General features: G+C 38.5%; 2 protein-coding genes across 6 annotated transcripts; both read left to right on the forward strand.

The window, feature by feature from the left end:
• The first annotated feature begins 535 nt into the window (after positions 1–535).
• LOC129726571 (PRL-1 phosphatase) lies at positions 536–104,629 on the forward strand. 4 transcript variants are annotated; one of them, XM_055683432.1, is made up of 7 exons: positions 536–1,298; positions 83,744–84,464; positions 92,773–93,062; positions 98,158–99,145; positions 99,620–99,786; positions 99,923–100,066; positions 100,135–104,629. In XM_055683432.1, the coding sequence occupies exons 4-7, from the start codon at positions 99,023–99,025 to the stop codon at positions 100,244–100,246; spliced, it is 546 nt and encodes a 181-aa protein (XP_055539407.1). In that variant the 5' UTR covers positions 536–1,298; positions 83,744–84,464; positions 92,773–93,062; positions 98,158–99,022; the 3' UTR covers positions 100,247–104,629. The 4 variants fall into 4 exon arrangements, with proteins under 4 accessions (XP_055539407.1, XP_055539404.1, XP_055539408.1 ...); XM_055683430.1 differs by lacking the exons at positions 536–1,298; positions 92,773–93,062 and adding exons at positions 70,601–70,721; positions 70,815–71,701; XM_055683429.1 differs by lacking the exon at positions 92,773–93,062.
• A 1,325-nt stretch (positions 104,630–105,954) lies between these two features.
• On the forward strand, positions 105,955–122,176 carry LOC129730076 (dTTP/UTP pyrophosphatase). Of its 2 annotated transcripts, XM_055689102.1 has the most exons (5): positions 105,955–106,148; positions 121,409–121,659; positions 121,725–121,871; positions 121,963–122,078; positions 122,130–122,176. In XM_055689102.1, coding segments are annotated over exons 1-5 (606 nt in total). In that variant the 5' UTR covers positions 105,955–106,058; the 3' UTR covers positions 122,132–122,176. The 2 variants fall into 2 exon arrangements, with proteins under 2 accessions (XP_055545077.1, XP_055545076.1); XM_055689101.1 differs by having other exon boundaries at positions 121,963–122,176.
• The last annotated feature ends 166,182 nt before the right edge of the window (positions 122,177–288,358 follow it).

The following is a 288,358-nucleotide window of genomic DNA, read 5'->3' on the forward strand; positions in this document are numbered from 1 at the left end:
TTTGAAAGATTGAACACCACTAGGTACGCTTATTCACATTCTTGTTTACGTTGTATACCCATGCAGCATAAAAGTATGCTGATAGAAAAGCACATTGATGATGATGATGTTCCGTAAGCATGCCGGGTTGGCATACTGTTTTTAATTCCCAAGTTAATAATATAATTTAAGCAAAGTTTGGAATACAAGGTAAAATTTAGTAAAACAGCAACGGGTTTTAAGCATATCAATCTTGCTTGTAGTAGGTGATTTACATTTTCGTGACTTATAACATTGGAATAAATCCAAAGGGTGGCTTCTGGTTCGTTTTAATGTTTAACTTCGTTTTGAAGAAACGTCTAATAAATAATGCTGCCAACGCTGTACCGTGAGCAGCTGTCAATATTCAGTCATAAATTCGGTGTATCCTTTTTCTGCTTTGTTCCTGCCCTGCCGTCCCTGATTGTGCGTGGTGGTGTGCGTGCAGTCGCTGAGTGGCTTCTGTCGTTGCGTCGTGGTGTTGGTCGATTTTCCTCGCACTAACATTTATGCTGCCCGTCATCGACAGTTTTGAGACAACTTTCAAACCGAGTGGTTCAGCTTTCCTTTCAGCAGTCCAGTTGCGCGACACGGAAGTGTGTGAATATTGTGTGTGCTACTATTGAATCCAAGCTAGAGAAAGAAGAAATAGCCTTTGTGCTCTCATTCAGCAGTCTATTGGCCAAAAATTCCAGCCTGCCACAGTGCGTTTTCGCTATTTTTCCTGCGGTGTAAAGAAGCAGATGCAAGTTTCGGTCTGAAAAGTGCGATTTTCCTCCAGACAAGTGGTATTCTGTCTGCCTGCAATAGTCTGAGCAAGTGTGTAGCAAAGCCCCTTGGCCTAATTGTTTCTAGGCTTTACGGTACATAAGCAAGAAATATAAAATAAAGAAAATTCTAAATCGCGGGTTATTTTGATAAAAAAATATAAAACCTTAGAGAAAAAGGGTTCTTTTTCCAAACGTGGAAGCATTCAGTGATTCCCTAGTGTGTCTGCCATACAGTCTTTTTGTGGTGAAAGTGTTGGTGTAAAAGGTGCTCTTTTAGCAAGTGAAATCAAGAGAAAGAAAAGTTTGGTTAAGCCATCCGTAGCTTTTTCAGTGGAAAAAGCATTGTTAACGTTACGAAAATTCATACAACTGTAGCCAGACAGCCTCAAAGCGACAGAAATACTTTTTCGGTGAACTGAGGCCTAAATAAGTGTTCTAAATCTGAACGTCATTCACGTAACACAGCCCCAACCCGTTTCAACGCTCAATTCAATGTGTATGGCTATTCTGGTAAGTAGTCCAATTCAGTAGCATTAAGTATATCATACATCGTTCTATCTATGTCCAATGTGATATGGTCAATAAATCTAGATCGAATAATTTTGGAAATATTCTCCGAATTCTACGTATGCATCTGCACCGTTTAGAGGGAAAGAAGATTCATTCATTCGCTTCTAGAGGGAATCACCGTAAATCGTATTGGAACCTTGCAAGTTAGGAAGCATTCCATCATCGTTTAGGTAGGGTAGAGTACAGGCTGACAAAAAATGAGTCCTAGACTTTTCTTCTTTATCGAGTTGCTTCTTTGCCTATATCATCGTTTGTCGATGAGTTCACACGGGCTGTGATACGCAGACTACTACACCGACAGACCGACCGACCCCGTCTGGCATCGACATGGCACATTAGACCGGTGCAACAGAAAACGACGTTGTGCATGTTTTTAAGTTTTGACAGATGGCTTTTCCAGAAAATCTACCTTCAAAATTGTACAGTATGTTTTAAAGTAATTGTATTTCAGTTTTTAACACTTGGTTCTGTACGTTATGTGGAAATGTATTTCAACTTATAGCTCATAATGTTGTTGATTTGCGAATATCTCGGTGTCAAAAATTCTCTTTTGAGGTTGTTATATTAAAGTCTGCTTAAAAAAAGCTTAAATTGCTGAGCGACTTCAGTTGTTGATCATTCTAATGGCATATTTCTAATATAGTGGGAGCAGCACGGTGGGTCGTGAGTTGTTGCAATCGGCGGTAAAATATCGATTGCAGCAATGTGTGCGAGCGTGAGAGAGGCTGCTAGTGTTAGTGAGTGGATGACGCGATTTCCTTTTTTTACTGTTGTTGTTGTTGTTGTTGTTGTTGTTGCTATTTCCCAGCACTACTGCTATCTGCTGTTTCTAAGCGCAAAGTGCTATCGGTATGCACCAAAAATTGATAAGATTGTCGATTGTTTTCGCTCGTGTCATACCGTTGCAAATTTAGCTAGAACACCGCCAAGTGGTTATGTTTGTACAGTCTAATTAGTTTTTTTATTATTCGATGGAAAGTCTAGAGGTGATAACGGAAAGGTATTAATTTATCGTCAGCGTCTCCACGTTGTTTTTTCAATTTCATACACTACTATACAAAAACTTAAATCGAAAAGTATAACGTAGAACAATCAAATCAATTACGTTTCAGATTGGCCAATATGTTTATTTATATTTTATTTCATTCATCATGATAAGGTCAAGTTAAACATGGAAATTCCCAATCCAATTTGGCAGCCGTATTCAAATTTGATTACGTCTAGGAACGTGGTTCCATTCGGTAATAATGAACTCTACTCCGTTTTTAGATCGTTGGTGGTTGGACTTGTCGGTGTTAACTCTATTTCGTCAGCAAAAACCAAGGATGTTTTAAGGATTGAGATTTTATGTTTTTATGATGTATATGTGCAGTACTAAAAGAAACCGCGGCCCTGTGCCGATAATTTCTGCTACTAAAGATGTAAAATGGGTGTGTAATTAGATTTTATTTCAAAATTCGACAGAAATTTGAAAATAATAAACCGTTTTCCCGCTCATTTCAAGATGGCTTGACAAAGTATTTTTTTCAATTCTTTTAGCACCAATATTTAGTGGTTAATTTGTGGTTTCGAAATCCAGTTTGTGGTAATTTGTGGTTGAGTAATTTCTGAGAAATTTCCAGAAAACTGAGTCAAGCCATCTCTGAAAATGATTTTGCTTCAAATGAATCGGACAACGATGATATATACATCAATCGAAAGCTCTTAATTTGTGGTTCACGAAAATGTAGTTTTTGTAGGCATACTTCATATTAAAATAATTAAAGAACTATTATTTAAATTTTTGAACATTGTTTACCTCTTGTTGTCAACACCGACCGTACGCGGATGGATGAGCATAGTACTGGCACCTGCCGATGTTAGTGCTAGTGGGTTATCTAGAACATATCGACAGTCGTTCATATACACTAAGGTCGTTTTTTACGCGGGATGCGTTCCAAATTTGTATGGGCCCGCGTAAAAAACGACTTTTTTGAGTTGCAAATATAACAAAGAAAACCGTCCTAAAACGTTAAAACCTCGTTTGAATCTGATAGTGGCCAATCTAGAGACCAAAATTCAATATTTTTGATTTTGAATATTTACACCAAAAATTGTGATTTTTTTTAAAAACTGATATATGATCACTCGTGGCCTAAAACGGAAAACGTGATTGAAATGAGGTCGATATCTTGTACCGTTTTTGAGTAATGGAGGAAAGCAACCCGCGTAAAAAACCGCGTAAAAAGCGACCTTACTGTATACGACATACAGCTGTCGCTGCCGTTGAAAGTTTTTTTGTTTTATTATTCAGGGGGTAGTTGTAGTAGCATATTCCTGAGACGAGAAAATATCGAATTTTAATTCTAGTCAGGTCTCACACCTTTGGGCATTTACCATGCGTTTCAACCGTTCCTTACAGTTCTAAAGCCCATTCCCGACCTTCAGGCATCATTCCGGTTTCTAAAATACCCAACAGTCGAATACAGTTGCGTAGTTGGTTACCAAAATATTATTATATTTATCGAAACAAAAAATTGTTCTTTATTATTATCAGGCTGTAATTTATTCCAAGAGTTAAAACGTATGTGCTAATAGATTTTAACATATAAAAGATTTTGTATGAGAAAGAGCAGATCACACCTCTAGGTGTATTAATTTAGGTTTTTTTTTTTCAAACAATCGGTAAACGGCAAAACTACATTTCCGGAAATGATTCGACCGAAGATCGAGAAAAATACGCTCGCATGTCTACGTAAAACTTCACTTATTTTGAGAAAATTTACGTAAAACACACGTAGGCTTGTCAACTACAAATATCTGCTAATTGATCAACATTTGCATTTCGCAGCAAATCTGCACATATAGTATCCCTGCTGTTTACATACTGTTTCACCTAGAATACTCAGAGGAAGAGATTCGCGGTGAAAAAAATCGCCAATTCGGCAACTGGGTTTCATATGTCAGAGGTGCCAGATCTCTTCTCAAAGCGCAATGTTGACTAACATTCGACTTGTATAATCGGTGGTGACGGTGAAAGTCCTTAAGAATAGTGAAGTGCTTCGCAAAAACTATTAAGGTGATATATTTTATGTTTATGTTTATTTTTATACACCTTCACTTATTTTGTTACCTACACACAAGGTTTGTCGAACTCCGGGTAAAAATCACTCACAGCATTCTTAATTCATTCATTGGCAATAGAACAAAAAATCGTATAGAAAACACGTTCTTTTTTGTACCTGATTGCAATACCTCTCAATGTGGTGTTACCTTTCTTGTTCGTTTGGCTCCAATTTTGACGGTTCGTTTGGCTCACCGCATATCTCTCCCTCTGAGTATCTCTAGTTTCACCATACTCATCGCTACACGAAAGCTTTCTGAGAAAAAATCATCTGTTTTATGTTACTCAAACAATACGCACTGCACGAAAATGATGAATCGGAAATGTTACGTGCAGATGGCGCAGGTAGATGATAGAATTCAAACAAAGATTTACCGGTTTTCGATATGCTCTAGATCTCTTAGCTCTTGATGGTCTACCAGCGCCGCGTACGGTCGGTGTTGACAACAAGAGGTAAACAATGTTCAAAAATTTAAATAATAGTTTTTTAATTATTTTATTATGAAGTATGCCTACAAAAACTACATTTTCGTGAACCACAAATTAAGAGCTTTCGATTGATGTATATATCATCGATGTCCGATTCATTTGAAGCGAAATCATTTCCAGAGATGCCTTGACTCAGTTTTCTGAAAATTTCTCAGGAATTACTCAACCACAAATTGCCACAAATTGAATTTCGAAACCACAAATTAACCACTAAATATTGGTGCTAAAAGAATTAAAAAAAAAAAAACTTTGTCAAGCCATCTTGAAATGAGCGTTTTCCCTGCCTTTATATTCAGAAATAGAAGTATTATTAGATCAAAATTAGTTTTGTACGACGCCGACACTGAATGTTTCCATTAAATTTTGTTTGCGGAAATGATCCGGATGTTGCAGAATGCCTTCGGCGATGCGGCTTTAATGTCAAGAAACGTTAAAAAGTGATATATAGACTTCAATACAGGGAACGCATTAAAGATTTGATGCAACCCGGACGACCTTCAACGTCAACAGATGAACGACATGTAATGATACTAAAGGAACTGGTTTTAGAAAATCGTCGAATAACAATTGGGGACTCTGTTGAAATTATTCACAAGAATGAAATCTCGTTTGGCACATAAAGCACCTTACTTCCTCAATAAACAGGAACCATAAAATGATGATAATCCATATGGTTCATCGATAACCCATACAGCCGAAACTGTGCCCTGAATAGGTTGTTAACCACGTTTACTGTTATTTATTGTTGTATTGTTTGTTTAGTATAAACCTTCAATAACTAAAGAAACTTTGTTTCTAGAGATAAAAATAAAGCTTCCTTGGTGGTGTTTTATTGAAACAAACAACTTTGAAGAACACTGGAAAATTGTAGGAAAAAGCTCAATTGAAAAAAAAAAAATAAAACGAGCGGTTTTTTCTACGCGGATTCCGCAATTTACGCGGTTTTTTCTACGCGGATTTCGGAATTTACGTGGCTTTTTTACGCTGATTCCGGAGTTTACGCGTTTTTTACGCAGATTCCGGAATTTACGCGGTTTTGTTACGCGGTCCGTATCCCCCGCGTAAAAAGCGACTTAAGTGCACTAAGTTTAGTTGAACTGTCTATTAGCAAGAATATGTTGGGAACAATGCATGTCAGGTCCAAATATAAAAGTGTCGTTTGCTTGAATAACCAGTGAAAATATTCTTAAAAAAAAAATCAAGGATAAAAACTACACTTTAAAAAACTTAAAATTGTATTAAAGGCGTTGGCCTAGCGTAGTAGGGAACTTCTCTGCCAACCAAGCTGGGACCAGCATTCGAATCCCATCGCCGACATAGCAGTCGGTAGTTGTGGGGTGGCGTGATCCACTCACAACCAACCCAAACTGGTCAAGATTCAATTCTAGTCGACACCGGGAAATTTTCTGAGGGGAAATTTTGTTATGAATCACGCCTTACGTTGCTTGACGACTTAAAGCCTGTTAGCTCCGGTTTGTTTATCAACTACTCGTTGGTTTGGAATTTGGATGCGTCGGTAATTGACACAACCTTGGCAGAACTAGACCAACGGGAAAATTGGGGAAAGTGAAAAAAATCGTAACTTAGGATTGAAATCGCAAATAATCTTAGAGAAACGTTTACAAAGGCCATTTAAAAATTTGAAAATTTCTGAAATGATATTCTGAAGGCTTGAGAATGCGAAGCCTGACTTTAAGTTATATTTGAAATTGCTTGACTAATGCTTAAAATTCAAAACGACATTGGTCGAGGGTCATTGCGAAAAATATTCACGACAAATAAAAAACCTAAAACCTAAATCAATTTAAGGATAATGATAGCATCAAATTAACCCTCCTGTTATAACTAAGGCAATCTCAAACTGAGCTTAAACAGATCCTCGAAAAATCTTGAGACCATAAATCTTTAAAATAGAAAAAAATTAGAAAACGATACAACACTATGAGATCCTCTACAGCTAAATTTAACAAGAAACAGGAAAAATATTCTTAATGACTGGCACACAATTTTTCAGAATTAATAATTGCCGTGAAACGTTCACAGAGACTAGAAAAAGATGAAAAATACGATCAAATTTAATTGAAGTTTTTCGATAAAAATGTTTCAAAGGGCAGAATCGTCTTAAAACAGATTTTAATTTGTAGTCTGAAATAGCCAAAACGGTGCTTGGAGCTTTTTAAGGCCAAAAAAATTTGAATTATATTAGAAAAGCGATAAATTCAAACTAGTGTAAATAAAGTTTTGTTGAAGATTCTCAAATTAAGGTCGTGACGGCAGAAAATACAAAACAAGTTTCTTATTGAGACCGGAGAGGCGAAAATTGTTTTAAAGTAGCAATTTTGTTAAAGCCTGCAAGAGATTAACAAAATCAATACAAAATTAAATTCCAAAACTGAGTCTAAGAAGCGTTTGAATACCAGAAAGTTTTTAATAATTTGTCTAAGAAATGCAAAAATTGGTTTCTAAAAAAACTGAAAATTGCCTGGAACGGCCATCATTACAGAACCAGGAAAGGTGGAAAATTATCGCTATTCGAGGTTAAAAACTGTGCTTGAAATATTTTAAAAACTCCGAAAAATAAGTACCTAGAATGTTTCTTCTGTTCAGCTAGAAATGACTATGGGAAAGTACACAGAAAACAGAGAAAGAAGTAAGCTCCATGTTGTATGGAGCACGTGCCCTTTGTGTTTGCTGCAATACCTCGGGCTACCCGCTGCTACTTAGTTAGGACCGTCCTAGGGGCCACCCACTAGTCAACTGATTGGTTTGAGAAGAAATAGGCTCTTATACAGGGTGATTGATTCCTTGTTGGGAGTATTTCAGGGGCTGATGAAGGGCCATTTTTGATGAAATAAAATCCTTTACGTTGATCAACTCGGAGCTATCCAACTTTTAAGTTTCTGTGATACTTTTTCATAAAATGGCTCTAACTTTAAGTGGTGGTATACAGAGCAATTTTTTTAGTTTCAGAAACCTGACAAAGTTTGCTACCAGAAAGAGTTTTAAAATGTTTGAATGAATGTAAGAAATAACATTCTCTAAACCGTGTTAGGGAAAGCGTCCAATCCGAGGAAATCGACGTTTCAACAAGGCTTGACAATTTTCAATAGAAGAAAACTTTTAATAACAGGGTGGCCACCCAACTGGAAAAACCTGAAATTGTTTGGAACCGGGAAAAAACCGGGAAGTTCACTGAATATTACAATAGTTTAGTACCCTAAGCCAGGATTAGATCACGGTGAGATGGCGATCACAAGACCAAAATTTTATGAATAAATTTTCTACCAAGAAAGACTAGTCTTATGACTTGGAAAAGATGGCTGATAAGTCACTGGCTGGATGGCACAATCTCACCCCGGCTGATGAAATATACCGTCTCATTTTTTACAGTGCATATATCAGTTTTTGGTTTTCTTCATCTTCTTGGAAGCTAAAGGGTCATCCACAAATTATGTAAGAGTTTAGGGGGAGTGTTATGAAAACCTGATTGGCCTGATTAAAATGAAGTTTGTTTTGCAAGATATGTGCAACATAATTCTCTTATATATTGATTCTTATATGATTGAGGTAAGAACGGTTCCTACGAACTTAAGGGGTAATCCACCAAATTTTTTTTTTCTTTTTATTTTTTTTATTGGCTTAAATCATGTTAAAACTATCTTAGAATCAAAATCTACATCGCCCAAGTACTGATCTAAACTCAAAATTCGTTTAAATCAATTTTTACCGAACAACTTTTATGCTCCAAAATAACATTTTTCGTTTATTTAGACGATGCTCGTTTTTTTTTTAATTTCTAGGCTTTGTAAACAAGTAGAAGTTACCTATGATCGATATCGTGTTTCAAAGTTGAAGTATAGAGGTCGCTGTATTAAGTTTAGACCGTTACAGCGTTTCTATAGCACGTGTCTACTCACAATTTCTTTTTGTTCAGTCAATCAGCCGTTCTCGTTGTGTACGTTCTTTGTTTCAGTTTTTTTAATACTTTTTAACTGTGAGTTATACTCAAAAGTACTGAAATATGAGTGACAAGTTTAAGTTTTGCGGGGATCGGACGCCAACCGTGTCAAAGTCACTGAGCGTCGCATGTCTGATACCGCGAAACAGGGTAGGCGCTAGAGATGGTCGGGTTTGATGTTTTTCAAACCCGTACCCGATTTTTTTTTTCGGTCGAAACCCGAGCCCGACCCGAACCCGAAACTTTTTTTTTCGTTCAAACCCGAACTCGACCCGAACCCGAAAATTTTATTTCTTCGAAACCCGAACCCGAAATTGTGAAACCCGAACCCGAGATTTCATAGATTCTTTAGTCGGGTTTCAGATTTTCATACCCAAACCCGAACCCGACATTTTCAAACCGGAACCCGAGCCGTATTTTTTGCACAAAACCCGACACTTTCAAAAATTTTCAAACCCGAACCCGACCCGAATCCGTCGGGTACGGGTCGAGCTCGGGTTTCGGGTTTTCAAACCCGAAACCCGACCATCTCTAGTAGGCGCAACCTTAGATCAGATAAAAAAAGGAGAAGAGGAAGATAAAGTTCAGGAAGGACAACTTTACGGCACAGGGACTGCTGAAGGTTAAAAAATTATTAGTGGCTTTATTATTGCGATTCTTAATATTTATAGCATTTTGAAACTTTAAACGCGTTTTTCTCAGAACCATGTTTTTAAAATCAGCGAGCAGTGGAACTGAAAAACTTTACATCCGATTGACTTGAAATTTGAACTGTAGCTTCTGCATTAGATTATCTAGTGAAGTACACACAATTTTAGCAATTGATTAACAACAACAAAAATTATAAACAATTAAAGTTGATTTTTTTTGTTGAAAAGCAATTTTTTCCAAAACCGTTGCCATTTTGCGAAGAAAAATTCTAAAAATATAATCATGTGTACTTCACTAGCGATACTTATGTAGATACACTGTTCGTTCGCTAACTGGGCTGAGGGCCTAGCCCAGTTAACGAATGTCGCTCACTAACTGGGCTGACATTTCAAATGTCGTCAAATATCGAGGGGGATTTCGATGTAATGGCGCTAGGCAAAACTCTCAGCGAAAATTGTAAAATGTTTTGAACAAATACACTAAAAATCCTGATTGATGAACAGATAATGAGAAAAAATAAATTGTTAGCCTTGCGTGTGCTTTATTTGCACTAACCGTTGCCTGGAAACATGTTGTTTTCATAAAACATTTATTTGACCTGGAAACAAATAGATGAATATGTAATGGATCGCATGTGTAACGACAACCAGAATCCATTGAACTGAAAAAATCAATCTCAATTTACTATTCATGTGCCCCTATCTCGTTTTGACAGCAACATGCCAAACGCTGATTTTTGACGTTCATCTGCTTTTTAACTGGGCTATAGCCCAGTTAGCGAACGCCCAGTTAAAAAGCAGCCCAGTTATACAGCACCCAGTTAGCGAACAGTTACTGTAATGAAAATTTTTTTGTGTTGGTTATAGGTGGAGTTGAGCACGACTTCTACTGCTCGCCGCGGAAGAACTTAAAAAAAAAGCGGTTTACGGCAATTGCTGCACAGCCGCCATTTTGTAAAATAAGTAGCAATAATTTTTTTTTCCTATTCTACAAGAGTTGCTTAATCCAACGATATATTATTTATACACCTTACATCTCAAATGTCCTTAAGAAAAATTTATAAGAAAGCCTTGTTTTTTGAGCATTTGATGGATATTACCCCTTAACTTGGCCTAGGAGTCCCCGGTAATGAGTGTTTTATGCGTTGCTTTTAAGATACTTGTAGACAACATCTCCTATCGGAAAAGATGACGTCCGTCACATTTTTCGATTTTTTGCGACAGTATAACTTGATTTCAATAAGGCTGAACACGTTCAAAAAGATTTTTTTTTTCAATTCGTACCCCTATATATGTTGCAGTGAGACGAAATTCTATGTCAAAAACCAGTAGCACAAAATGGCATATTTTGCCCATAAAAACATCAATGATGCAAAGTTTCAGCCAAATCAAAAATGACAATTAAAAAAAAAACAAATTTAAAACTGGAACATTTTTTGTGGATTTGTTCAACTGACCGTTTCTATCCAACAATAGAACGGGCACTTTGGCACTCAAATCAATCAAGTCGAAGCCGAATGAGATTGAAAATAAATTCGTTACGTAATTATATTACTCTATTAGTAATTTCCGCTGTTCTGGAAATGTCAACGATACGTTTCGAACGGGTAGCCAGTGCTGGCACCAACTAAAATGTAACAGAAAATTTTTTTAGAGCGAACCACGTTGCTGTTAAACACTTCCCAAAACCGCTTCGGGTACCGCTCGCTTTTTGCAACACTCCTGTTGGTGAGTTCTGTAAGTTACATTGAGACTCAGAGGAAAATTTATTACTATCCACTAAAAATCAAGCACTATGGGATGAAATTTCAGTGATTCATAAAAAGTGCATTAAAGCGTCAATTGGTTGACGCGTTTTGCAAGTTTTTTTTTATATGAATCAACAAATCGAAGTTGTTGTGAGATCGATTATGTAGTCTTTTTTTTAGTTTTGATCATTATGTTATACGCGGATACCTCACTGTGCGACTTCGTTTAAAATTCTTTTCCCATGCGCATTGTTCTATGTATCATAGAAACAGGGTGTGCTCGAAGCTGTAGTATTATTTTGCAAAATTTATTATGGTTTCTTCCACTCCTTGCCTTGGCCTTTAATCTTTTGTTGATTTCGGTTACGCTTTTGGGACAATCTTTCCCACGGATTGTAGTTTTGAGGTATTGGTTCTTCCAACCCCAATATCGTATAGAATAGCTTTTGCCGTTTTCTCCCTGAGTCATTCTTTTAAAAACGGTTTATGTGTGTCGTGAAATTGCAAACAAAGTTACACAGAAACTAAACGGACTCTAAACGGAACAAGCGGTGATCTGGACGGTAAATTGAAATTTAATGGCGCACAGGGCCCACCACCACCACCAGCAGCAGCAACAACAACAGGTCGTCATGTCGGAGGATGCTTGTTTCAAAGCACTATAACACCGCGGAGAAAAAAAACACAAAGGAGAAAAAACTAACTGCAGCTGTAGTACCTACCTACCAACAGTCGTTTGCTGCGAAGGTGGGCGTTGTCTGGAACAAGTTAAGCGAAACGATTGACGTGTGGGAGGGATGCTGTTGTAGCACGGTTCCATAGTACGAGTAGGTTTCAACGGATAACCACATAACGAAGACAGATTCACTGAGTGCGGGCATTTTCCGCATGCTTCTGGCGGTTTGGCATTCGGTACAAGTTATCCTAGGGAGGTATTCATGACAAGGCGAAAGGTAGCGGGTGTAGTACCCGGAATAGAACTTCGCAATACCGTGAGGTTGGAAATAGCTACCAGAGTTCGGGCGAGGGTTCATCCGAAGGGCATAATTAGGTGTTGTGGGATTTATTTACAGCTCATGAAATAATTTATTTCTAACGAAGCCGTCGTTTTGCAAGTTTTAATATTAATTTGTAATGCTAGTTTAACCTAAACATAAGAGATGAGCATATAAATTCACGGGCTATCTTTACAGTGTGGTTATGAACGTATCCTATGAGCAAAAAATAGTGGACCACATTGCAAATCTGTCGTTGGAATGATTTGAAATCTTGTTTCATAATGACCGGAAGTCTAGAGACTCGTGGATGAACATAGAGTTGCTAGTTGCACTAAGAACTTACTATACGGTTTTAAAATTACTAGTACATTTCTTTTCAAGAAAAACTTAGGAATGAACACGGGAGTATACCTAGATCTCTAATGTAAAGTAGTAGGCGAACAAATGTTTCGCAGAAGTATGTATTCAATTTATTTATTGTTACAGTTTTTTATAACAATGGTCACTGTAACAAAACAGCATGAAAATATGTTGTATTGTTATGTATAAAATGCAGAATTCTTGTTTACCTTTGCTTGACGCAGTCTTGTGCTCGTTATAGCATTACGTGCTAAATCATTGGTTATTTAAAAAAAATCGAATGATTATGAGGTCATTATTATAACAACAATGTCTAATTGACACCATCCGCATGAAACGTTTGACGATTCGCACTGTTCGAGCGGACTTTCCAGCCGAACAATACTTGTTTACATGCCATGATTTTTTCTTAAGTTATCTTGTCATCTTATCTACAAGTTATTGAAAGGCTACGGAAAGTCCGTGTTTGTCGTGAATATCACGACACCTGCCACATTTGAGCTGCAGGTAAATGTATCGCGTACACTCAAGGCGGCTTTATAATTTTCATTAAATTAATTAAAACTCATTTTTATTTTTGTTAGTCGCTAGTCGAAACGATTCATTTATAAAAACTATCTTTGACTGACTTAAGAGAAAATTTTTAGAATACACCGTTTTATTTTTCGTCCCCATGTCACATTCCAAGCTTCTCTGTAAGTAGTCCTATGGCACGATTTGGTTTCACGTTACGTCCAAAGCCATTTGGATTATCTTACTGAGTTCTCGAAATGAATAAGTACCGGATGTTTTTCTTGTGAGCGGCAAACCGCAAAACTTGTTCGGTCTGCCCGAAAAAAAGTCCCCACGCGAATGGTTCAGCGATAGCGCGAGTAAATATTTTCAGCACAGCTAACTGTTCGCCCAACTAATTGCAAATTAACTCCGAGTTCGGCAATTTATAGCTTGGAAGCGTGGATGAGGCCGGTTTGCCTTTTGCCGTGTTCCGATCGTATTGCAGTGGGCAAACGTCGCGAGCGTAGCTGACTTTGCTTGTTGCTGCAAGCGATAGGACGCGAAAGGTTAATGGAAATCACGTAAAGTTTTCGCGAAAACTTTGTCATCCATAATCCATAGTGCCCGGGGAAAGTTAGCTCAACTTCTTTTGCTTGTGAGATGTTTCGCTGTTATTTGTATATTATGAAGGAAGTCGCTGCAAGCTCGCCAAGTTTGAATGAATGCTTATAATTGTGTAATGAAATATTAAAGAACGAAGAACGAAGTTTGAATTTCAAATTAAAACAATTAAATTCGCGAAATAATTTATCTGTGTAGAGCACGAAAACGACAACAACAACCTAATTTTTAAATCAGGTGAGCGGGAAAATTTTTTTTGTTCTGTTGTTGCTTCCGAATAATAACCACGACAGCTATTTTTGGACTGCGGTTTTGATTTATAGATTTTGTTTTATTTTGCTTGTGAGTTCGACAGCACGAGGAGCAAACTGAAGCAGAGTTGAGTTGATTCCGAACCTTGAATTTTCGACATCAGTTGGATTTGTTTCGCTCGGGGTAGTCTTTATTGCAAATCCCCCACCAGCCCCATTCGGGAAACATTGTCCCGCCCGTGTCCGAGTTGACATTGGCTGCGCTGTGGGAACCGTTCTAACTTTTGCTGAGCAAAGTTATATAACTGGTTGTGTCTTTTGAAATCGGAAGCAAAGACCGAGCACCTGAGCGCTACCGTATAATATTAAAATAATTTATTAACATTTTTCAGAGTTGTTTTGCAGTGACCTTGTTACAGCGGAGCCGAACTTTAATAGGAACTAAGGTGGGAAGTGAAAGAAGGATACATGTTATAACTTTCTTGTATACTGTGCTGTGCATCCGTGCTGTGAATATTGTAAGGATAACGGTATGCAGCCACCATCTTAGATGTCCATAGATTTTAAGAGGGAATTCGTCCCACTTTTCATGTGATATACAAAAAACCGGCTCAATTAGCGGAGCTTGTAGCCTCAAGATTACAGAGTCCGCTTCGACAAGTAAATGGTTATGAGTTCGAATCTAAGTAGAAACTGTTCGTTGTCAGAGGGACTTATACGCATGGGTTTATTCTCGGGCTTTTCCATCTCCCCACTTTGACCCTTCCCTCGCGCTAAATTATAAAGAGGAGCAATGATAATTGCGGGTACTTGACAGGAGTAACTAATGAGACTCGAATAGAAGGTAGAGTTAAGTTGAAGCGTAGAGAGAAAGAAAAGAGTATAAAAAAAGTCACTTTCTCAGTGACAAAGCACGTTTCTTTCTGTTACAGTCATTAGAGATGCAGAGGTAAACTCGGTATCTGACGACAACGATTGTAACATTTTCTTCTTTCCCTATCCGACCGTTGACGCCGTCGGCGCCGTTATCAATCTTAACAAAGCGAACAGTACTGAATTGTTGTACATTAGAGATGGTTAATTAATTCCAAATAGCCATTCTTAGTGCAACTTCACTAGTTCAGATTTGCAATTCCACAAAAAAACGGGCTACCAATTTAATCGACTATCTTTGATTTGGCAGGAACTTGGCATAGACGTTTCAATGAGCAGAAGAACACGAGTCATTTTTGAGAAACTATTGAAAATTGCTATGTTGGAAGGTATTGATGATTATGAATTATTTTTAGAGCTCAAATGATTTGTTTGATCGGTATGACGTCTTAAGCAACGTGAATTTGTATTTCCAAAGAGAATAAACACTGCAAAAAAGAAAAATCAAAAATTAATCAACTAAAACGCCCATTTTTAAAAACCTATTTTATTATAAAAACTACAAAAGATTACCTAAACATTGATGTTTTTTGAAACAATAAAAAGTTGATTGCAAAATTCTTTTTTTTTTTGAGTGTGCGGGTGAAACGGACAGGTGGTGTGGGTAAGACGGACATGTTACAAAACGTGAAACGCAAACACACATGAAGGATGTTTTGAGGGTTTCCGATGATCCTGGTCACACTCCCGAAACAGGGTTCCGAAAGAGTCAGAGGTAGTTTCCAAATTATCTAACTGAATAGTTTTATGAAACAACAATAGTTATTTATTATACAATGGATTAAATCTTGAACCATTATCAATTTCAGACAGAAGTTTTAAATGGAAAAGAAAAAAAAAACAAAATTCAGTTTATGCAATCCGCCTCTTCGAAGTGGTTATAGGGATGCCGCATTTTACCGCGGTAGCACGAACCGACATTTCGCAGTCCACTTCGCGTCTAACAGCGGCCAATTGACTTTCGGTGCACGTTTGATGGATGCAATCGAGGCATACCTTAATTTGAAGGAAATATTTTACCCACCCTGGTGATGGACCGGGTTACCCCACCAGTACACAAAATTTTTAAACTCTCATAGTTTTTCAATAACAATATACTTTACCTGTATCTCTTCTTGTATAGGTGGAGGAAAAATGGACCAATACCGCAAAACTTGTTTTAGAGGCTATCTAAAAATGAATTTTCGTGATGTATTTTTCGGATGTGCAGAGTAAAAAAAAATCAGCCTAATCGGATGTCTAGCGTAAAAAAATTTGGTTTCAAGAAAAACGCATTTTAAGTTTCAAACAAAGATAATACTGTAATTGTAATAAATGACCCCATACTTTTAGCTGCAGTTTTTGACTGTGATCAGTTATCAAAAATTCTTTTGGCACAACATTTCGGAGTATACAAGCCAGGCATTCAAAAAGTACAGCCTATTTTACTGTCTTCTCAGAATACTTTTTCTGTTCCTGTATGTTCGCGATAGCTATCCACGCTAGCAGTCGGGTAACCACATTGAGATGAAGGATAAAGGAAAAAAAGCTATTTTTTATGCAGATGTTCGTGTCAGCAGTACATAAACAGCGCACTCGGCAATAGAGCGGATGTGTACTGAAGGATGTGTGTATCGCATACCGAATGTTCTATACAACCACACATGCCATCGTCGACATGGGAATAAGGTGACGGCAAAGAAAAAGCATTCCTTTATGAGAAAATATACGGCAATGTATAGTCGCAACACATTTTTTCTGTTGGCTGTCTTTTTTTTAAGGAGGGGATTTGTTAGTAGCTTAAGTATTTATGATAAATATTAGTAAATAATGAGTATGTGTGTCCAATCACAAATGGTGACTTTTCAACACTGTTAGAAATTTGTAATTTTAATTGTTAGGATTTGTTTGCTTTCGCAATTAGGACTTATCATTCATAGGGATTTAAACCTACTTGTCAGAAAAGGGGAAGTAAACTTACAACTAACTTAATTGCTAACTTATTGGCTATAAAGAGAGCTTATCGTAGCAATTGAGGATTGCAACGATTTTTGTCGAAAATTGTTAATAATTCTATTTGACATAGCTTCTAATGGTTCAACACCAGTAAGTCTATGTAATTCGAGTGTACCAAACCAAGGAGGACGCTTCAAAATCATTTTCAGAATTTTATTCTGAATCCTTTGCAGCGTTTTCTTCCTTGTTGAACAGCAACTTGACCAGATCGGTACAGCATAAAGCATTGCTGGTCTAAAAATTTGTTTGTAAATCGAAAGTTTGTTCTTTAAACAAAGTTTAGAATTCCTGTTAATGAGAGGATATAAACATCTCGTATATTTGATGCACTTGGCTTGTATACTCTCAATGTGCTCTTTGAAAATAAGTTTTTTATCATAAATTAGTCCCAAGTACTTAACCTTGTCAGACCAACTTAAAATAACCCCATTCATCTTGACAACGTGATTATTGTTTGGCTTGAGGAAAGAAGCCCTAGGCTTATGCGGAAAAATTATCATTTGAGCTGTTGGCTGTCTTCGTTTTGCCAATACCACACTGTTATACTGTTATTAGTGGAACTCTCTCTCTTGTCTGGTACAAGCATCCCAGAAATGCAAATAAAATTTTTGTCGATGTTTTCCACTTTCCAGGGTAGAAGGTTAAGGGTCCTCCCTTAAAATTAATCCAATATTCGTATTTTTATGGATGCCGAATTGATTATTAAATTGGCAATTAATTTGAATCAGTCATGTTTATGAATGAGATAAGCGTTCAAAGTTTTTTTTTTTCATTTGTGCTTGACGGTACCTAAAATTCGTAATCAAAAGATACTGATTTTATTTCACTAGATAATCTTTACGTGCACTCAAATACATCTTTTACGAGAATTACGCTCCTGTGGAAGTAACCTTTTGAATTTTCCTAATTTCGTCAAAACTCGATCTAATTTGATCGAACAAGTTTCACAATGCTAAAAATTTATGGATTGTACTCGAAAAAAGCTGAATTGAGAGTAAATTACGTTTATTTTTAAGAACTTAGTGACGTTCAATTAAATCTAAAAAATATAAATTCCAACGGTGACTGTAGCGCATTTCCAATAGAATGCAAGGATTTTTCACGGGTGATAAATTTCCTATGATCCTAAAGCTGGAAGTACAAAGTCAGCAGAACAAATTTTTTTTTCCTCTGTGTGGACTCATCACTGCGACCAGAGACATATTGATCTATTGTGATATTGCCCAGGTGTTTTCTGTACTCCGCACTTCATATTATTGGCAGTATCACTATTGAAGTGAATGATACGCTTTTTTTTATATATCCGTGCTTGTGTGTGAGAGTACCCTTTCATTTCAAGCTTACTGCTCTACTATACAGAGCCTCTTTTCTGTCCTACCAATATCGCCAAATTACAATTCCCTGAACTGAGGCTACACCTAACGTTCCTCCCTGACCAGGTTTATTCTAAGAGGGACTTATTATGTCAAGAAGAAGGAGTCTTATCGAAACCTCGTTCCTCGTGCCAATATCGCCAATTTCAATTCCCTGTAGAGAGTAAATATTTCTGAAATCAGTTTTATTATAAGAAGGACTTATTTTGTCAAGAGGAAGGAGTCTTATCGAACCTCGTTCCTCCTACCAACACCGCGTCACAATCACAATTCCCTGAAGAGGCACTCAATGCTTCACCTCTGGTCAGGTTTATTATAAGGAGGACTTATACTTTTGTCAAGAGGAAGGAGTCTTATCGAAACCTCGTTCCTCCAGCCAAGACCGCGTCATAATTACAATTCCCTGAAGAGAACTATCATACGTTACTCAGAACAGTTTTATTATAAGAGGGACTTTTTTGTTAGGATGCAAGTCAGCAAGGGTACTATAGAATTCAGCTTGAAGGAAAGGTATGTAGTGGAGAGCTTGAGAATGAACCCATGTTAAAGTCCTTTGACAACCAAATGGCCTGATTTTACTAAGATTCGAACCCACGACCACTCGCTTATCAAAGCGGACTCTGTAACCTTGCGGCTACGAAGCTCCCTGCAGAACAAATAGTTAATAGCATGAAAATTGTGTGCTCATACAATGCTCATTAAATGCCATAACGCCGAATTTAATGCTCCATCATTTCTTTGGAAAATGCTGTATTTCTTTGGAAAATGCTGTAGCTGTAGAACAGCGTAGCTTGTAGCTAGAACAATATACGAATATACGAACAGTCGGAAATGACCGAAAAATATTCAATATGGATATTTCCGTAAACGTGATGATGCATAGAAACCAAACATTGACCCTGGACACTATTTTGAATTTGAAGACGACCACTTTTAGTTTCTGGAAAACAACCAAAAATACCTCCCAATATGGGTATTTCCGGTGTCAGATTGATGCCAGAAAGTCTGCTGATAATGACAGAATACCACCCAATATGAATATATTCAGAATTAAGGCGATGTACAGAAGCCAAAAGACGAGGATGTTGTCATTTCGATAAAACCAATCATTTCAAACGATTTGTTATTTGACTTTGATCATATCCTATGGCCGATTCGTCGTGCATTTGCAGACTTCAAACAAACCGCAAGGAATCAATGAACTTGGAACGTTCAAATAGTACGACACCAAATTTAAATTATGTTGAGGCCACATATATCGATCAAAGCAGGTATAGTTTTAAATAGTCTTTGAATTTCTTTTCTTTCCATAACTTTTGAGCCACATATCAAATTGTTATGAAGTTTGTTATTTGTAAGTTTGAGAGATGACTCGTTCGTATGACACTAGTTTTGTTGTGTAATCTTTGAGATAATAGACTTTCGTTGTTTTATTAACAATTTGGTACATAACGGTTGCTTAAGTTCGATTATAATCAAATGAAATGGGAACGTGTAGGGCTGCCAAACTTTGAAACCACGTGTTCAATCATAATTCATAATTCAGTTAACCCTTAACTAGCCCGCTCATCTGATAATAATATTCAAATCGGTTGTGTAGTTTCTGAGATAATGAAGCTTCGTGATTTTCACAAGTCGGCACGTTACAAATGAAGTTACAGTTCGATTACAGTAAAATTCAATAGGTTCTTCTGAGGCAGCTAGACCATTCATTTGACACTAATTTTGTGGAAATCGGGTCGGCCATCTCTGAGAAAAGTGAGTGAGTCCAAGTAGTCTTCGGAATATGTTCCTTTGCATAGCTGGATTTCACATTTTTAAACATAACAGGCAAAGTAATAGTCCGATTGCAAAACAAATCAATAGGGTCTTATGGGGCAACAAGACCTTCCATCTGACACTGATTTTATGAAAATCGGTTCAGCCATCTCTGAGAAACATGAGTGAGATTAAACAGTCTTCAGAAGACGTTTTTCTTCATAACTTTTGAACCACTTTATGAAATTCAAAACTTAAGGGTTTTCTAGGTAGCCCGTTCTTTTGAGACCAACTTTGTTCAAATCGGTTCTGTAGTTTCTGAGATATTGATGTTTCATGATTTTCACATTTTTAAACATAACCTCTAAAATAAAAATCCGATTACAACAATTTCAATAGGGTCTTATGGGGCAACAAGACCTTTCATTTGCAATTAATTCCATGAAAATCGGTCCAGCCATCTCTGAGAAAAGTGAGTGAGAATAAAAATCTGCACATACACACACACACACACACACACACACACATACACACACACATACAGAAAATGCTCAGTTCGTCGAGCTGAGTCGAGTGATATATGCCATTCGGCCCTTTGGAGCACTTTTATACTTTCGGTTTTGCAAGTGATTGCTATACCTTTCTAGGAGAAAGGCAAAACGAAGAAAGAGCCCAAAAACATGCCTACACACATGTTTGCGCCCGCCATGGCGAATGTTCCGGTGAACTTCCGGAAGGCCGCTCGCAAGGGAGTAGAATTTTTTTGCAAGTAAGATAATATAATTATTATTAATGGGAAATTTATCCAACTCCATTATTTTTTGTCTTAGTTTTTTTTTCATAACCTTCTGAAAAAAGTCCATTTTTTTACCGCAAACGATAGAATGGTTAAAATAATTTGACGCTCTTTAAAAAACAGGCTTTTGAAATATTTTCCTCTAAAAATTATTGAAAACCTTTAGATATAATATGATGTTAATTGAATGCTTCCAAACACAGATTGTTTTGATAAATTAGGCGCATTATTCATATTTTTTTTTTCAAAAATACTCCGCTAGCTTGACTTTTATGAAAAAAGCAAACTTAATTTCCATGAAAAATTAACCAGGCGATTTAAACGATCGTTCAGCACACCGACCAACCGGCGGACCGCACTACTGCAAAGCATTGCTAAATATGTCCGAACATGTTAGAAATTGTGCCCGTATCTGCCGTGTCGCGTTTATTAATTTATCAATCATTAAAAAGTAAGTTGAAAAAGAATTATCACTGAAATACACCTAGCCTAGCCTCAATCGAGTGTATTCTTGAACCTATCAAGAAAAATACATTGACATTAAACAGGCAGTTGTAAATCTATGTTGACCTTGCGGTCGTGTCTTATAAAGAACCAATTCAGTTGTTTTCAAATTTTTTCCTTTGAAAGCGATCAGAAACTTTAATTACAATGAAATGTCAGTAAATTCTTTCATAGTTTCGATGGATTTGGTGCGTTTTCATGATTTTTAAAAAATATTGTTCTGCTAGCTTTACCCTCTATTGCCTGAAGGTAGCACTGGACACTTGAAGGTTAAGAATAAAGCCAGCAAAGCAATGATCTAAAAAAGTATTTCCAACCAACAAACTACTGTAGAATAGTCAAAATAATTTAATGCTCATCAAATGCTCTTGAAAAAACTGATTTTCTGGTTAATTTAATTTGAAAGATAGCTAACTTGGGGGGCTTTCAAACTTTTCAAGTTATTTCTATAAGAAGTAAATCTATAAGAAGTAAATCTTTAAGAAGTAAATCAAAAAAAAAACCGAAAAATGCTGCGCGCTTCAAAGAGTGCAATAGGGGACAATTCGTTCATTAAACTCGACGGTAGACATTTCCCGACCAGTCTGCGAAAAGTCGATGTCACCAAGTAAGTGCTATATCATTGTCCTTTTGGCTTGCAAACTGAAACCCACACAGTGTAGAGGCCCTCATAAATATTGTGCCCGGATAAATCTCGTTCCTGGTTGACGTTCGGACGCGGAGAGGATACCATACACGCAGTTTGTGCACACACAAAAATGAATGCTAAAACAAGAAATAACACCGAAAAAGCATCCATTGCTGTGTGTGGTACCGCGCGGGGGGAGGGGAAGGGCTTTGAAGGCAAGGAAGCTTCCAGGAAGGTGAATGCCTTCTGAATAAGCAAGCAGACGGTTGTTCTGGTTCTTGTTGTCGGCTATTACGTGTGGTCGAGCCGTGCCTCCGTAACCTATACCTTGGCTGCTGGTGGCCGAGACCGACAAAAAGGGGGAAAACTTTTACAATGCCGGCAAGGCGGAAGGCGGTGGAAGGTTTCGAGTTGATCGAGTTTGATGCTCTTTGTCCCTGAGCTGACGCGGTTGACTGGTTGGACGGCTGGGATGCACCAGGTTCGATGTGTGTTGTTACCGTAAATATATGTATGTTAGGTAGATTTCATGCTGATCCCCACACCGTTGCGCGCCTAACCCGCTGCAGTAAGTCTCGCCAACCCAGCGAACCGATGCGAATGTTGTTCGTGCAGCCTGCCGTAAAAGTTCACGCAACTGCATGAGCCGTTCCGTGTCTGATTGGTGGGAACGACCGAAGGAAGAGGATTATTTTTTTGTGCATCCGAGAATGCATTCGGGATTCTGCCTGTGTACGCGCGTCTGTTGTCGATGGTCAATGCACTCGATCCCGTCTGCTTGTCGGGTTCAAGGTTGACACCGTGAGATAGGGCATTGTCCTTGGAAAGGGATACGGCTACAGTGTATCTGGCGATACAGTCATTCACCTTCTGATATTACTGATATTAGTGTTCAACTTCGTAGGGCGCTGATGTAGTAAGTACAATAATTGCAACAATAGCGGAGTTGGAAAATCTTTTATGAAAAGACTGAATGTGATACCAACAAAAAGTTTATTCAAAATGAAGTATAATTGTAAATGAGTACAACCCAAATATAGACTTTGCGTCCATTAAGACATCACACAGGCATGTACACTACAGCTCTCGGCTTTAACATGTATATCAGTCTTTTTGGCACGAACCAGAAAATCGCAGGACGGGTTTTCAAACACTTGAGAGCAACAATGCATCTCTTTCATACTGTTTAAGCCTTTTAGAGTGCATATAATTGGACACCAGATTCAAACCATGTTTGGTTCGCATCAACAGAGACGTCTGCAGAGTGTTTCTGAATCGGGGCACATCTCTGTTCAACTTCAAAGAACATCGAATGTTGTCTTTCCCAAAAGTATAAGATTGGTAAAATTGCTAAAATAACATCATGACGAGAGTTCTATCTTTATGGCAAAAGAGAGAAAATCCACTTAAGGCTTATTATGCTTAGTCACTTATCACACATCCAAAGAAAGTCGTGCCAGCTTGAATATTCCACCACATTGAAAGCGTAATCATATTCTTGAATATCTCATGAATGTCCCACTTCATCTGATTCCGATATTTTTTCAGCAAAGCAACACTTAGTTGGGAGCAGAGTTTCACGAAGAGGGTAGAAAAACATTTTTCGAGCATCGTTACAACGGCTATTACCGACAACAAACGGATGGACGAGGAAATTATAATGCACTGTCATGAATGCACCTCTCTGTGTGTACGCTACTCACGCTTGCCGTTGCACTCACTCATTGTATGCAGCGTGGCGTGAACTGTAGAGTTCATTGATTTTTCGTAACTTTGTTGTGGAGTCCACTTCTGCGATGTTTATGGATGTAATCGAACGATCCTGATGTGGTTTCGTTTCGATTCGCAGAAGCAATTATCGTGCGAATTCAAATGTGTGCGGATGCGGACAGAGGAGTGCATTCGGATTTACAACGTTCAATTATTTCTTCTTGTATCAATAACCGAGAATGCATGAGTTTGTTCAGAGATAATTCAACTTTACCTGAATGGTGATATGAGGAATATTCTGAAGAAGATTTCACCATATCAACGAGAGTTTCTTTTTCATTAGTTTGGAAAATGTCATAAAGGCTGCAATTTATCGAACCATAGTTGCAAGTTTGATACAAAAAGAGATTGTCATCGGGGTATTGTTTTCAGTGGAATGATTCTACTCACACAGTTACCTGCTTTATACTACTATGATTGTTTTTGACTGCAGATACCAATTGCTAGAAAATCATTTAGTTTCTGTTTTATCCTTTTCTGTGCGTTTTTTTTTGTATCGGAGTTAGTAACAAGGCGATGTAATGTAATTACTAGTTTAACAAGTGCGTCTTACAGCGGCTTTGCGAGCACGATAATATCATCTAATAAAGAAATTTAATAGGGTTCGTGAGGGGATGGGGGGACCTAGTCAAACTCATTTCTGCTACATTAGTTATATTAGCCAAGTAGGTATACGTTTCGAAACATCGAACACTCAGTTTCAATTAAACCTAATTAAGTTGATTCCTAAAATGGGAAGGTAAAAAGGGCTTCACTTGAAAAAAAAAAACACCCCACTAACCGGAAATTTGCAAAATTTAGTCCCAAACTCATTCTATCCGGCTTCTTTCGCCGGCTGTGGTGGTGAATATTGAATCGTGTTTACTGCCCTGTCAATCGGTCCCTTGCTGCGTCTCTCACTGGGTTCTACCATCACATCTACACTGGTTTCAACGCTAGACGAAAAACCGAACTTTTAATCCGGTTTGAGCCGAACACATTCACGCAGAGAACTCTGTGAGCTTACTCACGGTATTTGCTCTGCAGGTTTGTTGCTGTGTTGCTAACTGGAAAAGCCCAGAGCTACAAATCCGTCATCATTGCCGTACTTTGGTGGGTTGGTTCTTTTGGCTCGTTTTTTTTTTTCACTCGTCTAACATGCCGTCAGCCCCCGGTCGACTCGCAAATTTTGGATCTTTCCTCGCTCACCCCGCCCGCCAACTTCTCGTTGATTTGGTGCGCAGTAACCGACTGGATTGTATTACATCACATTTTTTATTCGTCTAGACACTGCTTTCCCTCAGCTTCTATCCGCTCGCTTCGCTTGTTCGCTTTGGTTAACCCGACCAACATCCGCTTCTCAACCATTCATATGCCAATTTACAGTTTGCCAAACTTTTGCGTTTGCGAAAGCCACGAAAGCAAAGAGCTCTTGTGCCACTATTCAAACTCCAAAAAAGAACTGTCTGCCACCCCGTTTCCTCGTGTGTCTATATCGAGTCTGCTGGAGAGCAGATTTGATGGCAGATAAATTTGGCGGTGGCGAATCGCGCGCTGTATTAATATATCATACATAGCTGAGGCTTAAAAAGCCAGCACATAAAACGTGGTGCATTCGAAAATGTATGATGATGAACGGGAACGACCTACGCGCTAGTATTCGTCTGCTGATCCCCGGATGTCTCTTTCGGGGGAATTTGCTCAATGTGTTTGAACATCCGCGACTCGCGGTGGATAAAATTTGACATGTTTTAATATGAGTTTCATGGCGGCTTTGTTAATCGAAAACGGAAACGTTCATATCATCAAAAATGTCAATTTCTAATTGCGATTTGTTCACTTTGATTAAAACATTCTACCGGCTTTTTTATCAGATCAACGCATAACGCTTTTTTTCTACTCACACTATCAGGTGATCTCGTTGCGGTCATCAGCAAAGTTTTTCAGGAGGTCAAGAGCTGTTGGTTTATGAACTGTTTGGATGGGAATAAAGTCATTTCGGGGTGCTAGTGTACGGTTAGTTTTGAGTTAATCATTTTTTTTTCAAATTAGCAATTTAATTTCTTTCGTTTTTAATTTCTTTTTAACATGTGATTCACATTCTTTATGTGTGTGTTTCAATGTTATGTACTAAATTATTTATAATTCATGTAAAAAAAAAGATTCAGTGATTCTTACATTCCCGCAAATTCGGTTTTGCGAAAACTGAGGAATTTTATGAACATTTGACTAGATTCTAATAATTATTGGTTCGAAGTACAATTACTTTCACAGGCCATTTGTATAATTTTATGTATTTTGATGATATGCCCTCAAAATGGACCTCTCGGAATTGATTTCACACAAAAGGTCAAAATGGAAATGAATAAAATTTAGCACAATTGTTGAAAAACGCTTCTAGATGATAGAAAAAGGCAAAGCAGAAAATTATTTTCAAATTTAAATTTAACTAAAAGTAATGCCATAGATGGATCAGACAAAACAAACTGATTCTAAAGTTAGATCACAGCTCAGTGGGAAGTGCCTCGGAGAGTTGTAACAAAGGTACCCTAAAAAACTTAATAGTACCTCTGTTAACGAGAGAATAGATTATATCTAATTGTATTCGAAATTTTTGAAAGGTTCGCAACATATTAAAAAAAAAAACCTTTTCAAAAACACAAAGAGGCCACCGAAAAATGATTTCAAATTTATCATCGCCCGATTCCGAAAATTTACAACTTGCATAGTATTCGGTCATTTCAGGTAGTTATGTAAACCGGAAGTCGCTATCTTGGAATTCAAATTGACGTCGGGGGTCGTTTTTCGGTCTTTGGATGTCATCCCGGTTCCGAAAATACCTATATTATGTGGTATTTGATCTCGTTTTATTTAATTGTTTTCACCAGAAGCCCCAGTGAAATCTATTCCGGAAGGACCATTTCGAGGACATATCACCAAAACACCCTAAACTGGCCTGTGAAAGTGATTTTAAAAAATTTGAACCAATTATTGTGAGATTTTTTTTTAAATTCATAAAAATCCTCAGTTTTGAAACATATCCCCGGAAAAGCAAATCCCCGGAAGAGGGAGAATCGCTTCTTGGCACCGCTAACGCTCATTTGAAAGTAGATCATTTACTTAATCTTTTGGCATTAAAATTATCGAAATCGGATGAAAATTGCAGAAGATGCAAGAATATTAATTTGTGGTACCCGGTACCCCATCGAGCACATAATACCTAAAGTGAGGGATTTTGTATCTGAGGAATTATCATAACACGATACTCATTCAAGAATCCTAGTCTCATAGACATGGAATTCCTGAGGACTCTTTTTGCAGGATCCCTTTTAACGGACGCCTACGATTCCAATGTGAGGAATCCTAGGGAATTTTTGCGAAACCTGCGTGTTTGTCCGGTTGATGTCCCGGGTAGAATTAATTCATATATATCCGGACGAACATATATGATTCGCATAGATTCCCTAGGATTCCTCACATTCAAATCGTAGGCGTCCTCTATAAGGTATCCTGAAAAAAAAAATCCTCAGGAATGCCCTGTATATGGGACTAGGAATCATGAATGAGAATCGTGTTATGAGAAATCTTCGGATTCCAATGTGGAATCCTGCAGAATCCGATGGATTCTCACTACAAGAGTTTTATTCAAGAATCCTCCCATACAGAGGGCATTCTTGAAGATTTTTTTTCAGGATTCCTTTTCGAGGATGCTCACGATTCCAATGTGAGGAATCCTAGGGAATCTATGCGAATCGTATGTGTTCGTCCGAGTGGAGTGGCCTTCCCAGGCGTTGATGATTGGCTCTACAGTAGAGGAACTAGACCGACGAAAAATATTCGAAAAAAATCGTAACTTATAGTTGCGAACAATTGCCCATAATTCAGCTTGCCGTGAAATTAATAACCAGAAAAAGCAGGAAGTCTCAAGTATCAAATCGCTTTAGTTGAATAGTTTAGTTAAACCAGTAATTTATTAATATATTTAAAAGATAGAAAATTATTCCAAAGAATTCAGAATAAAATAAAAATTGATATAAAAATATTCTGAAAGTATGAAGCACACATTGGCTCTAAATTATATCTTGAGTTCAGTTGAGCGAATTGTTGAAAATTTTGAGGAAATACATGGAACACTTTTCATGGTCTCCAGTGGTTCCAGAAAGCCCTAAGTGTGCCCTTTGTGTCTAATGTAATACCTCGTTTAGCAGTATGGTTAAATTGCTTCGTCTTTTCAAAAACAGTGCCTATGGAAAATTTCAGCTCAATCGGACTTCGGGATATGCAGCCTCAAAGCGGTCAAAGTTTCACTTACTATGATTGATGAAATATTGCAGAAAAATTGCCGATATGAAATTATCGACCTTATTTTTAAATGTCAAACTTTCTCAAAAAAATCGACTTTCTATCTTCCAGCTCGAAAACTTTCTGACTCTCAGAAAGTTGATTTGAAATTTTGGCTGTGAAAACGTTATTGCTATGATAACTTGGTTGCCTAATCATTTCGCTGCCATGGGGTCGTCGTTGATTTTTCTGTTTTTGTTAAACAACGCAACGGTAAACTCAAACAGCACGTGCGTTGCTCGGTAAGCGGTATCGCTAATGATAGCAGGAAAACACTTCATCTTTCACGTCGTTCTCTGCTATCCTATTTTCTCGCTTCCATATCACTATTGCGACGCAACTCCGTATTGAGAGTACAGCGATGCTTCAGTTAGAATCCGGAACAAATGTCAGCTTTATCGTTGACAGGCGAAATTTAGAGTTAATAAAATCGGAATAATACTGTTCACACTTTTTACATGACCACATAGTAAATTTCGAGCTATTGCGAGGATTAAAAATTTCAGTTGTATGAATTAATGAGGTTCAATTTTATTACGTTATGGTCTTCAACAAAGTTTGTCCTGACTTTGAATGAACTGACTCTATCTCGGAGTAGGTTAATCTGAGAAAATATGTTAAGTAGTTAAAACAAGAGTATTTTATTTTATATTCAGAGAAAACATACCAGAAAATTCTTCCGTCAGTCGTCGGATGAAATTGCGAACTTTCTTTGGAATTTTCTACACACACCTGGTCCACCTCAGCCTGTAGTTTGTTCCAATTTCTATTCATCTGTGCAGCCGCATCACCTTTCCTCTTGATCATTGTCCAGTGCTTTTTGGTTAGACGAAGTAGAGGATAATTGGGTGGGTTGATATCATTTGGAATGAAATCTCAAAAGATGACACGGTACCACTAAAGTACCTCTCGGCTGTAGGAGTAGCTTGCCAAATTCGGCCTAAGTTTAACAGAACCTCTATGTGTCTTATCAAATGGTAGAACTTTTTAGTTTTTCGTCCACAGCTGCGAAATCCCTGCCAGATCATTAGTTTCCGTTCAAAGTTATAAGTGTAAGTTAAACTTGGCGAGGACATCATCCCGTACTGTCGTGAGATAAAATTTCGTTTCGGGAAGCTGTCCATCTACTTCACCTTCACAAAGTTGCGAGCGCTTTTATTATGATCGAATATCCAAAATTGATTCCATACCCTATTATCTATAAAATTGTTATAAACTGAACAGAAAACAATCAATAATCTAATAATTTGCTGTTATGGAGGGAGGGAGAAAGATGGTTTGAAAGATGGTTTAAACAATCTAAAGGGTACTGTGTATTAAAACAACCAGCATGGTCATTTAGTCCTTCACTGTCGGTGACATTGTGTTATTACGACGTTCTTGGATTGAATAATTGCTTTCTTTTGTTTGGTCAAAGACTGTTCGACTGTTGTTTCTTATGTCCTTCACTTGGTAATGGCAGGATGAGATATCGTAAAATGGACTAGTTAATTAATAATGTCGACTAATAGAGCTACTATATCTAGTTTTACTGTGCCGTGAGTGTGCAAAGGGGTCATTACGCTAAAGTGAATATTTAATGAGTGATATTTTTACCGCTGTCACAGTACCATGCCGTTTCTTTAATTTTAGGTAAGTCGTAACTCTAAAGTCAAGTTTTAATGACTTTTTGGTTTAGCATTACCGAATCTGCCTAACGAGCTCATAGGTTCCACAGTATGAATAAATAAAACTGTTTAAGGCGGGCCTGGCTCGGAAGCAGCACAAGCATGGACAGAACAAGCATATATATATATATATATATATATATATATATATATATATATATATATATATATATATATATATATATATATATATATATATATATATATATATATATATATATATATATATATATATATATATATATATATATATATATATATATATATATATATATATATATATATATATATATATATATATATATATATATATATATATATATATATATTGCCAATCGATCCATACATTCATGTCGAATAAAAGCCATGTTCTGTGGGATGCCCGCTGAATAATGCATATCCTATAAAAACCTTTTCCCATTTTCACCAGACAGTTCTTGTAACGCTTCCCGAGCCAGAGAGGGGTACGCTATCAACCCACAATTCCACCCAGGGTCACCTTCGACATTACTGACTGCCGGCAGGTTCCTTGGCATGGCAGAAAAGTGTCACATGCACTATTCAACTTGTGCGTCACGTACCGATAGCGGCTCTGCAGGAATAAATTGCCTGTTTTCGGCCTACGCGTTGACAGTTTCATCTGTTCTTGACTCTGCCTTGAACGATAAGGTTGAAGTAATAGTTAAAATGCATTACTGCATTTTAACTAGCATGAATACAATCATGCTGTAAATTTAAACTATAACGATTGCGCCAAAATTTCGCCCTCTTACCCTAAGGTAGCATATTGAAAGAAGGCTTTTTGCTCGTTTTCTACTCGGTTTTATTATGCCTGTGTTCCCTTTTGCACTAAACGGTGCTTCCATGAAGTTGACGGTTTCCTGAAAAAAAAAAAAAGGTTCCTTCACTCTTTCGTATTCCATCGGCTAGTGACACGTGTAAAGAAGCCGACTCAATATTGGTTCAGTTCGTCACATCGGTCAAGTCTGAGTATCGAATGGCAAATATTCGAAAAAAAAAATGGCCCCAATCAGAAAACGGTGTCAGGTGCGTGAGAACCATCGGAAGAAGAGTGGTCGCGTGATCGCAATTATAACTACGCGACCCCCGCCGTCGAGCAGCAATTAATACAGTTCGCGTTCGCCGTTTTTGTTCCACTTTTATCCAAGCGTTTATGGACAGTAAAGTACGAAGTGGAAGCGTCCTGAATTGTCAGGGTAAATGATTGTTTGTTGCTCTCTTGTTTTTTCCCTCTGTCGCTGTAGCGAACAAGTAATAATGATGAAGCACATTTTTATTCCTGAGAAATGGACTGCCCTAGGTTAGGCTTTCTTCGCACGTGTCGGGTGGAAATTTCTCTTCGTTAGAACAAATTGTGTACCAAATTGTTATCTACGCAAACTATCGAGCGTGCAAAATAATTTAAAGATATTTTGGTTACCTCGGTTGTTAGTTGGTTGCCATTGTATTCTACACGCTTAAATATCCATAAATAAACCATAAGGAATCGTGAGGTAAAATGGTTCTTATGTCGGCCGCGTGTCAAGAGATAATGTGCGCATGATTTTTGCACAATTATATTTTAGATCAGAATGAATTATGATTTTTAATAGGATCGACCGAGCACATCGTGTGACGGATTTATTCCTTCCACAAACAATGTTCCCTTTCCAGTAGCTAATTTATAGCAACGGGTGCAGGATTGACCTTATTGTCTTCCCAAGCGGCTGGAATTTAGCGTTATTGGTTCGAAACATTGGTTTATTAATTGTGAGTTGTGCGACCTCTGGTCTGCAAGTTGAGTCACAAAGGTAATAAAGTTCTCAAAATAGTTCTCAGAGTGACGGAGGATAGGAATATCGCTTAACAATATTGTTTTAAAAATTCTAGTTAGTTTGATTTACGTCGTTTAATGAAATTTTGTGAAATTGTGCTGAATTATTACCATTCGATTTGTGATTTTCTACTGCAGACTTTCATAATATCACTTCTCTAACAAGGGACACTTCAGACGTATTTGGGTTCAGGAAATATCAAGGTGTGATTTCTGATGATTTTTTCGTTGCCCCAAAAGATGTGAAAATTAAATTAGCTTGCTCGATGTGTACACTTATCGGTTAATTGGCGACAGCAAGACGTCATTAAAGCTGTGAAAATGAAACCCCACTTATGTAAGACGCTATCGATTCTTTTCCGGGTGTATCAGCAAGACGAGAAATCTCTGCGGTACGTATAAAACGTAGTCACACACAAACCTACATGGCAATAATAGAGGCATATCATGTCGTGTATACCGAATAAAGATGAGAACATTGATAATATGACATTTATTAAATTATAAAGTTCGGCTGCTGCGTCTGCTGAGAAACAACTTCATTGCCGGCGTTGTACTTTGAGTGATGCCAAAACTTTTACGTCGAAGAAGTTCGACCAAGAAAGGCGCTCAAACGAGTAATATAGCATTTTAAAAAGTGTGAATGTGGTTTGATTGTATTATACAAGAGTAGTCCCGGAATTTTTTTTTATAAAATAAGCTCCGATTTTATTTTATTGAGTGTTTAAACTAGTGCATTGACTCAACGAAACAATGCTTTATTTTTCGTTAGATGCTCGATTCCATCATTTAAACACGACGTAAGTTAACAAAATACTCGTTTGTGTGTGTTTTTCCGTTTTTTGAAGATAATCTAAGAAAATTTACTCACGTGCATCCCAGTGAACTGAGGCCATGACCTCGTCAGCGATCGATAAACACTCGTTGGAAGCATTCTCATGATGTCAATGTTTATGTTCGCTGGCTTGTGCACTTTCTATCGACAATCATTTAACATTTTTAGCAGTTATTTTACCATTTTAATATGCTCGTCTTCACAGCACTGACGAGACGACCTCATTTAAACTTCGCCATCTAAGATTTTCAGTCAGAAAAGACTTCTGGGTCTACTACACACGTATAAAGAGGATCGAGTATATTTGAGAATTTTGCGGTTAATAAAATGATATTGCTACGTACGTTTTTACGTACAATTAAATCACAAAAAAAAATATGATTCAATAATTGCTCTCTACACTCATGGTAAAGCGCGTAATTTTTCCACCAGTTTCCGTCCGCCATGTATGCAAAGTCACAAAACGTGACCACGTGAATTTCATTCGGTAATCGAGAATCACTGGAGCGTTACTCTATTTGGTTGCTCGGTCGGAACCAGCTGCACACAGGGACAAGGCTACCAACCGCAGCTACAAATGACTACACTTGATATTCGCGATGGCCTCGTACACGGTGCTGCGCTCTATACGGACGTGCATAAATATAAACAAATTAATTGCAACTGTTTTTTTTTCTCCTGCGCGAACTCGAATGTCGACATGTCGTCGGCAAGGGTGCAAGATAGGAGAGGAGGACCACGAACTTGAACATACTGTTTATCCCAGCTTGAAGAACTTGTGGCCCGGGTGCGTGCTCTGGAACTCACGTTGCAATACCTTGTGCCATTGTTTCGCTGCACGCTCCCACAGTATTCGAAGTTTTATGGCTTGTGGAAGGGGGGAACGCAACAATGCGGTAATATACGATTCGATCTATACCTGCGGAGAACGGAATCTTTCATACCGATTCGATTTATTTTATTTGTTTATCATTTGCTAAACATCCGTTGAAACTATGTCAACTGGTTTTGGTGTAGGTGTGTGCAGTGGCCAACTATCGTAGTCACGTGCCGCTACAGAGTGCAACGGAATGGAATAGCAGATTATGCAAATGTCAAATGTGACACACTGCCTCCGAAGCCTTTTTTCGCATAATGAAATAATGGCACCATTGGCAGAGGTATCGAACAGAGACAGCTGGTAGCAATATTTAAGAGTTTTTGTCATCTGCATTATGCTTCGATGATTGCTATTTATGAGAAAGTACATGTTATATTTTTTCCAACTAGATTAAATGGCTAAAGTTTTATTAGTTTAGTTCGTGATCTAGTACATATAGTATTGGTTTTGCGCTACTACTTTCATACTTTCATCAGTCTAAACACCGGTTTAACCGAAACCATTGAATAATGCAGTCTTGTCTTTTCAGGAAAGTTAGTACGACAGTAGGCAAATGTGTTTAAGAGCACAGCAAAGAACTTAAGAGCCCCTTAAGACATAGGCAACAATTGTTTTATTTCGCTTTCGGAAACAAGAGCTATCGAATGTATAGAGGTATAGAGCGCTCCCATAAGAAATCAGTTTTGTCGATTTAGGATGTCGTTGACTCTTTGGTTTAGATTATCAATTCATTAGTTCAGAGCCTCAATCCCGACAAATCCGGACAACATTACTAACATGTCCTGACATATTCAGCAATGCTTTACAGTGTTGCTGTCAACCGGTTGGTTCGTGTGGAACGCTGAGCTCGAATTCGCCTGCTTAGCTAAAATCAGCTGCTGCTCAGCTGGTTCAATAACTCTACATTTTTCTGTAGTACAATAGTCAGCATACCAAAATCACAATTTTCCGCATCTTGGTGGACGCATAGCTATTTTCCAAGGGATTGTTTTACGAATAAAGAAAATTCTTTGGAAACTAACTTGCCGTAAGACGTAGTTCTACGTAAAAATGCAAACAATATCAGTAAGAGACAAACTTTACTGATAGCTAATGAAGTTTTTCTTTACTGATAACTATCAGTAGCTACTGATAGTTTTCCCATCCCTAGAAGCAAACATTAGTTGACCTATTGGAACGAGGAGATTCTGTCAATTTTTTTTTGCCACTGCTATACAGAATGTCACAGCAGGCAGTACTCATGAAGTCTGTTCCAGGCATGCTCGCATGTGGTTAATACATTGTTCGTGAAAATTCGACCTTCAAATTTTTATTCAATTTTCACTGTTTAACAATGAAGTCACAATGATAACTGAAGAATCATATAATTGTCCATCATTTTATCAATCCAACGGCATATTGATTATTGTGATAGATCATGTGGTTAGATCAGTTTAACCGTTTAGATCTTTCATTCCGACGTTACATCTTGGTTTTAGTTTCCGCAGAATGTATCTCGATATAGTGCGGTTAGACGTAGTCCTACGTCAAAACAAAGGGTAACGTGTGCTGTTGTGATTGTGCCCAGTATTACTTTTGAATATATTAGTGCGAACATTTTCGTCTTGAATTTATTATAGCGGTCTCCCAATGTGTTGGTTTCTAAAAAGGTTTTTTCCCCAATTTTTTGCCGTGCATGGTTGTTAATAAGTCCGCCATTTAGTTTTTGACGTAGAACTACGTCTCTAAGGAAGTTGAATGAAAATCTAAAAACAGAAAAAGGGTAATATATGTTCAATTTCATATGCTATTAAGTCGGTTAGTTTTCAATGGGTTTCATTCGTTCTGCTATCGCTGGGAAAATCATCCACGCATCCGCCCAAATGCAGGAAACTGTAATTTGATTATTCGAAATATTGTACTTTTGAAAGTTCTATTGTATCGTACTTAAGGTCGTTTTTCACGCGGATTTCGGAATTCACGCGGTTTTTTACGCAGGTTTCGAATTTTACGCGGTTATTTGCGCTGATTTCCCAGAAAAGTCGTTTTTACGCGGTATGTTTTAATCAGTTTTTCTATTATCAAATCGTTTATTTAGAGTGTCAGATGAGTGTACTTGATCGAATAACTGAATATTCACTGATTTGGCCTGGACCATTTATATTTTTTATTCTATTTCAGCTCAATTCCCATGCGGAAATAACACTGCTGTTGATTTTTTTCCGAAAGAATTTACAATAAATAATTAAAAACATTCAGCTAATGAAATTTTCTTCACGCGGATTTTGGAATAGACGCAGTTTTTTAACGCCATTATTTTACTAAAAGATGGAGACTAAAAGGGTCGTATTCCAGTCGGAAAGGCTGATGCTTCTACCTTTTGCTTTTGACAAGCTTTGTGTGGTAGCGGCAGCATCTGTCGTAGGTACATCAGCCGGCACTTCCACCAATCAAAAGCTGCCGTATTTTGACAGAACATAAACGGTTTGGGACTTAAAACTGTCAAACGTTAATTATGCAAACACTGCATTATTAAAAATGGTCAAGCCTGAAACGCAGATTTTGATTGATCTGATTGGTCGTTTAATGCTCGCTTTCCCTAACACGGTCGATTGATTTATATACAGTCATACCTCGATATAAGGCAACTTTATTTTTATTTTCGTTACGTTATATCGAGTTACGTTATATCGAAGCAAAAAAAAGTTTTTTTTTTAAATTTCTGCAAGAATGTTATTGGTTGCTCAAATATGCGCGAAAACCCATTTTCCATCTCCTATCAGTATTTTTAAACCTTTCTTATGCCCATTTACAAATATTTTCAGAAGCAAAAAAAAAATTTTTTTTTGTCAATTGATACACAGGTTACACAAAGATGCGTGAAAACCTATTTCCCATCACCTATCATTAATTTTGAACCATTCTTATACCCATTTAGGACAGTTCTCTACAAGCAAAAAAAAAATTTTTTTTAATTGATGCAAGACAGTTGATGGTTACTCAAAGATGCGCGAAAACCTATTTCCCATCACCTATCAGTATTTTCTAACCTTTCTTATGCCCATTTTGAGAAAATTTCAACAAGCAAAAAAATTTTTTTTCTAATTGATGCAAGACTGTGAATTGTTACTGAAGGATGCATGAAAACCTATTTTCCATCACCTATTAGTATTTTTAAACCTTTTTTATGCCCATTTAGGTCAATTTTCGCATTAGTTCCATTAATTTTAAAACTTACTACAAACACTTTTTTGAAGCAATTTATACCCCGAAAACAGTTGCTGTATCATTTATTTTCAATTTCAATAAATTTTCAAAGTTACGTTATATCGAGGTAAAAGTTACGTTATATCGAGTCACGTTATATCGAGGTTGCCTTATATCGAGGTATGACTGTACCTAATTAACCGGGAACGCACTATTTGGGCCATTGCGGAGCCTACCGCTGATCAAACTAATCATTTTGCTAGTGGATGGCTACTAGGACGGTCCTAACTAAGTAGCAGCAGCGGTAGTGGTAGAAGCGTCAGTGGTAGCGGTAGGTGCAGCGACATTTACTCCCGTAAAAATATAATTATCTTGTTCTATGTCAACCTTGCGGTCGTAGTTTTGTATACAACCCTTGTGTTTTTTTTTTCGAAAAATCAGTTGCTCGCGTATCTTAGCTTCATTTTTTTTTTAAATTTTCAATAAATACTTAATTTTGAATAAATGTACCTTTTTGTTACAGTTTTCACTTAAAAAAACGAAAATACAACCTTTCTTGGAACCACTATTGAGGAGACCGTCTTAATTACACGAGGTTAGAGTAGGAACTGCATGGAACTTTGCCAGTGTTTGTATACAGCAGGTGGCTTTGCTTCATCGATATTTTCTATCCGGAAAAGGGATGTGTCTACGTTTATTGAATGAAGGCCGCTGTTGTTTCGGTGTGAATTCCAAGTGTTTGATTTGAATCGCGATGAAGTGTTCCGAGGGTTGTCGTGTACGGTTGAGGATAGTGCAATAATGTCGACGTATTTTATTAAGCCTTCCCGTCGCGTAGTCGTTATATTTTAAGTGCAAAGGGGGAAGTAAAAGGTAATACGAAATGTGGCGGTTTCGTATTATCGGTGAGAGTGACGTCAATGTTGAAATCCGTGAAAGATTCGTGCAATTTTGTGAGAGCTGCATTTCTTTTTCGTTGGCGGAGCACGTTTCCCGCTAGCCCTTGCCTTGCCATAAGTGTGTGTGAGTAAGTGCAAGGTTGCTCTTGCGTGCGGCACGTTCTCGCACCAGCATGATGGTTCAGAGAGGACGCGAGAATTAAAGGATAAGTATTAGTGTTGGTGACGTTTTGCCTGTGTTTTTTTTTTGTTTGATTTGCACGCAAAAGGGAACCAATGTTTTTTTTTCTGCTTTTCACAATTCCTTTTGTGGGGATCCTACATTTCTGTATACTGAACATCGAAAATGTTTTACAGATTTCCAGTATAAAAGTCTGTATAAAAATTTGTAAATTTCGTAGAAAATCGTAGGAATCTATATGGCTTTACAAATCCGTAAACTGTAAACTGTATGGATGAGAAATTTATAGTTCACAAATAAATTTAAATTTACATATGTGGCATCTCTGATTGTTATCGCGGTTTTTTGGATGCCGGTTTTGGAATTTTCTCACTCAATCGTTTACAGTAGGTACGGTGCGTACTGGGGCCGATGCTGTTCGGATGACTGCGTCGAAACAGTTCGGGATGTGTTTTAACGCGCGTCAGTTTTCATTGCTATTTTTTTTCTCCTTGCGTGAGAAAGGACGCATTTCGCGCCGCGTCCTTTGCAGTGTGGCGTCGGCCTAACATCGGCCTGTATTTTGAAGGGCGCGTTTGCAGTTCTGTATGTACATATACTTGTGTGGGAATTTTGTTTTGCACAAATTGGTCTGTGTTTGTGGCATCCCTGCTTGTGACCGCGGCTTCGTGGAAGCCGGTTTTGAATTTTTTTAATCTACCGATTGGGCCGAAACTGCGTCGAAACAGTTGCGCGTCAGTCTTCATTGTTGATATTATTTCCTCAGGTGAACGGAGACGCTGTTACGAACATTTGAGCAGTTTTATGCGCTTGTTTTATGATTTTTCTAGCTTTTGAGTAAATACTGAAACACATAGACAATTTTAAATTTGATTAAGTAGAAATCTTGTCGGTCAGCATGGCAAATAAATTTTGATTGCGATTGTTTTGGCATTTTGTTAAATCTAATTAGTACTCGGTCTTGTTAGATATGCATATTTGCATTTTTAAAAATTTTCTAGCTATGAATGCATGAAACTTTGCCAGTTTTTCATACTCAGTAGGTATCTTCGCTTTATTATTCAAGAAGTAAGTGGTAATCAACGCGAAATACCGTGTCTCCGCGCGTATGCGTCGGTAAGAGGGAATAGAGCGGTCGCGCATAACTTTCCGGGCTAAACGTGTTTTCGGCCCAGGTGAGCTTTGCTCAAATATAGATTTTCGGTGTGTTGTGACTTCCGAGGTGTACCAAACCATTTATTCGCAGACTGTCCACCCGTAGGTTCTATTTCAGCACGCAGTGATTCAGAGTAGGTTCCGTTCGTTCGATAAATATCGTAAATAATTAATCGCGACAAAACATTGTAATTAATCGCTACCAAATATCGCAACTATTTGCAATTTCTCTTTTTTTCGTTCGATTCTAACGGCGATGGCCAAGCAAATAGGCCGTTTTTGAAGCTCTCTTGCTGACCGCTTGCAGTATGTGTTGAGGGTCTATATATTTACTTTTTTCTTGTTTTTGGTTAATGCATATCTGGTTGCTTCGTAACATTGTGTAGTCAGCTGAGATAAATCAATGAGAGATACGTTTCGGTAGTTGCATAATGACTTCATAAGCATATTTTCGAATATTTGAGTCTGTCTTGATTAGGCACAAATCCTTCACATGTGAGGGGAACGTGCCGTTATAAGCCATGGCTTTTTAGCCGACCTACCTGATACCTGTCTTGATTAGGTTATAGGTCCGGTATCCTCGCGTGCGCTTTATTTTTGCGGTGTTACATCATCAACCGGAATGAGTTCGGATCGCGTTATGATTTCCGTAGAAGATATAATGGACTCGTACGCGGGATATTTGTTATTATGAACCCGGTATTAGAACTCAGCGCATCGGTTACCAAAACGAAACCTGCTGCAAACCTTACCCTTTTCTCCAAAATCCCAGTGATTTCTCGTGGAAGTGCAGAGGTGTTCTCGGCTCCCAATAAAGCGAGTATCACGTCAACATATTCCCATACACACTCCTTCTTTGACCTGCTTTCGGATGCGGCCGGCGCTGGTATTTCCTGATATAAAGATTAAGGTCACCAGTTTTTACACATTGAGGATGAATGTTAATCCCAAGCATCATCCATTGGTTCTCTGTGTAATTACAGCTGATCTGGCAATAACGGAGTAGCAACCGCGGGCGGTCAATCGTGCTCATGCTCATGCTCAGCAGGTGGCTAAGCTTCATCATATCAACTTATTTACTCGTTCAATCGCGTTCTGGTTTACTCTTCTGGTGGGCAATTCACCAGAGATCTCGCACACGCTATTATGGTTGTGCCCACTATGACTATTCGAAGCGTCACCCCGGGTGTCACTAAGTCACGCTACCCCACTGCAATAGGGTTTGGAATATTCCCGGGAACAGATTTTCCAGAAAACGGGAATATGAAATCTCATTTCCTTGAAATTCCCGGGACCCGGGAATGAAAAAAAAATATTTTTTTTTCGAATATAATATATATTTGACATTAATATTCTTATTAAAAGGTAACAAAACAATCGTTTTCATTTTGTTATCATTTTGCATAAAAAATGATGAAACATAAGGCGGCATCCATAAAGTACGGCACTCATATAGGGGGGAGTAGGGGTTAAGAAAATTGTGACGATTTGTGACGTTGGGCGGAGTAGGGGTATATAGCGGTGCGTGACGTCACATGAAAAATATTTATAAATATAAAATTTACTGGAAAAATTGTATAGTTTACCTCCGTTTTATTCACCACCTTTCAATTATTAATCAAACTGAAACTTATTAGACAAAAACAAAAACTGCAAAGAAAATTCGTCCGAAACAGGTTGCTTCGAGGCATCAGCAGAAGGTCCTGATTCTTCAAACAGGTCTGACGCAGTGTTGCTACATTTTATTCTATACTGGGAGCTGTAAAAACTGCTCTTTTGTACTAATTCCGACCAGGGTTGATATTTGTTGACACTCTTGAGTGAAAGTGAAAAAAAGCATTCGTAAACGTTATTTTTTACAATCCTTTCAGAGTTCTCCCTTCCCGATTTTTGCATGGAAATGAACTATCAAAACACCTCATTATATTTCATGCGATGGAAACAAGACAGCAAAAACAGTTTATTTCTCTTTACTATGGCTATGGAATATTTCACTTCCATGCAATGTTCATGTACTCTTTCTTCGTTCTTTCGTTATTCGTTAACGAAGATTGTCAAGTCATCGGACAGTGTCAGTGAAAAAGTGTTTCGGTGAGGTTCATTTTGGCTGAGTGGAACGAAATAGTGATCGACGACAACAATTGGCAAAAATATTACGCAACAAGAAACTGGCTCCGGAAGATCCCCATAGATGTTTTTATAGGAAAAAAAATGCCATTTTGTGCTATTGGTTGAATTTTTTGGAACACGACTCATTTTTGAGAAGCTATTGAAAAATGCTATTTTTGGAAGGTATTGATGATTACAAATATTTTGTAGGGCAAAACCAAGAAAAAAAAAAAAACAAAATATTCATAAAAATAATCTTATCTCCCATTGTTAACACCGCAAACCTCTCAAGAAAAATGAAGGTTTAGAGAAAATGCCCGTAACTTCGCCAATAATTATTATTTTTTTCAGTCAACAAATGCTTATTTGAAAACTCTTGCTATCAGAAAATAATAATTTAAGTTAGTTTTCGAATGTGTTGTATAAGCGAGAGCTTAAAAATTGAATGTGATATCTATATATTCTTTTTAATGTAGTTCAATTCACGACAATTCCACACTCGCTCGCATAAAATTATGCTTGTCCAACCTAAAAAATTATTCCATCCAACCGCGCCCTCAGCAGAATGTCGTTCGCTTTTATGTTCTCGCGCGACTGGAAAAGCCATATTCCGTTCTGGTTTTTCCTCCGTTCGTTCGCTATGTGTGTGCGTATGGATGAATGGCATTTTGGTGTGCTAAACACTCAGTTTTGGCCATCGTTTTCCTTATGCTTTTTTTTAGGTCGGAGGGAAGTTCGTTAACCTTGCCGGTTCACTCGTTTCGTTTATCCCATCCCACTTTGCTTCGGCTATTCTGCTTCCGAAAGTAATGGATTAATGTCTTAAAGAAGAGAATTGCATGTGCGGAAAATCAGACGTAGTAGAACGGATACTGGAGTGAGGCTGGAGATTAGAGGGCAGGGTAAGACGCAAAAGCAATGTCACTGACATTAGAGGCGGGTTCGCAGAATTGCGTCGTTTACACCATTTGCGTTTGTTACGCTGCCGAAGGGGAAGGAGATGTGCGTTGTAGGTGGGTTTCTAAGGAACTTTGACTTATGGGCGACATTATATTTTTTGAGGTTGACTGGATTCAATTTCCGAAAGTACTTGCTGTGTAGCTCGCTCGACTTAATGCTGTGGTGGCATGTCAGCATTGAGGTTATGCATCAAACCATATAATTTGAGCTGTAGATTTCGTGCAGTTTATTTGCTGCACTTGGGTCACCAAATTACAATCTTCGGCTGGCGTACGTGTATTTTTCCACAGCGTTTTGTTGGATTTTAGTTTCCGGCCGACTAGAAGCGTTTGATTGGAGGTTCTGTAAGCTTTGTGGAGGCATTTCTTGGTAGTAAATGTTTTATATGCTTATTGCCTTAGTCACGGTCGTCTGGAGAGGATCAGAAGCTTAAACGATTGAAGGCTTCAAGGGTGACTCATGCTTCGGAGAGACACAAGCTGTTGAATTTTATCCTTTCTATGGGAATACTTTCGTTACAAAAAGAATAGTTTTATTCTTACTTCATAAACCTGAATTAAACCTAAATTTATAATTCTTTATAAATAAAAACGCAATGTCTACTGCTTTTATAACGATTTTATCAGTGTTTTACAGATAAGTATTTTTATTTATAAATTAGATCAAGTAATCTAATCAAGTAACTATAGATTTGTTATCTGGGATTTGCATTGCGGATTATTATTATTATCGGTTATTAGCTAGTTATCGGAAATCTTCTTCGATTTCAACATATTTTCTAACTAATCTTTGTTTTATATTTTCTCTTTCAGGTGAGTCGTCTTATTTCCAAAACTTGGCAACTTGATCATAATAAATTGGATGTATCGCACAGTAAACCGCGGCGAACTAGTGATTCAATGAAATAACCTTTTGGCAACAGATTGATGCACCCGTTCCGCCGCATACTATCTTTCGTTAGAAGCTGGTTGACAAGATTTGTTTTTTAACCGAGTAAACGTTTTCAAATGACGGAGATGAACCATTACCTGCTTGATGTGGTAACTGAAAATTCTTTCGTCGTTGTTCATTTAGTATGAAAACATAACGTTCTCGTGTGATGAACCAGGATTTCTTGGTCATTGTCGGTTGTGACTGATATGTAGGTATTTACTTTTCACTATTAAACAATCTTTGTTGACTAATTGGTTAACCCATTTCAAACCATAACGTGCTTGTCTGCACTTGCTTTCAAGCAGTTAGCGATGCACCCAATTACATTTTGAATTTATTTTTGATTTGTTTTATGTACATTAAAATAACTTGATTACTTGATAAAAAATTGTGGGTGTGTATATAGAAGCTACCAATTTTTTACACCAATGTTAAACACCCAAAAGAGAAAAAAGATCGAATATTCGCTTAATATGTAATCTGAATTGAAAACAATCCTCCCTCCCCATACAAGATATAAACGCGATGAAATCCAAACATCAGAATGGAAATTCCACGAAAGTCGGAGCGCTGAGTTTTAGAATGGTAATTTCACCACAAGCTCATTTCTGAGAATAGCTTAGCACAACGCGGATTTGACAGTGCACCATTATTATGTAAATCCGATGGCTGGGTTTTGTGTCGCAAGTTATTTTTTTACTCCGCCTTTATCGGGTAAACTCTGTTCAAAAATAGTTGTTTTTGTTGCTGTTCTAGGTACAACCCCACGGAATGTCAGTTAATGTGTCGAGTTGAGTTTAGACGGATAAAACCTTTCTTGCACTTGTTTGGTTAGGATTATTGTTTCGAGCGGTACGAAAATGGGATTTGCTGGTGGAACGCTATATCCTGTCATTATTGTTAGTACTGTTGTCACCTTATGCTGGAGGGGAGTCACATAATGTATAAAATTTCACAGCTGATACTGGAAAACTCATTCGAACTGAATTTGAAGTCATTCGCAGGTTAAAATTTCTTAGTTTTCCATTTCGATTTTAAAAAAAAATCACAGAGCTAAACGCACCAAACTGGCGGCTGTCATTTCCTCGTGGTCATCGGCCGCAGATCGCTTAGCGAATTCAATTTGCTCTTGACTTTGTCATTTCAAACGCGCTGCTCGCCAACACGACACTAACACGTATCAAGTGACTGGGCTGAGTCATACCTGCTGCTGCTGCTACACATTACCCGCATTGCTGTAGTTCTTTTATTTTTATTCGTTCCAAGTTAGCAACTGCACTCTGCTGACGTTATCATTTCGCATTCTGCCGCTAATATTTTTCGCAATCCCAACCTGCTTATGGTACTTGGAACCGAAACAAGCTGGAACATTATTACCATCACTCTAATCGAAACCGTGTTGCAACCAATTAGGATTGTTGCTTCGACGTAATTTTTTTTTACTGTCGTAAACAGATATATTTCGCAATGTTATGTCATCCGGTTCGAAGCAGAAATATTCGTTTTACGTCAATCAACCTTGCTTGAATACATCTACTGCAGGGTGAAAAAAGTTCAAGTTCAATGTCAGTAGGGCACGTGAATCTTTCTGCACTTGAAAAACAACGATTTGATGACGAACAAACTCGAATATTGTTAAAGAAATCATGCCGTCGTGTTCAAATAGATAAACTTTAAACTAATTAAGAACAAAACAATAATCAAACTGTTCTGAGTCAGCCTGGATGATTAGAACACACACACACAAAATTGTTTCATTTTTTCAGTAAACAAAAGTATATTCCCGGAAAATAAACAAAACGGTTAGTGACGCTGTTTATCAACATTTTTGCTATCGGCCCTGTGTCGTGTGCCAGCGGGAAACTATATCCGATATCTGTGCGCACGAATGCTCCCCGGGGCTGGCTTAACGCCACGAGTCGCGGAATTTCGTCATCGGCATTGTTATTGTTATGTTGATTTCACTCTGTGTTGACACAATCGTCGAGATTGGCAAGTCCTTCGCCGCTGGATGCAACTGTTGTTGACGTTTGAAGTTTTATTGAATTTTCAATACCTACGCCACGCCGAGTACGAGGCGGTCTGTTCTCGTCGTTCAATGGAATTTTCTGGCGATTGTATTAATCGTAATCGACAAAGTGACGCACGCGCTCGCTGTAGTTTTGCTACAGACGTTACTATCGTTGGCAGGCTTGGAGCAGGGTTGTACTAACAGACTTTGGAATAAAAGCTATGTTAGGTATTTTTTCTATTTTTTACTCCTTTATTACTTAGTCTTGGATGGCAATCAACCCTAGAAAGATAGTCTGCGTCAATTTGACTCCTCGCTTTTAGTGACATTCCTCTTCTTTTGCAAATAATGCGAAAATGATCTTTTTTTTCAAAAAACTGAATTTTGGTATATGTTATGTATCGATGTGTTAACGTAATGATCACTCCACGGTGCTCCCAGAGACCGTTATTATATAAAAATGCGCCAAAGAATCTAAGTACAACATTCGATTCGTTATGACGTCCAGAATGTCTGGTCAAAATTTCAAAATCATCGTACGGTACATTTTTGAGTAATGCCCTTTTGAAGGCTGTAAAGTACAAAAAAGTGATATAAAAACGACGAAATACTTATTGTAAAGCACGTTTTTCAACCACCATTTTATGAAATAACTTCCAAAATAGTTTCTATGTTAGGTGGATTGATCGAAAAACTAAAAACGCCAAAAGTAAGGCCTTGTTCTATGAAACAAGTTTGCTGAAGACTTTGAGTGCATAAAATCAATTTTTCACAGTCAAATCTAGGAAATCTAGGTGCATTTTTTTCTAATAACGGTCTGCGGGAGCACCGTGACTCGTTATTAAATTTTAAACAAAAACTTGCATTTTTAATGATTCAAAATTTACGCATCAATTTAATTCCAAAATGAGATTATCTTTTCAGGGTCAACATCCATTCCATTCCATTCCATAATTGAATGTATAGGGCATCAGCTTCAAATAATCACTTTTGGGAAGGTTTCGTACATTTTTCCTTTGCAGAACCCTTTCTAAGCAATCATCATTCGCTTAACTGAATCGTACGCTGCTTAGTAGTTGTTTAATGAAGCTGTAATAGTAAGAGACATCTTCCACAAAGAAGTTGTTCACAGAACAGTCACGTTGAAGCTTTGAATTCGTTAATTTATCCCCAGGATTTTTTTTTTGTTTTTTTTCCTCAAAACTAAACTGAATAAAATAATTCTGTAATTTATTTTTGATAGTTCTAGCTGGCAGCTCTTCGTCAATTTCTAGCCTATGCAATTGAAAACAAAGTAGAGTGCTAATTACCAACGGATGGAAAGGCTTGAGATAGTATAAATGATAATTTTTTCTTACTCTAAAAAAGAAAAATGTTCATTAGTTCTAACTCCGTGCATGTTTGTTAATGAATGACAGTGCAATTTCATTCATTTTTTAGTCTCTCTCAATTCTACAAAAACTGTGACAAAACGTGAATTAGAATGTTTGACAATTGTAACAAGTGGAGAAGATTTGGATTGCGAATTGATTGAAGAAGAGGAACTAAATATGGATGGTCATTCAGAAATCAGCAATAATGCTGCAATTGCTGCTTCGGCTTCCTACGTCGTCGATATGCGACGTCGCCCTTTCTAGTTGTTTTTCATGATCTTCTTTTCCTTTCAGTGTAATTTTTTTTGTTCAGTAAAATTATTCAAAATTTTGCCTGGCAGCACGTTGTCAAATGGATCGGATCCACTGGATTTATTTCCTTATGCGATGGAGCGCAAAAATATCTGTTTAAAAAATTTCATCATTTCGGCTGAGATTGAACCCAGACCAATCTCAAACGTAGAACTACGTTAAAAATTACGACTAATCTTACGTTGGCGGGTCGTTTACGACCCATGTATATTTTGTGGCAACCCATGGCGAAATTGATGAAATATGGAAAACACATATTATTCAAATCTTCTCCTCCATAAAACATCACAGATTCTTCATTTTCTTTTTCAATTTCGGGAACATATTCGTTATTACTACAGGCTGAAAAGTCTTCATCATTCGACTTTTCTGAGAAGCAATGAACTTCTTTATTCGATATTGTTTTCAACCTACGAGACATTTCAACGAAATAAATTTTTTTCTTTGTTCGAAATAGTGTTAATAATAATTCTACGAGTGTGAAAAATAAAATTATAATGAACTATGGACTGTCATATACATGAAAATCGCACTACAATACGACGGGTCGAAAACGACCCAGTCTAACCGGAAATTCCCAAAATCAAATATCACTATTGCCATTTAGCGAAAAACATCTGGAGAGGGTTTTTTTCGGTGCCCTAATGTTCAAGAAACAATGTAAAGATATTCCAGCCAAATATTATAATCGGTTGTGGAAATATCGATTTAAAAAAAAAAAAAAAAAGATAGGGTCGAAAATGACCCCAACACCAACGTAGGTCTACGGTTAAACCGTATTCAAACCTTTCAGGATGCTTTCTCAAGTTCTTAAAAGCCTGGAATGGACTAGTCTCTAAAGATGGTGACCGCTTTTTTCTTAGGCGATATGCATAAATTACGTAACGCTTATAGGGGATAAAAGGGGAAGTTTTACATAATTTAAGCTTATTTGAGCTTCACGTATATAGCGTATTTAAGCTTTACAAATTGTTCTATGGAGGGGGAGGTAAGATAATCGTTATGTAACAAAAATTCCTGAAAGGCTACTTCATAAACGAGCATTTTTATTAAGCACATTCTTGTACTGTGTTACGTAACTTTTATAAGGGATAAGTGGTTCCGTTACGTTTTGTTACATAGGGTGTTACGTAACTTATGGATGTCGCTTTGCGAATAACAAAAGGTTAAAAACTAGCTCAGCAGTTCGAGATTGTCCATGATTTTATTTCGAGCGTAGTGAGTGCTATTGAAAATGAAGTACCACAAAAGTACGACCATATAACCACACAAGAATTTCTTTCTGAAGAAATACTGGAAACAAACATGAATCAATTACGATCTATTATCAAGAACTTCAAAAACATGGATGCACCAGGAGATGATGGGATTTTCTATATCTTCATCATAAAGCTTCTCGACAGCATTTTAAATTTCTCGAAATTTTTAACAGATGCTCTGAGTTCCAGTCACTCCAGTTTTAAAATCTGGAAAAAAACCTTGAACAAAATATTTTGAAGGAAAAATTCTTAATAGAATGATAACACATTTTAATGAGAACTTTTGTAAATGAAAGAGTTTGGTTTTCGCTATGGACATTTGACTACACATCAGTTACTTAGAGTACCTGATATGATTCGAACTTATAAATCCGAAGGCTTTTCCACTGGAGTAGTGCTTCTAGACATAGAAAAGGCTTTCGACAGTGCTTGGTATAAGGGTTTAATAGCTAAAATGTTCAATGTCCGTTTTCCTTTTACATCGTAAAATTATTCAAAGTTATCTCACTGACCGCACTCTTCAGGTTCACTACTTGAATGGCAAATCTAATAGATTGTTTGTTAGAGCTAATGTACCTCAAGGAAGTATCTTGGGCCCAATTTAGTATAATATTAATATTTATAATCTTCCTGATTTACCATCAGTAACCTCGGTTTTGTGACGATACAAGTTTTTTCGTAAGAGGAAAAAGCCTTCGTCACACGTGGAATCGGCTGCAAAAAAAATAGATATATTTTCATCATACTTGCAGAATTGGAAAATTTCTTCTAATGCATCCAAAACACAATTTTTTATTTTTCTTTATGAGCCAAGAATTTCATTTCTCAAACCCACAATAATAATGTTGGTAAAATGAACGGTGCGATCTCAAATTGGTCTGATAAAGCTGAATAATTGTAGTTTATTTATGGTAAGAATCTGACTTTCAGAGAGCATCCAATCAAAGTGCAATAAATGAGTAAAAATTTTATATCCTCTTATTAACAGGAACTCTCGACTTTGTCTCAAGAATAAACTGTTGATTCACAAACAAATATTTAGACGAGCAATGTTATATGCAGTCCCCATCTGAACAAGTTGCTGTACAACCAGGTAGAAGATGCTTCGAAAGATTCAAAATAAACTTTTGAAAATTATGTTAAAGCGTCCTCCCTGGTTTAGCACGAATGAACTACTGTTAGTGTCAGTAGGCTAGTAGGTCAGTAGGCGAAGTCTGTGTATAAATAGACAGAAGGTTATGTTCCGAATTGGAATGTAGCACCAAGGCTTTGTTTTGCTTTGAAGTTTAGATCACCCAGTCTACAAAAACTATCGGCATCGACTCAACTTCAGCAATTATCGAGGTATTAGACTCCTCAATTCTGCGTTTTAAATTCTCTATCGGATACTATTCTATGGACTGGGGCTGTTGCAGAAAGTCTGCGTTGTAGGAGACCAAGGCGGTTTTGAGAAAAGAACGATTCACAACGGATCAAAATTCACCTTGTGCCAAATCCTATAGACTTCAAGGCGGCGTACGATTCAGTTAAGCGCAATGAGCTATAACAAGTCATGCTTGAACACGATTTTCCAAACAAAACTGATTTAGCTAACTCGTGCCATCAGTGACGGAGTTCGTGTCGTTGGAAGATTTGAAACAAGGTGACGGGCTCTCGAACCTGCCGTTCAATATTGCCTTGAAATGTTCCAGCTCAAACTAGATTCATTCAGTTTTTTTTCGCAACGTGATTCAATCGAACAGTTACATCCCAAAACATTTTAGATTTCTTATATGTTTACTAGAAGTGAGCTCCATAGCCGCAAGTTTACAGAGTCCGCTTTGACAAGCGGGTGATTGTGGGTTCGAATCTTAGTAGAATCAAGCCATTTAGTTGTCGAAGGACTTCAACATGAGCATATTTTCAGGATCTTAACCACATACCCCTTTTCTTCAAGCTGAATTCGACAGTGCCCTTGTTGACTTTCCTAACATCCTAACCCTAATATCCCAACATCCTTTCCTAACAGAAATTAGTACCTTTTATAATAAAACTGATCTAATCTACTAACTAATCTTCTCAGGGAATAAAAATGACGCGGTATTGGTACTCCTTCCTCTTAACAAAATATAAGTCCTGCTTATAATAAAACTGACCAGAAGAATCGAGGTACGATGCTGGGTTCTGTCAACAACATCTGCTATAAAATGCTTTGCTATGTTCAATAAAAATACTCAGAAATTTAATGTGTGATATTTTCATATTATGCAATTTTGAAATTGTATCCGACTTTATTGAGCACGGTGCGTATGGTGACTAAAATGTTCGTCCTTTTGGTGATTGAGATAATGACAAATAGAATAATAACTGTAAATACGTGTATCTGTTTGATGTTTGTGTTAAAAAAAAACGAAATTGTATGTAAAGCTATCAATAATGTAATTCGCATTTTTAAAACATGCTACGAAAAAAGCTCTTTTAAAAATAGCGCATTTCTATGACTATCAGTGAAGGAACAACCCTGCTGCACTGCGCGGGTGTTTCCCTGTAGGTGATCAAATTACGCCGAATCAGGCGCAGGCTATGTTGCTTCAGGATTTGACGATCATCGTTGCTGCGATGCAGTTAACCTCGCTCAGAGTCCGTAAGCAAGTTTACGATTCCGAACTCTGTTGTAGCGATAGCGAGCCACACAGTCGGATCGTTTGAAATGTTATATCACTCTGTCTGCGATGCGACCCGAGCGGTGATGGGACTGGTGCCGGTGATCTCCTGTTGGTTCTTTGTTTTGACTGTGGGGAAAATCGATGAGTGCAGCACTTTTGACAGCACGCGCCACTGCTTATGGGGTTTTGATGGCAGAAAAAAAACAGGTTTTTACAGATTTTTTTTGGGCGTACGGTGAAAGTAAATTTATTTCTGATTATTGTACATTAAAGAGTAGTAATTGAACTATATTCTGTAAAATATTGGTTGAAAAATATTGAAAATTGACCGAATGGTAGCAATTCTTCGCAGGCGCCTCAGAAAAAATACTTTTTGCGGTGCACGTTATACCTCAGCACTGGATTATCTGAAATGAAATAACCAAATTTTTTCCTTTAATTTTTATGTCCCTCTAGGTATCTCTGTCGAGTTTTTCCAATTTTTTTTTAATTTTTGAACTTTTTACAAGACTTGAAAGTGAAAATACCGATTTTTGGCCTAAATTCATGACTATTGTTGTTAATAATGAAAAAAATAAAATCAAAAACGAAAAAATCTCAACAGGGTTACCTCATAAATCATGTAAGGAAATACTGTAAAAAATTTGAGAACGATCGGTTGAATAGATTTTGAGATACAGAGTGCACCGACTCAAAAAACATCGATTTGAGAAAAACGCGTTTAAAGTTTTTCGTAGCGAAAAGACCCCGATAAAACTTAGTAAGCTATTTATTTTTTATTTTACTCACATAGAATCATCAATGCCGGGACCATAGAGTATAGAACTTTCGTCAAGAATGCAATAAAAAAAATCACTTTTTTTGAACCCTCAAAACCCTACCCCCCCCTCCCCCCCCTTATGCATAGGTTGTTTGGCGTTAGCAGATTTTGAGCAGACGGGATGCTCAAATGTTCTTTGCTATTCTGATATCTTTACTGCTAAACCTGGGTTAGTTATAAGAAACATTATTTACTTGATGATTAGAATCAAGTATATTAGCATTGGACTTCGTAATTTTGATGCACTGCGTAGTTGTATAGTGCTAATTTTTACAGCACTCAGACTCATTGTAACACATTTCTTCACAGTCATCGTACTATAATGTACGTGAGGTGAGCAAAGTACAGATAATTCAGAGAGAAGTATATAGCCGTTTGCACCGGAGAAGTCGAATATTCTTGACATTGTCAGAGAATCGACGCAATTTCAAGTCATCGTGTAATCTCCGGCACGTTTGCGATTTTCGCTAATGTTTTGTTTAGTATTTATATTAGCTGCGCACAACGCGCCATAATTATTGTCTGAGCAAGATTACAAAGAAGGTTTTGTTTTGTTTTCGCTTTCACCACTCACTCACTCTCCCTACATGGTTGCTCCGTTTGCGATGCGCAAAAGTCGTTCCTGTCACATGAACACACAACAGCATCAGCCATCGACGTCGCTGAAATCATATAACTTCGGACAACGGGCAACCGACAACGATCGCCGGAATGATTGGCGTTTTTTGAATTTTTCTTTTGCGGTGAAAATGGCATCACAGGGCACGGTGTCGGAATCAAGGGGCTCTTGTGGCTGTCAAGCTCCATACATTTTCCATCTACCACTCATTCATTCTGGTACCAGCGTTTCTGGTACCCACTTTCTGGTTGGTTTGCCCTAAAACTAGTGCAATAGAGTAAACGTCTCAAATTGTCGGTAAACTTATTCTCGAATAAATATCGTTTTAGATGGGAAAAAAAACAAAAACTCAACATTTGTTTTCAGTACAATGTGCACTTTCATTGAATAAGATAGGTTTTGTATGCATTTGAAATGAAATATTGACGCCGTAATGAATTGATGATTGGTAGGCAAAATGTTGACGTTTATAGTCTCCTGGTCGGAATGGAAGGTGGGTGCAGTCCACAAGAAAGCCGTTCAAACCACTGATGTGATGTTCGGTTCGGACTGATATCCATCAGCCGAGAATAGCAGTAAAATTAGGCTAAAATAGAATAGCTACCATGCATCATCATCACTCGTGTGCCGAGTGATCTGTCGAACCCCTCAGGATAGGATGGTTTTTGTGGATGCGCAATTGTTATTATTGAACCTGATAGTTTGTCTCGAATAAATCGCTTTTTTGGTTTGTAATCGATCTAGCTAGACATGCCATCAGGAATCCAATAATTAATTTCAATATACACAGTTAATCAGACGGTCAACGTGCCAACACTTGATTAGCAGGCTGCAAAAGTCTCTACATTAAGCTAAGAGTGCGCCATTTATGACAGCTAACGTTTGTTGACAGGTGCCGATGATTTACGTCTCAACAACTGTATTTCGCGGAAAAGCTGCAGGAGCTGATGGAAAATTTCTTTGGCTGCTATATAAGTGCACACAGTTATATTCACTTTATGGGTTTACTCTTTTATTTTCGATGGATTGTCACGTTATCTGATAACAGTTGCACAGCAGCTATTAGGCAAGAAGAGAGTGCGAAACAGCGACGGGAGAGGGCACCTGCATGTGTTTACATCCTGTCGATATACGGAGGTAAAGTTGGCTGAGATCGTTAATTATGTGTGCTCTGTTCCTAGCCTGGTCACATCGCTCATTTTATAGCTGCAAGTATACTTTCATGTATCTGTCAATTACTGGGACGCTTCATTAAATCCCAGTGTGATTTGGTAGCAGAACCATTCCGAAGCCACGTGTATTGCTATGGATAGGGCTTATTTAACGGTTTAGCGTGTTGCCAGCTGAAATCTCTCTGGTTCCGAATATTTGAAGTGGAGGTCGACCTTCAGTTGATCATATCACATCATCCCACTCTTGCTTTGCAGGTTGACATTGTTGATTAGTACCCCTGACGTTCAGTTGTCCCGGTGTCATATATGAACCGGCATGGTTTAATTCACATTTCAAATGATTCTCATTTATCTGTTACGACTTTCATTTAGCCGGCAAAATAAACGAAAGATAGCACAGCTCCGAATGAAGGTATTGCTGTTTTATTTTACGGCTGTTACCGTGATTGTTGTATAGTCGCCACTCATCATTTCGGTTCAGTGTTATCAAAAACGTAAATTTTTAGATGAATTACTCAGCTTTTTTATCAATGATCGTGGAAACATAGCTCAAGGTTTGTTTGTTATTCTGCCCCAAATTGCTTATTTTATATTTCCAAGTGCTTGCCAGAAACTATGAGAAAAGTAAAATGTAATCTTATCAAATAACAGAAATTTTTCATCTGATTTGCATCGCAATGCGATTAATTAAATTTACAATTCAAGACAAAAGGTTGCTATATTGACACTCGATCAGGAACCGCCCTAGAAATGTTCAACACACGCAAAAAACCGGTCTGTAACTACGTCATGTCTGCCGCCGTCCGGCACTGTCTTCATCTGCCAGGCCTCTCCGTGTACCGTTCGTACAGTCTCGAAGCACTAGGCGTGATTGCCATTCGGCTCTGTGCTGAGCTCATTCATTCACACTAGCGAACGCCCCGCAACTAAAGCGGGTCGCACAGTGGAGGAATGTGTGGCATAAAATTAAACTCTTTCTCGAATGATGCTAGATTAAGCGTACAATCTTATTTCGACGAATGGTTTATTCTTTATAATATATAATTTATATGGTTCATATGGTTTACTCAAGCCAACGCTTCACAAAAAAGTTAAAACTTGTTTATCATAATTCATTACACTATATTAGCACCAATTACGGTGGGTGATCCATGACTTCCTGGTCAAGCAGGGCTTATTGTTACGAAGATATGACAACAAAGGTGATTGAACAGATCTATAGAGATGGAGTGCTTGTAACTTTTTCTACAATTTCATAAGGCATATTTCCGTTGTTATAAAATTTTAGTTCGTTCTGTTTCATACGAGATTCGTACTTTGAGAATATCACAAAATTGATAAATTGATAAATTTGTAAATACGAAGTAACAGTTATGTCCCTTAAGCTGGAAGTACAAAGTCAGCAGAACAAGATAATAGCATGAAAATTAAGTGCTCATTCGATGCTCATTTAATGCCATATCGCCGAATTTAATGCTCCATCATTTCTTTGAAAATTGCATTTGTTTGCTAGCTTAAGGAAATAGCTAGCAGACAATATACGAAAATAGCATTTTTGGTCACAAAACGGTTCTATAACGGTCAAAAACATTTAATGCTCATTTAATGTTCTTGAAAAAACTTGATTTTCATGATAATTTTATTTATTTTGTATAAATTTTTCAATAATATTATAATAATATGATAATACATAAATAGCTTCAATTTTTTCAAACATTTTCCTCTGAAAACAATCAGAATCCTTTTGATACGATTAGTTACCAATTAAATGCTCCCATATGCGAGCAGTTTCAATAACTCAGGTGCATTTTTCATTAAATATATTGTTTTTTCAAAAATATTGTTCTGCTAGCTTAAGAAAAAAGTTAGCAGAACATTGGCCAGAAACAGCATTTTTAAGCAATAAACTGTTGTAGAATGGTCATAACAATTTAATGCTCATTAAATGTGAAATGATCGGAGTACAACCAGATCGAACCAATCTCCAAAAACATGATTTCGAGTCATCGGTGTTCAATGTTCTAGGGATATTTTGTAATTGGGGCTTATTACAGAAAACGAGGCGAGCGGCGAGTTACTCGCCTGACCAATTTTGATATTGCAGATGGCTGGATTTGGACAAGCTGGTCTGCGAAACTGTTCGACTCAGCTGTCACCAAACATGTTTCACTCGCATTCTCTAATACAACATTTTGCACGTCCGTCAGTGACTGGAAGTGAGGCCATATCATTATGAACTATTTAAATGATTTCTGTTCTTCATGTATGATAGCTTATTCATTCTCACGTAGGGGTACTGGGGGTAAGCCCGGCACTGAGGGTAAGACCGTCACCCCTAGGATTTTACTAGAAAACGCTAATTAACTGTGGTTTGGAATATGTGAAGTGTTGGTATTTAATATTTTAGATATTTTAAGACACATCGAAGCCACCGTGAAACGTCAAACGTCAAAATAATAGACAAAACATACGCTACTGCAGCTGATGCGTGAACGGATGTAATTTTTTGTGAGTGGAACTTAAGCTTTTATTCATTTGAAAAGACTAAAATAATTTTTCGTTGCTCTGCAATTTATTGTCTGTATTGTTAGCAATCACAGGAATTCGATCTGTGGTAAATTGAAGCGATAAATTTGTAGAAATACTCTTTTTAAAAAAATATGTGCTGTCGGGGTAACACCGTCACCCAGTGAGTGGGGTAAGCCCGACATGGTCTGAGGCTAGTTGGATGTTACTGACACATATTTCTCATCTATTACCGATATCTCGCTGATAAATAAATTAATTAATCGACTTAGAACCATGCACTCAAGCTCTCCTGTGATTTATGAATGATTCCAAGGGTTATTAGAGGTGCCAAATGTACTGAATCAAGTCACAAAACTGACGGCTTTTCCGGTGGTATTTGAAATATGCTCCGGTGTGGTCAATGTGATCCTGGTTTCAATGAAACTAGTTAATAATATGATTTAGAGTGCCACATGATAGGCTTGCCGAGTATCAAATTCTTTCATTGTTTATACATAATGTTCACCGGAACTTGTTCCGGTAATCTGCCCAGAACCAGTTAACCGACAACAACCAAATTCAACAGTAACATACAGAAATGTAAGATCTCTCATTCGGTGGTTTCCGAATTAAAATTGGTTCAGTTAATTCGAGTTAATTCATGAACAAACTTAGGTGCCGGTGTTCACCACCTTCATATCTTGTAGAAAACAATCTAAGCAATGATTCTGTGAAAAAAAAAATTAACAATATTCGCCATCAAGTGCTACTAAAGAATCATTTTCCTTAGGGGGCCGGGCTTACCCCCAATACCCCTACACTGGTGTTAATACTTAACTCAATTAAAAAAAATGGCGCTTGGTTCAGTGAATTTCACAGCGCCTCAAAAAAAATGCTTTGAAAGATCGTTTCAACAGAGATCGATCCTGCATCTCCGATTTTTTAGATGGATCGATCTGGGACCGCTCAGCTGAATCGATCCTGAAGATTGATCTTTCCCTGTAGATCGCCCAATCCCTTATTCCGTATCCTTTTCAATAGCAACAACTTCTCTGGCTATTTTCTAACAACTGTTGGTCCCTTTTTTCGATTTGTTGGGTACTATTTGATCACTTGTTTGATCAACTGCTCATGCTTATTAGCGGCGAATGCTTATTAGCTGAGTCAATTAAAGGCCATAATCGTCTTGTTCAGTATTAAACTGATAAGATATACAAATTTTTAACCTATGACATCAAGAACGCCAAGCCGGTCGAGGTTGTCTTGAAAGGTCTCACCAGCGATCAAACCGTTGATGAGATCATCATCACCCCTCAACCACCGATCATCAAACTTACCCCAACAGAATTAATTGGCATATCTAATGAAACGAAAATCATGAGGCGAGAAAAGTCAGAGAGCTGGAATTTCCCTTGTTAATTATTCAATTCATTTTAACCGGACTTATCTCCCAGATGGTCTCGTCGTACGATGCAAGCCTAACAAGCCAGTCGTCGTAAGTTTGAGTCTCGGTTTGGGAGAGACTGTTAGTGTCTGTAGGATCGTAGCGCTAGCCCCGCACCACTAAAACAGTCGGCTGCGAAGTCTTTGTATAGTAAACAGAATGTCAGTTTCCGAATCGGAATGTAGCACCCAGGCTTTGCTTTACTAACCGCACTGAGGTTAAAAATTTGAAATTTTTTGACAAACCACATGCCATCCATAATGTTCAGGTAAAGTGGGAGTTATATAGAAAGTTTGGGGGAGGAGAAAAGCCCAATTGCGAATTTTCCAACGTTATGGCCATGGTTCAAAAATCTGTAACTTGGACCAAAAATGCCTCATTTGTGGAGACTCTTCTCACAAAAAGGCTATATGTCCTGTGAAAGAGAGTAAAAATTTTCGCTGTGCAAATTGTAACGGCAACCATATGTCAAATTTTTAATAATGCCCAGTCCGTCTAGCAATTGTTAAGGCACGGCAAGGTAAACAAAGCTCAATTTCACAATCGAAACAAAATTCTCCTAGCTGTACCGCTGTACCGCCCTTTTTTATACTTTTGCACAGATAACAGGTTCGGAATAAAATTCGGAAAATGATTTTGAAGCGTCTTGGTTTGGTACACTCGAATAACATAGACTTACTGGTGTTGAAACATGAAGCTATGTCAAATAAAATTATTAACAATTTTCGACAAAAATCGTTGCAATCCTCAATTGCTACGATGAGCTCTCTTTTTAGTCAATAAGTTTTGAATTGAGTTAGTTGTCAGTTTATATATATATATATATATATATATATATATATATATATATATATTTTTTTTTCGATAAGTACTCCCTACGAATGATAAGTCCTAATTGAAACAAATCTTAATAAATTAAATAACATTTTTTAAATTTAATTTTAATTTTAATTTTATTTTAATTTGATTTTTTAAGTTATTGAAACTGCTTGTAAATGGGAGCATTTATTTGGTATCTAATCGTATCAAAAGGATTCTGATTGTTTTCAGAGGAAAATGTTTGAAAAAATTGAAGCTATTCATGTATAATCATATTATTATAATATTTTTGAAAAATTTATACAAAATCAATAAAATTATCATAAAAATCAGGTTTTTTCAAGAGCATTTAATGAGCATTAAATTATTATGACCATTCTACAACAGTTTATTGCTTAAAAATGCTGTTTCTGGCCAATGTTCTGCTAACTTTTTTCTTAAGCTAGCAGAACAATATTTTTGAAAAAAATATATTTAATGAAAATGCACCTAAGTTATTGAAACTGCTCGCATATGGGAGCATTTAATTGGTATCTAATCGTATCAAAAGGATTCTGATTGTTTTCAGAGGAAAATGTTTGAAAAAATTGAACCTATTCATGTATTATCATATTATTATAATATTATTGAAAAATTTATGCAACATCAATGAAATTATCATGAAAATCAGATTTTTTCAAGAGCATTTAATGAGCATTAAATTATTTTGACCATTATACAACAGTTTATTGCTTAAAAATGCTGTTTCTGGCCAATGTTCTGCTAACTTTTTTCTTAAGCTAGCAGAACAATATTTTTGAAAAATTATATTCAATGAAAAATGCACCTAAGTTATTGAAACTGCTCGCATATTGGAGCATTTAATTGGTATCTAATTGTATCAAAAGGATTCTGATTGTTTTCAGTGGAAAATATTTGAAAAAATTGAAGCTATTTATGTATAATCATATTATTATAATATTATTGAAAAATTTATACAAAATCAATAAAATTATCATAAAAATCAGTTTTTTTCAAGAGCATTTAATGAGCATTAAATTATTTTGACCATTCTACAACAGTTTATTGCTTAAAAATGCTGTTTCTGGCCAATGTTCTGCTAACTTGTTTCTTAAGCTAGCAGAACAATATTTAAAAAAAATATATTTAATGAAAAATGCACCTAAGTTATTGAAACTGCTCGCATATGGGAGCATTTAATTGGTATCTAATCGTATCAAAAGGATCCTGATTGTTTTCAGAGGAAAATGTTCGAAAGAATTGAAGCTATTCATATAATATCATATTTTTGAAAATTTTATACAAAATCAATAAAATTATCATGAAAATCATGTTTTTTCAGGAGCATTAAATGAGCATTAAATTATTATGACCATTCTACAACAGTTTATTGCTTAAAAATGCTGTTTCTGGCCAATGTTCTGCTAACTTTTTTCTTAAGCTAGCAGAACAATATTTAAAAAAAAATATATTTAATGAAAAATGCACCTAAGTTATTGAAACTGCTCGCATATGGGAGCATTTAATTGGTATCTAATCGTATCAAAAGGATTCTGATTGTTTTCAGAGGAAAATGTTCGAAAGAATTGAAGCTATTCATATAATGTAAAATTTTTGAAAAATTTATACAAAATCAATAAAATTATTATGAAAATCATGTTTTTTCAAGAGCATTAAATGAGCATTAAATTATTTTGACCATTCTACAACAGTTTATTGCTTAAAAATGCTGTTTCTGGCCAATGTTCTGCTAACTTTTTTCTTAAGCTAGCAGAACAATATTTTTGAAAAAAATATATTCAATGAAAAATGCACCTAAGTTATTGAAACTGCTCGCATATAGGAGCATTTAATTGGTATCTAATCGTATCAAAAGGATTCTGTTTGTTTTCAGAGGAAAATGTTCGAAGGAATTGAAGCTATTCATATAATATCATATTTTTGAAAAATGTATACAAAATCAATAAAATTATCATGAAGATCAGGTTATTTCAAGAGCATTAAATGAGCATTCAATTATTTTGACCATTCTACAACAGTTTATTGCTTAAAAATGCTGTTTCTGGCCAATGTTCTGCTAACTTTTTTCTTAAGCTAGCAGAACAATATATTTGAAAAAAAATATATTTAATGAAAAATGCACCTAAGTTATTGAAACTATCTTATCTAATCGTATCAAAAGGATTCTGATTGTTTTCAGAGGAAAATGTTCGAAAGAATTGAAGCTATTCATATAATATCATATTTTTGAAAATTGTATACAAAATCAATAAAATTATCATGAAAATCATGTTTTTTCAGGAGCATTAAATGAGCATTAAATTATTATGACCATTCTACAACAGTTTATTGCTTAAAAATGCTGTTTCTGGCCAATGTTCTGCTAACTTGTTTCTTAAGCTAGCAGAACAATATTTTTGAAAAAAATATATTCAATGAAAAATGCACCTAAGTTATTGAAACTGCTCGCATATAGGAGCATTTAATTGGTATCTAATCGTATCAAAAGGATTCTGATTGTTTTCAGAGGAAAATGTTCGAAAGAATTGAAGCTATTCATATAATGTAAAATTTTTGAAAAATTTATACAAAATCAATAAAATTATCATGAAGATCAGGTTATTTCAAGAGCATTAAATGAGCATTAAATTATTTTGACCATTCTACAACAGTTTATTGCTTAAAAATGCTGTTTCTGGCCAATGTTCTGCTAACTTTTTTCTTAAGCTAGCAGAACAATATTTAAAAAAAAATATATTTAATGAAAAATGCACCTAAGTTATTGAAACTGCTCGCATATGGGAGCATTTAATTGGTATCTAATCGTATCAAAAAGATTCTGATTGTTTTCAGAGGAAAATGTTCGAAAGAATTGAAGCTATTCATATAATATCATATTTTTGAAAATTTTATACAAAATCAATAAAATTATCATAAAAATCATGTTTTTTCAGGAGCATTAAATGAGCATTAAATTATTATGACCATTCTACAACAGTTTATTGCTTAAAAATGCTGTTTCTGGCCAATGTTCTGCTAACTTTTTTCTTAAGCTAGCAGAACAATATTTTTGAAAAAAATATATTCAATGAAAAATGCACCTAAGTTATTGAAACTGCTCGCATATAGGAGCATTTAATTGGTATCTAATCGTATCAAAAGGATTCTGATTGTTTTCAGAGGAAAATGTTCAAAAGAATTGAAGCAATTCATATAATATCATATTTTTGAAAAATTTATACAAAATCAATAAAATTATCATGAAAATCAGGTTTTTAGGAGCATTTAATAAGCATTAAATTATTTTGACCATTCTACAACAGTTTTTTGCTTGTAAATGCGGTTTCTGGCCAATGTTCTGCTAACTTTTTTCTTAAGCTAGCAGAACAATATTTAAAAAAAAAATATATTTAATGAAAAATGCACCTTAGTTATTGAAACTGCTCGCATATGGGAGCATTTAATTGGTATCTAATCGTATCAAAAGGATTCTGATTTTTTTCAGAGAAAAATGTTCGAAAGAATTGAAGCTATTCATATAATATCATATTTTTGAAAAAATTATACAAAATCAATAAAATTATCATGAAAATCATGTTTTTTCAAGAGCATTAAATGAGCAATAAATTATTTTGACCATTCTACAACAGTTTATTGCTTAAAAATGCTGTTTCTGGCCAATGTTCTGCTACCTTTTTTCTTAAGCTAGCTGAACAATATTTTTGAAAAAAATATATTTAATGAAAAACGCACCTAAGTTATTGAAACTGCTCGCATATGGGAGCATTTAATTGGTATCTTATTGTATCAAAAGGATTCTGATTGTTTTCAGAGGAAAATGTTCGAAAGAATTGAAGCTATTCATATAATGTAAAATTTTTGAAAAATTTATACAAAATCAATAAAATTATTATGAAAATCATGTTTTTTCAAGAGCATTAAATGAGCATTAAATTATTATGACCATTCTACAACAGTTTATTGTTTAAAAATGCTGTTTCTGGCCAATGTTCTGCTAACTTTTTTCTTAAGCTAGCAGAACAATATTTTTAAAGAAAATATACTTATTGAAAAATGCACCTAAGTTATTGAAACTGCTCGCATATAGGAGCATTTAATTGGTATCTTATTGTATCAAAAGGATTCTGATTGTTTTCAGAGTAAAATGTTCGAAAAAATTGAAGCTATTCATATAATATCATATTTTTGAAAAATTTATACAAAATCAATAATATTATCATGAAGATCAGGTTATTTCAAGAGCATTTAATGAGCATTAAATTATTATGACCATTCTACAACAGTTTATTGCTTGAAAATGCTGTTTCTGGCCAATGTTCTGCAAACTTTTTTCTTAAGCTAGCAGAACAATATTTAAAAAATATATATATTTAATGAAAAATGCACCTAAGTTATTGAAACTGTTCGCATATGGGAGCATTTAATTGGTATCTAATCGTATCAAAAGGATTCTGATTGTTTTCAGAGGAAAATGTTTGAAAAAATTGAAGCTATTCATATAATGTCATATTTTTGAAAAAATTATACAAAATCAATAAAATTATCATGAAAATCAGGTTTTTATAAGAGCATTAAATGTTTTTGACCGTTATAGAACCGTTTTGTGACTATAAATGCTATTTTCGTATATTGTCTGCTAGCTATTTTCTTAAGCTAGCAAACAAATACATTTTTCAAAGAAATGATGGAGCATTAAATTCGGCGATATGGCATTAAATGAGCATCGAATGAGCACTAAATTTTCATGCTATTAACTCTTTGTTCTGCTGACTTTGTACTTCCAGCTTAAGGGACATGTAACAGTTTTGCTTTAAATGCTTGAGTGTTTTAAAAAAAGACCCCGAGATGCGATCCGGAGTAGGAGAATGTATGAAACATTGCACTTGGATTTTGCTTACTGCAAAAAGTTCAAACATTTTTGTGTTCCGAAAAAAGACTTGGGAGACCATTCTTCGGAAAATAAAATCAAGTTAGAACGTCGAAACGAAATATTTCAAACGATAATACTTGTGTAACCAAAAATCACTATATCGGTGAAAAAAAAACTTCATTGTTCAATATTACTCTCCTGTTAGGCAGTAAGAATTTATTAAAAGTTTTACGATCGAATTTTCACCAACAACGAACCAATCACGTGCGAGTACGGCTGGCTCAGACGTATATTTTTCCCATGTTCTGGTCGCGTTCATTTTTCTTATCCTCGTAGAATTACGCTTTATTAAGCTTAAAATGTAGTCATAAAACAAAAAATGTAATTAGGGGAACTGCTCCATTATTCATCTCAGCCCGTATATTAATCTCATACAACATGAAAACACAATTAAAAACAGGAAAAAACACATATTTTCTTCCTCAACCTTATAATATGCTTATCCATTGAATGGATTCTTCTTAGCTTACTTTAGATTCCTCATAAAGTACTCAAAAACTCTCTTAGAAAGTTTCGATTGTGCTTTTTGTGAGGATATACAGATATTTGGACGACTGGAACCAGTTTGTTGATTAACTGATCCCGTTTTTGCTGCCTTGGGTCCAATCAACCTGCGCTCAAGGTCTTTTGTTGCTGTTCATCGCTGACAGTTGCCGCATCGATTCGACGCTGGAGTGCTGTGCGTTACAGAGGACCGGCTCCGGTGGATACTCACTACAACGAGGTTGAGGAGGCCGAAGTGCAGAAGAATCATCGGTCGGCGTGCACTGCTTGCTGGAAGGTGTTGTGTTGTGCATAGGCCTGCAGTTACTATTATATTTTGAATTGTTGCCTATCTTGACTGTCCGGAAAGCGGAGCGCACTATGCGTAGCTCACAATCCGCTTCCAAAGTCCAAGTTCTTGGTGAAACCGACAGTTAGGTCGTGAAGCAGGATCATCGCTCTGGATGTGCTGCTTCCCCAGTGAAATTCTGTTGGGCGATGTGAGTCTAGGGGCTATCTACAGATAAGTACACAGTTTTTTTGTTTCTCTATGAAGGTGCTAGTATTAGTAATGAACCAAGCGTGTAACATTATTCAGTTCACCCGATTACCACGGTTATGCGCGGTCTAGTTCGCAGGGTTTCATTGACAAGCATTGTTTTCGTCTAGAAAATGTTAGTGTAGTTTTTGGGAGTTTGGAATATGCATTTCACCCTAATCATATGCTTTGATTTTTTGATTTTACTAGCTTTTGAGCAGTTGTTTTATGTAATTTTGTAAATATTCTATTTATGGCTTTGTCAACAAATTTAAGACTATGTTTTGTATAATATGTATATCTGCTTTTTTTAAATTTTCTGGATGCATGGAACTTTGCCAATTTTCATATTTAATAGGCGATTCGTACGTCGAGAAGAGAAAATCGACATAAACGCCGGGTTCCTGCACGTCTGTGTCGGCCAGAAAGATTGAAGCGGTCGTTCGTTACGTTTCGTTGTGAACGCGTATTCAACCCGGGTGAGTTTTGCTGATATATGGATTTTTGGAGTGTAACGATTTCGCGAAATGAACCCAGATATTTGATAATATCTGTCTGATCATCATCACCGTTTAGCCGGAATCTGCTCGCGCAAACTATATTAATGCATCGCAAATCGGAGTAGATTTCAAAGAACCGCGTTTGCTTTCTCGAGGATATTCTGGATTAGTAATAGACAAATATTTGAATTCTTGGTCGGCCTAGCACATTTTGTGACTCAATGCCCGCATTTCGTGCGCCGTATATCAACAAAAACGTTGACAATGAAAAAACTAGTAGGGCTTCAGCATTTGAATGGAAGGAATGGAGAAAATGGCTCGTATGCTACGCAAGATAAGTAACCTTTTTATGGAAAAATAACTGTGCGCGGATTCATCGTTTTAATTTTACATTATACCGCTCCGTAAGGGTTTTTATATATACAATTCAAATAGTATTTTTGCTTCGTTTCCTCAAAATCACCTATGAAAACAGTATGTGTATAAAAACGTAAAATTCACGCATTTTATTATTTACTATACAAACCACATTCTTATTTTGTGTTGGGTCAACTCGCTTCCAAAAAAATAGAACATTAACCTTTGTATTTCATTCAAGTAAATCACACACACACTTGTGTGTGTACCCAAAAACCTTTTTATGGTTTATTGGTTTAAAGCAGACCAACATCGTGTAGTATAATTTGCGTGGCTTCAATAGCATTGTATTGTGTATATCGGTCTCAAATCAGCAAATTTAAACAATGTTGTTCTCTATTGAAATACACCATGCACACCTGTGCGTGGCCCCAAAGGCATTGTTAATGTTTCTTGGTCTAAACCGGTATTAAATATAAATAAGCTAATTGTGCTTCTCTAGTCAGCCGGCTGAATAGAGAATAAAACGAAAATAGCTAAATAAAGACGGGTAGCAGTTATATGTATGATCGCATCACTCATCAAAGTGAATCCTGATCTAACGACCCCTCCCCTACTAACAAAAACCTCCTTCCTGTGACCTTTGTAGAGATGCAGAGGTAAACACGGTCTCCAAATAGCAAAGGTCACACTAACATTCCTTTCCTCTTCCCACCTGATTGCAAGGACGTGGCCGGCGTCGTTATTGATCCTCCAAAGCATTGAGTCACTAAAACTTGTACAATGAGAATGTTCGGTCACTCCCAACCCCATTCAGTTGATTCACTGTGCAATTTTACTGATTCGGATCAATCACGGAGTGCAACCATTGATATGTGCAGTCAGTCAAGCTAAGCTAAGCTAAGCTCATAAAGTACTCAAAATCTCACTTAAAAGCACTATATTTGATATTATAATAAGGTATCTGCACTTGAAAAACCCATTTAATTCAATCACCTACCTCAGAAAACAAAATACGCGCATTGCTACGGCTACAACGGGACTCGTTTAGCAGCCAACCAAAGTTTTTTTCATCACTAGCGGACCACTTTTTATTTTAATCACTAAACAAAATCACTCACTACACTAAGAATACTTTAATCTTTGAAAAGTTCACCTCAAATTTCCAAAAACAAACTTGGATTAGAAGAAATACATAAGATGAATTTTTACAAATCCTTAATTTCAACTGTATGTATTTTCATCTGTTTTCATTGCGTTGAAAAAAATCAAAAGTTGCCAAATCAGTTTCTGTTAATACGAAAAAATCATACTGAAAATGTTAAATTATTCCGACATAATTGACAGAAATCGACAGCACTGCAGTGGTTACCTAGGTTACCAATTTTGCACGTAAACAACTACAGCGGATATATAGGTAACCTACTACGACGGGCTACGCTCATTCATGATAATGTGATTCATTCATGATTAACAGTGTGATGAATATGGGGGCGTCGTGAGATGAATAAATGAGCAGTGATTCAAGTTTTGAGACGGATATGGAACCGTTGTGAAAAATGGTTTGTTTTACAAAATTGAGGATAAATCTGGCTAATTTTACAAAATATACAATGCTGAACAATTCCATAAGAGCACGTAAGCATATTTAGTTTAATTGTTCAATGATTTCGTGAAAATTTGATGTTCAATACATGCATTCTTCGTGAACATCGGCTTAATGAGATGAATAATGGAGCAGTCCCCCTAGTTCGTAAAGTAATCTGGATTTTTCTCATCGTGCCATCAGCAGGACGCTGGGAATGGTACAATCTACAGTAAGTCGTTTTTCAAATCGGTACAGTGAACGTTTGACCTTCAAACGGAAGAAAAAAAGTGGCCTAAATGGATCACGTATAGTGTAACAGACTACAAGCGCGTAATTTAAGCCTTTGAAAGAAATTATGATAATTCCGTTGAAAATGTGTCAAAGAACTAAATTTAAGCAAAAGTTTTGTGTAAAATGAAAAAAAAAAACACTTCAAATCTGCACAGGCAGAATTCAATCTCAAAATTCGGGTTTTTTTGGATTGCCACCGAATCTTCAGCTCGACTTCAGAATCGATCGTTTTCAGTGTATTAACCCATGCCCTCTTCATTTATTCGACATTCTTCACAACTTTAGGTTGTTTTAGTAGATGTCTCTTCATAATGGCGCAGTACTCCTTGATCGGGCGTAGTTTCGGAGTGTTTGGGGGGCTTCAGCTCTTTCGGCAAAAAACCGCCTTCGACGCCTTGTATGACTTTACCACCTCCTTGGAGTAGTCGCAGGATGCCAAATCCGGCCAGAAGAGCGTCGGATTATCGTGAGTCTTGAGGAAAGGAAGAAGCCGCCTCTGGAGGCACTTTTTTAGATACACTTGCCCATTCATCCTTTTTTTAGACACTTCAACCTTAAGGGTCATTCGCGTCTGCCCATTCATAGTGCTATAGGTAACGAACGAAGTACTACGCTTTTCGCACGTGCAAATGGCTTGCCAAATCAGAAACTTCTTGGCGAATTCCGAGACCTTCTGCGTCCTGAGGTCCTCGGGAACATCAAACTTATTCTTGGCCGTCACGTACAGGTTTCCAGGAATCTGCTTGAAGTCTGCCTTGATATACGTCTCATCATCCATCACGCAACTGTGTGGCTTGGTCAACTTTTGATAGTACAGCTTCCGCGCGCGACTCTTCGTGGTCGTATTTTGTTGCTCGTCTCGGTTTGGGGACTCCTGGACCTTAAACGAACGTAGTCCGGCTCGTGTTTTGGTCCTCTGCACGAAAGACGCACTCACGTGCAACTTTTTCGCCACTTTTTCGTTGAGTTGAGTGCTTTTTCGCTGGATGTGGGCTTCCGATCCACAGTCAGAGGTTCTTTGAAACGTTTTATTATACCGGACACCGTCGAATTCGTGATTCCTAGCTTTTTCCGATGTCGCGGTGTGACAGATGCTGATTTTCAAACTACTCGTGCGAAACTTTTTCATGAGCGCACTGCTCTTTTATAGATATTTTGAAAATTTTGCGCACCTAATGAAATCAACTGACAGCATGTAAACAATACACATAAAACTATTTGTACACAAAATATCATTTAGTTTTGCCCAATTTATCAAAAGTTAGAGCAATAGCAGTGTGTGCAGATTTGAAATGAAAAACCCTTCAAAGTCCAAAAGTCACCGCAATGTGACGACAAAGTACGGTGGCTAAATCACGTGCACGAAAGTTTTACATCCACATGCTGAAGAAATCACATTGCCTTGTTATGATTGACGTGTATGTGAAAGCAGACTTCCAGAAACTTCCGGGACTAAAATTTTTTACTGCTAAATTCAATGTTCCTATGCACAAGCACTGGGTCGTTGTGAAGCAGACACCTAAGAAACATCCTCAGGAAGTGAAATCGGATGAAGATATGAAGAAAATCTTGGGCTTCCGTCTATGAGATCTTATGAGTTGTGTGAAGAGGAAAGTTTGTGCATTCGGATATAGGAATGAAGTTCGATAAATCAAACCTGGTAGAATTTGAATATTTTTTAACCTCATTCCCTGTAAATTTTGAAGATCATCTGTTAAAGGGGTGAATTTTGTCAAATAACGTTTGCGGACCAAAACGGCTCTTTTTCGGATGGTGATGAGAAAAAAAACTAAGACAGATAATGAGTTTCATAAATTTCCTATTAAAGGTAATCATATTAACTCATTTGAAAAAAAATTTACGCCATTGCGAGCGGCCTTACGGTAGGTTACTGGAACATACGTCATAGCGAACAAAAGCATGCGTGTAGACATATTTTTGGGTTGGAGTATGTCTTACGCTTCAGGTTCTGGCAGGCACTTCGTACTATAAACTTCCCCATTCACAGCCAGCCCGGAGTGAAAGAAGAGTGGCTTTGACATACCCTTCTCGCTGATTGTCAGCCACAGCAACACCTTCTCGAGGAACATGGTGTGTAATAAATTTAACTAAAACACGAAGTGCCCTGCCAGTCGTTCCCATCCAGGGTGTGGTAGCTCTCATCGTCCATCACCCACAAAGCTGTCCACGTGGTATGCGGATGGCCCCTTAGGGAGTTTAATTTTTAAAACTTTTTCGCCACCCTGTTACATGTATGTCCATATTCGCCGGGTACTTTTTCACTGATTTTCGCTTGCATCATACTCGGCCAAGCGCACGCAGCAATGTAGCCTCTTCAGCATCCTTTGGAGCTTCTTGCCGCTCAGGGTCGTTGGCAGTCCGGAACCGGGCTCTCTTTCGATGCTCCGATTGTTGTCCTATAGTGCCAGAATGTTGTAGATGCCGGACCGGGCGTATCCGGCGTCCACAAAGTGCCGCATGATGTCCGTTTTTGACGTTTTTGTGGGGTACCGTTCTTTGAACGCACACACTTCTGAACGGAATAGTATCACTTTTTTCGCCATCACGGTTAGAGTTCGACTGATAGAGCTGTCAATTTTTTTCTGCTAACTCATGAGTTACTATGATTGATGCTGCATGGGTTGTTTCGTCAGTACGTGTGAAGGTATATCCATGAAAAATCGGCAGTTTTCGTCATTTTTATTACTGCAAACGTTATTTGATTCCGGACACCTTCTAGAAAAAAAATACCAGACGGGACTTGAAACCGCAATCTCTCTGTCTCCGCCGTGGTGTTTTATCCAATTGAACTACGGTTGAGATATAATATCTTCAAAGCCCAATATCGTAATAACCCTACGTTGCACCCGTTCTATAACGCATCTCATTCAACTACACACACACTGCCCTGCGAGAGTTATTTTTGTGACTGAGAGAGACTGTCCTCTCAAGCGCAGAGATAGCAACGACTCACTGTTATGTATGTATGCGCGATTTAGATCGTGTCAGACAGCTTCAAATTAATTTCAATTGATTTGTTGTCCACGACTACATTATGTGTTCTTGCAAAGAAGGCAATGAATGTAGTTTTTGAAACGCGAAAATAAACGAGAACTGGGGGATGTGACTTAGGCTTAGGAAATTTTTTTTTTTCAATGCGACACACTATATTAAATGCGCTTTTCCTTGGTAAAGACCAAAAAGCTGAAAAGATACAATAGTTTTATTTCAAGCGAAATCATCAGTAAAATGTAAAAATCTTAGGCTAGTATTTTTGGTTTTGAAACATTCTGACCTTATTTTTCTAAAGACTGAGTATGTTGTAACAGGTAAAACCTTTGGTAAAATGTGTCTCGAAAGCTTCGTACTCTATTGAAATGTTGTTCATGAACAAACTGTAGAAAATTGATTTTTAGATTTTGTATTTTTAAAATTGTTTTTGTATTTTATCTAATTGCATAAAAAATATGCTTCAATAGCCCATTAGAATTCTCAATTTTATTAACTTGTTGTTGAATGTTCGCCGGAACACAACAAGTGAGCCACCCTGATGTAATTTCAAATGTCTACAAATGTTCTGCAATAACAAATCATAATTTTTAATATTTTTGAATATCTTAAGAAATAAATTGAAATCGTTAATGTCAAATTAAAATTTCCTTCCTAGCTCGAATATTTTCCCAATCCTAGAAGGTCGATTTCCTTCATGTTACTAAGACATTGCTCAGAGGTATGGTTATTTCAAATTAATAAACTTGCTTTTTCGCAAAGATAATATTAATGTGCATCTCGGTAAAACCTACTACACGGACTCTTCAAAATAAATGATTCTTCATACCGATTAGCCTTTTTTCAGTTCATTTTACCATATTATCATACCGCTTTTTACAGTTCATTTTACCCACCGTGCCTCACGCCACGCCGCTCTGAGCATGACGTCGCATTCAGTAACACTATCGGAGAGGTAGGAAATGAGATCCGGTTGTTAAAGGCTGCCCCTGTCGTCCGTCGCCCATTAACCGCCGTGCCGTGTCGTGAATACAACGGCTCAGTATGGGTATAAGTAGGGAGAATGAGCGCGACGCGCCCCTCGTCCAATGCTCGGCGGTGGCGGTGGAGACGCCTGGTCACTGGTCGGCGCAATGGGGTGCTCGTTTGCTATTGACGGTTGACTTCACAGCACTCCTCACGCGGGTCGGCAGTTCAGTATCGAATTATCGTTTCACCATAGTACAAGTGCGGCAAGATTCAGGCGGCTCTACTTTAAAGCGGAAGATTGAACGTGTGAGTGTGGGTCTGTCTGTGCACCGTGTAGTTCATGACGGAAGGCCAATTTGATGCGGAAATCTAATAGAAAAGTTTTGATTTGGTTTCCAGGTTGTGCAACAGGTTATCAGCTTTTTCGCCAGTGTTTGTGAATGCGTTTAGTGGGTTTAGTAACCAGTTGCATTTATTGAAGCGCGCTGTTGTTAATTGTAGTGGCACGGCTGTGGAGGTTAGATTTCTAGTGCCACAGTTGGAGTCAGCGACAAAATATGTTCCAGAGAATCAAGTTCAAACTGAAATTTACTGGCCATTTATTAGAGCGTTGACGGGAAAGTTGTTTAATTTGCAAGTTTAAGGAAGCGGATACAATATTAAGTTTCTCTCGGTTAATGGTTTTGAGAAAAATCTGCTAGAAAGTTGATCGTCGTTTGTCGTTACCGCCCTTGGAAGTGGGGACAACTGGTGTTAGTAGACGGCAACAGCAAAATCTGCGTCTGGTTTCGAGTGTGCGGCGAATTTTCGCTAACTACTATACTCAATCCTTTGGTTTACATGACTGACTGTGCGGGACGGCAAGGTCCCCCCAAAGTCAACTATAACGCCGTTGTTCGTGAAACCGTGGTCAAATTTCCAACCGCGGCCAGGCTCGATCCGCTGCTTCGTCATACACGGCGACTACAGCATCACCAGCACCATCAGCGCAGCCTGCAATCGAGTGCATTCTTCAAGGAGAGTGTAACATGAGCAGCGAGTGAAAAGTGCCACGAGACACAAGTTGTGCTTGTTGCAGAGTTCGGTAGACAGTAGAAGAAGAGGAAAGCATTTTTTTCGCGCTAAACTAAGAAGTAGTGTGCTCTATCTTATTCGTTACTGGAAGTGATAGTCTGAAATTGTGGCAGCTCTCAAGTGGAAGCCAAGTCGGGGCGGTTTGCGGAAGTTCGATTGGAAAGTAGGTCTTCGGTGATCGTTTATTTTTGTCATCGTGGAAAAGCAAGAAGGTATGTACAGACTGAAGATTGCCAGCAAGTATGTGTGCGGTGCATAAACAGGAAATTGCATTGGACAAAAGTATGCTCTGTGATGGGTCGGGGTGTATTTATTTTTAATGTCGTGTCATGCCAATTTTGAGTTCGCGGATTTTGCTACAAAATAGTATAAAGCTTTATATCAATTATTCACAGATAGATCGAATCTATAGAGGTGAAACAATATTCAATGCAGTTGCTTTTCTACCATTCTACGTTCAATTTGTCTGATCCCTGTATGTTAAGTTAAAGTTACTGGTTCCTGAGCTTTAAAAATCGAAATTCTAAGATGTATGTTTAAATTTACTGAATCTAATCTTCTGCTTAAGCTGATTTCCATTCGATTTTGTCATGGCTACCAGTTGCCAGCAGACAGTGCATTTAATTAAAATGCGAACTTTTTGACATCGTTATCTACTGCCTCAGCTTTTTACTTTGTTTGAATGTAGGTACCTACATCTGTATGTTGAGCATCAACCAAAATTAATTGGTTTTCGTTTTGCTTTAGCTATGGGTTGCTAGAGTGATTGGAGTAATTTGGTGATAAAAATAAACTTTTGATTTTGTTCGAATGTCTCAAGCAGAATACAACGAAAGGTTAGTTAATCTTTTCACTTCCAGAAGAAACAGTTAATGTGTGTAAATTTTGGATTACCGTTACCTGATTGCCGTTTGGGATTATCGAGTGTTTACAATCGCAGAAGAACAACAGAGGTGTCAATGATGTTAGAAAGAAAGATTATCTGGGAATAATATAGGATTATCCTGTGATTATGTACGCCTCCGGCCTCTATTACGCAAGTTTTAAAATGACCACTTTACGCCCTTGATAATTTATTCCGACGATGAAAACTTTTTTTGTTAGTCGAAAATACTTTCATTAGAAATTAAATAAAATGTAATGATGGCGATGTTCATAATACAAAAAGCATTTCTGGCTACCAACACAAACATGGAGCGAGATATAGAGCAGCCCTAAGCTCAGTGCTCACAGTTTTCCGAATAATTATCGTAGTTAAGCACCTGCCTGAGGGGAACCCCAGACAACAAAAACATTTAAAACGCCACAAATAAACACCACCATCGTTATCGTGTTAATTGGTTTGATCTGTTTGCTTTGTTGGCTGTTCAATGTATCGAGCTGTGTGGTATCAGGAAATGTGGGCGTTTAGTTGGTAATTCTTGCGAAAAACGTTTTATTTATTGGCCCGTTCCACGAATCGGACGCCTCGGTACAACATTGATGAACATATGGAATAAATATGCGCCGTCTTTTAAATAATATTCTTCAAGGGGTAACGAGATCGGGTTCACTTTGTAATGACTGGTAGTGCGAGCAAGTTCATAGTTGGATTCGTGCCAGTGTCAGTAGGAATCTCATTATCTGGATAATCCGACTTGTTTAGGTTGAGAGCAGATTTGAGTTACTACTAGGGGTATGGCATAGAAGGCAGTTCACACACTTAGTTTCATGTGCAGCTCAAATAACTTTCCCCCAGGGGGTAGTAGACTTAGCCACTGTCGATGAGCATTAGTAGGGCTTCAGAAAACGGCTTCATTTGTGATAGCCGATTATCGAACCTGGCAGTTTTTCAGTAAGGAGTTAATATGGTGTATTTTTTATAGCATTTCATTAACTCTCATACCGAGGGAGTAATGCGTCATTAGCTTGCAAACTTCCGCATTTTTATTTGCAAGAAAGCAATATGAATGTTACCCCGAAGTCAGTTTACGAATTCAGTTTTTCTGTCTTTCAAAATACAAATAAAAGTGGAGTGATGTGAGTGATCAGTATTGGCTACACAATTTAAAGTAATGGAAAAATCGCTCCCCTTGAATATTAAACAAAAAATCTGCGTTATGATTAACCTGAAAAACGTGACCGCTTCCTGTATGTTGTTTCTTCGTGTTAACTGACGTCAAATGCTATTAAACGATAGTTGTATTGGGCATTTCACGGAGCAAAGCAGCTGTTCCTCGTAAATTCGCAGATTAACCCTCAACGATCATCGCGTGTAATCGATTTTCTGAAAATGTTACATATATTTACGATAAATACATTGAGTAGTAGACGTTTTCCAGTTGTGTGAAAAATGATGATCATCGCTCTCGTTATAAGATTCTGATTCAACTCCATTTTTTTCTTGAAAAATATTAAAATATAATAAAATATTATTGAGTTTTTGACCGGTGGTCATTCGCCTCAGCAACTAGTAACCAGTATCCGACAAGTTTCTTTTACGCACGAAATATGCCCTGTGCTGCGACTTTTCCCACGACATTCAAAAGCACGATCGGAGTGGTCTAGAGTAGTTTTTAGTGAAGAAAAACTTCGAATAAAAATAAGAACTACAACAGAATCTCACAACTTTGGAGAAGCGACCGCGGTGGTGGCCCAGATGAGGATTGTTCTTGTGGACGAAAATAATTATGGTTGAGATGGTCACTGTGACTTCGTTTTGGAAAATTTATTACACCTCATACAAAATATTGAAACATCTTAAGAAAGACGGTTATAGTCTAACTTCAAAACAACATTTCGAACTCAGAAAAAAAATATTGTTATCTCTCAACCGCAGCAAGCAACACGCAACACCGTTGCGGGACTGAGAGTCTTTCGTATCAAATTCAGAATAAAATCTCTTGGCATCTTGCGAAACCAAGAACATGACATAACATGAAAAAAGTTGACGCCACTTACGAAATGCGTCTTAACTAAACATGGTTAAATACTGGACAAGTCATAGGATGACATTATGTCAGTGTGGAAATTGCGAGCGGTCTGACCATGACCTTTTTATACGATAACTGAATGAAATTTGCAAATGCATTATTCGGACTTCTTCGAATTTATTACACATAATTGGAAGACGTTAATGATTGATTTTTATCAAATTGCAACTGTGATCCGAGTCTCTGGCAAGTACGCTGTAGTGTGTTGTTTACCAGTACTTCATAATTCTGCGCACAAACAGCGATATATACTAAACTTATCTGAACTCGAACACAGAACAGAATTTGCTATCCGTCAGCCGCAACTGTAGGATTCAACACGCAATAGCGTGATATACTGTTGCGTGGCTGAGAGCGTTACTATTTGTTTCAGTCCCACACGAGAAGAATTAGATTGTTCTTCTTTAAACCATACCACTTGTTATTTTGTTGCTCGGTTAAGAACTCCATCTGATGTCACCGTTTGCCAATTAATTAGATCCATTTTTTGTACATACCTATTACTACAGAATAAAATCTCTTTGCGTCCTGCGAAACTGGGATAGTTACATAGCTTGAAAAAAGGTGTGGTCACTTGCAACATGGGTCTAAAAACATCGTGAACTGAAAGCGAGCTCGTAATTGTTTTTTCATTAATTATTAGTTTTCAGTTGTCTGTAAATAAAAAAAAACATTATTAAAATATGTATTATACCAAAGGTTCGGGAGAAACTTCAGCTATCGGTCAAGGCATTAAATAGTGTTCTAGTGTTTCTGTTTAGTGAAAGTAAAAATGCATGAATTCTAGACGCCAACAACAAATAATTTCTCATTTTTTTCTGGTTATTAAGAAAACTGGCAGCAGTGTTGCTAGATTTTTCTCTGTTCAATTATTTCAATCAATGGTTTTCAGCCTTACAAAAATATCCAAAACACGCAGAACTAAATAAAGAAGTAATAACATTATTGTTACGTATGATTTTTTATGATTTATTATAAGAATAATATCGATCACCTTTTACTATTGTGTCCCGTTCCAAGCACGGCTCGATCAAAACATTGGTCAGGGTGGTGAAAACGTGGAACATCAGGGAATTTATTTTTTGATCAGGAGAATCAGGGAATATCAGGAAAATTTGAAAAACAATCAGTGAAAAAATTTTAACCGAGGCGCGATTTTTTTTCGCTACTGAGGATTTTTCAGTATAACTACTATTTATTTTCATATCCGATCAAACACTGTTTTAACAGGGATTTCAGAGTTCCGTTCATCTGCACTTTTTGGTACTGAATGCTGAATAATATAATATAATATAATATCAGGGAAATTGATGTAATATGCCAGGGAATATCTGGGAAAGTTAGGGAATTTAGTTATAAAAACTTTTTCGTCACTCTGTTGGTATTCAAAATTGTTCAGTTGTAATAACATAACGGCGCATTTTTGTTACACTTTCCACAACACGCCACCCTGCTAAAGCAAGACGTAGTCCTACGTCAAAAATCTACAACAAAATCTCGCAGCTTCAGGGAAGGGACCGTAAAAGTAAGTTGAGGCAAGCAGGAATTCCGGAATAAAAACCACGTAAAAAGCGACCTTAGTGTACTGTGAATTGTTGGAGGAGGTTCTGATTTATTATCTACGGAAGATCTTATGGACACAAAATGTTATTTTTCAGCACGCGTCATACCACTAAAAATGTGTATTTACATAGATCAGAAAATTCGGAACTGCTGGATAGCTGAAAAACGACGTGTGGGCTGAAATTATCTTTGAACACGCGAAAATCTCTCATTCTCAAGAGGTCAAGAAGGTTATTGGAATATCTATAGAGTTGGTATGCTTTAACGATGCGTGCTTGAACTTAGGGTTGGAGTTGACATCTCATGGTAAGAATTAACGTTATGTGAAAAGGGACCTAATACCCGTCAAAACTTCATCTTAATATTAAATAACTGAGTTAAGAGGTGCGTAACGAAGAAAATTATTGGGGGTTTTCTTCGTCATAATTTTTGCAGTTAAGTTGAGTGAGAGTAGGAGAGTATACACTAGGGTGGGGAAAAATTAACGATTTTCCAGAACCAAGTTTTTTTGGTTCCTTTTGGGGCCCCAAACAACCCTAAACTTACTGGAAGTTGATTGGTTTTGTCTCCGCTTGGCGCATTGCATTTCAAATTTGTATGAAAATTTATATGGGAAAACCTACTTTTTTGCATTTACCTTTATAGAGAGCTCAATAATGATCTAATAATGCACTATATTATGTAAAAGTATAGTATTTTAGATGCCTAAAAACTTTGCAAAAGGCACTGAAGAGCTAGGATGTCCCTAAGAAGAGCTATAGCTGTTCAAAGTTGAGTATGTCGATTTTAATGCAGAAAATCTTGTTTTCTGCCAACATTACCAATGTACCGGCACCAGTAGGATTCCCATCAGAAATAACCTGTCGTAACAAGTTTATACACTCAGCTGGATCAAACAAATTCAGGTCAATATTCTAGGCATAGGTAGAATCTACAACGTGTTTCAGAGGTTACTTCTGATGGAAATCTGACTAACGCCGGTACACTGACAGTGTTGGCAGAAAAAATGATTTGCGACATGAATTTTGACATACTCAACTTTAACCCGTAAAGACCCGGGACGGAACTTTTTTTTTTGTAAATGCTCGTTCTCAGCACTGAAACGGCCGATTTGGGAAAACTTGAACATTTATTCAAGGGGAATAGTTGCTCTAAGTTTTGGTAAAGGTGCCACCCCTCTGGAGCCCTCCCCGTTTTCGTGAGACGCAAATATGTCTGTGTTTTTTTCTAATTTTTCAAACAGATTGAGCAAACACTGGTAATTTTCATACGTACCAATTGCTCCATGTATCAAATCATGTCAGGTGGATGAAATATGGTATGTAAGAGTGAATTTTGGAGTTTTAAGATTATTTCAGTACAAAATCACAAAACTACGTATTTTCATAAAAAATCAAATGAGAAAATCGTTCTTCAAATTTTAAGCTCTACATTTTGGAAGTATGGTCTCCTGAATCAATACGCGATGAAATATTCATTTTAGCATGCAAATATTTTGAGAAAAACGAGTTTGAATTCACCAAAGTACGTATTTCCATGGAAACCTCATTTTCTCAGTCTCCCACAGTTGGTTTCAACTTGGCTCTTCAATTTTCAAGCTCTATATTTCTAGAGTAACGTCTTCTGAATCCAAAGATGCTGAAAGTTTTATTCTAGCATGCACAGATTTAGAGAAAAACGAGTTTGAATTCACTAAAGTACGAGTTCTTATGAAAACTTGATTTTCTCTAGATCTGTGCATGCTAGAATAAATCTTTCAGCATCTTTGGATTCAGAAGACGTTACTCAAAAAATATAGACCTTGAAAATTGAAGAGCTAAGTTGAAACCTACCGTGGGAGACTGAGAAAATTAGGTTTTCATGAAAATACGTACTTTGGTGGATTTAAACTGGTTTTTCTCAAAATGTTTGCATGCTAAAATAAATATTTCATCCCGTATGGATTCAGGAGACCTTACCACAAAAATGTAGAGCTTAAAATTTGAAGAACGGTGTTGTTGTTTGAATTTTTATAAAAATACGTAGTTTTGTGATTTTGTACTGAAATAATTTGAAAACTCCAAAATTCACTTTTACATACCATATTCCATCCACCTGACATGATTTGATACATGGAGCAATTGATACGTATGAAAATTACCAGTGTTTGCTCAATCTGTTTGAAAAATTAGAAAAAAAACACAGACATATTTGCGTCTCACAAAAACGGGGAGGGGTCCAGAGGGGAGGCACCTTCACCAAAACTTATAGCAACTATTCCCCTTGAATAAAAGTCCAAGTTTTCCCAAATCGGCCGTTCCAGTGCTGAGAACGAGCATTTTAAAAAAAAAAAGCTCCGTCCCGGGTCTTTACGGGTTAAACAGCTCCAGTATTTTTTTATGATACCCTAGCTCGTTGATGTCTTCGGCCAAGTTGTTAGGCATCAAAAAACCTACCATTTGAAGTCATGAAACCTATGGTTTGAGCCACTTTGAGCTCTTTAGAAAGGAAAATGCAAAAACGTTGGTTTTTCCATACAAATCTCCATATAAATTTGAAATGCAATGCGCCAAGCGGAGACTAAACCAATCGACTTCCGATAAATTTAGGATTGTTTGGGGCTCCAAATAGAACAAAAAAACTTGGTTCTGGCTTTCTGCTATCAAATTTCGTTTTTTCCATATAACGATTCCCCACCCTAGTATACACTGTCATTTACTCTCGCCAAATGAATACTATCGGGTCTGTTCACTTGGCGCACATTGTACGAATAGCTTCATGTACCGAGCTGTTCACATTGAGAACCATTTTTTATGATGTACTCTCACAACAAGAAGTGTATCGTAAGAAGGAAGGTGAAGAGAGTGTACCAACACCGATACTTATCTACTCGCATACTGACGACGATGTCAACGCATCTTGGGCTCGGTTGAAATGTATTCAAAATAGTTAGAGAAATTTTTTTTTCATCGATGCTCTCCAGATACGAATATGTCCGCCTGGGGAAGAACTTATTGATTTCTGGCCCCGTTGAACTGGATCCAACGGAATCAAGCATTTTAGAACCGTCTGTAAAAAAATCTAAATGAGCCTTCCCGATACCTGGGCCAAGCTTGTTTCCAAATTTGTCGTTCTGTTCCTATTATTCTGTGAGGGGCTAATAGGGGGAGGAAGGGGGGGTTCCTAGAGCGTTACGATTTGTTACATGGGGGAGGGGGGCAGGTAAGATCAGTGCTACGTAACACAAAAACTCTGGAGAGACTCCAAAAACGAGCATTTCTATCAAGTAAATTCTTCTACAGCGTTACGTAATTTTTATTTGTACCTAATTTTTGTTGCTTTTCATCGGTTTATTCATTTAGAAAGCTTTTACTGTTCTTAGGTGTCGTGTTAAATCTCCTTTTTTTAGATAAGCCTGCCAATTCAGTCTAAGAGTACTTTTTTTCCGCCTCTATTTGGACCAGCTGATGAAGAGGAGAAAAATGAAGTGTTGCATCTAAGGTTTTCGATGGAGTATTTCTCATAGCTCCTCAACGATACAATCTTTGAATTTTTTCAACCTTAGCTTGAATATCATTATACTGTCATTTTGGACCATCAAGCTAATAAAGTACAGGTAATCTTCCCTAACTCAGCTCCCATTGTAACAGTTTCATGATTGAGGCGTTTGAGTGGATTGAATACTTCCGATCCGTTTTAGGGCATTCCAGTGGTTTTGGATGAGAAGTTCTTTTCTGGTTTTGAGAAACTGTATAGAGGAATGATGACGTTGGGCTAAATACAGTCCTATTCACTGCGCATATGGCAATTCCTAATTTCATTGTTGTTTAACCACTTTGAATAATCCTAAAAAAAGCACTTCAAGCTCTTTTTTTGTTCAACCATATAATGCGTTTCATTATTCCTCAACCACCCTGTATTTGTGCTTCAAATCCCCTGAACAATCCTATCGTTGACCACATAATGATGTCAATTGACAAGCGTTGGCGACCGTGCTATCTCGACTGCGAGGTTGAAAACGGGCTGAAAATGATGTCTATTCATCTTAGCTAGCCACAACAGCAGCAGGCAGCCGCCGTTTTGAAAGATGAGCGTCGTATCGTATGATGCGTCGGTTATCCACACGAACGCGCTCTGGCGTCGATAACAGAGCTCAGTCCACCACCCTGCCTGCTGGTTTTGTGTCGGTTCATCGTCGAATTTTGCGAAGATTGACGTCAAGTAGTACCTACGGTACGAATGTAATGGCGTGCGTGTGTTTGTTTGTGATTTGATTGCGTCGTATGCGTCACGACGACGATCGGTTACCAGAAGTTGATTGAGATGACGAAGGCAATAATTGTTGCGTGTGCTGACTGACGGTAGGATTGGGAATAGGTTTTTTTTTCGGGGCATGAAATTGAATCCATTGTGATGATAGCCATGTAACGGTTTTCAGTTAATAATTTATCAATTACTGTACGTCTGATGTGGTTTTCGATATTCTGTGGTTGCTGACTATATAATGACCTTTCCTATAAATAGCCGAGTCATTATAAGTGTTTTCTTTTATCACAGTTATTCACTTGGCGATGCTAAAAATAAAATAAACTAAGCGTGCCAGTGTTGCATGTTAGTATGCCCTACAAAGTGAACAACAGATGACTGATTGTACGGCTCCGGTGCTTTGTCCTGTATCGAATGGAAGTTTTTCCAGGGTCAACAGGTGGCACGTGTGGATTTTAGTCTGCAGGCGGTGTTTTGCCGTCCTTTCGGGAAAACAAGAGAAAAATTCCATTGTGACGAAAAGTCAAAAGCAAGAGGCTGCTGGGTAGTGGTAACAAGATTCGTTTTGCAACGATGTGATAAATTGATTTTAATTTTTAAATATGTTTGAGATATTTAACGCTACAGTTACCTGCAGTTGATAGTATATAGATAGATTTTATTGTAACCCTCGTCGGGTCCAAATCAGCAAATATTTTAATTTCAGCATTATTTAGCCCCGATACGGTCGCCCATTCAAAACCGTTGCTGGCGGGGGTGCAACATACTTGCATCGACCGTCGTGGTTTTAACGAGGATGTTATTGTTTTGCTGGCAGCCTACCACCTACCGAGCTGCTCTCCGTTTTGTCCTTTGCACCCTGAGGAAAATCGCGGAGACACAATGATCTATTTTGGGAACATTTTGCGTTACTTGAGCGCTGATCTCAACGCAAATGAGTGAGTGTTTTCTCTTTATTTTGTACTAAAATTTTGCACAACAAGCGATGACAGACAAGAGACATGATGGACGACATCTTCGTTGGATTCTAAGCTGTTATTCTAGCCATTTTTATCACGATGTGCATCGTTAAAATAATGTTGTTTGTGGTGTAAATGATGTGCGGTCGAGGGTATTGTACTGTTTTTATTGTGGATTTATAACGATACCGTTGTTGATATCATTTCGATCGATTGTATTTGTACCATATGTTGAACGGTTGGATTAAAATGTTTGAATAAATTTTTACGGATGCATCTATTATGCCAGCTGTGACCTTTCGTTGACTCCGAGTAACACAGTTTCAAATCCAGCGGCAAATGGTCGAATGACCCCACGCGAAACAATCAGCAACTTTGAATGCACGCGCGGTCTGCGAAATCAGTCCACGTACGGAAAAGTGACTACTCTGCGCTGCTGCTCGACGGAGGCAAAAGTGAAAGTTTGCCTTTTTTTCGCCTCTCTATTCCACCATTGTACGGTGTACTGTCATTACCATGATTATTTTTTTTTCTGCCATCCTTTGGATAGAGCCATTCAATTTTGATACGGATCATTTTCCTCCGGTTTGCGCGTAGTGTTACTTTGGGAGCGCGCTCACGCTGACGGCTTTGGCTAGTTACCGCGTAATAGGTTTGCTGGAGTTTAAGTTGTTTCGGGGAATATTGAAAATTTGCTCTCGGTGGACTAAAGTTATAGGACGAATATATAAAACAGCAAGACGAAAGTTTTTGTACTTTATTCAGTGTTTACGATTTGCATTTCTAAGTGTTTGTTGAATTGTAAATGAGAAAATATTTTAATGGTGATATTGCATCAATAGGTGGTTGAGTTACTCCAGCGGGATGTTAATTAAAATCTGAATTTAGTTTTCAAATTAAAAACGGCGACACTTTTTTTCTGGCAATCTTGAAATTTACGGATTCTGTATGACGCCCATAGTTTACAAATTAATGAAGACTTCATATATCTGGAATGTATCGTAAAATTTATTTGAAGTATATTGTAAAACGGTCAATGGACCTTTCCGCAATCAGAATGATTCTCAATAGTCAGAACTCACCTTTAGTTGCTGTTTTGAAATCCAAAATGGCAACTTTCAGTTTCTAGAAAACTGCCTAATATGGCTAAATATCATCCAAAACGTGTATTTCCAGGTACGGAATGATGCCAATAGGCCGGGACTCGACCCCAGGCACCAAATTTGGAATCCAAAACAGTTTAAAAGACAGTGAATCAAATTGAGTATAATTGCTAATTCGTGATCATTAACCAAATTCATTACTTCCAGTTTTAATATTAGTAAGTACTTACTTTAAAAACCAGCCGCCCGTAGTTTCATCAATATTTCTATTTTTGTCACATTCGCAGATAACACTCTATCGAAACACATTCTTAGCGATTGTGTCTTTTAATGCGTGCTGCATTAAAAATAAAAAATTGCGGATTTTAGTTTTGACCATCTCACTTGTTGGATTCGCACCGGGACAAAGAATACCTACTTCAAATCGGCCGTGTTTTGATTCTGTCAAGTCAGCCATCTCGTAAATCTTTCGCATTAGGGGACTTTTAGCCAAAACGGTGTCAAATATGTCAACCCTACGATGAACGGGTCGTGCCAAGACTGTCTCGTCCCCGAAGACTATTTTCATCTCATCTCGTTTTATATCAATTTCAACCTATTTGCGCTAGACTGTTAAAAAACTAACAGAGCTGTAACTTTTATTCGATAAATGGTTCTCGATCCAATTACACAAACTGCAATGCCAAATATAATTAATCTCTTGAACAAAACTAAGTTCTTTTTTTTCTAGATACAAAACAAATAACTTCAAAATTTTAATGCACCTGTCAAAAACAGTATGTCGAGAAGATGATTGTCGAAGCGCTTGCAAAATGTTTCATTACAGCTTCCTTTCGAACTGCTGCGCATCGAAAAGCCAGACTGAGTTTGTTGTCACGAGAACATCGGAAAATGAAAACAATATTTAGAGGTCACCTCATCGTCACACCGCGACCAAACGCTATTCGCATGGTTTGGCAGATCTCATCTGTTGGGAAAACGGCGTTTCTTTTATTTTTGGGGAGAGTGAAATTTTTCTGTCATAAAACAAAACTTTCACACATTAGTCGCTGACTAATTGTTTTTGTGTTAGCTCGGATAATGGAACATCGAAGAGCGTTGCAGTTAATACACTGCTAAAATAGCGACTTTTACAAAACAATATTGTTTGAGTTTGCGAGTAGAATAAGATATTGTGGGTATTCACTTGAATACACGCCCAAACTATTATTTACTGGCACTGCAATGCGCTAGGGCAGTAACATTTTTGGCACTTTTTCAAAAACATGTCTCGATCCCGAACGCGAACGGTAGTTCTGGGTTGTGGTGTTTCTATACTTTCTCATTAAATCCCGATAGTTAGAAATTGCGGTCCAAATTAGAAAGAATCCTTTCATCTAATCCATGTTTTTTTTCTGCTTCCCCTTCCACAGCTGTGGCGGCTCGTTCCAACCTCTATGGAGTTTCAGCTCGACAGCGCAGAGTACTGCCAGGCACAACACAAATAAGCTGCACGCCCCCGTCGCGGTACGCGCCCTCCGAGATAGTTCCCGTCGCAGAGCCACCGAGGCCGTCACACCGCCAAGCAACAAAAAAACAACCGGCAGCAGAAACATATTCACTCATCACCTCCCACATCCGGTCATTATAAAGTAGTGAATTCGTTGTGATTGTCCCCTTGTGAGGGAAAGGAGAGAAAGTGTGCAAAGTGCTTACCTTGAAGTCCGCTAAGAACAGAAAGTTTTGTGTAGAGTTGTGAAGCGCGTTGAAGCGAGACAGAGAGCTTGGACCGAAGTCAGAAGGAAAAGGGTGTGTTACTATCAGCGTGTCCTTCGGGGAAAACGTTCTGCTTTTTTGGAAACAAACAAGACTGCATCCTTGATCACCCAGCTTTGTTGGGTACTTATCCTTGGCTGAACTGATTCGTGATTGGTGTGAAAATTGTCATCTTCAGCGCACATCGCTACGCTTCGATTGAAGACCCTTCGGTAGCTTCCAGTGAGAGAAGTAAGAAGGCACGAGGAAGGGCTAGAAGAGGTTTTGCTTTTATGCTAAAGTAGCCTACAGTTCTACGAAAAAAAAAGGTTTCGTGCGGACTTGAACGATTTCTGTTATCATCACTATCGACCAACTAGGTGACTTATTATATTGCGGGTAAGTTGCGCTAATTTTAACCTTTGCGACTTATAGCTTAATATATGATTGCATGTATCGTCGTTTTTTCTCTCGAGGTTACACGGTTTTTTGACAGCATGACTACTATTTTTGATCTTGCCATTTTGTTAACTGCTCTCTAGTTCTTTCCACTAGACGGTTGTTTCTTCCTTAGCCTCCTTAGCCTTAAAGCTGCAGGCTGAAAACCTCAAAAATACAGACAAGAAAAATTCCTTTGCCTCGCTACTTAAAACAGTACGATGACTGTACGCAGAAATCTTACAATACTTGGGTTTCATCATTGATCAGTTTTTAAGTGGTTGACTTACTGCAGTGTAGCGGCACGCTGATATTTCACATTTTCTTCAATCATTAGTGCAATTAGTAGCAATTAGTGTAACGAGTACATATAACATTTTTCCAGTATTAATAATATATTTTCTGATGCTCGAAAACAAAAAACTGGTGTTGGTTCGAGTTGAAATATAATTTTATTTATTTTATTTGGAAAAATCTTCTGGCTTTGATTTCAGTTTTGTTTCTACTGCGAGAAAAATGTGTGACCGTCTGTATGCAGGTTAAAAAATTCGTCACTTTTTTATTATTGAAGCTGTTCTTTCATGCTAACCCTTGAAGATATTTTTCATTTTTTACACACAACTTTTTTTTGTAGTCTGTAAAAAAAAACACAGCTCTGGTGATATTGAAAAAAATCGAGCAAAATTGTTAAGGAGAAAACGTGCAAAGAATCGAGCATTTATCTAGAAATCAGTGCTGGAAAAAATCATTGTCAATAGCGAAATTCTTCGAAAATTACAAACAATCATTGTTCAGTTTTCACTTCCAATCAATGCAGCAATGCTATTTAGTTAGAGACTTGCCGATATTTTATCAGAAATATGTTGCTCGACGTTTATTCGTTGCAATAACAGTTTCCGCTAGTGGAAAACAATAATTGAAGAGCTGAAAAAATATCAAAATCAGCTGAGAAAAAATTAAACCGCAGCAATGAAAGCTTTTTTTATGTATAGATTTACACTTTCTGACATTGCAGTACTGCAAAATTGACAGAGTGACTATAGAAAACTTAGATTCAAACAGGGGCGACACGTGGCTTTAAGATCTAGATCTAATTCAGAAAATCACGGTTCGTGGAAGTAACCACAAGAATGTCCGCAAAAAAAACGCAATTTATTCTGCCTGTTGCTAATTTAAAATAAAATTTGAACCATTCAGCTTCCAGTTAGTCTTTACAATACTTTATTTAATTTTTGCCTGACGTCCCTATGTGCACAGGTTGCACCTATGGACGAGTCGCCTCCTGGATTCAAAAAGAAAGAATTATTATTTTGTTATTAAAATGTTTTTTCATTGTAAATCGGAGGGGGTGCATCTTGCTTTAACGGTGCTTATTACCCCAGGTACCCCTACTCTAGATTTTTATTTGTCTAGCGAGCTGTCATACTCTGATGAAATATTTCACGCGCATCATTTACGGTCTCGCAATAAAATTTTTTGAAAACCCAACCAAATCATTTTCACCGTTCCTTCGGCGAAGCGAAGGTAATGAACAATACACTGTACAGAACACAAATCGATTTTACAAATTTCAGTTCATGCAACAAAACTCAGAGTAATAAATTTTCAGGAATACTGGAACGTCGAAAATCTAACGAACACGTTATCACTGCAACTTAATTTTCTTTTTTAAGAATAATGAAAAATGAAAGAAGAGAGAATGAACATTGCGTAATAGTGAAATTTTTCCTTGTCATGCTAACATTCCAGCTATGGTGGCTATTTTCCCTTTCCTGCGAAAGCGCTGGAAAATAGCAACTGTGAATGATATTAGGGGTCTTCGTGTCGAGTTCGTATACAAATACTCAGTAGTAAACTGTGTAGTTCCTATTACTCGTCAATGCAGGTGAGTATTTTTACGTCTGGGTATTTGTATACATGTTCGACATAAATACCCATTAGAGTGCCAATGAAAATCGATTTTTTGAATATCGTTTAGCGGTAGGGCTCAGAAGTTTCGTCTTCTCGAAAAAAGTCCCCATGCAAAATTTCAGCTCGATCAGACATCGGGAACACGTGCCTCAAAGCGGTCAAAGTTTCAAAAAAATATCGATGAAAAAGAAAGCACAGATAGTGATACATGAAATTGTCGATTTCGAATTTGTTTCGATGCCATATGTCTTAAAAATGTATGAAACGGTGGTGTTAACTCGAAAAAAAATTGTTGTAAAAAACCAACATTTTGGGTCTTAGAAAGTTTTCGAGCTTGGGGCCAATGGCATATATATAAAAAAATCAACTTTCGAATTTTGTTTAGCGGTAGGGCTCATATGTTTCGTCTTCTCGAATAAAGTTTTCATGCAAGATTTCAGCTCGATCGGACATCGGGAACACTTGCTTCAAAGCGGTCACAGTTTGACGACAAACATCGATGAAAAAAGCACAGGTAGTGATACATGAAATTGTCGATATCAACATTTTTTTGATGCTATACGTCATAGAAATGCATGAAACATCGAGATCTGGTGTTGACTCGAAATAAAAAATTTTACAAAAAAATCGAGTTTCTGGGACTAAGAAATTTTTAAGATGAAAGAGTGAATTGATGGGTTTCGAAAATTTCTAAGCCCCAGAAATTCGATTTTTTTGTAAAAATTTTCTAGTTTGAAAAATTAAAGACCGAAATAACGAAATTGCAGAAAATAGCAATATAACTGAGGCGAGAACAGAAAGAAGGACTATAAAATATGGTAAAAACAGCATATAAGGATGCAAAGAAAATCGAAAAGATGAAGACAAAGATAAGATCAGAGAGATCAAAACGTATACAGGCTATACAGAAATGTGGAAAGGATAAAAAAGAGCAGAAGGTCAAAGAGAGATAAGAAGAACAACAGTGGCTAATGAAGCGGAAAGATTACATAAATAGCAGAGGACCGTAAGACAATGAGAGGAAAATGAAGAAAGACAAAGATGAAAGCAGAAATAGAGGCAACTACAATGGAAAGAAAGAAAGTCAGAGAAGAATTTGTAGAACGATAAAGAAGAGTATAATGCATCACTTTTCTTGAAAACAATATACATACAAAAATAGAGTGGAGAGCAGAGAATAAAACGCGGGGAAAAATAACAAACATGACAAAAAATAAAGACAAAGAGGCAATAAAAAGGATAGAAATCAATGTAGAGCTTACGACCAAAAATATCATCAAAGGACAGTATAAAAGGAACAAACTTGAAATTTTTTGCCGGGTCTCGGTAACAAAAAAAGACACAACTTCATACAGATAAAAAATAAGCAGCAGCTTAGAATGAAATAATGATAAAAAAAACGAGAGGGTGACTATGTATGACAAGGCCAGAAAGAAGTAACAGAACTATAGAATGAAAAGAGATGAGGATGAAAATAACAGGATAGAAAGATAAGAGAAATAGATGTCCCAGCTAAAACATAGAAATGGATCGCAAGACAGTAAGAGCGAAATAAAGAAAACCAAAGATACGTACAGAAACAAGGACAGCTACAATAAGAACAAAGAAGGTCAGAGAAGAATTGGTACAACGATAGAGAAGAGTATAATGCAACACCTTTTATTGGGAATAGGGCACATAGAAAAAACGAAGCTAAGCATAGAGTAAAACGCGGGGAAAAATAACAATGACAGAATATGACAGAAAACAAAACCAAAGAGAATATCAGAAAGAAGGATAGATCAGTATACAGTTTAGGATTACGAATGATAGTTAAGGAAAATAACAAATGAGAACAAAATCAAGGCGGAGAGAGAGAAGGTTAGATAGAAAAACCGAGAAAAGAGAGAGAGATTAGGAAAGTAACAGACAGTGGAGATAAGGACACATATGAATACAGCTAGAAAAATAGAAAGTAGGCTAGAACAAAAGATAAAGAAAGAGAGTGAGAGAAATATATATATATATATATATATATATATATATATATATATATATATATATATATATATATATATGTATATATATATATATATATATATATAAATATATATATATATATATATATATATATATATATATATATATATATATATATATATATATATATATATATATATATATATATATATATATATATATATATATATATATATATATATATAGAGAGAGAGAGAGAGAGAGAGAGAGGAAAAGAAAAAGAGAGAGAGAGAGAGAGAGAGAGAGGAAAAGAAAAAGAGAGAGAGAAAACAAATGAATGTGAGAGAGAAAGAGAGAGTGTGTGTGTAAGAGAGAAGAGCGAGAGTAAGAAAAAGAATGAGAGAGAGCAAGAGAGTGAAAGAGAGAGCAAGATAGTGAAAGAGAGAAAGAGATTGTGAGAAAGAGAGAAGGAGATTATGAGAAAGATGGAATGAGATTGTGAGAAAGAGAGAAAGAGATTGTTAGAAAGAGAGTGTGAGAGAGAAAGAGATTGTGCAAAAGAGAGTGTGAGAGAGAAAGAGATTGTGCAAAAGAAAGTGTGAGAGAGAAAGAGATTGTGCGAAAGAGAGAAAGAGAGTGTGTGTGAGAGAGAAAGAGAGTGTGTGAGAGAGAGAAAGAGAGTGCGAGAGAGAAAGAGAGTGAGTGAGAGAGAGAGAAAGAGAGTGAGAGAGAGAGAAAGAAAGAGAGTGAGAGAGAGAGAAAGAGAAAGAGAGTGAGAGAGAGAGAAAGAGTGTGTATGTGTGAGAGAGAAAGAGAGAGTGTGTGTGTGAGAAATAGAGAGTGTGTGTGAGAGAGAAAGAGAGTGTGTGGTAGAGAGAGTGTGAGAGAGAGAAAGAGAGTGAGAAAGAGAAAGGGTAAGAGAGAAAGTAAGAGAGTTAGTAAGAGAGGTAGAGAAAGAGAAAAGAGAAAGAAATATGAACAGAAAGATGAAAAAGAGAAGAGAACAATCAAAAAAATAAAAGGGACGAGGATGAAAATAACACGATGGAAAGACAAGGAAAAAGGTCAGGTGGAGAAATGTTGTAAATGAATAACACGCACAACAACAGACAAGAACAGCAGGTCTAAAAACCCCGCAAACAGAAACGTGATCACAGAAAATTAAAAAGAAAGAAAAATGAATACAGGCGCTCAAGAAAGTGAAAAGGGAAGTAAAAATCGCAGATAAAATGGCCAGCAGAAAGAAAAGGAATGGAGAAAAAGTGATAGTGACAAAGACAGCGGGAAGAACACAAAAAAAACTCTGAGAAAAGTATAAAATGAATAACATAGTAACGTCAGAAAGAGGTACAAAAAATAGTAAAGGATAGAATGTAGAGGAAGGAGAGCAAATGTGACAAATATCAAAATCAGGGTGGCAAACAAAGGAAAAAACGAAACGACAGATTAGAGAATAAACTGACAGTGACAGATCAACACACAATTTAGATCGAAAGAGGGTTAGAAATTAGATCAGGAAAACTGGACAAGTAATATAATGTAGTACGGTTTGGGACTTCAGACAGAAAAACGCAGAAAAAAAAGGGGAGAAATTATTGCAGAGCAGATAAAAGTACAGAGATAAGTACAGAAATGAGTACACCAAACAGACAAACGTAGCAAAAAAAAACAACAAAAATTGGACAAATCATCACATTTCTACAGATCATCAGGATAAACAAAGGTATTAAGATGCCATCCACATACCACGTGGACAAATTTTCAACGATTAGAACCACTCCTCTCCCTAGAACAAATGCCCATATAAATTCTTTTTTTTTTGTAAGGACCGTGGACATTACACACCCCCCCCCCTCCCTCCATGCTGTCCACGTGGTATGTGGATGTCCTCTAAGATAGAAGAAGATTCAAAATATAGTGTAGATCTAGCGCAGGGGTTTCTGGATCGTTTTTGACAAACAAAATAATTAGCTTAAAACAGATATTTTTCTGGCTCATCAGATCTTTTACTCAGCGACACTTTTTTAAACCAAAATATTTGACAGACCTGAATTTTTGAACCAATAGGAAACTCTTCCTCAAAAACTAGGTGTTCCACCGTACATATTGAATATTGAGGTTCCGAAGTAGTCGGCTTCGCCAACGATGTAGTAATTCTTGTGGGGGGAAAATTTGACAGTATAGTATCGAAAAGAATGCAGTTAGCTCTGAACTGCACTTTAGAATGGTGTAGACGAGAGGGGCTGACCATTAACCCCTCAAAAACAACCATTATTCCCTTCAGTCGGAAAAGGAGGTTTAACATAAATAGCCTGAAATTGGGTGAAACCACACTTATGCTTTCCATTGAGACCAAACACCTTGGAGTGGTTTTGGATCAGAAACTCAGCTGGAATGCACATGTTGAATACGTCATTGGTAAAGCTACAAGTGCGCTTTGGTCGTGTAGCAAAGCCATAGGCAGGAAATGGGGATTAAGGCCGTGTATGATCTATTGGTTGTACCAGGCAATAATAAGACCAAGAATAACCTAAGCCTAGCGAGGCCCTGTGGTGGCCTAAAACCAAAGAAAGCTCAACGCAGAATAAGCTTGGCAGGTTGCAAAGGCTAATATGTAACGCAATTACTGGAGCAATGCATAGTGCTCCATCGAAAGCCTTAGATGCAATTCTGCATCTGTTACCACTCCATCAGGTAGTACAACTAGAGGCGGAAAAAAGTGCACTGAAACTAACACGCCTCAAAGAAGTATCTGAAGGAGATCAGAGAGGCCAGCTAGCAATCCTTAAAGATTTTTAGCTGAGCAAACTTATACTAAATAACGAAGATTGGATGGAAACCAAACCAAACTCCGAAACACTTTTTAAAATTATTGGGACCGAACGGGAAATTTGGGAACAAGGAGGCCCGAATATTCGACAAGGCTCTGTCGTCTTTTACACAGACGGCTCGAAAATGAACAATTCAACAGAGCAGGTATAAATGGGCCAGGAATAAGTATTTTGATACCAATGGGTCGTTGGCCTACAGTGTTTCAGGCTGAAATATTTGCAATTTTCGAATGTGCACAAATCTGTTTGGATAGAAAGTATAAGCATCCCAATATATGCATTTTCTCCGATAGCCAAGCAGCACTAAACGCATTGAAAGCCTTCACATGTACCTCTAAGCTAGTATGGGTGTGCATCCTTTCACTAAAACAACTGGCAGAAAGGAACCAAGTCAAGTTATTCTGGGTTCCTGGTCACTGCGGAGTAGAAGGCAATGGAAAAGCCGATACGTTAGCTAGACAGGGGTCATGTACCGATTTTATTGGCCCAGAACCGTTCTGTGGGGTGTCATCAAGCGCCTTGAAAGCAGAATTTAAAACCTGGGAACATCGGACAATATAAGAGAATTAGATATGCTCTGAAGGGCTACGCCAGTCGAAACGCTTTATAACACCAAACGTGAAAAAAAGCCAGCAACTGCTTAGTTAAAACAAAAAGGAATTAAGCACAATAACAGGTCTGTTCACCGGACATTGTCCGAGTAAACATCACCTAAAACAAATTGGTCAGTCAGATGACGAGATTTGTCACCTTTGTGGGTTCGAATGTGAAACCGCAGAACATTTGCTCTGCCAATGCAGTGCATTAATACAGCGCAAAATAAGAGCCTTTGGAAAAGGAACTATGGAGCCTTTCGAAGTCTGGTCTGCAAATCCTAATGATTTCATACGAAATTCAATGCCTAATTGGAAGAAAGGGTGCGATATGACAAGGACGATCACTCCTATCAATAGTGATATGTCTGCCACAAGAACCTAGACTAAAGAAGAGGCATACCACAAAAGATCAATACAATGGTCCAAATCTTACAAAATAAAATATTGAATTGAGATAGTGAGTGCTTCGCCTAGCGAAAGATCTGAGGGCTCCTGATTTAGAGAACACGGTGGCAAAAACCTGGAAAATCAGGAAATGTCAGAGAATTCAATTTTCGGTAAGGGAAATCAGGGAAAACTGAAAATCAATCAGGGAATATTTTTAATCGAGTCGCGAATGCTAATGCGAAGCCTTTACTGTTTGGTTTCATATCAAATCGAACACTTTTTTACTGAAATTACACAGCTGCATTCATCTAAGAGAAATTTTGACCGAGACACGATAAAATTTTAAACGTCCAATGATATTTCAGAGTTGCATTCCTCTATGTTGCGCATTCTGCGCACTATGTATTAAAAATATCAAATTATCAAATCCCTTTGTATCATTGCAGAATGCCTTTGGATATTGTCATATTGCAATGTTTCATTTTTTTATTGGGCATGATTTTTCGTTTCTCATTTCAAACTATTCCGATGATATTCATTCGATCACCATTAATCTGTATATAACTTCACCCCTTCTGTTCACAGATTGGCGCGGATTCTATCATATGAGTAAGCGTAGCATTGTAAACATTATACTCACAGCAGCGCCGTGTGCATAGCAACATCGTATAAATGCAGTAAATCATCCCAAAAACACACACACACTTATTCATTCACGCTATCCTATCGACGCAACAGGACAGTTTTTGAGCATACCAACATCGCATTGTCGCATCATCGTCATCATCATTTGATCGTAATTTGTCATCATTTAAGCTAAGGAATCATCGTCTCAAAAAGTATTTCTGTGACATTCATCCAATTCCCAGCTAACTGTGAGTATTTACCAGTAATCGCAAAAATCATCAGAAGCGGTTGTTAATATCGGTTATTACTGGTTGAGAAGTAAATTATTGTCAACTCTGATGAGCTATGATAACTCTTTGTGCCAGGATGATTTACGGACTACCGGTATAAAACCCGTCATTCATCTTTTTTTTATAGCCATATTGCGTGTTGTTTTACTTTCTTGGTCTAATTTTGTCATTGTTTCGAAGCTAGAGTATAATAAAAGAATAACAAATCAATCAATAAAAATGGCAAATGTTTTTTGTTCAGCACCATTTTGACGTAACGGTAAACGGGGACTGTTTGTCCTTTAAACAGTGGCAGTGGAAACGCATGGTTACTGTCGAAAGTGTACTGGGTTCAAGGTATGCAGGAATCGTTCGCCAAATAAGACAAACTTGTGTTATCATTCGTCAGTACAAATAAAATGAAAATTAATATGAGTTTGCGTTAGGGCTTTTATCAAAGGTTAGAGGAAATAATACTTCTGCAATAATCCACGCGGACTAAGGTTATTTCTATTATTGTTACACAAACCACACAGCACGTGCGGAAAATAATCGATTGCTTTTCCAGTGAAGCCAAGAGAACTGAAAACAGGATCTGGAAGGTCAACTAGGCTGTCAGTCTTTAATCGAGGTCTATACCGGAAATGTTCACAGATAATATATGTCCCGTCAACATTTGAAATATTTGAAAACCGAAAATCACTTATGGTGCTGAACGTTGAAGAAGAGGAAAAGCAGTGTGAAGAGGGTTGTGGACAGTTTGGGGAGCCGATTCATGAATGTTCCACATTCCTCCATCTAGTTAACCGACTAAATGCCAGGACGTTGACTTCTGACGAAAAAGAAATCATTCCGACGTTTCATGCATTTTTAATCGGTTGCTTTTGGAGCCTTGAAATGCTTTACATAAATCGGGAGTGGTAATTATTGTTGGCTAGCTAGAGATGGTCAGGTTTTAGGGTTTTTAAACCCGACGGATAAGGAATTTATAGTAAAGAGAAATTCGGGTTCGAATGGGGTGAGGATTTGTAAAATATTAAACTCAACCATCTTTATTAGCAGCGTAGAACCATAAACAAGCAAAAAATATGATGATTTAGGTAGAACAGTCGGAGTCTTAGTGAAGCGTTCCTTAAATAACCTAAAATGCATCTCGGTTGGTACGAAAATGTTCGTTTTACCAGACGGATTCATCCATATCGCGGTTTACGAGACGAGATGTCATTTTTTTATTACGCATATTAAACTAAACTGAAGTGAATTTTTGGACGACGCTCTGAACTAGTATATTGCAGTTATTTTTTGGGCGATGATTATGGATTTGCTATCCATAAACTCTAGCCGTAGAATGAAATTCTAAAAATATTATGATTTCAATAACAAAATTTATTTCACGCATAAAGGATGTTACGGTCAAATATCGGTCAAACAAAAATGTGTGTAAATGAGTAATATTTTTATTAAAAAAGCAAATCATGTTTTCATCAAGTTCAATTTGTACAGAATGAAAGAAACATATTGACTCAAGCTTCCTTTTTAACGAATGCGAATTGTCGGACATCAAGTTTTGTATAGCCTTCTTTGACATTTTTTTTTGGGTCTCCTACGAATGGCGGAAAATCAAAAGGCGGAATCACGAAAGGCAGAATTATAAAAAAGCAGAACTACGAAAGGCAGAATATTTCATAAGGCAGAATCACAAAATGGCAATTTTGGTTATGTATTTTACTAACATTGTGTCATCTATTTTCCCTTTAATAACACACACTCGCGGCCTTTAGCCGACTCTATTGTCTAAGTGTATGTTGTCCTTACTCGCTACCGCTCGTTCGGACTTAACCAAGGAAGAGAAAACCTGTTTGAATAATCCTAGAAATCCAGTAGATCAGTCGTTTGTATGCGAGAGGCCGCCGCTTCCGACGGCGGGTCGGCGGCCGGCTCGGTTCCTTGACCTCGTTTATGCGTCTTCGCCACATGGATTGTTTTATGTTAATTATACCTAACATGCCCTTGAGACTAGTGTAAGTTATACCTAACATCGAAAAATTACTCTCCGCGACGCCGTGAAAATCTTGAGGACCTAAGCCAAACCAGTTTGCGTGTTCCGGATCTAATAATAAGGCTTGCCTTGCACCTTCCTCCAAAACTGGTCATTGTTTGCGCCCCAATAATAAGTCTGGTTACCAAATAATAATAAATATAGAGTAGCAGCTTTAGTACCATGACCAGGATTCGCACTAATTTGCCATCATGCACTCGGCTATCGTGAGTCAAGTTTTGCTTCCAGTGATTCTGCCTTTCATACCCTTCGAAATTTTGCCTTCCATATTTCCGCCTTTTGAAATATTTTGCCTTGTGTGTACGGTCATAGAATTCTGCCTTTTATGATTCTACCTTTCGTGCTTCTGTCTTTTGTGATTCTGCCTTTTGTGACGAACCCGTATCTTCACATACGGCTTTCGCGATTGTTGTCTGGTCGACTTGTTTTGCTTATCGTCACGCTTTGAAGTTCAACACTGGACGGACGACCCGGCTCTCTTCTAATTTTGATGTTGCCTAACTTTCTCCTTCTTCGTACGGTTCGACCGATCATAGTACGATTTACGACATCTACCTGCGCCCCAGATATTCGCTAATATCTGACACGATCTTTTGCCTTGCAAATGAAGTGACAAAATTTGTTTTCTTTTATTCATATTTTTTTGAGTTGGCACATTGACAGTTAACCGTTATCCGCTCGACAAAAAAAAAAAACACCCCGACGGTGGTAACCGTCAGGGTGTTTTTTTTTTTGAATTTGAATTATAATAACTCATTACAATTTTAATCCGATTTCAATAGTTATAGCAGTTTCTGCAACTTATCTAATTTGAATTTCAATAGTTATAAAGTTTCTTATCTAATTCGAATCCAGCATCAGTGGTGTTCTCTGGACATCATCCCGATGCCGGAAAAACTCATATTCGATAGTAGTCTGCCATTTCAGTTATCTTCCATAAACCGGAAGTTGCCATTTTTTGAGATAAAAATGGCCTCTGTGGTCGTTTTCAATCCTCTGGACATCGTCCCGAATTCGAAAATACTCCTATAATGTGGTTGCGGAAATATCCATATTCGATGGTATTCGGCCAATTTTGATTATCTTTTGGAATCCAAAATAGCGTCGGAAATCGTTTTACGGTCTCTGGATATCACCCCGGTTCTGAAAATACCCAATTAGGATGGTATGCCACGTTGTATTATTTAATAGTTTCTATGGCCAGTAAAAGCCCCGGTGGAATCTGTTCCGGAAGGACAATTATGAGGGCAAAACACCATAACACCCAAAACTATGAGATTGGCTTGTGGAAGCAATTTTATGAACTTTGAAGCAATTATTCTTTTCAAATATTCATAAGATTCCTAAGTTTCGAAATTCATCCCCGAAAAATTGGATTTCCGACAATGAAAAACTTCTTTCTAGGCACCCCTGACACTGACTTCAAAGTAAAGAAGTTACTGAATCTTTTGATGCTGAAATTATCAAAATCGGATGAAAATTTTCAGAGTTAGAAGAATTACAATTTGTGGGTACCCGGATACCCCGTCGGGCATGTAAGAGGTGGAATTCAATTCAAGTCGGTCAGTTATTTGGGCCAACTCTACATAGTTCAGTCAAAGTTTGTACGTTCTATTAGACAAGCTCATTGGTCATTATGTTCCACGATGTCGTCATGTCTGCATCATCCCGAGTCGCTTTGGTACCTTTCTTAAAATTCTGCTGGATAATTTCCCAATATTTTACGACTGGTCGAAATTTAACGTCTACCCTATTGTCACGGTACCTCTCAAGCACCTCTCGGTTGTAGTGGCAGTTTTTCAAATCTGGCCGAAACTTCACTGGTCTTTCGTGAGCCTTATAAACGAACGGAGACGTTTTTAGGCACTCTTTCTTATACATTTTCGAATCAATTCTTATTTGTGATAAGAACCTTGGTCCACAGCTGCAAATCCCATGCCAAATCAAGAACTTCCTGGTCAATTCATCAGCGGAAACGAACTAAATTTAGCTGGAACATCTCCTCTGGCAGCGGCCTTGTAGAGTTTCGGTCCTAGGAGCTGTCCAAAATTCTTCATCACGCACGTTTTGTTATCCACAAGCATACATCCTTCATACTCCATGAAAACCTTGTAGTACAACTGTCTATTGTTATTCTCTCCGTCAAAGTTTTTCTTTTTTATCGGCCAGCCTCATTTTATTCTACGGTCTTTGGCACTCTTCTCGATCTCCCATTTTTTTTCGACAGAGCGAAGTTCAATATCGACTCCATTATCACGGTACATCTAAAGCACCTCTTGGCTGAAGTGGCAGTTCACTAGATCGGGCCAAACTTCACCGGACCTTTGTGAGTCTTATAAACGAGATGAGACGTTTTGGACGTCTTTCCTATACATTTATAAGTTCGTTGTCTTGCTTGTGAAAAGAATCTTGGTCCACAGCTGCAAATCCAAGAACATCCTAGCCAATTTATCAGCGAAACAAACAAAATTTGCTGGAAACATCTCGTCTGGCAGCGGCCTTGTAAAGTTTCGGGGCTTCAAAGCAGGTGAAATGCCTCCTTACGCCTTTTCGAATACCAACCCGGATTTGCTTATTATTATTCCAGTAATAGGTAAAATTTACGGTAGAACATATCCTTCGGTGTTGATGTCCGGGTGTGAAAAGTCCATATGTTTCAAAAAGCATCTTCGGATCATTGTGGCTGCAGTTATTATGCAGCCTAAGGTTGTCGTCCACCGTATCTACATTTTTATTGGCCCTGACGACTCTGTTGATATTGGCTTGGTCTTTACTTGCGAAAGTGCAGGAAGGAAATATTTTTGCTTTTGTTTTCACACATTAATTAACAATTGCATATGAAAATTCGCGTAGGTGCGAACAGCCTTGAAAATCTCTTTTACTTATGTCAGGGCCAATTACCCAAAAAATTCCATTTTAAAATATAAAGATATATAAAGAAATTAAATCATTGCAGTTCTACTCTTGCTATGCTTATACTATAGGTATATTTTTTTCTTTTTAAACTACTTTCAGGTAATTAGTCTAAATTGACCATAAGGAGGGCGTTCGCAGCAGGTGAACAGCATAAGAAAAATAGCAACGATAAAAGCTACCCATTAATTTTGCTAGCAAGAAGGTGTAAGAGGAACGAGATTTTTTCGCGTTGATTTAAATTTCCCGACCAACAACAATCAACCGAGTATCCGACAAAACTCTCACGCGGGTGTAATAACAGCAACAACAGCACCCTAACCGGACTGAGTCATAGTCACCCAGCGGCAGAGGCTCTGTGCATGTTTACAGACGAGAAGACGATCCGTCGAGTGGAGAGCTTAGAAGAGCGCAGTACCGTTGCATGTTACCACTGATCGTCTCGCCGGAGCAGGACACATACGTCGCAATACTGGGTTCCGTCCGGACGGTAGAACGCAGCTCGGAATCGGCACAATCGTTCGAGTGATCTGTCTGTCATTCAGTTTTGCGCCACTGTTGATTTGTGTTGAGAGATAGCGAGACTTATAGAGCAAACAAATCGAAATATTCTATTTTTTGTGATATAGTATATATCATATTGATTTTTAGGAAATTGATTTTAATCTCGGTAATTCGAAACGAGCAGATCGAGAAGCGAGGTGCAGTGAATTCATCTAGGAAGAAAAAAGCTTACAAAAAAATAACGTCACTTCGATAAGCGAAGTCTGGTACAGCTGCAAACAGCTCAAAATTACTACTTCCACTACACTACTACTTCTACTTCTCCTGCGGTTCGAGAGCGATTCGTACTAGCGCACCTTTGTGAGCACTTGATTCTCAAATCTAATTTTGAAACAGTGATAAAGAAACAACAGCGCTTCGCCGTCGAAGCTAAGCTACCTTCCCTGAGTGCGGATATTGTTTAATGACCACCGTTATCATGCGTCAGAAGGATATCAGACCAGCACCGGCCCGGATCGAGTTCAAGGGCATGAAATTCTTGATTACGGATCGCCCATCGGATCACAACATTCATGCCTACATTGCGGTAAGTTCGGCATTATTTCGTACATCCCAGTTTTGCAATCCCGTTCTGTTTATTTATTATCTGCAATCCGTTATCAGCTGCACCAATGTCGTCCAAACGGAGGTTTTGTTACATGCGATGATAAGCGGGGTAGACTAAAATTTCAATTATTTACCTCCAGACCGGGTACTTTTTACAAATCCTTTTGCGTCTTTTTCTTCATTCGAAGAATCCCCCATCAAATCATTTTTGTAGGATGTTATCAGCTGTCACGCATTAATTTTGCGAGAAACACATGACGATAGAATGATTTTTGATTATCGGTCTGATGAATATGAAAAAATAAACTGAATTGTGTTGAACTTCTTCTTTCAGATCATCTCCAAGTATGCCGATAGTCAATATCTCCCCTTCCTTGATACATTGTTCGTTCACGCACTGAGTAAATTTTTCGTTATTCATTAGTTCTACACTTTGTTTTCTCCTTAATTCCAGGAACTCAAGAAGCACAATGTCTCGGTGGTGGTTCGCGTGTGCGAACCGAGCTATAAGATCGAGGAGCTAGCCAGTCAGGGCATCCAGGTGCGAGATCTTGCATTCGAAGACGGAACCTTCCCGCCGCAGAACATTGTCGATGAATGGTTCGAAATTCTGAAGCAAAAGTGAGTACACCGCGTATTGTGTCGTAACCGTAATGCTACTAATGCTACTAGTAATCATTTTGTGGCTAGTTAGAACGCAAGCCTAATGTTTCTTTGTGTGTCCTAAGTGTTACTAATGTGAAACAATAAATGGCAGCTTCTTGTATAGATTCCAGGATGACCCGGAGGCGTGTGTAGCGGTACACTGTGTGGCTGGACTTGGCCGGGCACCGGTTCTTGTGGCACTGGCGTTGATTGAGCTAGGACTTAAGTACGAGGCAGCTGTGGAAATGATTAGGGAGTAAGTGGCCTTTATCGATTGCCAGTCGAAGGCAACATCCTAACCTCCTCTTTTCATTTTTATTTTAGTAAAAGGAGAGGTGCTATCAATGCCAAACAACTATCATACTTAGAAAAGTATAAGCCCAAGTCACGACTAAAGCACAAAAATGGTCATAAGAATTCGTGCTGCGTGCAATAAAACTATCAAAAATCCCACCAGTTAAAGTGTTCATTTTAAACGAAATCTAAAACGAGAAAGAAAGCCGACAGCACAGTAAATGGAAACAAGAAAGCGAATGAGACAGAGATTAGCGTAGATCGCTAGTGGATTTTCACAGGAGAATACTAGGTTTTTGCCCGACGGTGCAAGATATAGCACGCATTTGAAGAATTGAAAGCCGCAGAACAGAGCGTAGATAGCAAGCAAGCAGCAAGCAAAAGGTAGATCGGTCGCATAACCAATGTTTAGCAAAAATGTAAGAGAGGGACGAAGGATCTAGTTAAAACACAGTAAGATAAATTAACACAAACAGTAGAAAAGTTTGCGACAAATGGACGGACAGCTAGACAGCGAGGAACAGTGGAAACTATGTGGTGAATGATATATATATATACACACTTAACATAAAAGAAAACAAAAGAAACTAAGTAAATAATTACATATATAAAACTAGAGCAAAGGCAGATGAATAATACTATCCCGATATTATATGAGTATATAAATTATTAAAATAATGCGAAAACTTTTTTGACACAACCGAAACAAACAAATCATTTACTGTGCAAGCAATGCCACGCATGCTGGAATATTTTGTCGCAGACTGGCTTTTGTGCTAGATCTGGGTTCAATCCGCTTTCGCAGATCATAAGTATACAGTAATTTAGTTAAAATGTTACAGAGATGGATTACCAGAGACAATAGCTCTATTTTTTATGCTTAGATACACATACGCTCACATAAATTTGTTAGCATGTCAATAGCCAGGACGTTTCAATAGTCAGTCAGCCAGCTTGGCTCTAACAAACTCGCTTACCGTTAGAGTGGGTTTCAACCATTAAGAGAGGGAAGTTAGTGCAATATAATTTCTAGCTAGCTAGGAAAATTCTCACAGAGATAATGATGCTGACGATGTTCCTCAGGTGTGGTTAACAGACAGCTTTCTCCAACTATATCGACACGTGATTCAAATAGAAAATCGCGTCGCGTGTGTCGTTTTCGAACCTGTGAAATTAGAAGTTGTTTCAATAAGAGTAGAAAAGTAGTTTCTCAGGAGTGGAGTACTATTCCATGATTCGTTGTACCGATTTCGCTTAAATGATCTTCTGAATTGATTTTTAAAAGTATGGTCAAACGAGCAGTAAAAGGAAAATCATACATCACTAGAAGCATATCGACTGACTCGTACCAGCATTGTATCTCGAAATCAATCGGAAGACAAATTGGCAAAAACCTAAGGTGATCATCAAGAATCAAATGACAATTTCTTGAATCAGATGCACTGGGTTTAATCTTCGGTTGAACTTACTATTGTTGCAGTAAGACATTCTAGATATTTTTGGAGGGATTTACAACGTACTACTGAATAGCACGTGGTTATTGGGATTTGCTGGTTCCTAAAAATATGCGAAGAATTATATTCGGTGATTACGATATTTAATAGTAAAGTAACCGATTTTGAAAACTATATGTTATGATGTAACATTATGAGAATAAAATTTCTGTGTAAGAAATTGATGGTAAACTTATATTATTCACTCACTTTCATGTGGCAAGGAACATGAAACCGATCAAAACTCATTAGAGTTTGCAGTCTTTGTAATGCTGTTCATGAGAAACTTAAACATATATATTGAAGGTAAGTGATCAATTTGAGATTCGTTTTTCATCTAGAATAAAGTTAAGCGTTGTTTGACCAATAAATAGTTAATGGGTTCAATGATGGCAATTTCGGTCACGGGTTACTTTAAAACACGTTATATCCTTGAAACGTCGGCTTTGACATAATAAAACGTGTTTTAAAGTAACCCGTGACCGAAATTGCCATCATTGAACCCATTATCTAGAATAATTATCACCCACATTAACTTATTAAACGAAATTAAACGACAAACAAAGACAAAGCATTCTGCCACCATAACTGTCTACACCAGCGCTACTGTTGAATGAAGCGTCTATCAAATCAGCATCATTATCATCTGCAACAAACCACAATTTGGTAAACCATAACATTACAATCATTGCCTACAGACTAGGTCTAGCTTTAGTATCCATCTATACAAACCTAAACCAAATATCACCGTTGCTTATAAGTTTTGTTTAGATATATGCTGTATGCAAACGATTGAAAAAAACATACACTCTCAAGCAATATATTGCATTCCGTTACTTAATGAAACTATTTATTTAGTACAATTTTTGTTCACCACAAGCACCCAGAGCACAATCTCATTTTGCGGCAAAATATTCCTAGGCAGCCCCATAGCCGAATCGATTCACTATTAGAGAAAACTAGCATCCAGAAAATGCTTCCAATCGGTAGCGTTTAAGCTTCGGTGCCTCTATTGTGTACCGTAGCCATTTTTTTTTGTTTTAGTCCAATCGAACATAAAACAAAAACCGTACGCAACCAATCAAGCCAGTTCATCATTAACCTAATCACTGACACTAAAGTTAAACGCGAGGCGGAGTAGACTATCGGAAGAGATCTTAATAACATGAGCGCACTAAAATATCAAAAAAATTAAATAATTGTGTAATACATACATAAGCGAGTAAATGCAAACTTGAAGCGTCTGTTAGGAGAGAGATCTGTATTCTCTAGTCTTGCGAAACGAACAATGTACTAAATTGTACCAAAAAATAATTAATACATTCGTGCAGAACACAAAACATTACACGGCGCACTGAAATCAAAGGCGAATTACTTATTTTCTCTTTATTTTTCGAAAGGTGACTTTTCTCAAGAAGAAATAGTGAATATTAAATTTTGATAAATGTGTTTGGAGCAGGTATAGAACAAGAAGCAAATAATAATTACTGCACATTTTATGTCATGAAAAACACTTTAGCAAAAGATTTCGCAATCGGGCGGAACATAAACAGAGAGAGAAATATTATTAAAAAAAATAAAAACAGTTTATTATTGCATTATTGATGTCGAGCTTTCTCACGTGCAGGACATTTAGAAGCAGAAAAAAAAAACAAAACCATTTATTATTTGACTCACTACAACAGCCAGTTGCAAAATGACACCTGGATGTTTTATATCGATGTTGTCTACTTCAGCAATAACTGAAATACATTCACAAATTATGCAACCACAAAAACAAAAGCCACCTTCACTAACGACGATCCTAAAGTCGCCCTTAGTTTCGATTTCAATGGAACGAGACGAACTAGGAATGCAGCTACAAATTTACGCGCGCTAAAGCAGAATAATACACCAATCACATTCAGGTTGAAAACTGTAGTGAAAACTTATTAACAGACTTGCCTCACAAATCGGTCAATAACCGGGAAGCAATAAATCAAACATAAGTGGAAATCATCATTATGATGAAGCTTCTCCGATACTTCGGCTTCAAACACGCTAGAATATCCTGACTAAAAAAGACTTCTCCTAAGCACGTGCTTCTTCCGCTGGTTTTCTTTAACCCGTAGAATAGTTACAAGCCGTAATATTTCGGAAAGAAACGCGGTGATGCAAAGATGGACTAAAAGCCAAAACAAGTGGTTGCAAACTCCCGCCCACCGCTAGAAAGTGAATTCATTTGTCCGGTCCTGTTCGGTCGGGAAAATTTCACGGTGAAGATGGTCCTAATCTCGACCCTTCAAGCTGTCGGAAAGTCGAACACTTTTTCTGTCTACGTTTAAGGCATTTTAGGCAAACCAATTAGGACGAACGCAACTATCCCTAAACGTCCACGAATCATTTCCGTGCTTCACACTTTTAGGAATGCTACCGTAAAGTGTATTTTTTTCCTTATATTCCTAATCTGAAATGAGACTTTTCTTTGAAAATAAAGCACTATTTGTTTATTTTATAATCTTATCGTCTACGAAAAAGGAAGAAAAAAAAACAAAAAAAAACATCAAAGCTGTGAACTGTTTTAGACCTCGAGGTATGCTAACAGAAATCTATCAAAACAATGAGGGAATATTTTAAAATTTTATCAGGGGTTTAAAAATGTAACGTTTAGTCATTTCCCGGATGTAGGTACATACCAGTATAGAATGGTTTTTCGCGAAAAACCGAGGGAAACCTTTTCCTGTTTTTGTTGGCATTAACGCCCGAACAAAATCGCACGTCACTATGAACCAATCCAAGAGCAAGAGGGATTGCATACTTAGCCCAGAGTAAAAGAAACCGTAATTTTGAAAGAGTTCTAAAAAACACCCACTCTCATAATACGCATCAGAATAAACAAACATAACTACATTAGCGAATGTAACGAAATGAAGGAACGGTATAGACAAGTGAGGTACGGAACAGTGAAACAATATTATACTGAAATAGATATTGTAATTTTATGACAAAAAAAGTAATAAAGACATCGTGTCTTATTTGTGTCTCATTTCTAACATTCGGAGTTTGATTCTTAAGTGGAATGTCTCAACCAGTTTCACGTGAATATTTGAAAGGGAATAGAGTAATCGTCTCAAGTTCCATTCTACGACCGCCGACTATTCAATTTTCTTAATGCGAAATGTTCAGCATTATGAACATAAATTGAGTATTCAATACATAATGATACGCACCAATTTTTCCAGAATCAGTTGGTTCCAGGTTGCAAATGTTGTTAGGCACCCGGGTCACTTTTCTTCTAATGAAATGTATAAACAACCAATATAGAAAGTTACCATGTATTCGTGGTGTATTATAAACAGAGAAATCAAAAAGGACTAGAAACATGTTTTAATATACTTTTTTTTCACAAAAAACTTTTATATACTTTTAGAAGCATTTTTCTATTTTAACAGCTCCTAATTAACCAAAAAACGTCCGCGATAACTTGCAGCTTTACACAAAATTAAATCATAAATAAAATTGGTTTCCTTAAAGCTTTATATGGACTTTAATAGTGAAAGGGAGAAAATAATAACACTGGAAAGATAACACAAAACCTGAAAAAAAAGGAAAGAATACATTTTTTTTAACCTTTCCTGTGAATTTCGGTGCCCTTAGTAAATGTCACAGGAATGGTTAAAAAGATTTTATATTGCTTTATATTTAGTTTGAGCTCTACTACAGCTGTGTTTGTTATTGTATTCATATTTTGATGAGTGTAAAAAGATATGCATACGTCTGATTGAATCACGACTTTTAAATAATGGGCCGGGCTTGTCGCTTTGACGTTATTTGTACGAGAAAACTCATTTAGGTCTCTGAAAAAATGGTAATGGCTAGGGACACCAAAATTTAACAGGAATGGTTGAATAACTATAACCTTTCATTTTTTTTTGGTTTGAGCTTAAGGAACGCATATGTGTTGACCAGTGTGTTGATGAATAGTCATTACGGTGTTAACACATCGATAAATAACAAACGCCAGGATTTAGGCTTAAATATTTCTTTGTGGATTAAGCAAAAACAACGAAATGTCAAAAAAAGGGACGAATATTATAGCTGTAAGTGACGAGTCAAATTAATACAGACTATCGTTCTAGGATTAAAAATTAAAGAAATTGATAAAAATTTGTTAATTTAATTTTTTTTTCTTTAGAAATATAACGCGTAACGCTGTTACGTGTAGACTAGTGCCGTACACTAGATATCAAGCAACAACATTCAGCATTGCATGCAAGCAAAGAGCTTGCGTCGTATGCCACCTGCGTGTTTTTGTGGCGCGTCGGTTTTTCAATACGCTGAATTCGTTGATCAGCTGATTGTCAAACATAGCGTCTTCTTCAGTAAACAGTTGTTCGTTTTCAAAACACGTGCTGATTCGAACGCAGTCAAGTTAATTTATCGTTTAACCCTAAGCAGATATTGTTTTTTTTTGGAAGAATCATGCTGAAACCTATTCTAAACCAACTGACCTCGAAACGGGTGGTGCTGGCCAGTGGATCTCCAAGGCGTCAAGAGTTAATTCAGAATATTGTAAGTACAGAACTGATTTCGAACTTAGACTTAATATCTAATTAATAATAGCTTAATGCTATGTTCATAAAAAAGTTGTTTCCGTTTAATGATAAAGTCGCGGAAAAACGGTTGTGATTATGACCAGCTCGGCTGTTTCAAACAAGCTTCAAAACAGTTAAATGTGAAACAATTCATGAATTCAAATTTATGTTCAAAAATTGTTAGGTGATTATTGAAAAGTTTAAGGTACTTCACCAAAAATCAAAGTTATTTTTTAAAGTAATTCATGTAAAATAAAAACAGCATGTGTAGGTGAATTTTATGCCAATATTACGTAATAGAATTTTCACTACTATTTTGTTCCATCTTATGTTTTTCTTGAAAAATCTTTTAAATAGGTATGCACAACTTTGTTTTCAAAACTATTCTTTAAAGGTCAATCAGGACTCACTCGACCACCCAAAAATTCCGTAATGCGTCAAATATGGAACATTTAAGCTATGATGCAATTTTACGCACTAAAAAATCAACGAACTTTATCGTCGGTTAGACATGTTTGGAAAAAGAAACAAGAAAAATTCGGAATTCGGTTTCAATTGAAATTTCCAACATAAACACCAATTATACTAAGAGATAGATAGACAAACTGTCTAAATGATGACTGTCACTTCTTTTAACGCTTAATGATTTCCTGGTGGTCCTATAGTAATGGGCTATACATGGTAAATATGTAAAGGACAGTTCAAGGAACGAGATGGTATATAATAACCATACTTATTACTACACTAACTATTTATAATAACTCGATTTTTATTCTGAACTGTTCTGAAGTTTGAGACTGTTCAAAGTTTGAATCAAAACGGTAGTCAATTTTGATATTTTTACCGTTAAACGGAATTTACAATAAAATGTTTGTTTTATTTTTGATCCTTTACTAATTTTTTTATAGTTTTCTTTAAACATGGGACAACCATCGGTAGAACAGTAATTTATGAGCTAATTAGGCTTAATTATTTCTGGGAAGTCAATTAGAGTAATCAGAAACCGTCAGAATGAATCAGTAAAAAAAGTTGGGTTACGGCAAATGATAATTAAAAGTAACAATAAAATAGTAAAATAACGGAAAAAACATAAAAAAGTGTTCAAGATACATCAAAAACTGACGACCATTAAGAAAAGTTTTAAGAGCTCCGAGTAAATGCGGCCAAATCCTAATTTGCGGGTAACAGGGAACTTACAATCCTAAATTAGGAAAATACTGTGCAGAATTTATAATTTTCAAAATCATGTTTCATGTTTATCCTAGTTTTAATTCAAACTAATTAAAGCAATTAGTCGATTTTTTTTTCAATTTAAGACAAACGCTTTTTCAATTTACAAGAATTTGTAGACACTCTCGTACGTTAATTTATAACGTGATCTGAAATTTTGATAACGACAAGAGGCCAATTAATTACAGATCATAAGACAGTGTTTATATATTTCACATGAAAACGAAAGTATAAAGATATAGTGCAAAAACAGATTCTTGAAACAATCGAATCGCTTGTTCCGAAAAGCTTGAATTCTTTATAAAAAAACTGACAATTTGGTTAATAAAGCAGCGTTGTTCTAACCAAAAGAGAGTGTACCCATAGTTCTGTTTCTAGATATTTGTTTTTTTTTTAGCATTCGTACCGTGTCATGAATATGAAGAAAAAAAAAATTGTCGACATTGCCAATGCCAAAGTAATATAAGATTATTTTCATGTCATTGGCTACGATCTGGCGGAATATAAGATTATTTTCATGTCATTGGCTACGAGCTGCTGGAATGGACCATACCAACGAAAAATTACAAACGGTACGTGCCCGAAGCTTAGAAGAAATCACACATGGTTTATATTTCTGAAATTACGGGGACGGTAAAAGCCGAAGAGCTCTGTTCATCGATATGTTGCACCCATCAGAGACAATTTTAAAAGTATTCGTTCAAGGCTAGCTAATGCATTATTTGAACAGTTATAATTTGTTAATGCAAAAGCTATTTGGTTATCAAACCCTTTCTCCCAATTTGGCATCTGAATCTTTTATGAATCTTGTATGAAATGTATGTATCACTAAAGGATTTGCACACTATAACTCGAAAGGCTCCATGGTATTTTTATAAAATATTAAATATTATAAAATATTAATCGTACACTGGCTCGGTTTTCGTGTGATCTAATTAATAGGCGAAGCGGTTGTCCTAGAAACTTTAGAAACGTGAAAATTGCTAGAATACCATTTGTAGACAGGAATTGGGCTTGGATTCCTTACAAATTGGGAACTCAAATCGTCCACACATAGGTTTCGGGTAGGTTCTTGTTCTATGAAACAATTTTGTTGAAGACATTGAGTACACAAAATCAATTTTTCACAGTCAAATATAGAACGAGCACGATTTTTCGAGTTTAGACCACTGTGCACTGTGGGATTTTCAAATAAATCTTTTCACCAATTGTTAATGTCTTGAGATGTAACCCTTGGAATGTGTAGAAACTATTTTGGAAGTTATTTCATAAAACGGTGGTTGAAAAACGTGCTTTACAATAAGTATTTCGTCGGTCTTATATCACTTTTGTACTTAACAACCTTCAAAAGTGGCATTACTCAAAAATGTTCCTTACGATGATTTTAAAACTTTGACCAGAGATTCAGGACGTCATAAAGAATCGAATGGTGTACTCAGATTCTTAACTGCATTTATTTTAAAATAACGGTCTGTGCATCTCAAATCATAGTAATCCATCTGTGCACCATAAATCATAGTAATCCATCATCATAAATCATAGTCTGTAAATCATAGTCTGTGCATCATAAATCATAGTAATCCATGAGTCAGCAGTAAAAAAATTATAGCTTAAACGTCAAACTCTAACCGTGATGACGAAAACAGTGAAGTTATTACGTTCAGAAATGTGGGTGTCTAAAGTATGGTGCCCCGCTGCGAGAAAAACGGAGATCGTGCGGCACTTTGTGGACGCCGGATACGCCCGTTCCGGCATTTATAACATTTTGGCACTATTGAACAACAATCGCAGAGCTTCGAAAGAAAGTACGGTTCCGGACGGCCGGCGACCCTGAGTGACAAATAGCTTTAAAGGATGCTGGAGAGAAAGACCGAGAGAAAAGTGGCTACATCGCTACGTGCGCTTGGCCGGGAGGTCGGTTCTGATCGAATCAGGCGTCGGCCCGCTACTCGAAGCGATTGTTGGAGGAGATGGAGCGGCAAACCGCCCAACGTTCCAGCTGCGTCTTATCCAGAATTTTTGGTCAAATCAGATGCATAAGATCTACTTCAACAATTTTGTCGCGAAAACTGAGAATGAATTGATAAATAAATCGAAAAAGAATTTCAAGAACATGCCTACATGCATGATTTCGTCCGTCATGGTAAATGTTTCGGTTAGCATTGGCCGATATCCTATCGATGCTTATGGTATCGATACTTTAGGGCCTAAATATCGTTATTTTTCATCGATGCAAGCGACTTCGATATCAAGCTGGATCGATACTTTCGCCAAGATATTTTTCGATGCTAAAGGGAAACTATAAAATCGGAAAATATTGTTGATTGCTACAAATTGTCTAACGGAAAATCCTTGTAGAAATGCGCGGATACGATGCATCGCGTTAAAGTCTTCTACAAACAGTGCAAAAATTTGATTTTGTTAAAGACACCAACAGAATTGAATATAGTTCATTAAGCAGACAGTATGTTAAGTAAGTAAGGAAGGATTGAATATACCCGCTCATTTCTAAGGCGTTTTTTCATGCCTCTTGCGAGAAAAATTCTCCTGCATTTGAGAATACTGTCTGTGCAGAGCAAAGCGCCGAGTTTTTGCAAAAGGCAGACAATAAAGAAGTTAAAGCAAAAGGCAGACAATAAAGGCCGCAGACGCGCTTATGCTATTGCATTGATTTGTGTGTGTGACATATAATTCTGTCCCACTGTGTTCCCATTAGGTCTATTGACCGCAGAGATAAAAATATGCAGATTTTTCTTCGAAACGCAGAGTCGGTGTGCAGATTTTTATTGATTCGCAGATACCGTAAACTGGGGTGACTTTGATCACTTTTTTGATTGTATCTCAAATATTTTCAGAATATACTAAAAACAACATTCTTTGATATTTTTAAAATAAGTACTGGCATGCATTGAAAAAGATTCAGTCACTACTTCAAGAGTTTAACAACACTTTTGCTGTTTTTAAATATGCTCTAAAAATTTTACACCAATCATCATTCCGGGGTGACTTTGATCACTTCATTATTTTGATGAATTTGGTGAAACACTTTGCTACTTTCACTAAATTGAACAGCCTCAAACGGCTTAAACGAGTTTATAGATATGGAAAGCAATTTGGGGGCCATTCACATTCTACGTGAACAGTTTATAATGGCGAATGTACAAGATTCATACAAAATTTTTAGAATATATATGAATTGTTATCCACTGAGAGAGAAGGTGGTCTAAAATCATCAAAAACTAGTCCACGAAAAATATGACATGAAATTGGCCAAATTTGCATGTTACTTCACGTCTTAGGTTTTTGTTGAGAAGAAATATGTAATACGCTGTGGAGAATATTGGGACTCAACATTGCCTTTGAGGAAAAATTTGCAAAAATAACAATAAAATGTAATGTTATAATATTTGTTCATCTTAAGAACTAATCTGGGAACAAACTAAAAAAACTTTACGTATTGCAACTTGTTGTTTTGAATCTGCTTGAACCGATTGTTTGTATGCAACAAAAATCGCCAAAAATACACTTTATTTTCAATTAATATTTTAGCAAGAAAAACACTCTTGAAATAGCAGGAAATGCATGAGTAGTAGCAATGCGAACATATATCCACGCATTCAGTGAAGATTACGACAAGTCCCAAGCACTACGAGCTCTTTTTACCACATTTTCAAAAAAGAGGTACAGTGATCAAAGTCACCCCGGTGATCAAAGTCACCCCAGTTTACGGTAATTATATTTCTTCCAGAGTTTCTACAGATTTTTGTCAGAGTTTCTTTACATTTGCGCAGACTTTCTAAATATGTGTGAAAATTTTTGCAGACTTTTGCTTGCGCGAACGCAATTTTTTCAAATCACAGACAAATTATTTTCAGACTTTAAGCAGATTTAGTCGGTGTCTCGAGTAGTTGCTTACATTTTTCAAAAACACCTGGTGTTGTAGTCTTTAAAGTTCTTGGCCACACTGTTTTAGATATAGGCTCAGTTAATACAGTTACTTGTAATAGTCCACATGCTCTGTGTTTTAATCGTAACATTTTGGCGACTAATGATGGGATTCCAGGATTAAATTCGAAGATATTGATAAACTTCGATTTGAGGAGAAAAAAATCCGACTACAGTTTGGGCTAATCGAGGCAAAACTGATAAAATAAAGTGGACATAACCTCATTCCAGTGCAAAATGGAAAAGTCGACAACGCTAGTGCCATTTGATGTGTCGGACACGGCGTCCATCGCAAGTCGGTGGGTTAAATGGAAAAGATCGCTGCAATTGTTTCTGGAAGTAAATTGTGTGGCTTTGGCTTCACGCAAAAGTTCATACTTATTGCACTACGCAGGCCCAGATGTGCAAGACATATTCTATAATATAGAAGGACATGACGTAAATCCGCCCCAGGGTTCTGATGTATTCACTGAAGCGATTCGTTTATTGGATGCACATTTCGCCCCATTGAATAATATTCCGTATGAAAGATGCGTATTCAGAAAAATGGCGCAGCAAGAAAATGAATCAGTCGAAAAATTTATACATCGACTCCGTGATCAGGGCCGACTTTGTGATTACGGAGCTGCATTGGAAATGCGCATTACAGAACAGGTATTCGATCACTGTCTGTCAGATTCGTTGAGAGAAGCAATATTGAAAAAAAAAATTAATGTCAGTTCAGGAAATAGCAGAAGAAGGAAGAGTGCTGGAGACCGTAAAACGCAACCGAGATCAAATGAGTAAAGCGGTCGAAGATCTTCCGTTGAACTTTGTGAAAAGGCAAGTACGTGATGATGTTTGTTTCCGTTGTGGAAATTCAGGCCACTTCGCCAATGATAGAAAATGTCCAGCTAGAACCAAAACATGCGACAAATGTGGAATTACGGGACATTTTAAGAAGATGTGTAAAACTAAAATCAAGAAATCTGAAAAAATACCTCGACGGCCAAAAATTCAGCAAGTGTTAGAAAATCAATCCAATGTTTCGGATACTACAAATGGAGATACAACGGATGACGATTCCGACGACGATTTGCAACAAGTGTATGCTACAAGTACAGAATCAGACAAAACCTCTTGTTTCGTTGGAGGAATTAAAATGAATTGGAGATTCGACACCGGTGCTCACGTTAATGTGATTACACGGGATAAGTGGAAATGGCTTAAGGAGAGAGGCTGTGTAGTGAGCAAAGAGTGCAAGTCCAAAAAAGTACTGAGAGTTTACGGCGACGGTCAATTAAATGTTTATAAAATTATAAAAGCTGACATTGCAACACGGCATAAAACAGTGCACCATGAGATTTATGTGCCAGTGCGTCTTGAACTGTCCTACAGATCAGACGTTTTTTCGGTTGCTTGTGGACTGGTCTTTGACTGCCTATAGCTTCAAAGTTTGTGTTTTGTCAGTGTGTCTTTTAAAGACTACTTGAAAGTTATTTCCCATCAGTCTTTCTCAAGACTACCTACTTTTGAATTTAACATTTGTTTTAACTTTTTTCGTATCACCTGAAATGGCTGGACGGAAAAAGAAACCTCGCATCGCTGCGGGGAGGAAAAGAGAGGCATCTCTTTCTGACACATCGAGTGTCTGTAGTGTCAATCCTTTTGATATTTTGCCTGAGCAAGAAGCTGGTGAAATGGAAGTTACCAATAATGAAACTATACAAAATATAAAATCTTTAAAAAAGGAGAAAGTTCCACCTATTGTGGTAACTATTTTTTCTGAATTTAATATATTCGAAAAGGAACTTTCAACGTTTGTTTCTGACGTTAAAGTTACCTATCAAATTGGCCGTAGAGGTGAATGCCGCTTATTAGCCGACTCAGTGAAGGGTCGTGATCGTCTTGTTCAGTATTTAACTGACAAGATGTACAAATTTTTTACATATGACACCAAGAACGCCAAGCCGTTCAAGGTTGTCTTGAAAGGTCTCACCAACGATCAAACCGTTGATGAGATCAAACTTACTTTAACAGAATTACTTGGCATAGCCCCTACCCAAGTAATTCTAATGAAACAAAAATCACGAGGCGAAAACAGTCAGAGAACTGGAATTTCCCTTGTTAATTATTTAATTCATTATAACCGCAATGAGGTTAACAACTTAAAATTTTTTGAAAAAGCACATGCTTTGTATAATGTGCGTGTAAAGTGGGAAACTTATAGGAAGTATGGCGGAGGTGAAAAGCATATCACCCAATGCCGTACTTGCCAACGTTATGGCCATGGTTCCAAATTCTGTAACATGGACCAAAAATGTCTTAATTGTGGAGACTCTTCTCACAAAAAGGACACATGTCCTGTGAAAGAGAGTAAAAATTTTCGCTGTGCGAATTGTAACGGCAACCATATGTCAAATTTTTATCAATGCCCAGTCCGTTTAGCAATTGTTAAGGCAAGGCAAGGTAAACAAAATTCAATTTCTCAATTAAAACCAACTTCAAAACAAAATTCTCCAAGCGTACCAGTGACGCATAGTTTACCTACTCCTTTGCATACCCGTTTAACTTATGCACAGGTTACAGGTAGTTCGAACATTATACCGCCTAGTGTTGGTAGATCGAAAATGACCGTTAATATGGGTAAGCAAAACACGCTAGAAAATAATTGTACACCTATCACTCCAGCTAATATTGCTACCGAAAATATTTTTTCTAATGTCAACTGCCTGGGGCCTATTACGGCAGGTAAACTTTCTTTTTTGCAACAGGCAATGTTCGATCTTATGAACGCCATGTTGCAGGCAAAATCAATGTTTGAAGCCATTCAAATAGGCACAAATTTTACTATTAAAATTGTTTCTAATTTAAAATTTAGCAATGATTTTAAATAAAACAATTAAAATATTAAATTGGAATGCTCGCTCATTGAAGGCCAATGAGAATGAGCTTTTTAATTTTTTAACAGTAAATAATGTGCATATTGCAATTATTACTGAAACATTTTTGAAACCTAACATAAAATTAAAATATGATCCCAATTACGTGATTCATAGATATGATAGGATTCAGGGTTCCGGCGGTGGAGTTGCAATTGTTATTCATCGCCGAATCAAACATCGTGCTCTTCCCCATCTTGAGACGAATGTTATTGAAACTTTGGGAATTGAAGTTCAAACTGAACTTGGGGTTTTATTTATTGCCGCAGCATATTTACCATTCCAATGCACACGCGAGCACAAAAATTATTTTAAAGGTGATTTACAAAAACTCACCAGAAATCGTTCGAAATTTTTCATAATCGGCGATTTTAACGCTAAACATCGTTCATGGAATAATTCTCAAAGTAATTCCAATGGCAAAATTTTATTCAATGATTGTTCTTCAGGATACTATTCTATTTTGTCTCCGAATAGTCCTACATGCTTTTCTTCTGTAAGAAACCCTTCAACAATTGATTTGGTGCTGACAGATCAAAGTCATGTATGTAGTGATTTGATCACACATGCTGACTTTGATTCTGACCATCTTCCAATAACTTTTTCTTTATCACATGAATCAGTTCTAAACCCTATGAGCTCTGTTTTTAATTATAACAAAGCTAATTGGGAAAGATACAAAAATTGAGAGAAATTTCAATAATGAGCTTGATTTGCAAAACGAAGTGAATATTGATTCCGCTTTGGAAGCATTAAAATGTGCAATTGTTGATGCCAGGAATTATTCTGTTCCAAAGGCTCAAGTGAAATTTGATTCACCAATAATTGACGAAAATCTTCAACTTCTAATTCGTTTGAAAAATGTCCGCAGACGTCAATATCAACGTTCTCGTGACCCTGTTTTTAAAACTATTTATAAAGATTTACAGAAAGAGATTAAACATAGATTTACTCTTCTGAGAAATCAAAATTTTGAGACTAAAGTTGAAAAATTGAAACCATATTCAAAACCATTTTGGAAGCTGTCGAAGATTCTTAAGAAACCTTCAAAGCCTATTCCAGTTTTAAAAGATGGTGAACGTTTTCTTGTATCCAATGAACAAAAGGCTCAAAGACTTGCTCAGCAGTTTGAGAGTGTTCATAACTCAAATTTGAATTTTGTGAGTCCAATTGAAAATGAAGTCACACGTCAATTTGATTTAATTTCTTCCCAGAATTTTTTACCTGCAGAAATAATTGAAACTAACTTGAATGAGATTAAATCAATTATTAAAAATTTCAAAAATATGAAAGCACCTGGTGACGATGGAATCTTTAATATACTAATCAAACATCTCCCTGAGAGCACAATGGATTTTTTAGTGAAAATTTTCAATTGCTGCTTCAAAATTGCATATTTTCCCAAATTATGGAAAAATGCAAAAATTACTCCCATTTTAAAACCGGATAAGAACCCAGCTGAAGTTTCAAGTTATCGACCAATCAGTTTGCTTTCTTCAATAAGTAAACTGTTTGAGAGAGTTATTCTTAACAGAATGATGTCACACATCAACGAAAATTCAATTTTTGCAAATGAACAGTTTTGATTTCGCCATGGGCATTCCACAACTCATCAATTGCTCAGAGTTACTAATATGATACGAGCTAACAAATCTGAAGGTTATTCCACTGGAGCTGCTCTTTTAGACATAGAAAAAGCATTCGACAGTGTTTGGCATAAAGGTTTGATTGCGAAATTGCAAACTTTTAATTTTCCAATTTTCCTAATCAAAATTTTAAAAAATTATCTTACTGATCGAACTCTGCAGGTTGTCTATCAGAATTCAAAATCTGATAGATTTCCTGTCAGAGCAGGTGTACCTCAAGGTTCAGTCTTGGGTCCAGTCCTGTACAACATATTCACTTCAGATCTTCCTGATTTGCCTCCAGGATGCACAAAGTCATTGTTCTGCGATGACACAAGCATTTCCGTAAAAGGAAAAAGTCTTCGTGTCATATGCAGTCGATTGCAGAAAAGTTAAGATATTTTTTCTTCCTACTTGCAAAAGTAGAAAATCTCTCCCAATGCTTATTTAACTTATTTTCAAAGAGCACATTGAGAGTATACAAGCCAAGTGCATCAAATATACGAGATGTTTATATCCTCTCATTAACAGGAATTCTAAACTTTGTTTAAAGAACAAACTTTTGATTTACAAACAAATTTTTAGACCAGCAATGCTTTATGCTGTACCGATCTGGTCAAGTTGCTGTTCAACAAGGAAGAAAACGCTCCAAAGGATTCAGAATAAAATTCTGAAAATGATTTTGAAGCGTCCTCCTTGGTTTGGTACACTCGAATTACATAGACTTACTGGTGTTGAACCATTAGAAGCTATGTCAAATAAAATTATTAACAATTTTCGACAAAAATCGTTGCAATCCTCAATTGCTACGATAAGCTCTCTTTATAGCCAATAAGTTAGCAATTAAGTTAGTTGTAAGTTTACTTCCCCTTTTCTGACAAGTAGGTTTAAATCCCTACGAATGATAAGTCCTAATTGCGAAAGCAAACAAATCCTAACAATTAAAATTCCAAATTTCTAACAGTGTTGAGAAGTCACCATTTGTGATTGGACACACATACTCATTATTTACTAATATTTATCATAAATACTTAAGCTACTAACAAATCCCCCCTTAAAAAAAAAAAAATGAGATTTATGTGGTTGACAAGAAAAAAGGTGCCAGTCTGCTAAGCAAAAATACTTCGATGGAACTTGGATTGATCGAAATACATGGAGAAATTTTTCACGTTGGAGATGTAAATGAGCCTATGATTGGAAAATTGAAAGATGTGCAAGTAGAGGTTGAAATAGATAGCAGTGTAATACCCGTACAGCAATCGTGTAGGCGATTGCCTATTCCGATGAAAAAGCTAGTTGATGCCAAACTCAAGGATTTACTTAATCAAGACATTATTGAGCTTGCACCTCTCAATATCAGCTGGGCTTCGCCACTTGTTGTTACTCCGAAGGACGGTGGACGGAACGTGCGTCTTTGTGTGGACATGCGTAAAGCAAATAAAGCGATTATAACAGAAAAGCATCCTCTACCGACTTTTGAGAAAATAATGCCTTACCTAGACGGATGTAAAATGTTTAGCAAAATCGATTTAGTTAAAGCATTTCATCAAATTGAGCTAGCTCCTTCGTCGCGCGATATTACTACCTTTGTCACACAAGATGCCTACTATCGTTTCAAAAGGCTAATGTTTGGGATGAAAGTGGCACCGGAAATATTCCAACGCTGCATTGAAAGGGTATTGAAGGGGTTAAATGGCGTAAAAGTGTTTATCGACGACATACTGGTATACGGATCGTCCGAAGAAGAGCATAATACACGATTAAAGGCAGTATTGAATCGTTTATCTGAAAACGGGCTCATTATTAACGAAGCTAAATGTGAATTTAAAAAAATAATTGTGAAGGGGTCATCAGCTTTCAGCCCACGGTATTTTTCCCACAGACGAAAAGATCAGTGCGATTAAAAGTTTTCGACGTCCCCAAAATACCAGTGAGATGCGCAGTTTTTTAGGTTTGATTAACCATTCAGAAAAAATTATTCCTAACCTATCGACTCTAACAGCACCACTTAGGGAAATGATTACCAAGAGAGCCACATTCCATTGGTCGAAGAAGGCGAAAAAATCATTTGATGAGGTAAACGGGGGGAACGGACCCCCCTGCCCCCCCCTGGCTACGCCTATGCATGAATGATGACTGTTGGGATGAAAATTTAAAAGCATTCGCCCCTTTCAAGTCAGAGATGTGCTTTTCAAAAGACATTCTGCTCCGCAGAGATAAAATTGTTGTCCCTCGTGATTTACGTGAGACAGTGTTGCAGATATCACACATCGGCCACCCGGGCAAAGAAAAAATGAAACGGCGATTACGAGCAGCTTTATGGTGGCCTGGATTAGATTCTGATGTCGAGAAAACGTGTCGAAGCTGTGTTGATTGCCTGTTGGTTGGACCACTGAATAAGCCGGAACCGCAACGCGTTCGAGAGATGCCGTCAGCCCCTTGGATACATTTAAGTGCCGATTTTTTGGGCCCGTTACCCAACGGCAAATACATTTTCGTTCTTGTAGATTTATATAGTCGATTCGTAATAGCAGAATTCATGACCCGCACTTTATCAGCAGATGTTATCAGAACACTGAAACAAATTTTCACAAGAATGGGATTGCCATCGGTGCTGACGACTGATAATGCCAGAAATTTTTCGAGTCAAGAGTTCAACGACTACTGCGTCGATTATGGTAATAAACTAACCCATACCACACCATACTGGCCCTGTGCGAATGGTGAGGTCGAGCGACTAAAACGTTCTTTGCTGTAAATACTCAAGATAAGCCAGCGTCAAGGAACAGATCTTGAAGCATCACAACAAGATTATCTTTATATGTATTCAGTAACTCCGCATAGCGTCATTGCAATACCTCCGGCCACATTGATGTTTGGTCGCAGATTTCGTGATTTGTTTCTGATATTCGTGATGACGTTGTAATTGACGATGAAATGCGAGATAAGGATGCTGTGATCAAGCATCGTACCAAGCTAAACCTAGATAGGAAAGCAGGAGCGAAGAAAACATCCTTTCAAATCGGCGATGAAGTTCTAATGAAAAATATGCAACCATCAAATAAGCTGTCACCCACTTTCTTACCTGTACCAGCAACAGTATTGAAAAAAAATGGCAATATGGCAACGGCGGAGACCGAGCAAGGACAGCGGTTCAAAAGAAATACATCACACTTTAAAATCTATCATCCATTACCCTATGTAGAAAAGGAATCATCAGCAGACGCTACTGATTACGATGAACGGCTCGAACCTGCTACGGATATTGAACAACCCTATGAACCAGTTGTGCATCGTCCTCGTAAAGATATTACGCTACCAAAGCGTTTCGAAGACTACTGTTTGGTGTAAACAAATTCCATTACCTTCTATCACTTTTATCGAACTTGTTTTATTATAAAAAGAGAGATATGTTGTAGTCTTTAAAGTTCTTGGCCACACTGTTTTAGATATAGGCTCAGTTAATACAGTTACTTGTAATAGTCCACATGCTCTGTGTTTTAATCGTAACACCTGGCATCTCTGATTTCCCGTATTAAAAATGAAGAAAAAACGGTAGCTTTTCATAGACCTGTTTCAAGTAGCAGGCAAAGTATCGATACAGCTGGTATCAATGCTTTGCCCTCGATATCAGGCTGGTGTCGATACTGCCGCAAGGCCGCTCGCAAGGGCGTAGAATTTCTTTGTGAGTAAGCTGATATTACAACCTTCCATGGCAAATTTATCATACTCAATAATGTGTCTTAGTTTTTTTTATCACCATTCGAAACAAGTTCTTTTTTTTAGCAAATGTTACGATCAAGATTTTCCAAAGAAAAAGAGGATCGCTTCAAAGTTTATCTGCTAAATAAATGTTAGGTACACTAGACCGCATTCAACATTTGAAATTGATGTCAGTTCGACCGAATAGCAGAAAAATCTGTTTTTTTGGCCATATTTCTCAGTAATACAGGATCTATATTACAGAAATATAGATTCTGTATTACTGAGAAATTTGTACATGTTTCATCCCTAATTTTGAGATCAAATCCTTATATCAGGTCTAGGATTCTTTTTGATGTTATCTTGAATTGCCTTGGATTATTTTCTGAGAAATTTATATTTTTTTAAGTTTTTAGTTTTTATCTGTTCTAAGATTTAAATTAAAGAGTGAAAGCAACACCTGAGAAGGGCTTGCATTTGCTTGTGAACCTTAGAACTGGATATCAAGAATCATAAGTTTATAGGGTCTCTCTCGTAGTTCTAGATTTTTATCTGGAATCAATTCTGATTGATAGGTGCTTTAAAGGTTTGATCAAGGCCACATAACTTTCGGGGTTGAAATCGTTAAGGACAAGCTTTGGATTATTGTTATTGTTGGAAAGTGTACTTTATATCTACTTTGTTGTTGGTGTTCTTTTAAGATTTACTATTCAGCTGTGGATAGCAAATGACAGTAATTCCTGGTCCGTTTTGCGATTGTTTCTTTGACGCCTAAAACTTCAGTCAATGGTTTGCTGTCGATGAATGAAATTGCTATCTAATGCTTCTTTAGGATAGAGAGTTAAGTTCGGATTTCAAAACATTCTAAAACAATCTGTCATGAGTATTTGAACTTTACAAATAAAGTTTCATCAAACACTAGTTTATAGGACTATGTTTTGTCCTACGTTGTATTTTGAGATAAGTATCTACTGGTTGCTGTAACTCAACGGAAATAATGGAAATACATTAGATTCCGTAAAATAATAAATTCAGATAAGGGCAACTGGATTAAAGTTCATTCGCACTCAAAAATTAGAGAGAGTAATGAACATTTAGTTCCTGTTTAGGTGTATTCCGTGGATTAAATGTGAGTTTTCTAAGTTTGGCATAGGATAGCGAATTAAATATACTTCGAAAGTTGTACACAACCGTACGGGTCAGCAGGGGCACCAAATGACAATATTTGCTGACTGCAACTGAATCTAATGATGGCTAGTTACAACTGGAGGTTTCTATTAATTTTCGCTTTGCAGTACGAATAATATCTAACAAAATAATTACACATTTGCAAAAAAATTGGAATTAATTTTATTTTACTTTTACGTACAATCATATTTGCACAGTGGTACAAAGACTTTCCGAGTCCTATCCTGTGCCTATTCCTTTCCCAGTGCCTATTGAACGTTGTAGTTAACGATTATAAAGAAATGTATGTTGATAAATTCATTACTGTTTATAAAAAAGGTGCTTTTTAGTAGTTCTAAGTTAAAAATGTGTGATTCGATCATGTATGTCAATATTTTATGTCAATATTTCATAGCAATACATGATTAGAGGTTTGGTTGTTTCTGTTTTGAATTAATCTCAATTGTTAAAACCGTTTTTTAATAACTGTTAGAATCATAATTGAAACAATGAAATTGTTGTTACTGAGCGTCCGGAAAGCATGTCACGAGTTAAGCAACTTAATAAATATTAAACCTAATACAATAATTTATATTGAATAAACACCATCAAATCAAAAAGTACAGTTTATTTACACTTATTCTCAGGGTCTTTCGAATGTTGCGCTCTGCCCGTCCACATTTGAGGAAAACCTCAATAAATCGGATTACTCCTTCAGCGAATATGTTGCCGAGACGGCTTACCACAAGGTTCTGGAAGTGTACAAACGCCTATCGGCATGCGAGAACCCAAACCAAAGGCCGGACATTGTGATCGGAGCTGACACGATGGTCACCATGGACGGAAAGATGTATGGCAAACCAAAGGCGCCGGATGTCGCATTCCAGATGCTTAGTGAGTAAGTGGTCACTCAGATTGCGTATACAAACACCCAACACCTGACATTAAGGGAATTTCGTTCAGATTGATAGGCCGCCAGCACATCGTCTATACCGGGGTGGTGATTAAATATCACGACAAGGAGGTAAAGTTTACGGAAGCTTGTAAAGTGAACTTTGGCAAAGCGACCGCCGCACAGATTCGAGCCTACGTTGACACTGGCGAGCCGCTGTAAGTATTCGTTTCTGTTAAATGGCCAATGTTTCGACTAGAGGACAGCATGAAGTGTTTAATTGAGTTTGTGGTTTTTGGTTTTCCGCAGAGATAAAGCTGGTGGCTATGGAATTCAAGGCATCGGAGGAACCTTCGTGGAGAAGATCGATGGCGACTATTTTACGGTGGTCGGTCTACCTTTATATCGGATATCGGCTGAACTTTGTAAGTTATTTGGCTATGAAATAACTGAGTAACTTTCGCATTCCTTAATAGAAAAAAAAATGGCAAAGCGGATGAATCAACAGGTTGTAGACTTTTGACTTGTATCGTGTTTGAATTATACTCCGAAAAGCATAAAAAGCACCCTTGCATGACCGACACGGGAAGCGAACCGTTAGCATTGGCACACATGATGTCTGAATCAGCAGAAAAACAACCAATAAGCAAACTAATAATAACAGAGCTTTGTATCATACCAGCAGGTTTCCTTCTATTCTGCTTCTAACCTATGGCTAGGCTGCTGTGTAAATGCATGACTGCGTGAACAGGAAGATGGGATTGAATTCCAACGGTGTTTCCGTGAATAACCAAAAAGGCGTTTTTCTGTTTCAGTTCAATTTCACCGATTGGGGCGAGACCTTCGCTGATCAACTACAATGGAGCTAGCCACGAGTAACTGGCCCGATCCGGCTAGCAATCGGGTGTAATTATCTATTGAGTAATCTAATTTAACGCTAGACACCTTTCGGGGTCGAAACGGAACAAGCCGTTTTTCGAGTATGGCATGTGCCTTTATTTCTGCCGCTCGCTAGGGATGCTGCACATTGGGGACATTGCTCAATACTATTCAAAGCTTTTTTGTTTGCTTTCGAATTGTTGACCGGATTTCAAGTAGTATCACTAAAATAGCTATTTCATAATTTATTCGCTTTCCTTCGTAACACAACGTCGAACGTATTCGATAAATCGAACATTCACAACTTTCCCACCCCTAATACCTCAGTAACACTGATAGCAGCCAAAAGGTGAACCAGATCGAGTGAATGTACTCAGTAGCAACGAAAGCCAGCGGCAGTCAATTGACCCGGTCAAAGTTAGAAAGAAATTGCGCACTGGAATCTACTATCGGCGCGGTTCTATTAGCACTGGAATCAGTTATGTTCTTCCCATTATCCTATTCGAGTAGCCAATTGGTGAATCAGGGATCAATAGAGAGCATCTGCCGAGATGAGCGTTCAATGCAGTTGAGCGCGCAAATTTAATTTCAATTGATTGAACTCGTGGAACCAATTGACCTGTTAGTCAACTGGCACACAAATGACAACGTTAATCAGGTGGATTCTTTGAACGGCGGATGACGTATGGGAACTGGTTATTGGTTACCGGTTACGGGTTTTTGTTGTTAGGGGAAATTAACAAGGTCGGCAACTTAAGCTTTCAACCAGTGGCGTGTGCGAGATGGAATGTGCTGCGGATTGCAGTTACGTCGTGTTCGCGCCTCACCGCTGCTGACCGATCCAACTTCGGCGCTGTTTAATATTCACGTGCAAAACCGCGGTGAGGCACGCGACAGAAATGCGGTTTGACCGCGTATAAGTGTGTCTTCTGGGAATTTTTGATACGATTGGTAGGCATTGATATGTGACGGGGCTGACAGTTGAACGTCGACGGTGATGTCAATGTTGGAAATTATGGTGAATCAGGTGGAATTTTGTACTGGAATTTTCAGCACCGTGCACCATGAACTCGATTTTAAGTGTTGAATTTTGCAGCTACGTGTTTTTTATGCTAGTATCGCAGTGAAATTTATTCGACAGATTACTTCAAACATCGAACGTGTTTTTTATTATTGCGTGTGGAATGGGCACGTAGCAATAATATTGATTTGACATCAGAGATGGTGATTGATGAAGGACTAAAAGTCAGAAAAAAAGTAAGCGAGACAGAAAAGCAAAAGTGTATTTCCCCCATTTTCCAAGTAGGTATGCAGTCTAAGAGATAACTTTTACATTGCCTTTTTCGTCCAATTATTCATGGGTTGAATGCATCCAATAAAAGTCAACTTGAAAATCAACCCAAAATAACAAACAAAAGTCATTTGTAAAATATAATTAATTTAAGCATCGCATACTTTGAAACGGCTACAGCGCGTGTGTGCATCTGCCTGCTTACTAGTGGCAACGAAATTGATTAACGACAGCGAAAAGGCCCTATCTACATACCTAGCGGGTTGTTGTATTCTCTTTCACTGATTGATTTTATCTAGTTAAAATTAGCTTTGAATTATGAGAGAAGTTTTTCAATAACCGGGGCAAGCGAAAAAAAAAACGGTCAAAGGTAAAGTTTAAAATATTAACGCTTCTAAACGGATGACAGAAAATAACAAAAACAAAAAAAAAATAAAAAACAAAACTAGCTAAGCTCAAAATTTCTGAAAAAAGTTCCTAAAACATGTGAGTTCTAAATTTATTTAGGCTGAGAACGTCTTTAAAATCAACAAAATACCAAAAACTAGGTAATCGTAAATAAAAAATTCCAAACTCTTACCCAAACAATCTGAAAGATCGAGGAAAATACCTTTAAATAATTCTAAAAGGAAAGTTCTTGTCTTAGCTTGGAAAAACTTCTAGAAGAAAGAGAACTTCTAGTTTTAACTAAAAAAAAATTAAAGAATAATACTACAAGGTATACAGTCCTAGGGTTGTATGAAATGGTGACGTGGGACTAAACACTATAATCATTGTTTTTTTTTTTGTTACAAAATATACAGAGTCTGCTGACAGAATCAATGTGTTCGCTCAGCGACTGTAGGTATTTTTATTTTCAATAATTTTTTTTTTAGTGAAAAAAATTCTTGATTAGTTTATGAAAACCTTACACCTTGCGGTACTCAAGTAACAAGATCGGTGTTATCAAAGTTGTACAGTGCTTGTTTTGGTTGTATCAAGCTTTATAAAACCGTTGTATAACCAATTTTGTTACTTGGGTAGTGATGTTAATATTCTAAACTCGAAAACCGCTTTGCGTTAGGACTTCTCAAACCTTTTCAATTCAGAATTGATTATATTGAGATTTCAACACTCAGCTGCAAATGCAAATAAAAACAGAACGAACTGAACGCTTTTTTTAGCATACATGTTGATCTTGTGTTCCCTTTAAAAATACCTTGATGGAAACCGATTCACTTTCTGTTGGTAAAATAGAAATAATCAATAAACGAAAAAGGTAGCTAATGGATTTTTGCTCTATTAACAATTTTTTCCATACATTTTTTATTGTTACTATACTTAATCCACTATTTGATTCAAACTTTTACTATTGCCGCTCAATTCAGTACTGTTACTTGCGAGTAGTCCAATTCCAATTAATCGAGCTTAAATCAATAATTTTCTGTTATTTCTGTCCGACTGACAGGTTGACCGATTGGCAAGTGCGATGGGAACCCCTCATGCATTTGTCGCAGCGTCACGCACTCACTTGCAACGTCATCTGGCCGGAAATGAAAGCCAGTTTCGTGCAATCAATTCCTTTCCGTAGCAGGCTCATCATCATCGTCATCATCATCACACTGCCACTGGATGTAGGCAGTGGCAGTGAGATGAGAAGTGGTTGTGATTTGGAATTTCAATTATTTGGATGCTGTTGATGCCAGGAGCCGTTGTTGCTGCCGTCGACTGGTAACAGAGTCTGTGCGGGCTGCAAATACTCACATGATCACTTCGTCCGGTGTCGACTGCTACAGGAAGTTAAACTGTAGAAAAAATGTCATTGACTTTGATTGATAGATGCATCGAGCTGTGATCCGTGAAAATCCGTTCTGCAGAATTAAGTGCCGTTATCTGTCAATTGGAAACTGTCTGGTTCTGCAGCACTATTCTTTTTTTCGCAACCGTGATTGAGAATATATTTTTGCTGTACGCTCTGTTTTATAAACTTTTTTAGTTTTAGAATTTAGTGCAACTATTTTTCGTAGTTCGTAGGTGTGTCGTACTTCCAGTCACCCAATTCAAATTGAGCTGAATCAGGTCCATTTGAAGCCAGATAAGAATTTATTCCTAGATTCAGATGTTGCCCTACCGACTATTGTAAATCAAAAACTGATATGTTCAACACCAACTGCCTCCCATTATGTCACCGGTAGAAATTGAATCGCTAACAAGTCATGTTCCAGTCAATGAAATGTGTGTTTGAACGTTACCAGTTTGCAAGCTTCATTCACGGTTTCGGCTGAACGGCGAACCGCAGCGCCGCCGTGTGTAAACACGAACGGAACCTGCTTGTCCTAACAAACAGGAAAAAATCGGTCATAACTCATTCAAACGCCATGTTCGGGTCGATGATTAACACCTAGTTAAACTGAGCGGGATCACGTTTCATTATTCGAAAAGTCAGTCTTCGACGCCGTCGCAGTCGCCGTTCGTTGTTGTTTCTTCTGTGGTTTACCAAGTTGCTACAAACGAATTCCTCGTTTGCTGCTCATTGATGTTTACTTTAGTTGCCACCTGATTGGAGGCGGATATTGGGTTTCCTGGCAAGCGGTAGCTTATTTTTTGTCTTGCAATGAATGAACAAATTAGATGGAGTCTAATGTGTAAATAATGTCGGTACTAATCGGGGACAGCACCTGCGTGCCAGTTTTGTTCGTTGTCGATGGCTGATCTTAATTACGACAAAGTTTGTGATTCGGAAGGCACATGGCTGACAGAGAAAAAAAGTTAAATTAAATATTTTAAACCTATAATGGGAGTAAGACTAGTAGCACAGTAGAATGATTCGATTTGCGATATTAATTTAGATTACGGAATTCAGCATAGCGTTCCTCTGGCTGTGTCTGATTTATTCATAACTAAAATTTATTTTAAATTCTGTTGCAGTACCCCATTCACATTCTTAGCAAAACGAAGGTCGAAATTCATAGCCACGATCAAAATCAATTTGAGTTGTAATTCTGCAAAACCCATGGATTCCAAATACGAAATATGCATATGAAATATCTAACTCAAAATCCGAACAAATTCTAATACGAACTCACATTTGAGTTCGTTTTAAAACCCAAAGTCAAATTTATTTCTTAACTTGAATTCAACTCAAAAATCAAGGAGCAAATGAAATAGGAATTCTATTCAGTATGTAATTTTAAATAAATTAGTAATATTCCAGAGAGAAACTTCAAAATTGTTACATATGATAAAGCGCTTATTTCCATGTTGGTAAAAATTATGGTGACCAACATTTCCGATGAAATCATAAATCAAACTTTCTTTTTTTATAGAAAAAGATAAAGGTTGTTCTGCAGCATTGAAGCCCGTTAATTTTAAGGTGGTGGGCACCATTACACTGACTCGCTAATTTTCATTTGGCAGATTGACGATATCGCTAATTTTTCTGTGCTGTGCTTCTCCGTTCAACACTCCTCAACTTCGCTGGTTTTGATCCCGATCATGTGTAGCAACGCCTTCAACTTGACTGTTCTGGATTGGTGAGCAAGTCTGCTCGCATCCAGTCCGTTGGGCAGTACTGGATTATAATGACACCATCTTCAACACGTTTCTTCACAAAACAGAATTTGGTATCGAATTCTTGGAATCACGGGAAAATTGGTATAAATAGCGCTAACCAATCTTCCTCCAATTATCCTCATATACTCGGATTGGAAGTGGTTGGGACTCTCCAAGATCCAAGAACAGCTTCCGTAACCACTGCCGATATGAAACGTACTCAGCTTCACGGCTGGAAAGTGTCACTGAAGTTTGTTTCCGGCAAATCCATGTCATCAGTCAAACATCTAATTTGAACATGATACCAGTGTTTGATTCGCCATGAGCAACTGCTCTGGCCCAATCAAAATCTACGAAACATTCGAACTTCAGTACTTTGCCACTTGCTTGGTCCAATTCGCAGTCTCTCGTTATGCGCTGTCCTAGAATAGATCTCTCTCTCTCTCTAGTCGTCTCTCTCCCTCTCTAGTCGTCTAACTCCCTCTCTAGTCGTCTCTCTCCCTCTCTCGTCCTCTCTCTCCCTCTCCATCTCTCTCTCGTTCTCTCTCTCTCACTCTTCTATCTTCATACCGAATACCAATTTTTCGTGCAGTTGTAGACTTAGTATAAACTTTTTTTGACGTAGAGCTACGTTTTACTTTAGCACACCACACAGAGATGCAAACTGAAAAACTGGGACGAAATTTGTCCCTTTTCAAATGCTTATAGGTCGGTTGTTTTTCAACCGATTTCCTTCATTCTTGCAGCAATCGATTGGAAAATTATACACGCATCTGCCCAAATGCAAATTGCACTATTGCAAATTGTCAAGCCTTGTTTAAATGAAAATAACGTCCTCTCATTGGTCGTTTGCTGGCTTTCCCTAAAAAGGTCGACATACCTAGCTAGCCGTAGCGTAGCAGTTTGCGCCACTATCAGCTAGTTTGCCGAATTTGCTTTCGGCTTGAAAAAATCATTTGCCGGTTGGTCACATATCATAGCGGCAGCGCGGTAGCAACAAACGTTTCGGATTGCCGGTTGAGAGCTTAGGCCTTCTTCCCCACGATTAAGCTTGGTCTTATTTTGGCAAACATCAGCATGCTGTGCTATCTAGCTAGCCTAGTAATTTAAATTTACTATGTGTGAAAACAGCTTTTACAGTGTGTGTTGTATGAGTGCCTTATTCCCCCACTGTGGGCAGCACAAAGATTGCGTTCAGCATATCCGATTTTGAACAGCAAACTACATTTACCAAGGTAAATTAACAAGTAATTGAAGATTAATGATTTTTTGAAAAGGTCTCGAGCGCTAGACTCCGGAAACAAATGCTTTCTCATTCTGTTTAATCAGTGATATAGGAATTTTTATGCGTGAATAAAAGGCCGACAACCTTTCAACAGCTGCTCGTTGAACGAAAATATGAAAATATTACACTTCATTCAAATGTTAGAGCGCCTTAACAAAGGCGATTGATTCGACTTCACAGCAATAATTTATACTGGATTCAGAATTTTGTCGTCTCCCAGCCGCAGAGTTCCACCACGATATGCAAACACGCGACAGCGAGCAAAAAAATCGCTTGACGTTCCCAGCCGCAACACGATACGGGTAATATCGTTGCATGTGCGAGAGCATCGGTGTTTTTCCACTGGATACAAAAATTAAATGCGATTTGTGGAATCTCGCCTGAAGAAGATTAGACAATGGCAAAACTCAACAAAAAGGCGGGGCCTATATCAGAGTATTCTTTGGTTATAAAAGGGTGTTTTTGGTCGAGTTAGTCACATTCTTTTGGCGAACGGTTAGACGGACGGACTGTCCATAAGATTATAGCGGTAGTAGATTGCTGCATCGGATTAGGCCGATGCCATGGTTCACGCGAGTGGCGTCGGCTTGCCGTTCCCCCGGCGGTGGCAGCGGCAGTAACAGCGGCGGTGGAAACCGTTGGTAGCAGCGACGGTGGCAACAGCGTTGGCAGTGGGCAGCTGCAGTTCCTCGTTTAGTTTGGCTACCCTTCGATCTGGGTTGGAGCCCACCAGTGGTAATCCAATTCAGATATCGTTGGGTGAATACAGCCGGAAATTTCATGAGACCAGCACCTCTAAGTGGTGTAAGAAGCTAACGCCATCCAGCGTGTATGTATGTATAGCGTATGTGCATATCTATAGCGTGTGCGGAAAGCTTTAAGCGCTATGCACACTGCTTCAGTGCCGGGACCGGGCCGGATTCGTGCCGGACAGTCGGATCTCAGCCAGAGCACGGTTCAAACACGGAGGCAGTGTGAATGCATTAAAATCCCGGAGAGAACACGGACCCGGCCCGGAAGCAGTGTAAGGAGCGTTTTAGCGTGTGTGGATAGCTGCAGCATGTGTGATATTTGATTTGTGAGATGTGTGTGTATGATATGGTATGATGTGTGTTTGTGTGTGTGTATGATATGTGTGTGTTTATGATATGTGTGTGTATGATATGGTATGATGTGTGTATGATATAGTATGATGTGTGTGTGTATGATATGGTATGATGTGTGTGTTTGTCTGTATGATATGGTATGGTATGCTGTGTGTGTGTGTCTGTATAATATGGTATGATGTGTGTGTCTGTATAATATGGTATGATGTGTGTGTGTGTGTCTGTATAATATGGTATGATGTGTGTGTGTCTTTGATATGGTATGATTTGTGCGTGTGTGCTGTGTATGGCTTTTAACTCGGCACGTTCTGCTAACAATGCTGAATCCGGTTCACGAAATTCACAACCCTTCATTAGTAGACATTATAACTAATTTTACAAGTAAAAATATTGGTTTTATCAAAGTTTTATGACGCTCGATAGAGCCAAAAAAGTGCTATAAAACTTTGATAAAACCAGTTGTGTTACTAGGGTAATGGAACACTCAATTCATTTGTTAATAGTGTACGTAGTTCTACGTCATTTATGCGGTCGTGTCTTGGATACAACCTCCTACTATTTTTTGGATCGTTTTAAGGGATAGGTAAGTATAGTGCGGACGTAAGGAGTGAGGCTGTTCCTTACCTGGGCTATATTTTGTTAGGGAATTAGAATTACGTTGTCCATTGATGTGAACTTTTGTAATATATCCCAGTCAATTGCTATACGTGTCCCCTTGCAAAATACAATGACCACTATTGTTGAGTGATCAGGTACCTGCACCGACACGCTCCCAGTCAGGTGAAATATGGTTTATGAAGCCAATCACCTTCCAAATCTCTGGGCTGTAAACAGCCACTGCCAAGAAACCTTGATCTGCGTTTAAATAGTGCACCACAAATGCACAGCAGATGTTCCGATGTCTCGCTTTCCATATTACAAAAGCGACAGATATTATCCTGAACCCGGCCAATGTTCTTTAAATGATATCTACTCGGACAGTGAAGTAGATCCGAGTTCATTTGATGGACCCACAAAACACTTTTAATTTTAAGATCCGAGTTCATTTGATGGACCCAAGAAACGCTTTTAATTAAAAAAAGTAGATTCTCATAAGAACTGTTGTTTTATATCTCTTATTGAAGTTTTTTGCCTTAGTTTCTTTAAATAGTTGTATACTTTGCGTCGAAATACTCTTCAATTATAAAATCATATCATTAGGGACATTCACATATTACGTAACGCTAAATGATAGCAATTTTGAACACCACCCACCCCTAAATACCGCAATTTTGCATGGGGGCCTCGCGCAATAGAACTCTTCGTTGAATATCCCCTTCTTCTTAGTACGTTACGTAATAAATGAATGACCTCTTATATTCGTTAGAGGTTTTGAAACAGCCATTCAGTGATTATATCCTTAATCGTACTTCATCGCAGCAACTGGGTGAAATGAACTGCCACAATCGGATTGGTGAAGAAAAATTATTAAAATTATCAAGAACATTTTGTATGGATTTCATGTTATTTTTAGTATTGTTATTATTATTATTATCATTATTATTTTCTATGAAACAGTTCAGCAATAGCGATCTGAATGCACTAAGTGGTGTATTTTATCAAATACGGTCGGTAGATCTCCTATTGATCGAATAGCAATTCTCTTGAGTTTCGATGAAAGTGCAAAGTTCTTGGGCGCGCTTAAAATTGATTTTAGCTACGGTAAAAATATCGCCTAAAGCGGACATTACACGAAGCAAATATTTGCTATTTTTGGTACGAATTTTATTCGCACCAAATAAAACCCGTACCAAAAATAGCAAATATTTGCTTCGTCTAATACCTGCTTGAGAAGCTCATAACACGCTAGTGGATTGAAATATTTCGGAAAAGTTTTGAAAACTAACAACAACTAACAAACAATAATAATTGTCCTCTTCATTTATATGAACTTTAATGCAAAATATATTACATGGCAAAAGCATCGTAACCGGTTCGGCTTCCGTAAAGGCAGGTCTACGCTGGGTGCCATCTCATCCGTCACCAAGACGGCCGAGGTAGCACTCCAGCGCAAGAGAAGGAGAAAACGCTATTGCGCAATCGTCACGCTCGACGTGAAGAATGCGTTCAATAGCACCAGTTGGGACTCCATAGCGCTCGCGCTCGGGAGCATCCATGTACCGGTGTCGCTGTACAGTATTCTGGAAATTACATCCAGAATCGAGTACTTGTCTACAACACGAAGGAAGGTCAGAAGTGTGTCCCAATTACCGCAGGAGTTCCGCAAGGTTCTATCCTGGGTCCGGTGTTATGGAATGTCATGTACGATGGGGTGTTGAGACTCAAGTTCCCTGTAGAGGTTGTGATCGTCAGCTTTGCAGACGACATAATGCTGGAGGTTTACAACGAGTTAATCGAGGAGGTCGACTTGACGGCCGCGCACTGTATACGCAAGGTCGAGGACTGGATGCGCCCCTGGAAACTAGAGCTAGCGCATCATAAGACGGAGGTTACGGTTATGAACAACCGGTAATTGGAGCAACAGGCGGTGGTCAGAGTCGGAGACTGCCCCATCACCTCAAAACGATCTCTGAAGCTCTTGGGGGCTATGGTTGACGATAAGCTCACGTTCGGGAGTCACGTAAACTGGAAAGTACCCACAGGCTAATGTGCCTGAGAGTTGCGAGTGCGTATCGTACGGTGTCATATGATGAAATCTGTGTCCGGCATGATGCCTATCAGCATCGCCATCAAGGAGGACAGAGAGTGTTTCGACCAACGTGACGCAAGGGGCATACGAGGTACCAGAAGGTCATTCTCGATGTTCCGCTGTCAGCGGGAATGGTCTAACTCCACAAAGGACAGATGGACGCACCGAATTATACCGGAGATATCCGGTTGGATCGGAAGGCGCCATGGTGAAGTGAACTTCCACCTGACACAGATCCTCTCAGGCCATAATTGCTTCAGACAATATCTACACAGGTTCGGACACGCGGAGTCCCCCATGTGTCCCGTCCCGAGTGCGTGGAGGTGGAGGAGACTGCTGAGCATGTCTTCTTCGTATGCTCCCGTTTCGTAAGAGCGAGGAGCGACATGATGGCTATGAGCGGGCCTGGCACTACTCCGGACAATCTAGTCCGGAGGATGTGCAACGACCCGAACATCTGGAGCGCGGCCAGTGCGGCCGCCTTCCAGATTGTCCTGGAGCTGTAACGTGTGTGGCGGGTCAACCATCAACACGCCAGTGGTAGCTAACTACCAGTCTTCAGGCAGAAGCCATTCCCCGACGTAATATTTAACCGTCGTTCCGGGAAGAGCAGGGCTGGAGACTGGAAGGGTTTTAGTGGGTCGGGACAGGGACCAGTAGGTGTTTGGGGGAGTGTGGCTACCCTAGCATCAGATTTAGCGCCACCTTAAAAATAGCTGGCTTTCGTCCTAATTTGGGAAATTCTTTACCTTGAACGTTTTCAATCTGACACTCCAGACTAAACTTCACGAGACATCAGGTTTTTTGACCAAGTCCCACGTCGAAGTGTTCGGATTCAATTCGGAATGAATGCTGACTCTTGTTATTTTCTTCTCACGAAACCCAGGGAAGACCCCTGAGATTGTTGTATAATGTATACATATATATATATATTTATTTTCCCAGGTATTTTTTTACTTTTCACGAAAGATTTTCTAATTTTATTCCATCTCAATGAGAATCTCACTGACAATTGCAAAACTTTGCAGATATATGAACAACATTCTGAAGAGCAGCTGATCAAAATTTGGCTAATTTCGGTCAAGTATGAAAAAAATTAAGTAACTTTGAAAGTGTCGCAATATTTATCGCTCTACCCTTTACACCTTTGGGTTTCTCGATCTTGCAGATCCGAGTGCTGCGCAGAGACAAATTTAGAGTGAGTAACAGCAATCCCACACATACTCGTATGAAAAAGGGACTTAAGTTGACGAGCTATATGGGATGTAACTTGAATTTATCTAAAGATTGGTAAAAATGGTCGATAAAGCAAAAAAAAAACTGATTCTGACAATCGCTGTGAAAATATTGAAATAGAGATATTATGTCTGATATCAGTTTAGTATCATTTTTGTTGAAATATTGTGCAAATATTTACAAACTTTCACTACATTACAATTTTTAACTTCTAGAGAACACCTTTCATAGCATTTTAACAGTGATTGCATTGGCTATGATCGAATATTGTATTTATTGTAACTCCCATAATCGAAAAAACATAAAATATATTATTTTGCTTTCATAGAAAGTTTTAACGTTTTTAGGAATTACCAAATCAATTAGAAAAAATAAAGATTTTAGTTCACTCGTACATTCAACGCGATGTTATAACCTATTTTTTATAAACTTTAGGTACGATATCAAATGAGAAATACGTGTGATAGGAATGGTTCTTACAATAAATTTTTCAAAAAATCTACATGTATATTGCACACAGTGTGCTAAATTTGAAAAAAATATATTTTAAAGACAGAAAACACATTGGTAAATAATATATGTAGAGACAGTGATAAATCGCGATTTCGCGGAAGCCGCGAGCATCGGCCGCGAAATTCACAAAAACCCGCGAAAATCCGCGAAAACGAAAACAACTAAATTATAGGTATGTCAATCATGAAACATTTCGATTTGAGCCCTGCAAAATTCATGAAAACCAGCAACACGGACGAAGCTGTAGATAAATGGGCACCTAGATGGCAACGAAAGGCCTCTTTCTGCGCAACCATTGAGATGGAACAGTACTGCAACTGCTCTCTGATAATGTGATATCGTCATGTCAGCCTGAGTTGAATTGTCTTCGGACGGTTCGGTTATCAGACCTTCTAAGAGCAAAGGTTTTGGCGAATGTAAGGTAGAATTCCAGAGTGTCCAGCCATAAAATCAAAGTTGCAAGATGAACTAAGCGTGCACAAGCAAGCAGTTTTAAATACTACAAGGTATACAGCCCTAAAGGTTGTATGAAATGGTGACGTAGGACTAAATGTATACATTATATGCTGCGATAAACTGTTCATAGGCAACATTACCGTTTTTATTTGATGGTCGTTATTGTAAAACTAAGGATGCATGAATACATGAAAATTTTACACTAGTAGTGGTTGCAAAAATTCTCATATCTCTCATCTTCAAGCATCTATAGCTCTGAGAAGAACCGATTTCATAATCTTCAGCTCGAAATGTGTGCTATAGAGCGCTGATGATCGCACCGCCACCGGTAGTATTGAATATTTTGTTGGTCGCGCATGAAATTTGCTCTCCGCTGTGCCCTCCAGCAGCTGTGCCAGCAAAATATCCTGCGTATGCAGCTCTCGTTTCTCAATGTCGCGTACCTCTAACAGCTATACTCCAATCGCTGTTGTGTGACAAACTAGACTGAAGCTGAATTTTCTACACGCAGTCTTTTGTATCGAGTTCAGCGTAGATTTTTGCCATGAGGGCGTGGCCACACAGCTTGGAGAAAGAGGAACAAACCAAAACACTTTGTTGAGTCAAAATATGTAGGAAGTGGAATTTATTTCGTCCATGTTATTGTTATCTGTGCTCGGGAAGCAAGCCAATAACGAGGGAAATATATGGGAAAGCTTGACCTTGGAACTTTTCACCTTTTTCCACCATTAAGCAGTAAAGCAACAATGTTGAACATTATATCAAAAAATTGTTACACATTTTATTCATCCACCGACATATAAATGATTAAGATGCATTGAGTCGTTCGCTCGTTTGAAATCTGACGTAACATTTGTCAGTTTTATTTTCAATTTCACTAAGTGTAATCTAGTATAGAAAACAAAGACGTAGTCCTACGTCAAAATTGTTGGCAGTTAAATTGATATTGCAATTTTGGTAGCTATTCGCATCGCGGACGTTTTCCTTAACTTTCCTTTTCAAATATTTATCGATCCGCGGAAACTCGGCAGTTACGGAACGCAGCGTGAGCCCGTCTGAAAAACTTTCTTTGGCTCCAGCGCTTACTTCTAAGAATATTTTTAATTACAAACAATGATGCATCCCTGTTGTGGATTACGTTATACGCTATCGCTTCTGAAAATAACAAGAGAGCTGTTTTTAGTTTTTTTTTTGTTCCCTTGAGCTATATACATGTTTGATACTTCAGTTGCATTTTATACTTGAACCTTAAATTTATCTTTGACTATTGTTTCTTCCACAAACTTCTTATATCAAATTAATTAAAACGGTTATTTCTTGCTTTTGCCGAAAAAATCACATTATTTAGTATTTTCTGAAGAAAATGGTTGCCACGAAATTCGAATATTTTCAATTTTGCCATCCGCGAAATTCAACTTTTTTGCCGCAAGTTTTCACTATCTCTATATATGTGTAACAGCATTGATTATTATTGCGGTATTCTGTCACGAACCTAAACTAAAAGAAACTTTCTGCTTGCTGATGCTAAAAAGAATAGCACATAAACAGTTTCTCTTCACAAAGAAGTTATCTTGTTTAAGTACTCGTTAAATGGTCACATCTAGCCTAAGTTATAAGAAGCTTACACCTCATTACGCGCCCTAGTAATTAAGTTTCATCACGAAGCGACCCCAAACCGTCTATTAATTTACACTACTTAGCTACAAGTTTGTGCGCTGGCTGTTGGTAGCCATGTTGTACTATAGACGAGACATTTATCATTTTAGTTAAGCGATTACTGATTCACGACCTACAACATCAGCAGTTGAAGTTTTCCATCCTGCCTTCAAACGAACCCAAACAAACGACAGCGTTAGCCCAATGTTTCGTTTTCATTGGCTATCGAGTTACGTCAAACCTGTCGAGCGCCGCAGTAAACCTCTTTAGGCACCATCTAATTTCCTGTGGCATACTTTCGCGAAAGACCCTTGACCAGAGTGAAAAATGTATAAATTTATGCATGTCTTTATTAAACATTAGCTTTGGTGATTTGATTACAATCCGCTCAATTAATATGCATGAGGGGAAAAGTCACCCGAAATCCGACACCGCAATATTAGAGGAGCATGTTGCCATAAGCTACTAATGGAACATCGCCGTCGTTTGTCAGCTGTAAGGTGACACGCGCGCCGCTGCGCCAGGAAGCACGCCTGTGGTTGTCGATGATATTTCACCATAAAAAAAACAACCGTAAGAAACAAAACTGTTCCCAAGAATAAAAAACACCAATTACAAGTTATAATTACTGTCGCCTTAACGGTAGTCAAACCGTAAGCATTGGCAGCAGTGCTTTCCGGTGTGTCACTTGGACATTCTCGATTGGACAGCTGGTGGTTGATAACAATCATCGAACGTGACTGATGAAGAGACGGGAAAAGCAGACAAAACGTAAGGTGCTGACTGTTGATTAGTGTTAGGACGCGGTTCCGGTCTTCGGTTCGATGCACTTTGCTGCTACACTGTCACGATCGGACGTTTCGCTATGATTGATTGGTTAAACGGTATTGCTAGATTAATGGGCTCAGAGAAAAGCAATTTCCACCAAGAGAATGGGATTACTGCAAATTAATAGACTAATAACTATGTAAACTTCCTCAATTAATTAAAAACAAGGCAAGTTATTGAAGTTTTTTTTCTGTGATATAACGTAATATCGACTCGAAAACAAAATCGAGTCAGTCCCTTAGCCTTGCGGATGATATCGTCGGTATCAATGAAGTCTCTGTATAATAAACATAAGGTCAAGTTCCGATAGCGGAATATGGCTTTGTTTTGCTTTGCTTTGCAGGGAGCTGGGCACGTGGCACGAATGTCGGAGAAGCAACTAGCGAAGTTCATAATCATCAGAACCTGACTAAGGTCGGAGATGCTAGTTCGGCTGGTGTTAGGAGTAATGACCCAAAATTGAGTAACATGGAGACTTCTTCTAGATTTGGCAGTGGGTCGTTAGGGTGAAACGGTATTGAAGCCACAAACGGCCGACTTCGAGTCACCACTTCAAATTTTCAAAAGCACAAGACTTGGAAATAGATAATGCGTTCCTGTTAAAAACACTGTTTCATGTTTGCTTTACCGCAGCGAACATAAAAAAGCGTTTTCACAGGTGACGCATTAACTGTTACCGAGTCTTGTGCTTCTGAATATTCGAAGTGGTAGCTCGAAATCGGCATTTGTGGTTTTAATACTGTTTGGCCTTAGCAACCTGTCACCATAAAAGTAAGAAGATAAATCAAAGGAGAATAATTCCATCCACAATTAGGCCAAACAATTTTTTGAAGCAAGTTTTTTTAAGTGCAAATCGATTTCTACAAATAAAATAGATATATTTTTAGAACATCATAAGACACGGACACGGGTAGTGTATACTGACCCTCAGTCGTCATTTTTAGGAGTTGCTGTAGGCCTTTATTTTTACTTATGATTCGAATGGTATAAAGCAACCACTTTTGAATTATTCATCCAATATATTTGCAGTCAGTTGTTGGAAAAGGTTGAAGCTCAAAAGGCAACAAAACTTAACCTGGAAAATTTATCTTATTTTTCTCCAGTTTGAAAGTTTTACTGAAATTTTTAGTTTGACTTAAATTTTTCACAAAAAAACGTTAAATCCACCTATTAATAATAATTCGTTGAATTTGAGTTTTTCCAGATATATTTTGAATCAGTTTGCTGAATCAAATACTGGTACAAGAATTCATTTAAATCAATTTCGATCTTCGACAAAAGGTCATTTGACAAAGGCTCATACTGACACTGCTAAAACATAACGACCAAGATATGGTAGAGCCATTGGAATGTCCACTAAAGCCACAACCAAATATAATGCCATCAACAAACAAATATATCATTTGCATAATGAGGGTGTTTCACAGTGATAACCAATGCGGACGCATCAAGATTTCTACTGCAAAATTATACACCTATTTCAATACCTACTGGGGGAAAACTTAGTTTTGTTGCGATGATTGCCGTTCATGTCTTTACGTTTTTTTCGTATTGTTGATCGACATTTCTAAATCAAAAACATAGAAAACGTGAAAGCTTTTATTGCTTAGTCCATATTTTACAGTTAGCTTTTCCTGCTCATTTTAGTTTTCATAATGTTATCATTGAACTCCAACTCCCATGATTTCGCTATCACCGTAAATACCAATAAATTTCATCCAAACTTTGCGGTAATTATTAGCCAGACAATCATCATCGCAACCCGGGCAAATTGCAGACCCCAGCTGCGAACGAAGATGAGCGGCCTTCAATTTAAACACTTTCGTTATCGGTCGCTTCCGTTTGTGTTGGTTCACGCCATTTCACGCCAGAGCTGGGCGTTAAGCCAATCCGAGCACTTTCAATTCAGCCCGTTTTGCTTGGCCTCGACCCGCCCCGTAACCGGAAAACAATGCGATGGCGTCATGAGAAATGGTAAGCCCAGAGCGGATGCTGACCGCATCGGTTACACACTGGCACCGGAGCGAAAGCAAAATGTTCGAGTTTTAATTCGTAGGTAACAATAAAAGGCAAAAGTTCCGAGCTTGCATGACGTTCTTCTAATTTTCCCATGTCGATCATGGTGGAAGTCACGGAGCCCCCAACACTTGCTGCAAGAAACAACGTCGTCGATTGCTGCTAATGACAGGCTGGATACTTTCCTCCCGAGATGCTGCAAAGACAAATGTCATTTAACGGCCCAGTGCCGGTCAGGTTGCACAATAACCTATTGCATTCGGATTACAACATCAACCTTCCGGTTAATGCTTGCGTATACCAATTTCTACTTGGCAGCACAAATGGACTAGTAAGAGACAGCCAGCATATTAGAGGGCAGGCTGGTTTTGACATCGTGCCGGGAAACGCGCATGAATTTTAATATTGTAAAATAAATGAAGTCTAAGTGTTACAGGTTTAAAATAAAACTAAGATTTGATTTATTTCATTTATTCCATTGATTGTGGTTTAATCGTAATTTAACAGTAAGATGTAGTTTATGATTAGAATGTATGTATAAATTAGGATTACATTTTGGATTTGGCTAAGGATTTTTGATCCATATTTGGTCCTTATGAATAGTTCGATTTGTAATTTGTTTGTGTGTTGTGTTTTTTAAGGATTTGAATTGAACATTTGAATTTTTAACCAGATTTACCCTTTTTGGATTTTAAATTTAGGCTTAAAATTTGTTTTATTCAAATTTGAATAAGTACAAAACTTGATTAAAGTTATAATTGAAGTCAAAGATTAAAATGAAAGTCCTACTCCAAATTTTAACTCGAGCTTGGTTGTAGACGCTCATTTAAATAGATATGGATTTGTATCCAGAATCTGAATTTAATTGCCTTGTCTATAAAATTTAATTTCTGAGATCATTCCGATTTGTGTTCAGCTTGAAAAGAGATTCAAAATACAAAAATTTCATTTTTAAGCTGTAAAAAAATGTGCACTCGTTGGATGTGTGCTGTAGACGAATGCCCGCGAAATAGGTGTTAGAGGCGACTGGAGGATTGCAACCCCAGACCGAGTGATATGGCGACGCGCAGTGGTCCAATAAGGCAAAAAATCGCGAATTATCGAAAATTATGAAAAGTTTACTATACTAAACATAAAAAAACTAACTTTTTCGTTTAAAAAGATAGAGGAAAAGTTTATTCAGGAAAGTTGTAGAAGAAACTTTGTTGAACAAATGTAAATCTTATCTTTATCCGCTACAAAGTGATAGAGTATATTATATGTAGCAAAAGCAAAGCCTTGGTGCTACATTTCGATTCGGAACTTGACCTTCTGTTTATTTATACACAGACTTCGCAGCCGACTGTTTAGTGTACAGGACAATTGCGGGGCTAGCGCTGCGATCCTACTAACACTAACGGTCTCTCCCGAGTCGCGACTCGAACCTACGACGACTGGCTTGTTAGGCCAGCATCGTACCTCGAGACCATCTGGGAGAGTAATATATGTAACTTACTTGAAATTTAGTTTTTTGTACTTAACTTTTGTTAGTTGCATTTACACGAAAGCATTGTTCGGAGAAATTGTTAGGACATACAAAACACACGTTTTTTCCCTGAATTCTATATCTCCAGGACTTTTCCTCACCAAGTTATATCAAATTTTAGCTTATTTTTTCGACAAATTCAAGAACGTATAGGTTGAAAATGGGCAAGTTGGATCATGATGTCAATACTTTTCTTTGAAACTAAGCTAAAGTACTATAAACCCTTGTAGGTTCCATTTGTCCCAATCTACCCTAATTAGATTACGGCGAGCATATGTTGCAGTAGGTTTTAATATATTAAAAATACTAACTTTTTTGTGTTAAGTGGTAGAGGAATGGTTTATTTGGTGAAGTTTCAGAATATACAAAAATATGAAACTTCGTTGAACAAGCAAAATTCCTATATTCAATGGGTACAAAGTTACAGAGTATTTTATATAAAAATTACTTAAAAGTTAGTTTTTTGTACTCAACTTTCGTTAGTTATTTTTTACTAGAAAATGTTGTTCTAAAGAAGCATTTGGCATACAAGACACACGTTGTTGTTGAAGACCACACATCTCAAGGACTTTTCCTAACGAAGTTACAGCATATTTTTGCTTACTTTTTAAGTTCCATCCGTCCCAATTCACCCACTTTTTATTCTATACGTTGTGAAAGTATCGGAAAAATAAGCTAAAATATGCTATAACTTTGTAAGGAAAAGTCTTGGAGAAGGGTGATATTCAACAAAAACGCATGTTTTGCATGCCCAAATCTTTTTGCCTTTCTCCTAGAAAGGTTTAGCAATCACTGGCAAAATCGAAGGTATCAAAGTGCTCCAAAGGGCCGAATGGCATATATCTCTCGAGCTGAGCATTTTCTGTGTGTGTATGTGCAACTTTTCAATCTCACTCGATTTTCTCAGAGATGGCTGAACCGATTTTCACAAAATTATTCTCAAATGAAAGGTCTAGTTGCCCCATAAAAGCAGATCGAATTTTATTGTAATCGGATTTTTAGTTCGTATGTTTTTTACAAAATGTGAAAATCACGAAGGTTTATTATCTCAGAAACTACACAACCGAATTTATTAAAATTGGTTTTAAATGAACGGGCTGCATAAAAAGCTGTTCACTCTTCTTCTTTATGAAGATTGGACATGTGGTTCAAATGGTATGGAAAGAAACGTGTTTTGGAGACTATTTAATCTCACTCATGTTTCTCAGAGATGGCTGAACCGATTCTCATAAAATCAGTGTCAAATGGAAGATCTAGCTGCCCCATAAGACCCTATTGATTTGTTTTGCAATCGGATTTTTACTTTGCCTGTTATGTTCAAAAATGTGAAATCCAGATTTGAAAAGAAACATATTCCGAAGACTACTTGAACTCACTCACTTTTCTCAGAGATGGCTGAACCAATTTCCACAAAATTAGTGTCAAATAAAAGGTCTAGCTGTCTCATATTGAAGTTTACTGTAATTGGACTATAACTTCGTCTGTATTGTATAAAAATGTGAAATTCACGTAACTTCAATATCTCAGAAACTACACAACCGATTTGAACAATACTGATATCAGATGAACGGGCTAGGGTTAACTGATGAATTATAATGATTAAACACCAGAGTGGCCATATTTTATATGGTCGTTTTGGAAACTATCGATCTTAATGAGCGCCGGGCTGAAAAAGTTTCCTTTTGACCTCTACAATGAGCCACGAAAATTTTAAGTTCATCGGATTTTATTTAATGGACCCACACAGCGCTTATATTTGAGAAATCGATTTACATGAAAATTGTATGGAGTTTCTTTTTTTAACATATATCTCTCTATAAACTTATTTGAATACACCTGTATTTTCATAAAACAATAATATTATCACCCTAATTTTAATTTAAAAACCTGAATTTATCCACCTAGTGGTGCAGAAACCTTTGTTATACTAACTATTATTTTATACATATTAGGCCAGTCAATTACAAATCGTATACCAACGTAAGTCCAATTTCAATAGTCAATGAAATGAATTTAAATGATAGTTTCCAGAACGTTAACCAAAGACGATCATTGAATTAAAGCTTGACGTGGTTTTCGCAAATAATATGAATGTTATCACTGGAGTACATGAGTCTTATTTTTTCGATCACAAACCAATTTTTAAATGCTGGCTAGTTTTTGAGATAATCGAAAGTGGGGAAACAGTAATAGATGCTGATTTCACACTAGAACAGCAAGCATGTATGTTAGTTTAATGCGGTTCTACTTATTCGCTATATTTTCAGAAATCGCAGGACCTAGATTTATGAATCAGCATCAAGTTTTTTTACGAATTGAAGCAAAACTACAAACCTGCTCTCGAAATATAGTCCAGAATTATACAGGAAAAAAATATAGCTATTGATGAAAGTTGTCAGTTTAATTCTATCTCAAATGCATTATCTGAAAATCAAGGCTCTCCACGATCTTTGAGAATTTTGGATTTTCAGAGTGTAGGCGAGAACATTATTGTTTTCGAAGGCCTAGGCTGTGTGAAAAAATCCGTAATAAAGACTTTTTAAATCTTGCTGCGATAACGTGAAGTGGAATAACATGGATACTCTGTTTGCACTTAGTCTTAAATTAGAAAGCAATATTTATATCTTACATGAGCATATTGTATCATTCATAGAGATAAGTGACTTTTCACCTGCGCACACTAGTAGAGCCATGTAGAGTTGCTTCAACACTTTTTCCTTCTTTTGCCGATTACGTTCTTCAGCTACTTTAGATTCCTTGTCACAATTTTGAATAAGTGTTCAACTGAAAAATTTTCCAGCTGTTCAAAACGTAGCATTGCAAAAAAACAGCGATTTATTTGTGTTTTTCTCAACGGGTGTCACTGACACATTCGTACATAAATAGGTCTATACATCTTTGGTAAAGCTTTTCAAAATATCTGCATCGCTAATTGTTTTACATTTGCACACTGTGGGATGAGATTTTACTACAATGCTTGGATCCCGAAAGCTGTGAATATTTCTTACTCTTCGCAAATCTAGGTTCAATGTACAATGTAGTATATATTTTATAAAAAGTGAGCACGGAAGCTTTGGAAGATAAGGAGCTAAGTAAGCATTGCAGTTCGTTCTAAAATCTGGTTCAAATTTTCAAGAAAAAGCTGCAGGGTAATTTATTAACACCAGTTAAGACGCACTACGAAGATATAAAGATTATGAAAAGTTGTCGATGATTGCTGGTTTCCTTTGACAAATAAATAGCGATACGAAAAAAAGAGGGATAGAGAAGAAGAAAGAGCAGTGAGAGAGAAAAATTATACAAAGAGTAAAATATCCCATGTTTAAAATATACTTTGGTCAAAACTCTACAGTTCAAGCAACCAATAAAAGATCGCACTCAGTATGATTTTCAAAGAGCTCTGGGGCTTTCATTTGAGCATGCGAACACCAAAATCGGAATAAGCGTTCTGTAAAAAGAGTGTTTTTTTTATTTTTCTTTTTTGGGTCGATTTTAATATACTACACTTATAAACAACATATTTACACATACATACGTACAGGCACACATACACAAACATACATAAATTGTTCAATTCGTCGATCTGAGTAAATTGGTATACAACACATGGCTCTCCGTGCCATTAATTTTGCCTTAAAAGTTAAATGTCTCATAAAAAAAATACTCTTTGATCAATATTTTAAAATCTAAGCCACTTATCAAAAATCCACTCGGTAGCATTCTGGGGGAGCACAGTAGCTTCCGTTTGCGTATAAGATCATTCAAATCGGATATTGCGTTCTATAAGAAAGGTGCGTTAGTATTTTGCGGCACATACATACAGACAACATACATACACACACACACACACACACACATACACACACACGAACAGACATTGCTTAGTTCGTCGAGCTGAGTTAGATGGTATATACGATTCGGCCCTCCGGATCATGGATCTATTTTGCGTTTTTCGACCGATTTTATAACCTTTGTTTAGTATAACAAAGGTAAATTAGTATAACAAAAGTAAAAAATCTATTACTTTTGGTGTTTGTTAAAAAGTTTGTATTTTGAAAGAGGTGTGTATTTTTTCGGTATGAATCAACAACATGCAATATAAACTGAAATTCGTCTTAATTATGTGTTGAAACACGGTTAGAATTTTTCATAAATTTAACATTAGGTATTGAAACCAAAAATGACCGACTTTCAGTCACCATTTTTCATTTTCAAAATATCAGGCCAATCCAACTTATTCTGGGCTTAAATACCACAAGCGTTTCTTCATCTTTTCAGTTACGGCGTCTGAGACGACTATCAATTTCGGCATAAGCGAAAGAATCACGTAGAGAATTCATAACTTGATTGATACATTAGACAGCATTCGTACATCCAAAAAACACCTGAATGTGAAGTTTGACCACCAACAGGGACATGTCTTGAATGCAATTTATGGTTAATGATCAGAACTTTTGGATCATTGAAGCTGTGAGTGAGTTGATTGGCTGTGAATGAGTTGATTTCGTTTGATGCTCTTTTAAAACGGTTAAAGACAAGTGTTTAAGGTCCGAAGCTCTTGCCATGTAATATATTTTGCATAAAAGTTTATAGAAACGAAGAGGACAAGTAATATTGGTTAGCTTTTCCGAAATATTTTAATCCACTAGCGTATTATGAACTTTTTAGGCGATATTTTTGCCGTTGCTTGAATCAATTTTAAGCGCGCCCAGGAACTTTGCACTTTAATCGAAACTCATGAGAATTGCTATTCGATCAATAGGAGATCTACCGACCGTATTTGATAAAATACACCATAGTGCATTCAGATCACTAGTGCTGAACTGTTTCATAGAAAATAATAATAATAACAATACTAAAAATAACATTAAATCCATACAAAAAGTTCTTAATAATTTTAATAATTTTTCTTCACCAATCCGATTGTGGCGGTTCACTTCACGCAGTTGCTGCAATGAAGTACGATTAAGGATATAATCACTGAATGGCAGTTTCAAAACCTCTAACGAATATGAGAGGTCATCCATTTATTACGTAACGTACTAAGAAGAAGAAGATATTCAACGAAGAGTTCTATTGCGCGAGGCCCCCATGCAAAATTGCGGTATTTAGGGGTGGGAGGTGTTCAAAATTGCTATAATTTAGCGTTACGTAATATGTGAATGTCCCTAATGATATGATTTTATAATTGAAGAGTATTTCGACGCAAAATATAGAACTATTTTTATTTTTTTTTTATATACACATAGACTCTGCATTGCAGAATGTTCGCTGATTCATTTAATTGCGTAGAGTCAATTTAGCCCACCACTGCACACTGGGACAGAAATGGAATCTAGCGGAACGAAATTAATAGCGCTCTCAGGGTTTGACCAATCGGTTTCCGATCTTCTACAAAGTTTCTTGGTATCGTTAGGGCATAATTTTGGATGTTTGAATTAGTTCGGAATTCAGCCGCAAAGGTGGCGTTGCGATGCTAACTTCTTTTCCTTACGCGCAAGAGCTTTGCGGTATTCGACAAAGTTGTAGATCTCTAAATTCCATGACACTTTACAGAATATACAAAATTTCTAACTCTTCAAGTTTCAGAGATCTACGAGTTTTTATAAATTTTGTCTGAATTTCACGTTTTATTGTGATAATTTTATGAGTTCACTCTGATTAATTTCTTACAAATTTTTTCTCGATAGAAATAGAATAATTACGTCGGTTTCTTCCGAGTACAGAAGTTTTTGAAGTACTTAACTGAAAATATTACACAAAATTTGAAAAAAATACATAATTTTGTGAAGCATATATCTCAGCGGGTAGCAAGTATTAGCAAACCATGATTTTTTCTAAAAATTGTCCATCAAAAAATCTTCATTTTCTGAAATTTTGAATGAAGTGTTTTTTTGGTGTTTTTGTGATATTTCAGTTTGAATATAACCATAGGTTTCATATAAAAATACAATTTCTATGTATTTATTGCATGGAATACACGGTCCAGTACTTTGATACTCTATCCAACCTATGTGCAGTCTTCAGCAAAGTTTCTCAGTGTAATAAGAACTTCAACTTGACGCTCAGTTTAGTTCGCGATTTGGCCGCAGAGATGGCGCATCGACACCAACTTTTTATTCTTACTTTTGTTCTATCGAGAAAAAAAATGTAAGAAATTATTTCGAGTGAATTCGTAATATTATCACAATAAAACTTGAAATTCAGAAAAAATTTATAAAAACTCGTAGATCTCTGAAACTTGAAGAGTTAGAAATTTTGTATATTCTGTGAAGTTTCATGAAATTTAAAGATCTACAACTTTGTCGAATACCGTAAAGCTCTAGCGTGTAAGGGGAAAAAGTTGGTATCGCAACGCCACCTTTTCGGCTAAATTCCGAACCAATTCAAACATCCAAAATGACGCCCCAACTATACCAAGAATTTTTGTAGAAGATCGGAAACCGATTGATCAAACCCCAAGAGCGCTATTAATTTCGTTCCGCTAGATTCCATTTCTGGCCCAGTGTGCAATGTAAGCACGTGTAAGCACAGTTCCTAATAGTGTGACTGAGAGCTTTACCTGTGCTCTTTAGGAATTTATATTTAAAGCTCGCGGAAAATTTGCGTTTTTGTGAGAAGAGATGAGCCGTTTCGGAACAGCGTTCTGTTCGTGTCAATCCCAGCTCTTTTATTTAAACCTTACAGAGCAAAATTAAAAGTAGACACGAGAGATCTTGGCGTAAACCTTTTCGAGTTTTGAAGACGCTCGAGAGTGCCCTCCATACTCGAACTACACCCATTATTCAATTTATTGTCGTTTTGACGAATCGCGTTAGTTTGTCCTGAAATCCGTAATCGTGCATAATCTGCCATAGCTTGTCTCGAACGATTGTGTCGTATGCCGGTTTGAAATCGATGAACAGGTTGCGATGTGTGCCGTATTCGGGGCATTTCTGCATGAGCTGACGAGGTTCAGAGCTTTTGAAATCTATATAACAATAAATATTGCCTCTTGTGCAATTATTATTCATATTCAAAATTTGTATGCATGAACGCTTCTGCATACTGTGAACAACCTATGGAAACAAAAGCAAACTCAAAATCGTAAATAAACGCATAATTACTACAATATGTTTTAGCATAGTCCCTCAATTAACTTCTTTTCCTTCTATCAACACGAATATGTACGGACGTTGCGCCATACGCTCTTTGATTAAAGAAATTAGTTATGAAAATTGTTGAGAGCTAATTGGCAATCGAGATCACATCCTATACTAGACCCAAGCATACGCCAATCTTCTACTCTAATGTTACTGATGACGGTCTCGGGTTAAGCACAATACCGTCAGGTAGCTGATTTTCTCGATTACCTGATTCAACCCGGCATCCACATATGCCGGGCATTATCGTTAAAATCAAAATAACCAGCTGGAGAATGCCGACTGGCCATAAACACTTGGCACTCTGCCAACCGATAAGCTTTCTAATATGCCATCGACGACAGTTCCGCTAATAAATGTCCGTTATGCTGTCTGGAGTGGCATCCCAAACGGCGGCGGCTAAGCATAATATTTATGACATTCATGTAGACTAAGCCACCATTTTCCCATCCAGTTTTTTTTGTTTTGTTTTTACACTTTGACGGCGGGCAGACCGCGCAGTAATTCGATGGGGTGGTGGTAATTTAAAAGATGTGCTTCTACGATAGGCTTGCACAATGCTCGCACAATTGTGTGTAAAACAATCTGCCAATGTCGTTTGACTCCCAGAGGGGGGTTTTGATTTCTGACCGGAGGCTGCGTCCCATCCGGTCCTATTAAGTGGAATGCAAATCGTGATCTGAATTTCGATGGCTCTGTCGCCAAGTTATGCAAGTAAAGCCGTGTGATCTTTTCGGTGGCCGTTGTTGGTGGACTGCGTTCGAAATTTGGTATGCCGAGAATGACTTTCGGCATCGTCGGCATAAATGTGGGTTCAAATTTCTCCCTAGACCTTCGTTGTAGTTTCGAATGATAACAATCGACTCTGGTTTCGGTGGTGACAGCGTGTGCGATTTGTTTAAATTGTAACGTTCGCAGAATACAAAAACTTTGGACATAAATGTCTGCGGAGGGTTGGGCAGAACTCATTGGTGTGAAGTTGTACTTAATCTGTATTATACTATAATAGGTCAGTATCTGCATATTACTCCAAGCAATCTTTAGACACATTTTTTTTATTTTTTCTATAGTACGTGTCATCTTCCCTTGATTTTTTATTGTTGTCGTATTTGATGCAAAATTTCAAAGTTTTTGAGGGCTGCCGACTTTTGAGCAACAATATTGAGTTTACCGCCACCACAAGATGTTTATGTGGATTCGAGGTAGTTCAATTATTATGAAGTCCGATCAATTAAATCGAGTTTCGTTTTCTAATGTGGTTGGTCTGAAATGTCTAAGTATCATTTGAAGTTTGACACTCTTACCACATACATAAGACATACGTAACACTGGCGTTTTTTCTGGTACACATTGCCCCATAGTACTCCGTACCTCGTTCTGTCCAACTGCTCGACAAATGATGAACAAAATGAATTTTCTTTTTCTCGGACTTATCGAGCACCAAAGAAAATCCCATAAGCAACTGTCAAAAAGTTATTTACAAAATCAATGCAGCATTTTTCGAGTATGAACGAGACAAATGCAGGGCTGCGCAAGTACACTTTCTTAAAAGACAACTCAAACAGTTATTTTATTCAGAAGGTGGTACCATTCGAGTAGTTCATTTTGTACCAACTTTTTTGGAGGATTTCTTCCTGAGTGTTACGTATGTCTTATGTATGTGCTCTTACTATGTGCAGACACTTACCTTTTTCGATAATTTTGAACTAATAATATCTAATAGATAAATGGTCTACTTTAAATTTTCGTAGGAATAATAAGTGGGACCATCATCATAACATACCTCAGTCATAGAAAAAACAATATCGCACGCAAGCCTGGGGGGCTAATGCGGTCTCGATCAACTAGATTAGTTGAGAGAATTCGTTATCGATATTGTTTTTGGCACATTTTGCATGTGTAGGATAAGTACAACGATACACCGTGCCCCAGTGCTGAGTCGAGAAAATTTCCAGCTCGAAAAGATCCTCGACCTGATCGGGAATCGAACACGATATCACAACCGTGTGGGAGAGCTAGCCGACCGACATCGCTAACATCAGAACCACGGGGACCACCTCAGTCATAGTCCCAACCCAAATTCAAAAGACCGTGTTGGTTTATCGTACATGATTTGCATTCGGGTATCAGCCGGCGTCGCCTATTCAATAGAATTTGCGGATGCTTGGAGAGCAATCACTGCAAATGACACTTTTTATCGCCCAGACGCAAACTTTACGGCCATGCCAGGACAGAATTCCTGCCTATTCCCAATGTCTGTCTCCCATGATAGGTCAGGTCGAGCCAAACCGAACCTGCTGTGTCTGGTGGTGTAAATCAAAGACGTACGCCCCTTGCTGTGAAATATGAGTTCTCCCAACTCCGTTGCACCGCCGATCACGATGAACCGATGTGGTTGGATTGGAGGTTGTCACTAAATAGCCAAACGATACGCTCGCAATCGCATGAGCAAAAAACGGACTGACATAAATTTCGCGCTTTTGTTCTTTCTTTCTAGAGTTTTTGTTCGATAGATTGCGGCACACGTTCTGCACGTAAACACGATCAGCAAATGGTAGAGTGTATCATGTGGCCTATAATAGGATATAAACTAGATTATAGAAATACCAAACGGTCATTGTGGTCGCATAGTTTATGTTTGATTGATTCGTTTATGACATTTTGCCGGTTGTCGTTGCTGGCGCTGCCCACCCCAGTACGCAGCCCACTAACTGAGCTCGGTTTGAAGTGGTACAGGATGTAGTCGTATATAAAGTTTCGTATCTACACGTGCCTTGTAAATGTTTTCAGATTCTTATGGTGACGAATTGGAGTAACAATGGAATTTTAGATCGATTTGTATAGAATAATGAGATAACTAGAGGAAATTGATGAACTTTAGTGGAAGTATAGAAATATTGTAAGCAAAGCTTTTGCCTGGTTTTTGTGATTATGATGCAGCTCAAACCTACCCTGAAATAAGTGCCAATAAATGTTTTAAACATACAAACACACGAGTGATTATTTTTTCTCTGCGTCAGTTGTACTCTTTCTATTCCTGTGGTTCGCCGTTTGAATACAACTCGGCTGTCAACTTGTGATCAAATTAATTTCGATTTTTATTGTTTTATTTCTTTATTTGCGCTATTCCACGATAGGAGCTTTTCCGGTGAATTTCATATCTGAGGGAGACAGTCATTATAGAGTCATATCTTCTCAGTCGTAAAATGATAGAGTGTTGTTCTAGCGAGTATCGAAAGTTGAAGAAGGGCGCGTTAGGAGCTTTCTCTTTGGTCTTAAATTTGATAAACTCGATGATTATCGAGTAAAATATACAGTTGATTTGGAAGCAATTTTCATGTTTATAAACCAGTTTGCAGCACCATGCGATAGAAGTAATCCAGAAATGCTTACAAATATAATTCAGTATATGACGAAAAAAATACTAACTTTAATTATTAACTTAAAAAGTTTTGTATTTTCACATGTCCTGGAGACCTAATAAGGTTTCTAGTTTTTCTATTACTACACTTTTTAACTTGGAGTCATTCCATGCTACTTCGACCTACGATCCTGATGACCATCTCCAATTGCGCTGAAACTTTTCACAGATGTTCCCTCTGATAAAGAGATCATTTTATGATATATTGCTCTTTTCTTCATGTAGACTCACGACTACTGTCTCAAAAGGACCTGTCCAGAATGGTGACTGCTGGATAAAAATTTCAATATTAGAAATACGGCTAGTTTGATGTCTTCAGCGAAGTTGTAGGTAATAAAAATGCGGTTCTAGAAAAAATTTATGTACTGTAAAAAAAATTCTTTTCTGTGCAAATTTTCCAAATTGTCACAAAATAGGGGAACTGCTCCATTATTCATCTCAGCCCATATATTCATCTCAAACAACATGAAAACACAATTGAAAACAGAAAAAATGCATATTTTCTAACTAAATCGATCTGCTAATCCATGGAATGGATTCTTCTTAGTTCACTTTAGATTTCTAATAAAGTAGAATCCCCAAAAACTCACTTAAAAACACTAAATTTGATATAATAGTTAGACATTTGCACTCTAAAACTCATTAAATTCAATCACCTACCTCCGAAAACAAAATCCGCGCATCGTTTTGTACGGGTACAAAGGGACTCGCTCAGCAGTCAACCAATATTTTTCTCATCACTAGCGGATCATTTTTTATTTTAATCACTAAACAAAATCACTCACTACACTAAGAATACTTTAATCTTTGAAATGTTCACCTCAAATTCCCGAAAACAAGCTTGGATTAGCAGAAATATATGAGATGAATTTCTACAATTCCTAAATTTCAACTGTATGTATTTTCATCTGTTTTCACTGCCTTGAAGAAAATCAAAAGTTGCCAAATCGGTTACTGTTAATACGTACAAATCATACTGAAAATGTTGAATTATTCCGACATAATTGACATAACTGGGCAGCACTGCCGTTGTTACCTAGGTTACCATATTTGCACGTAAACAACTACAGCGGATATCTAGGTAACCTACTACGACAGGCTGCAGTTACGTTCATTCATGATAATGTGATTCATTCATGATTAACAGTGCACTGCATTGTGATGAATATGAGGGCGTCGTGAGATGAATAATTGAGCAGTGATTTAAGTTTTGTGATGGATATGAAAGCGTTGTGCAAAATGGTTTGTTTTACAAAATTTAGAATAAATCTAGCTGAGTTTACTAAATATACAATACTGAACGATTCTATAAGAGCACGTAAGCGTATTTTGTTTATTTGTTCAATGATTTCATTAAAATTTGTTGTTTAATCCGTGCATTCTTCGTGAATATCGGCTTAATGAGATGAATAATGGAGCAGCTCCCCTATTAAATATTTAAAAAAGTATTTTTTTTAAATCTATTTTTTTCATATTGAAGATGACAATATGTACTACTATTTGTTAAAATTTGGTGATGGTAAAATGAAAAACAAAAAAGTTAGGAACGTTTGAGTATTTTGACATTTTCACTCTGAACTTTTTTTGAGTCTTATATTCTAGCTACACAATGTTAAAATTTATCACTGAGAGCATTATTCCGATCTAACGCGCTGTTTTTGTACCATAATCGATCATTTTAACACAAAAAAACTGTTATCAGAAGGTTATAAAAATAAGAGGAACACACAAAGTAACCAATTTAGACAGTACGTGTTTATATCAAGATAATCCAGTTTTAGAGAACCGGGAGTTTAGAGATTGAATAGAGACAGGTTTTGCTCAACCTCTCAGCTCCCGGTTCTCTAAATCTGGATTTCTTTTCTCAACCTCACAGCTCCCGGTTCTCTAAATCTGGATTTCTTTTCTCAACCTCTCAGCTCCCGGTTCTCTAAATCTGGATTTCTTCATATAAACACGTACAGTCTCAATTGGTTCCCTTGTGTGTTCGTGTTCGATTTTTCACAGTGTGTAATTTTTTTTCTAGGACCGTAATTTTATTACCTACCTATATATATATATATATATATATATATATATATATATATATATATATATATATATATATATATATATATATATATATATATATATATATATATTTATATATATTTATATATTTATATATTTATATATATTTATATATATATATATATATATTATATATATATATATATATATATATATATATATATATATATATATATATATATATATATATATATATATATATAATAGTGTTTATATGTCACCATTTGTGGCAGAACACACAATATTAATTCTGAATAGATATCAGTACATAAATATATCATTACAAACATTCCCCCCTATTAAAAAAAATATATAAAAAAAATTCACAATTCTGTTCGCTGTTCGCTGTTCACTATGATTACTATGGAAATACTGCACTGATACACTAACAAATATCTAAAAAATCTGCAAATAATCGCAGACAAAACGATTTCTATATTGAAGTGTCAGTAAACTTAGCACAAGTATAAGTGAGGCATTTCATGGAAAATAGGTAAAAGAAATAATATTTTTTTCAGCATGTCATTTCCGATTTCGCTGAAACTATTCACAGTTGTTCCTTTTTGATAAAAAGGTCATTTTATGATATCCGCTGTTCATGTTGCTTCGCGACTGCTGTTTCAAAAGGGGCCTAATCAAAATGGTGACTGATGTATAAAAATTTCTATATCAGGAATACAGCGTGTTTGATTGAAATGGTGTCTTCAGCAAAGTTGTAGGTAATAAAATTACGGTCCTAGAAAAAAAATTACACACTGTGAAAAATCGAACACGAACACACAAGGGAACCAATTGAGACTGTACGTGTTTATATGAAGAAATCAAGATTTAGAGGACCGGGAGCTGAGAGGTTGAGAAAAGAAATCCAGATTTAGAGAACCGGGAGCTGTGAGGTTGAGAAAAGAAATCCAGATTTAGAGAACCGGGAGCTGAGAGGTTGAGAAAAACCTGTCTCTATTCAATCTCTAAACTCCCGGTTCTCTAAAACTGGATTACCTTGATATAAACACGTACTGTCTAAATTGGTTACTTTGTGTGTTCGTCTTATTTTTATAACCTTCTGATAACATTTTTTTTGTGTTAAAATGATCGATTATGGTACAAAAACAGCGCGTTAGATCGGAATAATGCTCTCAGTGATAAATTTTACCATTGTGTAGCTAGAATATAAGACTCAAAAAAAAGTTCAGAGTGAAAATGTCAAAATACTCAAACGTTCCTAACTTTTTTGTTTTTCATTTTACCATCACCAAATTTTAACAAATAGTAGTACATATTGTCATCTTCAATATGTAAAAAAATAGATTTAAAAAAAATACTTTTTGAGATATTTAATAGGGGAGCTACTCCATTATTCATCTCATTAAGCCGATATTCACGAAGAATGCACGGATTAAACAACAAATTTTAATGAAATCATTGAACAAATAAACAAAATACGCTTACGTGCTCTTATAGAATCGTTCAGTATTGTATATTTAGTAAACTCAGCTAGATTTATTCTAAATTTTGTAAAACAAACCATTTTGCACAACGCTTTCATATCCATCTCAAAACTTAAATCACTGCTCAATTATTCATCTCACGACGCCCTCATATTTATCACAATGCAGTGCACTGTTAATCATGAATGAATCTCATTATCATGAATGAACGTAGCCGCAGCCTGTCGTAGTAGGTTACCTAGATATCCGCTGTAGTTGTTTACGTGCAAATATGGTAACCTAGGTAACCACGGCAGTGCTGCCCATTTATGTCAATTATGTCGGAATAATTCAACATTTTCAGTATGATTTGTACGTATTGACAGTAACCGATTTGGCAACTTTTGATTTTCTTCAAGGCAGTGAAAACAGTTGAAAATACATACAGTTGAAATTTAGGAATTGTAGAAATTCATCTCATATATTTCTGCTAATTCAAGCTTGTTTTCGGGAATTTGTGGTGAACATTACAAAGATTAAAGTATTCTTAGTGTAGTAAGTGATTTTGTTTAGTGATTAAAATAAAAAATGATCCGCTAGTGATGAGAAAAATATTGGTTGGCTGCTGAACGAGTCCCGTTGTAGCAGTACAAAACAATGCGCGGATTTTGTTTTCGGAGGTAGGTGATTGAATTTAATGAGTTTTAGAGTGCAAATGTCTGACTATTATATCAAATTTAGTGTTTTTAAGTGAGTTTTTGAGGATTCTACTTTATTAGAAATCTAAAGTGAACTAAGAAGAATCCATTCCATGGATTAGCAGATCGATTTAGTTAGAAAATATGCATTTTTTCTGTTTTCAATTGTGTTTTCATGTTGTTTGAGATGAATATATGGACTGAGATGAATAATGGAGCAGTTCCCTTATTTTGTGACAATTTGGAAAATTTGCACAGAAAAGAATTTTTTTTACAGTACATAAATTTTTTCTAGAACCGCATTTTTATTACCTACAACTTTGCTGAAGACATCAAACAAGTCGTATTTCTAATATTGAAATTTTTATCCAGCAGTCACCATTCTGGACAGGTCCTTTTGAGACAGTAGTCGTGAGTCTACATGAAGAAAAGAGCAATATATCATAAAATGATCTCTTTATCAGATGGAACATCTGTGAAAAGTTTCAGCGCAATTGGAGATGGTCATCAGGATCGTAGGTCGAAGTAGCATGGAATGACTCCAAGTTAAAAAGTGTAGTAATAGAAAAACTAGAAACCTTATTATGTCTCCAGGACATGTGAAAATACAAAACTTTTTAAGTTAATAATTAAAGTTAGTATTTTTTTCGTCATATACTGAATTATATTTGTAAGCATTTCTGGATTACTTCTATCGCATGGTGCTGCAAACTGGTTTATAAATATGAAAACTGCTTCCAAATCAACTGTACATTTTACTCGATAATCATCGAGTTTATCAAATTTAAGACCAAAGAGAAAGCTCCTAACGCGCCCTTCTTCAACTTTCGATACTTGCTAGAACAACACTCTATCATTTTACGACTGAGAAGATATGACTCTATAATGACTGTCTCCCTCAGATATGAAATTCACCGGAAAAGCTCCTATCGTGGAATAGCGCAAATAAAGAAATAAAACAATAAAGATCGAAATTAATTTGATCACAAGTTGACAGCCGAGTTGTATTCAAACGGCGAACCACAGGAATAGAAAGAGTACAACTGACGCAGAGAAAAAATAATCACTCGTGTGTTTGTATGTTTAAAACATTTATTGGCACTTATTTCAGGGTAGGTTTGAGCTGCATCATAATCACAAAAACCAGGCAAAAGCTTTGCTTACAATATTTCTATACTTCCACTAAAGTTCATCAATTTCCTCTAGTTATCTCATTATTCTATACAAATCGATCTAAAATTCCATTGTTACTCCAATTCGTCACCATAAGAATCTGAAAACATTTACAAGGCACGTGTAGATACGAAACTTTATATACGACTACATCCTGTACCACTTCAAACCGAGCTCAGTTAGTGGGCTGCGTACTTGGGTGGGCAGCGCCAGCAACGACAACCGGCAAAATGTCATAAACGAATCAATCAAACATAAACTATGCGACCACAATGACCGTTTGGTATTTCTATAATCTAGTTTATATCCTATTATAGGCCACATGATACACTCTACCATTTGCTGATCGTGTTTACGTGCAGAACGTGTGCCGCAATCTATCTAGAAAGAAAGAACAAAAGCGCGAAATTAATGTCAGTCCGTTTTTTGCTCATGCGATTGCGAGCGTATCGTTTGGCTATTTAGTGACAACCTCCAATCCAACCACAGCGGTTCATCGTGATCGGCGGTGCAACGGGGTTGGGAGAACTCATATTTTACAGCAAGGGGCGTACGTCTTTGATTTACACCACCAGACACAGCAGGTTCGGTTTGGCTCGACCTGACCTATCATGGGAGACAGACATTGGGAATAGGCAGGAATTCTGTCCTGGCATGGCCGTAAAGTTTGCGTCTGGGCGATAAAAAGTGTCATTTGCAGTGATTGCTCTCCAAGCATCCGCAAATTCTATTGAATAGGCGACGCCGGCTGATACCCGAATGCAAATCATGTACGATAAACCAACACGGTCTTTTGAATTTGGGTTGGGACTATGACTGAGGTGGTCCCCGTGGTTCTGTGGTTAGCGATGTCGGTCGGCTAGCTCTCCCACACGGTTGTGATATCGGGTTCGATTCCCGATCAGGTCGAGGATCTTTTCGAGCTGGAAATTTTCTCGACTCAGCACTGAAGCACGGTATATTGTTGTACTTATCCTACACATGCAAAATGTGCCAAAAACAATATCGATAACGCATAAGCCCCCCAGGTTTGCGTGCGATATTGTTTTTTCTATGACTGAGGTATGTTATGATGATGGCCCCATTTATTATGAAGTAGACCATTTATCTATTAGATATTATTAGTTCAAAATTATCGAACAAGGTAAGTTGAAGGTAAGTGTCTGCACATAGTAAGAGCACATACATAAGACATACGTAACACATCTTCCAAAAAAGTTGGTACAAAATGAACTACTCGAATGGTACCACCTTCTGATTAAAATTACTGTTTGAGTTGTTTTTTAAGGCAGTGTACTTGCGCAGCCCTGCATTTGTCTCGTTCATACTCGAAAAATGCTGCATTGATTTTGTAAATAACTTTTTGACAGTTGCTTATGGGATTTTCTTTGGTGCTCGATAAGGCCGAGAAAAAGAAAATTCATTTTGTTCATCATTTGTCGAGCAGTTGGACAGAACGAGGTACGGAGTACTATGGGGCAACGTGTACCAGAAAAAACGCCAGTGTTACGTATGTCTTATGTATGTGGTAAGAGTGTCAAACTTCAAATGATACTTAGACATTTCAGACCAACCACATTAGAAAACGAAACTCGAGTTAATTGATCGGACTTCATAATAATTGAATTACCTCGAATCCACATAAACATCTTGTGGTGGCGGTAAACTCAATATTGTTGCTCAAAAGTCGGCAGCCCTCAAAAACTATGAAATTTTGCATCAAATACGACAACAATAAAAAATCAAGGGAAGATGACACGTACTATAGAAAAAATAAAAAAAAATGTGTCTAAAGATTGTTTGGAGTAATATGCAGACACTGACCTATTATAGTATAATACAGATTAAGTACAATTTCACACCAACGAGTTCTGCCCAACCCTCCGCAGACATTTATGTCCAAAGTTTTTGTATTCTGCGAACGTTGCAATTAAAATATATATATATATATATATATATATATATATATATATATATATATATATATATATATATATATATATATATATATATATATATATATATATATATATATATATATATATATATATATATATATATATATATATATATATATATATATATATATATATATATATATATATATATATATATATATATATATATATATATATATATATATATATATATATATATATATATATATATATTTGTACTTTTTTTTATATTATTGAATGATATTAGCTTTCGCAGTGAAGTTAATGTAATTGTATGAAAATTATTAAACCTACTTGTCAAGGAAAAATATCATTGAGGATTGCAACGATTTTTGTCGGAATTTGTTGATAATTTGGCTTGGCATATTTTCTAATGTTTCTACATTAGTGAACCTATGTAGCTCAATTGCGGAACCAGGGATAACGCTTCAAAATCATTTTCAAAAGTTTATTCTGAATTCTTCTGAAGTGTCTTCTTCCTGGTTGCACAACAACTTGTCCAGATGGGAACTGCATATAACATTGCTGGCCTAAAAATTTGTTTGTGAATTAACAGTTTATTCATGAGACAAAGTCTAGAATTGCTGTTGATAAGAGGATATAAACATTTGATATACTTATTGCACTTTGACTGGATATTTTCAATGTGCTCCTTGAAAGTAAGATTCTTATCATAAATTAGCCCTAAGTATTTAACTTGATCAGACCAATTTAAGACCACACCGTTCATCTTAATAACGTGGTTATTGGTGGGTTTGAGAAATGAAACTCTTGGCTTATGAGGAAAAATAATTAACTGTGTTTTAGAAGCATTAGGGGAAATCTTCCATTTCTGCAAGTAAGAAGAAAATATATCTAAACTTTTTTGTAGCCGACTGCATATAACACGAAGGCTTTTTCCTTTTGCGGAAACGCTTGTAAATCTAAAAAAAATACGTAATTTATGGATGTTCTCTTTACATTCATTATGACTGTACGTCAGATGATAAAAATAAATGAATGAATAAACAAATAGACAATTCTGGATAATCACTCTAAAAAGTTATATTGGAAAGAAAAAAATGATCCTATAGAAAATTCTGCAAAAGTTCATTTAAAGAGGCAGATAGCAGTATGGTGTCTTCGGAAAAGTTATTTCTTAGAAAATGTGCCACAATCTGGCTGCACAAGGTCGATTTTTAAAGGCAAAAATGAGAGAAGTAAAATTCGTTTCTTACTTTAATAATGAAATAACTTTGTTGAAGACAGTATGAGTCTAAGTATGTTTTTTCAAAGAAATAATTCCGCTTACGTTTTGCGGCTTAATAAACAAAAGTGTGGCAATTTTAATGTTTCTAATAGTTACATTGACCGACAAAGCGCCAAAATGCTGCATAAAGCTCAAAATAGCTGCTCTAGATAAATTATAGCTTTCCAACCATTCCTGTGAACTTTGGTGCTCCTAGCCATTACCAAAATGCGTCAACGTACGTGAGATTTCACTTAGTAATGGCTTGCCAGGTTCGATGCTTCAACGTTATCTTTACGAGAAAACTCATCCAAGTCTCTGAAAAAAAGTTAGTGGCTGGGGCACCAAAATTCACAGGAACGACTAAAAACCTTTAATCTTCCATTTCTTTCTAGTTTGAGGTTGGAGGTGTCATTTTGTGCCATTGTTATTTTTTATTCACGACAAATTTTGAAAAATAGTTTATTTTTTACAGTGTATATTTTCATTAGAAGGACAAAACTACAAGCTACAACTTCACCGAATCAAAAATGAGTCATTCTAGCCCCATAAAAACTCTGAGTGGAAGTGAGTGGAAGTGAAAAAATGATCAGTGCAGAAAAAATGCAGAAAGGTTAGTAAGAAAAAATGCAGGAATATTTAAACTTTATCACTGGGTTAATTTGTGTAGCTAATGACGGATTTTGGTTGACAGTGTACTTGTTTTTGTTTTATTTCAAGTGTTGCATTAGGCCATCGGAATAGTTTTATTGTAAATTTGCGGAAACATTCATAATGTCGAAAATAACCGTGGTATCTCAATACTTAGTTGTCTTCCAAAATTGCTCGAAAAAAATGTTTACGACGCTACGTATCGTTCTATTCATCCAATTATATTTGAACATCAACATGGTTATGTGAGAAAGCGATCTACAGTCACGAATCTGATGGTATTAATTGACTCGCTGATAAATTGTATTGAAGAACGACGAGAAGTTGATGCCATTTATGTGGATTTCAGTAAAGCATTCGATAAGGTACCACATGTGCTAGCAGTAGATAAGATGAAGTGTATGGTATTTCCTAACTGGGTGACCAAGTGGATACTGTTCTACTTAACCGATCGCTCAGCCTACTTGTCATTCAGTGGTACAAAGTCCTCCAGCTTCAACCAACCTTTAGGTGTAGGTACCTCGAGGCAGCCATTTAAGACCTTTAATTTTAATTTTGTTCTTAAACGACCTGTGTACCCGTCAGCGTTTCTCAAAAGTCATGTTTGCGAATGACTTAAAAATATTCCGCAAAATCAAATCCAAACTTGACTGTTGTGCTCTACTGGAGGATATTGACGCACTTATACGCTGGAGCACATTGAACGGCATGCAAGTTCATGCTACGAAATGCTGCGCCATTACTTTCAGCCGATTACGCAATCCTTTGCATTTTGACTGTACAATAGGTCACAGCAGTCTTCCCAAGTTAACGAAATAAAAGATCTGGGTGTCATCATTGATTCTAGAGTCAGATTCAACTTAGGTTTCTTGAATAGAAATACCAGTGCATTTCAGGATATCTACGCACTCAAATCACTATACTGCGCTCTAGTCCGCAGCATTGTGGAATACGCTGTTGCTGTATGGGCTTCATATCATGCTGTGCAGGTAAACAGAATCGAAACTATACAGAAGAACTTTATAAAATACGCTCTACGTGTCCTGCTCTGCAATGACACTATTCATCTACCGCCATACGTGGAACGATGCCAACTTATTAACCTGGAGTAATTGGTAGTAAGAAAAAAACTGCTTCAGCGGCTTTTAGTATTTGGTTTACTCAATGGTGAAATCAACTGCAGCTCACTGTTAAGTTCTGTAGGTACAACCGTTCCTCGAAGGCAACTCCGAAATTACACGCTGCTGTGGCAACATACCTATCGTACCAACTACGCTTACAACGCACCATGAAATATTTTCTGTCGAGTTTTCAGCGAAGATTGTCACGTCTTTGATTTTAACATTAGTAAAAGTACTTACAGACGAAGAATTCAACACCTAGAATAAGTAAATATCTGTATAACTTTATGTTGAAGATTGACCCATAAATTAAATTAAATTAAATTAAATGTACGCCGAAGAAGTGATTACATGAGTCATTAGACAAAAACATTAGATACAAACTTTTCTGGGAATCCCCAAAGTGTAGGGGCCCGGGGGCCATGGCTATACTGGACCCCCTCTAAATCCGGTTGTGCGCGTACATTAATCGTGTACTGGTCCATGCAAAAATTTCTCGCTACCGAGTACGTTTCGTCGGTATGTTGGAATACCAAGTGTTTCCGTAAACGAATACTAACTTTTCTAGGGATCAATACGTTGTCATACAATAGCGTAGTGCACCATATTGAATACGAAAGCTTACAAAACAGATCAGCCTAGTATCAATACTTGGAAGTCTGTCAAAACGCGCACATGGCAGTCGATACCGTGCTCGATCGTGCTTAGTTCCTTCTGGATCCCGAAGTAGTTGCTCTTATCGCCGAGGCAGGAAATTTTGATTTTTTTCTCAATGAAGGACTCGCTAGTACTCGTCGCAGTTATGATTATGACGATTAACATGTCGCCCAAACTCTTCTAGCTTGCTTGGATCCATACAAACTCCTTCTTAAGCTGAACACTTCGTCACGACACGATTTCTGGTTCCGTATCCAAAGAAAAGACTTCGTTGGAATTAGTGCTAAACTTTTGACCAACTTTCTTCCACTGATCTCACTGTGGACCACCCAGTACTTCTGCGACAGTCCGTGGCTCAGCAGCAAAAAGGATAGCAAAGCCTTGGTGCTACATTCTAATTCGGAACTCGACCTTCTGTTTATTATACACAGTTTATGTACACTGTTGAGTGTACAGGACAATTAAGGGGCTAGTGCTACGATCCGTTGGCGATCATTGGCGCGTAAACTTTACTCCGGCGGTAGAGGAAATGCTTCACCAACCCGAGCGCCTGTTCACCAAGATGGTGCGGCTCAACACAGCGTCTGATCTTCATGTTAGGAGCGGCTTACCTAGGTCTTGGTGTCAGCGTGGGACTCTGAACAGTGCTGACACGATAGTCCCCCGGCGAGATAGGGGGTTGGGGAAGGCCCAACAAGCCACCCCGGAAAACAATATGTTACAAACAATGTGAGAGATAATTCGGATCGCAACAATCGGTATAATCGGTATGGACGAAGGAAACGAAATAAGGACTACGATTGGAAACTTGGGACATGGAACTGCAAATCGCTCTGCTTTCCTGGATGCGACAGGATTTTCTATGACGACGAACCACGCAACTTCGAGATGGTGGAGGAGATTGGCCGGCTGAAAACAATAATGCTGCTGGAGTGTACCAACTTTCCAGTGAGCTGTTGAAACACGGCCGAGAAACACTGGCTAGAGCCGTATATTTTTTTTTGGGAGAAAGAACGAATACCGGGGGAGTAGATAGAAGGTATTGTGTGTCCCATCTACAAAAAGGGCGACAAGCTGGAGTGCTGCAATTACCGGGCAATCATTCTGCTGAACGCCGCCTAAAAGGTACTCTCCCAAATACTGTGCTGTCGATTATCATCTTCTGCGAAGCAGTTCGTGGGGCACTTCCAGGCGGGGTTCATGGGTACCAGTGCTCCACGGATCAGATATTTGCGGTTCAGCAGGTTATGCAGAAATGCCGCTAATACAACGTGCCCACACACCACTTATTTATCGATTTCAAATCAACATACGACACAATCGATCGAGACCAGCTATGGCAAGTTATGCACGACTATGGATTTCCGGACAAACTAACGCGGTTGGTCAAAGCGAAGATGGATCGAGTGACGTGTTTAGTTCGACTATCGATCGGGAGCACTCTCAATCCCCTTTAAAACCCGAAAAGGTTAAAGGCAAGGTGATGATCTCTCGTGCCTACTGTATGACATTGCCCTGGAAGGTGTCATTAGGATAGCGAGGATTAGCACGAGTGGCACGATATTCCAAAAGTCGGTTCAACTGTTTGGCTTTGTTGATGATATCGACATTGTGGCTCGGACCTTTGTGAAGATGGCGGATACGTACATCGGACTAAAGGCCAAAGCCCAACGGATTGGACTGGTCATCAATGCATCGAAGACGAAGTTCTTTGAAGGAAGTCAGTGCTAACCTCGAATTCAAGTTGGTTGCGATGAAATCGAGGTGGTCGATGAGTTCATGTACCTGGGCTCACTGGTAACGGGGACGGGACACAAGGCATATGGACGATAGGCATATGGATGCTGAGCATAGTATACAGGCATACAGACGCGAGTCACAATCGATGTGAGGCATACTGCCATAAGGCATAACGGACGCGAGACCGAATGAACGTGAGGCCGAATGGACGCTTCGAAATGACACTCTGAAGCGAAATACATGTTATTGAAAGAGGGCTGTGATGATGATGACGATAATACCGTACTCCGCCTCACCTCCCCTCGGTCTTGTGTCCATTCGGCCTTGCGTCCATTCGGCCTCGCGTCCCTTCGTATGCCTGCCATCCATTATGCCTAGCGTACTATGCCTTGCGTCCGTATGCCTCGAGTCTGTATGCTTAACGGGGTGTCATCACTGGTAACTGCCAACGATACCAGCAGAAAAATTCATTGGCATTATGGTAGGAAATCGTGCATAATATGGTCTCCGGAGGATGCTCCCATCGAGTAGAATTCGTCGCCGCACAAATTTAACCATCTACAAGACGCTGATCAGACCGGTAGTCCTCTACGGGCAGAAGACATGGACTATGCTTGTGGAGAACCAACGCGCTCTAGCGGTCTTCGAGCCAAAGGTGTTGCGTACCACCTTTGGTGGACTGCGGACGACGATCATGCGAACACTAACAGTCTCTCCCGAGCCGAGACTCGAACCTATGACAACTGGTTTGTTGGGCCAGCATCGTACCTCGAGACCAGCTGGAAGTTTTCGCGTCGGCTCAGCGGCATATTGAATGGAAATATGACACCTTCCTCTCTGTATTCTAGTATCGGTGAGCGTGACAATGCAATCTACAAACGAATCAAATGTCTTGTTCTGATCGTCGTCCGTCTCTGTTACGGAATCGGTATCTTTCTTAGTCTTCGCTGGCTAACCGAGAACGCCTCCTGTTACAATAGGAAAGTAGTTAGTTTGAGGAATAACGTTTGTGCCTAGTGGGCAATCGATGATACTTCCATTGTCTGGCGCTTCATCCTGGCTACTGCTGTTTGTCGTTAGGAAACATGCGTCTCTGCTGTTCACTATGCGGTTAGTATTCAGGTCCACCTTCTGTTGTGCCGAGTATCGCAAGAACGTCATCTTCATTATTTTCGGGAATCCATACGTGCGCCTTGGTGTCAAAAATTTGCAAATGATTGACATCTGGTTCCTGGCAGATAATTTGCGATATTCACAGCTTGGGATGTTGCCCCGGAACCGACGACCCTGTTTACCACTCCAACTGCTCGTCTGGCCGTGAAAGTAGCATCGCTACTTCACGAAACTTCTTTGCCTTAGATGAAGTTTTTCTGGTTGTTTCGGTTCTCGTTTTCTCGGGCACTGGCTAATTTCTGATACTCTCACTGTTTGTTGACGGTAATGGCAGGAGAAAAATTTCTAATCTCCCGCTAAAGTTACCATTTTTCATGATCTCATCGATGAGCTTCGTTTGCGCTAGCTGCAACGTGAGCTGGTCATCGTCCCTGCTCTCGAGAGCCATCGTCTGTGTGTTGAAGAATTTCGGAAGGCTGCTAAATACGTCCAGGGAGAGACACTCGAAAATTTCCTCCATCATCGTCTTGACTGAACCGCTTGGCTTGGTAGTTGACATACCTTAGAAGTCAGCGTAGACTTCTGGGAAAAGTTTTAGATTTCGCAAGAAGTCTTCGTCTGCTTGATGCACGGCTGGTTACTCTCCATCAAGAGTCCGGTCTTAGTTCGTACTCGCTGGTTTCTGGAAATCCCAGACTTCAAGCTCAGCAGCGTTTCCTGGTGTGGCTCCCGTTGCTGCTCGCTCTACTGGTCTCGTTTTGAAGACGAACTGCCACAAATATTCTCGGATCAGCAGCGGCTCTGTGCTGATCCATGGAATAGTTATAACTTGTCTTGTCAACAGACCAACAAGAATTGATCTTTATTGTACCAAATCACAGCAAGCAATATAACCATAGAATAAAATTTTCAACCGGCTCTGCCGGTACCTGACTGCTATGTAGGAGAGAATGTTAAAAATAATTTATAAATTATTATACATTACAAAAATAAATGATTTGTTACATTGAACCATTTTGTCGTCAAACGATTCCACCAAATTAATAGTACGTATCAGTGATTACATTTGGAAAGCTCTGTAGCGAATTAAATGCGTGAAAAGATAAGGCGAATTTTCATCACCTTGCTTTTACAATGGTGCTCACGGACAGACTTTTCTCTTCAGGCTTTTAAATCTTATTGCTGAAACGAGACACTCCAACAGTCCAAATATCGTGGGCAACCGAACCGCGGCTAACGTAATAGTAGTAACGTCGCGGCGTGGAAGGCAATGTTGCTGTCATCTCCGATGGCACATTAGTGAAGCACATTTCTGATTGAAACTTTTCAACAACTCAGTTACAAAGTTAATGTTCCCCATTCGCTATGATGATCCTTTTGGTTCGTCGTGCGATGTTTACTGTTGTACACACTTGCAAGCTTTTCCACAATTCAATCTGTTCCGACACCCCCCCCCCCCCCCCGCTGTTAAGGATTGACACCATGGCTCTGGGGAACGTACAATTGTTATCCAACATAATCATAGGTTGGCCACGCCATGTTCAATTTTGTTTTCAATGTTTCTTCCACACCACCAGCACGCGCTTTAAATAAGTTTGAGATTTAAGGCCGTCAGAAACATTCAGCCTGTGCGCAGCCTTCTCATAAATGTCTGGCCGAGGCGTGATGTGAGCCACATTAAGAGCATCGAATGTAGAGCAGAGCCCAATTGGTTGACTTGCCTGCTGCCAAGGGTTTGTGAAGTAGGTTTGTATGTAATTATAATTCCGCAACGAATGATCTACCTCCCAAGATCTGGGTAGTTCACAAACAGAGAGGCTTTGTGTAGTTATTCCGGCAAGTTTTGATGTTCACCGAGTAGAGTGCTAACGCTAAACATATGTACTGCAAATATGGTAATTGAGATGAAATTATTTGCTTACGTTATTAATTTATTATTTCTGTTTTTTTTTTGTGTTTGAGGATGCCAAATAATTGATATTTTTGTATATATAGGACCGCAGGTTAAACCTCACTTCAGCATTCGTTTTCTTTTCATAAATCAATATATTAGGTGCTGCATAAGTCATAGAATAATTTGTCAGCATTCCTAAGGAGTACGAAATCAAGATCAAATTTCTTTTTGTTTTATATTGAGCAGCTTTTCCAGCTCAATATAAAACAAAAAGAAATTTGATCTTGATTTCGTTTCCTGAAACAAGTAACATTCATTCGGACGACACTAATTGTAATATTCGGTGCTCTGGTTTAGAATAATTAGCATTAATATTTACACCAGCAAAATTTTTATACTGAGATTGCCATGTAGAAAAATCTTAAACCGTTGCCCTCATATAAGTTGCATCAATAGGGCGTATATCAGCGACGTTCTCTACAGTTATCCAACAAACACTGACAGTAATTCATTCCTACGATGATTGTTTCGCTTCCGACGATGGTTTATTCACTTTATTACACTCTGTAGGGAAGAAAACATTGCTTTGCTCTCAACTCGTACACACACTTTGCCTCGGCCGACTGAGGGAAGTGTCATATTTCCCTTCAGATCGTAATCTGCTGCTCTGGTAAATGCTGAGCCCGAGTCACTAATCAAACCTGGCAAAAACGACAGCAAACTGTATACACTGCATATGGCATATGGCCATTATTGTGTATATTCATTTCAGCCTTGTTTCAGCGTTGTTTGCAAAAGAATTTTCATCTACCTTTGCTGCTACTACCAGATTGTTGCTGTTGCTGTTCTGTTTCAATTTATATGGTGGAAATTACAGTTCCCGCGAGAAAGCCCTTACAATGAACGGTTTGCCATCGAAGGGTAGAACTGTGAAACTATGTAAGTTCACTTATTCTGATGTTCCAGTTATTGTAAGCAGCATCTTTATTTACCAACTACCAAAAGTGCTAAAGAGCAGAAATTGTTTTAGAAGTCACTATTTTGTTTAAAATTGATTGCATCAATACAAGAACTTTAACTTTTTCTTGCGGCGGCTTAATTCCAAATAAAATAATAATAATGACCCAAGAAGTAAAATAGATTTTTTTATTAAAAGTAGCAGAGCGCAACAAAACTTTCAGAATTCAGTATTTCTCTATAAAAAGAAAAGTGCATATGGGTCATTTCATATGGAGTGACCACAAAAAAGCACAAACCTAGACACGAGCGTCACAGATTTTGCTCAAAGGAGACTGGGCGATTTTGGTATTCTGGTGTATACCGATGTGTTATATATGGTTCGAAAGGTCTTGATGAGACAACAAAAAGTTATTATGTGGCCAAAGAAATCTGCGGTGGGAGAAAAAACCTAAATTAATCCACCTGGCGGTCAGACCCAGCCTTTCTCATTCAAACTTATTATTTGTAAAAATAGATTTACATGGACGCTTCAATCCAATAAAAGTATATTCACTCTTTGGATTCTAAAATATGAAATTCGACGTGATGTTAGTGATTAAGAAATAGCGAAATAAAAGAAATGACTTTTAATTTCGAACAATTTCATCACGAGCGATACCGGGAACGTTCAAATAGTACGAAACCACATTTAAATTATGTTGAGGCCACATATATTGATCGAAGCAGGTATAGTTTTAAATAGTCTTTGAATTTCTTTTCGTTCCATAACTTTTAAACCACATATCAAGTTGTTATGAAGTTAGTTATTCGTAAGTTTAAGAGATAACTCGTTCGTATGACACTAATTATGTTAAATAAGTCGTGTAATATTTGAGATAATAGACTTTCGTTGTTTTAACAATTGAATACATAACGGTTGTTTAAGTTCGATTATAATCAAATGAAATGGGAACGTATAGAGCAGCCGAATTAGGAAACCACTTGTTCAATCATAATTCATCAGTTAACCCTTAACTAGCCCGTTCATCTGATATCAATATTGTTCAAATCGGTTGTGTAGTTTATGAGATAATGAAGTTTCGTGATTTTCACATTTCGATACATTACAGACGAATTTACAGTCCGATTACAGTTAAATTCAAAAGGGGGTTATGAGGCAGCTGGACCTCTCATTTGACACTAATTTAGTGAAAATCAGTTCATCCATCTCTGAGGAAAGTGAGTGAGTTTAGGTAGTCTTGTGAATATCTTTCTTTACATAGCTGGATTTCACATTTTTGAACATAACAGTCAAAATAATAGTCCGATTGCAAAACAAATCAATTGGGTCTTATGGGGCAACTAGACCTTGACCATGACCATGAGTGAGACTAAATAGTCTCGAGAACACGTTTCTTTCCATAACTTTTAAACCACATGTCCAATCTTCATGGAATTCAAAAGTTAATAGTTCAATAGGGTCTTGGGGAGCTCCGTAGCCGCAAGGTTACAGACTCCGCTTTGGTAAGCGGGTGGTCGTTGGTTCGAATCTTAGTAGAATCAGGCCATTTGGTTGTTAAAGGACTTTAATCATGGGTTTATTCTCAGGCTCCTCTCTACAGTACCCCTGTTGACTCTCCTTCTAACAAAAATAAGTTTCTATTATAATAAAACCGGTGTGAGTAACATATGAAAGTTCTCTCCAGGGAATTGTAACTAGGCGATATTGCTAGGATGGACAGAGGCTCGGTATAGTAGAGCAGTAAGCTTGAAACGGAAAGGTAGTTACACACAAGCACTGATATAAATGATAAGCGTACCACTTACTTCAATAGTGTTACTGCTAATAATATGAAGTGCGGAGTACAGAAAACACCTGGGCAATATCACAATAGATCTAAGCTCTGTTCGCAGTGATGAGTCCACACAGAAAAAAAATGGGGCAAATAGACCTTTCATTTGCAATTAATTTCATTGAAATCGGTCCAGCCATCTCTGAGAAAATCGAGTGAGATTGGAAGAGCGTTACACACACATACACACACACATACAGAAAATGCTCAGCTCGTCGAACTGAGTCGAGTGATATACGACATTCGGCCCTTTGGAGCCCTTTTATACCTTTCGTTTTTTTAGTGATTGCAATACCTTTCTAGGAGAAAGGCAAAAAACATAACAACTCAAAATCCAAATCGTTTGAAAATCTGCTCGTGAACTATAAAATGTTAAAAATCGAACAAAGAGGTTTTGATCAGGTTTAAATTAGTTTATTTGACACGGCACGATACATTTTCTGTTTTACTGAGCCAAGTACAATTCGGATTAATTCTACGTTAGCAGGGAAAAGAGGAAGGCCTTTTCTTTATTCTCGCGGCCGACTACGAGCTAGTGGGGATTTAAGGTGAGAGGAGGGGAGATACAATTTTGACTTAAAACTATTTTGGAACTTTGTTTTTCAACTGGTAGAGCAATTGTATTCTTGTTTGTTGTGGGTTCAAAATATTTGTGTAAGCATAGATGCGGGCTCTTCGTTTCCGTGTCTTCAGCATAGCATATTTGTATCCTTAATCTGACAAATAGACAAAGAAAATTTTAAATTTTAATGTCAGCGTTTTTCAGAAAGCAGTATAGCTGTGTCATGTACTGGAGATCACCGCTTCCCAGAATGTCTCTAACGGGTACGTTCGGTTGTTTTCCTCGGGCCCGAAGGGAATCTATAAGCTCGGACCTAACACCACAGTATTCGGTACACGACCAAACAACATGCTCGATGTCATGGTAGCCATCGCCACAAACGCAGTGATTACTGTCTACAAGCCCTATACGAAAGAGATGCGTGTTTAACGTGTAGTGATTGGACATAAGTCTGGACATCACGCGAATGAAGTCCCGACCTACGTCCAACCCCTTGAACCATGCTTTCGTCGATACCTTAGGAAAAATGGAATGTAGCCACCGTCCCAGTTCATCTGAGTTCCATGATGATTGCCAACTGTTGAGTGTTCTCTGACGCAAAATGCTATAAAATTCATCATAAGCAATTGGTCTTTCATAAATATCGCCATCAATAGCACCCACCTTAGCTAAAGAGTCAGCCTTTTCGTTACCCGGAATCGAGCAATGAGAAGGGACCCACGCTAAGGTAACCCGGTAATTTTTATCTGTTAAAGCACTTAAAAACCGCCGTATTTTCCCCAGGAAATACGGGGTGTGCTTCACAGGCTTCATCGATCGCAGAGCCTCAATGGCACTGAGACTGTGAAGATGAAGTAGTGGTCTGTGGGTAGGGTTTCGATGATTCCAAGAGTGTACTGAATAGCAGCAAGTTCTGCGACGTACACGGAAGCAGGAGCATCGAGTTTGTAGGAGGCGGTAAAATTTTCGTGGAAAACACCGAAGCCAGTGGACTCATCTAGATTAGATCCGTCAGTGTAAAACCTTTTATCATAACTAACATGTTTAAACTTATTCGAAAAAATCTTAGGGATCTCTTGGGGTCGCAATTGATCCGGGATACCAGAAATGTCTTGTTTCATGGTGGTGTCGAAGAATATAGCATTATTAGAAGTATCTAAAAGTGCGACATTGGAGGAATCGTATGAAGAAGGATTAATATCTTGAGCCATATAGTCAAAATATAAAGTCATAAATCTGGATTGAGATTGAAGGTCGACCAACCTCTCGAAATTTTCAATTACTAATGGGTTCATAACTGTGCATCGAATAAGCAACCGGTAAGAGAGATTCCAAAAACGATGTTTCAACGGAAGAATACCCGCTAACACTTCAAGACTCATCGTATGGGTCGACTGCATGCAACCCAAGGCAATACGCAAACAACGATATTGTATTCTCTCTAATTTTATAATGTGCGTGTTCGCGGCGGAGCGAAAGCAGAAACAGCCGTACTCAAGAACTGACAATATCGTTGTTTGGTAAAGCCTTAGAAGGTCTCCTGGGTGGGCTCCCCACCAGGTTCCGGTAATCGTACGAAGAAAATTAATCCTCTGTTGGCATTTTCGTGTCAGATACCTAATATGACAAGCCCAGGTGCATTTAGAGTCGAACCAGACCCCGAGATATTTAGCGACTAAAACCTGAGAGATCGTTTTACCCGTTAGTAGGAGCTGCAGCTGAGCTGGGTTATGCTTCCTAGAAAAAACGACCAACTCAGTTTTCTCCGGAGAGAATTCGTTACCCAGCTTAAGAGCCCATTCAGACAAATTGTCTAAGGTATCTTGCAATGGTCCTTGCAGATCGCTAGCCTCGCTACCAGTAATGGATACAACGCTATCGTCTGCAAGTTGCCTTAGCGTGCATGAATTTGCAAGACATTCATCGATGTCATTGACGTAAAAATTATATAAGAGAAAACTTAAACATGAGCCCTGGGGAAGGCCCATGTAACTAATTCGGGAAGTTGTCGAATCGCCATGTGAGAAATACATATGCTTTTCTGACAACAAATTGAGCAAAAAGTTATTCAGATTTAGTGAAAGTCCCTGCGAATGAAGTTTCGCGCTTAAAACTTCTACAGAGACAGAGTCAAAAGCCCCCTTAATATCCAAGAACGCAGAAGCCATTTGCTCTTTTCGAGCAAATGCGAGTTGAATTTCAGTAGAAAGCAACGCTAGGCAATCGTTCGTCCCTTTGCCCCGGCGAAAGCCAAATTGAGTATCTGAAAGTAAACCGTTTGTTTCGACCCATTTGTCTAACCGTAAGAGGATCATTTTCTCCATTAATTTCCGGAGGCAAGAGAGCATCGCAATCGGCCTATATGAATTGTGATCAGAGGCAGGTTTCCCAGGTTTCCGAATAGCAATGACTTTTTTCTCCCTCCAGTCATGCGGAACAATATTTAGCTCAAGAAACTTGTTGAACAAATTCAACAAGCGTCTTTTTGCAGAGTCGGGTAGATTCTTCAACAGGTTGAATTTTATTCTATCTAACCCTGGAGCCTTATTGTTGCACGACAGGAGAGCCATTGAAAATTCCAACATCGAAAATGGAGGCTCTTCCGTAGTTACTATAAACGCGTCGCGAAAGGTTTTCTGTTCCGGTACAGAATCCGGACAGACCTTTTTGGCAAAATCGAGTATCCAGCGATCTGAATACTCCTCACTCTCATTCGAAACGTCACGGTTCCGCATGCGCCTGGCGGTATCCCAAAGAGTGCTCATCGCTGTTTCCCTCGACAACGCGTTTACGAACCGCCGCCAGTACCCGCGTTTTTTCGCCTTTACTAAGCTCTTCATCTGCCTGCCCAGTGCCTCGTACTTTCGTAGTAGGTTGACAGTGCCGTACTCCCGGTAGTCCTTATATGCCGCGGACCTTCGCGCGTACAGCTCAGAGCACTCTTTGTCCCACCATTTGTTGGGAGGGCGTTGTCTAATCGTTACCCCGGGTATCGGTTTCGTCTGAGCTTGCGTCGCGGCGTCGATTATCAAGCCAGCTAAGAACGCGTATTCTTCCTCCGGAGGAAGTTCCTCGTGAGTCTCGATAGATTCCGCTGTAATAGACTCATAACGCTTCCAATCAATATTACGTGTAAGGTCGTAGGAAATATTGATTGGGTTCGGGGGAGTTGAACCATTAGCAATTGATATAACGATTGGAAGATGATCACTACCGTGGGGATCGTTGATTACTTTCCACTGGCAATCTAACGCAAGTGATGTCGAGCAGAGGGATAGGTCAAGCACGCTTTCACGTGCTGGAGGATTAGGTACACGTGTCGCTTCCCCAGTATTCAAAAGTGTCATATTGAAGTCGTCGATCAAGTTACAAATTAAAGAAGATCGGTTGTCGTCGTACAGCGACCCCCATAGCGAACAGTGAGAGTTAAAATCTCCCAAAATCAAAAAAGGTGCGGGAAGCAATTCTGCTATATCAAGGAGTTGCTTCTGTTCAATCCGCGCGGATGGGGGAATATATAACGAAACAAGGCAAAGGTCTTTTCCATTCATATTCGTTTGAATGGCAACAACTTCAATATTCGAGATCGAGGGGAGGTCGATTCTGAAAAAAGAATAGCACTTTTTGATCCCTAAAAGTACCCCTCCACCGTGTGAGTCTCGATCTCGACGAATGATGTTAAAATCGTGGAAATTAAGTTGGTCATTTGAATTGAGAAAAGTTTCACAAAGCGCGAACGCATCACAATTGTATGTGTTTATCAAATGTGAAAATAAATCAAATTTGGGGATGATACTTCTGCAGTTCCACTGTAACACAGTGACAAAATTCCTAACCTCTTTCAACGTATTAGTCATCGAAAGATACGATAGCTGAAATGAGGGGCCAAGTTGCTGTGAGTTGCTTCAAAAAGGTTTTCACTGTTGGGAGAAGGGCAAGAAGAATGTTTTGAAGGGGATCTGGTATGTTGAATGTTTTAAATATCCAGTCCACAATATCAGAGAATTTTATGAACCCTGTTTCTTTTATGTCTTCTGATCGAGAAATGGGTGCACGAGGGGTTTTTGGTGCCCCAGGAAGCGGTGGGTACTCCTGGTTTGATTTGAAATTAAAACCGGGGGGTACTTGCTTCGGTTTTTCTTCACCGCTTCCTTTTTGTGTTGTCTTATTGGTCATTCCGCTAGGGGTTATCTTACGACCTTTACGAGAAAGATTAGGAGAGTTGAGCATTCTCCTCTTCCTAGATCCCTCTGGCAAGGCATAGGAACACCCTTCGACGGGATCGTCAGATGTACCCTCATCGGTTGGCAAAAAGGAAAAGATGTTTCCTGTCGAGGGTGGCTCAGCCCTCTTAAGCATTTCTGCAAAAGAGCGCTTTGATCGTTCCTTAAGGGAACGCTTAATTTTTTCCTCGCGCTGTTTGTACGCGGGACATGCCGGAAGGTCATGCCGAGTTCCCTCGCAATAAAGACACTTTTCAGTATCCCCACTGCAAGCGTTCTCAGCATGATTGCCTCCGCCCTTGCTACAGCGTGCCTTGTTGCAGCAGTAGGTGGCTGTGTGACCTAACTGCTTACAGTTTTGGCAATGCATGACCCGCGGTACGAACAGGCGTACAGGTAGACGAACCCTGTCCAAGCGGACGTAGTTCGGCAGCGCGGATCCGGCGAATGTTACTCGGAAGGAATCCGCATCCTTGGCAGGGATGTACACGCGATACTCTCTCGTGAAGAGCTCGTAGCCAGCAATTTCGTTTGCTTGCTTCAAGCTACTCACGACAACTCGCAGTTTGTTCGGCCTCACCTTCGTAATCTCGGTTACGGCCGAAAAATGTTTTGCCAGGTCTTTGCCAATTTGAATAATATTCAATGGCTTCTTTATGGGCCGGAAAAAAACAACGTAGGGACCGCCAGCGGCATCTGAGTAAGCTTTTACCCGTACTTCCGGTACTCTTGGTACAGGACTTGGCAAAGGGGAGGGCACAGGGGAAGGTAGGGGTGAGCTGATGGGAGAAATTTCAATTTCTTCCCCGTTTGTTTCCACCTCCAGGAAAAGTTGCACCTGCATGTCGTCCATTTTGCGGGAGCGTTACGCTCTACCGCACACAAACGATAAATATTCGAATATGGGGGGGGGGGGGGGGTTCAAGTAGTTGGTGTTAAATTTTAAAAACAATTTTTCAATCTACAATGGATCAAATAAAAAAAAGACAGTAATACTAATTCTAATAACAATAGTAATAATAATAATAATAATAATAATAATTATAGTAATAATATTAATAATAACAATAATAATATCAATAATAATATTAATAATAATATTAATAATAATATTATAACATAGTAATAATATTGATAATAATAGTAAAAATTCTAAAGGTAATACGTCACCGAACGTCTAAGTCACGACCTCACGGCTGATAGTAGAATTAATCGAGCGTCTCCGCAGAACAAACAATGACGATCCAGCTTCGTGTTGAGACGCAATGGCCGTGTCCTACACGCGACCTTGTAGATGCCACTTGTAGTTGACTTCCACTCGCTCGATCGTATGGTGGTCCGTGCTGCTAGCGGGGTAACAGCGGTGCGGGAGAATTATTCTTGCTGATATATCAGCTGCGTATCGAATCACTGGCGGGGTAGCCTGCCCCTACCAGTGTGCAGATGTTTCTGCCGATATATAACAGGCTATTGTTATCGCGCAGCACAAGAACTAATCGACAAAAAAACACCCGTACGATAACTCGTGTATTGTTATTTTGCGAACTCAAACGGAGATAAACAATTTGCGTCTAATCGAGACGAAAGCAAAACAACGAATGGGGTTTTGATCAAATAATGCGTTATTTTGCAACAGAGAAGGTGGTCCTACAGGGCGGAGGGAATTCCAATCGACACGAAGATTTAGATTTTTCCAAAATGACACAAGACTAATAATTCCCCAAACTTTGAGCTAATTCTGTAATGGTCGTGTCAAAGTGGCACATTTCATATGAAATTACCCATATATAGAATACTTAAGAATAGCTTGAAACCAGCTTCATGGTTAATTTTTTCAAAGTTTATTCAAAGCCCTTAATAGGAGTGGGCCTATTGGTAGAACATAAGTTTTGTTTTGCTTTAGAAGAATTGTGACGAATTTTACAATCCTTTGTTATTTGTTTCATTGCAATGATCATGAAAACTGCTGAAGGAATCTAGTACATTTTGAAGCTTTCGAGTGTGGCTTATAATTTTTCTTCTAGTTGTCTTTATCAAGCTTAATTCTGAATCTCAATAATTGAAGCTACTAGCAGTTGCAAAACGTACGATTAAATAAGCTTTCATCGTGGTGAAGTTTCACAAAAAATCTTATAATTATTTGTCGGAATACTTTAAAAATTTGAATAAATCGATATAAATGTGAAAAACGAATCAAATGTTGTAAATATTATGAAAATATCAAAAACATTATTTAATATACGCAAAGCTAGCTATAAATAAAAATAATCATTTTATATCCTCATCGTCTGAGACTTTAAATACTGTTTCAATTTATATCGAAACATTTTGAAGCCAATAACTTTACAGTGTTGATTATAGGAATCCATCATGCTATTTATAGGTCCATTATTGAATATTTCGTATATTGTAAAACGATATCGTTTACAAATGAAACCATTGCTTACTCTTGCAGTTCTTTCAATGTTCAAATATCAATCAACACGTGCTTCATATGTTTCAAAGTAATATGAGGCTGACCCTAACCACAGAACAGATATGCAACTTCGAACAAAACTCTGCAGCAAATCGGTGCCCAAGCTTTCGCATTCATTTTTTTCCGTTCCATCCTACATTGATTTTACAGTGCATCGTTCGAACAGTTCGCTCCAATAGTTTGAACATGCACCAAAAAACAATTTTTTTTTGCTTTAATGACCAGGCAAAAAGGTGATCTTGAATAGTTGAATCTATTAAAATCAAGTTGAGACAGGATCGCATTCAAGAGATCTTCAATGTGGAAATTCAGTAACAATTCACAATCAACGTCAATAAAACAAATTAAACTAAAAATCTTTCAACCATTCAAACATTGTCTAACAAATTTTCTTGGATGAGCGGGGGCCTAGTGTGGTTGGTAACGTCTCCGCCAACCACGCTTGACGCCTGGGTTCGAATCCCACCGCCGACATAGGTGTCGATGGTTGTGAGGTGGCCTGATCCACTCACAACCAACCCAACTGGTCTAGATTCAAACCTAGCCGACACCGGGAGATTTTCTGAGGCGAAAAATCTCTGGGATCACGCCTTCCATCGCATGAGGAAGTAAAGCCGTTGGCGCAGGTCCGTTAATAAACGGGTCGTGAGTTAGGTTCCTGGGTGTGGAGTCGCCTCCCTGGGCGTCGGTGATTGGCCACAATAGTGGCGGAGCTAGACCGACGGAAAATAAGCGAGAATAAGAAAAAAAATTTTCTTGGATCGTACACCTTACGACTGTTAAACTAGAATTTCTCGATCAACGACAATATTTTTTTCTCGTACCGTTTTTTATACCTAACATTGCTAGGAATGCATATCAGACGCGCTGTAGTACTGCTTACGACATTAGGTACAATGTAAAAAAATAATTGTCGTTAGTCAAGATATTCAGTTTTCAACTTGGGCAACAATGAAATTCATTAAAAATATATCTACATAAAAACCGTTGCACTCGATGAGAAAGCGGCGAGACCTCATACAGTCCTTTTGTTGAATGAATCTATACATATAAAAATGCAGCTCTGTCTGTCTGTCTGTTCCATATAGGCCTGGAAACTACTTAACCGATCGGCGTGAAATTTTGTATATAGGGGTTTTAGGGGCCGAGAAAAGTGACTAAGATAGTTCGAGACCCTTCCCTATTCTGTAAAAAAAGGGGTCCCATAGAAATGAAACACAAATTCATGCACATCTCGAAAACTAACCAAGCAAATGGAACCAAATTTGACAGGTGGATGTTTTTAGAGTTAACAAAATCATCCATAATGGTTTTACACCCCTCCCTTTTCTGGAAGGGAGGGGTCCCATACAAATGAAACATAAATTCATGCACATCTCGAAAACTTACCAAACAAATGAAACCAAATTTGGCAGGTGGATGTTTTTGGGGATAACAAAATCATCCATAATGGTTTGACACCCTTCCCTCTTCTGGAAGGGAGGGGTTCCATACAAATGAAACACAAATTCATGCACATCTCAAAAACTAACCAAGCAAATAGAACAAAACTTGGCAGGTGGATGTTTTCAGGGGTAACAAATATATTCATAATGGTTTGACATCCCTCCCTCTACTAAAAGGGAGGGGTCCCATACAAATGAAACACAAATTCATGCACATCTCGAAAACTAATCAAGTAAATGGAACCAAATTGGGCAGGTGGATGTTTTTAGGGTTATCAAATATATTCATAACAGTTTGACGCCCCTCCCTCTTTTATAAGGGAGGGGTCCCTTACAAATGAAACATAAATTTCGTACAGCTCGAGAACCAAACCACCAAATAGAACCAAATTTGGCATGTAAATGTTTTTAGAGGTAACAAATATGGTTCGATACCTCTCCCTCTTATGTGAGGGAGGGCTTCCAAACAAATGAAACACAAATTTCTGCACTTTTCGAGAACTAAGCAAATAAATGGAACCAAATTCGGCAGGTGAATATTTTTAGGGGTAACAAAGATGTCTATAACGTTTCGACACCCCTCCTTCTTCTGAAAGGAGGGGTTCCACACAAATTTCTGCACATCTTGAGAAATAATCAAGCAAATGGAACCAAACTTGGTATGTAGAGGTTTCTGAGAGCAAGAAAAATTTTCGACTCCAGACACCATTGTTAAATTTAAGATGGAAACTTCCGGTTTCTATCCGGAAAATGTCTCCAGAAATCATTTTAAAATCCAAGATGGCGACTTCAGGTTTCTGAAAAACAGCGGTTTATGACCAAATACCACCCAATATGGGTATTTCCGAAATCGTGATGATGCACTGAAACCACAAATCGACCTCCGACAACATTTTGAGTTGTAAAATGCCGACTTCCGGTGACTGGCAAACTGCCGAAAATGACCAAATACCACCTCATAAGGGTGTTTTTTTAACCAGAATGACGCTCAGAGGCCAAAAACTGTTTCAAATGCAATTTTGAAATCCAAGATGGCGAGTTCTGGTTTCTGAAAAACAGCGAGATATGACCAAATACCACTCATTATGGGTATTTCCGAAATCGTGATGATGCATACCACAAATCAACCTCAGACAACATTTTGAGTTGTAATATGGCAACTTTTGGTGACAGGAAAACTGCCGAAAATTACCCAAAAACAACCTAATATGGGTATTTCTTTAACCAGAATGACGCTCAGAGACCATAAATTCTCACGAAATGTAATTTTGAAATACAAGATGGTGACTTCCGGTTTCTGGAAAATAGCCGAAAATGACCGAATTCCACACAATACGAGTGTTTCTTTAACCAGAATGACGCTCAGAGACCAAAAATTGTCTCTAAATGCCATTTTGAAATCCAATATGGCGACTTACGGTTCCTAAACAACAGTGGCAAATGACTAAATAACACTCAATATGGGTATTTCCGTAATTACTATGATGCACTGAAGCCACAAATCGACCTCAGACAACATTATGAATTGTAAGATGACGACTTCCGGTGAATGGGAAACTGCTGAAAATGACCAAATATCACCCAATATGGGTGTTTCTTCAACCAGAAAGACGCTCAGAGGCCAGAAATTGTCTCCAAATACCATTTTGAAATCCAAGATGGCGACTTCCGCTTTCTGAAAAACAGCCAAAAACGGCCGATTAACATCCAATATGAGATGCTTCGATACCAGAATGATACACAGGAGCTAGAATCGACCACAGACACCATTTTGAATTCTAAGATGGTGACTTCCGGTTTCTGGAAAACAGCCGAAAATGACTAAATAACACCAATTATGGTTGTTTCTTTAACCAGAATGATGCATGAAGCAAAAAATTGACCTCAGACACCGTTTTGAATTGTAAGATGGCAACTTCTGGGAAACAACCGAATATGAATATTTTCGTAATCGAAATAATGTCTGGAAGTCAAGCATTGACCCTGGACACCATCTTGAATTCGAAGATTACCACTTTCAGTTTCTGAAAAACAACGAAAATAACTGAATACCACCCGATATGAGTATTTCTGGAATAGAGGTGACGTACTAAAGGCAAAAGACGAGGATGTTGTCATTCCGATAAAACCAATTATTTCAAACGATCGCAAGAAATCAATGAATTTGGAATGTTGAAAATTATTAAATTAAACACAAAAATGGGCGGGACGAAGTTTGCCGGGTCAGCTAGTGGAATATAAACGTAATGAAATTTCGAGTGTAAAATGTATTCTCTTCACCGCTAGATGTCGATATTTGAAATGAAGAGATTTTGTCTCGTTTTTGGTTCTTCAGTTGAACAGAAGTGCCCTAGCTTAAGAAAAGCATACAATGGATACTTTTTTGCATAATTTTCTTGATAGTGTAAGGATCTTGAAAGTTATAGCAGACTCATTGAATAAACCCTAACATGTGCAGCGCTACAGTGCGCTGTGACAGGTGCAGCTGAGTTCACACTCACACTCCACAAGGCTAAAGGCTCCAGTTCACACTCCACAAGGCTAAAAGGATGCCTTCTACAAAACTAAGGAGGAATAGGTCAAACAAGAATTAGGATACATAACCCCTAGGCTTCAGCGCTAACCAAGTGGTCCCGCAGTCAAGGTAGAGAACAGTAATATGGATGAAGTAGCAGTACAAAGACAACAAGAAGCAGAACTGCTTCTTGAAATGGTAGATGTTAAGTGTTAAGGAAACTTTTGTGAAATAATTACATAATAGATATTAGAACAGATTTCGCTAGTCTCAAGCAGTTCGAAAAATATCTCTCCAAGATACATTCGTCTCATTAGGTAGGGAGAACTGCAGCACCACAGAGCGTTGCGACAGACGCTGCTGAGTTTAAGCTATCCGTTGAACTTTTCAGCGTTATAAAGTAGTAAGCAGGATACGTTGTTTGTAGAACTGGTTGTCGATATGGATTTGTATTAATAAAGGCAGTCTTCAGTAAGCACTTGTACGGAACAAATGTCCTTTTATTCAATATTCGTTCGTTTTCCGTCCTGTTTGTTATAGTTCTGGGTATAGTTTTACTTAGATTGAGTTCAAGATCGGATATTCTTTAGTTTGTGCAAGCCTAGCTAAGACGTTATTCTGCGTGGTCAGATATTAGTGTAATTTGAAGTACATTTCCTTTTTCCCGGATAATCTAGCTCTGACAAGCATGCAAAATACATCTTCAAACATACCTTAATCATTAGCCAAAATACCCGAATATTTCACTTTACTTTAAACATCCAAAAAAACTCAAGGAAATTCATTATTTTTCAACATTTCAGAGTAGGTTTCCCCCCTTAAGCTGTTTTAGGTTGTTCAATTTTGTAAAGGCAGCAAAGTATCAGTATCAAAGTCACCCCGAAACGATGATTGAAGTAAAAATTTTAAAGCATACCTAAAAACAACTGAATTGTTGCCAAACTTTTGGAGTAGTAAGGGGCCATACACATACCACGTGGGGGGGGGGGGGTGGTCCACGGTCCATACAAAATGTTTAGAATTTATATGAGCAGGGGGTCAAAATCTGTCCACGTGGTATGTGGATGGCCTGGATTGGTATGTGGATGGCCCCTGGATTCAAGATAAATTCAAAAAAGTGATCAAAGACACCCCAGTTTACGGTACCAAACGTTGTCGCATTTTTTTCTGCCGCACCCTGTACTCCTCATAGCAGTATGCAATGTATTTTTAGTTAGATTTATCTTCGATAAAGAGCTCTCCCTAGTTGCGTTCGAAATATTTACATTAAAAAAAAAGCAATACAAAAGAAGAGACTTTTTTCATAATTTGTGGAGGCCTCCAAAATTTGCGGGCCCGGGTCCAGATGTAGAATGTGTTGATTTCGTTCTAAAATATTTTGATGTATTCTTGCTTATTTATTTTCTCATAGAGCTCAATGTTATCGGGATATTTTAGTACTTCCAGATCGATGAGAATAAATGAAATGTCGTCTATGTACAAAATAAAAAGAAAAGGTCTCAATTGGGAGCCTCTGGGGAAACATGAAGTAAGACGTCGCATAAAAATAACGTAACGCATGACGAGAAGGGGACTGAGTCTACGTTACTTATTGCTGGATAAGGAGGAGGGGTTAGAACTAATTGAAACCACTTGATGAAATTAAAAAGAAAATTTTGATTTCCTTGAAGCTGATGGTTTTTACTTTAGTTGAAAAACTTTTCAGAACATAAAAGGGGGGGGGTCTGTTTAGCGTTGCGTAACATTAGAAAGGGGGGGGGGTTCCTGCGTCTATATGTTCTGCGTTACGTTAGGTGTACCTAGGATGAGTGTAATTTATTTCTTCACATTTGGTTTTATTTTTAGTTGCGTTTATTTACCAAAGTGAATAACAGTGTGATGAATATGGGGGCGTCGTGAGCAGAATAATTGAGCAGTGATTTAAGATTTTTCGATGAGTATGGAAACGTTATGAGAAATGATTTGTTTTACAAAATTTAGGATAAATCTTGCTAAGTTTACTAAATTTCCATTGTTGGGCGATTCCATAAGAGTATGTATGCGTATTTTGTTTACTTGTTAAAAGATTTCGTGAAAGGTTGGTGTTTAATCCGTGCATTCTTCGTGATTATCCTACTTAAATATGATTCAAGGCACTTCAAGAGACCAGACTCAGTTCAATTTTTCGCGGTTAAAAATGAACATTGGTATGACATTACGATCAAATGCTTTGCTAATGTCTGTATAAAAAGTTTAAACGTGGTTCTTATTATCTATTGCATCCAGGGAGTAGTATACAAACTCAAATTGAAAAAAATAAATAAATAAAACCGTGTTATTTATCTTTTTATCGATTTCAGCACAATATTTTTAGAAAGTTTCTGGTTTCCAGTGACACATTGAACAACTAAAACAAAAGAGAGATAAGTTCTTTGGCAAGATTCTTCATAAATGCTGGAGAAAATCCACCTTTTATGGGGTCTATATATCAAACCTTGATTATTTATACTATACCAGTAATGTAGGAAAATACAAGCATGTGTGGTAGCCAATGCACCGATGAAATTTCATTCCGGTTCGAGAAAGTCGGGACAAATGTTTCGTTTTGGCATATTGAGAGGAAAGCACTTTATATACTAAAAATAATATGAACAGCAATTGTAAAAGTTGTTTTCAAACCAGGTCGATATTACCTCTCCCTCTCCGTCAAGTTTCATCGCTTATTATTGAACCGCTAGGAGAAGCTCACCTCGTCATGACAACCTCCTTCCCCACATTTGAAAAAAATATACCGTTTTTCTTCCAACTCAATAATTTTATTCAATCGATTCCATTCAAAAAAAAAAAAAAAATGAATAAGTAAAGAAACATCAAACTCTTCTCTATCATCGATCTATGGATTATGAAGATGATCCCTGAAGGGTACAGTAGCCCTAGGTGCGTCAAGTGATACATCTTTCATATCTAATTTTTTACAACAATCGCTTTTCGAGCTAGTCGGATTCATTAGCGAGAATCAGGGCTTCCTGCTGACGCCTATCAGCAACCCGTTTCGGAAGAATTTTCTTTGTTGTTTCTGTCGGTTCGTGTACCTTTTTGTGGTCAATCAACATTACCTTTGGTATAATTTTTGGCGCACCGATTGAGTTTAGCTTGAATGCCGATGGGAAGTATTCAAGTTGATTCCTGGTAGAGCTTCAAACTGATACTGGCGGTTATAAAATCTCCTGCCAAGAAGGTACTGAACAAAAACACCATTTGATTTGAAACCCATAAAATATCAGTTGAATTTACGAAAAACTAATGAAATCAGAATTGAATGATTGAACTGCAAAAAAGACATACAAAGACATAGAAAGTACACTTAAAACAGTTTCATACTCCAGCAGTCATGTATTATCCATCAAATTTCTGATTCTGATTGTGTTACTGTGACATAAATGGTTTCGCTAAGCAACAAACGCAATTGCACCAGCAAGTTCAAATGCATCGCAAATGATAAGCATACCAAGTGCTAACTACTGTGTAGGCGTAGGTAACAAGATGACAGCAAGAATAAAAAAGAAGAACAGCGCGAAAGACTGACGCAAAACATGCCATACGCGATGATGAATGATTGTCAGAGCAGCCTGCTTTTTGTGGACCTTAGACCGGTGGCAGGCCAACTGTAAGAGAAACACAATGTTTGCAAATGCTGGAAACCATTTCGACTGTATAGCAGCACTAAACCTTCATAACTTATCTAGGCTACTACATTTTTAAACGATGTGGATTGCCACTACCACGAGTGATGGAATTTACGACCGTGTCATTCTAATAATTTGTTTGCAGAATAAATTCTATTCCGGTGCTAATCAAGGAAATTTCTGATTTCTCCCACTGACCAAAAACGATATTTTATCCGAACATTTTTCTAGAAATGAAATACTTAAAAAGAAAGAAGCCAATTCGTTGATTACACAAGCTGGAGCGTGTCTAATCTTGGTGTAATTTGATGAGATGTAACGCAACAACGAATCGGATCTCGGGACTTTTACATTTGAAAGTATAAAATATGGGTTGCTATGTCCGCACCTATCACTGTTTCGCAACCATTGCGTATCGGTACGGCATAACGGCGGAATCCCTCCAGCTTCACAGCACAGTCCACAGTCCACTTTACACTCGACCGACTTCCATCCAAAACTGATTAAGTCACACCGGTTTCGATTACGGAAAACGCATTTGCTTTCCGCTATTCGCTGCCTGCTAGTGCAGCGAACCTTTCAATTACTAACCCGTTGAGTGATTACCTGTGCCGATAGACTCAGACATAATGAAAATTGCATTCTGGTAGGTTTTATTTGTCACTATAGGTTTAAAAACGAGCAGTCCATTGGAAGCTGCAAGCAGTGTACTTACCAACTCGAATGCAAATACTCTTGAAAATCGCCTAATGGCCATCGATACCATCTCTCAGATGAAGGTCTCTTGAGAATTTGAAGTACCCTTTCTACAAGCACACAGTAGCTCAATAATGACCATTCGCTCTTTGTTTCGTCTTCACTTGATGAAGAAGTTAAACCCGAAAGAACCGTGCTTTGCTGAAATGTAGGGAAAACATGTTCAGTTTGCTAGCAGAAAAGAGCAAAGCGAAGGAGTTACATTTCATTTATGGATGAGTGGCATGATAACGACGTGTAGGAAAGAAAGAAATTGAGTTGGCGGGTTACATCTGAGATAATGCCATGAGTTATGTTTTACCTATGTGTATTTCTTATTAAAAAGGTCCAAATAACACACCCATGCGTAAGCGAGATAAGAATTGAAATTCATAATACTCAATCTATTTTGGATTGTTCGAAAGTTTGTATATCAAGATTTTTGTTGAAATGACGTAAATCATCAAAATAAAACTTATGCTCATTAGAAATTCCGTTTATACCCCACTCAGCCATGACCATTTTCATCACACTTCCATTAGAACTAAGAGCTTCTTCAGATCTTCTTGAGGCATATAGAGAGATTGCACACTAGGCATAATGAACATGTCAATGAAATAAAAGCAATGCAAAAATGCCACTATCTAAAATTATAATCTTACACATGCTGCAAGCGGCAGTCATGAATTTCGCATTGAAGGAACAGAAACGAGATGAAGTTTAATCAGCTCTTGTCTATTGTTATATGACAATATGCGTTTTGTTTTATTGTTGTATTTCTTTTTTTTCCTTTTTTTAGTTTCGTGTCCATTCGTCCTTCTGGCCGTTTGGTACGTTAGTTAGGACTGGATGGTAAGGCTTAATATCTAGTTCTAGAACATGTAAATATTGATATTTTTAGGTAAGGTAACTGTAGTGTGCACTGAAACAGTTGGCTGCAGAGTTGGTAACTTTCCTGGTGATACATCCCTCAGTATTTAACCTGCGTCACAATGTTACACCCAGTGCTGATAAAAGTCATTTTCCCCAGCAAAATTCTTCGAAAATTACAGCTAATCATTTTCAATTTTCACTTCCAATGATAGCAGCGCTTTTTCAGATACACTAGATTTTCGTCCTAGTAACGTGCTTTTATACTCAGATAAAATAGATCGCGCGCATCGTTCACGGTTACGGAATAAAATTTGACGACAAATCCAACAAAATGATCTTCACTTCAAAGCGAAAAAGAAAAACAAACAGTCCACTCAACCAAAATGAACCTCACCGAAACACTTTTTCACTGACACTGACCGATGCCTTGACAATCTTCGTTAACTGATAAACTGATTTTGTTGTCTTGCTTCCATCGCATGAAATATAATGAGGTGTTTTGACTGTTCACTTCCAGGCAAAAAGCGGGAAGGGAGAACTCTGAAAGGATTGTAAAAAAATAACGTTTATGGATGCTTTTTTTCACTTTCACTCAAAAGTGTCAACAAATATCAACCCTGGACTTACACCAACAAACTTCGTTTATGGCATCTTGTCTCTAGTTTCTTGAGCGACCTACATTTCCAAGATCTTGCTCCACTTGGTCCAACTACCCAGCGCGCCTCAACGCCTTATACCGGCTGGATTCCTGACGATCATCACTTTTGCGGGATTGGTGTCCGGTATTCTCACAACTTGTCCCGCCCATTTAACTTTCCAGTTTTAGCGACTTTCTGGGTACTGGGCTCACCGTTCGTGGTACATTCTTCGCCTCTATATGTCATCCTCTCATACTACGCCGAAGGTGATCCTAAGCACATTTCGTTCGAAAACGGCAAGTTCTTGTAAGTCCTCCTCGAGCATTGTACATGTTTCGATCTTGTAGAGGATTACTGGTCCTGCAAGCGTCTTGTACATGGTGCACTTGGTATTGTTACGGGGGCGAAGTTTACGCAGACCGCGAGTCCGTGCCAGCTACGATATGCCTGCGGATTTCTCTGCTGCAGTTGTTGTCTGACGTTACCAATGATCCGAGATACACAAATTCGTCAACCACCTCAAATTCAACTCTGTCGATTACCACGTCTTTGCAAGCCCTATCGCGCTCGGTTCCCCCTGCTGACAGATACTTGGTCTTCGATATATTCACCGTCAATCCAACCTTTTCTTCTTCACGTTCCAGCTTCATGTACTGTTCAGTAACTGGCTGGATTTATTGAAGATCATGCCCGCATGTCAAAAGTCGCACGTTTCATAACACCTTGAAGTGCAATGTTGAACAGGAGGCAGGAAAGACCGACGCCTTGTCGAAGCTCCTCGCGTATTTTAAACGAGCTTGAGAACGCACTCGAAACCTTCACACTGCACTGTATTGTGGCCTTAATCAGGCTTGTTAGTTTTGCAGAGAACCCACTTCAGTAGGTGCGAGGGGATTTGATTATCGCCGTGTAGAAATAGATTCATACAGATCTGTTTTGTATGTATTTTCGGTTGAGAGTAGAGGGAAAATAAACTGATTTTTTACTAGAATGTTTGTAAATATACAGAGGATTTCTTGATCATGCGAATGTGTCACTTAACAAAATTTTTTAGAGGTGCGGGTTTATGTTTCGGAGAACATTGGACTTTGTTCGCTTGGGTCTTATTTGACAATATTTGACTATCAGTTTAGATGTAATGGAAATATATGATGTGGTAAAACTCCTTTAGACTGGCTGTCTGAAGATAAATTTGCTACTAATGAAAATTATGTCCAATCGGTGGATAATAATAAGCGTATAACTAAACTATCTATGTATACATTCACCCCTAACCTCAAAACATAAAATAGTGAAATTGCTATATTAATAATCTAAAAATTAAACTGATACAATACAATTTAAACTAAAAAGTCGGTAAATCACAACAGCCTCAGCTCTTATTAGCTCTCAAAATTCATTCCTATAATATAATCAATTATCGACCCGCAACATCTAACAGATGTATCCCAGGGTCTCCCTGTCATACTAAAATTTCCCATCTCATGTAACATTTATGAGAGCACGTAGAGTTCTCTGCGGTTCTCTTAAGTAAATGTTGGACCAACATTCCTTTTCCGTTCCCTAACAGTTGCAAGTACGTGGCCAGGGCGGTAACAGTTCTATGGAGACATCTGACCTTTGTTAAGAAGCATTTGATTAGATCCCAAATTTCATGTTACTGCTCAGGAATGAAGGTAATTTGTTCTCGTAAACAGAGTATTGTTGCTAGTACCAACTACGAAGTTGTGCAGCTGTTTATGCTATGCTATGCTATGCTATGCCATGCGTTGAGAATCGTGATCGCTCGGTAGTTCACACATTCCAATATGTCATCCTTCTTGTATAACGGGTGTTAAAAAAAAATGAGAATTTTTTCAATCACATATAAAAAAAATTTTTTTTACTCGATTTCAGTATTTTTTTATTAATAACATAATGTATTTTCTTCAAAAAAAATATCAATGAATGTTTGAGTAAGGGCCGTGGTCTGCTGTTCGACGCAACTTTGTTGCGATGCTCTCACAAGAACGTTGTACGGCACTTACGTCCATTTTCCGGATACAATTCCAGTTTCTTGTAGTCAGTTGCTTCGTATCCTTGGCCTTCCAATTGTTTTTATATACTAGGGCACTGAGTGAGCCAAAGAAATCCTCTATTGGGCGGCACTGGGGCAAGTTTGTTGGGTTACGATCTTTCGGCACGAACGGAATCTTTTTCTCCTCGAGATACGCCAGCGTCTTCTTGGCGTGATGGGAAGACGCCTTGTCTGGCCAGAAGACGTATTTCCCATCCGCGTGATGCTCGTTCAGGAACGGCAGCAGGATTTTATCGAGGCACTCTTCTTGATAGATTTGTTGGTTGATTGCCAGACCGCTCGGCTTAAACCAAGGCTTTGAAATGCCCCGGTCGGAAATGGAGTAGTAATTATGCGTTTTGGACAGCGGAAAACAGCTTTCGTCGTCCAGACCGAAAGACGTCCCGCGGTATTTTTTGGTCATCCACCGACACTGTGTTTTAACCGTCTCAATCTGCTCCTCCGTGTACACCGGCGACCTCGTCTTCTTCCTGCAGACGATTCCTTCCATCTTGAGGGTTCGATGGATCAATACTATATTTCCGACCGGCGTCACGCAGGCTGGTTGCGTCCTTGTTGTCAAACAGCTTCTTTAACGATGTCTTCCTCTGCTTCGTCATTATCGTCACCGGACGACCACTTCCGACCTTCCGCTCTACGTTCAGGGAACCCAGGATACGATATACCGCACTGACAGGTACATTTTCTTCCTTAAAATGTGTCACCGTGAACTTTTTTCCTTGCTGGAAATGCGTTTCGTAGAACCATACAATGCGTTCGCGGAGCACGTGCTGTTTCGAAGCCATCTTTGCTTTGACTAAATTCAAACTAGCAAAACCAAACACGCCTACTGTTTCTAGGGAGCCCAAAGAGCAATTTTCTTGGAGAAAGAAAATTTTACGCTCTGTATTTGAGTTACTGAAAGGTATTGAAAAAATTCACTTTTTTTATTTAACACCCGTTATTAGGCATATTACTCCCACTTCCACTTTTATGGTAACTGTGACGCTCCAGATGCGCGTAAAAGGTGTCTTCGTCTTCATCGTTACTTTCTCGGTGAGGGATGTGGACGTTAATAATGCTAATAATGAAGAAACAGCCTCTAATCCTCAACTTGCACAGCTCTGGTAGATGGTGTGGCCATCTCTAGACGTGTGTACCGATACTTTCTTCCAGAATACCTCCTACAGCACTGTAATTTCGACCTTGCGGACCCACAATAAGCCGGAAAAAATGCGGTTACTTCCCAAAACCGATTATCGATCCAGTGCCGAATCCAGAATACGTCGCCATGTCCCTTTGTCTTGGGCTGCTATCCTCCAATCGCCCCTAACACCTATTTCGCGTGCATCCTCGTCTACAGCACACATCCAACGAGTGCGGGGTCTACCCCGAAGTCGACGACCTCTATCGGGATTCCTGCTAAGCAGAGCCTTCGCTTGACGCTCATCCGGCATTCTCGCTACATGCCCAGCCAACTGAAGCCAGCCGTGTTTTATCCGCTTGACTATATCCGCCGATCTGTATGCCTGGTACACTTTATGGTTCATGCGTCTGCGCCAAACACCATTTTCTAGTTTGCCGCCAAGGATTGAACGCAAAATCCTACGCTCAAAAACACCAAGAGCTCGCCAATCAGCCTCTTTCAGCGTCCATGATTCATGGCCGTAGAGAGCCACCGAAAGTATCAGTGTTTTATAGAGTGCAAGTTTAGTACGCATTTGCAGACTGCGGGACCTTAGCTTGTTACGTAATCCGTAAAAGGCTCTGTTTGTGGCTGCTATCCGCCTCTTTATCTCACGCCTAACCTCGTTGTCACATGTCACTGATGTTCCCAGGTAAATAAATTCGTCGACTACTTCAAATGTTTCCCCATCTAGAACCACCACAGCACCAACCTCCGACGGACTACCACGAACTCTGCCAGCCACCATGTATTTCGTTTTGGCAGAGTTTATGACAAGCCCTAATCGCGCAGCTTCCCTCCTGAGAGGTCCGAAGGCCTCTTCCACAGCTCTACGGTTGATACCAATGATGTCGATATCGTCCGCAAAACCGAGAAGCATGTGCGACTTCTTAATGATGGTGCCGCTTCTCTGCACACCAGCCCTCCGTATAGCACCTTCCAATGCGATGTTGAACAATAAGTTCGACAGCCCGTCTCCCTGCTTTAAACCATCTAACGTCATGAACGAGTCCGATATCTCACCGGCTATCCTGACGCTTGATGAAGAACCTTCGAGGGAGGCACGTATCAGCCTAATCAGCTTTGTTGGGAAGCAATGTTTGATCATAATCTGCCATAACTCATTTCTCTTAACTGAATCGTACGTTGCCCTGAGGTCTATGAACAGATGGTGCGTCTGCCAGTTGAATTCTCGAAATTTATCGAGGATTTGTCGCAAGGTGAACAAGGTCCGTCGTGGAGCGTCCACCTCGAAAACCGCATTGGTACTCGCCAACAAAGGTCTCCTGCAACGGCCTCAGTCTGTGGAACAGGAAGCGGGAGAGAATTTTATACACGGTATTGAGAAGAGTTATGCCCCGATAATTGCTACAGTCCAGGCGATGACCTTTTTTGTAGATCGGGCAGATGAGACCCTCCAACCAGTCCGAGGGCAATTCCTCCTCAGACCACACTCTCAGCATGATCCGATGGATGGCACGATACAGCTGTTCGCTCTCGACTTTGAAAAGTTCGGCGGGAATGCCGTCCTTCCCGGCTGCCTTGCAGTTTCTCAACTTTTTCACTGCTTTCTTCACCTCGTCCAACGACCTCACCCCTGTAACGTCTGAAAAGTGCCGTCCATCAATCAGAACGTGGTCAATTTGAGAGCAAAGCCCTCCATTCGGGTGTATCCAGGTGTGCTTACGTATGTTCCGGCGTGCAAAATAAGTGCTACAGATAGGATGAACTATCACCTATGCACTGTAAGTATGTCACCTAATGTGACGGAACCCTGTAGGCTTTTACAGTACACGTGGGGCCGTTACACAATAATGTTGAATATTATAATGTTGAATAGCCCTTCATGGAGTTTCATCTCAACTAGAGAACTGCAGAAAGTGACAGTTATGCAACCCGTGGTTCATCCACCTCGGTCACAATCCATCTTCCATCTGCACTTCACTTCAAATGGTACGCAGCACCTTTAGTTCAAAAACCCCAAGGGCATCTCCGTCATATTATCAGCTGTTAATGCAACGATGTCAATGTTATCAGCGAAGCCAAAAAGTTGAACGAACCTCTTGAATATCGTGCCACTCTTGCTATCCGTCCAGCGCAGCTATAGCTAGTGCTTTGCCGTCGTGTTTCGACAGCTCACTGGTAAGTTGGCATTAGCTGCTTTCTCGTTTTGCAGTCGGCCGATCTCCTCTTTAACCTCCTGAAGAGCAGGGGTTGTAATTATGTCGACATCCGCGCATTAGAAACTTGTATTGCCACATCGTCGTCGTTTTCTGTTATATCGCCGTTTAGGTGCTCGTCGTAGTACTGCTTCCTGTTTTTCAATTATCTTACTCTTCAGCTTACGGCACGTAGCCTTTGCAGCAGCTGTTCAGTTTCTCGTAGAACTTTCGTGTGCCATTTGCACGATACAGTTGCCCCGCCGCTTCGCGATCTCGATCTTATTGCTGACGTTTGTTTTTCTTTCGGAAGACCGAATTTTGTTTTCGCGTTTGTAGCGCTTCACGTTCGCTCTCGTTCGGCGTTGCAGCTTTCTCCCTTATGCTGCATACCTCTCTTTCATTGACTGTTTGAACTCGTCGTCAAATCAGTAGTTTCTATTCGAATGTCGCTTCAGCCGTCTTCAGGAGTAGTTTTGTCCGTTTGTAACGTTTGAAATTTTGCGGGACGGGTTGGTCCTTTCCCAACCCCATGTTTCGTCGGAGGTCGATCGTGTCAGCTTTCTTTAGAGTTCCACGCTGTTACCAGGACGTTGACGTTGGAGGCGGGAGATAGAAACTTGTGTTGACGCTCCTTCCAGATTGATAGCTCCCCGTCGGTTGCATCATACAAGACAGCTCAGGTGTGTCATCAGGCCCATCAGTGACAGTTTATGCGTGTAGGTGATCAGAGATAGATTCTGCATTTTCGGTCCGATCAACCTTGAATTTCAATCGTAGGGGACACAAATGCAAAGGCTGGTCAGCAGTTATTCTGTTCGCTTTGTAGTAGACAGAGCCTCAAGCGAGGTATATATATCAACCTTGAATTTCAATCGTAGGGGACACAAATGCAAAGGCTGGTCAGCAGTTATTCTGTTCGCTTTGTAGTAGACAGAGCCTCAAGCGAGGTATATTTATCTGTAGTACAGCTTTTGAACGATGAGATATCTGGAAATACACATGGCAACACCCCAATAACAAGACCTTCTCTCAGGTCGGATGATGGTCAGTATACCTTGAACTGCATCGGTGTGCCCCAACCAGAGCTACGAAATTTCGAAACCACAAAATGAAAATGACACAACAGCAATTTCATTCTTTCAAGTTGAAATTGACATTGAGTGATACCCGTGTCAATTTTCGAAAAAAAATCATGTCAGTGAAAAAATCATATTGGAAAGAAAACGTTTCTCAGCTCGTTCGTGCAGATATTGATATTCACTGCTTCCAATTTCAACTGATATTTAGTTGGAGACAGTGAATACTGGCATCCTTGGCCCCAACTCAGTATGTAACGGTTGGCAAATGAATAAAGATACGATTAAACATCCAGCGGTCGTAAACTGTCATGCTGCTGTTGAGTACACTCGGAAGGGGTAATCAGCTGTCCGGTGAACGAACTGGAGACCTGCATAAATAGTGGTTGAACGAGGATGTGCGTTCAGCAGTACAGCGCTAGTGGTGTTGGGCACCGAAGCAGGAATCACACGTACGCGCAACCGATATGATTCTCCGGGCACGACATGAGAGAGTTCTATACAGCGGTCAGTGGTATCGGGAACAACGGCCACCGTTGTCTCAACTTCGTAGCTTACCGGAATTGGCAGGCCGAAATACCTGCTTTCCTCGAAAGGACATCCACAAAACCACCTGGAGATCACCTGACCAACGCACAGCAAACCAAATTCACCATTTTCTCAGCGACGGCCGGTGCTTCTCAGACCTTACAAACGTACGCACCAATCACGGCGCGGATATTGGTTCGGACCGCCACCTAGCTTCGGTATCTTTGAGCTCAAAACTGTCGAACGTATATCATGCGCGACATCGCCAAACCCCATGGCTCAACACGAAGCAGCTCTGGGACTTCCAGGCTGCGGAGGAATACGTGCAACTGCTCGAGGCGGTATTACCATCGTCTTTCGAAGACGACTAGTGCATCATTTGCACAGCTATCGGAGAGACCGCAACGGCGACTCTAGGAGTAGAAGCACCGAAGGGCAGAACAAAGTGGTACGAAGGAGTCGTACAGAGGCTATGTGTCTCGCAAACCGACATGTGCAATGACGCGGATGGGAACCTTCTCATAGATGCCAGCGAGGTGGTCGAAAGGTGTAAGGAGTATTTCGATGGACACTTGAATGGTGATACAAAACAGATACAAAATCGGAGCAGGAACTGACCTAGGAGCACCAATAGCAGATGGCCGAGTACCAGCCCCCGATATCCATGAAGTTCTTTGTGAGATCGGGAAGCCGAAGGACAACAAAGCCGCAGGTAAAGACAGACTGCAGAGTGAGCTCTTTAAACATGGGAGAGAAGCGCTGACTAGAGCGCTGCAATGGGTCATTTCCAGGATTTGGGAGGAGAAAAAACTGCCAGACGAGTGGATGGAAGAAGTCGTCTGTACCATCTCCAAGAAGGACGACAAGCTGGGGTGCCGCAACTACCGTGGTATCGCGATTATCAATGTCGTCTACAAAATACTCGTACAGATCCTGTTCCGTCGTCTATCACCTTAAACCAGGAGGTTCGTGGGCCAGTACCAAGCGGGCTTCATGGGAGCCCAAACCACCACTGTTTGCTGGTCAACATTGCCCTTTAGGGTGTTACTTGGAGAGTGGGCATTGACACGTGGGGCACGATTTTCACAAGGTCTGTTCAGCTTCTAAGTTTCTCGGATGACTTTGACATCATAACACGTAACTTTGCGATGGCGGAGAAAACTTACGCCTGACTGAAAACTGAAGCCGGACGAATCGGACTGTGCATAAATGCATCGATAACGAAAGACATGCGAGCTAGAGGCTCCAAGGAGAACAATGAACTTGAAGGAGCAATGAACTTGAGTCTATCGACGAGTTCATGTATTTGGGATCACTGGTGACCGCCGATAATAACACCAGCAAAGAGATCCAGAGACGCATTCAAGCTGTAAATGATGCCTATTATTTAGCTGTAAATGGTGCCTATATTACTTCGAAAAGACCGGTGTTCACTACGGAATCGAGACAACAACGCTTCTCGCGGAGGGCCTTAACGCTCTTGGAGTTTTCGAATGGAAGGTGCTGCGGTCTATCTACGGTAGAGTACCGACGGACGACGGAAAATGGCGACAGCGCATGCACCACGAGCTGCACGCGCTGCTTGGAGAGAGCCCGATTGCACACCTGGCGAAAGTCAATAGGTTGTGGTGGGCCGGTCACGTGGTAAGGATGCCGGACGATAACACTGTGAACTCACTTCTCGTCAGCAACCCTGCCGGTACCTGAAGTAGAGGGGCGCAGCGAGCACGATGGCTCGACCAGATCGAAGGAGACATGCGGGGATGAGGCGCCTTGGCGAGACCGAGCAACATGGTGATAACTTCTTGATACCGCACGAACCACAACGGCTCTCGTCTAATTGGTAAGGTAAGATATCAGGAATATGCCTGTGCCAATCTTTGCCATGTGCAACGACAGGGAAAAGAGCTTGATAACCTATGAGACGCTGGCAACCGTGCATTGACAAATTATTTTGATGTGTGGTAGACCTAAAAAGAGGGTAGGGCTGTTAAAAGGAACAGAAGTGAAATAGAGGAGACTGGACTCGAGGTTCGATGCGGGCCTAACAAGCCAGTCTTCTTAAACTCGTGTCTCGGCTCGGGAGAGACTGTGTAGAATAGTTGCAATTGTCCTGTACACTAAACAAATAGCTTTGAAATCTGTGTATAATAAACAGTAGGTCACGTTTGCTTCGCTTTGAACAATTTGTAGATCCGCTGACCTTATACCAGGCCAAGAAAGCTTATAAAGGACGACCTGCCAACCAAACTTTTTGAACTCGAGAGCGAGTAGCTTTTCAGTGCAATACATCGTGTGATCTTAGGGGTATGAGTCGAAGTAAACCATCAGCGGACTTAGTAGAAGGATACAGTCGTTTACATCATGTTTCATAGACTGAGTCCGTTGCAGGATGCCTTTGTTAGAGAATATCAGTGCGGTTTTCGGAAAGCAAGTTAATTGTTCACCTTGCGTCAAACCTGAGCGTCAAGTCCAGCGAAGTTAATTTGCAAACTCCAAAAATGATCTGTTTAAGGCCTTCAAGGCGGTGTACGATTCAGTTGAGCACAAAGAGTTAAGGTAAAATAAGCTTGAATACGGTTGTTCTACAGAAGTGATGAAGCTCACTTGTGCCACCCTTCATGGTTTCACCTCCTGCTTCAGTAGCATTAAGTACCATATATTCTTTAGTTTAATGGTTAATATTGTCATTATTGGTAGTGCAGCGAGAGAGTCATCTTTGACATTTAAGAGAAAAGTAGTTGGATTAAGCTAATTGTCAATCAGACTGAATCGTGGAAACAAAGCAATTAGTGGCTTGTGGAGATCATGAATGAATGTCCTAGTACACGACGAAGAGAAATGAGGTTGAGATTGATGGGATGTGGAGTCGTTGAGTGTAGAATCCCGAAATTTGGCAGAAAATTGTCGATTTGAGTATAATAAAGAGTTGTTTCAAGCTCATCATCCTACGTATATCCTCAAGATGATACGTGGTGATATCGAATGTGCGACCAGTAAACTTCAAATTCAGCAGAGAACCGGACAGCGGTCGGTAACCCCGTGAATAAATGTTTACTAATGATATAAAATTGATATGATATTTTTAAGACCTTTTGAGTGGTCTGAAAAAGTAATAAAAATAAGTCTCAATGCGATTCTATGAAACCATACTAAATACATAATTTGTAAACCAACTTTGATTATTTGAAACTGCATATTTATTATAATTTTGGGAGAGAAATTTTAAACCTAATTTACTTTTTTCTCGTAACAAATGTCCCCATTAAGATAAGGTTTTAGAATTTATAAGATTTAGTGAATAGTAAGTTTTTTAGTGATTTTTCGTTATTAGCAGCCGCAACTTTAGTTAAAGATACCAAAAAATTTAACCTCTGTGGGGAGATAATTGACCAAAAGGCGAATGAAATCAATTGGTTTAAGCTATGAATACCATTTGTATTGTTAATTTACAGTTGTACATGAATTGTTTCTCAGATATTATAATTTTAATTTAGTAAAATGAGACCAAATTAATTGGTGGACTTACAAAACAGAATGAACTTTTCTAATGCATACATTTATCGTTATCGGTCACTTGTTTAAGTGTTGTTCCTTGCAGTTATTCAAGTTATTCAATATCAAGCTTGAATGGTTTATATGAGAGGAATGTTAGTACCGCAAAACTGGTTTCTCCGTCATTGGATCGACAAAATTCGCTAACTTTTATCGTTACACCTGTAGAAATTGAGTTTTGAAAATAAACTGTGTGTAAAAAATGCTAACTAAACGATATCTCGAATCTGATTTCTTTTACCGGTGGAGTGCAAAAAAATAATAGAGATGAAAGCAAGCTGTAGGAGTGTAGATTATAATTATTTACCAGTCTCGCATTTTCTACCGAGAAAACATGATCGATCGAACTTTGGCTACTGTTCGCTCTTCTTTTTATTTAGCTTCCTAATTAGTTAATATGAACCTGCCACTGTCATATTCCATATTAATAGTATTTCTAATCTAAACATCCACTTTATTAGTACATTTTCGTAAGCAGAACCGATGTTTTTTCCCTTGATAATTTTGTTCGGCGAAATCTCAATGGTTTGTCCATCGTGCGTACGTGTGTCAAGGTCTAAAGGTTGCACGCAGGCGTCTTATCAGTTCGTATCGGGGCTCTCTTGTACGCTGGATTGTGGTTTTGTTTCCCTGCCGGGCACTCCACATACTGCCGGATCGTTACCATGTGAATATGAATTGACCTTTGTTATACTGCCAGTGAGAACGCCGGCGCTTTCCCTGTACATATATGGGCAGGATGTTTATTCGACCGGGCGACTGGCGCCAGTTTTTATCGGTTTTATATTTGCAAAGGCATTTGTGGAGAAAAAACTTGTTTGCTGAAGATTGCAAATGGTATAGTGCATCATATTAGAAAGAGAGATAGATGTGGAGAGAGACGAAGAAAAAATAATATAATGATTTATGCCTATTCGATAGGGATAGGGACCAAATAGAAAAGTAATTTAATAAACAGTAGCTCACATCACAGTAAAGCAAAAAAAGGATCAACACTTAAATTAATATTCGCTGTAAAATGTCACGTTCCGGTAATCGTACCAACGTGCCTACGTCAGACCGATCAATCATAATTAGAGCAACTTTTACCGTCGCGAATTGAAGCTAACGTGTGAACAATTTATTTCATCGCTCGTCAAACGCGAACCCATCATCAATAATGCGATTTTCTTCGCATCATTTGAATGAATGTTCCCGGCTACATTCGTGACCAGCCTCGGCTGCGGTGGGAAAATCGCTGGTGGCAAACGCCGCGAATGGAGGAAATTGTTGCAGAACAGTCAAAACCAATTGGGTCTGGTGGGGACGAGCAGGAAGAGCGCTGATGCTGCATTGTTCGAGCAGACAACAGTACCGCGAGAAAAAAACTACTGTTGTAGTAGCATGAAATCGAGAGTTCCCGCACGTAGAATTAACTATTCAGGTGAAATCGACCGGTAAGCATCATTTTTTATGTTGCTGTTCATGTTCAAGCTGCAGCCGGTGGTTTCGAAAGTCTCACCTTATGGCTTGGTGCAGCGTTATTTGACATCTTCTGTGTGCATAGTGTGGCGCTGTCAGCTTCTCATGATTATGATTATTTGCTACTAATACGGGTTAATTATGGATAACCAAAAAACACACCATACTACCCTCTTTACCAAATTCAGCTGCACTTTTTCAGGGATATCTTCTTTGTATCATCTACAAGTGAATATTCTTTGAAACCGATAATTACTGCCTTCGACATGTTTATTAGGGTCCTTAATAATAGATATTATTTGAGTGTAAAACCGAATTCGTTCCTTTCGTTTTCATTACAGGGTACAACGTACCCACTTGAAAGAGTAGTTTTTGCTTGCCGCATGCTTCTCGATTTTATTTTGACGTTCCCAATAGAAGAGAGCTCATATTAATTGTGGGAATCTTCATGCTACTGTTTGGTGGCTTTTACTGTTTCTGTTTCAAACGGTAACCTGTTATTATCGATTTTCTCGATCATAAATTAATTGTTTTGTGTGTGAAGAAGCTGATAATGATAATGACATGCTTTAAAAGTGAGTGTTATCAATCATGCCAGTATTAACTCATCAAACGATTCTGTATACGCCACTGACAACGATACTAAAATTTATGACAGTATAAATGTTCCTCGAATGCATATGAGTTCTCAAAATAAAATTGGTTTTATATTGTAAGACGATTCAATGGTTATGTTCTCTTCCTATACTTGAGATTCAATTGCCTTTTTACTTTTTTATCTATATATTCTTCTAACTTTTTTTTATCTTTTTACCTTTTCACCTCTTTACTTTTTCGTTTTTTTACTTCCTTACCTTTTGATTTTTTACCTAATTGCCTTTTTACTTTTACCTTTTTATTTTTAACCTTCTCACTTCAGTAATAACGATATAATTCGTATAGTAAACATTTATTATCGTTTTACAGAATTTTTTTTTCAGTTTCCCCTACAGAAGATCAATCTTCAACGTCCACGAACAACTACCGTTGCGAGCCGTCCAAATTTGCGCGGATGCTCTTGAGACGTTAGTATGTGCGAATAAAGCCCATTGTTGCACCTTAACCTTCGCCAGTTTAGCAGAAATTATTGTGATGTACGGCTTGAGCTTTCGATTCATTATTGTGCCATCATTCCGGCTGGGTGCGGTCCATAAGACTGAACCCAGCCATTGTTGTGCAATTCACCGCGATTCAGTGATTTTCCTCTTGAACTTTGCCTTACTAACACCGAATCAATGCTACATACACGGAAATACTCCGTTCCAAGTTCCGCGATTGGGTGGAGTCGATGTCCGTTGTAGAACATAAAGAAACGATTCGGCTGCCGCCGTCAAATCAATTGGAAATCAAACATTCTTACCGATCGGTAAATCTACAATTACAATGCACATATTTGCTTCAGGTGCGTTCATCCTGCCCGGCAGACTTTCAACACCGCTTGCTTGACTCAATAATTATGACCGATTTAGGAGTGACGCCAGTCGGTTTTCGGCTGATCAATTTGTTGGAAAAATATGATAAATTATTCATCTCATTCTATTGTCACACAACTTCGTCTGCTCCGACTCATGCTTCAAACAGCTCGTTGGCATCATTGTTCGAAAGACCCAGATTTGGAAATATTCATACGCTTCATTGCTAATGTTCGACGAAATTATATTGTCCGCGTTCCTCCTCACTTTAGTTGATAAGAAGAGTAAATATTATTTTCTCACTTAAATACATAAAACGGCTCGCAGCAAATGGGAAATTAGGAACACAGTTCACTGGCGGTCAATATATTTCAAATTCAAGATTCAAATTTACGGCGATGCATCCAACTCGATTATAATAACAATGACATGGACAATACAAAACCGAACAATAGAATTGACCGTTGGTGTGATCAGAGCCGGATTTATGGGGGGGCCCAGGGGGCCCGGGCCCCCACATTTTTAGGGCCCCCACAAATCGACAAAAAGATTTTTCTTTTTAAAAATGAGATTTAATCAAAAGTTTGATTTACAGTAAGAAAATTTGAACAGACCACAATCACAACTACATCCATAAGAGTTCACCTTGGATTCTCTTGGAATGACACACATTAACACACCATTTGAATCGAACCAGCGCGCATTAAACGCCTAGAGTTAAAGTTTAGCCGACTGTCACTAAAAGCGCCAATCGAACTGTCAAAACTCGTTCCAATCGAACATCAGCAATGTTAAAACTATGATGAAAAAACTGTTGACTGTTTGATTGGAACTTTTCAGTGACAGTCGGCCAAACTTTAACTCTAGAGCTTTAGCGCGCATGGGAGGTAAAGCAAAGAAAGAAAATAATCCACAAGTTTTTTTAATGCATTGCTTTTGCTTACTTGTCCGAATCAGGGATACCAGATGTGCTTTTCAAAATGCAGATTTTCTGAGCTCGTGTGCATATTTTATTGACCTGCAGATGTGTGTAGTTTTTTCCTAGTTTCTATTATTGTCAGAGTCGTCTTATATTTGCGCCGTCTTTCTCAAATTGTGTGCAAATTTTTGCCTGTGTTTCGCATTTTTTTTTTCAAATTGCGGTAGTTTTTTTTCAGGTATCAAGAAAAAAAACTTGAAGACGAAACTTATTAAAAATAGGTTGCGTGCGACTGTGAAGAATGAAAGGCAGTCAAACTTAGCATTATTAAGTTTCGAGTACGAGTATACTGAAGAAGATGAATGTTGATTATTTAATTAATAAGTTTTCTGCAAAAAAACTCGTAAAGCATAGTTTACAGTTCCAAGCGAAGTGAAAAATTTGACAAGTGAAAAAGCGTAAATTTTCGCTTGCGAAATCTGTCGCGAAAACCCGTTTGTGGAACACGCAGGTATTTCACCACCCTGCAGTTTACAGTTTAAGTGGAGTGAAACTCACGAGTTTACATTCCGAGCGAAGTGAAAATTGGCTGCAACTGACAGAATAGAAACGCACGCAAGTTTTCGCTTGCTGCTCCTTTTTTCACTAGCGCTTGCATGCGTGAAAGAAATAAACCCAAGTGAAAAAGATGAGATCCACAACCATCGATTTCGCTGGATCGAATTTGTTTACAGTTCCAAGCGAAGTGAAATTTTTTGCAGGTGGCATTTTTCACGAGCGTGAAAACATGAACATGTTGTATGAGATTTTCACTTCGCTTGGAACTCTAAATAGAGCTTAAGAAAAAATTCTAACAAATTTTTGGTAATTTTTCAATAGCAAATAAATGCTTTTAACTCGTACGATGAAAAACAGTTTTGTTTTAATATGGGCCCCCCACTATAACTGGGCCCCGGGCCCCCACAATCGTAAATCCGGCCCTGGGTGTGATCTAAATTTGGCTAATTCAAATCTTTAATGACTAGCCGTCCGACAATGCCATTCTCACAGAGTGATTATTGTGGTTACTAATTGGATGCGATATAATCGGAGAAACTTCTAGTTATTATTACCGCCTTGACTAGTGGAATGGTTTTTATTACCATGCAAGCATCGTTTCTAACAATGATACTAAGCTTTTGCGGGTGCAAATTAGTTGGACTTAGCAGAGGTTACCCTAGCAATTTCGGTCATTCTTTATAACTCTACAATGAAAATAATAACTCTATCGATAGAATGGTGCCAGGTTCAAAATTTTCAGAGCAAACCTTTTGCATAACTCCAAGTAAATTTTCATGCGAACGAATCCAATTTCAGGCACCAATTAACAAATTTTTATTAGAAGAAATACTTTTAGACAGTCTTTTTTTGGATCATTACCTCTTAAAATTCTGTTGTTACAGTGTTGCGAAATTTAGAAACTGCAAAATGAAAATGATTCAACAGCAAATTTATTCTCACTTTTTTCAAACTGAAATAGATTGTCACCCGTGTCACTTATCAGTGAAAATCATGTCGGTGAAATAAATCATATGTGTAAATTAAATTTCGAAATTATTTGATCTAAATTAATCCATTGCATGAAGTTGATGAAGTAGACAAGCATCTTCATTCTCCACCGACTAAACATCGCTAAAGTAATTAACACAGCGTGTGTGAAATCATAGTAATGCTGCCAGTCAGCAGTATCACTGTACTGATTGAATCTGAAAGTACATAATTTTACTTTCAGCTCGTTTGTGGCGAAACTGACAGTGATAATTTGCAACTAACCAATCGAAGACAATCGAAATGAAATTCATTTCACGTAATAGCGTTATTAACCTTCATTGAACCCTTGTGTGGAAAACCACACAAATGAATTTTGTTTTGATTTTTTTTCGGAAACTTCTCGATCTCGATTTTGATGAAATTTCTTGTCAATTCCTAAAACTTCAATCTTACACAAAATACATTTTCTCCAAGGGAAAAATATTTTTGGTTGATGAGATATTCAAAAACTTACGTTGTTTACCCTGGTGTGTGGATTTCCACACATACAACATTCGAATTTATTTTGGACAAGAAACAATTTAATTTTGCCCCAAACATATTTTTTTCATTGAGTGCTTTCACACCTGAAGCTAAAGGGACCAATTAATCCCGTTTCAAAAATCGAATAAGGTGTGTGTGTGCGGAAGTATGTGTATGTGTGTTTATTTTCATTCTTACGACCAATATATCTCGATTTTCTCAGCAACGGCTGAACCGATTCGATTGTTCTCAGTCGCGTTTGAAAGAGCTAAAAGTCTAGTTAGTTGATGGAAATTATCGTTTTGATCCGAAGGTTCATTCAAAAATGACGTAACAAAAGGTGATCAATTTACATGGGAACTGATAAACTAATTGATTTTTTTCATCGGTTTGACTGATTTTAGAAATGTATAAAGGTGCATTCTTGTAATTCGCATCAAAATCAAATCAATCAAAAGGCTACGTGGGACATGTGTAAAAGTATGTGTTTATTTGTTTCATCCCAGTGTGAGAATTCACACATATGGGTTACGAATACGCTAATGCTAAAAGTACCTATTTAGTGTTTGCACAGCCTGGTTGAGCAGTGTTCAACATTTACACAGTTTTATGTCTACTGCAAGACAAGTATATTCGCACTTTTAGGTATATTGAAATAAATTTAGAATGGATCTCCCGAGATGGTCTAACAAGCCAGTCGTCGTGGGTTCGAATCTCGGCTCGGGAGAAACTGTTAGTGTTAGTAGGATCGTAGCGCTAACCCTGCAATTGTCCTTTACACTAAACATTTGACTGCGAAGTCTGTGTATAATGAACGAACCGGAATGTAGCACCAAGGCTTTGCTTACTTTACTTAGCATAGAATTCAGAATATTCTTACGAACATTTGCTTCATTTGGTCAAACCGATGTTAGGATTTTTTTTTGTTCAATTGGTTTTATATCATGTAAACACGTTTTGTTTTGTAACTTTTGCATGAACCATCGGTTCAAACAAATGTCAGATGATGACCGAATGGCCTTCAAGCCCTTCCAATTGCAGCCAAGAAAATCAAATCAATACATCCATTGCTGAGATAATCCAAATGTATTTTTCAAGATTGTTTTTGTACACTACGCATAATATTCTTTAATTGGTTACCTCCAAAATACTACAATGTACTAGGCGTTTCCACAAGTTTTGTTTTGTTTTTTTTTTCAACGTACCTTTGGAAATTATCATTTAATTTTAAGTATATCTTTGAATAAAAATCTACCCTCCAAATCCTAACAAACGCATCTAGCACCAAAAGGACTCAAATCAGTCAAACCGCAGAAAGAAAAAATCGGTTAGTTTATCATTTCTTATATAAGCTGACTACATTTCGTTACGTCATTTCTGAATGAACCTTCGGATCAAAACGATATTTTTCGTCAAATAATTAGACTTTTAGCTCTTTCAAACGCGACTAAGAACAATCGAATCGGTTCAGCCGATGCTGAGAAAATCGAGATATGATGGTCGTAAGAATGAAAATATTCACACATACACATACTTCCGCACACATACATACCACATTCGATTTTCGAAACAGGATTATTAGCTTCAGGTATGTATGCACTCAATGAAAAAACTAAGTTTGGGGCAAAATTAAGTTGTTTCTTGTTCAAAACAAATTCAAATGTTGTATGTGTGGAAAACCACACACCAGGGTAAACAACGTAAGTTTTTTAGGATGCAATGAAGGTTAAATAAATTTGACATAAAAATCTTCTCCACCTCTAATATCTGTTTATCTTTACTCACTTACTTTTTTGATGGAACATCCCTCAGGATTTCACCTGCGTCACAATGTTATGACAACGCACTTCCATCCTTCTACTCCTCCGGTAGCTGTTCTGTATCCCAGATCCTGACTATCAGCTGATGCAGACAGTAAGCCAAGCCATCGGGCCCAGTTTGATAAGCTCTGCTGCGATACCATGTCTTCCTCATCCGCTGTACCGAAGAAGTCTTTCCTTCTACCGTTTTGGTCCTCTGCCTCTACGCAATTCAGGTGTTCATTGTAGTGCTGCTTCTACCTGTCGATCACCTTACGTTCATCTCTCAAGATTTCTTCATCTTTATCACGAGTCACGCCATATTTCAGTTCACGGCACAAAGCCAGCGCGGAATGCATTTAGTTTTTCGTAGAATCTACGTGTTTCTTGAGAACGATACAGATGCTTTATTTCCTCACACTCTAGCTCTTGCAGGCGGCGCTTTTTATTCCGGAAAAGATGGGTTTGCTGTCTTCGTTTCTGTTTGTATCGGCTCACGTTATGACGGGTCTTTTGTTGCAGCAGCAATGCCAGCACGACATTGTTTTCGTCTAGAATCGTTTGACACTCCTCGTCGAACTAGCCGTTACGTCGATTTTTCTCGACGAATCCAACAGCACCTTCCGCTGTGTTGTTAATGACTGCTTTCACAGTACTCCAGCAATTTTCAGACGGGGTCCGGTAAGCTTTTTCTTAATCGGCAAAGCTGTCTCAAGGCTTTGCGCCTACTCAGTAGCGACTTTGGGAAGTTCAAGTCGCTCCAGAACATACCGTGGCGGGCGACGATAGCGGATGTTGTTGACTATCGAAAGTCTTTGATCCTCAGGAGATAGTGGTCAGAATCAAAATATATGCCACGATAGGTACGGACGTCGATAATATCCGAGAAGTGCCTTCCGTCAATCAAAATGTGATCGATTTGTTTTTAATCTGTTGTGGCGATCTTCAGGTGTACCGATATGGGAGACTATGCTGGAAGTAAGTATTACGAACGGCCATGTTCTCGAAGGCGGTAAAGTCAATGAGTCGAAGGTCTTTTTCGTTCGTGAGCCGGTGTGCGCTGAATTTTCCAATAACCGGTTTTTCCTCCTTCCTCCTCCTGAGCGTTGCTTACTTACTTTACTTTTGCGGCGACAGACCGATTAACGATCCAGTGCCGAATCCAAAATACATCGGCATATCACTCGGTCTTGAGTTGCAATTCGCCAGTCGTCTCTTACACCTATTTCGCGAGTATCCTCGTTGATCCATCCAACGAGTGCGGGGTCATCCATAAAGTCGGCGGCCTCTATCGAGATTCCTGCTAAATATAGTTTTCACTGATCGTTCCTCCGGCGTTCTAGCTACATGCCCAGCCCACTGTAGCCTGCCGTGTTTTACCTGCTTGACTATATCCACCGATTTGTATGCCTGGTACAATTCATGCGTCTGCGCCGAACACCGCAAGATTTTACGCTCAAAAGCACCAAGTGCTCGCCGATCAGCCTCTTTCAGAGTCCATGCTCCATGGTCATAGAGAGAACCACCGGGAGTACCAGTGTTTTATAGAGTGCCAGTTTTGTGCGCAATCCGTAGAAAGCTCCCCATTGCGGTCGCTATCCGTCTGTTCATCTCACGATTATTCTCATTGTCGCACGTCATCAATGTACCCAGGTCAATAAATTCGTCGATTACTTCATACCTAGTCTGCAGGCCAGCTCTTCGTTTTGCGATATCCAATGCGATGTTGAACAATAAGTTTGACAGCCCGTCATCCTGTTGCAAACCATCTATCGTCACGAAAGCGTCCAATATCCCACCGGCTACCCTGACGCTTAGTATGTAACCATCAAGGGTTTCATATTTGTCTACTTAGTTTTGTTGGAAAACCATGCTCGCGCATTATCTGCCATAACTCGTTACTCTCAACGTAGTCGTACGCTGCTCTGAAGTCAATGAACAGATGGTGAGTCTGCAAGTTGAATTCTCGGAATTTATCGACGATTTGTCGCAAGTTAAACATTTGGTTCGTGATGGTGTGTCCCCCTTGAAAACCACATTGGTATTCGCCAACAAAAGATTCCTGCAACGACATCAGTTGATGGAACAAGATGCGGGAGAGAATTTTGCACACGGTATTGAGAAGAGTTATGCCCCACAGTTACTACAATCCAGGCGGTGATCGGGAATTTGAGACCCTCCAACCGGTCCAAGGGCAATTCTTCATCGTCCCACACTTTAAGCATGATGCGAAGAATAGCACGGTACAGCTGTTCGCTCCCAACTTTGAGAAACTCGGTGGGAATGCCGTCTTTCCCAGCTGCCTTGCAGTTTTTCAGCTCTTTAATTACTTTCTTTACTTCGTCCCCGGTTGGTGGACCCACAGCTTGTCCATCATTCTTAATGCCATTCCGGGTCTTTTCGACGCCTTTGCCTTTCTCACCGTTCAACAGTACACTAAAATGATGCTCTCCCTAGCGTTGCATATGACAGGGGCAGACACGTGTCGGTTTCTCATTCCGTTAAGTTTTTGTAGAAGCTCCTCGCATCGTGCCAGGAAAAGCAGCCCTCTGCCTCCACAAGAACACGCTCCCAATGCTGACGTTTCTTCCGGCGATGGAGTCTCCTTTCTTTCCTTTTGCTCGATATCTCCTTACGCTCTGACATGTCACAGCCGTAGCCAACATGTGACCTCTGGCGCGGTTCTTCTCATCCGTCACTCGTTGGGCGTGGTTGTCGCAACTTTAGCCAACACTTCTCGCACTGTGTTGCTGATCGTTTTGTGAATATGTCTCCACTGCTCGTGCAGGACCCATCCAAATTGCTCATCGATCTGCTTATCAACTTTCTGTGAGTACTCTGCAGCCACTCCTTTGGTTGATAACCGCTGGATATTCAACCGTATCTTCCTTGTTGTCGTTGATTTCAATACGTTGGACACCCGGGCGCGGATCTTGGCTATCACGAGATAGTGATTCGAGTCAACGTTTAGCCCTCTGAACGTCCTCACGTTTGTAACGTTTAAAAAGTTCCGACCATCAATCAGAACATGGTCGATCTCCATTTGGGTACATCCAGGTAAGCTTACGAATATTCTGGCGAGCAAAATAAGTTATACAGATAGCCATATCTCTGGCTGGAGAAAAATTGGTAAGTCTCAGGCCATTATCGTTTGTAGTAGAGTGAAAGCTTTCTTTACCAATTACGGAGCGCAACTTCGCACTGCACTTCCGATGACGATTTAGATGCCATGGCCTAGGTACTCACTGAGGGAGCTCCGTAGCCGCAAGGTTACAGAGTCGGGTTGGCTGTCAAAAGACATTAGCGCATGGGTTTATTCTCCCCAGGCCCGGATTTGATGGGGGGGGGGGGCAAGGGGGGAAAAGGCCTCGGGCCTATTGATTCGAGGGTCCCCCCTAGTCCTGGGACGACCGTTTATTTGCTTGTCACCTTCCAGAACGATGCCTCTAAATATTTTAAGAAAAGAGGGCCTACAAACAAATTTTCCCCGGTACTCTCAACACGCATATACGGTCACTGATCAGCCTTCATCTTATGACATTCATTGTTTCCCAATAAGCATGAAATCTCTTTCTGCTTTCACGCCGCCACTGTAGTATATGTGCCCGAAATTTACGTTCTCCCGTTTTTTGCCACCGCATCTCCTAGATGCCTGCGACCTTTACATATACCTTCCGCAGCTCTCTAGCCAGGATACCAGCGCGTGCCGATTTGAGTAGAACCCTTATATTCCAAGGTCCATGCCGATTATTCCGTTCAGTATCATTACCTGGATTGTTCGTAGTTGTTTAGATTTGGTACGCTAACTTATTAGGACTGTGATACCTAGCCTCGCGACGGGGCTGCCGTCTTAGATATAAGCTGGTGAGGCACAGCATTTCAAGCTTTAGCCGCCCCATCCGGATCAATCGTTGTTGTACGCCGCCCCTAACATGGAGACACTGCTGCGTACGACCTTCCGTCCCAGTCAGCAGTCAGCAGTCAGCATACGACCAAAGTTTCCCCCGGGGTTGTCACCACGGCTCTGGGCTGCTGAGGTGAGTAAGTAATTGACAATAAAATGTGCAAATTGAGGACTAGATACCATTGCTTCAAACATCGTAAACGTGTACAGCCCACACCAAAACTCATTGAAGATCTTAACGCTCAGTTTGGCCAGGAAGAGGGATTAAGACCCGTTATTATGAAGTTCAGCGAACACTGACTCACCAACGAAAACGACTTTTGACTCATCGACTTTGCCGCCTCCAAGAACATGGGCATACGTAACACCTAATTCCAGCATATCCTACCAAATCGGTACACCTAGAAGTCATTGACGAGATGATTGACAGAAGGCACTTCTTCAGAAGACGCTCAGATCGAGTAGAAGTCGCCGCCGCGCCAGGTTGACCATCTTCAGGACACTAATCAGACCGTTGTGGTATTCGAGCGTAAGGTGTTGCGTACCATCTTCGGTGGACTGCACATGAAGAACGTAACGTGGAGAAGACGAATGAACCACCAACCCAGGAGCTGGTTGAGGAACGATATATCGTCCGCACCGCCAAAGTTGCGGTGGGCTGGAATATCGGACGATAACCCAATAAAGATGGTTCTTGAAACTAATCCGTCAGGGCAAGGTGGATCGATCGGGTGGAAGACGACCTTCAGACCCTACGCAGACTGCAGAGTTGGCAAACTGAAGCCATGGACCGAATGAAATGAAGACCACTCTTAAGGCTTGGGACTGTTTGGTAAGATATGAAAGGATGGCTTTTCTCGTCTGGTCCAGATAAAATCGGACTTTGAAGATTTTCATCCGATCGGTCTTGTCATCCGACGGTCTGACAGCAAAACAAACTCATTTTTTTTTTTCATTCTCGTTTATTTTCCGTCGGTCTAGTTCCGCCACTGTTGTGGCCAATCACCGACGCCCAGGGAGGCGACTCCACACCCAGGACCCTAACTCACGACCCGTTTATTAACGGACCGGCGCCAACGGCTTTACTTCCTCATGCGATGGAAGGCGTGATCCCAGAGATTTTTCGCCTCAGAAAATCTCCCGGTGTCGGCTAGGATTGAATCTAGACCAGTTGGGTTGGTTGTGAGTGGATCACGCCACCTCACAACCATCGACACCTATGTCGGCGGTGGGATTCGAACCCAGGCGTCGAGCGTGGTTGACGGAGACGTTACCAACCACACTAGGCCCCCTCTCGAAAAAACCAACTCATGTACATTCAGAGAATTAGCATACTGTACGTCCACCCAGTTGGTCTCAAGGTATGATGCTGGCCTAACAAGCCAGCCGCCGTAGGTTCGAGTCTCGGCTCCGAAGAGATTGTTAGTGTCAGTAGGATCGTAGGACTAGCCTTGCAATTGTCCTGTACACTAAACAGTTAGCCGCGAATCTGTGTATAATAAACAGAAGGTTGAGTTCCGAATCGGAATGTAGCACCAAGAATTTGTTTTGCTTTGTACAGAATTACAAACATTAGAATAAATGTTGTTTCACCAATTGTTCTTAGATTACCAATTGTTAGATTGCCAATTGTTCTTAGATTACGGCAACAAGTAATCTAAGAACAATTTTGTGAATACAGGAAGTTCAAAGAGTTCTATTGATTTTTAATTTGGATAAAACTATCTATTCTAAGTACATTAGAACATGTGTAGTAGGGTGGGGAATCGTTATATGGAAAAAACGAAAATTGATAGCAGAAAGCCAGAACCAAGTTTTTTTTGTTCTGTTTGGGGCCCCAAACAATCCTGAATTTATTGCAAGTCGATTGGTTTTGTCTCCGCTTGGCGCATTGCATTTCAAATTTATATGGAGATTTGTATGAAAAAAACAACTTTTTTGCATTTTCCATTCTAAAGAGCTCAAAATGGCTCAAACCCTAGGTTTCATGACTTCAAACAGTAGGTTTTTTGATACCTAACAACTTGGCCGAAGACACTATAGAGCTAGGGTGAGCCAAAAAAATACTAGAGCTGTTCAAAGTTGAGTATGTCGAAATTTATGTTGCAAATCATTTTTTCTGCTAACACTGCCAGTGTACCGGCGTAAGTCAGATTTCCATCAGAAGTGACCACTGAAACACGTTGTAGATTCTATCTACGCCTAGAATATTGACCTAAATTTGTTTACTTGATCCAGCTGAGTGTATAAACTCGTTACGACAGGTTACTTCTGATGGGAATCCTACTGACGCCGGTACATTGGTAATGTTGGCAGAAAAGAAGATTTTCTGCATTTAAATCGACATACTCAACTTTGAACAGCTATATCTCTTCTTAGGGACTTCCTAGGTCTTTTGTGTCTTCTACAAAGTTGTTAGGCATCTAAAATACTATACTTTAACATAATGTAGTGCATTATTGGAGCAATATTGAGCTCTCTAGAAAGGTAAATGCAAAAAAGTAGGTTTTCCCATATAAATTTTCATACAAATTTGAAATGCAATGCGCCAAGCGGAGACAAGACCAATCGACTTCAAGTAAGTTTAGGGTTGTTTGGGATCCCAAAAGGAACCAAAAAAACTTGGTTCTGGAAAATCGATCATTTTTCCCCACTCTAATGTGTAGGTATGTATTAAAATTATTGATTAAACCAGATATGACTGCCATTACGGTTGTAGTGTGTAGAAGCCATTACGTGGTTGACCACGAATTTATATTGGCACAAGACTCGGAAAAAGTTAATGCGTAACTTATGAAAACACTGTCTTATGTTTTCATCATCATAACAAACACGAGGATATGTTTTTACTTATCACGCATAAACTATTTCCGGGTGGTTTCTAGTCGAAAATTCGAAGTCGACCACGTGGTGGCTCGAAGTCGGCCATTTGTGACTTCAGCACACTTCCACCTTAATGTCCTCAATCATATCCTGATCATGATGAATAAATACATGGTGAAACGGTATGTCAAAACGCATAGTCAGCCATGTTGAAAAATCAGTTGACATGGCATCGATCTATTTATAAACAACAATACATTTTCAGCTGGGTGAAGCAGCAAATTTTCTAAAGACGCGTTTTGCCGGAGTAATTTAACTTTTACGGTCGTGGGGATATTTTTTTAAGCAGAGAAAAGTGCAGAATAAGAACAGGTAGTGGAAATCGAATCATTATTACTCCTTTTCGCAATTCACGAGACTTAGAGTTTTACAAGGTAAAGCATCACTCAAATATCATTTTGACTTGTGTTTCTCAATGTATTTCGTCTTCAGATTACTTCAAATTACAAAAAAAAAACTTCCGGCTGAACTCTTCATTGGTTCATGAACTACCTCTGAATCGCAAACTTAGTTCCCGCTATTCCTGGAAAGGCTGGCACGGAAGGCACGGTAAAAGTGCAAGGAATTTAATGACGAGAAAAATCAGCTGGCAGACGATGTGGATGCACAATTAATTACTTGCGGTTTACACTTAAATTCATTGATAACCAAATGGAGAACCTGCAACGCGAGACACGTAGGGTATCGAACGTCTTCGTCAATGGTTTTCTTCGACAGGTTTTCTGCAGCAATCTCATGCAAAAGCCTGCCGAAGTAAATCACTGCCGAAGAATTTTGAAACTCTATGTCTTGTCGAAATAATTTTGGTGTATCCCTCGTCTTAAAGGTGACCGTTTTGAATTTGTATGAATAAATATATATAAACGAACATGGATATTTCTTTAAGTAAAAAAAAACTACTGTGTTACCTACTTTGAATCTGAATTTTGTATACTTGATTTTGTCCTGTGCTTTGAAAGTAAAACAGCTGATGCGTCGATTTGTTCCTCGACTCGATGTGCTCGGCCGTAGTAGGACTACTGATGGCGCCTTGACTTGCTTGGTGCCGGGTTGTTGAGCGGTCACGTGGTACTTTGAACCCTTGATTAAGCAGTATGCTAGACCAGCTGAGGGGACTGACATAGATATTCTATCTATCTGAATTTGCTGTTTCCGTTACAAAACCTGTTTGGGTGAGAATAACTAATAGATTTATGCTTCAACATATTTTATCTTACTAACTTGTATTAATAAATTTCGATCTTCAGATTTATTATCAATTTTTGTAATTTCAATCAATTTCAATAGCTTATATCAATATAGTGTCTAAACCTCTCCTAGATGTCAGGGTTACGAGACACCTTGTTCCCGCAACCTGACACTGCACAAAAATACGACATCTTAAGGAAATTTGTCATAATTAATTACTGTTAGTCTTTGTCACAGTTTATAATGTACTAACGTTTTATTATTTGTTCTTCAAAATGTAAAGTAATACGTATCGCATCGAACCAAAATGGCAACAATTTCCTTCAATATTTAGCAGTATCTAAAGTAGCAACGACGAATAACAACGGTTGTTGCTTTCTAAAGTTACTGGCTGTCACTTAGAAACGTTTCGTCTCCATCCCTCAAGTGCAAAAGAGTTACCTCCCCGCGCGCTCACTTTTCAATCAAACCGTTGCACCATGTATTTATTCATCATGATCCTGATGAGACGCAAGTAAAAGGAACGAAAACTAGATGATTACTAAATTTAATTCGTCACCAACATATTATAAAATTCTGTGTTATTTATAATTATCAAACATATTTAGCGTATTGGCTCTCCGTATTTTCTTGTTTTTCCATGTTTCCTTTTAAATTGATTGTAATTTTTTTAATTTTAGCACAATACTGTCCAATTTACATTAATCAACATATATTTTTAATTATTCATTAATCAGTATCAAAATACTGCGTCAATTGATATCTCCACGAAAGTAAAATCTTTCAAATTAAATTTTTACAGGAAATGGCTTCCGAAAAGTATTTAACTAAATGCAATTAAAATCTCAAATCCAGCAGAGCCACCAGAACGATTGAACATAGAGTGGGCGACCCGGATATTAGCTGATTTTCCTTATGATTGTCGGCTTTCAAAGAAAAATTTAACCGCCAAAAGCAAATTATGTTTCAATTTAAAATCATCACTGCGAACGTGTTAGATTACTAATTGCTACTAACGTAAAGAGTTAGCAGAACTTCCTGCCCGCGGAAGGGCATCGCTTCGCCTCGACAGTAAATCTACACTTGTAGGCGTCAACTTGAGTAGGTTTAATGTATGACTTCCTCTGTTCCTCAACCACAGCTGTGACAACCCACTCGTTCTGACGGCACCCGTAGGTGGTTCTAAATGCAATGCTGCCGCGGGATAGAACAGTCTTAGGTACGTAGGTACAGTGCCTACATAGTCAGGTAAGTAATCAGTTGAGGTTAGAGGCTTTAATCGCAAACCTACCGAGGAAGGTTTGCGTTGCTGTTCGCCGATTGATGGTCACCACCATTGTTCCTCATAAAGCACCGCGTCAGCAATGGCAACCCTTTAGCGTCAAAGTAGTTTAATATGAAACGCATGAACGCTGTCACAGTATCAGCCTCACCACTTCGGTCGCGTTCGCAGACGTAATGCCTAATTTTGCTCGCGACACATGAACGTGCCCGATCGATGGTGAAAATGCGCCAGACGTAGACAGCATCGGTGTCCAAAGCCGGCTGTCGGTGTCTGCTCGCATTAAAAATTCACTGAAACGTAATTTTATTCGAATTGTGCGGCTCTTGCGGCGAGCCGCAGGGCAATGTTGTTCACAAATATATGAGCTTTACTGGAGCAATAACGAGTTCGGCTGGATACCCAACACTTTGTCGTTCCAAAACCGACAGCATGACACCCAGCCAGAAGTTTCCTTCGACTCAATATGGACCAGCGCGACGCACAACGCTTGCAAGTGGCGTTTCATTGCATCCGACTCGAATGGGTCGCGACCTTTGCGGTTGCTGTTATGTTGTGATATGCGTTCCCGAAGTGAAATGAATCCTGACCTGATTGCGCGAAAGTGTACTCTAAAGAAAGTATTTTAATCGATGCCATGATGTTTTTATTTATATTGATTTATTCTATTTTCAATTTCTAATAGCATTGAATAATGATAATTACTTCATTTTTTTGTATCCATGCGATCGGGTACTTTCCAGTTTTCATTCTAAGTAGCTCTATATCCAAGTTAAACTCATTTCTGTTTTCTCGGTTTTCGAGCATATTTGATTTGCTGGGTAAATTGACTCTATCTAAATATTACGTTCCATTGCGCTGCTAGTACGTATCCTTTCTTGCAATATAATTGCGGTTAATAGTAACGTTTTATTTTCGTAACGGATGCCTGACTGTTCCTCAAAGTATGCGAACAATCCCTTCCAGTCGATAGCATTCCGGATGGTGCTGCAGAGAAACTAATTGAAATAGGAAATATATATCTTGGAAACGTGACGTGACTTTTCGCAACCGAAGTCAGACGGCCACGAACAGCCATGTGCAAGCCAGGACGGTCGATCTAGGTGAACCAGTAGCTAGAGATTAAAATAATATTTTCACTTTCTCGGCTCCTTTCGTATGTTGCATGCCGGTTGCGATACCGAGGTAATAGATGAGGATTATGCAGCGTAATTGGCGTAGTGCCTCTGGTGCGCGCTTGGTAACCTTTACTCTCGATAGATATGTTATTCGGAAGCTGAAGGTTTGCTACTGCTCGAGTGAATGAACGACGCAAGTGGCATCAAATATGTACGGGGGCTCTACAATTATTGTCTGACTATAAATACTAGTAGCGTTATGTATCATGATAAGATTGGCTCGGAAATGGATCATATGGATCACTCTTGTACATGCGAGGTTGGCATATTATTTCATTAAACAACTCATTAAAATTGGTAACAGTTAACAGTAACATTTGTAAGTAGTTAAGAAACTTTTAGAAAGATTATTCTAAAATCCAGTTTAACAAGATTGTTTTCAAAACAAGGATAATAAAAATTAATTTTCGAAGAGTTTGCGGTGGAATGCCGCTGGAACATTTGAATCTAGCTAGTAACACTCTTTGTAGGTATGAACAAAGCTAAGCTGCGTCTTATTACAAGTAGTCCACACCATATTGCCACATTTACTCTGTTATGTGTTCGGTATTGATATCCACACTAACAGGTGACTGTGAAGATTGTTGAATTTCAAATGCGAAATGGAGCTGTGCCGAAAATTTTTGCATATTCGGCATATTATATATTTTTGGTTACTAAAAACACAAACTGGTATACCATTTTGACATAATATACTTTAAAGAGTACAGAACTCAAAGTAATAGTATTATTCATGTTCTAATGAATATCGATGATAATTATATAATAGAATTTAACGGGCTTTTCTCTACCTTATTATTTCTTTTGTAAGAATTTTAAGAATTGTGTTAATATATGGTTTGCTTTTCAAATGACCACAATATCATGCAATTTTACGACAGAAGAATGGTCAGATGTTTTAAAATGCAAATAAGGGATCATTCAAATAATTCATAACGCGCTCAGGAGTGGGGGGGTATCAGCGAAGCGTTACATTGCGTGTGGCAAACATGTAAAATTGCGTTACGCGGGGGTGGGTGGGTATTGAAAATTGCCAAATTCCGCGTTATGTAATATTTGAATGGTTCCTAAATGAATTGTATGTGCAAACCGTTATCCCCATTATCAAACAATGATGAAATTATACTTGCAACTGAAAATGAACTAATGTCCACTTTCGGTTTCCACCAGTAGCGCGGCAGGAAAGTTTCATATTATTACATAATAAGTACAAAAAAAAAATAATTCGCTAAAGTATGCATTTTATGCCAAAACCTAAACGCAGCATTACGTGTTGTTTAAATTAACTTTTACAGTGCTGCAAACAGCAAACAAAAGGAAAAACGGTGAACGCAGCAGCAAAAAAAAGGAACAAGTGGAATCCATTGTAACACTGATCGGATCAAGCTGCTGTCGTCTTTTCACTTCGCTGGATAGGGCCTACAATAGCACGAGTAGGTACACCGAGAGGTTTTCCTTTTTAATTGCAGCGACATGTTATTATCAATTGCTTTACGCAATTTTCCGAAACGTAATAAAACTGTTTCGAAACACAGGTGCTAAAACCTTCTTCCGAATGTGAGGGGCAGAGTGCGATGACATCTCGGCAGCAGTGCGGCACGGCGGTGATGTTGTTGGTCTGCTGATCGTCGACACCCCTGTCTAGATCCAGTCGAGGCTTAATTGTCTGGAAGGTACACTGCGAGACAGCGCAAGTTAGTAACCTGCGACGTACAAATGACGCACAGATGTCTTGCTGAAATGCTCAGTTTGGGTGAAATGTGATGTTTGATCAAATTAAATTGCATTCGAGTGGAAGCAATTTTATAATTGGTTTTATGGCTAAAAATATCAGTGTTTACGATGTTACTCGCGAAAAGAGTAATCTTGTTTGAGCACAGATTATTTCGTTGAACAGCCCACGTTTATGATAATGAATAAATTATAAGACAGATCAAACAACTCACGTGAACTCAAACAAATGTGATGATAGTTTCGGATCATTACAGTTCAAATAAATAATTGATTTCGTTTAACGCAAAATTTGACTATCGATGAGATAAATGCTATCATTTCGCGCTAGAACTGAATTGTTTGATTGGCCATCGTGAACGATTCTCTGTTTTTTAATCTTTCTAATATTTCTTCGGTTCGATTTTTTTCTGTTAATTTATGTAGCAAAGAATGTGATGTATTTTAATCGATTCTGTTTAGAAAACTGAGCAATTACTTAATAGATTTCAACACTCTTAGTTACCTTCAAACATAACGACGTTGATTTTTTTTACTCAAAAGTTTAACTTAGCTTAGACTGACTTAAGAGAAGAACAACAGAGAAGTTTCCTTGAAACACTTCCGCTGATTTTTGTTAATAAATCACACCAGTGAGTGCACCTGTTTGTGTATTGCCATCTTTCAAAGCAAAAAAATGCTTTCACGAACATTCCTTTTAATTGGCCACAGAACTTAGCTGAATTAGTAAACCAGCAATGGAGATAGCATTGGTAACTTTTTCTAAATATGTGCAAAAAAATAGTTTTTTAGCTCAACAATGTCAATTTTTATAAATCACGTTTTTGCAATTTGTAAAAAATTTTTTAGAAAGTCGAAATGTTCTAAAAATACTATTAATAACATTAACATTCAGGTTGGTAAATGGCTGAACACGTGTTACTTGAGACCATATTGTGGTCATCCACCTCTGTTCAGCAACTCCTATCCTAACTTCCACGAGATGTTGACCGGGATATGAGTAACCTTAGCGGAGAGCGGGTAACTAACCCCCGGTGGAAACTTTGGTCGTATGCTGACTGTGAAAAGGGGTCCCACGCGAACAAGCTATGGATCCACCAACCAGGGACGAGGTGAAGAAAGCAGTTAAAGAGCTGTAGAACAGCAAGGCAGCTGGGAAGGGCGGCATTCCCGCCGAGCTTTTCAAAGTCGGGAGCGAACAGCTGTATCGTGCCACTCATCGGATTAGGCTAAAAATGTGGGCTGATGAAGAATTTCGGACCTCGGACTAGTTGAGGGCCTTATATGCCCGATCTACAAAACCGGCCGCCGGCTAGACTGTCGTAACTATCAGGTCATAACTCTTCTCAATACCACGTACAAAAGTTTCTCCCGTATCCTGTTTCATCGACTGAGGCCGTTGCAGAAAACCTTTGTTGGCCAATGTACCAATATGGGTTTCGAGGGGGACGCTCCATCACGGACCATATGTTTACCCTGCGACTTCTGTTCCTTCTGTTTTGACGTTTAACTACGTTTTTCTTTAACCTACCACATAGGGGAATGAACAGGCAATCTATTACGAAAAGTGGACGAAATTGTTATTTCGTTACGCGCACTATTGAGTTATTGAAAATTGTTAACCTTTGTTAAAACGAAATCTACGTCTTTTGATTGGCCGCATGCTGGCTTTCCCAAGCACAGTCGATAGAATTCTAGACCTAGTAAATCAGGATTGTCCTATTCGGTCTATATAAAAGCCTGCTTCAGTCAGGGATACCAAATGTGCAGATTTTCTGCAAAACGCAGCTTTTTGTAGTCCGTGTGCAGATATTAATTTATTGATTTGCAGATATTTGCAGTTTTTCTACGGTTTCTGCAGCTTTTTGTTAGAGTCTCCTCATATTTGCGCAGATTTTCTTAAAATGTGTGCAGATTTTCACAGACTTTTGCTTGCGCGAGCGAAATTTTTCGGATCACGGATACATTTTTTTTTCAGATTTCGAGCACATTTTTCCGGTTTTTCGAGCAGTTGCAGACATTTTTCAAAAACATCTGGCATCTCTGGCTTCAGTTAAACTGATCGGTTTCCAAGACGACAGCAATGGCGCTTTTGGACATTGGAAAGGCTTTTGACAAAGTGTGGTATGATGGCATAGTGTAGAAGCTGCATCGACACAATTTTCCAATATATTTGATTAGGATCATCAAAAGCTATCTTCCAGACAGAGCTTTTCGGCTTTCCTCGCACAAAATGTGTTTGGAGTAACTCTGGAGTGCCCCAATGTAGCATTTTGGCCGGGACCACTATTGTACAACATTTACACCTCGAACATCACACCTCTTCCGGGAGGTGGAGAATTGTCACAATTCGCAGATGATACCGCGATCATGTACAAGGGTCGCATCATCCGCGCTTTGACACGCAGGCTGCAGGGAGGCCCGGATGCAGGTCAGTTTGTTCCTACATTAGAGATCGCCCAGGCTTATTTCCTCCGACTTGGACTGTCCCTGAACAGTCATATAATTTTTTGGACACATGTCGATGAGAGTTCATTAAGCAGACAGTATGTGCAGTAGGGAAAGCGAAAAATAAGCGAACGCTTGCACAGCAGCGTGTGTAGATAGGGATGAGCAAAAGAATAAGTCGGCAGTGAAATGTGATACGATATAGATTGTGGAACAGTACCACCGTCCCCCGTAGTTTAATTGGCCAAAACACCATGCCGGAGACAGGGAGATTGCTGGTTTAAGTCCCGTCGGGATGCGGTTTATTTTTCCAAATCTGTATCATATTTCCAGTTCGCCTATTTTTCGCTTTCCTTACTGCACATACTGTCTGCTCAATGAACTTGAGTGTTAACGGGTAAAAGACGTTGTTAAAAATAGAAATTTAGTTCGAAACATGTTGATGAGACTCTAAACAAATACAGCACCCCCATCAGGGCTGTACCCGCTGATTTGTAGGACATCGAAATTGTGTGAGAGAAATAAGAAGGCTGTCTACTGACAGATTATTTACCCCACGTTGGAGTACGCAGCGTCAGTATGAAAGGACTGTGCCCGGACGCTCAGGCTGAAGTTCCAGTGTGCGAGAACAAAATACTCAAAATGATATTAAAAAATATACCAAAAACCAATTCTCAAAGACTCAAAAATCAACCAAATAAGCAAAAAAGCCAAAAAACATAAAAGAAAAACAAACCAAAAATTGAATAATCAGACTGCAAACCTATTATTACTTATTTTGTAAAATATTGTACGTATCTGAACAATTAAGAAACATAGATGAAGAAAAAAAATAAACAATTAAGAAACACATTGAAATGATTTAAAAAAAAACACTGGTTATATTAGTTCTAGACAGCGACTACAATAGTCCTTACTTAGCAGCAGCAGCAGTTGCAGCGCTTATCAGCATTAGATAGTAGCAGGGCCAGCTGGTGCGATGGCTCTTCCTCTAGTAAAAAATGTATTTTCAAACATGGTAAACAAATTTCGAATTAATACGAAAATACCTCGAAAACCGATGCCTTTAGAACGTTATAAACCAAAAGTTTTTTGATTTAGAATTGCTTACTTGATCATTTGAAATTATTAGAATACAAAAATATTGACAAATATTGAAATTAGAATTAAAAAAATCTTCAATTAATTATTTTCAATAACAATTTTCATTTCCTCATCCTGGACTTTTTAAAAGTTGAATAATAAGTCAAAAAACGGTGTACATTTTTTATGGGGCATTATAAATTCCCTACAACTCATTCTCAAACAGTTTTTCTATATAACCAACGGTTCCTAACCTACAATGCTGTGAATGAAATCTATGCCAAAATACGCCCTTTTAGAAAATAATTTATGGGTCAAAATTTCTCTCCATCTGTGAAAAGTTTTCAGCTTGTTGAGCCAAATACGTTTGCAATGTTCCAATGGTCGTTATTCAACCGTAGGTCATTTGACGCGATTTTGCTCTATATGCTCTACGATGAATATATAAATATTTACTCTATTTTGTTTGATATCTGATCGTGGGTGTCTCTTTTCCTGTATAGGCTTGTCACTGCGACCAGAAAAGTTGAACTATTGCGATTTCACCCGGATGTCTGCTGTATGCCGCACTTCTATTATTAGCCGTACACTATTGAGAGTAAGTAACATGCTTAAGAGCCAGTTAGCGAGAATCGCAACCGCTTTTACAAGGGAGGTTGTACCGAGTTTTTCAGATCGAGCTGAAACAGGTTTTGTTTGTTTATATAATAGAATTGCATAATCTCAGGTTCTTTGAAAAGGGGTAAGTGGGGTAAAAAAGACTACCAAAAATTGATGTCAAAAAAATGATAACAAAGTAAAATTGCTATAACTTGCCAATGCGAATTTCTCATCATGTATTCTCGACAGCAACTTCAAACATTCCTCATTTGGTCCGACAACAAACATGCCAGTTTTCACGAAAATCGGTTTAGTATACTCAAAGTTATTGCAATTTTACGTTTTTGGCAGTTTTTGAACATCAATTTTTGGCGGACTTTTTTACCCCCAGAGGTAACTCTTTTCCAAAAATCTGAGATTATGCAAAACATTGTTCTGTTATATAGATAAACAAACTTTATCAGTGCTTATGTGTATATTTTCCACCCTTCCTATTACGCCCTTCTATAACAGCCTTGTTCCACCTACAAGTATTATCAATTATGATTCCTTTAAGGTTGTTTGACTTCATTTCATAAGTTTATTAGCATTTGCTTCCATATAAAGTACAATTATATACAACATATAACTTCGAAAACGAAATGAATCTTGAATCGGAGTTCACTTGGCATTAAAATGGGATATACAGCAAATATCAGACAAGTTTAGCAATATATCAATGTTCTGATAGCTGAAATTAGTCTAAAGGTACAGCAGGAATAATTTCGATAAAAAAGGGTACAGAGCTGTTATTTTTTGTTCTAGCTGCTAAACTAAACTAAGATCAATTGGAATCCGTTGTCAGTGTTACTTGCAAAAAAATGCGCACCCTTATCAACTCTGAAATTTGGCAAATTTATGTTTACTGTTCATTCAACGGTGTTGATAGACAAAACACAAACGAGCGGTATGATGCCAGGATAGAAAAAAAAAAACAATAAATAAACGTTGTTGCAGAAAGGAAAGGGTATTGGTTGTTGAAAAGACGTGGAATTGGACGACCTCCTAGTTGGGGCTCCCTGGATGTTTTTGTTTTCGGAAAGACATTGAGTACGGTAACAAACAACTAACGGTACGACTGATTAAGAGTTTACCATGCGTGAAAATATGTTTTATAGAGTTAGAGACATTATTAAATTGCTCAGTTTCGTTGTTTCATTGCTCAAGGTTGGTCGGATTAAAGATTTTAATACCAGATTTTTAATTTCTCGAAATGGAAACCTTGAATAATTATCGCACAAAATGATGATGTCAATGGTTTTACAACTAGAACTTAACTCATACTGATTTTCGAAATCTTTCTTCAAATTTTTGTGGTTTTATACGTATTTTTGTCATCTAGCATTTGATTCACTTACGATATTCATGTCTTTTAAATATATCGTAAGTTTTCACAATATATCAATACAATGTATTCTGGGGAGAATTCTCGATTATGCTAACCATAAGCCCTTCAAACAAAAAGTTCTGGTTGAAAGGTTGAACGGTGAAGGCAACGATCTGTGAATGGGAAATGCTTAATGTATTGCTGGTCACATCCTGTCTCTCATTGCAGTCTCAAGCATTCAGGTACAAAGCACCTAATAACCGTTGCCGAACGGCTCAGAACGGCAAGAGTTCATTATTGTCCGATAATAATTACCCTATTTAGCACGATTCAGTCGATCGGCTGTTTCTTCACGCTGAAAGAAGGTGAGAAAGCCTTCGGTTGCAAGTGCGGATGCGGAAACAATCAGCAGGTAAGAATTTATGGTCCCTTCCATTCTCCGATTCCTGTTGGTTGACCGGCAGGACCAATATGAAGGCGGATGTAATGATTTATCTGGTAGCATAAGGAAATCGTGTTTCGACGAGATTTGTTCAAGTGAAAACACTAACACGATGTGACAGAGAAAACCATCAAGATATGAGCTCGGAAATTTGAGATGAATCTGTGCGTAGCCTATAACTTTCAAATAACACAATCTGACTTTTACTAGCTTTCATTGACACACCCAACAGCATATTTTCAACTCTCAGACGGAGTGCGGAATGGTGCGCAGTCATGGTGTAATTCCCATGCGTTAATTTCCTCACAAAGAAACTGCAACAGCATTGGCTAATACAATGCACACCGGGTTGCATCGTTCCGACAGCAGTTCGATGGCACGTTCCAAACAAGTGAAAAGCGCTCACTTTTCTCAACGTTGTTGGCGACTTTATTAATTACATTCATGTAGGATGCGGCCGTGGATGCGCGCCGTTGGGAAATCGGAAGAAAAACGAAAGTTTGAAATTAAATGCGACCTCACGGGTTTGGAATTGCGATCCAATGACGGAGGTTGCAGCGAGCTGCGGGCCATTCTCATTGTCACATGGGTATTTAATATCACTGCCTGTGGCAGGGGCAGTCCACAACATACAACTGCCGTAATTGCGTATCGTAACAGCGCATTGTGACCCTTAGACAATGGTGCAATATAAACGTATGTTCACAAGTTTTATGTGGTTAACTTGTGTTTTGCATCGTCTATTGTAAAAACTGCCCTTAATCACTGTGGCCATGTATTATTTCTAAATGGCGAGAACAGGATGAGAGTTTATGGAAATGTACTATCAATGACTGTGAAAAGTTAGGGTTGACATTGTTATTCAGTAATTTAACTCTTTAATGATAAAATACAAATCAAATCTAATATTTTTTAATTTAGCTCAAAAGCATCGATTTCTGATACACTCTGGCCAGCCATATTCATATTTCAGTGAATACGTTTACGTTTACGTTTTTACCAAAAAATAAACAAATTTTGCGTACCCATATTTCAAAACAGTCCCTTACCACTGACCTCATTCTTGGATTCGGTGCATTGTTTTACATTGAGTCAAACATGAAAATTGGCGACCATAAATCATTGCTTGAAAAATTAAACTAACTTCAGGTGTTCGTCGAAAAGCGTTCGTTGTGTTAAATAATTTAACATGATGAGCCACACATTTGGCCGATCGGTTCTCTAATCCTATGCGGCTAATTGAATCTCGCTCCGTCACCATGTCCACGGTTAGCTCGAAGCACTTAATCATTTGTTGTTAGTTACGTTACTGCTAGTTCCAAGCGACGACGCACTGCGACGTTTCCACCTGGCACCACGCGAAGTTTGTTCAGCCGCTTGTGCTCAATTAATTAAAAATATCAGCAAAGCGTAAAATAGTGACGCTCACGCCATACGGGATGAGTAACCGTGTCCTCATTAAAAAGGCGCCAGTGCGGAAGCTGTGCCGTTGATGGCTGTCGCCGATAGTGAGGATGCTACTATCGTCGTTTTCCGGTCCGCTGTTAGGGGAAAATGGACTGGCAGAGGCTCAAACCCAATATGATATCAGACGTAAAAATCATCGCACAACATAACCTTATTCTCCTCTACATTGCGAAGCATAGCACGGATAAACGGAAATGGCTTCCAGGCAATCATATACCCGCAAATGCATCAACATTACGCCTATTACTCTAGTTCTTTTGTATCCAATAAAGCTACAGGCACAGTGGATGGCACAGGAATGTACTATGGCTATAGATCGATACAGTTTGTTGACCTTCTATAAGCTAGTGAGTTGTTTTTTTATTTATCAAAGTGATATTATCTTCTAGAAAATTTTCTATACTCAGATTATACGCTTATTTTAGCGATTTAAAAAAGTGATCTGAATGGCAAGGTAAACTCGTTGCTCACCTAATTTTACGAGAGTATATTGAAGCACTTTTCTCAGCTTTCCAATGATGGTGTCAAACTTGAAATCGGTGGTTGCGAACATGCTCAAAAACATATTTTTCTGATAAATCTAAATGGTGGCCAATTTTTCTTTACCTGAAATTGAAAGCTCTGTTATTTGTCTTCAAAACGACGTGCTGCTTGTAGATGGTTCATCGACAAATTCAAGAGAAATTGATCAATGAATAGATCAAGAATTACTCAAAATACAACATTTTTCAAACCCATCCGACTTCTTTGTGAACGAGAAGTCTATTAATATGAGATAACCTAAGTGGTTTCCTCATTTTTCCACTACCTTCAATCATTAAGACATAAAAATATTCAGCAAGAATTGCTCAAATACAACTTTTGAAAATTAAACTTTGGAATCATTTGACCGTACATACACAAAAACATAGGATAACGACGATGGTGGTTTCCCCAAATCATAGCGTTGTCTTGGTGTGCTTTCCAACAATACTATATTATCACTGTGCAGTGTTGCGTTGATTTTTTGCAGCACATAAGAAAATAAAAATCTTCTTTTATGTGAAATTATGCACGAGAACATTAGATCTTGGATTAGAAACAATCGAGGTCTTATCAGTCTTGTGATTTGTTTTTGATTTGCCTGCTCAGTAGCTTTGCGTCAAGACATGTTAAGATATGACGAGTCATGACCAGCAAGCTTCTGGAAAGTACTGTCTTTCCAAATTGGCTCTCATTGTAATGCACAGCTCTCCTTGCTTACAATACGTTCGGTACACAGCCCAGCAGCCACTGACGACAGCGCACACATGCAACGCCAAACGGGCTGTAATTTTTCATCTCGTCAGGTCTGTTGGTTCTTCTGAGTTGTTGCTTATGACAGCCTTTGCAGCGAGACATCCGTCGGTACGAATCCGAGAAGAGAAGAGAAAAAAGAGAATAGAAGAGAAGAGACAAGACAAGACAAGACAAGACAAGACAAGACAAGACAAGACAAGACAAGACAAGACAAGACAAGACAAGACAAGACAAGACAAGACAAGACAAGACAAGACAAGACAAGACAAGACAAGACAAGACAAGACAAGACGAGACAAGACAAGACAAGACAAGACAAGACAAGACAAGACAAGACAAGACAAGACAAGACAAGACAAGACAAGACAAGACAAGACAAGACAAGACAAGACAAGACAAGACAAGACAAGACAAGACAAGACAAGACAAGACAAGACAAGACAAGACAAGACAAGACAAGACAAGACAAGACAAGACAAGACAAGACAAGACAAGACAAGACAAGACAAGACAAGACAAGACAAGACAAGACAAGACAAGACAAGACAAGACAAGACAAGACAAGACAAGACAAGACAAGACAAGACAAGACAAGACAAGACAAGACAAGACAAGACAAGACAAGACAAGACAAGACAAGACAAGACAAGACAAGACAAGACAAGACAAGACAAGACAAGACAAGACAAGACAAGACAAGACAAGACAAGACAAGACAAGACAAGACTAGACAAGACAAGACAAGACAAGACAAGACAAGACAAGACATTATTATTTTTTCTTAATCAATAAAGAAATATTAAAACCTAAATTCTAGTTTTCGTTATTTATTGATATGTTAACACCGTAATGATCATTTATCGATAATTTATGAAGAAAAAGTTGCATGTTCAATCATTTGTAAGTCATGAGTCAATTTGACGCATGATTATCCTTTTACGCATATCAAAATATGATTAATTTTTCAGGGTTAAAGTTTCTAATGAAAGATGTTTTTTTTGCGTTACGTAAGTTATGGACGTCGACCCTTATTTCTTTTTAATTTTGTCCATACGGAAGTACCTAATCCATACCAAAATACCTCTGTATGTACAAAATTGAAAAAAAAAATAAAGAGTATCTGTTTCTGAGCTGGCATTTTCTTTTCAGAATTCAAGCATTGGAAAAACGCAGGGTGGTTACAGAAATCTTGATTTTGAATCCGCAAAATCCGCGCCACGGGGTTTGAAGATCCGCGCCGTGAAAACAAAATCCGAGCCGAAAAAAACTATTAAAAATTATTGATTTAAGCATGGTTTCTACAAGCATCGTAGCGCCTTACAGTCCTCAGAGAAGTTTTTGCTGTAAATATCGTGTATCGATATATTATAAATACACACTGTGTCTGAAATGAATTGAATTACGCATATTTTTGCTTGTTCATCTCTTTTTTTTTGTTATTTAACACTATTTGATTTATCTACAGAATGCACAATTGGCATTTGACGAAAGGGCTGTCGTTATTTTATAAATAATAAAAATAATCCATATTCCTTTCAGAGAGCGAGTAATGGCGCTATAACCATAAGCTAAAAATGCTAGGACTAGACTTAGTACTCAAGTTCCAACCGTAACAGTTGAAGCGAGTAAAGGCGCTATATCCTTGGTTTCTAAACCCGAACATTAGGAGGAAATACCTATGTTCCATTCCAGGAGATTGATCAACAAAGGAGTGTACTTTCTTAGCCTTATCACTCCCAACGAATAAGGTATATTACTTCTTAAAAACGGATCGGTTGGTACGGATTGTCCCCGTTCTTAGATTACATTGTATTATATTGCGCTACACAGTAGGCCTGGCCGTTGACAAGAAAAATGTATGGAAACCATTTTTAAAATGGTGGATATAATTTTCCAGGATCCTTTCAAGTACTGGCTGTGTTAGTGTAGACTAGACTAGACTAAATATCGTCTATCGATATATTAATAAGAGCAAACTGAACATTTCTAGAGAATAAGATTAGTGGAAAGTGGCTGACTTAATTTTTGTCTCACGCTAATGTATAGCTTATTTGTGTTGAGTCTAAAACGCAGAACATTTGAATTTTGTTTTTTTTTTTGGCAACAAATTGTGAACATGAACTTTAGAAACTAAACAGGGTGGCGAAAAAGTTTTGAAAGCAAATTCGCTGATTTTCCCTGATATTCCCTGAATTATAACATTAATTTCCTGATATTTTTCAGCATTCAGCGCAAAATAGTGCAACGTAGATGAACGCAACTCTAAAATCCCAGCGAAAAATGTGTTCAATCGGATATGAAACCGGATTGTAGAGGTCGCAAATTAGCCTTTTACGCTAAAAAATCAGTTTTTGCCCTAGAGAGTCGTTTAAAAAATAATCGCGTTTCGGTTAAAAAAATTTCCCTGAATATTTTACAACTTTCCCTGATTTCCCTGATCGAAAAATGGATTCCCTGACATTCCCTGATTTTCCAGGTTTTTGACACCGTGCTAAAGTTCATTGTAAGTCAAAACCCTTACTGCGCCAATGTTTAGGAATAATGCTGGAAAAAAATGTTCGAAAAACCATATTTATAAATGCAAAATGTTCGTATCACTGATTTTTTTCTCTCCTTTCCTCTTTTTAGAAAAGTATGATTATAACGAGTAACGTACCAGTAAGATAAAAAAATTGATGTTTGAAGAGAGAATTAAATGACGAGATTTAAAAAATGTGGACTAACAGGTTTGATACATACTTTAAAATCTAACTCTTTAATCCTGTACATTGCAGGGAATGTTCAATCAGTAGTTAATAATGCAATTCATAAAAAGTTTCACTAAAATTACAGTCCAAAACATTTTTATAAGTGAGCTCCATACAAAATTCTAAAAAAATGTTACCAGAAATGCCAATGTTCCAATTTAAACTAGATTCTTCCAGTTTTTTCGTGTAATCTAGTTAAACAATTGAATCACAAAATCATCCAGTTTTTGTATATTTTGCCAGTTCTATCCAGATTTTTTATCAGCTCCAGTTCCCATTGTTTTTGTTTATTTTAAAATATTTTTTTTTTAAAGTAAAAATTGTATCTTGATTCCACTTTAAAATTTTTTTAACTGGGAGTAAATAAGGATTTCACTCATTTTTTTTTTCTCTATCCGCTGCTCGCACGAACTCAGCTAAATTTATAGCAACATGATATGACATAGAAATAAAAAAAAAACATTAAAAACAATGTAGAAGCAAAAGGGTCAATAATGGATAAAGAAACTTTTTAAAATTTTGTAGAATCTGTATTCGAATAGGGCTGACTTAGGCGTGAGATTATTAAATATTTTTGATTGTGACCTGGAGCGAGAAGACTACACATTAAGTGATTGGCGCCTTGTCATATATGTTTGGTATATAATCTCCCTTTGCGAAATTGACCCACGATTTTATAAAGCTTAGAGAAAACCCATTTAAAGCAAAATCTTAAGCAAATAAATAAGCTTTGCCAAATCGAATTCCCACATGTTAGTTTTGTTTTTCTCATATTAGGGATTTAGTTTTTTCCATTTTTATTTTCAACATTATTACAGTTTCTTCCAAAATGTGTTTGATAACCCTGTCAGTGATACCAGCGCTGCGGGTCGCCATATTCCGCGTAACTGATTTGAATTGACGGTTATTGAAATCCACGAAAAGAAATTTCGTGGCACGTCGTGGTTCGTCTGGGGGACGGGACACGAGGCATATGGACGCTAGGCATATGGATGTTAGGCATAGTATGCTAGGCATACAGACGCGAGGCATAATGGATGTGAGGCATAACGGATACGAGGCATACTGCCAAAAGGCATAACGGACGCGAGACCGGATGGACGCGAGGCCGAATGGATGCGAGACCGAATGGACGCGAGGCCGAATAGACGCAAGGCCGAATGGACGCGAGGCCGAATGGACGCGAGGCCAAATGGACGCGAGGCCGAATGGACGCAAGGCCGAACGGATGCATGGCCGAATGGACGCGAGGCCGAACGCGATATTGTACGATCGCATGAGATCCAATTTTGTAGTTCAGGTGTTAATATATTCCTAAAGAGTTTAAGTTGAGTATAATACTTTTCTTGAAATCATGCGGCGAAGACGCATAATCGAGGGCAAGGAAACAAGGCGGCACTAAGCCGCCGTGGTTTCCGCAGTCCGAGCCGGCCGCCGACCAGCCGTCGGAAGCGGCGTCCTCTCGCACCCAAACGACTGATCTACTGGTTTGCTAGGTCTACTCAAACAGAGTTTTCTTCCCTTAGTTAAGTCCGAACGAGCGGTAGCGAGTAAGGACAGCATTCGCTCGAACAGCGAGTCAGCCGAAGGCCGCGAGTGCATTGCTTTCCAAATGACACTTTGAAGCGAAATACATGTTATTGAAAGAGGGCTGTGAGGATGATGACGATAAAAACATATTCTGCATCACTTCCCCTTGGCCTTGTGTCCTTTCGGCCTTGTATCCATTCAGCCTCGCGACCATTCGGCCTCGCGTCCATTAGGCCTTGCGTCCATTCGGCCTCGTGTCCGTATGCCTGCCGTCCATTATGCCTAGCGTACTATGCCTCGCGTCCGTATGCCTCGCGTCCGTATGCCTCGCGTCCGTATGCCTCGCGTCTGTATGCTTAATGGGGTGTCATCGTTCGTCTGCGGTGATACCTTTGTTCGCGTTTGTACTAAAAAAAAAACTATTTGAACATTGGTAAAATGAACACATTGACAAAATCATTGAAAATTGAACAAAATCGGATATTTGCATTTTAAACAAATCTGAGATTTTTAAATAGAGAAGTTTTTGTTAGATAAGATTTTTTTAAGGGGTCTCTTTTTGAAATTTTCCGAAGAGTTAGACAAAAATCAGAGTTGACCATTTTTTAACCCTCTCTAAAATCTTTTTTTTTTCAACAAGTTTAAATGAAAATTCTTGCAATTTCTCAAAAATCATCCCTTGACAAATTTTCCCTTGTTGAGTAGAAAAATAGAAAAAAATCAGTACTTTTCAAATGCTAGTCCAGATAATATTTTAAAAAATGAAGGAAGTGTGCAAAATTGCTTAATTGCCTTGCATCCACAAAGTTTCATTGAATTCTGAGAGGGTGCTGCCAACTACTCAGCCGAATTGGGGCGAAATCTTTCAATATTAAATTCTAGGTTGCTGCAAGCAAAATCCGCGCCATGGAGTAGTAAAACCGCGTCAAATTCGCGAGAAACGCATAATCCGCAAAATACGCAAAATCCGCGCCGGCTGTAACAGCCCTGAAAACGTCAAAGAATTTTGCTAATTTTGTTGAAAAAAAACCTTGGCATTATTTTCGGAAAAAATCATTTTTTTCTATTATGTATGTTTTCCAAATAATGCACGGTGCCGTAAATATAAATGCTTTTCGTACTTTTTAATGAAAAATCAAAAACCGTTTCGATTTAGTACATCTTTTAAGAAAAAAACATGAAAAAACGCCGAAAAACCAAAAAAAAACTATTTTTTTTACCCACGCCCAAGTCTTTAAGAGACTGCAAGAAAGTAGTGAAACCACCTGGGAAAGCTAGTACTAATCCCCGTCTTCCGAGTGAAGACTGTTGTTTTTGCAGCTTTTTGCAGCTTTTCGAGAAATTTTTTTTGAAAAAGTGCATTTTTTTATCTAAAATGCCGTAAACCCTATGAACTATTCTAGTACGAAGTAGGCCTCTAAAAACACTTCCGAAAAAGTTATTTGGTATTTTTCGATTTTTAGAAACTTTAAGGATGTCTGTGTATAAAACTACCTGTATGTGGTCGATTTTCAAGAGATAGAACCAAAGTTTCTTCAGCAAAGTTTTTCTACATAAGATTGTCTACAACTTTGCCGAAGACTTCGTTTTGATTAGATAAGTGAATAAATTAAAAATAAAATTTTTATCTCACTTTTAGGTGAAATAATCAAAAATTTATTTACATCAAAAGATGCCCCTTAAGATCCACAAAAACTTTGTCGAATACACTGTAGCATGTAAATGGCATTTTTATACTCACGTTTCTCGCGTTTTAAACCACTGTGCCACGAATTCCATGGGTATTTCCCAAATCCAAAATTTTCTGGATAACCGCTTCAAACTGTTCCAAGTTTGAGATCTTGTGATTAGCAAACTTCAATAGTATGTTGAACTATACGAAAAAGTCCATAGGGTTGAGATCTGAGAAGCTTGGCGGCCATTCATTTTTATCCACCGTTAAATTGTCCTAACACCAGCCTTTAACCATATCCTTGTAGACACTGGTGCAGCATCTTGCTGAAACACTTAGTGGTCATCTTCGAAGAATTTTCGAAGACTCGGGGCATGTTATCTCCCAAAGTTTTATTTTATAATGAACAGAATTGACGCCTTTGTCAATGAAAACCAGCGAAAAGCTACCTCGCTTGCAAACTGCCTTTCAAACATTCACTGAAGCTGCACTCTGGTATCGAGGAGCGCTCCTTTGGGACTCCTTAATACATGTTGTGCATTGTGTGGCTGCTTTGGGACATCCAATATTCAAATCGCTCAACGCCATATGGTTTCAGAGGTTTGAGTATTGTGCAAGGGCAGTCACTGGCAAAAAACGACTTTCCTGGGACTTCCCGAAACTGCTTCATCGCGCATCAAAAACAAAACACAACTAACATACTACAACTACACGCGAATTTGTGAGGTTATACATAGAGTAATAAATCTAACTAATATTTTTATATAATATACGCAAAGAACGAAAAAGACAAACATTCGACAACTTGAATTCGAATACATTGAACTCGGTGTATTATTTTATACACTTCATAACAGCAATATTTTTATAACGGTTCAAAATAATACAGAAAGTATATTTAGTGTTTATTGAACAGTCAAAAAAATAAAATAAAATACAGTAAAGTCTTTTTTTACACGGTTTTATTTTACACGATTCTTTTTTACGACGATTTTCCAAATAACGCGATTTTTTTTACGTCGTTTTCTCAAATAACGCGGAGAGGGTTTGTAACAGTAAGTAACAGTAACGGTAACAGACTATAGTAGGCTGTTTTTTACATAGTTTCATTTATACACGCTTTTTTACGACGTTTTTCCAAATAAAATCGTGTAAAAAGAACTTTACTGTAAACCAAAATAAAAGTCATTTTTTTTTTATAAGACGTAACTAAACATTTCCAAATTGCTCGGATGTTATCATTTCAAGAAGTCTTTGAAGTGAAAAGTTCTTAGCGAAATAGCATATACAATCGGCAAAAATACTCATTTGTATAAGATTTTAATGATAAATTTCAATTGAAATTGGTTAATGTGCAAAAACTAACTAAAAAGAAAGCAGGTAAACGTATAAACAAAGTTCTTTCCCACATACAGATCCAGATTTTACTTCAAAACGTCATCACTTTTGTAATTTGGACGAATGAAAAAAAAAGCTTTTCTTACCTTCAAGCAAACGGAAATGATTCCTCACACGCGGTGCATGTTACTCTCATCAATAAGCCGTTTGTTCCTAGCAGATCGACGGGCGGTTCAAAAGTCGCTCGAGGCATAAAACACCGAAATGACAAAAACGCATCCGGGCTAGAGAAGGAAGCAAGTACCCGTGACCGATCGGAATATAATGCCAGCCAACAGCTAGAAGGATGACACAAAAAAGGAATCCCGTACCCAAACTAGAAGAATATGCGTATCTCCTGGTTACACATGTGGAAGTAAAGTACTAGACACCGGAAACGTTCACTTCTCCCATGGCGTGTGTCCTGAGGGGCATCTCAAGCAGCCTCTCTAGACTAGAGTGGATGATCCTTGAGCCCAAGCCTCGATGACGGCATACTGTGACTCTGGCGGCTTTCCCAAGAATGGCATGCTGATATGGCCGCGGGCCTTTTTTTTCCTCGTTTACAACCATTGAATAGATATTAGCATTGAATGGAGTTGATGAAACAGGATGCAAACAATAAACGCGTAGCGGTAATATTAATTCAAAACATTGTTACTCTAATTTAAACTTGTCTCATCTATCAAACTTAATGCAAATTAGAAACCTGCGTCGAGGCGCGAAGGTAGTTGATAGGTACATAAAAGTTTTTCTCCCTCTACCGGAGAGTCTATGAACAAAGCAGCGCTGAATTTCGTATCTTGCACTACCGACCGGAGCACAGCAGTGAATGCAGCCGTAGGAAGACTTAATTCTGCCGTTTCCTGTTTGCATGGATCCCGTACTATGGACGACGGGCGCAGCCGCTCCCCTAGACTTGGTGTCTGATAAGCAAACAGAAGTGCAACAGAAGAAGCATAGTCAGTGCGACGGGATTGTATTCAGCGCGCTTCGGAGCGGCGTTTCAGTGAAAAGTGAATTTAATGAACTGGCAAATTTTCACTTCATTATGCCATCTTTCTGCGCGACTGGTGCTAGGTTGTTCTTAAAACATCAGCTGTTGTTGAGGCTGGCTGAACAGGGAGTGCTTCTTTTTTGCAGCTCTGGCTAATGAGACAGGTTTGTTCGATAAGTTACTTCTGTATTATGTTGGGTCTACTCTGATTGTGTAAAGTGATTTTCATGCTCGATTTTATGCGTAAAATAGGAAAGTAAACTAGATATTTAAATAGCATTGAAACGGTCTAAATGTGTCAGCCTGGTTGTAAATAACTTGGACGCAAGGCAGTTGTTTGTTTGTAGCGAGATCATTGCTAATAGTAATGCTTTCAGTAATACAGAGTACCCGTTTTAGTTTGGTTTTTGAGAAGATCTTTGCTCATGCTAATTGGACTGAAAAAGATTCACAGGTAAGAAACAATATCGCACGCTTAGCCTGGGGGGCTAATAGCGGTCTTGATCAACTAGATTAATAGTTGAGAGAATTCGTTATCGATATTGTTTTTTGCACATTTTGCATGTGTAGAATAAGTACAACGATACACCGTGCCCCAGTGCTGAATCGAGGAAATTTCCAGCTCGAAAAGATCCTCGGCTTGATCGGGAATCGAAAACCTGATATCACAACCGTGTGGGAGAGCTAGCCGACCGACATCGCTAACCTCAGAGTCACGGGGACCACAAGGTAAACCACAGGTAAAACTCAGAAAAAGACCTGTCAATTCGTTTGCTTTGCTGATGACATGAACATTGTCGGCAGAACAACTGCGGTGGTGGCAGAACAGCACACCAGACTTAAACGGGAAGCAGCGAAGATTGGGTTGCAGATATATACGTCTTAAACGAAGTATACCGACAACTAAGGATGGAAAAAATCGTATCGCATAACAATCATTCGGGTATCATTTCTGAACGTGCTGTTCATGAGCTTTCAATCCCAGCAAACCATCGCTATTAAAAATTAAAATCTACCAGATAATACTAAGGATCTGGGCGGATAAACGAATGCCGAACGACTGGTTGGAAGGCCTTATATGCTCTATCTATAAGAAGGGTCATCGATTGGATTGTGGCAACTATCAAGGCATAACATTGCTCACTTCCGCATATAAAGTGCTCTCCCGTATCCCGTTCTTCAGATTGAGACCGTTAACGGAATACTTTGTGGGCGAATACCTGGCTGGTTTTCGACAGGGGCGTTTCACGACGGATCAAATCTTCACCCTGCGACAGATCCTCGATAAGTTCCAGGAGTACAACTTACCGACTCACCATCTGTTTGTGGATTTCGGGGTGGCATACGACTCAGTGAAAAGAAACGAGTTGCGGCAGATAATGCTGGAACACAGTTTTCCTTCGAAACCAGGATCGAAATCGTGAGTGCGGATAGCTGGCGAGACATCAACCGCGTTCGTATCGTTGGAAGGATTGAAGCAGGGGGATGCGCTCTCCAACTTACTGTTCAACATCGCTCTTGAAGGTGCAGTACGAAGAGCAAACGACGAAAGAAACGGTACGGTCATCACAAAATCTCACATGCATCTTGGTTATGCGGATGACATCGATATCATCGGTATCAACCGTAAGACTGTGAAGAAGGCCTTCGTACCTTTTAAGATGGAAACAGCGAGTTTGGGACTTGTCATTAACTCTGCCAAGTACATGGTAGCTGGCAGAGAGCGTGGTAGTCCCCGTGGTGTTGGTGCTGAGGTGGAGATAGATGGGGAACGATTTGAAGTGACGAATTCGATTATCTTAGTACGCTTGTGACATATGACAACGATATGAGCCGTGAAGTGAAACGACGAGTTGCATCTGCGAACAGGGCCTTCTACGGACTACATAACCAGCTAAGGTTCCGTAGTTTGCAAACTCGCACAAAACTAGCGCTGTATAGGACGCTGATACTCCCGATGGCCCTTTACGGACATGAAGCATGGACGCTGAAGGAAGCTGATCGACGAGTGCTCGGAATTTTTGAACGTAAAGTTCAGCGATCGATACTTGGCAGGCTAAACTAGAAGATGGAGTGTGGTGCAGATGCATGAACCACGAGTTGTACCAGGTATATAAACATGCTGATATAGTGAAGGCAATAAAGCGGGGCAGGCTTCAGTGGGCTGGACACTTTGCCAGAATGCCTGACGAGAAAGCCGCCAAAACTATCTTCAGGAGAGAACCAGGAAGAGGCCGTCGACTCCGTGGTAGGTCTCGCACGAGGTGGATGTGTGCGGTGGAAGAAGATGCACGATCTGCTGGTGTACGATGAGACTGGAGAACGGCTGCTAAAGACAGAAGAGCCTGGACATCTCTAATTCGTTCGGCCCTAGACCGGTGAACGGTCCGTTAGCCAACAAAGTAAAGTAAGTAAGTATCAAGAGAAAGAAGATTCAAGTTGAATTCAAATTTGGAAAGTGTTATTCAGTTCAACTTTGCATGAGTTCATGCCATCGCTGCCTGCGAGTGCTAGGAGTTCTCGAACGACGGGTACTAAGGACGATCGTTGGTGGCGTGCAGGAGAACGAAATATGGAGGAGAAGAATGAACCATGAGTTCGCGCTACTCTACGGTGATCCGAGTATTTAGGAGCTGGCTAAAGCTGGACGGATACGCTGGCAGGGTACGTTGCAAGAATGCCGGACAACTACCTTGCGAAGAGGGTGTTTGTCTCGAACCCGGTAGGAAAAAGACGACCAGGGGCACAGCGGGCAAGATGGGTAGACCAGGTGGAGCTCGATCTGGCGGAGAGTACACGGTGTCCAGCGATTGGAGAGCGGCAGCTAATAATCGAGTGAATTGGAGAAACATTGTGAATCAGGCCATGTCATCATGACGCAATGTCAGATAAATAATGGTAATCTAGATCTTACAGAGCAATAATAAAAAAGCACCGTTTTCACAGATTAAAAATGGCATCTTACAAAATTACATTCCATTCTTAGAGGGTTCGAACTGATGTGAAACCTGTATGAAAATTGAAAATTTCCGAATCACATATGTTATATTAGGCTTCCAAACATTGGAAAAACCCCAAATTAATTCACCTAGGGGTCAGACCCAGCCTTTCTTGTTCAAACTTCCTATTTGTTTAAAAAAAATTACACGAACACTTCAATTTTTCGAAAAAAATACACCTTGATAACATTCGCTGGATTTATTTATCACTCTAAATAACAAACTTTTGGTAGCCAGCAATGAAACTATACCGAACATTCAAAACATAACATTCAAACACATATGAACATGCATTAACACATGCAAATAACATGGAATAAATATGTTTCAAATATTCGACGCGATTTTTTTGACGTAGGACTACGTCTAACTGCACTATATCGAGATACATTCCGCGAAAACTAAAACCAAGATGTAACGTCGGAATAAAAGATTTCAAACGGTTATACTGATGTAACCACATAATGAATCACAATTGTCAATATGTCGTTGGATTGATAAAATGATGGACAATTTTGTGATTCTACAATTTTCATTATCACTTCATTGTTAAACAGTGAAAATTGAATAAAAGTTTCAAGGTCGAATTTTCACCAACAATGTACCAATCATATGCGAGCACGCCTGGTACAGACTTCATGAATAGACACCAACTGTGGCAAAAAAAAAATTTTTACAGAATCTCCCCGTCCCAATAGGTCAACTAATGTTAGCTTCCATGAGCCTAGACTATTTTGATGTCTTGAAGGTGAAGCTTTTTCGGAAAGTTCGTAACCATCTCCACTATCAGACAGTATTATGTTCTGCTGTTAATAAATATATTAATGTAAATAAAACTGATGTCTTGAAGGAGAATATGTTGGAACAGGCAACAATACTGCACCGAGCAATGTGTGAACAGAGGGCTAGTTACTCGTTGTCTATCAGTGCAGAAAAACTCGATATTCATTTTTGTGCAGTCAAGCCAAGTGAAAACTACATTGCCACTGTTGACGTACAGTGGGGCGTGGAACACAATCGAATTGCCGTTTGAATTGTCTTCTTCTTCTACTTCTTGTTTCGCATAGCAGCAAATGTCAGAATTCAATATGATTTTTCTGGTGCCGCAAAATACGCTGTGCCGCCGGGGCAACGAAACGCGTTGTTTATTTTTTAACTCTACCCTCTGCTTTTTTTCAGATTTATTTAAATAACTGAATGTAGGGTAAAAAAAGACAATAGACAACCAAAATGCTCCGTACAGATCTTTGAATAGGTAGTTGAACGAGCTGTACAGATGATTATATTTTACTATCTAAATGAATTTAGTCCAAAATGACAATACTACTTACATTATGCGGTGGCGGTATAGAGGAAAACCAAATTCATTTCATCTTGATATTAGAGTTCCGACATTAGTATTTGTATTTTCAATTGAAATTTTTTTTGGATTAGCATTTGCAAGAAAATACTACTTTCCATAACCTTACTTGTAATTGAACAACACTATGCAAACATTAATTGCTGAGGCTAATATTGTGCATCACTCTAGCCCAGTTTATTTTCGAAGATAACGGACATATAACTTTCAAATATGGTATCTTCGTTACTCTTTGGTATCTCGAAACTGATCAAATTTTTCTGATTGATTCTGTATACTGATAAAACGTTTAAATTGAACTGAATTAAATGTTAACATGTTCATAAAATTATATGTCAATTTCAAATTTTCTATGAATATCCATTTTCTACTAAAACTGTACTTTGTTATCGATAGTTTTTCCACGAGCTTGTACCTAACTGCAGGAAAAAAAAATTATGTAACATCTTTGCCGATCGGTGAGTGAGCCAACTCCAACAAGACGAATAGCTATAGAAGGAAGTATAACTTCTACTGAATCGTACTCAATTAAATATTTTATAGAAGGTTGCCTTTTCGCGTAATAAAGAAAATTCGCTGTATTGGAATGAAAGGTATTCATCAATGGTCCAGAAACCAAATTTAGGGGGAAATTTGGGTCTAGAGCTCTATAGCAATATTTTAGGGTGACCAAAATTTTCAATGCTATCAAGTATCTAATTTTTTTATTTTTGTAGATAGACAACCTTGTTCTACAATTTATAAAATCTCCAATAATTTTAAGGGGGGACCCTACTCTAGAAGGTCGAAAAATCATGAATTTTCATATTGTTTTTTGGCTGTCTAGAGTAAAGTGAAGTGTTTGGCTATTTTGGCTATTGATTAAGGTATATTTGAAGATGTATTTTCATGTCGTGAATGTTAATATAGTGAGTATTACACTGTTGGCAGCTTTGGCGCCATAAGGCGAGACGGGACATTCACGAAACAAGCCGCCAAATATCACGGCATCCCGCGACAAACGTTGACCCATTAGTTGTGCTTCTACACAGTTTCAAGATATGTTCTACAAGAGTGCTCAGCTCATTATACCCCGTGGGTGCTCATTATGCCCCAGTGGGGTGCTCATTGTGCCCCACACATCGAGTGATTGCTTGTTTTTGATGCATGTGTTTTTCACCATTATACGATAAACTTTTCAATTTGTGAATAGTGTACCTTTAATTATAGATAGTTAATGCAAGTTTTGCACTGTAGACATTTTAAAAATTTTGTCGTTTTCCATGCTTAAATCAGCAACCAAGTTAGGATGCATATTATGCCCCTATTCCCCCTATGCACAGGAGGAACAATGGGTTGCTGTCTTTCACCATTTGATAAAACTACTGATTAATCCTCTTCGATTTATCACACTGTGTGTGTGTGTGTGTGTGTACATGTATGTATGTGTGAGTTTCAATATGTCGGTGTAAATATATTTGTGAGTTTAGGTCTGACTAAACGTTACTTATTGGATATAATTGGTCAGAAAATGCGCGTGCATTGTTCGAACAGAGCAACATAAAACGTCTCCGCTAATTCTCTCTAGGTGACCCCATACTTTTAGCTGTAACTTTTGAACGCGATCAGATATCAAAAAAATTCTTTTGGCACAACATTTCTGAATGTGTAAGCATTCCAGCATTCCCGATTTCTTCGACTTTCTAGAGTAGGGTCCCCCCTTAAGTAACTTTGTAAAAAAAAAGTTTTTCTCTAAAACATTGCTATAGAGCTCTAGACCCAAATTTCCTACTAAGTTTGGTTTCTTTACCATTGTGAATGTTTAAGAGAATATTTTTTCTTCTACACTCAAAAATATTTTTCACGTTATTGTTACATGAAATTTCCTGTACTTATTCATTTTCTGTCATTTTGCATGATTTATGTGACAAACATAACATGTACGTGAAAATCACATGCATACTATGTTTTATCACGTAGCATCTACGTCAACTTGGCAACGTCAAACAGAATGAAGTATCGCGTGAACTCTCCGTGCGAAAATACACAGAAATCAAAATGGTGTAGCTGTTGTCTGAATCAGTCTTTGAACATGAAAGGAATTCCTCGATGACTTCCCAATAAGTGAGCTTTAGAAAAACCATAAGAATCCGGCATTGAGATTTCACACAGATTCAGTTTAAATTGCGAGGAATTTCCTGAACATAAACAGTTGCAGCTAACAGTGATGATCGCCAACGAATGTCGCAATATCATTTTGCCATTTTGTATATCGTTTAATTCATCTGCGAATTGGCGATTCTGCATGCCCGTGCGACTAAACAAGCAACATATTTAAACAATTTCTGAAAACTATTCCTAGTCTCTGAAGAATTTGGGAAACCACAATCGAAAATTATACGTTGTATAAAACGTAGAAACTATCAGACAATCGAATGCTTTTCACTTTACCGGTAGTTAAATTTAACGTAAAACTCACATGAAATGCATATGTCTACTGCATAAGATTCATAGGATAAATCATCTCATCAGTTCATGATGAACTCAAACGACAATCACGTAAAATCTACGTGAAAATGACAGTGGAAAATATTCACATATTTTTTCCGGTAATTATAACGTGAAAAATATTTTGAGTGTAAGATAGAGTGCTGCAAAGAAATATTCAAAATACAGACCTCGTTCGATTTTGGCAACACGCCAGAATTTTTTCTGTTGCCAAAATCGAACCATGCTAAAAATGAACGGTTCTTTTTTCATGACTTTCTAAGTGGTCAAAGTCGACCTTAACAGTAGAAATAGCCACCAATGAACTAGTTTTAGTTCCAAGTCGTTTCAGGTGTCAGTTGATGAATTTGGGCTGACGACCTAGATACTTGATATTACCACGCAAACCAAAATGCTTTCTTTTTGGAAGATGAGGAATTTAAATTGGTTAAAATAAATCAAGCAAACTACAAAAGTAAAACGAGCTCAAATCAAGCATAGCTTCAAAATGAAAATATAAAATCATTGTAGTCCTACGTCAAGTATGCGGACGTGTCTTAGATACTACCCTCCTACTATTTTTTGATCGTGGTACAATCGAAACATCACTGTATTCTTATTTAGGTGGGACTCGATTATATAAAGACTCGATTATATATCATTCGATAAAATGTCATTTTAGATTCGATTATTTATAGTAAAATTTTTTTCTATTTCAAATATGAATTTCTTTTCATAACTTTTAAACCACGTGTTCAATCATTATAAAACTCATCAGTTAACCCTTAACTATCGTTTACCTGTTTTTTTTTCATCTATAGTTTATTTGACACGGCACAAATACAATTCAATGTTTAACGGCGCCAATTATATCTGGTAGCTTACTTTCTAAAGTATCTTAATAACTAAAAGCAAATTTTTTATCCTCGCTGCCGACTACGAGCTGAAACTAAATCTAACTTAAAGCTAGAATATTTTGCATTAAAAGCACAGGTTTGCTGTTTGATGATTTTCATTGCCATAGGTAAGCAGCATATTAAATTTGTTCCGCTGCTGGGCCAAGATATTACGGACTGGCATATTGGGTTGTTTCCATCGGAACTTGAGAGTATCGTGCGGGTCTGATTGCTGTTTCCGGATCCGGGGTCTTAACGTGTTCTTGTCGTTTGGTTGGATGTAGGCGGAAGGGGATAGGACTAAACTGGGGCGTGGATGGATTTCAGGAAAACGTATATAAGGGACATGTAGGATAGGTCACGGCTCGCCAAGACATCACGAACAGGAACAGCCGGCTGCCTACCTTCGGCCTGCAGGGAAGCTATTAATCTAGACCTGGCGTCACGGTGTACAGGGCATGACCAAACAACGTGCTCTATGTCGTGATAACCTTCACCACAGGCACAGATACCACTTTCCCCGAGCCCAACACGACGGAGATGCGCGTCAAATCTATAGTGATTGGACATAAGCCGGGACATCACGCAAATGAAATCCCGACCTACATCCAACCACGGGTTCGTCGACATCTTGGGGATTATGGAATGTAACCACCTTCCCAGTTCCCCCTTGGTCCAAGAATTTTGCCAACTGATGATCGTATTCTGACGTACAAATGCGAAAAATTCATTAAAGGCAATTGGTCTTTCATAAATATCACTGTTTGTTGCGCCCACCTTAGTCAAAGAGTCCGCTTTCTCATTACCCGGTATCGAGCAGTGAGAAGGGACCCACGCTAAGGTAATCTGAGTAGATTTTTCGGATAAAGCACTCAGATGTTCCCGTATTTTCCCCAGGAAATACGGAGAGTGCTTAACATCTTTCATCGATCGGAGAGCCTCAATGGAACTGAGACTGTCCGTAAAGATGAAATAATGGTCCGTGGGCATTTTTTCGATAATCCCTAGGGTGTACTGAATTGCAGCTAATTCTGCGACGTAATCAGAAGCAGGATTATCGAGCTTATGGGAGACGGTTAAATTGTTATTGAAGATACCGAAGCCAGTGGACCCATCAAGAAGTGATCCGTCAGTGTAGTACATATTGTCGCAGTTGATGTTTCGATATTTATTGGAAACAATTTTAGGGATCTACTGCACGCGTAAATGATCCGGGATTCCACGAGTTTCTTCTATCATGGATGTATCGAAAAACACAGTAGAATCAGAAGTATTTGATAAGTCGACACGATTTGGAATATTTGAAGAAGGGTTAATATTCTGGGACATGTGATTGAAATACAATGTCATAAAACGGGTTTGAGAATTAAGTTCGATTAACCTTTCAAAATTTTCAACCACGGGACGGTTCAAGACCTCACATTTGATTAGAATACGAGAAGACAGGCTCCAGAAGCGGTTTTTCAATGGTAGTACTCCAGCTAAGATCTCCAAACTCATCGTATGGGTCGATTGCATGCAACCTAAGGCGATACGCAAACAACGATATTGTATTCGCTCCAGTTTGATCAAATGTGTGTTTGCTGCGGAGCGGAAGCAGAAACACCCGTACTCAATAACAGACAGTATCGTTGTTTGGTAAAGCCTTATAAGGTCTCCTGGGTGGGCTCCCCACCATTGTCCGGTTATTGTACGAAGAAAATTCACTCTTTGTTGACATTTTTTCATCAGATACCTCACGTGACAACCCCAGGTGCCTTTAGAGTCGAACCAGACACCAAGATATTTGTGTACCAAAACCTGAGAAATCGTTTTACCCATTAATTGTGTTTGAAGCTAAGCACGTTCATGCTTCCTAGAAAAAACTACTATCTCAGTCTTCTCCGGAGAGAATTCGATACCTAGCTGTGAAGCCCAAGCAGACAAATTGTCCAAGGTATCTTGCAATGGTCCTTGCAAATCGGCAGCTTTGGCTCCTGTAACAGAGATTACACTGTCGTCTGCAAGTTGTCTTATCGTGCATGAATTTGCCAGACATTCGTCGATGTCATTTACATAAAAGTTGTAAAGAAGGGGGCTTAAACATGAGCCCTGGGGAAGACCCATGTAGCTAATGCGAAAAGTTGCCAAATCGCCGTGCGTAAAATGCATGTGCTTTTCGGACAACAAATTGTGCAAAAAATTGTTCAAAATTGGAGAAAATCCTTGTCGGTGAAGTTTACCCGAAAGAATGTCAATAGAAACGGAATCAAAAGCCCCCTTAATGTCCAAGAACGCAGACGCCATTTGTTCTTTGCGAGCATACGCCAGCTGAATATCTGTTGAAAGCAACGCAAGACAATCATTCGTCCCTTTGGCGCGGCGGAAGCCAAATTGAGTATCTGATAGTAGACCATTTGATTCGACCCAATGGTCTAAACGACGGAGTATCATTTTTTCCATCAATTTCCGGATACAGGATAGCATTGCAATCGGCCTATAAGAGTTGTGATCAGAAGCTGGTTTCCCTGGTTTTTGGATGGCGATCACCTTCACTTGCCTCCAATCCTGCGGTACAATGTTTTGCTCCAGGAACTTATTGAACAAGTTCAACAAGCGCCTCTTGGCATTGCCGGGTAGATTCTTCAACAAGTTGAATTTGATTCTATCTAACCCAGGCGCGTTATTGTTACAGGACAGGAGGGCAACTGAAAATACTGCCATCGTAAAAGGTGATTCTATCGCGTCGTGACCCGGAGACGTATCGCGAACAAAGTTTTGCGCAGGAACAGAGTCCGGACATACTTTCCTGGCAAAATCAAATATCCACCGACTTGACGACTCCTCGCTTTCGTTGACCGTTACGCGATTCCGCATTCTTCGGGCTGTGTTCCAAAGAGTGCTCATCGATGTCTCCCTCGACGTCTCGTTCACGAACCGACGCCAATATCCGCGTTTCTTTGCTTTAGCCAGGCTTTTAAGCTTGGTATTAAGCTCCGAATACCGTATATAGTCGTCGGGTATACCTCCCTTCTGGAAGACCAAAAACGCGTCGGATCTTTGCGTGTAGACATCGGAGCACTCTTGGTCCCACCACGGAGTGGGAGGCCGTTCTTTGATCGTTACGCCGGGATATTTCTTCGTTTGGGCTTGCAACGCGGCGTCGAGAATCGAGCCCGCGAGGAGGTTGTATTCTTCAAGTGGTGGATGATGTTGAATCGACTCGACCGCTTTTGAAATCATTTCCTCGTATAACTTCCAATCGACATTCCGTGTGAGGTCATACGAAATGTCAATTGGTCGCATGCTAGTTGACCCGTTTGTAATTGAAATAAGAATAGGCAGATGGTCGCTACCGTGAGGATCGAGGATTACCTTCCATGTGCAATCCAACCGTAGCGACGTCGAACATAATGATAGATCCAAAGCGCTTGGGCGCGCTGGAGATTCGGGATACGTGTCATTTCACCGTTGTTTAAAATAGTCGAAGTCATCGCAAAGGTTATAGATTAAAGAGGAGCGGTTATCATTGTAAGGGGAACCCCAAGCCACACCATGAGAGTTGAAGTCTCCCAAAACCAAACGTGGCGAGGGAAGAAGTTCTATTAAATCAAAGAGCAGCCGTTGCCCAACCTGTGATCTGGGAGGAATATATATTGAGGCAATACAAAGCGCTTTACCTTGTATTGTCATTTGACATGCGACAACTTTGATGCCTGGAATCGAGGGGAGGTTTATACGATAGAAAGAATAGCACTTTTTAATCCCTAAAAGAACTCCTCCATACGGGGTGTCTCGATCAAGGCGAATAATATTAAAATCTTGGAAGTTGAGATCAATATTTGAAGTAAGCCAAGTTTCACAAAGGGAAAATGCATCGCATTTGTTTTTATTTATCAAAACTTTAAACGAATCAATTTTTGGTAAAATACTTCTACAATTCCACTGTAAGACAGAGATAGAATCCTTCATATACGCGGTTGAATTAGGCATCGAAGGATACAATCGCTGCAAGGAGGGGCCATTGGGCAGTCAACTGCTTCAAAAATGATCTAACTGTTGGGAGGAATGCTGTAAGAAAAATTTTAATTGGATCGGGTACATTGAAATTTTCAAAAATCCAGTCCACAATGTCAGAAAATTTCACTAATCCAGAGTTTGTTTCATCGACTGGATGTGCAAAAGGAACAACTGGGGTTTTAGATGTTCCTGGCAGTGCTGAGAACTCCTTCTGGGACTTTAAATTTGCAAGCCCAGGAGGAGTTTGCTTCGGTTTTTCCGCAGCACTGTTTGGTTTGTTCGTACTTTTCATTACACTTTGGGAAATTTTAGGACCTTTACGGGGAAGTTTAGGAGAAGAAACATTTTTCCTCTTCCTAGACTCCCCAGGATTGGCATAAGATGTTCCCGCTGATGAATCGTCAGAATCGGTTTCATCAGAGGACAACAGATCAAAGGGGTTCGATGTTATGGTAGAAGTGGTCACGGTCTTCTTCAGCATCTCAGCATAAGAACGCTTTGAACGCTCCTTGAATGACCGCTTGATTTTATCTCTGCGCTGCATGTACACCGGGCATGTGGAGAGCTCATGCTGGTTTTCCCCACAGTGAATACATTTTTCAGCATTAACACTGCAAGAATCTTCCGCATGAGTCTCCCCACACTTGCTACATCGTGCCTTATTGCAGCAGTAGGCGGCTGTGTGGCCTAACTGCTTGCAATTGGTGCAATTCATAACACGGGGTACATACAATCGCACAGGCAGACGAACCCGGTCGATCGAGACGTGGCTAGGGAGTGCAGATCCGGCAAACGTAACGCGAAACGAGTCTGACGGAGTGTAAACTTTTTTACCGCCGACGAGAGACATGGACCGCAATTGCTTACAATCCAAAATCTTCGCCTGTGTTTCGGTATTTTTGAAGCAACCGGTTGCGCTTTTTAGGATACACTCGACAGACAGACTCGAATCGGTTATGACACCGTCGATCTCCACGTCTCGTGCGGGTATGTTAACGCGATACTCGCGTGTGAAGAGCTCAGAGCAAGCGATAGCATTGGCCTGTGCCAGATCACTGACCACGACACGGAGCTTGTTAGGTCGGACCTTGGAAATTTCGGTCACGGCCTTGTACCCCTTCGTCAGGTCTTTAGAAATTTGCAGTATGTTTAATCGCTTTGAATTCACTCCTGCCTTTGGACGAAAATAAACAGTATAGCTGCCCTGTTGAGATCCGTCCGGGTAAAGCCTGGGGCGAGGGGGGACTGGAGAATGAACAGGGGAGGGGGTAACAGAAGGGTCAGGGTCAGGGGGGTTCGGGGATGGTGGCACGGGAGGCGAGGGATCTATATCCATCGCGCTAAATGTAGCGCACTAGCGCACTAGCGCCGACAAGAACACGTACCTATTTACTTCTTTCTTCCAGCAGTGGTTGTCCGATCGTTCGAAGCTGCACCCAAAGCAGCCAGCAGCACCAGTACAGCAGCACCAATACAGCCAGCAGCAGTGAGCCGGGTGTGAGATCACTCAGCACACTCGACTGTCAACTGATGGCCTTGAATTAGAAAGATCTATCCACTGTGCACAGATCAAACTGCAGCTGGTATTTTGCACCAATACAGCCAAAGTTGCGAGCCGGGTACAGAACGTAGCGACACAACTCACAATCTAGTTGGCATTTAGCGCGAATAATACACTCTTTTGTTTGGCTATTCGTACACACGGACCGGATTGTAATAGAACGACCACTTTGCACGTCCGTTTCTGTCGAGTGTTCGACGCGGAATGATCGTTTACCTGTTATTAGTATTGTTTAAATCGGTCTGAGATAATAAAGTTTCGTGATTTTCACATTTTGATACATTACAGACGAAGTTACAGTCCGATTACAGTAAAATTCAATAGGGTGTTATGAGGCAGCTAGACCTTTGATTTGACTCTAATTTCGTGGAAATCGTTCTAGTCATCTCTGAGAAAAGTGAGTGAGTTCAAGTAGTTGTCATAACATAACAGGCAAAGTAAGAGTTCAATTGCAAAACAATCAATACGGTATTATGGGGCAACTAGACCTTCTATATGACACTGATTTTATGAAAATCGAATTGAAAATAAAATTTCATTTGAGAATAATTTTATGAAAATCGGTCCAGCCAATTCTGAGAAAATCGAGTGAGATTGAAAAGTTGCACATACACATACACACACACACACATACCGAAAATGCTCAGTTCGTCGAACTGGATCGAGTGATATATGCCATTCGGCCCTTTGGGGCACTTTTGTATCTTCGGTTTTGCCACTGATTGCTATACCTTTCTAGGAGAAAGGCAAAACATTTTCTTTGTATCACGATCGGGTGTCAATCAAACTTGTTAAAGTCTGATCGATCCGTCATTTAGCGGGAATTACTCGAATACTGTAGGTAATAATTTTTTTTCAGGTTTGTTTTTGCAAAGTCCACTTTGTTATTTCAGCTTTTTTAATCCGACATCAAATTTAGTATCATACATAGGTATCGCGAAATTTTCAGCCCTTCTTGAGATTAAAATTTTTTCGAAGTAAAAGTAACTAGAAGTAATCCTTCCACATGAAAAACTCAATTACCTACTGACATGTTCTTCAAGGTTCGCTCGAATTCTGCCAACAAATTTATAATTATTAAGTCAATGCTCTGGCATCCTAGTATGAATGTAGATAGATATGAAATCAAAACTAAATGCAGTTTAGTGATCCTACACACATTTCGGTTTGTTTTTCGAATTTATGCCTCTCTCTCTCTGCACTCTACGGTGAGTGTCCTCCAAACCAATATGCAATAACTCAACCGTATCCAAGTTATTTCGAGTGAATGATCCAAACAAAAATCTCCATCACTCGGGAGATGTTGTTTTGCTTTGATGCCTGCTGAATCGCGCCAGCACTTACCGTATGCTTGAAACCTTTTCGTCACCGTACTCTCTAGGCCTTTTTTGTGTGTGGGGAAAAAGTGTTATAATTGTGAGGAAAAGGTAAACATTACGGGAAAATAAATAGAAATTAAAATATTTTTTCTGAACCATATCTATTTCGAACCCGACCGAGGAGAGCGCCGTTCCACAAGAAAACGAGATCACCGCACAGAAGGAATTTTTGTGCTGTGTACCGGTGTCATGTTTTCTCTGTGCGGTTCGAAGGGACGCTGAAGAAGCCCACCATCATGCTGCAGGTAGGTCCCATGCTAGTAGCGCATGTTGGCTACGGCAGATGAGTCGCTTTTTTCTCACACTTTTTTCAGCGACCGAGATGAACTGCTTCGGAACGCGACGACAACGGAGAAAACAAATGTGGAATGTGTTTTAGAGAATGGAAACGATCTGGTTACTGCCTAGGATGCTGAGTTGTGAGGTGATTCGTTGCACTCAAAATTTGAACGATTTCTCCTACCACCTTGCTGTGGACCACTCCATGGTCTATGTAGTTCGCCTAAACAAATCTGACGAAACGAGTAATTGTAGGAAAAATATGATAACCTAGCTGGTAGGAGGTTCTGTTTGATGTGGTTTTGGGTAGCGTAATTCAATCCTATCAAGCCTAGTTTTTTCTACTTTGCAACACATAGTTTCAGGTCTGAGTGCGATATTTTTGCGATGTGTGAAGTTTTTTTTTGGCTCTACAAGTTTGTTTTTTCACATGTTTGAAAATATGAAGGATGAACTTCCAATCTCGTTTTTATAATTTACTGCACTTAGTACCTGATCAAGTCCACTATGCCTCAATTCAACAATCATGTACAAATAAATGAATCAATCTTCTAGGATTTTTGTCTATTTCAGATCGTTGATCCGATCCGTCAAAAAATCGACTTCCGTATCAAATTTATTTTTCACTGACAAAGATTTTAAGTCCACTAGTTGTAGCCATGGTAAAGCAAGATAAAAATATTAAAAAAAACACATTCGTCTCCTGATCCTTAAAGCACTCGTGTGGCTGAACAAATCTCTGGAAACGGTGATGACTATTTGTGTTTATGTCGAACTACAAGCGGGACAACATCCGGCACCTTTTCGAGACACCGCCGCGCCGAAACGCGCATCTTATCGCAACAAAGGAGCTCTGGTTTTTTTTTATCTCGACTAAGCATTATTAGACAACGAAAACAAACATCCTTTCTCCACCGGCACCTTTGTCACCATTTCACGGACCAAGCGTTACAGTTACAGCAACGCTTTGATAAGGTTCGTTTCTGCCGCAAGCTGTTTGACTTTTTTTATTCTTTGGTTTGGCGAGGACTCTTGAAAAGTTGCAGTCAGGAGAATATAGTACCGGTAAAATTGGGAACAGTACATAATGTCAAGAAGTTTTTATCATATTAAAAACTGACGGACGAAGGAACCTACCTGTGTCCAAATGTTATCGCTGATCGCTTATTGGTTTCTAATTACCATCATAATTAGTGACCATTTAGGATTTAATGATGATGAATTACTCAGTGCTTTTACATAATAGAAATTGAAAGTGGTTCAAAATCAGTTCAATCAAAGTGATGTTAAGTCCCCAAACTTTCACCCGGACCTGTATGTGTGCTGACATCCTGCGATGAGCTGACATTGCGAGACCGCAGAACGCTTACACTGGCTGGCAGCTCGTTATCCTGGTTAACTAGCAGGAAAGCGAAAAGGTTTCAGTTGTCAAGTTCCACAGAAGTCATTCCCACCTGAGTGTTGCTTGAGTGTTACCTGAGTTTGTGAATTGAATAAATGAGGTTTATTGTATAATTCCTCTCCGGACCCGACCCGGTCGGTTGATCGGCAGGTGGTTAAGCGCTTCTTCCTTTCCACCTGACTGGGATTTATCCTCGTTCCGCTTCAACACTCTCTCACCCTGTTGGTCACGTACGAAGAATACCACGAAGGTAGGAATGCGTGTTTATGGGCAAACAGCTCTTTAAGCAAGTTAAGCAAACCCAAGGAGAACAATGATAGGCTGTTAAAGTTCTATAAAATTAGGATTGCTTTCTGGGACGGAGAGAAGCTTGGTGCAAACTTTGTTGATGTCCTGACGGCAAATTTGAGGTGGAGAAAGGTGTGGATGAAGAGCAATAAAAATGTTTATGACTGCACTTGCTTAGAACTTGTGAATTCCCATGGTATAACCCAGTTCGGGAAAACTGATGCTGGTACGGACAATGTGCCTAATCTCGATTCGTTGAATAATGCTAATTTTGGGATCCAATTGATGCGGCGAGTAATTTGTTACCCAGCTAATAATACCTGTTTTACAGTTTACGACGGTGGCTAGAAAGTTTTGCAGGTAGTTAGGTATCTAGTGTTCTAGTATTTTCACACGATCGCATGCAAATTTTATAAACCCGTGGGAAAATTGACTTTGCTTGTACTTTCGAGATTAAACACTTCATCGCTTATCATTATCGAGTTTTATTAACTTGCTGAGTTTCTAGTCCAGTATTAGAGATTTTTCTTAATAAATATGCATTTAAAATAGATACGTAATGAATTATGCAATAGGACATATTTCAGTATCTACAATTTCTATAATATGGCACAAAAAATAAATTTAACTTCATTTTGCAGTGAAGTTAGTTGCGGAATGCGAAAGTTTCAAACAAATGAAGATCAATACTTAGGAGCTCTAATCACAAATTGACCAATTCACCGCACACTGTTTCCAAAGCTGCAAAAACGTGATCGAAATTATTTTGACCAAAAAAAAAAAATTTTTAGAGCCACAGTGCCTTAGCTTATGGTTCCATTATTTTTTCTCCATGTTTTAGAAGTTGCAGTTTTGTCATAAATTTACTTAACAGTGGGAAACGAATTTTATTTTTGTCATTTTGGAATATAAAAATCAACTTTGTTCAACAAAGTTGTAACACTTTTTAACAGAAACAACTTTGTTGAAGACACCATACTTCTATTTAATCAATTGTTTTCAATTTAATTTTTTAGTAGTGAATTTTTACACTAGTTACGTTCTACTTCCAAAAAAAATGATTTTGGAGCAGAAGTGTCTTCAGCAAAGTTGTTTTGGTAATTAGTTTTCATTTTGTGAGAGTTAGAACATTGCGATTAATCTACCTAAAAATGAGAAACGAATTTTATTTTTCCCTGTTTTGCATATAAAAATCTACTTTGCTGGGTAAAGTTGAACTATTGTTATGTTTTCTTGAGAATGCCCCTTGAAATAATTTTATAACTGTTTATTGTTATGTTCTTAAATTTTTCAATGTTCTACAATGTTTGTTCTATCTCTAATATTTATTTACGTATTGACGATTTTTATTAAATTGATGCAGTGATTCACTAACAGATATCTACACAGGAGTAAGCGAGAGACAATTAATGATTAAGAAACTCCTATGCGCTAGTGAAGCCTATGGAGTACCTGGTGCCCTTCCACAGTATTCTAGCCTTTGAGTTAGGTTATCGTGGCACGTAGAGGACTTCCTTCTTTCGTTGCAGACTCGAGGGATCAAAATTGGATTCTGAAAAAAAAAAAAACAAACAACAACAAATTTCAAACCCGGACCCCTGCAATCATACTCTGCCGGAACAAATGGAGCACTTCACATGGCGAGCAGCCCCACTAGGACACACGCAACAGGAAGGGCCGAGGGGATTGAACTGGAGGAGGACTTCAAGCTTGACAGCAAATCGCTGGATGTACCGTGCTGGATCGAAATCCGTACACCTAAGCACATGATAATCTTCGACGGTCAATATAAAATCAAGAAATCACATATTGCTTTAATCTGACATGTTTACTTATAGGTCTACTTATATTTTATCACTATTTTCAAGCAAAATGATGATTTTTTCGAGTTTCGGAGTGATTTTACACCGAAACTCGAAAAAATCATGTTTAAATAGAAAATGTTTTGAATCGAAATCCGTACACAGTTTCATGTCTGAATCAAAACCCGTACACTTTTGAATCGAAATCCGCACACACGCGATATAAACTGAATCAAAGTCCATACAGCAATGAATCAAAATCCGTGTAGATATAGAAGTACAAAAATGAACATCCTTTATTTATAATTTATCTTTAAATTTACGAATAAATATATTTTGAGGATCAATAGGTTCCTAAGCACGGTTTGCTAATTTTGTATATCAGCTGAAATAGTGCAATTTTCGTAGCGTTTCGTTGCGGCACCGCTTATCGTAGGGTAACGGGGGTATTTTGGCCAGCTTTGGGAAGTGTTCGCACAGTTTATTAAAAATAAATACAATTTTTCAACATAAATACCTACTCTGTTATACCATTGTTAAAAGCTAAGTGTCTATTTTAATATGCACCGTTCAACAATGCAATATATTGAAAATGTCCTAGAAATATCAAAATTTCTACGAAGTACTAAAACATATTTTGGTCCACCAAATTTTTACTTTGGTCCACCTTTATATCTACAGACGTATATGGAAATAGTTCGGACTAATCATATTTAAAATCATCATCGGTATTTTTAGAGCAAAAACAGTGGGTTTGAGGAACATCCTTCTGCTGTGATTTTTTGTAAATTTTAGGCATCCAAAAATGAAATGATTTGGCTTTTAGCGGTTTGACAGGCATTCTCATCTAATTTCATATCCATCGTTGAATGTGATAAATTAATTAGTAATTATTACCTGTAAATTGTCACAAGCTGCTTCTTGTTCACGTGCAACAGCCGAACGGTTATCAAAGAGATGTCAAAACTTGGCATGTCCAAAATATGTTTGCCTCAGAAAGAGGCAAACACATTTCGGCCATGCGTTTAACCACTTTTTCAACTTTTCCAACATGTTAGAGTATACAAACTGTTCCTATGACATTTTATTGATATTACTACGATTGTTGTTATTGATATAACAACGAATTGTTTCAAAAGCATACATATTTGTTACATTAGCTTCCGGACGTTAAGTTGTATGTTACCTCTTGATTTAGGTTGACTCAGCCATGACTCTGAATATGTATGAACTAATTCCAAAATAACACTAACCAGAGCCAGTTTTTCGCCGAAAATCATAGTGTTGTATGATTCTTAGGAGTGTTATTCAATGTTACATGCATATTTTTTTTATTATTCATTGAATTTATCAGATAAAATGCGCAAAATGTTACCGGGTGGGCCAAAATATGTATGTGGGCCAAAATATCCCCGTTACCCTAGTAACCGGAACACCGGAACCTCTCGAAGCTTCCCGGTACGACTTTCCCTTGCGCACCTCAGTCACAGCTCCTTCGAAATTGTTTGCCGTATATTTATACTTGTTTTCTTCCATTATATGCTGAAAACAAGAAGAAAATTCAACAATTTATGCATAATACACACGCTGTACGGATTTCGATTCAAGCAATTAACAAGGATCAAAATCCGTACGGCACAGTTTTTGTCGAATACCGTGCTGGATCGAAACCCGTACAGTATCGAAATCCGTACACCTTGACGTTTTTCTTCAGTTTTAAGCATTATAATAATGAAAATTCATATGATAGTTACATGTACATGTCCGTTGAGCTGTTGCCTTCTGTTAAATTAAACTATGCGTCAGTAGGCCATGAAATAAAAATATTCAAAATAAAAAATCAATCGTGTATCGGTTTCAGTTGTCATTTGGTTGTATCGTTAGAGAATTCACTAAGAAAACGTTCTTCAGATGAAAACGTTTTTCAAGTGGGATATACGTGTTTACTCTGTGAATTTTCTTGAAATTGATGGAAAAGGTAAGTCTTTGTCATTTTCGAGCTGTATATTGTCTGGTAAATAGTGTAAATTGTATATATTCAACAAAAATTGTGCCGTACGGATTTTGACCCTTGTTAATTGCTTGAATCGAAATCCGTACAGCGTGTGTATCATGCATATATTGTTGAACTTGCTTCTTGTTTTCAGCATATAATGAAAGAAAACAAGTATAAATATACAGCACACAATTTCGAAGGAGCTGTGACTGAGGTGCGCAAGGGAAAGTCGTACCGGGAAGCTTCGAGAGGTTCCGGTTACTACGATAAGCGGTGCCGCAACGAAACGCTACGAAAATTGCAGCTGATATACAAAATCAGAAAACCGTGCTTAGGAACCTATTGATCCTCAAAATATATTTACTCGTAAATTTAAAGATAAATTATAAATAAAAGATGTTCATTTTTGTACTTCTATATCTATACGGATTTTGATTCATTGCTGTATGGACTTTGATACCTATATAGTCTATACCGCGTGTGTGCGGATTTCTATTCAAAAGTGTACGGGTTTTGATTCAGACAAAAAACTGTGTACGGATTTTGATTCAAAACAAGTTCTATTTAAACATGATTTGTTCGAGTTTCGGAGTGATTTTAATCATTTTGCTTGAAAATAGTGATAGAATATAAGTAGACCTATAAGTAAACATGCCAGTTTAAAGCAATATGTGATTTCTTGATTTTATATTGACCGTTGAAGATTATCATGTGCTTAGGTGTACGGATTTCGATCCGGCACGGTAAATACAATTTACACTATTTACCAGACAATATACAGCTCGAAAATGACAAAGACTTACCTTTTCCATCAATTTCAAGAAGATTCACAGAGTAAAACACGTACACCCACTTGAAAAAACGTTTTCATCTGAAGAACGTTTTCTTAGTAAATTCACTAACGATACAACGAGATGACAACTGAAACCGATACACGATTGATTTTTAATTTTTAATATTTTTATTTCATGGCCTACTGACGCATAGTTTAATTTAACAGAAGGCCAGCAGCTCAACGGACATGTAGGTACATGTAACTATCATATGAATTTTCATTATTATAATGCCTAAAACTGAAGAAAAACGTCAAGGTGTACGGATTTCGATACTGTACGGGTTTCGAACCAGCCCGGTAGGGCTTTTGGCTTCATCACTAATCCTCGGTTCACCTCGTGGCAAAGAGGACAGCCCGAGCAACCGAATGCCAAGGAGAAACCCAAGTCACCTCAAGCTGTTGTCAAACGGTTCTCCCAATCGCAACAGTGGGAAAGACCACTGGGCCTGGGCCACTCACGTGAGGAGGCCACAGGGTTAGTTCATCAACCAGTCGTTCAGACCAATCGCTCAGATCAGGTCACAAACAAGCGACAACGGTCGACTGAGACGCTTTCGCCAAACACAAGGGCCAAGAGCTCGGTCAGCAAAAAGCCTCGGGACTTGGTATGCGTGAAGCCATCCGCAACGCGACAAACGTCCGGAGTATCCTATAGGGAAATGCTGGAGGCCACGAGCCTGTCGAGGTAATCGACTAAATTGTTCGTAACACCATTCTGCACTGCAATGAGGACCAGGAATCACCTGCCATCAGGCCCCAGTTCAAGAGCTACCGTGTAAAATACGGTATCCTACATCTTGACTGAACCGACAACGACACAGTTAAATGGCTGAAGCCACAGCGTCTTTTCTCAAACCGTGAGAGGGGCACACCTGTCGAATGCTTTAAAATTTATAAGGTACTTAAAGGACAGTGTGGACACCACAAATGAGAGAATTCTCCGTGCACTTCACAACTAGAACGATAGTTTTTCCACTCATGCATGGCGAGTATGCCATCGCAACGTTACTGAAAAGACTCGAACGGATGGTGAAGCTGAACCACAGAGCTCGCTTTTGAATTACAAGTACAGCGAAGCACGCACAGGTTAGCAAGAAGTCCTTCAACACGGGCGCAAAAGGCTCTGGTGCAAAGGCACGGAAGGTACGTTCAAAGACTCCCTCAGAGAGTGTACCATTAGTACTTGCACGATGCACTCCAGCGGTCCATCAAAGATCAGCTATCAGTCGCGCTGCTTCGACAACCATGGGGCTAGTTACGGATGAGCAATAGAATAAATCGGCAGTGGAATGTGATACGCATATAGATTGTGAAACAGTATCACCGTCCACCGTAGTTTAATTGGTCGAAAACACCTTGCCGGAAACAAGGAGATTGCGGGTTCAAGTCCCGTCGGGATGCGGTATATTTTTCCAAATCTGTATCATATTTCCAGTTCGCTTTTTTTTCGCTTTTCCTGCCGCACACATTGTCTGCTTAAGGAACCATGGGGCCACGACACCTGGTTCGTTGGTTTAATCAATAGAAACGGTATGTTTATCTATTGAAACCAACAGTTAACATATCGGCATCCGAAATCGCAGCGCTTGTGTAGCGAAGTATCCACAAGCCACTCATCGTGCCAATGTGCACCACACAGTCTGAGGCAGTTCGGATTTCAATACACGAGGTGAGTACAATAACTTTTAACAACATTAATATATGCAATGTAGGGAACTAGCAAAGTTTTAGTAATGGCATTATACAAAAGGTTTTAGATCTCATTCTATGTAGCACCTCGATAGCGGAGAAAGTCAAAAACGGACATGTCTCTGATGAACCCAGTTTATCAGACCATAAACACATCAGGAATCCCAAGAATACCAGTTGAACTGAGTATCGCAGAAAGTGACCTACAGTACAAGATCACGGAAGCTTTTACCTAAAACTGAACAGTTGAAATCTCAGCAACCTTGTCGGAAAATTAGACGCCTGTTCAACACGTTCAACTGGAAAGCCTATTGAGCACCCCTTACAAATAGCCAAAATGAGGTTCCGAGTTCGATTCTGTGAGGACATTCAGAATCTGTCTAAGGCAACGTGACTGCATAAAACGATGTCCAAAGATCAAACGAGTGGTCTTGGGCGATTGAAAGAAGGAAATGGTAGTCTTACTGTCACCATCGAGGAAATACTGGAGGTTCTTATGAACAACCACTTTCTTGGCTCGAAGTCATCTCTGGATCAAACGCCGTAGAACAGAATCACGGATCCAGACGCATAACGTCACATGATTTCGCAGTTCTCGATCGACGACTGTTCACGGAGACCTCTATCAACTGGGCTTAGTATTTGATTCTATGAAGTCACCAGAACCAGATAGCACCAAACGTCCTGCAAAACCATCATCACGTCCGAACACATCAGCTTTTCTCGAGCTGGCTTCACTCTAGGACATATTTCGGACTGCTGGTGGATCGTTAGGATGATCTAATACCAAAGCCGGGCAAAAAAGACAAAACTTCGCCCTAAGTCAACTCTTCTCAAGTTGATACAAGAACTACGGATAACTACACCCGCAGCGAGTTTCTAAAGGCCTTTCTTTTGCGTATCAATATGCATATCAACAGGGTAAACCTACTGAAACTGCTCTACATTGCTTAGTGACGGAGATCGCAAAATCACTAAACTACAAAGAGCCACCAGTCTGCGCTTTTCTTGAGCATTCGATAACACGTCCTTTGAGTCTATTAACGCGGCTTTACAAAACAAAGGACTCGACAATATTACAATGGGCTGGATCCAAGCAATGTTTTCGAGCAGGAGAATCACAGCAGCATTGGGAATCATGTCTGCCACGGTAGAGGTAATCAAAGGGTGTCCTCAGGAAGGAGTTCTCTCTCTTCTGCTATAGTCACTCACTGGTGGTAGAGGTTCTTCTCGATGAGCTATCGGAGCTTGACTGCGAAGTCTTTGGTTATATTGCTGAGGACTACGCCAGCAACATAACCAAAGACTTCATTCTTGGAAAGTGTGATGCAATTCTTACTAGTCGTATACAAACGGCTCTTAGCTCCACTTAGGAGTGGGGTTGAACATTAACCGTACTACAACAGTCAATATACCCTTTACCAAACGAAGGACACATTCAGGCACTCCTACGCTACTGAACGGGCTAAGACTGAGTTTCAGCAATTAAACTAAATACCTTGGAATCAACCCTCCCAACTGGTTTCGAGTCTCGGCTCGGGAGAGACTGTTAGTATCAGTAGGATCGTAGCGCTACCTCCGCAACTGTCCTGTACATTTAACCATTTAACAGTCGGCTGCGAAGTCTGTGTATAAAAATCAGAAGGTCGAGTTCTAGCAACGGCACTTCACTGTGTAATTTTCAGGATTTGGAAGAAAGAAAGACTACCAGCGAAATGTGTGGAACGATTTGTGTGCTTCATCTATAAAACCTAAATTATCCACCTAGCAGTGCAGAAACCTTCGTTATACTAACTATTACTACATATAAATTTATTCTAACTATTACTACATATAAATTTGTAATGCCAGTAAACCATAAATCGTTTAAAATTATATTCAAAAGATAGTTTTCCAGAGGGTGAACCAAATAACATCACTGAATCAAACCTCGATGAGGTTCTCACATACATTTTCAATACCACAACGGCTTCTTTTTTCAAAAATCGCAAAACCCAGAAAAGAACACAAAGACTATAGATTATGGATTAGCATCGAAGATTCCCTACGAATGCAGCAAAGTCCTACAAACTTGCTCTCAAGCAATTATAGTTCAGAATTTTACAGCGCATTAAATGCTTTGTTACCATAGAAAAAATGCTTGAATCATACGTGAGTTTATTTCAAGAAAACAACAAAAATTTAGATAAAATCTGTGAGAATCAAGTGCAAAATATTTTATTGAAATATTTATAACTGCTGTTGAAATGTCAATTCCCAGTACACATCAGATGCTGTTAAGAATTGTTAAATTAGTTCTATTTCAAATGCATTTTTTCAAAATTAAAGTTTTTCGCAAAATTTAAGGATTATGACTGTTTAAAGTGTACTCAGGAACGTAACTCTTGTTGGAGACTTAGGCTGTATGGTAATATCTGAAACATTTTCAGAACTTTACAAAACTTGCAGCCAAAACGAGGATCGGGATAACATGGATACTATTTTTGCACTGACCTTAAAAAAAAAATTAAAATAAATTAAGAAAACAATATATTATACAAAAGTGAAGTGTATCAAGTTAACGAGAACCGGAGCATTGCAGTTTCCTCTGAAATCTATTGAATATTGTTAGTAAAAAAACTAACAACAAACTATTACAGTTAGAAAGAACTACCATAGTATGAAAATTATGCACAAATGTCTTTACTCTTAGTTTCTTCTGAGAGATAAATAGTAGTTGAAAAAAAAAGGGAGAGCTAGAGAAAGAGAGATAGTGATTTTAAAAATGGATAAAGAGAGAAATGATCCAAAAAGTAAAATACTCCATGTTTAAAAATTCTTTCGTAAATATCCTGAAATTCAAGTAACCAATAAAAAAAACTCGCTCAGTATGTTTTTCGAAAGGGTTTGGAGTTTCCATTTGCACTTGTTAACACTTGAATCGAATAATGCATTCTGTGAAAGGTGTTATTTTTTTTAATTTTTTTTCTGTTCGATTTTGATATATTACACATGTAAACAACATATTTACAAATACTTACGTACAGACACACATACACATGTATACAGGCAATGTTAATTCAAACGAACTGAGTCGATTGGTATACGGCACTTGGCCCTCAACAGATTTATTTAATGTTTAAAGTTAAACACTCTATGTAAAAAAATACTCTTCGATCAATATCTCAAAATCTAAGCCAATAATCATAAATCCACTCGGTAGCATTCTGGGGGAGCACAGTAGCTTGCATTTGCATATAAAATCATCAAAATCGGATATTGCGCTCTATAAGAAAGGTGCGTTAGTATTTTGCGTCACATACATACAGACAACATACATACACACACACATACACACTAGAGTGGCCTTTTTTGAAACATCATGCGATTTCGATGAGCGCCCTTTTTACTCCAATAATAAGCCATGAAAATTTGAAGTTGATCCAAGGTCATTTAATGGACCCACAAAACGCTTATATTTGAAAAAATGGATTCTCATAAAAAATGCTGGTTTTTTACAACTTTTTGCAGTTTTTTGCCTTTGTTTGTTAGAAAAATTGTATATTTCGCGTCGAAATACTCTTTAATTATAAAAGTATATCATCAGGGACATTTACATATTACGTAACGAGAAATTTTGACAATTTTGAGTACCTCCCACCCCTAAGAAACGCAATTTTGCATGGGGGTCTCCGGCAGTCGAACGCTTCGTTTAATACCTCCCTCCTCTGAGTACGTTACGTGATAAATGAATGATCTCTTATATACGTTAGAGGGTTTGAAGCTGCCATTCAGTGATTATACCCTAAATCGTGCTTCATTGCAGCAAATCCGTGAAGTGAACCATTAAAATCGAAATGGTGAAGCAAATTCCGACTTCATTGGCAATGTAGTATTGTGGAAATTATTATTTGGAACTTTACATATAAATTTAATGTTAGTTTTAGTATTATTATTATTTTTTATGAAATAGTTCAGCACTAAAGATCTAGTTCATTAGGCCGGTAAAATTGTAACAAATATAGTCGGTAGACCTTATGTTGATCGAATTGCAATTCTTGTGAGTTAGGATGGTACAGCAAAGTTATCTTGGGCGCGCCTAAAAATGATTCAAGCTCCGGCAAAAATACCGCCAAGGAAGTTCATAATACGCTAGTGGATTGGAGTATTTCGGACAAGTTTGTGTTGCTATTTTCTTTTAAGTAATTTGCTCGGTAGAAAGCAAACCAATCTCACTCGTCTTCTTCATATCTATGAACTTTCATGCAATAATATAATATTTGGCAAGAGCAGCAACCCTTAAACACTTGTCTTCAACCGTTTTACAAAAGCATCAAACGAAACCAATTCATTCATAGCCACTCAATGATCCAATAGTTCGCTTAAACCGGCTCAAACGCAATCTAGTTCGCGGCGATTTCAAAGAGCTCTTTTTTCCTATATGGACCCCCTCTCTGCGACCAGAATACTTGACCTATTGTGAGATATGCCCGGATGTCTGCTGTATCCTGCACTTATGTGATTAGTAATACCGCTATTGAGAAGTGGCATGCTTATCATCATTTTATCGCTGCTTGTGTGTAAAGATTTTACCCTTCCTTTTACACACTGACTTGCTATACTATACCAAGCCTCGTTCCTTCTGTCAAATATCATCATTAATATTTCCTTGGAGAAGTTTCGTTGGGCGCCCTTCTGGTCAGTTTATTATGAGAGGGATTTATTTTGTTCAGAGGAAGCACACCAAGGTATTATAATAAAACAAACCCAACTTTAAGTCCCTTGTGACAATGAATGGCCAGATTCTACTAGGATTCGAACCTACGGCCACAGACTAACAGACGTAACACTGGAACCTAACTCCATCGCCACAAAAAACGATCATTTCAAATTTCCAATCGAATAACAGTCATCGCGCGACAACACCGTCTGGGGCGCTGTCATGCAACCTCAAGCATATTTTGCAGTTCCCTATTTGACACATGCAGTAAGGCTAGCGCTGATGTCGAAATACACGACGCAGCGCCAACACGGCAGCAGATGGTGCTAATGTTACGAACGTAAAGTATTGGAATCATCCGTACGTTGATTTTATTGAAGTTTTGTTCGAGGTGTTATGTCTGTTAGTCTGTGCTACGACCATTCGCTTGGAAAATCGGACTCTGTAAACTTGCGGCCACGCAGCTCCCTTAAAGAGCTCTTGGAGTTGGCATTCATATTTTTTGGTTGTAAAGCGAAATTTTTTCGCTCATCCCACGCAAGATTCATGGCAACAAACGTTCATTGCCTGAAAATAAATTTACTCCGATCATTGACCACAGAAGAATCAAATTGCATTCGAAACATTTCTGTTTTTATAGTCAAACTTTACATTCAGGTACATTCCCGATGTACGAAGCCTATTCAATGTCCTAATCGAGTTACAAATTTTCTACATGATTCTTCCGCATGTGCCGAGATTATTAAAGTAGTTTCAGACGTTGTAACTGAAATGATGAAGAATCCCTTGTGGTATTTTATCCCAGGATAAATTGGAATAGCTCTTTTAGACTCAGATGTCCCGCTTGAAATCAAACGAAAAATGATCAGGCGGTTGAAAGCGAGGGATCCTTTTGTAGCTTTTGTCGAGTATCTCAAGCATTCAAATCCTGAATAGTTACTAGTATGTGATCCAATCTCGTTTCATACCAAACCGATGCTTTGTTTCCGAGTTTTGAGTTTAATATTGATTTTTTAGACCGTAACCCAGCCAAAGAGAAAAATAATGAGGAATAGCAAACTTCTGTCAAAAAATTACTCGATGTAAATTATGAAAGATTATAACCGTGTTTTGATACATAATGGTGACGAACTTCGGTTTATATTGCATGTTGTTGATTCATACCGAAAAAAATATTCATCTCATTCAAAATCCGCACTTTTAAAAATCAAAACACAAACACATCAAACATCAAAAGTTGTAGATCTTTTTAAGCTTAAATTAAAAAAAGATCTTTTTAAGCTTAAGTATATTTAAATAAGTTTAGCGAGAGATACAATACGTACAATTTTCATGCAAATCGATTTTTAAAATATGGGCGCTTTGTGGGTCTATTAAATAAACTCCTATCAACTTCAAATTTTTGTGGCTTATTGTAGAGGTCAAAAGGAAACTTTTTCAGCCCGGCGCTCATTTAGATCGATAGTTTCAAAAACGGCCATATAAAATATGGCCACTCTAATACACACACACATACACACACATACACACACACACACATACACACACACACATACACACAAAAAGACATCGCTCAGTTCGTCGAACTGAGTCGAATGGTATATACCACTCGGCCCTCTGGTCTTCGGATCTATTTTGCGTTTTTCGACCGATTATATAACCTTTGTTTAGTATAACAAAGGTAAAAGGTAAAACAATGCAGCAACTACCATGGCATAACGTCGATCAACACCGCCTACAAAGTCCTCTCGCAGCTTCTGCTCCGCCGTTATTCTGCTCGAGGAGATGATTCGTGATGATCGTACCGTTTCTTTTCACGTTTACTCTTCGTACTGCACCTTCAAGGGCGATGTTGAATAGTTAATTAGAGAGCGCATCGCCCTGTCCAACGTGACGAACGTGGCTGATGTCTCGCCAGCTATCCGCATGCATGATTTCGATCCCTCCAGCGTCATACGACTCAGCTTAATTAGTTTCGTCGGGAAAACGTGTTCCAGCATGATCTGCCAAAGTTCGTTTCTTTTCACTGAGTCGTATAACGTCTCGAAATCCTCAAACAGGAGGTGCGTTTGCGGGATATACTCCCAAAACTTATCGAGGATCTGTCGCAGGGTGAAGATTTCATCCGTCGTGGAACGCCTCTGTCGAAAACCAGCCTAGTATTCGCCAACAAAGGATTCCGTTAACGATCTCAATCTGAAGAACAGGATACGGGAGAGCACTTTATATGCGGAGTTGAGCAACGTAATGCCTCGATAGTTGCCACAATCCAATCGATGACCCTTCTTATAAATGGGGCATATGAGGCCTTCTTATAAATAGGGCATATGAGGCCTTTCGGCATTTCTTTATCCGCCCAGATCCTTAGTATTATCTGGTGGATCGCATAGTACAACCGCTCGCTTCCCGCTTCAAGAAGTTCGGCCGGGATGCCATCCTTCCCAGCGGCTTTGCCGTTTTTCAGCTCACTAAACGCCTTTTTTACCTCCTCTTGTGTTGGTGGCTCCAAAGCTTGTTCGTCACTCATAATCGTCATTCTGTTCCTGCTCTGCTCATCCAGCTCCTCATCGTTCGATAGCGCCTGAAAATGCTCCTTCCACCTGGCTGCAACCGTCGGTATATCAGTAGCCGTCCTTGTCATTACACATGACCGGCACAGGTAAATTCCTGCAACTGACTCTGTTGACTGTTTTATAGAAGCTCCGCACGTCGTTTCAAGTAAAGCTGTCCTCTGCGCTGGCGAGCACCTGTTCCCCGTACTCACGCTTCTTTCGAAGGTGGACTCTATTTTCGACAGCTCTTGCTTCCCTGTATCTCTCTCTGTTCTGACGCGAAGCCGCAGTGAGCATGCGGCTCCTGGCATGGGTTTTCTCATCTGTCGCTATCTGGCACTCGGCATTGAACTAACCGTTACGCTGTCTTCCACGCGTCGTTCCTACCACCTCTCTCGCAGTCGTTTCGATGGCACCGTGAATACTGCTCCACAGCCCATTCATGTCTTCCACTCCTTCCTCCTGCTGTCCTGCGATCCGTTGATACAGCTCTCTGGCGTATTTTGCTGCCACGCCATCAGCTTTCAGCCGCTTAATGTTGAAACGCGTCGTCCTCTCTGTGCGAGATTTCAGCACGTTCGACAACCTTGCGCGGATGTTACAAACGACGAGATAATGGTCAGGTCAATCTTTGGTCCCCCAAAAGACCTAATATCAGTAACATCCGAAAAGTACCGACCGACAATCAGTACGTGATCAAGCAGGCTTTTCCATTTGGATGAGGTGTGTTTCCGGATATTCAAACGTGGAAAATAGGAGCTACAAATGGCCATTCCTCTGACCGTGGCAAAGTTTATCAGCCTCAGGCCGTTTTCGTGGGTTGACGAGTGGAAGCTATGCTTTCTAACGACCGGGCAGATAAATTCCTTCCTCCCAACCAGTGCGTTTGCGTCTTCGATGACGACTTTGACGTCGTGTTTTGGGCACTTGTCATAGATTCACTCAAGCTTGTCATAGAACTCATTTTGACTTAATTGGATTTGTCGTTTGTCGGTGCGTAGGTGTTAATTAAACTGTAGCCCTTAATCCTCAACACGCATATACGGTCATCCACTGGATCACGGGCCTCCAATGGATGACTTTTGTTTTCTGATTTCCTAGCACTACGAAACCGACGCCCCGTTCCGCTGCTTTGCCGCCACTGTAGTAGATGTGGTGCTTGAATGAAGTATGTACAATAGGGTCTACTGCAAGGAATTTCCTTTCTCCAGAATTTGGCCACCGAACCTTCTGAATTGCTGCGATTTTGACTTCCTGCTGCTGTAGTTCTCGAGCAAGCAAGCCAGCTCGCGACGGTTCATTGAGAGATCGGACGTTCCAAGTACCCAATTTCCAATCGTTTACCTTAATCTTTTTCCGTGTTTGTAGCCTGGGTATTTGCCGGTTGATCCGTTCCGTATTTCTAGTTTTGTTGTTCGTGGTTGAAGAAAGGTTTCGGTATGCTACCTTACCAGGGTCGCGATACCTACATCCTGCTGATAGGGCTGCCATCTTAGGTGTAGCTGGCGGGATACAACATTCCATAATTCAGGCGCCCGCTCCGGGTCAGACGCTGTTGTACGCCGCCCCTAATATGGGGACACAGCCGCGTACGACCCTCTTCCCCAGTCAGCATACGACCATTGTTTCCACCTGGGGTTGGTTACCCGATATCCGCTAAGATTACTCGTATCCCGGTCGGCACCTCGTGGAGGTTGGGGTAGGAGTTGTTAGACAGAGGTGAATGACCACATTGGGGTCTCAAGTTACACGTGTCTAACCATTTGCCAACAACGCGGCAATCTACGCCAGACTTAAAGAGAAGGCTGGGAGAGTTAGACTTAAAATCAATGCGTAGGAAAAAGGACGTAGATGATAGGAAGAGGCTCAAGAGAAACTGTGATCCGCCCATGATCGATGAACTCGAAGTGGTGGATGAATTCGTATACTGGGAACCGGATCCCTGGGAGCCGTCGACTCGTGGTATAGTGAAGAGATTTAACGATGCATTTTGTCAGGAAATCGGACCTACTTTGGCCCTTCGCAAGACGCTTCGATTCAGAAGCATAAGCCTGACAATGTACAAACCCGTACTTAGACCAGTTATCTATAGACTTCAAATCATGACGCTACTCACGGAGGATATCCATGCACTGGCCTTATTCGAACGTGAATTGTTGTAGATAATATTTAGAGGAGTACAAACTGAAAGCGGGGAGTTTCGCAGGCATATGACCCACGAGTTGCAGATATTACTTCGAGAGACTCCGATTGTGCACTTGAGAAGCTCGGGAGAGTACGATTGGACGGACATGTCGCGAGGATACCAAACGACAGTGCGGTAAAATCGCAACGCTAAAACCTGGATTTCAGACCCCCTCCCCCCTATGTAACGATAAGTAACGTTCAATATGAGAATTTCGATTTCGAATTTCGAAGAGCCACCAACACTCTAGACTACTGAATTAAGTATGGTAACGATGACATGCGTAGTATAATTAAAATGAATAAGAATTGGACCAGACAAAAAGTTGCAACCATAGATTTCAAAATTTCATCTGCGATCGATTTCAGGTGGTATCGAGGATCAATTTCCAGCCTTTGAATATTTTCCCCGTTTCGCAAATTAAAAGCCAACGAAATTTCCAATAAAACAATAATTAGCATCATAAAATCACAATTTTTCGCACTTCGGTAAACGCCGCAGTCCGTTTGGAACTAATTGAGATTTTAGTATTTGAAATTGGACAATTTTCGTGACGCTCTCGAAATTTTCGGTATTTCATTCGATACATAAAAAAATCAGTGTATGAAAATTGTTAAAAACTGAGTATAAATTATTTATTTGATTACAGTTTAGAATATACTCAAGTACTCAAAGTAATTTTTTGATTTGAACGTTCGAAAAGGCGGAATACTGAAAAAACAAATTGCATAGATATTCTATAAACATTTGCACTTTTATTATCTATTCTTAAATAATTTGAACAATACAAAATTTCAACGAAGCGGGGGCCTAGTGTGGTTGGTAACGTCTCCGCCAACCACGCTCGACGCCTGGGTTCGAATCCCACCGCCGACATAGGTGTCGATGGTTGTGAGGTGGCGTGATCCACTTACAACCAACCCAACTGGTCTAGATTCAATCCTAGTCGACACCGGGAGATTTTCTGAGGCGAAAAATCTCTGGGATCACGCCTTCCATCGCATGAGGAAGTAAAGCCGTTGGCGCCGGTCCGTTAATAAAACGGGTCGTGAGTTAGGGTCCTGGGTGTGGAGTCGCCTCCCTGGGCGTCGGTGATTGGCCACAACATTGGCGGAACTAGACCGACGGAAAATAAGCGAGAATAAAAAAAAAAAAACATTTTCCGCGGATTTTCCGCGAAAACACCAAAAAAATGAAATTATCAGCAATTTCAACAAAATAGCCCGGTTTTCAAATTGGGTTGTCATAAACGAGAAAATATTTTCGTTTATAACAATGCTCCACCATTGCAACATGAATGGTAAATAATATCCAATTCAGTTGCCTTGAATGGCTATTATCCACGGTGCCACCTGTAGATTCACACAATTTGCTTTCCTCTGACTGGCGGCATGATCAGTTCCCTTGTCACCGGTTAACGGAGGCCTATGTGCTCTGTGCTTTGCGCGAACTCACGGAATTAAAAAATTAAGGCGATGATATGCATCACCATTAATACCATAATTGGCTTCGGTACAATATTATGCGATGGTTTTGCCACCAGTGCTGATCTCATCAGGTAATGAGCTCTCCGGACAGTATGAGCAGAAGCAATCAACCGGTATTTACAACGCAGTAGGGACCCAACTACGGTCAACAAAGAGCCAAATAGGTAGCCTTCCACGTTTGTTTGCAGAAAAAATTGGGCTCCCCGGTCGTACCGGCAAGTGGCGCTGGCGGTTTTTGCTCTTTGTTGCTGTTTTTTTTTCATCGAGATAGCCAAATTAGACGTTTTTTCTCACTCCACGCTGCTACGTTGGAAAACACATTTGGGTGGCTAATGGGAACGCACATTCAAAACTTATCTCATGACATTTTCGTGCGCTACATATCGCTGGGAAAGATCTTGTAAAGATGATGAAATCGTGAACAATTGATCATGTTTTGGGTGGCTTTTATACGCTGTATGATAAACTGCTTTGTGAATTAATCGAAAATCCAACTGTGACACAATATGCATGCAGAGTGTTGATTGAACTGCTTCTGTGTACTGCTGGGAGAGGATTGTTTCAATTCAGAGCGGTTTAACGTGCCGTAAAGGTTATTTACTGAGTCAAATCAGTGTGAAATATGACAACGTAATTATTTTACCATTTATTGTCAGTTGAGTTGCTGAACTCGCACGATAACCGTTTCAATTGCAGCATTACTCACGCTTGACATTTTTCTCGCTTTTCCAATATTTTTGACATTATTGAATTTCTTGAAAATTTCGATATTCATTGAAAACCAAAAACAACTTTCTGATGTTTTTTAGTCATTTGACTTTATTACAATCCTCAACATTTTGGCCACTCTTGATTCCTATTCATAACTATTTTTTTTTTTTCAAATAATTGTGTATTTTTCTATCTTTCATTTTTCTCCAAATTCCAAAATCGTGTAACGGTGTCATCAATCCTTTTTGATTCGTTTGATTACACTGGTCAACACATGTGCACTCCAAAAGCTCAAACTGAAAAGAAAAACGAAAGATTATAGCTATTCAACCATTTCTGTGAATTTTGGTGTTTCAACTTTTTTTCAGAAACTTCAATGAGTTTTCTCGTACACATAACGTTGAAGCGACGAAACCGACGAGCAATTACTATGCGAACTCTCACGTCAGTTAACGCATTTTTGGTTATGGCTAGGGGCACCAAAATTCATAGGAATGGTTGAATAGCTATAATCTCTCATTTTTTCCGGTTTGAGCTTTTGTAGTACACTTTTTTTCATTTTGTGGACCAGTGTTATTATTATTTTATTTTAAAGTTTGTCATGAGCAAACAATTTCTGTTAGGTGTATCTAAAAGTTTCATCTTTTTCCTATACCACAGTTTTAAAATTAAAACCTGTAGCAGATTGCCGGTTTCTCGCTTTTCCTTTGTTTCCTCTTCCACTGTCGGTTGAATTTATGAGATGCTTTATGTTACGAGTGAAGATGCTTACAGTTATATGCAATGTCAGAGTAATACCAATGCCTCTCGAAAGTTGACAACCCAGTCACGTGGTATAATCTGCAAACATGCAGGAATCGAGCGAGATTGTTCGTGACTTTTCAACAAATAACTTGAGATGAGTTTTCCAGTTGAGGCTGGAGGCCGGAACGAATGATGATTCGATAGCCGTAAGATTCATATTGAATTCTGACCTGCACTTGGACTACCGTTTTCAAACTAATATATATTGGATTGAACGTATCATATATACTTCTGGTGGTTAGAGTGAAACTGTAATTTATGAATTTTATATTGTGGTTACAGCCAGAGGTTTAGTCGCTATGATTTTATTTCATATCGGTAAGAGCTTCCAGAAGTGAGCTTACTTATAGAAAAAGGCGAATGCATCAAATGTGAAATTGATGAATCGGAAGTTTTTTTCAATTGATTATTATGGGAAATTAGCTCCGGACTGAAATAAAACATGACGTTCCTATTGAGAGTTTTTCAAAAGCTGAACACTTTTGGCGATTTAAGTCCAATTGTCATTTAAAGCATGAGGAGTGTTCAACCAAAAGCAACAATCATTGGTCGTGATTGTTTTCGACCCTCTGATGCAATCGTCTGCGAAAATTGAAAAACGTAAGCCTCTGGTGTCAAGTACAATCGATAGTTGAAATCGATTGTTCGGCGATTTAATTGCAACCCAGCATACCGGTTGCCATCGTTTTACAGAATCCGGTCCAGAGTGGCTTTCTCGAGTACCATCAGGAGCTTTTTTTTTCCAGTGTAAACAACAGAAGACAGATTGATCATAATTTTATCCACTTGCTGTTTTTTCCTTCTCTACTACTGTTTCCTGGGACTGCAGAAGCAGGATGTTATTTGATTGTTTTCCGCGGTGGGTTGAAAAAAAAAAAGAACGAAAATCGAAGAATAATTGGTGGATGCTGTTCTCGGTGGCTCGTTTTTTTTTTTTTTTTTTTTTTAAGGGGGGATTTGTTAGTAGCTTAAGTATTTATGATAAATATTAGTAAGTAATGAGTATGTGTGTCCAATCACAAATGGTGACTTCTCAACACTGTTAGAAATTTGTAATTTTAATTGTTAGGATTTGTTTGCTTTCGCAATTAGGACTTATCATTCGTAGGGATTTAAACCTACTTGTCAGAAAAGGGGAAGTAAACTTACAACTAACTTAATTGCTAACTTATTGGCTATAAAGAGAGCTTATCGTAGCAATTGAGGATTGCAACGATTTTTGTCGAAAATTGTTAATAATTTTATTTGACATAGCTTCTAATGGTTCAACACCAGTAAGTCTATGTAATTCGAGTGTACCAAACCAAGGAGGACGCTTCAAAATCATTTTCAGAATTTTATTCTGAATCCTTTGGAGCGTTTTCTTCCTTGTTGAACAGCAACTTGACCAGATCGGTACAGCATAAAGCATTGCTGGTCTAAAAATTTGTTTGTAAATCAAAAGTTTGTTCTTTAAACAAAGTTTAGAATTCCTGTTAATGAGAGGATATAAACATCTCGTATATTTGATGCACTTGGCTTGTATACTCTCAATGTGCTCTTTGAAAATAAGTTTTTTATCATAAATTAGTCCCAAGTACTTAACCTTGTCGGACCAACTTAAAATAACCCCATTCATCTTGACAACGTGATTATTGTTTGGCTTGAGGAAAGAAGCCCTAGGCTTATGCGGAAAAATTATCATTTGAGTTTTAGAAGCATTGGGAGAGATTTTCCACTTTTGCAAGTAGGAAGAAAAAATATCTAAACTTTTCTGCAATCGACTGCATATGACACGAAGACTTTTTCCTTTTACGGAAATGCTTGTGTCATCGCAGAACAATGACTTTGTGCATCCTGGAGGCAAATCAGGAAGATCTGAAGTGAATATGTTGTACAGGACTGGACCCAAGACTGAACCTTGAGGCACACCTGCTCTGACAGGAAATCTATCAGATTTTGAATTCTGATAGACAACCTGCAGAGTTCGATCAGTAAGATAATTTTTTAAAATTTTGATTAGGAAAATTGGAAAATTAAAAGTTTGCAATTTCGCAATCAAACCTTTATGCCAAACACTGTCGAATGCTTTTTCTATGTCTAAAAGAGCAGCTCCAGTGGAATAACCTTCAGAATTGTTAGCTCGTATCATATTAGTAACTCTGAGCAATTGATGAGTTGTGGAATGCCCATGGCGAAATCCAAACTGTTCATTTGCAAAAATTGAATTTTCGTTGATGTGTGACATCATTCTGTTAAGAATAACTCTCTCAAACAGTTTACTTATTGAAGAAAGCAAACTGATTGGTCGATAACTTGAAACTTCAGCTGGGTTCTTATCCGGTTTTAAAATGGGAGTAATTTTTGCATTTTTCCATAATTTGGGGAAATATGCAATTTTGAAGCAGCAATTGAAAATTTTCACTAAAAATTTCATTGTGCTCTCAGGGAGATGTTTGATTAGTATATTAAAGATTCCATCGTCACCAGGTGCTTTCATATTTTTGAAATTTTTAATAATTGATTTAATCTCATTCAAGTTAGTTTCAATTATTTCTGCAGGTAAAAAATTCTGGGAAGAAATTAAATCAAATTGACGTGTGACTTCATTTTCAATTGGACTCACAAAATTCAAATTTGAGTTATGAACACTCTCAAACTGCTGAGCAAGTCTTTGAGCCTTTTGTTCATTGGATACAAGAAAACGTTCACCATCTTTTAAAACTGGAATAGGCTTTGAAGGTTTCTTAAGAATCTTCGACAGCTTCCAAAATGGTTTTGAATATGGTTTCAATTTTTCAACTTTAGTCTCAAAATTTTGATTTCTCAGAAGAGTAAATCTATGTTTAACCTCTTTCTGTAAATCTTTATAAATAGTTTTAAAAACAGGGTCACGAGAACGTTGATATTGACGTCTGCGGACATTTTTCAAACGAATTAGAAGTTGAAGATTTTCGTCAATTATTGGTGAATCAAATTTCACTTGAGTCTTTGGAACAGAATAATTCCTGGCATCAACAATTGCACATTTTAATGCGTCCAAAGCGGAATCAATATTCACTTCGTTTTGCAAATCAAGCTCATTATTGAAATTTCTCTCAATATGATTTTTGTATCTTTCCCAATTAGCCTTGTTATAATTAAAAACAGAGCTCATAGGGTTTAAAACTGATTCATGTGATAAAGAAAAAGTTATTGGAAGATGATCAGAATCAAAGTCAGCATGTGTGATCAAATCACTACATACATGACTTTGATCTGTAAGCACCAAATCAATTGTTGAAGGGTTTCTTACAGAAGAAAAGCATGTAGGACTATTCGGAGACAAAATAGAATAGTATCCTGAAGAACAATCGTTGAATAAAATTTTGCCATTGGAATTACTTTGAGAATTATTCCATGAACGATGTTTAGCGTTAAAATCGCCGATTATGAAAAATTTCGAACGATTTCTGGTGAGTTTTTGTAAATCACCTTTAAAATAATTTTTGAGCTCGCGTGTGCATTGAAATGGTAAATATGCTGCGGCAATAAATAAAATCCCAAGTTCAGTTTGAACTTCAATTCCCAAAGTTTCAATAACTTTCGTCTCAAGATGGGGAAGAGCACGATGTTTGATTCGGCGATGAATAACAATTGCAACTCCACCGCCGGAACCCTGAATCCTATCATATCTATGAACCACGTAATTGGGATCATATTTTAATTTTATGTTAGGTTTCAAAAATGTTTCAGTAATAATTGCAATATGCACATTATTTACTGTTAAAAAATTAAAAAGCTCATTCTCATTGGCCTTCAATGAGCGAGCATTCCAATTTAATATTTTAATTGTTTTATTTAAAATCATTGCTAAATTTTAAATTAGAAACAATTTTAATAGTAAAATTTGTGCCTATTTGAATGGCTTCAAACATTGATTTTGCCTGCAACATGGCGTTCATAAGATCGAACATTGCCTGTTGCAAAAAAGAAAGTTTACCTGCCGTAATAGGCCCCAGGCAGTTGACATTAGAAAAAATATTTTCGGCAGCAATATTAGCTGGAGTGATAGGTGTACAATTATTTTCTAGCCTGTTTTGCTTACCCATATTAACGGTCATTTTCGAACTACCAACACTAGGCGGTATAATGTTCGAACTACCTGTAACCTGTGCATAAGTTAAACGGGTATGCAAAGGAGTAGGTAAACTATGCGTCACTGGTACGCTTGGAGAATTTTGTTTTGAAGTTGGTTTTAATTGAGAAATTGAATTTTGTTTACCTTGCCTTGCCTTAACAATTGCTAAACGGACTGGGCATTGATTAAAATTTGACATATGGTTGCCGTTACAATTCGCACAGCGAAAATTTTTACTCTCTTTCACAGGACATGTGTCCTTTTTGTGAGAAGAGTCTCCACAATTAAGACATTTTTGGTCCATGTTACAGAATTTGGAACCATGGCCATAACGTTGGCAAGTACGGCATTGGGTGATATGCTTTTCACCTCCGCCATACTTCCTATAAATTTCCCACTTTACACGCACATTATACAAAGCATGTGCTTTTTCAAAAAATTTTAAGTTGTTAACCTCATTGCGGTTAAAATGAATTAGATAATTAACAAGGGAAATTCCAGTTCTCTGACTGTTTTCGCCTCGTGATTTTTGTTTCATTAGAATTACTTGGGTAGGGGCTATGCCAAGTAATTCTGTTAAAGTAAGTTTGATCTCATCAACGGTTTGATCGTTGGTGAGACCTTTCAAGACAACCTTGAACGGCTTGGCGTTCTTGGTGTCATATGTAAAAAATTTGTACATCTTGTCAGTTAAATACTGAACAAGACGATCACGACTCTTTACTGAGTCGGCCAATAAGCGGCATTCACCTCTACGGCCAATTTGATAGGTAACTTTAACGTCAGAAACAAACGTTGAAAGTTCCTTTTTGAATATATTAAATTCAGAAGAAATAGTTACCACAATAGGTGGAACTTTCTCCTTTTTTAAAGATTTTATATTTTGTATAGTTTCATTATTGGTAACTTCCATTTCACCAGCTTCTTGCTCAGGCAAAATATCAAAAGGATTGTCACTACAAACACTCGATGTGTCAGAAAGAGATGCCTCTCTTTTCCTCCCCGCAGCGATGCGAGGTTTCTTTTTCCGTCCAGCCATTTCAGGTGATACGAAAAAAGTTAAAACAAATGTTAAATTCAAAAGTAGGTAGTCTTGAGAAAGACTGATGGGAAATAACTTTCAGGTAGTCTTTAAAAGACACACTGACAAAACACAAACTTTGAAGCTATAGGCAGTCAAAGACCAGTCCACAAGCAACCGAAAAAACGTCTGATCTGTAGGACAGTTCAAGACGCACTGATCTCGGTGGCTCGTGATTTGCTGCACCTGACAAGGATCGATGGCTGGATGAAATGGATTGTATTTTGACGCAGTCATTAGGGGCACATGTCGTACTGGATGCAATGGCCAAAGGACCTTTGTCAGTGAGTAGGATGATTGTTTTCATACGATGTTCCACTGCTACATAATGGTTGTAGAATACACATGTCATTTATTGTACAGCTGCTGACTACACTGCAGATGTTTTTCTAATTAAAGCTATTGATAGTTTTACTTCCTGTAAGCATACCGCATAAAATTGTGTTTTGAAAAGTATTTCCATATCAGTTGAAACCTTTACCGATGATTAAAATGATTATCCAGCTAAATGCATGACGAGTGAGATCCTTGACTGACAACACGATAACTCCAATCTAATTGAATGTTTCCACCTTGCACATCTTCATCATTGCCTTTAATGTCGCTGCTTGAAGTTGGTTTCCATTACAAAAAATTCCCGCAGAATTACGGGTCGGATTGTTGTCTATGCTAGTAACGTGAACAAAGCTATGAATTAGCTTATCATCGTTCTAGCGCGACGCACGGAAGCTGTAATGGGCTAAATTAATGACCTCGTGGTAAGCAGTGGTCATTACGCGTGGATGCCCAAATTTGGTGATATATTTCGCGTGTATGACACAAGCTATCCGATTTCCCTTGAAATTCATGACCGGACGCAAGAAACCGCTGGGGGTAGTACGAAACGTTGGTCAGTACACACTGTTTCCAAAGCTGCAAAAACGTGATCGAAATTATTTTGACCCAAAAAACTTGATTTTAGAGCCATAGTGTCTTCAGTAAAGTTGTCCCATTAATTATTCTCCATGTTCTAGAAGTTACAGTTTTGTGATCAATCCACTTAACAGTGAAAAGCGAATTTCACTTTTTTCATTTTTGCATATAAAAATTCATCGTGTTCGACAAAGTTGTAGCACATTTAATAAGAAACAACTTTGTCAAAGATACCATACTTCTATCTGTCTATTTTCATGGACTTATGTGAAGTTTTCTCCAGTTAGCCACTTAAAATCAATTCTTTCAATGTAACTTTTGGCAGTGATTTTCTACAACTTTTCAATGTTTTATAATATTGTTTCCTATAACAAAACAAACAATTTCTTCGAAGGAATTTTATTTTTATCTCACATATTTTTTTAGTTATGGACGATTTCTACTTAAATAAAGCACTAATTCACACTAATTACTTTTTACTCAAAAAAATTGGTTTTCGAGCCATAGTGTCTTCAGCAAAGTTGTTTTGTTAATTATTCTTCATTTTACGAAAGTTAGAATGTTGTGATTAATTTACCCAAAAGAGAGAAACGAATTTTGTTTTTCTCGTTTTTGCATATAAAAATTCATTCGCTGAATAGAGGGTTAGCATATTTTATAAGAAACAACTTTGTCGAAGACACCATATCTCAATCTGCCAATTTAAACGAACCATTGTGAAGTTTCCTCTAGAATATCCCTAAAAATCATTTTTTTATATAACTTTTATAGTGATTTTCTAAAATTTTTCAATGTTCTACAATGTTTTCCAGTACAATAAAACACACGAGTTCACCGTAGGAAGCTTATGTTTATCTCTTCTAATTATTTAGTTATTGAAGATTTCTATTAAAATAGTGCACCAATTTACTTGCAGATATAAACACAGAAGACAGCGAGAGACAAATGCCTATACCTGGATTTAATAATGTTTTAGTTATACTTTAATATAGAAATGGTTTAGTCTGCAGATATTTGCAGATTTTGAAGATATCTGTTAGTAAATTATTGCATTATTTTAATAAAAATCGTAAATAACCAAAGAAATATGTGAGATAAAAATAAACTTTCTTCACAAACATTGTTTGTTTTTCTATAGCAAACAACATTGTAGAACATTGAAAAATTGTAGAAAATCACTACTAAAAGCTATGTTGTAAAACTGATTTTTAGTGGCAATTTGTAGAAAACTCCACATAAGTCCTTTAAATAGACAAATAGAAGTATGGTGTCTTTAACAAAGTTATTTCTTATGAAATGTGCTACATCTTTGTCGAACTTGATGAATGTTTATATGCAAAAATGAAAAAAGTGAAATTCGCTTTTCACTGTTAAGTGGATTAATCACAAAACTCTAACTTCTATAATATAATTTAATTATTCTAATGGAACAACTTTACTGAAGACACTGTGGCTCTAAAATCAAGTTTTTTAGGTCAAAATAATTTCGATCACGTTTTTGCAGCTTTGGAAACAGTGTGCAGTAGTGGGAAAAACATCTATTACATTTAGTATCACATCACATTAGTTGGCCAGCAGTTGATAATGACAGTTCAAACAGGTGTACAGTTTGGTCTTTTTTACACGAGGGATGCGTTCCAAATTTGTATGGGATCGCGTAAAAAAAGACTTTTTTGAGTTGCGAATATAACGAAGAAAACCGTTTTAAAATATTTGAAACCCGTTTAAATATAATAGTGGTCAATCTAAAGACCAAAATTCAATATTTTAAATTTTCAGTATTTACACCAAAAATTATGAATTTTTTAGGAGACTATGCACGTTCTGGAGAGTCAAATACTGCAATAAAAACAATTTATCAAATATATTTTCATAAACATTCTTTCACTTGGATAAGCTGGCTTGAGCTCAAGGAAGCTCGACAACGTCATTGTAGGTTTGAGCTTATTCTCATCCTGTCAAAACTGCTTCGAAGTGCTTCCAAACACAAAATAGAAGTCCCAGAGAAATTATTTCTTTGACAAGCAATCTATAATTATGGACGAAAATCGTAACTCCAGGGATCATGGATCAGAAAATTCTACGGAACAAGTGACTTTAGAATGGTTTTTACGGGGAAGCTCGTAACCTCGAGGTCACACAGACAAGCGAAAGTGAGGTGACAAGCGAATGGTTATATCGGTGCCAGGCGGAAACTTACGCATGGGCCTAATTTCAGGCTTCTTCCCATCCAGGCCCGTAGCTACGTAGAAAAATCTGAAATATAAGCAATAAGCATTGTTGAATAGTCTCCAGTATTTTTTCAATGTTAACGATATCAGTTAATTTTTTGGTCGAACTCATATGCCATACATTATTCAATCTTTTGGTGAGCCAGCCTGATTCGCGTCAAAGTTGAAACTGACGATCCGCATACTTCTCTTTCGGATGTCCGGTCCAGCGTCTGGGAGTGAAAATGTCATGTTTTAAGAAAGAACCAATCACAGTTTTATATGTTTGATTACATTAGAACAATGAAAAACAAGTTTGGCTGTGAAATTGGACCAATTTTTCCAGAAGTTTCTATTTCTCACTTCTTAGATTGAGCATATATTGAGCACTTCTTAGATTGAGCATATAGTGGGAAAAAACGACACACAATACTAGTTTTTTCAAATCTTAATTGCTTCTTGTGATTCATGTTCATGTTCAGTTCAATATATTTTGACCGGAATTATTCACATCTCAGAAGCATAACCCAGTCCGTTACCTGGCCCGAACAACTCTGTTCCGTTTCGGTCCGAAATAAAATCGGACTATAAAAACTGTAGTCTGACCGGACTACGCACTGGGCATTCCACACTCTACCCGGTCTGATGGTAAACACTGATCAAACAATGCCTACGTAAGATTTAGAATTTAGGCTGACGGTTGAATCGCTCCATTTTATCAGTATATTTTCGTAAATAGAATATCTCAGTATCGTTGGTTGACATTGGTTTTAAATGAGGTGACTCTCAAAGCTGGATTTCTAACGCTGTAATTTTTTCAATGTTGGTTCAGAGTAGAACTTTTAAAAATTTTCTTCTGTCTTTAGTTTTTTGATCGCACATGGTCGCACCCTCAAGTCATTTGAACATTTGAAGAAATTAAGTGGAAGATACACAGTTTCGCAAATCAATAGCGGTCTTCACGTCGAGCTCGAATACAAATACCCAGCCGTAACCTATGTATTAGGGTGCCAATGAAAACAGATTTTTCGAATTTTGTTTATTGATAGGGCTCAAAAGTTTCGTCTTTAAAAAGAAATCATCAGCTCTACCGCTAAACGATTTGTTCCATTGGCCCCAGCTCAAAAATTTTTAAGCGCCAGACAGTTGATTTTTTCCAAAAAAAAATATCCTATTAATTACCGTAGATTCGACGTTTCATGAATTTTCAAGGCCGACGTGCATTTTTTTCATTAGTCAAAAAGTTGAAACATCGATCACACGTGTTTCCAAAGTCAGATTTAGCTGAAATTTAGCATGGGATTTCTTCGGGATAACAAAACTTTTAAACCTTACCGTTAAACGATACTCGAATGTTATTTTTTTTTCCATACATCTCATTGGCGTACGAAATAAATGTACGAAGCTTTTACTCAGTTATAGTAAAATGGCTGAGCCTGCGTAAAAGTTGGTCCCCTGAAACTCAATTACACTATGTAAACCTGTTCTTTTAATTCAGCAAACTCATTAAAATATGCAGATTTTTTTCCTCCATGGTTTTTAGCAACAAGCTAGCTGGCCATTGCAAGAAAAAATTCTAAAGTTTATATCCCTGCTTTCTTTCAACTATACGCATATTCGCAGTTTGTTTTTTTTTTTGGAATATGAACCCGAAAAACCGGATTTTCGGGAAAACGAAAATTCTTCCGGGACACCACTAATGGTACTTTTTCCTGTCGACCACATAACGGCTTTAAACTGCTTACTCGGCTCTGCTCCCATCCCCCACATTGACTCTTCCTCACGCTAAAACTAAAAAAAAGCAAAAAAGTCAGACCAGACGCAACATCGAATGAAATACACCTCTCCAGCTAATTATAATTATCGATATTTGGCAGGAATCCACGAGTGAAACGAAAAAATTAAATCGGAACGTTTACAGGAGTTGTGAAATGACACATCTAGTTGCTTTCTGAGCGAAGTTTTATTTTTCTTGGCGTAACCGGGCGTTGAACAGACCATAATCCTTAAAAATCGAACATGAAACTTGGTCCTCGGAATGACGGATTTTCCGTGTAAAGTTGTAGTTATTCCACTTGGTGACTAGGTCGGCGACGTTAATTTAGTGGGAACCCATATTCATTCCGTCGGATCAGTTAGGATTTCCCCTATTCGACAGGCGTCGATTTTATTATATCATCGATGGTCGGACCGAATCCAGGATAAAATGGTACTTGAATCGCTTCAGAGGTTTTTTTTTGAGAATTCGGCAGTTGGGTGTAATAGTTTTGAAAAGTTTCAAACAGTCAAACATTCCTGATAACTGCGGCTTTCAATTCTAGTCGCGGAAGGAGAGGGGTTTTAGCGGGCGACCTTCATTTTCGAGCCGCTGAGTGCCACTTCTATAGCACTGCTTGTCGCGCAAGTATGTCGCGGAAGCGTATGTTGCTTCACTGGAGTAACAGAAAATGTGGATCTGTAAGCAGTTGGTGTTTCTCGGGATTGCAGTAGCATCTAGAAACATGTAGTTTATCCATGTAGTTTATCCACGATGTGACCTCTCAAAACACACATTAAATGCTCTGGCTTTTACACAACAAAACACAAAATCGTAGTGTTTCGGTTTTGGGGCGCTGGTTACTTTCGTGAGTCGGTGTGTGTCAAAAGCTCGTGCATCCCTTATCACCGTCAGCAACCGAAACAGCCAACAGCGAGCCTCGTTGCAACAGAATTTACTGACGCTGGTGCCAGTAACGTGGAATGCATATAAATAAAACCAGAATCGTCGGTAAATGCAAAATGTTTGGAACAAATTCAATGTCTTTTTATTTTGTTATTGATTCGATGATGTTTTTGAATGACCGGATTCATGATAGTGAATCGATCAGTTCATATTTGCGTTAACCTAGTCAGTACCAAAATCATCAGTATTGGTTACTGCTTGCACTGCCCTAACGATAGCAGCATTTTGGAAAATATTACCAATACCAGTACAAATCCTCATGGTAATACTAGCACCGGGTTATTACTTCAATAGTGTTTTGATTTTGAGCCGTCCTATACAATGAACATTCGCTAGAGCACCAAATGCGTTATGAACAACACACATTATCTGTACTGGTTCCGAAACAGTACAGAAAATGCTCTAGAAAGACGCAATATTGATGTGGTTACGCACAGTGCAACTTTTGCGTGTATCAACGCGCGAAAAAACAGGTTTCTAATGTCGATATGTTTCGCTTTCGTCGAATAACCTAACTTCTTCTGTGCAAGACACATCGAGCTTTTGCTGTTACATTTGGGATTGGTTGATGCCATACAGTTCACACAAAAATCCTCTCTACCAGATAGCTTTTTGAACAGCCATCGATAAAGCCATATATTCTGCTTCGGTAGTAGAAAAAGCTACGGTAGATTGGAGACATACAATGTTTGCTTTGCTGCTGTCCAGTTTGGTAGCCCTGAATCTCTACAGAAAGAGCTAACTACGCTGATGTCTCGTCTGATGTCTGCACTGCGCAATAAACCTTAAACCTCCAATCAGCTCGCAAAATAGAACATTCTTCGTTCTCTCTGGAATGGGGGATCATTGACTGTAGTTGTCACTGGTTAAGTATATATATATATATATATATATATATATATATATATATATATATATATATATATATATATATATATATATATATATGCATATATATATATATCTATATATATATATATATATATATATATATATATATATATATATATATATATATATATATATATATATATATATATATATATATATATATATATATATATATATATATATATATATATAAACAATATCGCACGCTTATGCGGGGGCCTAGTGTGGTTGGTAACGTCTCCGCCAACCACGCTCGACGCCTGGGTTCGAATCCCACCGCCGACATAGGTGTCGATGGTTGTGAGGTGGCGTGATCCACTCACAACCAACCCAACTGGTCTAGATTCAATCCTAGCTGACACCGGGAGATTTTCTGAGGCGGAAAATCTCTGGGATCACGCCTTCCATCGCATGAGGAAGTAAAGCCGTTGGCGCCGGTCCGTTAAGAAACGGGTCGTGAGTTAGGGACCTGGGTGTGGAGTCGCCTCCCTGGGCGTCGGTAATTGGCCACAACAGTGGCGGAAATAGACCGACGGAAAATAAGCGAGAATAAAAAAAAAAATATCGCACGCTTAGCCTTGGGGCTAATGGCGGTCTCGATCAACTAGATTAGTTGAGAGAATTCGTTATCGATATTGTTTTTGGCACATTTTATATGTGTAGGATAAGTACAACGATACACCGTGCCCCAGTGCTGAGTCGAGAAAATTTCCAGCTTGAAAAGATCCTCGACTCGATCGGGATCGATATCACAACCATGTGAGAGAGCTAGCCGACCGACATCGCTAACCACAGAACCACGGGGACCACACACACACACACACACACACACACACACATATATATATATATATATATATATATATATATATATATATATATATATATATATATATATATCGTTCTTTATCGATGGAAATAACGTTATACGTCCCAATGACGCGTAATCTCAGGATCTGTTTGGTCTCACCCAGGTCCTTCATTTGGAATTCAACGCCTAGCTGAAATTCCTCGTTATCGATCAACTATCGAGTTTCCATTAACCAACTTGTAGTACACACATGTGTCGAACTTTGAACGTTTCAGTCCCATCCGTTTGAGTTTTCAATTCAGCTTGATATTCCATACCCTGCTAGCCTCCTTGAGTTGATACAAGGCTTCCTCCAATCTGAATACCTTCCTTGGAGCGTTATTATCTTGGAATCCAGACTGTTCAATGTATATCTCCTCCCCGCTCAAATTACCCTGCAGAAATGCAGTTACAGCATCCAATTGGTAGCCCAACGCAATCGTGGCGTAGCGGACTCCCTTTACTTGTGAAAACCACTTTAGCAGTAGTCTCGCCTTGTGATGCACGATATCCGGGTTAAATTTGATATTGAAGATCTACTTGTTCTTCAACGGTTTGCGGTCTTATGGAAGATCCTCCAGCTTCCATGTCTCGTTGACCTTCAACGCGTTATACTTGAACCCCACTGCTTCTAACCACTGGTCACGTTCGTCCCTTCCAAATGCCTGCTGCACTGTTTCAGGATCTTTCATCACCTGTGAAAAATCATTAAACGAGAGATGGTTGTCGCTATGGATGGTAGACGCTCTCAGTCGCTGTGCTTAGTATCATAAACCAACCACTACTCCTTTCGATTGTGACGGGAGCGCAGTGGTGCCTTTGCTGCCTAGGTTGGTGGTTGACCCGCCGCACTTACTGTAGCTCCAGGACAATCTAAGAGGCTACTGCAACTACCGCGCTCCAGATGTCCGGGCCTTCGCACAACCTTCGGACTAGATTGTCCGAAGTAGTGCCATACCCGCTCACTGTCGTCATGTCCTTCTCGCACGTACAAAACGTGGGCATGCGAAAAAGACGTGCTCAGCAGCCTCTCCCTTACCTTACCAAACAGTCCCAAGCCGTGGTGTGGCCTTTGCTGTACGTAAGAGTCGTCTCCATTCCACTCGGTCCATGGCTGCAGTACGCGAGCTCTGCAGTCTGCGTAGGATCCGCAGGTCGTCTTCCACCTGATCGATCCACTTTGCCCGCTGTGCACCTCTCCGTCTCGTCCCTGACGGATTGGTTTCTAGAACCATCTTTACCGGGCTGTCATCTGACATCCTTACAACATGCCCAGCCCACCTGCCCGTCTTAGCGGTGTGGACGATAGATGGCTCCCCAAGCCTTCTCCACACTCCGTTTTCTATCAGCAGTCAACCGAAGATGGTACGCAACACCTTCCGCTCGGAGACCGCCAGGGCGCGTTGGTCCTCCACAAGCATAGTCCATGTCTCATGCCCGTAGAGGACTACCGGTCTGATCAGCGTCTTGTAGATGGTTAACTCGGTGCGGCGACGAATTCTACTCGATCGGAGCGTCCTCCGGAGACCAAAGTATGCACGATTTCCTGCCATAATGCGCCGTTGAATTTCTCTGCTGGTATCGTTGTCGGCAGTTACCAGTGAGCCCAAATACACGAACTCATCAACCACCTCGATTTTATCACCACCAATTTGAACTCGAGGTGGGAGGTTAGCGCTGTCCTCTTGTGAACCCCTTCCTTACATGTTCTTCCAACCAGACCAGTCCAATCCGTTTGACTTCAGCCTTTAGTCCGATGTACGTATCCGCCATCTTCACAAAGGTCCGAGTCACAATGTCAATATCGTCGGCGAAACCAAACAGTTGAACCGACTTTTGGAATATCGTGCCACTCGTGTTAATCCCCGCTCTTCTAATGACACCTTCCAGGGCAATGTTAAACAGTAGGCACGAGAGACCATCACCTTGCCTTAGACCTCTTCGGGTTTCGAAGGGGCTGGAAAGTGCCCCCAAAACTCGAACTACACACATCACTCGATCCATCGTCGCTTTGACCAACCGCGTCAGTTTGTACGGAAATCCGTAGTCGTGCATAATTTGCCATAGCTTGTCCCGATCGATTGTGTCGTACGCCGATTTAAAATCGATGAACAAATCATGTGTGGGCACGTTATATTCGCGGCATTTCTGCATAACCTGCCGAACCGCGAATATCTGATCCGTGGTGGCGCGGGCACCCATAAATCCCGCCTGGTAGTGCCCCACGAACTGCTTCGCAAATGGTGATAGTCGACGGCAAAGTATTTGGGGGAGTACCTTGTAGGCGGCGTTCAACAGAGTGATTGCCCGGTAATTGCAGCACTCCAGTTTGTCGCCCTTTTTGTAGATGGGACACAAAATCCCCTCCATCCACTCCTCCGGTACTCGTTCTTCCTCCCAAACCTTGACAATGACCCAGTGCACGGCTCTAGCCAGTGTTTCTCCACCGTATTTCAACAGCTCGCTGGGAAGTTGGTCCACTCCAGCAGCTTTATTGTTTTTCAACCGACCAATCTCCTCCTCCACCTCCAGAAGATCGGGGGCTGGAATTCTGATGTCTTCTGCTCGGGCACCAAGATCAATTACCATACCGTCCTCGCGCTCTACTGCATCGCCGTTTAGATGCTCGTCGAAGTGCTGCCTCCACCTTTCGATCACCTCACACTCGTCTGTAAGGAGTTTTGCCGTGCAAGCTCCTGCACATATCGGCTTGCAGCACAAAGCCTTTGCGGGAGCTGTTCAGCTTCTCGCAGCACGTGGATTCCGAACCCCGCCTAAAAAACTTCAAAGAAAGAATATTTTTAATAATATACTAAAATACTTTCGGAAAAGAAGAGCAATGGTAATTTGACCTGTAAATCGCAATGAAAATCAGAAAAAAATTGAAAAGGTTAGGTAAAATCAGTGAATATTTGGGAACTGGATTTTGGAAATTTGACTTTCCCTCTGAACGAACAGTTCGAAAACAGAAAATCCATGAAAACATACCACCGATTGTCGTAGGAAATGTGTTGCCCGCGATAGATCAGCAAAAATTGCACAAAGAACTGTCAAAATGGTACCTGGGAACGGAAATCCTCCTGGTAATCTTACTATTTAATGATCAATATGGTTGCAGGCCCCACTCAATGCAAGGAAATTTGAGGAATGTTAGTTTGACACCTGTCGCTACTAGCGACCGAGGAATCTTCTGCATCAACCACAAATATCATAGGAAGGAAGTGTCAATGAAAAGGTATTGATCTGAATCCATCAAAGTTGGCGTTGCGATTCTTATTTAAAATGGGCGCATCATATCGCTACTACGAGGTCTTTGGGCATCCGGGTACCGGGAAATATTCGAGACATACATTTATTAAATTCTTCAATCGGAGTAAGCTGCAAACATTTTTTTTAATACATAAATAAATAAAATTTTGTATTGATCAAAGCTTTTACTGGGCACGATCATAAAAGCGCGCGCAATTTCAGTTAAATCAAATTAAGAAAACTAGAACGCGATTGAACGAGTTCATTGATATGGCACACAAGCCAAAACACTTTCTTAATATAGATAAAGTTTCATACAATGCAAAGCCAATATGTTTTCTGAAGATGGTCGAAACAATAAGTGGACCAAAACGTCAACAAATAGAGTGAATGGTTAGTAAAAGCTCACCGAAAGTCAATTTGGAGCAGACAAAATAAATAAGCTCAAAAACAACATGATTTATTAACCCTCTAGCGTCCAGTGCCGCCTTTAGACGGGATTCAGTTAAACCTCTAAAGAGCTTCAATAAATAAGTAAAAAATGTTTATAAAGATTCATAGTGATTTTACCAACGTCCGTCCGAAAATTAACTTGGGCACTTGAGGGTTTTTAAATAGCAATATTTGTCAAAAACTAAAAATCATGAATTGAACGCGTGAACCGAACAAATCATACTGGGTACATCCAAAACGCGGGTTGAAAAGAATTATTTTTCCATTCAAACAAATCGTGTCGCATCGAGCGCGCAGATATGACATAATTTTAAACTTGTTTTCGGAACGCCGAACTTGTTATGATTGGGATACAGTTATCGTAAATTCGTTACACTCTAGCACTAGATTTTATCTTAATAACACTGGCAAACACAGGTTTTGCCCTAAAGCTGAAACTGAAAAAAAATTAAAGATTATTGCCTTTCAACCATTCCTGTGAATTTTGGTGCCGCTTGCAAAGATGACATTTTCAGAGACTTTAACAAGTTTTTTCCTAAGAAAACGTAAAAACGATAGTTAATCTACTGCTTTTTGACGCACTTTTGCATTAACTAGGAGCACCTAAATTCTCAAGAATAGTTGAAAAGCAATCATTTATTTAGGGCAACTTTTGTTTGCTTTCGTCGGCTAGTGTAACCAAAATTGTCTATGTTAATGTTTCTTAATTTTACTCAGAAGTTGAGAATGTCGAAAAAACTCAAAAAGTAAATTGTTAAATTATTAGTCGAAGTTTTGCAAACTTTGGAAATATTGTAAAAATACAGAAAATTTTCCTCTCTAGTTTCATTTGATTTAAAACATAATAAATCTTTATTGTCTAACTTTCCAATTGTATTGCAACCGAAGACATTTTAGCAACAGATGCAAATTTCTCAATGAACCCCTTTTGGAAATCGCTTTCATTCACAATCTGCCCAAGATAAAACATCATGCATAAACGTAATTGCGCATTCATTGATAAATTCGCATCTGCCGACCATAGCGTTTATGTCAATGGGCAAAAAAAACATACCACCTGTCATGACCGATTCAAGTTTTGATCATCTGCTGCCGCTTAAGCAACAAGCAGCTAAGGTTAAACCTGTTCCTAGTTGCACCTGATTTTATTTATTTTGGTTCCACTCATTCGCGCAGCCTGTTGTCGTGATCTCTTGTTCCTGCTGGATGGAATAAAGTACGGAGAGCAAGCGAAGGAGTGAGTAGATTTTATATATGTTCAAGCTGATACCAATATGCAAGAAGCAGCCTGCTCCCAGCTCAAACCATGAAAAAAACCCACATGTTTTTTGACGCGCTGACTTCCGTAGCAATTACCGACAGCCGTATGCCCAGCGGCACCCAAATCGCACCAGCAGGCGCGCGGTTCCGGAGCCTAAATGCAGCACTCTGTATCAGAGACGGTCTATGAAATTGATGATTTGTAGTGGGTTGAGTTGCTCCCGCAAGGTGCAGCTTGGGCCTGCTTATTGTTGGAAGCCAATACACACTTCCAATCTTAGCTTCAGAACAAACGTCACTTGCAGGGTACCTCTAGATCAACATTCTTCCGCCTGGATTCGAAGCAAACTTCCATGTGATGGAGAGTTAATTAACACTCTGCATCTTCATATGTTTGCTTCGGCCGGCATTTGTGTCGCCGCCCTCAAGCCAATAACGTCGGTAATAAAAATCGATGGCACACGGCACGTGATATATAATGAACGTTAACCATGGCAGCCGGTAGAAAAGTAGCAGCAGCAGCAGCACAACGGAACCGTCTGTAGGTCGTAAGAACCAAAACAAACGTGACCACCGATGGTTCGGAAGGTTTTTCTCTTCTGGTTTTAGTAACCTGCCCATAGGATTTGCGAGTAACTTCTTTTGACATGTTTACGAGTTGGCTGTGGAACCGGGCTTCGGTTTCGGTTGCATCATTTAGAACGATCGGTATCGTAAAGTTAGATGAAACGCATATGATAGTATATTTCGATCCAATTGAACGATTTGACATGTCAGCTATGAAGAGCTTGACGGATTCACGATAAAGCGAATAATAGGATAACTTTTCATTCGTATCTTTCTGTAGTTTAAGTTAACGCAATTCTAAAAATTTGATTCTTCAACACATGAGCTCATGAATTTGGTTATATAAAAAATATGCTTTGGACTTGAAGGAACTTTGGAG

This window comes from Wyeomyia smithii, chromosome 3, assembly GCF_029784165.1.
Source record: "Wyeomyia smithii strain HCP4-BCI-WySm-NY-G18 chromosome 3, ASM2978416v1, whole genome shotgun sequence".
Lineage (NCBI taxonomy): Eukaryota > Metazoa > Arthropoda > Insecta > Diptera > Culicidae > Wyeomyia > Wyeomyia smithii.

What these genes read in the sequence shown, in the direction of transcription:
- LOC129726571 (XM_055683432.1), top strand. Translation starts at nt 99,023, where the DNA reads ATGACCACCGTTATCATGCGTCAGAAGGATATCAGACCAGCACCGGCC. An exon ending in TTCGAAATTCTGAAGCAAAA is followed by an intron (nt 99,787 to 99,922) that starts GTGAGTACACCG and finishes AATAAATGGCAG; the next exon opens with CTTCTTGTATAGATTCCAGG. An exon ending in GCTGTGGAAATGATTAGGGA is followed by an intron (nt 100,067 to 100,134) that starts GTAAGTGGCCTT and finishes TTTTTATTTTAG; the next exon opens with TAAAAGGAGAGGTGCTATCA.
- LOC129730076 (XM_055689101.1), top strand. Translation starts at nt 106,059, where the DNA reads ATGCTGAAACCTATTCTAAACCAACTGACCTCGAAACGGGTGGTGCTG. An exon ending in AAGAGTTAATTCAGAATATT is followed by an intron (nt 106,149 to 121,408) that starts GTAAGTACAGAA and finishes ACTTATTCTCAG; the next exon opens with GGTCTTTCGAATGTTGCGCT. An exon ending in GCATTCCAGATGCTTAGTGA is followed by an intron (nt 121,660 to 121,724) that starts GTAAGTGGTCAC and finishes AATTTCGTTCAG; the next exon opens with ATTGATAGGCCGCCAGCACA.